The 288,358-nt window shown below is 45.2% G+C and overlaps 1 protein-coding gene and 2 long non-coding RNA genes across 5 annotated transcripts; 2 read left to right on the top strand and 1 right to left on the bottom strand.

Annotated features, from left to right (window-relative positions):
• Positions 1 to 2,818: 2,818 nt before the first annotated feature.
• LOC135243453 (glutamate receptor ionotropic, NMDA 2A-like) lies at positions 2,819 to 71,662 on the top strand. Its single transcript, XM_064315321.1, has 11 exons — positions 2,819 to 3,407; positions 15,262 to 15,376; positions 35,438 to 35,640; positions 41,167 to 41,338; positions 43,948 to 44,101; positions 45,319 to 45,444; positions 48,512 to 48,741; positions 53,446 to 53,606; positions 56,746 to 56,933; positions 68,683 to 68,921; positions 69,565 to 71,662. Exons 1-11 carry the CDS (start codon positions 2,872 to 2,874, stop codon positions 71,401 to 71,403), a joined length of 3,963 nt encoding a protein of 1,320 aa, XP_064171391.1. The 5' UTR covers positions 2,819 to 2,871; the 3' UTR covers positions 71,404 to 71,662.
• Positions 71,663 to 94,626: 22,964 nt separating this feature from the next.
• Positions 94,627 to 126,957, bottom strand: LOC135243455 (uncharacterized). 2 transcript variants are annotated; one of them, XR_010326635.1, is made up of 6 exons: positions 126,823 to 126,947; positions 126,509 to 126,598; positions 125,750 to 125,861; positions 98,876 to 98,924; positions 97,093 to 97,186; positions 94,627 to 95,827 (listed from the first exon to the last, which is right to left on the bottom strand). It is a non-coding gene; the product is annotated as an uncharacterized LOC135243455 (long non-coding RNA). The 2 variants fall into 2 exon arrangements; XR_010326634.1 differs by lacking the exon at positions 126,509 to 126,598 and having other exon boundaries at positions 126,823 to 126,957.
• Positions 126,958 to 127,120: 163 nt separating this feature from the next.
• Positions 127,121 to 247,868, top strand: LOC135243456 (uncharacterized). 2 transcript variants are annotated; one of them, XR_010326636.1, is made up of 3 exons: positions 127,121 to 127,399; positions 127,667 to 127,758; positions 245,788 to 247,868. It is a non-coding gene; the product is annotated as an uncharacterized LOC135243456 (long non-coding RNA). The 2 variants fall into 2 exon arrangements; XR_010326637.1 differs by lacking the exon at positions 245,788 to 247,868 and adding an exon at positions 224,315 to 224,611.
• The last annotated feature ends 40,490 nt before the right edge of the window (positions 247,869 to 288,358 follow it).

The following is a 288,358-nucleotide window of genomic DNA, read 5'->3' as shown; positions in this document are numbered from 1 at the left end:
GGGAGGCCTTCAGCACCACGGACAGCAGCAGCTTCCCGTACAGGCAGCACAGCTGAGGCTTATTAGTGATCAGCCATGGCTGTGTCCAGTTGCCTTCATCGGGCCTGGTTATAAAGGCACAGCCTGAGAGAAGGCCTAGGACTCGCACGCTTCACGGTGTGGCTCAGCTGAACCACCCCAAGGCCTTGATTCACTCACCATCTGTCTTTAACTCCTTCACAGAATTAAATGCACGTTTTATTCCGTCTCTTCCTCAATACAATTTGGTTATTTTAGAAATTTAGCCAAAATTACCTCGCCAAACCGTTCCTAAAGACAACAATAAAACCTGCGTTTATATAAAACACCAAATTCAGGAACAGACATGGCCTGAATCCGGGCCAAAGTCATATCTTCTGCGCTTGCACTTGCACTTGCTTCTCCACTCTTTTCCCTGCCTTACTTTGACCTACACCCCGGGAGCAGGGAGCACAGCTGCCAGCGGGTCCCTCCAGGTAGTCTAAGCGCGTGTCATAACCGCGTCCGCCCCGTGAGCACTGCGCGGCGGTGGACGGACCGTTTCAGACGCGGGGTGTTCGGTTCTGCGCCAGTCCCGTCATGCCCTTTCTTCACACCACTTTCTGTTTGGGGAATAACAGCACTGCGGCAGAATGCTTCAGGACAACAAAACAAAATGAAACCGTGTCCCTTTCCCCCTGCGCTGTCCCAAGAAGTGATATTGGGCAGATCAAGACAATGGTAGCTGGCCAGTTAACTTTATTTTTGGTCCCTTTCCTTTTTCTTAAAGGAGAATGGACACAGAATAATCTTAGAATATTGAATGAATGTTAGGCTAAACGTTACCAGCATGTAAAGCCCATTTCTCATCAGGAATGTTAGCAATGTTAAACAATTTTAATATTTTATGTATGCGCTGTTTTGAACAGGTGTCCTTCATCATGTTGTTGTGATACTGATAAACATCAGGAGAATTTTAACTGGAAAAATAAAATGTTTTGTTACTGTTTGTGGAACTAACCAGGATTTTGTCTAAGGCTCCAGAAACATTTTGCTTAAACCCTCCTGTTATCTTCATTCATCCCATATCCACAGGCTCAAACATTACCCATCCTCACCAGACTCCATGTGATAAAGCCTCTGCATTGAATTTTAAACCCTAAATCGATATTTTTCATGTAAAAACAACCGGTCACTCGTCAATAAGGAGGTGAATAACTGCTTTCCTGCATCACCGTCCAGAGAGACTGCATTTCTTCAGTCTACACTCCTTTTTTACTACAAAACGCACATCGTAATTGATTTGTTTTGGCTGTAAAAGATGTGTGGAGCTCAACTTTGATCATGAATTCTGATTTCATAACCGCAGGGTTAAAAAAGACTCATAAGACACTCTTTGTACCCTGATGGCGTACCACGTAAAAACTATGAAAAACAGGCAATGTCTTAATTCCACAGCTGTGCACTGCAGTTTAACTCAGGAAAGGGTCCTTTTTTTTGACCCTGAGGACAACAAGGAGGGTAAAGCTGGGTCAGTTCGTAACCCAGAGGTTGCAGGTTCAATACCCAAGGGTGGGCACTCCCATTGTGTCTTTGAGCCAAGGCACTTAACCCGAACGGCTTCAGTGAATATCCAACCGGCGGCGTAACAGGATTGTATGCGGAATTGAAGCTTAAGTAGCCCTAGCCACCTGCTAAGGAAATAAATCCCACAACATCCTACCCTGAAGGTGATGCGCAAAAAATAGAACACAACAGATCCCCAGCGCTTTTTCAGCGAGGAGTCGTGGCACATTCCCCAATTACCCGCGCGCTGAGTTCGTACGGCGCCCCGGAACAGCATCGGATGGAGGTGATGTAACTCCTCTCGGAGGAGAGGGAAGAGTTGACGCTCCGTTCTGCGCATTACGGAATGCTGCGGGAGTTTTGGCCAGCCCAGATTTCCCCATTCCCCGGTAGCCGGCTTGCGAAAAGGGTTGATTTTCATGGCTTTAGAAGCGGGCGTCTAAAGAGGTTTTCAGGAAGCTTTCATCCCTCCCTTCACCTGTTTCATTCAGCCTTACGAGGGAGAATTAGGGAATTGTTTCTCAAACTGGCCGTTTTTTTTTTTTACAGCAGAGCCTTACAGCTTCTGTGGAGTGCATTTTCACAGGGAGAGCATTTCCTGGAATGCATTTACTCCTAATGGAGAATCTCGTGCTTTACATTATGCCTTCATCTTTCACTAAAACATAGCATTACTTATGGTTATTTTTCAAATTTCTGTCTTAGAAACCTCATCTATATCATAAAAGCTTCATGATGTTTGCTATTATGGAGACGGGTCCTTTCAAAGTGTATCGCACAAAAGCAATGATAATATTTCTAAACAGTAACGGTTTCATTTATATCATTACCTGAATGATAAAAGATTCCTTCCTCCCTCATTTGAAAGCTTTATTTATTGTAGCGCATATTACACCATTGTGTTATGCAACGAGGCCTTGTTTTGACTGTTACTGGTACCTCAAGCCAGATATACATTGGTACAACGTGTGCTGAAGAATTCCGGGCAAGTTGGAAGGTGCCACACAAACACAAAGAATGCCTTATTAACTAATAGTATCATAATAGTATAACAGCATATGCTATTGTATACCTGGCCTACTTGTATAAACAAATCTTTAAGTGGCTCTGGACATGAGGGTGAATAATTGTAAATGTAAAATCTGTAAGTAAATCCATGGGAAGTTCTTCTTTTGTGGTTTCCATTACACGTGACACAGGGTGCTCTGTTTCCCTCCTCTCATTCGCTCTCATCCTCTTCTTTCCTGACAGGATGTGAAGTCCACATTCTTCCAGTTCGGGGCCTCCATCCAGCAGGAGGCGCTGGCCATGCTGAACATCATGGAGGAGTACGACTGGCACATCTTCTCCATCGTGACCACCAAGTTCCCGGGCTACCAGGACTTCATCACCATCCTGAAGACCACGGTGGACAACAGCTTCGTGGGCTGGGACCTGCAGAACACGGTCACGCTGGACGCGGTGGACGGGGACATGCGCATGCCCATCCAGCTGAAGAAGATCCAGTCCCCCGTCATCCTGCTGTACTGCTCCAAGGACGAGGCGGGCTACATCCTGGAGGAGGCGCGCACGCTGGGCCTGACGGGCTTCGGCTACATCTGGATGGTGCCCAGCATGACCTCGGGCAACACGGAGGCGCTGCCCGACGAGTTCCCCGCGGGCATGATCTCCGTCTCCTACGACGAGTGGGACTACCCGCTGGAGGCGCGCGTGCGCGACGGGCTGGGCATCATCGCCAGCGCCGCCGCCGCCATGCTGGCGGAGTTCGGCGACATCCCCGAGGCCAAGACCAGCTGCTACGGGCCGATGGAGAAGGCCAAGCTACCTCCCAGCGCGCTACACAAGTGAGTCTCCCCCCCCCCACACCCCCCCACCCCACCCTGGGACGGCCGCCGTTAATAACCGGGTCTCTAACTTACGGGCAGCCGGTTCCAGTGCAGTGGGTCTCTGCCGTCGTGCTCTCGTACAACATACTTCATCCGAATTGCTTCAGCAAAGCAAATATCCAGCAGCGTGAGCTGGTCGTAAAAAAAAACATTACATTGCGAGTACTTCTGGATAAAAGCATATGCTAAATGCTTAAATTAAAAATGTTAATTAAAACATATCAACAGGGATTGTGCTGGAGGTTACCTGTAGGAACACTGGGTGCACAGTCCCGTGTTCAGTGTTAAATCAACTCATAATGTTCCTATTGGACTCATATGTACTCTGTTAAGAGTTGATTTAACACTGGATATTTTACTGTGTGGTTGCTGTGGTGTTTATCACTTTTCTGCATGCTCTGTTATCACAAACATATAATAAATATACAAAATTGTATTTTTGATAACTGCGTAAGGGGGGAAAAAGAAACCAACTATTTATGTTTTATTGCTAAGATGCTAAAATAATGTCTCCAGAGACAAAATCTCTCCCGTTTCCAGTAAATTATTACAGATTGTTGTTTTTTCCATTCTGTGCTCGGAATGATGCTGGTGGCTTGTTTATATCAGCGACACCACATTCACAACCCTGCACTTCGTAATGAAACTTCAATTTTGATTCACCTGCAAATATTTATAAAAAAATGTTCAATCTTTCATTCTAGCAAAAACTACTTTTTGGGAAAATCGGTTGACTGTTGATGACGCAACATTTTTAAATAACAAAATGAAACGCACGCACCGAATTCTTTCATTAAAAGGAAAGACTGGCCCTGTACGCAGAGGACTTGAAGAGCTTCATTAGTTTGCCCTGGACAGAGATGAGACAGAGAGAGGCGAGACGCAGGCCTTACTCACTGCGCTGCAGGCAGCAGTGTGGGCAGGGGAGGCTGGTCTGCTTGTTAAAACCCTGGTGCGGACGCCGCCGCCGCCGCCGCCGCGCCCTGGAGCCGCGCTCCTGATTGCGTCAGCGCGCGTCCGGCCCAATCAGACCGCCGCGGAGCGCAGAACGCAGGGCCCGCGCTCTGTTACGGGCAAGGCCACCGCGCGTCGTACCGCACAACGGACCCGCCCGTCGAGAACGAGCCGGGCTTTCCATGAAAAGCTGGCGTCCTGCAGGCCGGAAGCTCTGTCGTTTCCCACAATGCGCAGGGCTGTTTCACGCGAGGTTGCGTGAAGACGTCGTGCTGGTTTTTGGTCAATCAGAATGCGCCGTGCGGCGAGCGCTCTGGGGCAAAATGGCTGCCGTGTGTTACCCAGGGAGCGGTGGCTGAGGTGAGCTTTACTTTCCAATACAAAGCCCTTATTATTATTATTATTATTATTATTATAATAATAAAAGCTGTGGCGAACCCTCTCAGAAACAGTCGTGTAAGGCCAGGCTGGGGGGAGGGCGGAGGGGGCCGGCCCTTGGCCACGCCCCCCTCTGAGATCCTGTGTAAACGAGCGCGGGGTGGGCGGCCGTGGTAACGAGCTCGGGCTCCGCCCCGCCCCTCTTCACTGGGCCTGGCCCGGCCGGAGGGCAGCGGGCGGCCACTCCAAACGCCCGTGAGCTTCTGCAAACTGGAGGAGCTCTTCATCAGTGCGGGGCCCTTACTGCTCTCTCTCTCTCCTCTCTACTTTCCACCGTTTCCTCACTCGTCTCCCTTCATCTGCCCGCCTTCCTGTCCATCAACCAATCGCCATTCAGGCGGGGCGGCACTGCCAATAGGAAACTGTTAGCCCTGGCGTTAGTCGCGGTGTTTGCCGGCTGTCCTCAGCTGGCAGTTTAAGGATTCTTTCACGGATTGCAGGGACAGGCTTCTCCGGAATGGATTAAATGGAGAACCCAGTCACAGCCGAACAGAAAAACGCTTGCCGTGACCGACGGCAGTAGCTGTTTGCTTTGTTCCCCGCCCCGGGAGACTGTCTTGTTTGGTAGCAGCGGAAGAGAAAAGGCCAGGGAGACGGTGGCACTAACAGGGGCCTGCGCGTCATTTGATAAATGAATCTCAATGACTCCTGAAGAATGACTCAACAGGAAAGAGCAGTGGTCACAGGTCAATGTGCATCATTGTTCATCCGCTACATAAAATAAGAAATACACAAAAACAGACCATTTTGACTCACGTCAGAGAGCTTTCAGCTTATTTGTGGCAGGGAGCTTTAAGCAGTTCCCAGTGCACTTGAATACAGGGGCGTGAAAGCTACTCCCCCTCACTCAGACGGAGAGCGCGCTGGACCGTGTGCTGATGGCCATTCCTCTTCAGGCGTCCACAGCTCGGGTACAGTACAGGCCCGACAGGTGCTGGGGAACTGCTATCAAAATGGACGCCCCTTTTCTTTCTCTTTTCCTGAGGAGAGGCATCCCAGCATCCCCTCCAGCTCCCCTGCCTCACTGTACCCGCGCGGCTCTTACGCGACGGCCCCCTGATTGAGGTGCGGGGAGCTCGCGCAGCGGGAGACGCCGGCGCGGTCATTTTCAATGAGCCCGGACGACACGCCGACCGCGCTGTCGCTACGCGCTCCCGCTAGCCCCGCGCCCCGCGAGCTGCCCCGCAAACGCACAGAGAAACAGCGCACGCAGCGGCGTTATGACTCACCGCGAGCCGGGGGGCTGTAAAACACTTCAGCGCTAGGACGCGGCGAGCTTGTGCGGCTTTTAAATCAGCGTCTCCGTTTGTTTCGCTTTTTCCCCTCCTGCGCTGGGGAGCGCTGCATTCTGCGGCCCGCCGGTCTTAACTCAAACAGGCCTCACAAATAAGCGCGCGCGGAGGGGGGGGGACAGGACCCTCCGGACCGGGCCGAGCCGCGACTCAGTCCGCGGGTAAAGCGGGGCGCGGGCGTCGGAGCCGTCTGCGGAGAGGAGACTCGGGGAGTTATGACAGATTTATCGCTCTCATCTTCGGCGCGCCGGCGAGAAAAAAAAGAAAAAAAAAAAGCGGACCTTAACAAAATCCTGCCTCCATAAATCAGCGAAGCGCGTTGAAATTACCTGTCAACAGCCCCAAAGTCAAGCCCGGACCCTCCTCCTCCTCCTCCCCGAGCTCTGACTGCCAGGGCGTGTTCGGGCTGAGGGGAGGGGGGGGGGGGGGGGGGGATGACAAACTTTACGCGGCTCCGCCGGAAACCTCAAAGGACGCGGCGTCGTTTAATGCCGCCTGTCAAACCGCGCCGCCCGCGAACTGACGCCGCCGAGCGGCGCTGACTGACGCCGCGGCGGTCGCTCTTGTCAGGGAGAGCTGTTCCCATCCGCCAGCGCGGTGCCGGTGTTTGTGGAGAAGCGCAGTGCATTACTCAGCATTACTGCACATTAAATTGATTCTGGATGAGATCACGCTCATTACACTTGCGATCTGCCGCACAACTTAAAAAATCTGAGGACGCACCAAAAGACAGATATCACAGTACACAGTACAGTACTGAGCCCTCAGCAACAGCACTAGAGAGCTGGCTGATTTAAATGAATTCTGTGAGATGACGGTGGCATTCGGTCCGCCGGAGAAGCGGACTGGCCTCAGCTGTGCAGGCTGGTGGTGAGCGCACACGCACCTGGGCTGCGTTAGCTAATCAGCCCAGGAGCTTAAAGGCGTGTTTTTCTCCACAGTTCAGGGCCGAGACCGCAAGCTCACCCCGACAGCGCGTTTCTGTGTTTAGCTTTTTGTTTGCATGTTTGTCCGTACATAACGAGACAAAGAAAGAAACCGGTCAGCTGAAGAGTTGGCCAGATACGGGTGGGATGCTGAAAAGCGGCTGCTCTGTTTTACTTACTTTTGCCTTTTTTACAATTTTACATCTTTTTTAAAATTTTAGTTTGTTGTTTTAGTTTATGGTTTTTCCCTGGAAGGGTGACGGTGTCTGTTTATTTGATTTTCGTGTTAGTGTGGGTCCGTGCGCTCCCTCTCTTTCCGTGCGGCAGCCAACGGTCCACTCCCGGAACTGCCGCACCTCCCTCCCAGGGGCGTCGTGTGACACTGATTATCTGTTGTTAAATGTAATGACAACAAAGAGGTGAGTGGGAGGAGACAAATTCACCATCATACCAAGATGTCACGCAGTAAAGACCTGTAGGTGGAGATCAGTGCAGCAGGTCACATGCTAGTCACACACCGGTCACACCCTGGTCACATGCCGGGTCACACACCGGCCACACCCTGGTCACATGCTAGTCACACACCGGTCACACCCTGGTCACATGCCGGGTCACACACCGGCCACACAAGACCGACGCCTCTGTCCGGGGAGCCTGCAGTAGGCCAGCTGGCCCCCATCCCCCTTTTTTTTTTTTTTAACCGGCGCTGCCCAAGAGTGGCGCGTCCCCTGCAGAATTCGGAGAGGCGCGTCATATGGTCCTCGTCGCCACCGGTTACCGGCCCGGCGAGATGCGCCCGGGCCAGTTGGGGCCGGGGGTGCGGAACATTCCAGATGGTTTTTTTTTGAAGCTCAAAAGGCTAACGGCTCTGCTGTGGGCCCCGTCTCCCGAGCTGGAGCTTTATCTCTGCCGTAAAACGGCTGAGTCACGCGCGTGAGCGATTCAGAGCGGCGTGCAGGGGGACGCTCGCCTGGCGGGTCCTGGCCGCTGCCGTAACCGCGGCGTTCCTTTCTGCAGAAACAAAGTGATTCGTGCAAATGAAACCGTGCCACCCCTGAAGGGGCGGCTCCGGTAACACGATTCTCCTGACGGTACGACACGCTCATGCCTCAATAATATCGAATTTCACACTAACGTAAGACAAATGACAGATGATGATTCAAGTTGGCTCGAAGCTATGAATGAATTAATGTTTTTTATGATTATTGTTATTCCCGGGTCTTTGTGTCATCTTCAGAGATCATGATAACAAGAAAAACATATTTATTTCAGCAGTGGGAGTAAAACAGCTGTCTTATTTAAATCGTTCTCCTTCCCCGTTCCACCCTCACCCCCACGCATTAGGCACTATGTCGTGTGCACTCCTCCAGTGTACTCGACTGTGATGTAGGAACTCATTTGCATACTAATGCCCACACAATACTACAGGAGAGAGCTAGCACTGACCAGAGTCGAATAGGAGGGGAGTTCTGCTGCTGTGGACTCCCGCTCACATCCAGGCCGTGACATACTGAAGTCTACGCCACTATAACTGCAAATACCTACAGCTTTCCTGACCTCTGACCTTTCCCAGATTCCAGTGCACATGGTCTCCAAGGTAAAAGTACATTGCCTGTCACACATAGAGCCGTCCTACACAAGGAGGAACGTATCGTGGCAGATTTTGTGGAAGGGTCTGTGTAGGTGGGGACATTCTCCTGAGCCTCTCCCGGGAGACATTTCAGACCCCGCTGACGTTTCTAATCTTTGCCGGCAGGAGGTTTTTTACCATCTTCGCTATGCTGAGATGCTGTGACACGCTTACCTGCTGGGCTTTAATTAGCGACTTCAAACAGGAAGTCAATGGTCGAAAACGCGGCGCCACCCACTAAACTCAGCAGTAGAGTTGTTAATGGGGCCCGGCCTGCGCGATTAAAGTGATTTTACTGCCAGGGCCCCTGAGGTTTATGATATGAAGCTCTTCTGTGTGACATGAGACTGCACAAAGGCAGGGAGATGAGCTAATGTCGGCCCACAAAAAAGCACAAAAAAACCCAAACAAATGAAACGATAAATAATAAAATACTGGCCATATGCTGCTTTTTACTCTCTCTACTGTTATAAAAGTGTTTATAACATATTAAAAGTTGGAACATCAGGGGAAAGATACTACAGTTACATAAAAGTAAGTATATTTTCTATGTTTTGACCACTTCTGTATACAGAAACTTGACAGAATGAATCTGATATGACCTGCTGGGATCAATGAGCAAAACTCATGAACATTCTGTTATTATTATTCCAAAAGCGCCTACATGGCCACCAGCTGTGGACTTCACCTCCCATGAGCATTTTCAGGCAACATTTACCGACTGAACGTCCCCCCCAGGGAGGAAGTGTGAGGAGCTCAGGCTTGACTGCGCTCCACATCCTCCTCGTCGCCTATCGCCAGATCCTGGCAGGTGTGGTGTGTCTGTTTCCCCATCCCAGCTGTGAGCCATGAAGCTCTCTCTCCGGACCCGGCCCTCCGCATCTGTCCCCGCTTCTGCATGTACGCCTCCTGGGGGGGGGGCACCGAGCTCAGCCGCGGGCCGCGGGAAATAGTTAGCACCGGCGAGCCCGTGGATCCGACGTCTGCACAGCAAAGCGTCCAGTCTTAAAACAGCTCATACAGAGGACATACGGTCCCTGCTCGACTCGCATGTGTTCTGTTAGCGGTTAATTAACGCTGGACATTATGCTGCGTGCTGCTGGGGAGGAGTGGGCTGTGGATGCCGTGGGCAAGTCCTCTCTCTGAGTCCGCTCTTCCGAGAGACGGAAGCCTACGCCGGCGTGTGAGGTCACTTCCGCAACCGGATAAGGCGGCTGCGGCCAGGCGCGGCCGTTCGTGTCGCAGTTAAAGTCGTTAAGGCCGCTGAATTTAGGCGCTAGCGAGGTCCTCCAGACGAAATGAGCGGTCGGTGGTAAAGCTGCCAGCGCTCTGGGTTTCTCCACCCCCAGCCTTTTGCTCGAGTTGCTAAACTGATGTCCTGACTCACTGAGATCCCACGGGACTGATTACAAGCACGGGTTCTCCCAGCGTCCCCGCCAAATCAACAAACTGACCACCAAATGATTTCAGGCGGTGTAAATCCCTCCCTCTCTAGCCTCTAACGATGCGTGCCGAGTGTCCTGGCCACAAAATGGCTGCCGTGCCTCTCACAGGTGGGCGCCAGACCTGAATTACAGGAAAATGAGGAACCACAGATATGTTTTTAAAAAAAACGTTTACATGACCTGAAATTGTCTTTTGGTGGGACAAACATCTTTTTACCAGACTCTTCTATTAAATACAGCAGCCCCTTCTGGAGCTGTAGCAAGGCCCCTCACTGGGTGACCATGGGAAGCTCACCCATTCTGAAACGTAGTTTAAAGTGGTTCATTTTCTATCTTCTTTATCCACTTGGCAGACGCGACCGGCATATCTTGCATGTTATTGTACACATCCTTCTGTGGGGATGTCGCTGCAGCGGCGCTGGGTACTTCGCTCAGGGGGGGAATGACAGCAGCCTGATCTACAGTTCAGTCCTCACACTCATATACCGGGTAGTGCACCCACGCGCATTTTCATCTGCAGTCTGGTCAGGTTAAAGCAGCGAAAATGGATCACAAGAACAATACAATGCACACAATAAAATGTGATTAAAGCATTCACACAGAAACAGCTACACATACAACTAAACAGAGAAATTCAGTGGGCATCAAAACAATTCCCATGTGGTTAAAGCGCAGGTTCTCAGATTTTATTAAAGGGTATTTTAATACATTTTGATTCACCATGTACAAACACTATTTATGCATAGTTCCCCAATTTCAGGGCACCAACATGTCAGGGAAAAGTGGCTTCACAGATGTTTCTGATTAGTCATTGTGTTCAATTGCTTCCTTAATGCTGGAATAAGACAGCTTTCATTGTCTAGTCCTGATTCTAGGCTTTTGATTCCCTCTGGAGTGCTTATTGGTGTCTGTCAAAATGAGGACCAGAGTTGCGAGTTCAGCAATCGCAAAGGGCCTGGTAGGCCAAGGCAGACCTCTACAGTTGATGATCAAAAATTCTCACCAGAATGAAGAAAAACCCCAAGACACCTGTCCAAGAAATCAGAAACACTGTTCAGGAGGTGGAGGTGTCAGTGACTACTGTCCACAGAAGACTTCTCAAACAGAACTACAGAAGCTAAACTGCAAGACGCAAACTACTAGTTAGCTGTATCTTCTGGCAGCACCTGACAATGTCTGTGGGTCACAAGCAGCAGACTTCAAGCAGTCATTGCATGCGAAGGATATGTGACAAAGTACTAAACATGACCACTTTCATTTACATATCATTAATATGTCCCAAACATTATGATGCCATCATTACATGGTGAAATCAAAGTGTATTAAAAAAATACCCTTGAATAAAAGCTGAAATTGTGCACTTTAACAAAGTCGGAATATTATTCTTATTACAATATTGCAAATTGCAAATATTTTTCATGGGATAACTGTATGCAACATTGCTACAACATATTTTCTCTGCTTACAGTTTTATGTATGGCTGTTCTTTGTATGGATGCTTTAATCACATTACATTTTAATGCAGTGCATTGTTGTTTATGTAGTGTGCAGGGCACCGCTGCGGCATCATGCACTTAACCACAGCGCGCATGTGGCAGGAGTACGAGCAGTCAATAAAACTGGACGAGCTGCGGCAGGCAGTATGCATGAAAAGGAGTGCGCGGTTATGTACAGTAGGGAACAGTCACGTAACAGCCGGGATGTCCCATATTCCAGCTAAAAATGGCACGGCCTTTTCTGCCCTGTACTTTGAGACGTTGCCATTTTACGCGTCGGATTTCGAGAGTTTGGGGGTATCGACTGGAGCAAATGTTATTTATTTGCTAAATAACAAACATGAAATAATACTGATCTAAAACATTACACGTAACATCCCCCCTCGATCCACAGTTCCATTTCAACAGCTCCCCCACCCCCCCCCCCGCCCCCAACAACCCCCACCCAAGCATGCGTCACTCGGTTGCATCCTATATTTGGGCAAGCGGATAGTGCCACAGTTATATGGCGCTGGAAAGCAGTACAATAGGTAGGACTATTCTGAAAAAGGAAAGGGTATATAATCACTGGTCAAGCCAACTGTTCTGCATCATGCCACCCGCACACTGGTGTTCCTTTAGCTCTTTATATGTGTAGAAACTGTCCTTTGGGCGACAATGCAGTGCTTAATTATGTAGAACAAGCAGGGTGGAGAAGGAGACTGGAAACGTGTGGCACCTGGCTGCTGAACTGGCGCCCCAAACACAAAGGGGCGCCTACTCTCGGCTACAAAAACTCTGTTCAAAGTCTGTTCAAAACTCTGACCAAGTTCTCTCAAAGTTCGCCTTCTGTAATATCGGTTAGTGCAGACCTCACTGTGGGTCATTTCCTTTCAGTTCCTACCCTGTTTGAAAGAGGTCAAGAATCCTTTTTGCGGTTCTGCTTGTGCAAAGGTGATTGGGCGGTGATAAATGTGTGAGGATAGCTGCCCGGAGAAGGAAACGCATTGACGATAACACCGTTACGGGAATCGGTGATGGAGTTTTCTGATGCCTTGACGCCCGTGTCACTTTGCGCGCGTCCCGCGCGGCCATGCAAAATTAAAGGAGCAAACCTCGCCAATTAAGACGAGAGCTCAACAACTGTTTTCGGTTCCCGCGTCGCGGGACGCGTCAGAACGATTCGCCGGCGCCCGTCACTGTCGAGCCCTGGGCGCGCGTCCTCGTTTATCAAAGCAGACGAGGGAAGCCGCACGTCGCTGCTTATTGGCTCAGAGATTTAGGGACGTGCGTCATCCTCAGCCCGTTTAAAATAAAAAAAAATGTAATAAATAAAAAACAATTGTAAAACATTTACAAGCAACTACATTAATCACCATTTTAACAACAGGGCCATCGTGGGGAGAGCAGAGAGGAGCCTTGTTAAAAGCTCATTTGCTTCTTTTGCGGGGGAGTGACGGGGAGACAAAGTCAGAGCACGTCTGACCGCGTAGCTGGGCGTCGTAACTCATACCACTCTCTGCTTCCTCTGACACTGCACACTGTGGCTGATCTGCATTGGGGGGGGGGGGGGTGAGGGGGGGCAGTTCTCTGCAGCATTTCATGCCCATTCATGCCGTAGCTCATTCAGGCCACGCCACTGACCTAAAATATGTGACAGAAAAAGAAAAAAAAATACTCCCAGCCAAAAGAATTGTTCCCCGAGCATCCAATTTCTCCGAGCCAGGCTGTCTCTTTTGGAAAGTGACCAGATCTGTATGCGAGAACACGTACGCACGTCATTTTGGGTGAGACACCCCTTTCCTTTTTTCGTTAGATTTTTTAAACCCCTGATGCAAAACTGAGAGCACGACTGGATGAGAACAGTGTGAAAAGCCCATTTCAATCAGGCAATTTCTGAGGAAACTCTTACGGCACGAAGCTGGGTCAGATTTACTCATGTAAGAAATACCTTGTGAAATTCTCCTGTGAATGCACTCTGCAAAACTCTGGACCCTTTTTTGCAGGGTCCAGAGTTTTTACTCTCTATTTTTTAAGAAAACTTCAAGAAATAATTTGTCCTCTGCACTTGACAGAGATATAGGGCGTGTATTTTTGAAGGTTTTGTGATGGATTGCGTAGCCGTTCTGGGTAACCCTGCGATCCTCCCCGAGCGCAGAAAGTGGATTAGAAGAGGAATACAATCTGATCTCGCGTGGCTGCGGGTTTTCTGCGAGGTCGTTTATGTGCGTGTACGGGATCGATGGGGCTCTTCTGTGCCCTGCCGCGGCTCTGTGGGAGCGTCCCCGTTCCTCTGCGGGTGGGGCGCGCTCTACCCCCCCCCCCCCACTCACCCCCCAGGGTATTTTTATCCCTCGCGGCTCGGGTCCGGCTTTCAGCGCGAGGCTGTGAGACTGGCGCCTGAATGAAATGTCAGACCCGGCGGAGAATAAGAGGCCGTGCCGGCCCCGCCGAGAGGAGAAGAGCACGGGCACACAAAAAGAGAACACAAAGAGGGAGTGAGAGAAGAGCGCTGTGAGGCGCCTCCGCTGTGAAAGAGAACGCGTCGGGTGGGCCGTGTCGCGGGGAGAGGGTGGGGGGCTCAGGTGTGTGTGGGTGGGGGGTGGCTAGGCCCTACTCGGCAGCAGACTGGGTAAAGCAGACGTGGCCGCTTCAGAAACGTATGGTTTAATAGAGAAGAGAGGAGAGAGGAAAGGCACAGCTCTCTGGGCCCCCTGCAGGGAAAGAGCCGTGCGCGGACTGCTCTGGCCATGACACGGTCTCTTAAGCCTGGAGGATTTGGGCAGGAAGGGAAGTGGACCTGAGAAAGGAAATAAGGAGGGCCATTTGTGAATGGGGAGCCGGCTGTGGGAGGAAGATAGCACCTTATATCGATCCTCTCCCCTCTCCCCCAGGTTGATGTAATTGGACTCAACGATATACATCCTCTCTCTTATGCTTGCCTTTCATGCCGTCTCTGAAAAGGGGCGGATGGGAGGGGGGCGGAAGGGGGAAGGGGGGAAGGGGAATCGATTGCCAGAGTCATTCAGCGATTCAGCGTCCGGCAATCCGGCTGGACCGGTGCCGTACATTCATCAGCCGCTCAAAGTAAAAGGGAAAAGAAATTAAATAAAAACGTGCCAGAACTGATGTGTTTGTGTGTGTGTGTGTATGTGTGTGCGTGTGTGCGTGTGTGCGTGTGTACGTGTGCGTGTGTGCGTGTGTGCGTGTGTCAGACCTAGGTGAAAAATGTAATTGAAATTCTTTAAGAAGCAGGTAGAAATTTATCACGCTCGTGCAGATCCCTGAGGAGTAATACAAAAGACGTATTAAGAACCAAAATGTCCAATGATATACACAACCATAAAAAGATACAGGACAATGATATGATATTAAGAAAATTGGTGAAATGAAATGGTTCTTTAACAAATGGCAGTAATTTGCAGGTTTTTTTTTATGAGCGTCTGAAGGCCTGTCAGATCCTGTCTGACGGCCGCTCTGGCTCAGAGAGGTGGTGATGTCAGAGGCGCACACCTCCGGCCCCGCCCCTTCGGCTGTGATAAAGGAAGCGCGCGGCTCAGCCGGGTGATTAATGCCTCGGGCCAAAGGCCTGCTCGCCGGCCGCACTCGCTCACCCCCCCATCCCCCCCCTCTCTCTCTCTCTCTCTTTCAGGTACATGATGAATGTGACCTGGGAAGGCAGGGACCTGTCTTTCACGGAGGACGGGTACCAGGCCAACCCCAAACTGGTGGTCATCGTGCTCAACAAGGAACGCGAGTGGGAGAAGGTGAGGCCCCCCCCGGAGCCGCGCGCGGGAACGTCCGCCGCCCGCCGCGGCGTCGCGTCCGCCGCTCGGAACCACAGTGTGATTGGCTGCCCCGGCTGAGGGGAACGCTTGGCTTTTAACTGGGCGATATGGCCGCGTCTCCGTACGCTCAGGGCCGAGGTCTGATACCCAAGAGCCGTTCTGCCCTGCATGAATACACCGGACACTATTTCGCTTGAAGTGCAGGATTTGGTTCTCGAGCTCATGAGCACGACATATGGGACCATGCTCACAGCTACAGACCAACGAACACTGATGAGTGCGTCCGTCTCGCTCTCCGTTAGGCTGCACAGAGGGCCGAGACCATCGATGACTGGGCCACGTGTGATTAGCGTTTCCCACCACGTCTGATCACGCCTCCATTCAGTTTAGCCGTTACTCACGCGATGCCCAGACCAGTTCTGCCCTGTGTTTTAATTACACCCGGGGAAAGCAGCAAAATCATTTCGACTTCGATAAGTGCCAGGGAATTTGGTCTGGAGAGCTCATGAGGCACTACATATGAGGGTCAAGCTCATTAGAATCTCCTAAAAAACAAAGCTAAAGACCCTAACTAGCAGAAACTACATAAAATAAATTAATATATATATATATATATATATATATATATGTATGTGAGAATAGCGTTCACAAGTGGCTGCGCTCTCCGTTTTTAGTGGCTTGACATTTCCTACAGCGGGCGAGGGAAGCGGTTCGATGAACACGGAGCTTGAAGAACAATTATAACCGCAAAACAATGGGAAATTGATCCCCTGGGGGAGGGGGCAGAGCCGGGGGGCGCGGGCTGCAGGGGTTCGGTCCGCGTCCCGATCGATACCGATGGGAAACTAATTGGCGGGAAGTGATTCTGAAACTGGCGTGGCCGCTTGCGAGAGCTGGAGCTCGCGACCGAGCCTGCGGCCCTCCCCTTTCCTCACAGTTCTGCAGGAGAAAGCCAAACGTGACCTTTCTTTACACTGAATAGTGTTCATTGTTCTCGGCTAGAAATAGCTGTTCAAAATAAGTATTGTACCTTACTGAACCTGTGTTCAGCAGTTGTCTACGACCATGAAATGCACTTTTTTGTACGTCGCTTTGGATAAAAGCGTCTGCCAAATGAATGTAATGTAATGTTTACACTAACTTACATAAAGTTCCCAGAAATGACTCCCAGCGAATCAACCAATGAATGTTACTCATGGCTGAATAAAACAAATATACTGTAGCTCCTGTGGAATAAAAACCCAAACAAAAAATAAGCTATTAAAAGCTATCAATGCTATTAATTGGCCCCAGCACCATTATACAGTGTGAATAGTGATTTATTAGCTGTTTATAAACTAAAACTCCTTCTGTCCTTGAAACGGGATCGTATGGAGAGCGTTAATGGATAATAAAATGCTCTTAATTGGTGGCTGGACTTTAAATGGACAATCAGTCTGCAGGAATGAGCTCTCTCTCTCCAGGTTCAAAGGGGGACATAAAGCAGAAGGACACCCTCTCTCTGGCGCGTCCAAAGGCCGTATAAATGCGCCCGCAGCCCATATGTCTCTTTATGTTAATGGGGCTGCTGCCAAGTGCTAGAGGACCTGACCTGCAGATCATTACCCTGTAACGGTCTCGGATATTCCTCATTTACACAAGGTGTCGCGACACACAATTTATTGAGTTCCCGAGCTAACCTTGGGACTTATTTACTCTTGCCGCACGGCTGTTCCGATAGCCCGATGCCCGCTCTTTTGAAGCGTTTGCTTGCATTTTGGTCAGTCGGTCATTAGCCTGCACCGTCACTGCCACACCGCGTGAGCTGAGAGGTGAAACGCGCTCGTAGGACCGGACAGATCTCTCCGCTCTTTCCTTGGCCGGAAACACAGAGGGAAATCTGTGCGTGAGGTCACTCTACTAAAAAAAAAAAAAGCTTAAATCCAGCAATGATTTATGAATTCTTGCCTTAAAGTTAATACATCACGCTCAGCACATGAACACTCAGCGCTTTAAATATAAACGATTCGCAAGCGTTCAGGTGTTACTGCCAAGAACGTAGACGTAAGAGTTTGTTCAAATAGACCGTGGACTTCTTGACAGGCGCAAAAGGCGGCTAACGCTAACTTTGACATAGCCGTTTCTCCTGACGCGGGGAGTTTCCCTGCCACTACCTCCTTGTCCACTGCTCCTTTTCTGCTGCGTGAGGTGAGGGTTGGGGGGGGGGGGGGTCTGGGAACAGCCACTCCTAACTGCGCCTGTCCTGCTGTTCCCTCCTGCACCGTCCCACCCCTGACTCCCCCCCCCCCCGACACCCACAATCTGACAGCTGCAAAGCCCGGGCTGTTGGGATGCCAAATTGAATCCACATGAAAGTAATTACGTTAATTAATTCCATGTCAACATGCCGCTTGTTGATGTTGATTAAGCTGGAAAATATAAATAAATAAATGGGATGGCTGGGTGTTGTCGGTTCGCTCGCCGTGCTATGCGAGCTTGTTTCCAGTCCCGCCCCCTCCTTAGATCCCAAACAGATAATGGGTGTTGCATCCATTCAGAACATTTGATCACCACCGTGTTTAGCAGTGTGTACAAAGCTAAACACGCGAAAATTTGTCTATAAACCAACCATTTTCATTTCAATGGTTGTAATTAGCACGCTAAAATGGGAACAGTACTTCCTACTCTGGAAATCGCAGAATATAAAAAGTGAAAAAAAATTTAAAGTGGCCTGGATTCAAACGAAGTTCATCTTACATTTTCATCTTAGAATCAGTGGTAAATGTTACTCCTCAGTGCTTCAAGTCTGCTACTGCTAAAACCTGGACTGGCTGAAACTGTGGAATAGGAGTCCTGGTTCATCCCTGCATTAAAGCCATGAAGACCAGGAGATGGGCAGAGAAAAGCAGAGACCACACAGCTGTGGACAGGAATCAAGTCTATTTTAGGGGGTGGGTGGCATTTAAGGTAGGACGGGGGACAGCTCTTACACGCACAATGCAATTTCTGCACACTTATATATGATAAAGGTTGTTCTCTGACATACAACGATAAAAGAAATAACTTTTTCATGGACCTCGCGAATGATGGTGCGTGTGGGCACGCGTAGCCTGAGGGCGCTCAGGCACCAGACCAGGGACTCAAGGGGCCAATCCGAACGACCAAATCTCCACCCGGCACCAGCCCTCGTCTTTTCCCGGTACGGCAAAAACAACGCAAGGCTTTGGGAGGGGCCAGGCGAGATGGGTGCGCTGTTGGGAGAAACCTAATAGGAGCGTAATGTGGTCTGGCACGGCGCTCTGTTGATATTAATCTGACAAAGCCAATTCATCAGCCAGGACCGCCACTGCCCCGCCCTGCCTCCCCCCCCGTGCGGGAGAGAGGGAGAGACACACACAAAAAGAAGGCCCAGGGGGTGATTTATGGCCAATGATTTGGCGCCGCTATATCTGTCACACTCACACTCCGCACAGAGAAGCGAAAGGACAGATGGGACACCCTCCCAAACCCCCCCTGCGCCCCCCCCTCCCCCCCCAAACCCCGAATACCGGTCGGCGCAATCGTCATCAAACACACTGCGATTAGTGACACTCAGCGCCCATCTGAGCGGGAATCGGGAACATATTTACCACAAAATGAGACCCACAGAAGGCTGGTATTCCACCATGAGCTGCAGAGCAAACGTTTCTGTGTTAAATAGACTCTGACAGAGTACATTTCACTCTGATAGAGTACATTTCACTCTGACAAAGCACATTTCACTCTGAATCAGATTTGCTCTGAGACTTTTGGTCCAATCAGAACTCACAGGAACCCTCTTAAAAGATTAGAGCTGGGCGCAGTGCAGTATGAGGCAGGAGCACCGTACACTCTGCTCTGGATAGGGTCAGAACAGGGCGAGGCTGCCTCTCCCTCCGTCTCGCAGAAGATGAAGCCTGTGCTTCTTTCTGCTGAGGAGACTCAGCCGGGCCAACTGGAACAGCGCAGACGCTGCAGCCCGAGCGGAGGCCTGACGAACCGCAGCCTGCCGCACGCGCTCACAGGCGTCCTGCCGTCGGCCGCCGCCGCGCTCCGGTTCTGACCTCAAAGAGAAGCTCGACAAGAACGGCGCACCTGATGAACAACGCGGCCCAGCGGTCCTACCCGCAGACTCCCCCCTCTTTCAGACCTCCATAGCCAATCAATCAGCCAAACTTTCATCTACAAGGAGCGTTCCCGATCAAGTCGTGACCCACTGAGATGTGACTGAGCTGGACTCCAGCGGGACCGCACAGAAGAACAGAATATTTCCAAAGGTACATTATATTTTAACGCAATGTAATTTTTGCAATGAAGCCAAAGAACACGATGGTCCCGTTGTGAGCCCAAACTGACCAAAAAATAACCCCCCCCCCCCCCCCCCCCCCACAGCATTTAAAACCAAAGCTTTGGAAATCCATGGCCGTGTGTGTGAGCACAATCAGCTGACTAATGGGACACGTTGGTCCCGGGCAGAACGCGCCGGTTCGAGGCCGCGGTGTAAAATGGGGACTTTAAGCGCGAGGCTTCTCACAAGCCAGTGAGTAATGGCGAGCGCAGCTGATTGGATTAGGAGCCCTGATTCCACGTCAGTAAACTCCCGGGTCCGAGGGGCTCTTAATGGTGCGGCGTTAGCCTGCTTCTGGGCTCAAACGCGCGCGCCGCGGGCTAGCGGCCGCGGGCTAAATGGCCCGTGCTCTGAGCACAGATACGAAGGGAGCCCGTGAACTTTGACTGAGCCTGAACTCCAGGATAATGAGAACACCCCCCCTCCTCCTCCTCCTCCTCCTCCTCCTCGCCCTCTAACTGATTTCCCCCAGCGCTGAGATTGCCTTTGTAGCTGGGATCTTAATGGAGCGACTCAACTGCTCAGAAGGAACGGCCAAATGAATATCCTGCATGTGATTCCTCATGGGGGGGTTGACTGACACACACACACACACACACACACTCACACATGCACAAACATTCTCAGAATTATAGATATATGCATACAGTCTAATGCAAACACGGGCTCATAGAGTACAGACATGCTCTTAAAAGCTGAAGTATGGGGCAATAAACTAGCAGTCTTTGGGAGCAGGTTCGTTAGCCATGCAGGTGTGTGTTTATGTGTGAGTGTGTGTTTGTGTATGTATGTGTATGTGTGTGTGTGCCAATGTGTGCGTGTGTGTGTGTATGCGTGTGAGTGTGTATGCATGTGTGTGTGTGTGTGTGTGTGTGTAGAACCTGGCTCCAGTCACAGTGTGTCTATGGGCTGTTTATCTGTAGATGGACTCCCTCTCGCTGCCCAGTGCTGCAGCCTCCTGAGTTGGCCTGCATCCCCTCTCTGGCACGGCCACAATGCTCCTGTGCGGCACCCTGGGGGATGAGTCAAAATGAAGACAGCGGCTGTCTGAACTCAGGGCAGCCGCACCAATAGGGGCGCGAGGCTCCCGCGGTGCCGGAGACCTCCGCCGTTCTGATTGGTGGGACAGAAAGGTGGGAGGGGTTATACTCACGAGGAGTGAGGATGCCACTCTCCATGCACACTGCACCCTGCCACACCAGCCCCCCCCCACAGCCTCCACACACCTCTGCCTACAACCCACTCAAGCTTCCCAGGGAAACAGGCGTCTGATATCCAGCCCCGGAGGGGGTGTTGTTGGACATTCGCACTCGAGCCAGGCTTTTAGCCACGCCTGGTTGGTCCAGTCCAGCGCTTTCCCTGAGGTGCTGTATACAGGACACCGATATCACAGCGAAGCAGCAGCAGCAGCTGGGTCGCTGGTCCTACGTAAATGGGACCAACCCCCCAGGGGCGAATGGCTGAGATATTACCTTCTACCGCATCAGCAAGGAAACGCGCCCCCTCCTCCTCCACAGCAAACGCAAAACAGGAACTCAGAAGAGCTACACAAACGTCCGCTGCACCAGGCTATAACTGCAGAGGTTTCGTCTGCAGACACGTTCGTTTGGAGACGCCAAGCCTTTTGGGTTCTTCCTGAACACCTGTAAATTCACTCTTGTTTGCACCTTGATTTGGCGGTATACTCCACAGTTTTAGATTTGCAATCAAACAATTCATAAGTGGTTAAAGAGTAATTGCACTCACTGTTCCAGCCTAGCTCCACCTACAGAAGTATTCTATATGCAAAAGATTTTGTACAACGTAGCTCATGAAACATGGGTCAAACCGTCAAACTAGGTGTTGCAGATCAAATACGAATCAAGTTTACAGTAAGTAATTACATGGCCTATTTCTAGCCTCAAATGTTTTCAGAAACATGTTTTAGTGGACTGTTTAGGTGGAATATGACAAAGTATATAAACAGGCATGTTGAAAACATTGGGCCGAAACCAATCCAGCCAATCAGGTGGCAGCAGTGTTCCGTCGGATGCAAAGTAAACTGACTAATTTGTGATGCTCTGACATCACGATTGGGGAGGGGCCAGAGTGGAACGCAGAAAGCATTTTTCAACCATGAGAGGGCAGCACCTAGACATTTTTTTTTTTAACCAGTTTTGCAGCTAGAAAAGTGATCTAACGTGTAATTACCCTTTAAAGTGCAGATTATAGCACCCCCATTTTAGGGCATTATAATGTTTGGGACAACTGGCTTCACAGGTGTTTCTGATTAAACAAATGAAATTATTATTAATTAATATTAATATTAATTATTATAAGCTCAAAACTTTTACTTCCATACACAGAGTGTATTAGGACAGTGTGAGGAGACAACTCCTTACTGAGATAAGATGCTGAGATTAATATGAAGGATTTGATTGAATTCCACTAAAGCACTGTAAGTAATGTCCTAAAGTGCTTTTGATTGAATCTTGCCATAAATCTTGTTGGCCACCAAGCCAATTTTTGGGCGGCCTTATCTTTTTTTGTTTTACCAATATCCATGCACCCAAGGCGCAACTATTGAATTCTGACAGAAATGACAGTACCATTCCAAACGATGGCTTGTGAAGCTAAAGTGTGACACAAGAGTGTACTTTAAATATAACGACGCGTCGCTCGGCTCTGATGTGACTGCACACAATGCAGATTACATCTTAATAACTTCTACGGCAAAGACATGTCAGAATGCAACTAAAGGTTATGCTCCAGTTATATTCAGCAGTGAACTGCCGGCTTAATGCACAACCAAATGTGAGTTATAAATGTCAGCAACACATTTTCCCACACAAAAAACGATAGCAAAAGATCCATCCATGCGGTTCTGCATTTCCTAAAATTATGTTATTATATAATGTGTCAGACTATTATATAATTACATTATTACATAACAGCTTAATTTGTTGTCCTTTGCATTTCTTTTTTAGTCTCTCAGATAGATTTACTGAACCGAGTGTGCACATGAGGTTTCTCATGTACGTTTGCTGTCCAGGAGACGGAATTTCTACCAGCAAAAAATAGACACACCAGCTCCCTGGATTTAATACGCACATATTATTTAAAAAATAACAGAAAAAAAACATCACCTTTTAATTACTAGGGGCACAGCCCACACGGGATTGTCTTGAGGCAGGCAAATTGGCTGTTTCTGTGGCACTGCATTGTTTGTAATTATTGGTGCGTGTGAGCAAGATGCAAATAGGCGCGTTTGAAACGAGGCGCAGGGACGTGCCGAGATGTCCACCTCTCTGTCTTACGGAGGGAGGGGGCTGACCGTGAGCGCACGCCAGATCAAAGGACGGGGGCGAGGAGGGGCGGGGTCCGTAAAGATTTGACGGCCCGTGATGACAGCCCGCGACGGAATTGTCGTCTCGTCGATTTGCGCTTCGACTCGCGTAACTAGCTTACAGCGCAAAAACGGAAAAAAAACACGGCTCCTTTTCAACAAAAACTGGCGGAAGTTAAAAAAAAAGGCAGCCCAAAGCTTACCGGTGGAGTGTTGGCTGCGTGTAATTTAGTGAGCGCCAAGGCCGCCCCTTAGGAACCTCTTCTGGATGTGGACAGCTACACGCTCGCCCGCTGAGAGGGGGGGACTTCACGCATCAATCTGGGAGCTGCCGGAGACTCTGATACCTCTGCCTGACGGCGTAATGGGGCGTCCTGCGTTACACCGCCGCCCGTATCTGTCTGACCCCTCCGCGGGCTGCAGTAAATTGACCGGGCGGCTTAGCCGGGGAACCGCGCGGGACCGGGGACCGAGCCGGCAGGTCCTAAGCCGCTTTTAGAAAGCGCGCGCTCCAGCGGCTTCGGATAGGGGCCGTCTGAAAAAGACTTAGTCCCGCATAACACAATCTAACAGCGTCTTATCATCCGCAACCATTTCTCTGTATTGTCTTTATGCGACTCGTTCAACATTTTACAATTTACAAAGTGTTTAATTAAGCCCTCACTAAAACAAACTAAAGCAAACTGGTGGAAAATGCAAAGTAAAACACATTAGAAAGCATTGTATTTACATGTACATGGTAAGCATACCCCTTGGGTGAAACATAAAAGAAAACCATGAATAAAAGTTTGTCTTTTTGGGTTCAAAAAGAGGTTTCTCTTATCTCTTTTGTACAAAGAAACCCATTTTCTCTGCTGTGAATGAAATTATGCCATCACCACATTAGATGAAATCAAGTGAAACTGGAATCACTTATTAATCCGATGAAAACCATTCGGCGTGCGAGGCTAACGTCTGTGTGATTTTGGAGCTTCACATTAGCTGGGCTGCTGCTCAGACCCTGTCCCCCGCGTTTAAAACCCATAATCCTTCGGTGCAGAATGCTGACCACCCCTGTACCTGCATAACCTCAGAAAGACTCTGCCTCATTACCCTCCCTCATTCACAGAGGCGGCTCAAACGCACCGGCTCCCCGCGTACTCGTTCCCTCCGTCTGCCGCAAGTCTTTTATGCCGTTCGGCTGCAGTCCGTTAAAAGGGCTCTGCCAGTAATTTAATGACCGCAAACGATATTTACGGCAGTGTGGGGGTCCGCTTGATGCGCCTCGATGGCTTGGAATCCGCACAGAAAATTATGATTATTAACAGCGCGGGACTATGGAACCTACCGTTAACTTCCCTTCCCCCATTTCTCTCTGGAGTCAAGCGTGGAGAGACAGTGAGCAGCAGTTGCGATTTATGAAATGCCGGCAGTCAAACTGGCTGCCCCCCCTCCGCCCCCAAATCTCGTATTAATACCTGGAAATGGGCTCAAAATGGCATCGATAAATACAGGACCATCCAACTGGGTCGACAGGTAGAGGAGTGTTGTTCTAGCTGTGGTGTTGGGAGAGGGCGTGGATGGGGTTGTTGTGAGACAGAGATACCACAGTGCTAATTAAAAAGCACTGTGGTATCTCTTAATTTAAGGCACGGGGCGGGAGCTGGGAGGAGTGGGGCGTGGCCGTGGGGGGGGGGGGGGGGGGGTGGCACTGCCGTCTGAGTGGCCCTGGGTCAGACACGCCCGGCCGGACGCGACTGCGAAGCCGCTCCCTAGCGGAGAAGGGCTCGCACCCCCAGCACCTCCCCCCCCCCCCCCCCGGCTCCATAAATAACCTCTCCCCCGCCGCTCTGACCCCGCCCACCGACCGAAGGCTAACCGGAGGCCTTTAAGAAATGAAAAGAGCAGGTTCCAGCCCCCCTCTCTCTCAGAAGTGATCAGGGAAAGTGCTCAATGTGATTAAAAACCAAGCATCCCACTTTTTAATGTCCAACAAATGCTGAGATCGAAAATCTGTCTCCTCTCATTGCATTTGTTTGTTTCGGCCCGATGGATAAACGGAAATTTACGGCTGGGATTCCTTCTACAGGCTGAGTGGAAAAGGTCTGCAGGGACACCAGCCACTGTAAGGTAGTCACATGTTACTCCTTAAAACTCGCCACTAAATTCATTGACATTTCAGTATGTGCAAATAAATCAAATATATTTTATATATATTATATATGCACAAAATTATATTTAATGAACGTGACAATAGTTGAAGCAGAAAATGTACACAGAATATTTTCGTACTGTGCCTGTAATACATTCCTGTATCAACTCCGTTTGAAAGAGTAATATATTTTCGCTTCACAAGGGCATTCATGCAAACCCTAACAGCACAGCCTCAGTGTTAAGAATCAATTTGAGCCAGCGGTAAAACTGCTGACCATAGCAAATTGCTGTTATTGCCGCAGATACAGTATGGCCATTATAGTGCTCATGGTCTTGGCATCGCTTGTTTGGATCTATATTTAACTTCCATTATACATGCACTGATAAAGATATTGATATATGCAGTGTGTGCCACGCCTGCATTGCTACACAGAAAACAGCTTGATCATCAATTTGGGTATGCATATTTCTGTACTGCTCCTCAAAAAGTTTTACATACATACAGTACAATCTGTAAGTATTTGGACAGTGACATAATCTTCATTGCCTTGACTCTGACCTTCAACACATTGTATTTACTTATACATAGACCACCCCCCCCCCCCATTTTTAAGGGACCCAAAATAATTGGACAATTGGCTGCTCAGCTGTATCTTAGCCAGCTGTGTATCTTTACATCATTAGTTCATGCACAAGAAAGCTATCAAAAGGTCCAGGCTATTTGAGGTGTGGCATTTGCATTTAGAGTCTGTTGTTGTTGTCTCTCAACAGGAGGATCAACAAAGCCAACAAACAATGCCAGTAAAGCAGGCCATCATGAGACTGAAAAAAAGCTGAATGATATGAATGTAAATACCCTCAAAATAAAGCTGTAGACAGTCTGTACTTCAACCTCATATTCATTTTTTGTTTCGTTTCACATCCAATGTCCTGGAGTACAGAGCCAAAACAACAAATATTTTGCCACTGTCCAAATACTTGGACTGCAAAGTGTATTTAAACAATATTAAAACTGCGCACAAATACACTCATAAATAAATGTGCATTTACGGTATATACACACATATTTATTAATGTGTATATTAGAATCATAATTGAGTATTTATCCATGACGGATGTGCACGGACGTGTCTGTGTACCTTCTCCCATTTTAAAAACGTCACTTTGAACGCTGGCCAAAGCAGAACACATCACAGCAGAGAGGAGCAGCGCAGGGCAGAAGGCTGCCAAACATCCAGGTGTCAGTCAGTCAGTCGGCGAGGGAGGGAGAGAGCCTGTTATTCTGCCCACCCAACCTGCCATTCCTTCAAGGGGAAGATTATTGGTAATGACTCAGGGAACTGGACAAGTAGCGTGTCACGCTAATGGCTTTCTGCAAGCGGCGATCCAGCATGGGTGCTCTTTTCTGGGACAGAGATATTTTTCTCATTTCATTTCCCGCCCCCTCCGAACGCCATAGTGCCCCCCCTCCCCCCTTCCTCCCCCCCCCCCCCCCAAATACTCTCAGTGAGCAAATGAGCTACGGCTCATTTAAGCGCCAGTGACAAAAAAACCTGTGTGATGTGTCGCGGCCCAAGGTGAATGGGTGGCACGGTAGATGCGGGTGGTGTAATCACATGGGAGATGGAGCAGGTGGAAGGGGGAGAGTGTGGAGAGAGAGAGAGGGGAGGGAGAGCAGAGGGGGGAGAAGAGGGGAGAGAGAGAGGAGAGAGAGGAGAGAGAGGGAGAGGAGAGAGAGAGCAGAGAGGGAGACAGAGACAGAGAGAGAGAGGGAGGGAGAGAGAGGGAGACAGAGACAGAGAGAGACAGAGAGAGGGAGGGAGAGAGACAGAGAGAGAGGAGACAGAGAGGAGGAGACAGAGAGAGAGAGAGGGAGGGATGGAGAGAGGGAGGAGAGAGACAGAGACAGAGAGAGAGGGAGGGAGGGATAGAGAGAGAGAGAGGGAGGGATGGACAGAGCGAGGGAGGGAGAGAGACAGAGGCAGAGAGAGAGGGAGGGAGGGATAGAGAGAGGGGGGAAGCATGAGAGCCTCACCATCAGAAAATCTATTTCTACCAAACGCCCGGGTGCCGCTCGCCGAGTGGAAACAATTAAAATGCTAATTTCCCGCCGCGCCCGGCGGTGGCGGCACAAGCGGCTCGGCGGAGCCGTCCCGTAACGCATAAATTGTTTTCGGTGTCCTGAAAGCGATTAAGCGCACACTCCTTAAGGCCTGTAAACGCTCTGGCGTCTGTTCCGGTCCCTCCCCGCGCGGCGGGGCAGCGCCAGGCCGTCTGCGCGGGGCCGCCCGCTCTGCCGCGCGCGATAACGCCGGCACGGCGGACCGAGAGGGCGCCGTTAAAGATATCCTGGGCGTTTCGATGCTCTCGTCCCCCCTGTCGCGGTTCTTTTTTTCTTTCTGTACATATTTTCTCCCATTATTACTGACAAAAGAGCAGAGTCGCACTCACTCCGGATTCAGCGGGCGTGACAGTTTATCGAGGTTTGGGAAAGTTCAGGCTTTGCAGATGTTTTTTTTTTTTTTTAATGTTATATTCCCAGTCTAAGAACCGTAAAAAGGTTACACGAGCTAATCAGCTTATTTGTATTCATGGGGAAAGATAAGTGTGGCTGGGATTCAATTAACATTGGTCCTCTGACTCTGACTCACAATTAAGCACAAGTGTTTTCTAATTCACAAATACAGTTCAGCAATCACCAAAAGGGATTTTTGTGAGTAAAATTGCGAATAGTTATTGCTGAATTGCAGTGGTCAAAGTGAAGTCCAAATTAAGGGCGAATGAAGATTGAAACCAGGCTTGTGTGTTTGGGACTGCTCTACAGACAGGACCTCCCTCGAGCCGCGTCCATACTGCTACATCAGCACTTCAGAGTCACTGTGGTTCAGAAACAGATCAGATAATATATGTTCATATTCATGTATTTTCAGTAAAATGCAAATTGTTCAGACAGCCTTCATCATGTCCTCAGTTTAAATGACCTGGACTGTACATCTACCATAAAGCTTTATGTGGAAACACATGAAACATTTCGGATAAATACCTGAGTGGATGTACATTGTGCACTCAACAGAGCAGAATGTCTCCAAAGTGAAATAATTTCTTTAATGGTTTGTGCTGAAACACACTGATTCCCAAAGGGAAATAATTACTTTAATGCTTCATTATTCTTGCGATTAAAAAAAATGTCTTTTGAACCCATTTTGGGCTCCTATTGCAATTTTCATGAAGCCATTTTCTTAATCTGCTTTTGGCTCTCTCTTTCTTCCCTCTCACTTACTGGCTGACTTCTTTTCAAAACCCCCAAAAAATGTTTTCACTTTCATTATCGAGGGCTAATGTTCCTGTATCCAAAAAACATTGTGCCTGATCACAGAATCAATATTTTATAATCATGAGCAGATTCTCATTTAATTTTATTCTCATTCCAAATTCAAACAGAAAATGGATTTCAGTCATGTGCGATAGCTATATATTCAGAAAGATTTCCACATTTCAACGTACATGTTAAATGATATTCGATGGCAATTTATAACTATATATTATGTGCCTGCAGTAATATATGCACACATATGTGCACGCAATTATATGCATGTTTGCCTGATTCATTGTCAATGTTTGTTTTTTTTTAATCCATCCATATTTATCACAGTGCCGTTTTAACACTGATCACACACTGTAGGCATTTTGGGAAATGTAGGCCCAGAGTGGAATCGGTCTGGCTTAATGCAAATGAACCAGCTGCCCATAAGCCCGCTGATGCTCGCTTTAGCGTCTCTGGCTCCTTATGTCGCGAAAGCTTGAAATCTGGGGCAGGGAACATTTTCCCAGCCTGCACTGCAGGCCCCTGAGATCAGGCCCCCGCCATTTACACGTGCTCTGGGAAACGCCATTCATTCCAGCTCCGGCCACGAGAACCCAGAGACCTCGTACCTGGGCATTTACCCAGCTCAACAACACGCTGTAATAACAATAACACTCACAGTATATATTGGCACAAACATTGAGCAGTGACCTTTTTATGAACAATTCCATTCCAAATCCACCGCGCATTAACAATGGGGTCACTGAAGAAGAGCTCAGCAGGAGAGTAATTTCGCAAAGTAGCACAGCCAAAAGGCTGGCTCCCCGTATATGAGACAGCTGCTGTACATATCCAGCTACATTTCCACATTTCAAATGTGTGTTAAATTGACATTCCAGGACACCCTTTCATTTTGCGTGGCTTTTGCAGGGGCACCAGGGTTCAACAGAGCTTCTCCCCATGACACCCGACTGTCTGAATCAAAGCATAATTACCACTATGGCCAGGTTTCTGACAGCACCTGCTCAGAGTAAGAGCTAAATAAAAAGGAAAGGATCACTCTGTGCACGTGTTTCTCCTGAATACCGATTTTGGCTCCAGGTTTATTTTTTGCATTGTGGCAACAGGGTCCCGCGTGCGCCCGGGGTCCGGGCGTGAGCCCGCCAGGCGTCGCCCAAATGTTTCACGTCCTGCGCCTGTTACCGAGTCACTGCTGAATTAATTAGGCCTGTCTGACGACGTGGAAGGAGGCCAGTCTAATCTCAGAACCTATGTACAAACACAGCACAATCCTGCGTTAAATTAACATTGACAGAGCTTATGTGAGTCCAATATGGACCGTGTACTTACGCGAGTCCAACATGGATCAAGTACTGTTAGAGTTAGAAGTACTCAAATTGACTTCTGAGTTGACTTCAGAGTCCATTGGAAATCACAATTTCAACATTTCTGGGGGGAAATGGACTGAGAGGTGCTGCTCAGAGCTCAGAGAGAGTGAGGGTTACAGTTTAGGGAGAGAGAAGGAGGAAGGAAGAGAGGAAGCAGGAGAGTAAGATGGCGAGAGTTTCTTGAGAAGATCCAGGCGAGAAAGGCCGCAGTGATACGTGTCAGTTTTTTAGGACAGGCAGAAAAAAAACGTGAAGTCAGCTTGAAGAAAAAATTTCTCAAAAAGTAAGAGGGAGAGACAGATGGAGATGGAGAAAGAGGAGGGAGAGCGAGAGAAAGCGAGAGAGCACGTTTTTCCCCCTGAATCCCGGACCATTAAGTATTTATGGAGTCATGTTCGTTCTCCCTCTTCCTCAGATACGCAGAGAAGCGGGCCCTCTGCGGACCCCGATGTGGTTAGTGCCCTGCGGGGTAGGGGAGCGGGGGCTGACGTCATCGCCCTCCTGAACGCTGAATTATTCACCGATTTGGGTGTAGCGTTGGCCCGGCCTGCTGGTAGGCAGGCCTGCCGAAAGCCCTCCTGAGCCGGGCTGGGAGCCGAGGTGGGGCGGGGCGGGGCGAGGCTTGGCGGGGCAGGGCGGGGGTGCGGCCGGCTGGGACTCAGGCCCCCCGTCTTCGCCCTCCCAGTGAACACAGATCAGGGCTGACAGGTGAGGGACGGGTGGAGTACATGGCTTTCCTGCCGCTCATTTCACGGCTCTCTGGTGCGCTGCATTCCCAGGCATGTGTCCCTCCATAGCAAGGTTTCTCAGAGTGTCTCACTCATGCATGTGTGTGTGTGTGTGTGTGTGTGCGTGTGAGTGTGTGTGTGTGTGTGTGCATGTGAGTGTGTGTACGTGTGTGTGTGTGTGTATGTGAGTGTGTGTGTGTGTATATGTGTGATTGTGTGTATCCGAGGGTTGTAACTAGGCAGCTGTTTAATAGGTGACTTAGTTGATGCGCCAGTCTTAACGACTACTTGTATCTTTATTTATTTTTATTTTTCCATAGATTGCGTTGTTGCCGTTCGTTGTTAGTGTAATCAGTTTAACCACCAGGTCCAGGTTGAACTATGCGGTTGTTCCTGTACTTGGACCGGTACTTCTCTCTAGGGGTTTCGTCATACTTGTTCCTGGTTATGGTTATACACTTTGTTGTACGTCGCTCTGGATAAGAGCGTCTGCCAAATGCCTGTAATGTAATGTAATGTAATGTAATGTGTGTGTGTGTGTGTGTTGGATTTCTCTCCCTCGTCTTTAATTGGCTTTGTCTGAACACTTCATTGAATTCTTATCTGTTTTTGACAGCCTCTTAAAGGCGCAGCATTGGAGAATGGGGCTACATAAACCTTGTGAGCTACCATGTGATGTTAATCAAACACTGACCCCCATATAAACCAATCAGAAACCTTTTCTCTCCACTGCACAACAGTACGATTGGATCAAAGCACATAATAAGCACGTAATGGCTGTTCTCATTTCCTCCATTGCTTAATAGACCTTTATTCACCCCCTAAAGAGCACGGAAGTGAATATGAAGAGCACAATTAAACATTGACTTTAAACAGAATGCGTTATGTAATCAACTGAAATTAAATTAACCTATAGGCGTGCCTTTCATTTCAACTTTGGGGGAGACACACTGCAGGACCACCTAGTCTTGCATAGTCAAACTTCAAGTCTCACAGGCACTCACTAGCTAGTCTAGAAATGACTGCTTATGAAAATATTGGGGGTGACATCTCCCTGTCTTCCCCCAAAGCTATGCTTATGAATTAACCCAACCAACCAATGAATCCAATGTGAGTTCGATATGTGTTGAAGAAATACTTGCAATATTCTTTCTTTTGGTTTAAAGAGTTCACTTTCAAGCACAGCTTTCTAGTTTTCCGCACCAGGAATCGGCGGTGGCAATTTATTAACCGCTAATTGGTCATAAGATCAGTGCCAACGATCAAAAAAACACCAATTTTATTCGTTTATGATTCACGCAAGCTCATGCCTGAGGACACGATTCCTTCCTAAGATGGCTTAAAGGGGGACCCTCCAGAGACACACAGACAAACACGAAGCGGAGCTCAAACAGCGGGCCAGTCAAAGGTAATAAATGGAGAGCTGAGCCAGAACAAAGAGCAGCGGGCACGGGAGAGACGGCTCAGCCAGGGCTCAGAACCAGCAGCCCACGCGCTCACATTCATTAAAGATCCATTCATCCTCCCAAGATGCCTGTATCATAAAAGACAAACGGTTTTAGACATGCCCTTAATGGAGCCATACATATTTCATTTTTCATTCATGGCTTTAAATATATATATATTTTTTTAATTAATTATAAATGTACTCTAAATATTTGCTTCCATCTCAGCATTTGTGAAGCATTTTTTTTTTTAAAAGAATTACAAGATTTGGATGTAAATTGGAAAAAGGAAGTGTTTCACATACCAACACTTAACATTGTATTGTTTCACGCTGTGCATCAAAATGAAACAGATGGTTATATTGGTACATTAAAAACATGGTCAACGGCAAATATTCAACCCACAGCACGAACAGAACCAGTCTGAATGTAATCTGACTTAGGTCTGCCTCGGCTGCAAGACAGACGCCTGGAAGCTGAACTGTGCAAACTGGTGAACCGTTCAGAAGAGAAAACCATTTCTGGGAAATGTTATAGCATGTGCAGGCATAGAAGAATGGAAGCCTAAATTTGGACAGCACCCGGAATTTCCTGAGGATTGGGCTGTTGGGAGGTGCCGCTGTAAACAGCATATTACACAGGGAAATGTGCTTGTAATAGAGGTTGCCAGTTCAACTCCCAGCTGAAGCACCGCTCTTATACCCTTGAGCGAGATATTTAACACAAATTGCCTCAATAATTATTCAGCTGTATAAATGGATTGTGAGTAGAAAGAAAATGTAAGCTGTGTCACTCTGAGTCAGGATGCTCACTAAATGCTCAAATTTTATGCAAATGTTGCCATTGCAGGCTAGCTACCTCGCAACTGAGTCACAGTGAGCGATATGTGCTTCACACTGAATGCATTCATTAGTTCCTCATGTACCGCGTGAAGGACGGAAGTGAAATATTGGGTCACATCTCCATGCTGGAGCTCGGGGCTGGGTCATTTTGATTAGGGGGGTGATCTCCGTGCCTGCTCAGCAGTGCGTTTGCGCGGAGCGGGGCCATTTCCCGTCGCGCCGCGGCGGCGCTAACCTAAATGCCTCCTGACGCGGGTTAGTACCACTCCAGTTGCAGCACTGGGCGAGCGGGATGACATCAGCGATCAGCGTCCGCTGGTGCACTGACCCAGCGTGGGAGGAGAGGGAGGGAGGCTCTTTCTTGTCCAGTGAAAATATCACAGCAAAGTACTTTTTTTTCTTCTTCTTCTTTTCTCTCTTTTCTGACCACGTGCACGTGCCACACATACAGCAGCATTAAAAACGTGTACGCAAAGATCCTTTGCAGCAGCCTCAACGTACGCATGCTGATGTGAAGTTAATCAAATTACTGACATAATGAGCTAACTGCGCTGTACTCTGTCATTTTCAGTTAATGTTTGATTTTAAGAACCAATACGTTATCCGTACAGCGGTATTATATTTGATTTCTCTGGTAAATGTGCTCCATATAAGTATGTTCCATATGTTAATATCCTGTATAGGGTAATTAATTTCTGATGAGTTTCCTGGAAAAGAACCGCTGCAGTGCTGCTAATTCCCTCGCTATGTAACTGGATCCCATTTCTGTGATGTGTTGAAAACCGAAAACCCATATGATGCCACTTAATGTAAATTAGCATGCCGCTGCTTCTCTGCTGTGCCTCATATTGCATTAAATAGCCACAGAAAGCCTATACAAAATCTAAAAAGTTATGCACTTATGTTATGCATGTATTTGAATACGTCATGCATTTGAATACACACTGCACATTTTTTAGCCAATGAAGCAACAAGCCAATGAATAATATCAGAATTTTCAGTGCTTTTGATCTAATGACCTAAAACAGATTTTTACATGGAGTTTTACATGGAAAGGTGGAACCTCACCTCAACCATCAGGAATGTTAACCCACAAGGGTGATGCACATGTGGTACATTGGGGTTTGTTTGCTTCAGAGAAAATACTGCCCTCTACTGGCCAACCATCACCACTTCCAAACCTGGAAGTGGTGATGGTTGCAAACCTGGTTTTCCCAAATCTCCCAGACAACCGCTAACCAAGCCCACACCTGCTTAGCTCCATTCAGGAGCAGGGAAGATGGCAAGATGGCCACCGGCTGGCCAAATTATTAGAAAGCATTCACCCTGTATCGAAGAGAGTGTGCCAGGTAGGGAGAGGTAGCATTGCAAAGCGGTGTGAAGATAAGTGGAGACTGTGAATAAGTGTCGGCTGTGAGTTTATCCCATAGCTGGGAGTCTAGGGGGAGGAAACACAGGGATTTAGTACCAGAAACCATCTGGATTCTGGCCTACCATGAAATTCAGACCATTTTAATGCCAAACGTGGTCATAAGTCCCACCAACATCACCCAGGGACAGGGGGTTTCGGGTGCTAGGATACCCTCTCGCCTCGCTGGCCTATAGAGACTGTCTGTGCTTTGTACCCTGGCAGTGCAAGTGTGGCACTCGGATGGTATTTTGTAGATGGGACTAGCTGCAGTGATGGGACAAGCTTAAGAGTTGCAGCAGTGATTGTGATTTAAGACAGGCTGTAAATCATGATCTGGGCAATTTCATCTAGGGCTTGATTCAAATAGAAGGATGATTCAGTTTCTTTGGAGCTACATGTGAAACAAACGATGGTAGCATACACTAGGATGCAGATCAAACAATGAGCTGACACCTCTAAGGAGAGAATGTGGAACTGGGAATAGCACAAAGGTAACAAAATAATTTTTATAAAACCCTGCTGAGCCAGGTAGTAAGTCAGACAGGCCATACTGTATATTAGGCCCTAAGCCTGGTTGTGAGTAAGCTCCTACAGTATATGAGGCTTTAAGCTCGGGCTTAAGTCAGGCCCTAGTGTATATGAGGCCCTAAACCTGGTCTAAAGTCAGGCCCTACTGTATATGAGGCCCTACGTATGGTCTAAAGTCAGGCCCTACTGTATATGAGGCCCTACGTATGGTCTAAAGTCAGGCCCTACTGTATATGAGGCCCTATGTATGGTCTAAAGTCAGGCCCTACTGTATATGAGGCCCTACGTATGGTCTAAAGTCAGGCCCTACTGTATATGAGGCCCTACGTCTGGTCTAAAGTCAGGCCCTACTGTATATAAGGACCTAAGCCTGGTCTAAAGTCAGGCCCTACTGTATATGAGGCCCTACGTATGGTCTAAAGTCAGGCCCTACTGTATATGAGGCCCTACGTATGGTCTAAAGTCAGGCCCTACTGTATATAAGGACCTAAGCCTGGTCTAAAGTCAGGCCCTACTGTATAGCAGGCCTTAGGTCAGGCCTCTTAAGTTGTGTGTGCTGACTAAGTGCTGTGCTGTTCTGATCTGCTGCAGTTGGGTCGGTGGGAGAACAGGACCCTGACCCTCAAGTACCCCGTCTGGCCGAGCTTCAACTCCCTCGGGGACGGCGAGATCGACGACAACCACCTGAGCATCGTCACCCTGGAGGAGGCGCCCTTCGTCATCGTGGAGAACGTGGAGCGCCTGACGGGCACCTGCATGAGGAACTCGGTGCCCTGCCGCAAGCACATCAAAGAGTGAGCGTCGCTCCGCTGGGTGACAGTGCCAATAACACCACACTGATGCATCGCCACCTGGCCTCTACCTCACGCGTCCCCTGCCCCTCTCCCTCCCTCATGGGTGTGTGCTTCCCCCCACCCCTCTGGCTCCGCCCCCGCTCGAGTTTCCCGCTCACACAGACAGCCTCAGTTTTTATCCGGTCAGCAATGGGTTCAGGTGGCATTTCATGGAAAGAGGGAGAGCCGGGTTCCTTCCACAGTCAGCCATGTACTTAACATTTTCTGCCACCCAATGTGGGGCTGGGTATGTCCAATTCCCACCCAAATTTGGAACATCCTGTTTCGTAGCCACATTCAGAGGAGATCTCCACTGCTGATTTAGGAGAGTGGGGAGAACAGCCTGGTCCATGATAGCATTCACTGCAAGTGCAGTCTGGGTCTTGTAGTCATCGGTGTGAGTTCCCACTATAGTGTCATCAGCAACTATGACTTAAACTATTAGTCACTGGGACGAGTACTTCTAGCGTGGGTGTGGGGAGCACGGTGGTGACTTTAAAGGCACAATTGTCAATCTCAGATTGATATTGCTGGGACAGGCCATACATTTACAAGCCCATTTTGAAAGGGCAATTAAATCACTTTCCCTCTAAATTCCTTCACTGGTGCTCATTTGCGCATACTTGTTGTCTCCCAGGAAACTTTCTGAGCTCTAATTAAGCGCATGTAAGGAATAGATCAAGCGGTCCTGTCACAACTGAAACCAGCTAACCCTGGTCCTACAAGCTGTGCTGGCATTCACTGTAAATCAGCACTTAAATGATTGAATAAAGCAGTTGATTACGCAACTCACCGGATCTGGGCAAATACTCTAATCATATATCAGAATGATTTAAGTTTGCACATCTAGGCATATGCGTCAGACTAGTCACGGGCATTGCATTAAGTGACGGCAGAAGTTTTCGATTGCTCAGGAGCGGGGTTGCCATGGAGACGGCCACATGACATCACCCGGTGCTCTCGGCACCCCCGTGACGGCTGTCACTGCGCAGTGTTGTGGGGGGCCTTACGGGAGAGTCCCGGGGGGGGTACCAGAGGGGGGAATAAAAAGCCCTTGGGAGACAATGGCTTGTTTTTCACACTCAGGCGCCCGTGCAGAGGGTAGTCACACCTGGAACACTGGCGTCAGCGAGCACAGATTCAGCTCTCCCTGCTAAGCTACCTAAAAAGAGCTCCAAACATGGTCTGCCTCCTGATGTTATATAATTACTGGAGACATTCGCTTAAGTTCACTGGACACACAGTGTACCCAGTTTGGGTGTCCATTGGACCTCGGGGCTTAAAACAATTAATGATGATGCATTTACTTGTATAGGGCCATTCCTTTTATTTTGGAGTGATGTGCAGCCTGCAGCCCAAGCGGGAAATCTGATTGGTCGGATTATGAGCCACGTGTGCCGCTCGGCAGCCCACGTAAGGCAGTCTGAGCCATTTTACTGTCAATTATTTTCGCAAGGAATGAATGTGGCTAAACAGGGGATATATGGGTATTTTTCAGCTCTGGAAAATGTGTCCAGCTTCCTGTCTGGTTATTTGAGTTCATGAAACCACCTCGCTGTAGAGGAGGAGGAGGAGGAGGAGGAGGAGGAAAGGAATTTGAGCTATTATTTTCATTAGGAAGACTCCAACTTGCTGGAATTGGGAGGGCGGCTGAGAGGGAATTGTGGCAACAGAATTAACGTAAGCATGTTGCACTTTGCCTGTGCTTTTAACGAAACAACTGTAAGCAAGCGTTAACGTTTCGCTCGCACCCTTTTTCGGTTGCTGCCTTACCTCCAGATGTTATATAATTAATGGAGATAAAACGGGACATTCGCACAAGTTCACTGCACACACAGTGTGCCCGCTTTGGTGTCCACTGGACCTCTGGGATTAAAACATTAAACATTAATAATGATAATAATAATAATAATAATAATACATTTGTACAGTGCCTTTATAAATCTCAGAGACACTTGACGTCAGTCAACATGGCCTTGCTCAGCAGCGGACAGATAAGTAGAGCAGGCACAAAAGAGCAGGTATAAAAGGGAACAGAGAGCAGGTACAGCAGAGCAGGTATAAAAGGGAACAGAGAGCAGGTACAGCAGAGCTGGTATAAAAGGGAACAGAGAGCAGGTACAGCAGAGCTGGTATAAAAGGGAACAGAGAGCAGGTACAGCAGAGCTGGTATAAAAGGGAACAGAGAGCAGGTACAGCAGAGGGTACGTTAAGCAGGGACTGGCGCCGGGCTCCTCCACAATGCGTTGCTGTAGGGGGGCGGGGCGAGAGGGCAAGCCCTGACACACGCGGCAGATATGGGGGCTCATTAGCTCCCTGGGAGCAGAGATGGCCCGCAGATACGGGACCCGCCGGGAGGGGGCTCGGACGAGCGGGGCCTGAAAGCACCGGGGGAATCAGCCACTGAGGGCAGGCCATTGATTTTAAGTGCAATCTCGCTGAGCTGGTCAAACGTGCATCTGTCTTACTGTGGCGCGGCGTGCGGAAGGGGGTCGGGGTGGGGGGGGGGGGGGGGGGGGGGGGGGTGGGGGGTTGAGGTATCCTTTATTCCAGGCAGCAAACTCCAAAATCTTAAACAACACATTTTGGGCAAAAGCTTTTCTACAAAGAACCCCCTCTCAGTTGTTAACAGTGTGAGTTGCAGCTATGTATATATGCTTACTTCTACAGTATGCTTTATTTTATTATTACCAGTATATTACAATTCCGTGAGGGGACATAATCACACAATACTCACTGCAATAACCAAAAAATAATAATAATTCTTTAAAGTATTTTTGTCTTATATTTAGACTTAAAATCTCATTTCTAAATAATAATCTTATTTGCTAAATAACACAAAAAGATTGCCAATGAGGTGAGGCCGTTTGACTAATTTCAAGATTTCTTGTAAATTTTCCGGATTTCCACATAAGCACTTCTCCAACTTGTGCACACTAAATTGAAAAAGGAGGCCTTTTTCAGTAGCTGTTAATGTTATAAGCACCCTACGTATACATGTGTTTGCTTTGTAATAAACAAACGGCTAAGTTTTGCAGTCCTTCTTTCTAGAAGCTTCCCATTCATTTTTAGGGAAGGGTGGAATGTGGCTGTGAGAACTTGTTTGCTTCTGTGGATTTAAGAACCAGGTTCCTCTCTGTTTATTTGCCTTCCTTACAGCTTAATGCTGAGAACACATGCCTTTAGTAAGCCGTTAATCTAAAATAAAATAAAATACAGCTGGACTTCCCAGGGTCGAGCACTTAGATGTTTCATCTCTTTTGGGAAGTGATTTTGAGCTCCATCAAGCATAATTGCATTGACAAAAACAAACTACCTGCACTGTCAAGGTTCTTTTGGCTCCTTGGGATGATTCAAGTTATTTATACTCCTGAGCATGCGTGTTTGTGTTCGTTGCTGCAACGCCCCTGTCAATTTGGGAGAGCACTTGTTGCCAAGCCTTGGCTTATTTTTGCTCATACAGTACACCAGTTACACTCACACAGTGCACCAGTTACACTCACACAGTGCACCAGTTACACTCACACAGTGCACCAGTTACACTCACCGTGCACTTACACTCCACAGTGCACGTTCACTCCGTGCACCATTCATCTACTAGTCTGTGCAGCGGTCGACTGTTGCTGTTGACAGAGGGTCTGTTGAGAGGCACAGGCCCTCTGCAGAATCAGATCCCTTACTCGATGACCAGCGCTACAGTCAGTGGTGCACCACCCCAGCATGGTCAGTGCTCCACACCAGACCCATCCACACACTACAACAGCGCCTCAACAGGACGAGCTGCCCAACAGTTTAACTTAACCCAGTTAGCGTTTAACGGCATGTCCTCACGCTCACCCACCAAATGTGAGCCTGTTCCAAAGAGGCCTTTGCTCTCCATATTACCCACGCGTTAAGTGGGCGCCTTTCCCTAAACTGACGCACGCAACGATTACTTAAAGCAACGAACGCGTTCAGCTCAGGAAAACCATCAGAAATGATTTCAATATAAAAAATGAACTTGGCAGCTCTTTATGCCGCACTGCTCCGCATCTCTCTCTCCGTCTCTCTCCTCTCTCTCTCTCTCTCCATCTCTCTCTCTCTCTTTTCTCCTGATGATTCAGATGATGCACCGTAATGCCCCGGGACGAATTTGATTAAGGAATTAATCAAAAAAATAAAAACCCTGTGAAAAGTGTCGCCGCAGGAGAGCGAAAGAGACGGAGGCCTCATTTAGCCTCGTGCAGCACGCCGCAACCACTGCCACAAACACCGCCACCGCAATGATGTAGCATCTGCCACCACAGCTGTAAGGGAGAGAGAGAGAGAGAGAGAGAGAGAGGAAGGGTGAGACAGGAGGGTGAAAGAGAGAGGGAGCGAGAGAGAAAGAGTGACAGAGAAAGAAAGGGAGGGAGAGAGAGAGAGAGACATCGCCTGAAAGCTGTGGTTTTGGCACTCCTCTCCCCCATTTAATGAGATAAGAATCTTGATAGGAATTCTGATTGCCCCTGAACACACAACAATGCCCCCATTCAACAGGGAAGCCAAGGCTTTAAAGACAGGTGTCACACAGCAGCGTGACACCCCTGGGAGGGAGATGCGGCAGTGCCGGGGAACACCGTTGGTTGCAGCATGGAGAGAGAGAGAGACCAACACGAAATGAAACAAACAAACAACTTCACCCGTCCCCCTCATGGCTTCTGGGCAAAAACCAGTAAACTTAAACAAGAAACTAAAATAAAAAAGAGAAAAGAAAGTAAAACGGAGCGACCACTTTCCAGTGTGCCGCTTGTAGCTGACCCGCTTTCCACTCCTCCTGCTTTTCAGTGGGAGTTTACATTCTCCACCATGTTCAAAGAAACAAAACAGAAATTAAACGGAACTCCAATAAATATAGGCGCTCTCGGTGTGTGAGCTCCCGGTCTCGGCCCCGAACTGTGGAGAGCAGCACACCTTTAAGCACCTGGAGAGACTCCTACTGTCTGTAACAGTTAAGGTCTATTTTGGCCTGGGATCAGTCTTTAAAAATCTGTCTTTAACTTTGACTCATTTAAATGGAAAGTGTTGTTGTTCATTTCTTCACAGACACAGTTTGGCCAGTTCAGTGATCGTCAAAAATGTATTAACATTGTCAGAGGACCAATGTTAAGGACAAATGTTGACTGAATCCAGGCTTCTGTTGAGCTCTTCAATCTGTATACACTATGCAGTATTGTATTAAGATCCAAGCAGGAGTACAGTAACAAGACAAGATTGTGGCAGGCACCGCGGTTACAATGTAGGGCACGAGACAGCATACTGTTTCCCCAACAAGAAGTTTCACAAGTTCCCTTTATCTTTTGGAGGATAACTTTTCATTATGTTTTAAATGAAAGTGCTTTTTTTTACATTTGGGTGTTCCTGATACAGAGGCAGAGTAATGACTCCGGCGAAACGTTGTTTTTATGAAATAAACCGTGACGTGGGATGTCGCACAGGACCCTCCGCTCACTGCCTCTGTTTCCACAGCAACACCACCGAGGGAGGGGGGACGTACATCAAGAAGTGCTGCAAGGGCTTCTGCATCGACATCCTGAAGAAGATCGCTCAGAACGTCAAGTTCACCTACGACCTCTACCTCGTCACCAACGGCAAGCACGGCAAGAAGATCAACAACGTGTGGAACGGCATGGTGGGAGAGGTGAGGCCCCGCCCATGTACACAACCGGCCGATGCGGAGGTCTGGTTTCCACTGACCAATTTTGATTTTCATAAATAAATGCAAGTCATAATTTGGCCAGGTTCAATGATCATGAAAACCAATTTCCAGTAAAGGATAAAAAAGTAAAAGTACATGCTTGCCTGAGCTCACCCGAATCAACAACAGTGGCTGCGATGAGTGTTGCTGTACAAGCACGACTGGGCATTGCAAATTTGGGAGAAAAGGGGGGAAAATAATAATAAAAAAAATAAACACAAAAGTTTTTCACTGAGCTTCCAAAAAGAATATGAAAGACATGAATATTATAAAAGAGGCTACAGCATACAACCACGCTGCAAAAGACAATACGCTCATTTCTGCTCCTCATCCCTCAACCAGCAGTGTAATTACGACAGAAATAAAAGCATCGTTATTTCCGTTAAGCCTAAAACGGGGACCTGGAGGCAGAACCTGGAGCCCCTGGGGTGCGAGGCGTTGCTCATCCTCAATCGCGGCTTGCGCGTGTGCGTCGCGCGCCGGCGCGTGAGTCACAGCAGCAGAGAGGCTGTTTACCTGTCACCCAATTAGATTACGGCGCAGCTGCACCATTCTATTCAACGTGTTCACGCCGCTGTTCTCCTTCAGATTGCCATCATGAGATACGTCACAGGTAAAAAAAAAACCTGAATGGACTCGGTGAAAGACGTGTGTAAATCAGAAGGACTGTGTGTCTGATTCGGAACGGCTGCTGTGGGCTGCGGGTGGCGTGGGGGGCGGGGTCGAGCACAGGGTGTCTGAGCTGAAGGGAAGGTCACAGGCACTGTGCAGTTACTGGATCACATTCGACAAAAGCAATCTTCCGAATTGATGGAACAAGATGTTCCAACTGGATTATGGGATATGGAGCAGCTGTTATTGTAAGTTTGTGTGTCCGGCTAGGACTCATTAGGCATTAGAGAGCATATGCCAGTGTGTTCGGTGCAGTTGTTTTATAACCTGTTATCGGTCATATTTTTCTATTTTTACTTTGTCAGTTAAGATGATTATGTCACTCACGTGGAGCCAAGGGCTCATCAAACTTCACACAATTACTGTGACGCAAAAAGACTAAATCATGAACACAAACCTTCTGTCCTGCCCCTCTACAAAGCCACAGGTGGCTCGTTCTTCCAGTGCTTAATCTTCTACTATTTCTTTTTAACTGATTTGAATCTAAACCCATTTTTAATTGCCATTGGTGTTAATCGCGACACGGTCCCATCCTAGCTGAGGCTTGCTCAGTGTTTTGGATACGGGTGGTGGTGTTCAGTGTTTTGGGTAGGGGAGGGGGGTGCTTGGTGTTTTTGGTAGGGGTGGGGGGTGCTCAGTGTTTTGGATACGGGTGGTGGTGTTCAGTGTTTTGGGTAGGGGAGGGGGGTGCTTGGTGTTTTTGGTAGGGGTGGGGGGTGCTCAGTGTTTTGGGCAGGGTGGGGTGCTCAGTGTTTTGGGTAGGGGAGGGGGTGCTTGGTGTTTTAGTAGGGTGGGGATGCTCAGTGTTTTGGGCAGGGGTGGGGGTGCTCAGTGTTTTGGGTAGGGGAGGGGGGTGCTTGGTGTTTTTGGTAGGGGTGGGGGGTGCTCAGTGTTTTGGGCAGGGTGGGGGTGCTCAGTGTTTTGGGTAGGGGAGGGGGGTGCTTGGTGTTTTTAGTAGGGGTGGGGGATGCTCAGTGTTTTGGGCAGCTCAGTGTTTTGGATGGCGGTGGGTGATGGAGAGAACATGGAACCTCCCCTTCAGACTGCAGGGAGGTCACTGAGTGCTCTTTGCTGTCCTCGTGATTTTTTAGCAACAGAAAGGATGTGGAAGAGGCTGGGCCAGAAGCGACCTTGGTTTTAAAGTAAAACAAGGTGTTCCAGGTGTCTGAGCAAGTTCAAAAGGGCCAGCATTTAGCGTCTGAACTCCCTGGAACAAGCCTCCAATTCCACAGGGAGGGCACTGACACATCATCCTCTTACGGCAATAAATATTGACACAATGAGTAGCGTTTGAAATGCTTGTTTTTTATTTTAGGTGTAAGACTTTTATCATGAAACGTCACTGAATGTCACAGGGGGCAAGGCTGGACTAGATGAACTGTAGTAATGCATTTTTTAAAATAGGTTTTATGCTCACTAATAATAGTACTAATGTAACAAACTTAGTGCCTTCCATATCGTGGCCTCCAATGCTGACATCGAAGGACTCAATCAAACAACAATGTGCAGAACCGCAGGGTGATGCATGGCAGCCATTTTGCACCAGCTAACTCATCAGCTAAAGCGCAGAGGGAGGGGATTCCAGAGCCAATTAAACTGGGGGACAATTAGGGAGAAGGTGAGACAGCCCAGGATTGGAATTTTGCCCAGAGCAGCAGGGAACCCCCCAGTCCTCTTGGAAAAGGTCCATGAGCCCCTGAACAACACACAGAGAGTCAGTACCTTGATCCCACCTGAGAGATGAACTTTAATTCCTAATGACTTTAATGCGCACTGTTTAATAAAGATAAACAATGTTTAATGGTTTTTTTTCTCTCTTATTTGTGTCCTGCACTGTGTTCCTGTCCACATTGCCCCCTTCCCCCCCACCCCCACCCCAGGTGGTGTACAAGAAAGCCGTCATGGCGGTGGGCTCCCTGACCATCAACGAGGAGAGGTCAGAGGTCATTGATTTCTCTGTCCCCTTCGTGGAAACGGGGATCAGCGTGATGGTTTCCCGGAGCAACGGGACAGTATCGCCGTCAGCCTTTTTGGGTAGGTTTTATACAGGGGCACGTTTCACCCTCTCTCTCGATTTAACATGGAACGTTATCATAAGCTGTCTCGGTACCATAGAATAACAAAAACAAACAGAACACTATTCTGCGGTTTTTCATTGGTACTGTGGTCTTGCTCCTCCCTAGAGGTGATACACTGCAATCACAATTTGTCCTTAACTCTGGCTTCATTGCTAAAGTCTCCCAACTATGTGTGTGAAAAAAGAAGGTTCAATTAGCATTCGCCCATAACTCTGACTCACAAATAATGCAAGTGATCATTTTTATCTTTAGCAACACAGATTAGCATATGCACCAATCACTTTCAGCTTTCCGTGTTTTCTGTGAAGAAACAACTCTAATTCAAGTCAAATGCAAATTAAGTTTATGTAAGTCCAAGTTAAAGACTAATTTTGGTTCAATATGAGCCTTGCAGCATACCATTTGTACACTGTATATCTCTGCGTACAAAAATAGTTTGTATGCTAAGCCAAAATCAAAGATACAATTTCATTTAAAATTCCAATAAAGATCATGCATATTGACATAGATTTATATATGGAAACAAGCCTTACCTTTCGGATATATGCGTTTGGTATTTCAGCACATGTGAACGTATAATCTTAAAGGAGATTCTATCTCTTTGAAATGTGACTGCTCTGCGTCACTGCACACTTTAATTAGCAGAAGCCTGATAATTGCAGGGCTTATCCAGGGAAACCCCCTCCATGGCTGTATGCCAGCCTCCCACAGGAAAGGCTTTTAAACTCCGCAGCATGTCCATCATCACTTCCGATCAGCCAGTGCTGTGTGTGTGTGTGGGTGGGTGTGTGTGTGTGTGTGTGTGTGTCTGTGTTGTACATGTGGGTCTGTGTCTTTGTGTATACGTGTGGCACCAGCATATGTGTCTGTGAAGTAGTGTATATGCCAATATATGTATGTTTATGTAGGCATGTCTGTGTATATACCTACACACACTCACACACACACATACAGACGTTGGCATATACATTAACATGGGCTCACACACAAGCTGGTGTGTATGCTGTAGGCATGTCTGCGTATACAAGTGTGTGTGTGTGTGTGTGATAGTATGTGTTTATATGTCTGCATACTGGTGTACGTGTGTTAGAGCATATGCCTGAGTGTATATGTATGCGTGTGTATGTGGGTATAATCCAGCTGAAAGCATGTTCCTCTCTCCCCCTGATACAGAGCCCTTCAGCGCTTCAGTGTGGGTGATGATGTTTGTGATGCTGCTGCTGGTAACAGCCATGGCAGTGTTCATATTTGAGTACATCAGCCCCCTGGGATTCAACAGGAACCTGGCACAGGGCAGAGGTAAGCTCCGCCTCCGTCTCCCCTCTGTTCTTAGTAAGCTCTGCCTACCCCTCCTTTCTGTCCTAAGTCCAGCTCCTGCCTCCCCCGCCTCACTGTCCTTATGAAGCCCCGCCTGCCCTCTCCTCTGAGTATCAGAGTCTCCTGCTGCATTGAAACATAGTGTATGTGCTGCTGTAATCTTGACTGTCTCTCTGGAAAAACAGATTTTTACCTCAGTGGGGCTACCTGGTTAAATACAGTGTAATTAACCAAAGAGTAGACTGCATCTACAATAAATAAGAGATTATGATACTAATAATTAGGATTATCATGATTAGAATGATGTCATTTAACAGATGCCCTTTCCCAGGGCAAAATGAAATGCATGACTGTTAGAATATATTTTGAATGCAAAAGCACAAACACCCAAGAGAGTTCTGCAACTTTTCAATTAAACAATAGAAATAAATTTAAACAATGCATTTATAATGTATTGTGGGAACCTTTATCTGTGGCAAGTTAAAATGCTTGCCAAAAATAATGAATAAAAATTGCAATGCATGGCGACGAAGCTGTCCGACATGATTTCCAGCAATGGCCCTGCCATTTTGCAAAGCCAGGCTTTGAAGTTCAAACAGATTTGGATATGAGGCTTTCCACTTTCATTTGTGAACCAACAGAATCCAGGAAAGGTTCTGACTCCAGTCTTGACAGGTGACCTTTTGTCCCGATCGTTCATATCATTTCAGGGTTGACACCAGCTCCTCATTGTTAGTGGTTGGGAATGGTTGGAATTCTTAAAATTCTTCTGTGGATACAGGGGCAGTTGTACTAATGGGCTGGATCCTGTAGGATCACAGTCAGCGCCGTGGACCAGTTTTGTTTGTTATGTAGTGATGGGGTTTTCACTTTTTATTTTGTGCCGCGATGTCCCCACCATGTTGCCATGGAAACTCACGGTACCGTCACACTTTTTTTTTTTTCTCCAAACTGGATCTGTCCCATTTTTCAGTCTTATAATAAAAGAGGTGAGTTGGTTAATTCCGTATGAAGTGTAGAAATGTTGGCCTAACCTAATACATCCAAAACAATGACAGAACAAAGAAAGACGAAAAAAAGAAAATTCCTTAACACTGCTGTGTAGTTGTTGTAGTAAGTCTTTTCTTCTTCTCTTTCACAATAGGGGGTTGCCGACAGAAATTTTGCATGAAATACAGCACCTGCTTATATTTGAAGCTCAGCGCTAACGACAAGGCACATTGCAATTAGCCAGAACAGAGTCCTAACTCTAGGCTCTCATCTATCAACCAAGCAGACTAATAGGACCTCCTTCCATCACTGACAAGCTAAAGACCACTGCAGGCCGAGGACCCGGCGTGAATATGCGCGTGACCGAGCCCACTCTTATTCCACACTCCCGCGGAGATTTAGGCCGCTCTGAGCCTGTGGACTCGCCACACTGTCGGCCTGCTAGTCTCAGACGCGCGTGGGGGAAACGCGGCGTCACCCCCACGCCGTCGACCTCACGCCACCTCTGCCGGGTTCCCCCCCGGAAATCTAAACCAGGGAAACTGCATGGGGGCGGACACGCGGATACTCCAATTTAAATTCACAGGGCGCGCTCTCTAATAACATAAAATACCAGCCCTGTAGCGTGTGCAGTACGCTGAAAATGACTAAATGTAGGCCTACTGTGCAAACAGAAGGTATTTCAACTACTGCTGAGTTCACCTGTAAAGATGTAGTCAACAGATTCCAGAATTCATCATGAATTCTTAACGGCTCTTTCTGCGTATACAAAAATAAACTTAACATACATTTCTGTACATAATGTAGTCTCTTGGTGCACGAGTTCTAGAGTCAAATGATGTTTTTTCCTGGATCAGTTTTGAATATATACAGATAATGAACGTGTTTCCAGGAAGGTTTCAGCTAATTAATACGCTAAGTGCAGGTACATTGCATGTATTCGTTTTAAAATAATTATAATGCAAACTGCTGATGCACTTTCTTTTTTTTCTCTCAGAGCTCAGGTTTGGACTCGAGGTCCGATGTTTAATTGATTTCAAGGTGCTAAAATATGCACAGTTGGCGGGGTGCATTAGCAGGTCTTTAGTGGCAATGTCAACACTGACAAATGAGCTGCACCACAGAGATGTATATTTCTGCATAGTGTTGCTTTGGTGAAAAGGCAAAGCTTTTATATTCGCTAGTTCAATATTTAACCCAACCGCACACTTCTGTGATTCATCACTACCGGTGGCTGACAAGCCCCTCTGATGTCACTTTCTGGTTCCAGACCAGGGAGGTGGCTTTCAGCGCAAACTCTGAATACCGCGGGTACATTAGTACCAGCAAAGGAGATGCTGGGTGCGGTCATCGTCTTTGGAACAGATACTGTATTTAAATGTCAGTCTGAAAATGTGGTGACTGACTGTCTATTTTTTCATTGATTCCAGTGTTTTTTTGTTTTTTTTAAATTTCCCATTGTTTTTTATATTGTAGCAGCAGCATGATTCAGCATTGTAATGACATTTCTGTTTTTAAGAACATATAATTTTGCTGAATGATTGTTTGTTGACAATGTGGCCATTTTACAGGCCAGAAATGCGGATAAAAATACTTATGTTTCAGTTACAGTGTAAAAAACTGCCATCAATATAAAACAGACCTTAAGTTCTGTCATAATCTTAAAACTCCTGTTTGTTCACAAAGTGGGGTAAGTTCTCCAAGCATAACACCACGCTATATAAAAACTTCATCTGATCAATTAAATGCTGACTAACCAGGAAAACCTGCATGTCCTGGGGCTTTTCAAGACAAAGGCTGATCCCAGCTATATACTGTCAAATAGGTATATTCATTTTTCATAATTGGTAATAATTTCAAACTCAACAGTTGGAATTGACCATCCTATGAGCTCCTTGCAGGGGTGGTAACAGATTCCTAAAATTAGGTTAAATAAGTTGTTTTTTGCTTTTCTTGCAGGTAAAGGTCTGATAATTAGAGCAATGTAACCCTCTTAAAACAAAGACGGTGACGGTTACTTGTCACTCACATGTTTTTTGGACCTCCTCTTTCTCCGTAGACCCTCATGGGCCCTCCTTCACCATGGGCAAGGCCGTGTGGCTCCTGTGGGGCCTGGTCTTCAACAACTCTGTGCCCGTGCAGAACCCCAAGGGCACCACCAGCAAGTTCATCGTGTCCGTCTGGGCCTTCTTCGCTGTCATCTTCCTCGCCAGCTACACTGCCAACCTGGCCGCCTTCATGATCCAGGAGGAGTTCGTGGACCAGGTCACGGGCCTGAGTGACAAAAAGGTCAGCGTTAGCATCCCCTTCTCACACAACACCGATGCAGGACTGTCCACTGGTAACGGGTTCAAATCCAATCGAGTTGATTCGAATGGGGCATTTCACAAAGCATTTGCAGTGTTTCCCATACAATGATTTCCCCCCCGCTCAAAATGATTTTTCGATATTGATCTGTAACTGAGACCATTACTGCAAAAACTGTTTTAGTTTGGATTCCTTTTGGATTCTGTTCATTCTCTCAGTACCTGGTACAACTTGATGTGAAACGTGCCTTGCAGGCTTCATTTTCATCTGGAGACAAGGCCAAAGTAAAAATAAATAAATAAATACTAACAGAAAATACAAATAAAGTGCCTGGACACAAACAGGTGAACTGTCTGCGCAGCTAAAATTTAATAACCTCTTAATAAGTTATTAAATTATTATTTAATAACAGTGCATTTGTCATAGCATACTTTACAGCTGGCCCTGGAGTAAAACCACTGCAACAAGCCAAGGGTGAGGGGCAGCAACTCATAAGCTCATAAGTGGCAAATCAGTCAGCTGTGCTAAATGAGGTGGTTGCAGAATAGTGGTGAGCAGTAAAACTGTGTGGGATGGTTTGAGTACAGGGGAGCTGTAAGGCCTGGATTCAAAAAGAGTATTTGTTCTTAATGCTGACTACTCACAATGCAAGTATTCATTTTTGATGTAAATAATGATTAGCTCACTAAACTGTGCTTGTGAAAGTCACTGTTACATACACTACAGTCACAGATACACACTCTACATGTGCTGTAAATGTGTTTATGATATGAAAATAATGGTGTGTGCGCGTGGTAGAGTGGCACAGTGGCTGCTGTCGTACCCTTGAGTGTGGTGCTTAACCTTGCTTCAGTGAATTGCCCAGCTGTGTGAATGGAAACCACATTAGTCACCCTGGAAACTGCCTTCTGCTCAGCAAATAAATATTCGCATAAGCGCTGCTTAAACTGCAACACATTTTTTTCCGAAACATTTTGCCCCCGTACATTTTGGAGATAATGTTCTTTCGTTTATCAGGAATGGACAACCCCGTAAAGCCACAGGGTCTGCTGATTTTTGTCTCCGCTTGCTTTCATTAGTAGCCCAGTATAGACCAGCTGTGATACGATCAGCTTTAACAGAACAATTAAGCGCTGATTGACACCAACAGCCAGCGCATTCTACGGCTCTCCAGGACCAGGGTCGGCGAAACCTGTCGAATATTTATTGTGCATCCATTGTTCTTAACGGGCAATGGTTTGATGTTGTATTGAGTAGCACAGGTCTGTGCATGACACTCGAAGGACGGTAGAACTATTTGTGAGCACTAGCGCTGATGAAGAGAGGATGAGACTTACACAAGGACCCCTTGCTTTAATCCTACGCCAACAAAGGCTTTGATAAGACAGGGTTTGCCTGAAATTATTACTGCCCACAGAGCTTGACAGCAAGGGGTCTATTGACCTCCCGTCCTTGTGCTACAAGTTATGCTCTGCTCAGGATTTCAGAGTTTTTGATGCGTCTGAGGCACCAAACTTAACATTCAAGGCTTCACACCTGCCAAACCCACTTTCATGGGTGGATTTCCTGTTTCCTCCATATAGTATTCAAACTGCGCTACAAGCTACCGGGTCACGTGGTGCACTTATTTTTTCAAAGAAGGCTGCTGCAAGTTGGCTTCATTTTGGTTGAATACTAAAAAATACTGACAAAGCAAAATCAGTTGTGTGTTATTAGTCACCTGTGGTTAAATTTATGCACTGTCAGGACATGGCGAGGACTAGACGAAGGTTATTTATTTCCTAATATGTGAAACCAGAGAATTTCAAAAACTGAAACCAGGTGTATTTTTCTTTTTCACATCACACACACAGTGATGATATATATGATGATTCAGCTGTTGGTGATTCCGTTTTTGTCCGGCCCCTCCATGTTCTGCCCATAAAGTAGGGATATACATGCGCACAGGTGCACATTCCCACCGGTGCAGCCTCACTAGCTGTGACGCGTGTATGTGCGGAGCGGCCTCTCCTCCTCCTCTGCGCCGGGCTGCGGTGTTAGCACGGCCGCTAGCGCACAAACACCAACAGGCTCTGCTCAGGACGGCCTGTTCCAAAGCGCCGCTGCCGCGCCTCCCTCCCTCCGCGGTCCCGTGGGGAACGGGGGAACATTATCTGTGTGCGCTGACATGCTGTTATTGGCTTCTCTTTTTCTGCCCGAGCGCCTTGCGGGAGTGCTTGTTTATGTTCAGGTGGGGGGGGGAGGGGAGGGGGGTGCTCTCCAGTGCTGGAGCCTAAGCCGCCGTGGTTTCTGCAGAGTCCGGGCGGCGGGCGAGATCCCAGCACGCCCGGGCTCCCGATCCGAGGGGTCCCGAGGGTGGGAACGAGGCCCGGGGAGGGGGCGGCGGGCACTCGCACCTCGCAGCGGGGGAGGAGGTGGGGGTCCTGATGGCCCATGGCTCGGATCGCTCCGATTGGGTTACGCACCACGCCCCCCGTTGCGTAATGAGCCGACGCAAGGTCTGAGCCGCTAAACGGAGGGCCACGGAGATCGGCGAATGCGGCTAGCTGCCGGGTTCCTTTCTCTGGCACTTTCTCTCTCTCTCTCTCTCTCTCTCTCCCTCTCTCTCTCTCCCCCTCTCTCTCTCTCTCTCTCTCTCTCTCTCTCTCTCTCTCTCTCTCTCTCTCTCTCGCTCTGTCGCCCGCCTGCCACTGCGAGGGTCATGCTGCCAGTACGGGTTCTGCCACAGAGCTCGCTGGCAAAGCCTTAAACAAACAGGAACAAGCGGACGGATAAGATCCATCACAGAGACGCGAGGCCACCGCTACGCCTGGCTGACCCCTACTGGTTCCTTTCAGTAGAACGTCAGACCGTTAGAACGTGAGAACTTCGGCAGGCGATGGGCCATTCATCCCCATATTTGCTTGTGTTTCTTTGCCTACAGCTAAAAAAAACAAATACAAATAAGCAGGAACATGAATAATCTCTTTAAAAAAACAGTAAACAATAGAAAAAACCTAGGTTCAAAAATCTGGTGACCAGTATCGCACCCGCTGCAAACTGCCAGCTCTCCGCTTTAAATAATAACTGCGGCAGACACAACAGCGCGAGCCTCAGTACGTGTTCATCGTCCCCGCCCTCCGCTGCCAGCCCCGCATCGCCGCCGAGCCCCGCCCGCCTCCGCCAGGCAGGAAGCGCGAGCCTCTCCGTCTCTGCCAGGCAGGAAGCGCGAGCCTCTCCGTCTCTGCCAGGCAGGAAGCGCGAGCCTCTCCGTCTCTGCCAGGCAGGAAGCGCGAGCCTCTCCGCCTCCGCCAGGCAGGAAGCGCGAGCCTCTCCGCCTCTGCCAGGCAGGAAGCGTGAGCCTCTCCGTCTCTGCCAGGCAGGAAGCGCGAGCCTCTCCGCCTCCGCCAGGCAGGAAGCGCGAGCCTCTCCGTCTCCGCCAGGCAGGAAGCGTGAGCCTCTCCGTCGCTGCCAGGCAGGAAGCGTGAGCCTCTCCGTCGCTGCCAGGCAGGAAGCGTGGAGCCTCTCCGTCGCTGCCGGGAGAGACGGAGTCTGCAGATCGGATGTGCTGTGTGCGTCGCCCTCGGCTGTGACTGATAGGAGCCGCTGTCCCACAGGGCCCGGCGGAGGGATGAGGAATTGGGTTAGGAGTGGGGGGTTTCGTTTTTTTTTGTTGTTTTGTTTTGCCCACAGCGTGGATATCTCAATACAGCGCGCTGTAAGTTTCATACTGAGTTGTGTACGCTGTAATTGCTCGGGGACGTGGCGGTTTGTAAACGCGCGGAAGGCGCGTACGCGAGGCAGTGCCAACCCAGTGATTTAACAACACAGCAAGCCGCCTGTGCTACGGCCTTCCCTGGACAAGAAGAGAGTCACACAAGAAGGCTCTGATGGCGCTAAACTTTGTTAACTGTCAATGACATCATAAATTGCGTAGTGGCACTCTTGATTTAACCTGCCGAACGCTGGGCAGGGAGAACAGGGAGGTGTGCCCTTTGCTTTGAGTTAGGGACCCGGTGGGGGGCTGCTGTGTTATGGAGAATCGGTAAGAGCACAACAAAGAGATGAGAACAGGCCGTCCTGCCCCTCCAGGCAGACCATTTTGTGCGCTGTCTCGCAGTCAATTGAGGAAATTAAATGAAATGAAAAATGAAAACAATCTCATAAAACTTCATGGACATGGATGTTTTAAATCACTTGAATTTCAGATCATTTCCTTCATTTGTCATCACATATTATTATTAATGTGTTTCTAAGACAAAAAAAATACCAAAACAAACAAGAGACATTCCAAAGCGCACACATGAATACACACTCCCTACTCTAAGGATCTTGCTTGTTCATCTAATACATTTATAAGAAGCTTAAATTGATGGAACAAGAATAAACACACCAATAGCAGATAGATACACATAACATGACCTGACATGTTCCACACTCTGTAAAAAGAAAAAAAACTTCCTGATAAAATTGCAAATTTGCAAATCCTAGTAATCCTCACAGGTACTGAAGAGGTATTTCCAGAAAGTCCACCAATCACCATCACCACTGTTCTACTGGTTATTACCAAAAGTACATCATGTTTGGTGGAGCTCCTATCTGTACTGTACAGTACGTGTAAGGTGACATCATAGGTGTCTTATTCCTTTCCAATTTTCCACCTGCTGCTGCTGAAAAACGTGTGTATTTTGTGTTCCCTTCCCACAGTTCCAGAGTCCTCACTCCTACTCGCCCCCGTTCCGGTTCGGGACAGTCCCAAACGGAAGCACAGAGAGGAACATCAGGAAGAACTACCCGGACATGCACCAGTACATGGTCAAATACCACCAGACAGGTGTCCAGGACGCACTGGTCAGCCTCAAGACCGGGTAAGGCCAAGACCTCATTCTGTGCTCCTCTTCTGTGCTCTCTAAGGCTAAACTTCCCTGCGCACAAGTTTAGCCCAAACACTCTTTATAAATTTTGTCCATACATGCATGAAAGACGGAGTGGCATGAAGCATGGCCAGGTGGTGGGGATGCTGTACGGTAGTTTGTAAGTAGCCCGTTATAAACCTTATTAAAGTGTTGATTTTCAACTTTGTGTTTTTCGAATGTTTTTGCATTGTAGACATAAAAAGATCCAAAGCCAGACCTCAGAAGCCCCACATTAGATTCTCTCATTCAACACATTTTCAAAGATCTGCTCCCATACTCTCACAGTAGATCAGTGGAGGAAATCTGTATGGTAGAGAAAGACAGGCAGGCAGCAGACAGGGCAAGGCCTCAAGGCCGGTAATTTGGTCCCTCTCTTTATCGCGCATAAGGTGTTACCCTTTTGTTAGTCTGCAGAGGGAAAATGGCCGCTTTCACACAAACAAAACGGGACCACCCACCTCTCCGGTATTCCTCCCCCTGCATGTACTCTTTATGGGGACATCTGAGTTCAGGCAGGCTACATGGAACTGAGGGGCTCTAATGTGTCCTCCGGGTGCAACATAAATGTGAGACCTTTTTATCTGTGCGTGTGTGTGTGTGCTAGTGTGAGTACAATGTGCCACCATGGACTGCCTACAACCTAAACACACTTTTTATTTGTGTGTGTGTGTGTGTGTCTTAGCGTGAGCAGAATGGGCCACTCCGGACTGCCTACAACATAAACAGACTGGGTGTGTGTGTGTACGTGTGTACAATAAATAGGCCTCCATTGAACCAGGAAGGATGATGAGACGTGTTGGTGTGATATACAACTCTGGTTTACAACTGCACCTATATGGCCACCCACACACCTCCCTAGGGGATGAATAATTTTGGATATAGTATGCTTTTAGTGGATTAGATCTGTGGGGCCGCTGCATCCCTTCTTATTAAAGGCAATGAAGTGGATTTACAGGGTGGAGAACCACGGAGACCGTCTCTGTCCGTCTCTAACAACACAGCAAGCCGCCTGTGCTGCAGCCTTCCCTGGGCTAGAAGAGAGTCACAAAAGAAGGCTCTGCTGGCGCTAAACTTTGTTAACTGTTAATGACATCATAAATTGCGTAGTGGCACTCTTGGTTTTAAAAATAGACAGCAGTATGTCAGCCGCGCAGACAGAGATCGCGCATTAAGGAGAGCAAAGGCCGCCGACGCAGAATGAGTCTCGTCGGGAGCGAGAGGGCCTCGGCGTGAAACGGCGCCAGCTCTGACACCGCGGCTCCTTCCCCTCGCAGACGGCTTCTTCTCTTTGCACGGCGCGTAAATTACTACACGCCCGCCGAACGGAAGGACAAAGTCACGCAAGGCACCTTCAGCGTGTCAGAGGATCGGCCTCGAGGACATTCTGTTCTCTTTCACGTACGCTTTTATCCAAAACGTGCGTTCCTTTTAACATCCGTGCCTTTCAGAGACTAATCAAATGAAATCAGGGCGCTTGCGACTGCCACAGTAACTTACGCATGTTCACCTGCTGAGTAAATAAATGTGCACATTAATGTGCGTGCACACGTAAAAAGACCTGTCACAAAAGGAAATGTGAGAGTACGGTGAATATAGTAAATCGTAATAGTAAATGGGGAGTAACTGTTATATTATAAGGGCTGGTTTGAGGGTTTCATCCGAAACCCTGGAAATATCTGGCCTCCTACTGTGAGCTTATTTGCTATTGTTACATTGGTTCTAATATCATTTGCTTAGTAATCCTCTTTCGACTTACACAGCCTGCTTTTTTATTGACTATCCATTTATAAGGATGAATATCTTGGCAAAGATTAAGAAAGACTTACTTAAGGGTAGCGCAGCAGCACCCCAGCTGGGAGTCAAACCTGCAACCTCTGACTTTCTCTGTGTTTAACAGCTCTCTGCTCCTTCCTCTCTAAGGGAGTCAAGCAGACAAGAGCATGGCCTTTGTGGCGTATAGTACGAAGCCAATGATTCAGAAGTGTGCATCTGCACGGTCTCGTATGCAATCTTGACCATAGCAGTGCCAACTGTGGCCAGACAGGGTGGCAGGGCAACGCACAATTGGCTCTGACGTCGCTCGGGGATGGGAGGGTTTCAGTCGGCTGGGATAACAGCGTCACACGGCAGCGATCCCCGCTGGCCAATCAGATGACCACAAGTGTGCCCGTTAAGCTGCATGTGAACTCTGTTGCCCTGACAGCAGCTGACATCATGGAGGTGACATCACAGGAGACGCTCTGACGGTTTGAGCGCTGTCCTGAATTGACAGAAGGAGGCTGTGGCAACCAGAGCTAAAAAATTCAATCTGGCATTCCAAATCGGTGTAAAAAGGGGAAAAATGCTTTTCAAAATAAACAGAATGACCTCGTTTACTCCGCAATTATCACATAATTATCACATAGTGGCATTAATTCTATCACAATTTGCCCTTAATTTTTTACTTATAAGTATTCACTTTTAAACCCTCTTACAGTTTGTTGAGTTAATTGTTTTTTATGATTGCTTGCCATGATATGATGTTAAATAGCTGTTTGTGAATAAAAACTAACACTCACATTTAATTGCAAGTCAAGGTTAAGGACCCATGTTAATTTTTCATGCAGACCACTGTGTATTTAATTAGGAAATAACTACAAATCATACAGAACAAGAAAGTCTGTTCAGTGTTAAACTGGATGTGCCAAATACAAGCAAAGCAAACAACCCCCTGGAAGCCCCTGAACAACTGAATTAGAAATGTTTTCCCATGTCCAACCAAGCACTTCCATTCAGGTTCATTCCTTTTGAAGCTTAGGATTTTCTTGGGGGGAGGGGGTGGTTTCCATGGTACCCCACAATAGGTAGTAACAGAAGGTAAGCATGTGGGGAGCAGATAAGCATGTGAGAGGTAACAGCGTAGTATAGTGGATGGAGAAATGATATTAAAAATGAGAAGTTGACTGACACTTAATCAGAATGGCTCTGGTAAACATCCAGCTGTATAAATGGGCTGTGTTGTTTAAAATCTCTGTCGGTTGCCCTGGATCAGAGTGCCTGCTCGATGTCACGATGTAAACATGACGTGCGTGTCTCTTTCCCCTCCCTGCAGGAAGCTGGACGCCTTCATCTACGACGCGGCCGTGCTCAACTACATGGCCGGCAGGGACGAGGGCTGCAAGCTGGTCACCATCGGGAGCGGCTACATTTTCGCCACCACGGGGTACGGCATCGCCCTGCAGAAGGGCTCGTACTGGAAGCGGGAGGTGGACCTCGCCATCCTCGCCATCATCGGAGACGGTATGTGGGCCGTCTGTCCTGTGGGGGCTCAGGGGGGACAGCGGTGCAGGTTTGAGAAAACACAACGGCGGGGCCCTGGCTTCCTACTGGCTCTCGACATCCTTTTTTAATTCTGGATGTGAAAGTTAACATGCACCATCCGATGGTGCTTGATTCTTGCAGGATGATTTATTTAATAATTTTTAAAAAAAATTCGGTACCCTTACATACAGCATAAGAGCCGGTGCATTCAGCCAGTCTCCAGCCTAGGCTTTTAAATGCTCACATATAATATCGGGCTATGGGGATAATGGTGAAGGGCCCGACTGGAAGAAGTCGGGCCCTGTCCAGGACTCCCTGGCCTGTCCTGACGCAGCAAAGTGTGAGCATGCCTGAATTCTATATAGTAGTGTATTCATTTTTGGCTGAAACAGAATTTCTCAGCTAAGAATACAAAGATGAAATGTGTTGGACCTGCAAAACCAATACTACAGCCTTCCCTGGACGAGTAGGGAGGTTAACGGCTAACGACACCTAGATTGCACAGTGACGCTGTTTGTTTTAAAAATACACAGCGATTGCATTTTTAGGGGAAAGGCAATGGGTGCTAACGAGTCTTGCCGGCAGCGGGGTAGGGAATTATAGAAAACTCACAGATATGAAGGGTTTTGGATTCGGCACAGAGGGCGCTTGAAGATGCTCTACTTTTCTGCTGGCTTATTAATTTAAAAAGTTCTATTCTATAGCTGTACTTGCAGCATAGGTAATGCACAAGAAGAAGATGAGAACTGTGTTGTGAATTAAATAATGTCTCCATTTCTGCTTGCTCCCAGAAATAAGGGTGGTGTATATAAGTGTAGTGAAAAACATGTTATATATGTCAGGTGTTATATTCATATATTCCTAGTTGTGTGGGGCTTCTCCATGTCCATTTAAACAGCAACTGCAGCATCCCAAGTGCAAAGGACTGCTAATTGTTCTGAATTAGACACTAAAGAAGACTTACCCTTTAAAGGTCACAGGGTATAAAATGGGCGTACATCGAATGTAGAATGAACAGATAATATTTATTTAAAGGCTTTCTAATTAGCTGGATAAGTTCAGACAACCTCTCCTTTAATACTGTGTATTTCTTGCAATATGTTCCGTGCCAAGTGAGCCCTTTACAAAAGAAGTCACATTTTTGGCGATTAACCGGTAGACTGACAGGTGAAATCACAGTGGAAAGATGAGTGCTGAGAGCATGGGCACACCTGGTCATTGAATCTCAGCCGTTAGTGTCAAATGAATATCAGTTCAAAGACAAAGCAGACGGCAATGAACCAAAGCCTGCACTGAGTTTAAAAAAAAAAAAAACAGTTAAAGGAGAAAATTATTAAAGAACTTAAAACATCCTTTCCTTATTTGAACAAGAGGCCAGTTGGAAGTGTATGGGGGGGCCTCAGAACCCTGCTGTACATTAACACTTCGGCTTCACAGAAAGTTCATGAACGCAATGCAATTCCCAGGGTTCATTAAGGGCCCAAATTAGGGTTAGGGTTAGGAAAACCGTAAGTCTGAGGGTAAAGGCAAGTTGACGGCTGTGTTCAGCAGTTTGAAGAATTGTTAGGACAGAGGTTTGGTAATGATTTTGAATTAGTCAAATATTTTCTACTGTAGCATAGGTACCTATGGCCATTAAAAAATGAGCAATATATTAAATATTTTTCAATGAAAAAAAATCTTTTTAAAGGACCTGAAACATATTATTTTCCATTTGTATTATTGTATTCGTGATATTTACCTTGATTTTTAATAAATTTAAAATGGGTTTTCTGAAGTTTTCCAAGCTACCAATGGCTTCAATTAGGGTTAAGGGCCCAAATTAGGGTTAGGGTTAGGAAAACCGTAAGTCTGAGGATAAAGGCGAGTTGACGGCTGTGTTCAGCAGCTTGAAGAATGGTTAGGACACAGGTTTGTTAATGATTTTGAATGAGTCAAATATTTTCTACTGTAGCATGGGTACCTATGGCCATTAAAAAATGAGCAATATATTAAATATTTTTCAATGAAAAAAAATCTTTTTAAAAGACCTGAAACATATCATTTTGCATTTGTATTATTGTATTCGTGATATTTGCTTTGATTTTTAATAAATTAAAAATGGGTTTTCTGAAGTTTTCCAAGCTACCAATGGCTTCAATTAGGGTTATGGGCCCAAATTAGGGTTAGGGTTAGGAAAACCGTAAGTCTGAGGGTAAAGGCGAGTTCACAGCTGTGTTCAGCAGCTTGAAGAATGGTTAGGACAAGGTTTTAGATTGAATAGTCAAATTTCTTTGCTGGTCATGGCTTAAAAATGGATATATAATTTTTCATGAAAAAATCTTTTAAAGACTGAAAATATATTCCTTGTATTATTGTATCGTATATTTACCTTGATTTTTATAATTTAAAATGGTTTCTGAAGTTTCCAAGTACCAGGCTTCATTAGGGTTAGGCCCAAATTAGGGTTAGGGTTAGAAACGTAAGTCTGAGGAAAGGAAGTTGACGGCGTGTTCAGCAGCTTGAAGAATGGTTGGACACAGGTTTGTTATGATTTTGAATGAGTCAATATTTTCTCTGTACTGGGTACCTATGGCCATAAAATGAGCAATAATTAAATTTTTCAAGAAAAATCTTTTTAAAGACCTAAACATTTTCATTTGTATTTTGTATCGTATATTTCTTATTTTAAATTAAAGGGTTTTGAATTTTCCACTACCAATGCTTCATTAGTTAGGGCCAATTAGGTTAGGGTTAGGAAACCGTAGTCTGAGGTAAGGCGAGTTACGGCGTGTTCAGCAGCTTGAAGATGGTTAGGACACAGGTTTGTTAATGATTTTGAATGAGTCAAATATTTTCTCTGTACATGGGTACCTATGGCCATTAAAAATGAGCATATATAAAATTTTTCAGAAAAAAATCTTTTTAAAAGACCTGAAACATATCATTTTCCTTTGTATTATTGTTTCGTGATATTTCTTGATTTTAATAATTAAATGGGTTTTCTGAAGTTTCCAAGCTACCATGGCTTCAATTAGGGTTAGGGCCCAAATTAGGGTTAGGGTTAGGAAAACCGTAAGTCTGGGTAAAGGCAGTTGACGGCTGTTCAGCAGCTTGAAGAATGGTTAGGACACAGGTTTGTAATGATTTTGAATAGTCAAATATTTTCTACTGTGCATGGGTACCTATGGCCATAAAAATGAGCAATATATTAAATATTTTTTCAATGAAAAAAATCTTTTTAAAGACCTGAACATATATTTTCCATTTGTATATTGTATTCGTGATATTTACCTTGATTTTTAATAATTTAAAATGGGTTTTCTGAAGTTTTCCAACTACCAATGGCTTCAATTAGGTTAAGGCCCAAATTAGGGTTAGGGTTAGGAAAACCGTAAGTCTGAGGTAAAGGCGAGTTGACGCTGTGTTCAGCAGCTTGAAGAATGGTTAGGACACAGGTTTGTTAATGATTTTGAATGAGTCAAATATTTTCTACTGTAGCATGGTACCTATGCCATTAAAAATGAGCAATATATAAAATTTTTCAAGAAAAAATCTTTTTAAAGACCTGAAACAATCATTTGCATTTGTATTATTGTATTCGTGATATTTCTTGATTTTAATAATTTAAAATGGGTTTTCTGAAGTTTTCCAAGCTACCAATGGCTTCAATTAGGGTTAGGGCCCAAATTAGGGTTAGGGTTAGGAAACCGTAAGTCTGAGGGTAAAGGCAGTTGACGCTGTGTTCAGCAGCTTGAAGAATGGTAGGACAAGGTTTGTTAATGATTTTGAATGAGTCAAATATTTTCTACTGTAGCATGGTACTATGGCCATTAAAATGAGCAATATATTAAATTTTTCAATGAAAAAAATCTTTTTAAAGACCTGAAACATATATTTTCATTGTATTATTGTATTCGTGATATTTACTTGATTTTTAATAATTTAAATGGTTTTCTGAAGTTTTCCAAGCTACCATGGCTTCAATTAGGTTAAGGCCAAATTAGGGTTAGGGTTAGGAAAACCGTAAGTCTGAGGGTAAAGGCAAGTTGACGCTGTGTTCAGCAGCTTGAAGAATGGTTGGACACAGGTTTGTTAATGATTTTGAATGAGTCAATATTTTCTACTGTAGCATGGTACCTATGGCCATTAAAAATGAGCAATATTAAATTTTTCAAGAAAAAAATCTTTTTTAAAAGACCTGAACATATCATTTTGCATTTGTATTATTTTCGTGATATTTCTTTGATTTTTAATAATTTAAATGGGTTTTCTGAAGTTTTCCAAGCTACCAATGGCTTCAATTAGGGTTAAGGCCCAATTAGGGTTAGGGTAGGAAACCGTAAGTCTGAGGGTAAAGGCAAGTTGACGCTGTGTTCAGCAGCTTGAGAATGGTTGGACACAGGTTTGTAATGATTTTGAATAGTCAAATATTTTCTACTGTAGCATGGGTACTATGGCCTAAAAATGGCAATATATTATATTTTCAATGAAAAAAATCTTTTTAAAAGACCTGAACATAATTTTCTTTGATTATTGTATTCGTGATATTACTTGATTTTAATAATTAAATGGTTTCTGAAGTTTCCAAGCTACCAATGGCTCATAGGGTTAAGGGCCCACACGTAGCAGGGACCCTAGCCATTAAAAAGAAAAAAAATTTAAGGAGAAAATTTTTAAAGAACTTAAAACATCCTTTCCTATTTGCAGATGATTGAAGTGTTGGGTCATTAACCTGACTGTACATTAAATTGGCTTTCGAAGTTTGCAAGCACAATGCATTCAAATGGGTTCAATGGGCCCAAATTAGGGTTAGGGTTAGGAAAACCGTAAGTCTGAGGGTAAAGGCAAGTTGACGGCTGTGTTCAGCAGCTTGAAGAATGGTTAGGACAGAGGTTTGGTAATGATTTTGAATTAGTCAAATATTTTCTACTGTAGCATGGGTACCTACGGCCATTAAAAAATGAGCAATATATTAAATATTTTTCAATGAAAAAAAATCTTTTTAAAGGACCTGAAACATATTATTTTCCATTTGTATTATTGTATTCGTGATATTTACCTTGATTTTTAATAAATTTAAAATGGGTTTTCTGAAGTTTTCCAAGCTACCAATGGCTTCAATTAGGGTTAAGGGCCCAAATTAGGGTTAGGGTTAGGAAAACCGTAAGTCTGAGGGTAAAGGCAAGTTGACGGCTGTGTTCAGCAGCTTGAAGAATGGTTAGGACACAGGTTTGTTAATGATTTTGAATGAGTCAAATATTTTCTACTGTAGCATGGGTACCTATGGCCATAAAAAAATGAGCAATATATTAATATTTTTTCAATGAAAAAAAATCTTTTTAAAAAACCTGAAACATATCATTTTCCATTTGTATTATTGTATTCGTGATATTTAGCTTGATTTTTTATCAATTTTAAATGGGTTTTCTGAAGTTTTCCAAGCTACCAATGGCTTCAATTAGGGTTAAGGGCCCAAATTAGGGTTAGGGTTAGGAAAACCGTAAGTCTGAGGGTAAAGGCAAGTTGACGGCTGTGTTCAGCAGCTTGAAGAATGGTTAGGACACAGGTTTGTTAATGATTTTGAATGAGTCAAATATTTTCTACTGTAGCATGGGTACCTATGGCCATTAAAAAATGAGCAATATATTAATATTTTTTCAATGAAAAAAAATCTTTTTAAAAGACCTGAAACATATCATTTTCATTTGTATTATTTTATTCGTGATATTTACCTTGATTCTTAATCAATTTTAAATGGGTTTTCTGAAGTTTTCCAAGCTACCAATGGCTTCAATTAGGGTTAAGGGCCCAAATTAGGGTTAGGGTTAGGAAAACCGTAAGTCTGAGGGTAAAGGCAAGTTGACGGCTGTGTTCAGCAGCTTGAAGAATAGTTGGGACACAGGTTTGTTAATGATTTTGAATGAGTCAAATATTTTCTACTGTAGCATGGGTACCTATGGCCATTAAAAAATGAGCAATATATTAATATTTTTTCAATGAAAAAAAATATTTTTAAAAGACCTGAAACATATCATTTTGCATTTGTATTATTTTATTCGTGATATTTACCTTGATTCTTAATCAATTTTAAATGGGTTTTCTGAAGTTTTCCAAGCTACCAATGGCTTCAATTAGGGTTAAGGGCCCAAATTAGGGTTAGGGTTAGGAAAACCGTAAGTCTGAGGGTAAAGGCAAGTTGACGGCTGTGTTCAGCAGCTTGAAGAATGGTTAGGACACAGGTTTGTTAATGATTTTGAATGAGTCAAATATTTTCTACTGTAGCATGGGTACCTATGGCCATTAAAAAATGAGCAATATATTAATATTTTTTCAATGAAAAAAAATCTTTTTAAAAGACCTGAAACATATCATTTTCCATTTGTATTATTGTATTCGTGATATTTACCTTGATTTTTAATAAATTTAAAGTGGGTTTTCTGAAGTTTTCCAAGCTACCAATGGCTTCAATTAGGGTTAAGGGCCCAAATTAGGGTTAGGGTTAGGAAAACCGTAAGTCTGAGGGTAAAGGCAAGTTGACGGCTGTGTTCAGCAGCTTGAAGAATGGTTAGGACACAGGTTTGTTAATGATTTTGAATGAGTCAAATATTTTCTACTGTAGCATGGGTACCTATGGCCACAAAAAAAATGTGCAATATATTAATATTTTTTCAATGAAAAAAAATATTTTTTTAAAAGACCTGAAACATATCATTTTCCATTTGTATTATTGTATTCGTGATATTTACCTTGTTTTCCATCAATTTTAAATGGGTTTTCTGAAGTTTTCCAAGCTACCAATGGCTTCAATTAGGGTTAAGGGCCCAAATTAGGGTTAGGGTTAGGAAAACCGTAAGTCTGAGGGTAAAGGCAAGTTGACGGCTGTGTTCAGCAGCTTGAAGAATGGTTAGGACACAGGTTTGTTAATGATTTTGAATGAGTCAAAATTTTCTACTGTAGCATGGGTACCTATGGCCATTAAAAAATGAGCAATATATAATATTTTTCAATGAAAAAAAATCTTTTTAAAAAACCTGAAACATATCATTTTTCATTTGTATTATTGTATTCGTGATATTTACCTTGATTCTTAATCAATTTTAAATGGGTTTTCTGAAGTTTTCCAAGCTACCAATGGCTTCAATTAGGGTTAAGGGCCCAAATTAGGGTTAGGGTTAGGAAAACCGTAAGTCTGAGGGTAAAGGCAAGTTGACGGCTGTGTTCAGCAGCTTGAAGAATAGTTGGGACACAGGTTTGTTAATGATTTTGAATGAGTCAAATATTTTCTACTGTAGCATGGGTACCTATGGCCATAAAAAAATGTGCAATATATTAATATTTTTTCAATGAAAAAAATCTTTTTAAAAGACCTGAAACATATCATTTTTCATTTGTATTATTGTATTCGTGATATTTACCTTGATTCTTAATCAATTTTAAATGGGTTTTCTGAAGTTTTCCAAGCTACCAATGGCTTCAATTAGGGTTAAGGGCCCAAATTAGGGTTAGGGTTAGGAAAACCGTAAGTCTGAGGGTAAAGGCAAGTTGACGGCTGTGTTCAGCAGCTTGAAGAATGGTTAGGACACAGGTTTGTTAATGATTTTGAATGAGTCAAATATTTTCTACTGTAGCATGGGTACCTATGGCCATTAAAAAATGAGCAATATATTAATATTTTTTCAATGAAAAAAAATCTTTTTAAAAGACCTGAAACATATCATTTTCCATTTGTATTATTGTATTCGTGATATTTACCTTAATTCTTAATCAATTTTAAATGGGTTTTCTGAAGTTTTCCAAGCTACCAATGGCTTCAATTAGGGTTAAGGGCCCAAATTAGGGTTAGGGTTAGGAAAACCGTAAGTCTGAGGGTAAAGGCAAGTTGACGGCTGTGTTCAGCAGCTTGAAGAATAGTTGGGACACAGGTTTGTTAATGATTTTGAATGAGTCAAATATTTTCTACTGTAGCATGGGTACCTATGGCCATAAAAAATGAGCAATATATAAAAAATTTTTCAAGAAAAAAATCTTTTTAAAAGACCTGAAACATATCATTTTCCATTTGTATTATTGTATTCGTGATATTTACCTTGATTCTTAATCAATTTTAAATGGGTTTTCTGAAGTTTTCCAAGCTACCAATGGCTTCAATTAGGGTTAAGGGCCCAAATTAGGGTTAGGGTTAGGAAAACCGTAAGTCTGAGGGTAAAGGCAAGTTGACGGCTGTGTTCAGCAGCTTGAAGAATGGTTAGGACACAGGTTTGTTAATGATTTTGAATGAGTCAAATATTTTCTACTGTAGCATGGGTACCTATGGCCATAAAAAATGTGCAATATATTAATATTTTTTCAATGAAAAAAATCTTTTAAAAGACCTGAAACATATCATTTTCCATTTGTATTATTGTATTCGTGATATTTACCTTGATTTCTTAATAATTTTAAATGGGTTTTCTGAAGTTTTCCAAGCTACCAATGGCTTCAATTAGGGTTAAGGGCCCAAATTAGGGTTAGGGTTAGGAAAACCGTAAGTCTGAGGGTAAAGGCAAGTTGACGGCTGTGTTCAGCAGCTTGAAGAATGGTTGGACACAGGTTTGTTAATGATTTTGAATGAGTCAAATATTTTCTACTGTAGCATGGGTACCTATGGCCATAAAAAATGGCAATATATTAATATTTTTTCAATGAAAAAAAATCTTTTTAAAAACCTGAAACTATCATTTTCATTTGTATTTGTTTCGTGATATTTACCTTGATTTTTAATAAATTTTAAATGGGTTTTTCTGAAGTTTTCCAAGCTACCAATGGCTTCAATTAGGGTTATGGGCCCAAATTAGGGTTAGGGTTAGGAAAACCGTAAGTCTGAGGGTTAAGGCAAGTTGACGGCTGTGTTCAGCAGCTTGAAGAATGGTTAGGACACAGGTTTGTTAATGATTTTGAATGAGTCAAATATTTTCTACTGTAGCATGGGTACCTATGGCCATAAAAAATGAGCAATATATAAAAAATTTTCAGGAAAAAATCTTTTTAAAAGACTGAAACATATCATTTTCTTTGTATTATTGTTTCGTGATATTTACCTTGATTTTTAATAAATTTAAAATGGGTTTTCTGAAGTTTTCCAAGCTACCAATGGCTTCAATTAGGTTAAGGGCCCAAATTAGGGTTAGGGTTAGGAAAACCGTAAGTCTGAGGATAAAGGCAGTTGACGGCTGTGTTCAGCAGCTTGAAGAATGGTTAGGACACAGGTTTGGTAATGATTTTGAATGAGTCAAATATTTTCTCTGTAGCATGGGTACCTATAGCCATTAAAAAATGAGCAATATATAAAAAATTTTCGAGGAAAAAATCTTTTTAAAAGACCTGAAACATATTATTTTCCTTTGTATTATTGTTTTGTGATATTTACCTTGATTTTTAATACGATTTAAAATGGGTTTTCTGAAGTTTTCCAAGCTACCAATGGCTTCAATTAGGGTTAAGGGCCCAAATTAGGGTTAGGGTTAGGAAAACCGTAAGTCTGAGGAGTAAAGGCAAGTTGACGGCTGTGTTCAGCAGCTTGAAGAATGGTTAGGACAAGGTTTGTTAATGATTTTGAATGAGTCAAATATTTTCTACTGTAGCATGGTACCTATGGCCATTAAAAATGAGCAATATATTAAATATTTTTCAATGAAAAAAATCTTTTAAAGGACCTGAAACATATCATTATCCATTTGTATTATTGTTTGCGTGATATTTACCTTGATTTTTAATAAATTTAAAATGGGTTTTCTGAAGTTTTCCAAGCTACCAATGGCTTCAATTAGGGTTAAGGGCCCAAATTAGGGTTAGGGTTAGGAAAACCGTAAGTCTGAGGATAAAGGCGAGTTGACGGCTGTGTTCAGCAGCTTGAAGAATGGTTAGGACACAGGTTTGTTAATGATTTTGAATGAGTCAAATATTTTCTGCTGTAGCATGGGTACCTATAGCCATTAAAAAATGAGCAATATATAAAAAATTTTTCGAGGAAAAAATCTTTTTAAAAGACCTGAAACATATCATTTTCCCTTTGTATTATTGTTTGCGTGATATTTACCTTGATTTTTAATACATTTAAAATGGGTTTTCTGAAGTTTTCCAAGCTACCAATGGCTTCAATTAGGGTTAAGGGCCCAAATTAGGGTTAGGGTTAGGAAAACCGTAAGTCTGAGGGTAAAGGCAAGTTGACGGCTGTGTTCAGCAGCTTGAAGAATGGTTAGGACACAGGTTTGTTAATGATTTTGAATGAGTCAAATATTTTCTACTGTAGCATGGGTACCTATGGCCATTAAAAATTGAGCAATGTATAAAAAAATTTTCAAGAAAAAAATCTTTTTAAAAGACCTGAAACATATCATTTTGCATTTGTATTATTGTATTCGTGATATTTGCTTTGATTTTTAATAAATTTAAAATGGGTTTTCTGAAGTTTTCCAAGCTACCAATGGCTTCAATTAGGGTTAAGGGCCCAAATTAGGGTTAGGGTTAGGAAAACCGTAAGTCTGAGGGTAAAGGCAAGTTGACGGCTGTGTTCAGCAGCTTGAAGAATGGTTAGGACACAGGTTTGGTAATGATTTTGAATTAGTCAAATATTTTCTACTGTAGCATGGGTACCTATGGCCATTGAAAAATGAGCAATATATTAAATATTTTTTCAATGAAAAAAAATCTTTTTAAAAGACCTGAAACATATTATTTTCCATTTGTATTATTGTATTCGTGATATTTACCTTGATTTTTAATAAATTTAAAGTGGGTTTTCTGAAGTTTTCCAAGCTACCAATGGCTTCAATTAGGGTTAAACTCCAACAGTTTATACGAGTCCTTTAGGGATCATATGTATCATCGCAGAGAAAAACGCATTCTATAGCAGTTGCCTTCCTTTTGAGGCTTCATCAATGATTACTGCACATTCATAAATGATTTAAATCTTGCCTTCCATGTGATACATCAAATATGCTTGTATGCTTAACACTTCTGAAGACATAAACACTTATTAAATGGTACTACAAAGCAAATAAATAAAAAGCATTTGTTAAAATCAGCTTAGGGCTTTCACAGGTGTGAAAGGTTGCTCATATTATTTCTCATATTTTTCCTAGCAATGTAGATGCGAGTAAGTCTCTCTACAGACATCTGCAATACACGGTCTCTTCCATCACTGCGTTTCATAAGACATTCGCCAAATGTTACCTCCACTGTGTTATTACACAACATCAATCTGGATGAGAGGAGTGTTCATTTAGCAGCTGTACCTCACGCAGAAACAGCCCACTGTGACAACAGCATAAGGACAGGCTGGAATGTGTGCTACATTACTAAACTAAGTTTTCAGGAACTGCGTTATGATGTGGAGACGTTGAAATAAAAAAAGTGATTAGCAAAAATTCCAAATGTATTACACATTGTAACACATACACACACACACATATATATATATATATATAATTTTTTTTAGCAAATGTATATTTCTACATTTCTGCAAATATTTTAGAGCGCAATGACATCCATCATAACACATCCTTGAAGTTGGATGATAGCTGAAGTCAGACGATCAGTCTATCTCAAACTCAATCTTGCCAAAACTGAGGTGCTCTTGCTTACCATATACTTCCACCCCCTTCCAGGATCTGCCTATTGCCCTTGGTTATGCAATGGCGTCTGCCTCCCAGACTGCTATAAATCTGGGTGGATAACAGACTGTCTTTCCCCCATACCCCTCAAACAGGCGAGATGGAGGAGCTGGAGGCTCAGTGGCTGACGGGCATCTGCCACAACGAGAAGAACGAGGTGATGAGCAGCCAGCTGGACGTGGACAACATGGCGGGCGTCTTCTACATGCTGGCCACGGCTATGGGCCTCAGCCTCATCACCTTCATCTGGGAGCACCTGTTCTACTGGAGGCTGCGCTACTGCTTCACCGGAGTGTGCACTGGCAAGCCTGGCCTGCTCTTCTCCATCAGCAGGGTGAGCGCCTACATCTCCAAACCTGTGCAAGACCTGTGTGCGTGTGTGTGTGTGTGTGCACGTGAGCCTGCGTGCGTGTGTGTGTGCACGTGAGCCTGCGTGCGTGTGTGTGTGCACGTGAGCCTGCGTGCGTGTGTGTGAGCCTGCATGTGTGTGCGTGTGTGTGTGTGTGTGTGTGCGTGAGCCTGCGTGCGTGTGTGAGAGCCTGCATGTGTGTGCGTGTGTGTGTGTGTGTGCGTGAGCCTGTGTATGTGTGTTATCTACAGTAAAACATCAGAGATAGAAACCCTTCTGGAATGGGGGTGGTTCACAGCTGAAATTCTCCGAAGTTTTGAAAGTGAAGTTAAAATACTCCAATTTCAATTTGTTTGTCTCGTAGACATATAATTAAATGTTTACGAGAAAAAAAAACCCATATGAAGTTTGCCTTTTGCTTCCAGAGGTTGTTCATATGAGCACATTCATTTTGTAGCCTTTATTCCCGATTATAAACATAAAAATAATTTCATTCTGTGTTGCTGCTTCTTGCCTTCCTTCAAAAGCGGCACAAACTCAGAGTCAGTTGCATTTGAAAAATGTCTGGCCCTCCGAGGTACGTCCAGGTGACTAATCCTTCTTTGTTTTCCTGTCTCTCTCCTCACAGGGCATATGGAGTTGCATTCATGGCGTCCACATCGAAATGAAGAAAAAGTCTTCGGACCTGGACTTCAGTCCCCAGGCCAACATGCTGAAGCTGATGAAGTCAGCCAAGCACATGACCAACATGACAGGCCTCACGGCCTCGCGGCTGGGCTCCCCGAAGCGTCCCGGTGACTTCATGCACCCGGCCGGGCCCATGCTGATGGACATGATGGGCGAGAAGGGCAACTACATCTACACCGACAACCGCAGCTACGCCCCCAAGGAGGTGATCTACGGCGACACGGGCGACCTGCAGGCCTACCTGGCCAACCGTCACAAGGACCACCTCAACAACTACATCTTCCAGGGCCAGCACCCGCTGACTCTCAACGACGCCAACCCCAACACGGTGGAGGTGGCGGTCAGCGCCGACGCCACCCAGACCAACGCCAAGCCCCGCGGCGCCTGGAAGAAGTCGGGCCCTGTCCAGGACTCCCTGGCCTGTCCTGACGCCCGTCTCTCCATGAAGAGCCAGCGGTACCTCCCGGAGGATGCCGCCCACTCTGACGTGTCCGACTGCTCCAGCAGAGCCGCCTCCTACAAAGACGCCGACGGCCAGAAGCACCTGAAGTCCAAGGACAACTTAAAAAAAAGATCGGTGATATCGAAATACCCTAGGGACTGCAGCGAGGTGGAACTGTCCTACTTAAAGAGCAAGCAGCAACAAGGAGGAGGAGGAGGAGGGGGGCTGGGCCGTGAAAAGATATACACCATAGACTCCGACCGGGAGCTGAGCCTGCACTCTGACCCGCTGCATTACCGCGAGAGCCGGGCACTGGCTGACGACCTGGACTTCCCCGAGATCTACTCCGACCACAACGACAACTACCGCAAGGCGGACCAACCCATCATCCACCTCAACAGCAGCCCCCTGCACCACGGCGACTCCGACCTCCTGCCGGACGCCATCTACGCCAAGCACTACCCCAAGGAGAAGAGTCTGAGCCTCAGCCCGCACGAGACAGGCAACGACCGCTGCAAGCAGACGCACTGCCGCAGCTGCCTGTCCGCGGTCATGCCCAGCTACGTGAGCCACTACGCCGCCCGGTCCCCCTACAACCGATGCGAGGCCTGTCTGCGCACCGCCAACCTCTACGACATCAGCGAGGACCAGATGCTCCAAGAGGCCATCAACCCTGCCTCCTCTTCCTCGGCGGCAGCGGCGGCGGCGGCAGCGGCGAACCAGGACGGGATGTTCGGCCAGTACTGGCCCCAGACTGACGGGCCCCACGTGCAGAAGAGGAACCGGCTGAGGCTCAGCCGGCAGCACTCCTTCGACAACATCGTGCTGGAGAAGCCCAAGGAGGTGGACCTGGGCAGGCCGGCCCGCAGCGTGAGCCTGAAGGAGAAGGACCGCTGCCTGAACGACAGCCCCTACACCAACATGTTCAACTTCAGACCGGACAGGCTCCTGGGAGGCCGGCCCGCGCTCTTCAACCACAACCTGGAGGAGAGCAAGCGCAGCAAGTCCCTCTACCCCGACCACGCCTCGGACAACCCCTTCCTGCGCTGCTCCTCCCGGGACGACCAGCGGCTGGTCCACGGCCGGAGCTCCTCTGACATTTACCGGCAGCTGGCGCCCCTCAAATCGAGGAACGAGAACAATCTGCGGTCCTCCGTCAGGTCCGCCGCCTCATACTGCTCCCGGGATGGTCGGATACACAACGACGTGTACATCTCGGAGCATCTCATGCCTTACGTAGCCAACAAGACTAGTGTGTACTCAGCTCCCCGAGTCCTCAATTCCTGTAGCAATAGAGGAGTGTATAAGAAAATACCCAGCCTCGAGTCGGATGTTTAACGCTCCCGTTTCGTGTAGCTTCAATCTTAATCCATTTTAGGATGCCACAGCCACCTAAAACCTGAATCAAAAAAAGTACCCACGTACTCTCTAGACAGTTTGTGTTTGTTCTTTTGTTTTATTTGTTTGTTTGTTTGTTTATATTTTGTTCAGCATCAGTGAGTTGCCCGAACAGTGCTTGCCAAAGGTTTTCAGTGTTTCAGTTTTTTCTCAGTGCAGTAAAATATCTCATGGACTCCAGGAATCAGCTCTCAAGAAGAGAGAGAGAGGTGACCCGTTTGAGCGGAATGTGGTGTGAGACAAACGCAAATCAATGGCGCAGGTTCTCTTCAACCTGGCTTGCAGCCCCAAACCTTCCTACAGATGCCATCTCCCACTTTAAGAAAATGGGTCTTACTTAATGCTCTTCCAAAACCTTGGAAGTAAATGCAGAAGCTGCTTTCGGCTGTACAGACATCCCCCGCCCAATACAATAACCAAGAAAAAAGAGGTCGAGAACTGTCTTCATTCAGATGATCTGACTACTTCAGGAATTGCTATGAATTCCATGTAAACAGATACAAAACCTGAGGCAAGCCAAGGGTATTTTCAATTGTTGTAGTGCACTTATAATACACTTTGCTTTTTTATGTTGTAGTACTCTGCAGTAGACATGGGGGTTTTCGGCATTCTAATCACTATCTAGTATGGTTTAGACTTAGATTTTTTGCTACTAGCACACTTTAACAATTAGTTAGTTCCCTCTGCCTCTGTGAATTCTAAACATTAATTTCAAATTACAGACAGGAATATATATTTTTTGCATGTTATTTTGGTACTGGAAAGTAATCACCACATTTACATTAAATGGAATTAGTCTTGCTGATTTTAGGTGGGCACCTGTGCAATTAAGACTTGACCTATGCTTAGTAAAGCTCTAAAAGTCCAGCTTCGGCTTGCAGAAGGACAACCAGCGAAACGTTTGCCTGGGATATTTTGTGAATTCTCCATTCTCTCTCTCTCTATCTCTTAAACAGGGTAATAAAGATTTTAACATTGTACAAAGAATTACAATTTTATTAGAGAAACTTTACCTCACGGTTATTGTGTTCGGTACTTAGATTATCGGAGCTGTACACTGTGACACTGAACGAAAAAAAAAAACATTCTGATCCTTCTGAAGACTGTTGTGTTATTTGTCGCAAAATGCAACCGTTGGATCTTGCCCGTGTTGTCATCGAGTTGTGTGTCAGAAATGTCGAGTGTGTCATGCGAAACACTGGGTAAGATTCAATTCTGAAAGAGGACATCGGTACGCATCAGTTGTCTATAAGACATTCTCAGCATCATTAATGAAAATGACACAATTTGGGCTTTATTTGGAATATATAAATTGCATAAATAGAGCATGTTTATTTCATGGAAACACGTTATTGCAGATTCACCCATGTAAAAATGTCCTACTAACTTGAAAATGATCTCTAAAGGGAACAGAGATGTGTTGATTAGCTGGAAGGTAATATCTCAGGAGACGTATTGCATTGTGGAACTTGTGTATTGATTTAGTGTTGCACAATAAAAACGCACCTTGGCATAGTGTTTGGCTGCAAAGTGCGGCCTTTTACTCCTCGCTCATCTGCTCATCCAAAGTCTTCCAGTACTCTCCTCTCTTTCTGTGAACCGTGAAAAAAAAAACCCCACTGCCCAAACAAAGATGGCGAAGCGGTAGCTAGGAATGCAGAACCCGAACCGCTTACTTTACAGCAGCGCGCACCTTAGAAATCCAGCATCGGCAAGACATGCAATATACGCAGTGCGAGTTTTACTGTGAATCCAAATTCACCCATTGTTTAATTTGAAAAAAAAGAAGAAGAAGAAAACAATGTTTCCAGGCAGCAATGTCTTTTCCTTCATATCTGTTCATTTTCTCTCAGTGCTGTCTTGGCCCCGATATTCCTTTCAGCTTACCCACTGTTCTGAAGGAAATTCTGCAACGCCTCAGTTGGCACTAGGAGTACTTGCAGACTATACTAGACTTTTCACAGGTCATGTTAACCTTCAATGCTGCTCAAGGATGTTGATGTTTTAAAAATATGCACATATAAAATATCAAGGATCCGATATCCAAGTGTGGAATCGGTTTTCATTCCTTCCTCAATCTGTCATACATTGATTATTTTTCACCCCTTGTAACAGCCCTGTTCCTTATGGGAAATCTTTTTAAATTGCATATGAAATATATATATATATATATAAAAGGCATGCAACTCTGATGTTAATACATTCATTTTTTTTCATTTTTTATTTTGATTTATTGAGCACTAATGATTTGTGATAGAGTGCATGCACTGTACGCTATGCACTAAAAGAAAAACTGTTCTTTTGGTGCAGTGCAAGAGTTGGCCCTCAACCCAATCTATTTTTAGATACATCTTACTCCCTGCTCTGTCTTTACCCCGAGTGAGGTAAAGCCTAGTCATGTAAGGTAGATCCTCCTCACGAACTATGCTTTTGATTTCCACTGACCTCTATTCAGATCTTATTTTTATAGGGAAAAAATGTTTGATCAATCTGCTATTCCTCCAAAGATATGATCTGTTCCTTTGTTATTCATTGTTTGGTGTAGGATTTTTTTTTTCTTCCTAATTTGTCAAACACTTGAGGAACTATTTTGAATATTAGACACCTGTAAATCACTTGTAAATTACTATAGGTATACATCATCCTCATCCTGAAAATGATAAAAGCTAGCAGCAGTTTTTTTCTGATAGAGGAAGACACTGTTCACAAGGTCTGTATTTAAATGTCACCTTAAGAGATTTGAGGTCTCCACTTGGATGGAAAACAGGGATCTCAGCCATGGAGTATTTGTAAGCTTGAATTTCGGGACGGGGTGGGGGTGGGGTGCTCAGTGGGGTAGGGAGAGAGAGGGGGATTTTTCTATGTAAATATACTCTATATTATTCCAGGTGAGCTTGGATCAAGCATGCCTACAGTAACCATGTTCCATTGCTGAAGGGAAGCTCCGCTTTGGGTCAGCTTGGTATATGAACACAGTTCCCATGATCCTTTGCAATGGCCTCCATTTTAATTTCCCTGTTCATGAACCAAAGTGCCAATGCGTCACAAATCAAGCTGACTATATTCAAAATATATGGGGACTGTGACACAAACAGACCTAAAACCAAAATTTTTCATTTATTTCACTAACACTGCAGTTTGAAATCTTTCTGTTTTTGTCTCTTAAAATGGTAAAGACCAGATAGAATGACAGTCTATGAAGGTTTTGTTTTTGGCTCTGTATTGGTTTGATTAAGTATTGGCTCCATCACATACAAAAGTAACACTTCAATGTTCTTTCAGCCAAGCCAAACTATCCATTCAGTAACCAATAAGGAACAAGTAGGCTTTATTTATCCTTTCCTTAATATAGTCAATTACATGCAGTTTAACTATTACTGATTATATTTCAGTAATAAAATAGTTATTGTCCAGTTTAAGGCCGATAAGTAGAATATTCACATTAAATGTTCAGCATTAAATCAACTGTCACAAAAAAAGATCTGCATGTGTTCAGTTAGTGCCGGCCTGGAGTATTGTTCTGTCCATACATGTCATTCATGCATTCTTTTTCTGCTGTTAGAGAAAAATCAGTTGGGGATGAGACCATGTGAGGATTTAGAAGGAGCAAGTTCCACTTCCTGCGGAACAGAACAGAACTGGGGAAGTCAGAAGTCTAATAAAAGTAACTGACCTACCCCCAAATATTACAATTTTAATCAAATTTTTCCAAATTGTGTTATTTTCCAATGTACCACCATATCCAAGGCTCACAGGGTGTTATACATCCACTGTATAATAAATTCAGTTACAGGTGTCATGAATGATAATATGTATCAATGGAAACTGATTTATGTTAAGCCTTATTTGTTACGTTTTCTGTTACATTTTCCCCCTACATAGATGCAAATAATAGCTCAGAAAAGCAGTTTTAATATTTAGATTTAAAAAAAGTTATCTGCTCGAAATTACTAAACAGAAAATGCGTAGTTAGTAAAGGGGAGAGAAGGGAAATAAAGAATTTATTTTGTTTCTTAAAGCCAAGGACCACAGGTCAGCAGGGCTGCTTTTAATCATACTCTTATTGTGCCTGCTTCGACCCCCTGTCCTCCCCCCTGAGAAATCTCAATGCACTTCCTGGAATGCTTAAAATATGTGCTGTACTGACTACGCTTTGAAAGTGGCATCACATGATTGCCAGAGACACATATAGCAACTATACATTTAAATGTATATTTGTTTACCCAATGAAATTACAGAAAAGTTCCAGTTATTTTATTTCCAAAAATTGAGGAAATTCAGAGAGAAGTAATGCATGTTCAATTCAGTTTTTGTATAGCACTTTTCATAAAGTACCAATGTCTCAATATTGTTTGTGTGTTTATTTTAGCTAAAACACTTGTCACTGGTCTTCATTTCATGAATGATTTTGAATAGCTAGATATCTACTAGCTAGCTAACATTGCCATGTACCAACTAGCTAGATACCTAGATATGTTAATGTTAATTCATTTTATTGAGATAATTACTAAAGTAAAATGAGTGAGTGAATAAAGTAACAATGTTCATTTATTAAATGGAAATGAAATGAAATGGACAGCAGTAACATACGCTGTCCAGTGTGTTATTTCAATACATCTTATTTCAACGTTTTACCCTTTTTTCATATTTGGCCTTATGCTTAAAAAGTTTGTTGCGTGATCTAACGAGATTAAAATTATAAGGGAACTGTGCGTCTCCAGCCAGTTGTTGCTATGTACGTTACTACGCTGACAATGCTGCACTTTCATAGGGTTTCAACAAAAGTGGAGGAGGACTGAATTTGTTTACTGACTGGTTCTTCAGGATACCTCAGGAAAACACAATAGAGTAGAATTTTACCCTTAAATGAGAGTTTTTCATCATGTGGTAAAATATGAGATCCACTCATAGTGTAAGGAGTACATATTTCAAGAGCAATGTCGTGTACGAATTACAAAATACCTCAGTTTTAGCCACTTTAATATATTCGTTTTTCATACTATATTCTTTGCAACAGCTGTAACGTTCCATAGTCAGTCCGACGATATATCAACAAGAAATTTATGAAGGTGGCAGTAATTGACACTTTTTACAAACATATGCAGGACATTTTCATATACTGTGTACAGTTCCTGAAATATGCTCCTCATTTTTGGATTTTATATTTTAACACATTTTTCCTAAATCTGGCAGATCTGCTCTGCAGCCCCTGTGAAATATTTGTTTATTATTTTCTATTTATTTTGACTAGCTCGCCTGCACAAGCCCCCAGTAGAATTAACCGAAATATATGTTTCGGCTGAAATCACAAATTGGCAAATAAACTAAACTGTGCACAGTGGCAGATTGCTAGAGATTACTTGGTGCCTGGTGGACATGCTATGGTAGTTTCATTACAATTTTACAAATAGTTGCCCTACCAAACTGGCAAAAAAAAAAAGTAGAATTTGAAGTACTGTTCTGTGAGGCTTTGGCATTCAGTAATGCGCGTCCATGGAGACCACTGTACACACTAGAGGGCATTTTGATCTTAAATGGTAGCTTGTATATTACGTGCCAAAAACCACTGGATTGCCAGGGCTTGTCCAAAGGCTAAAGAGCTACATCTTTGTGACACCGTGTAAAAAGCGTCACATCACAGAAAACCCACGTTAGGGGAAGAAATAGTCTGAGAAAATCACTTGTGATTCCTGTTGAATTACCACTTTTGCTTATGAGCATTGCATTCATATTTCTGTGTCAAAGTAGACATTATTTTAGGATGGTGTTTTATACTTGGGGGAGGGTATTGTAGAGGGTATTGTGAGTATAAAATAGCTGTCTCTCATATCATGTGATCCTCTGCCCAAATAAGTTTTTTTTTTTATTTGTAATGAAGCATTATCACTTGTGCGTGTGTGTGTATAAAAAATGTCTCAAGAACTTTTTCATGTAAGTTTCGATTTATCACTTATACAAAGCTGACACAAACTCTTGCATTAATTAAATTAATTCTGCTATTGGCAAATTTGCATGAGAAAGTACTACATCAGTGGGATGGTTAAAACATATCTCCTATTCTCTCTGAAGTACTTCTGTTCCAATCTTTTGTAACATAAGTATAGAGTAGAAAACTGTATTGTGTTCTGATTTTTATTTTTATTTGTTTTATTTATTTTTGGTAATCTGTAGATTATAATAAGGGAACTGGGGGGTGGGGGGAGTAAAGGGATGTTTCTTGTGAAATGTAAATAAATATCATGTCACTGAAGGAAATGTGAAAAATTACAAGATGTAAAAAATGTAAATAAGTAAAAGTTTCATTTTTCTAATAAATGCTCTTTCTGCCACTTTACCATGGACGCGGTTTCTATAGGTGTGTGAAACCTCCAACACTGTGTGCGAGATGGTGATGGCTCCAGTAAGCCAGCCCACTGGCTGCCAGTCTAGAATGTGCTTCTGGCTGTCGCCCGAAAAAGTAAATTGGGGGGTGGGGGGGGGAGGCTGGGCGGGGGTATGGGTGGTAAAGAAATGACGAGTGAATGTGAAAATTAATTTTTATTCCCAATATCCCCTCATGACCTTATCTTAGTCAAAAAGTCTAGGGTATGATTTTATTTTGCCGTGAGAGGAAAAATGGATAGATTTTTCGCTGACACAGTAAAGGCACATGGTGATGTAAGAGAAATCCACAGAGGTGTACTGCTCACCGGCTGAAATGATCATTATTCAGGGTTACATCCTGCTGATGATCTATGGGAAGACCACAGCCCAGTGTTTATAGCAGCCGTCAGGGCTATTCAACTGGTGACTCAGGGGCCGAACGCAGCCCACCATGTACCTGCTCTCAGTCTTTACACCCCAATGAGAATAATAATAATAATAATCAATCAGACGCATTAAAACTGTGAGTACTGTATGGCCACGTCTGTGTCTGCATATTGTCACCATACCTCCCACCAGCGACTAAAATGTAAAATATAATGGTGATGTACAGTTTAAGAAGGCAAAAAGTACTTAATTTCACACACAAACAATACACCTTATTAATATATTATTCTCTAAATGTGGAAAATATTTTCATGTATGCACAGTATTTGTATGCTCACACCAGTACATACAGCCTTACAGCCTGTACATCTGAACTACTTTGTCTAGCTTAATATTTGCCACAGCCCCATTTATAAAGATGGTATCTGCCCTGTATTTCATTTGAAATATTGTCGTTTTTCATTGTTAACCTGACTTGCACTCCAAATGAGTGGCAGCTGTGTCGACTCATGTTTTATCACCTGTAACATATAATTCATATTCATAAAGCAAAAATATCCTTGAAGTGTTCTTCAAGTACCTTCGTCGTGACACCACAGAACATTGCTTATTTATTTGGCTTAATATAAGGGTAAAAGAAGCTAGTATGCTTGAAACACAGGAAGCTTAAAAAGTACCCATTAAATTCCTAATTGCATTGATTACTTTTCCTTGATTAACAAGTGTTTTGACTGAACCGAGGGTCACAGATATTTTTCGTTGATTGCCTCTAATGCGGTAATATTACGTGTTCCACGTTAAATGATTTTAATCGTGACAAAGATAACTTAATTTTTGTACGCAAAAAGGAGAGGTTGGATAATCATGTTTTTTGTCACAATTAAAAACGTTCCAAGTCAAATGCAGAAGAGGTTACGAAGGGTAACCTTGCGCATCACTTGATTACCACAAGCACAAAGACAATTAGCCGCAGATGGGTGGGACTCGTGTTCACCGAGTCACGCACGCTGGTCACAGAATGCAGCCGAGTCCACACTCGGGACAGTCGCTGGTTTCCTCCCCTGACCCAAGCCAGCGAGCCCCCTGTGATCCCGCGTCATGTCCGAGGTTCTGCACGTTGCCTATCAGTACAGCTGCATGTTTACTGAAGAGATCGGCGAAAAGCAGTAACCTACCCAGGGGGTGCAGTCACTGCACCCCACATTTACCCTTTCATTGGCAGCACCCTCTTCAGTTCCCAAGGCCCTTAAGGAAACTCAACGTACTGTAACATATTGTAAATATACGGAATTTATATATATATTTTTTAAATGGTGCGATATCTTGATAAAATATTTTCAGCCTATTCCATTTAGGTTGATTTTGTCTTTAATTGGATTTAACAATCTTAATCGATTGTTAAAACAATTTTATCAGACATTCCCAATTGCTTGCCAAAAGACCTTGCTACTAAAAAGTAATGTAAATGCTATTTGCTTTAAACCAAAACAGTGATATTGTACCACCATAAGAATTAAAACTGGATAATTTTGCACACTGGGAAATGTGCAAAGTGTCCACATCTAACCAATTTCACTGGCGACGGGAAGAAAAGTTGATCTGAATGCAAACAGTCCTTTCGTAGACTTGCTTGGTATCTGCTTGTAGCTGGATAAAAGAATAAGAAAAAAGAAATAAAGATTCATTCCCTGAGAACATTTGAGATGAATTAGAAACAGGCTCCTAGATTCAATAAAATGCATTTACCCAGTTTAAGGGCATATGCAATTCAATCAAGCAAGGCCTAAATTGTTTCAGATTGAATCAGACGAAACCTTTAAGGTTTTTAAGACTGAAAGATCAAAGAAATAGGAAAATCTGTAGCCTGAAAATTGTGGTGCTAGAGCTGGAAGTGGGAGCTTTTTTAAAAAGCATGTGGACTTCTGTAATCTATTGTAATCTGCATATTACAATATTACAATTAATAAAATACTATCCAAGATAGAGGTTTAATAATAATTAAATGAAAAAAGGAATATCATTACTTGATTCATGCAACATTTTAGGAATAAAGACATTAAATAACGTAATCCCTTCTGTTTTGCCTTCAATATTTTGGGCATATGATCTGTATAAAATCATGTTTATGTAATACTAAAGGAGGGGGAAAAAAGCTAAACCAGTTGTCCTCTCGTTCATCGATCTATTATTATACATAGTTAGTTTGCGATTCAAAACTATACATTTCAGGAAGGTCTTAAATGAATGGGTGAACAAGGAGCCACACAACCGGAGGGAATGGCAATGCTGTTAACTGGTCAGCAGGGACAGCTGATGTTCCTTGTATTCACGCTATGCAAATACAATGGGGTAAGCTCCACAAAATGACTTCTGTCAAACCAAAGTGAAATATCCCAATAAGTGCAAACACAATAAAAGCAAAGGGGAAAAAAACACTAAACTCAAAATTAAGCTGAAAAAAAAAGTCAAAGTAAAGTTCCAACATTAACTGAATGTAGACCTTTGTTAAAGTAAAGTTCCAATGTTAACTGAATGTAGACCTTTGTTAAAGTAAAGTTCCAACGTTAACTGAATGTAGACCTTTGTTAAAGTTAAGTTCAAATGTTAACTGAATGTAAACCACAGTCTCGCCAGTAGCCACAATTAAGCCTCCTTGTGGGGTTTTTTCTGCCAACTAGAAAAAAAGGAAATCATAATTAGGTATCCAATAAAGAGTGAACAGCTGATAGTAATTCACAGCTGGGTGCTTTTAATGGGTGCAGAATGCCATTTGAGGCTCTGCAAGTGCCGACCGTAGATGAAACATGTCAACAGAGACTGAAGGAGTCTCTCTCTCTCTCTCTCTCTCTCTCTGTCTGTCTGTCTCGCTCTCTCTCTCTCTTTCTCTCTCTGTCTGTCTCTGTCTGTCTCGCTCTCTCTCTCTGAGAGGCATTCTGGGAAAAATTAACCATCCCATTTTTGAAATGTCAGGATTCTTGCTGCCTTCTGCGTCACCTCAAAAGGGTGCTTTTCTGCCCTGGCGTTTCCTGCGATGACCGTAACTGATGGTGAGAGGGAGTGGTGGGCACACGGTGCAGATAATGCCGGCAGATTGCCACGCTTTTGACCAGAGCGCAACTGCCTTCCTTCCCTCTCCTCCTGTTCTCTGATTGTGCATATCAGCCAGTCACAGCGAGTCCCAGCAGTGAGCCATGTTGCTAAAACCAGCCGACGGCAGCCGGTGGAACTGCCCTGGTTCCTGAAGACGTATCTGCCGAGACCGAAACTGTGCCGGGGGAAAGAAAACCACACGCATGCTTCTGGGAACCCCGGGACCCGGCCCTGAACGCCTGGTTTAAAGAAACTCGAGTCTCCTGGAAAACCCGGACCCCGGCCCTGAACGCCTGGTTAAAAGAAACTCGAGTCTCCTGGAAAACCCGGACCCCGGCCCTGAACGCCTGGTTAAAAGAAACTCGAGTCTCCTGGAAAACCCGGACCCGGCCCTGAACGCCTGGTTAAAAGAAACGCGAGTCTCCTGGAAAACCCGGACCCCGGCCCTGAACGCCTGGTTAAAAGAAACTCGAGTCTCCTGGAAAACCCGGACCCCGGCCCTGAACGCCTGGTTAAAAGAAACTCGAGTCTCCTGGAAAACCCGGACCCCGGCCCTGAACGCCTGGTTAAAAGAAACGCGAGTCTCCTGGAAAACCCGGACCCCGGCCCTGAACGCCTGGTTAAAAGAAACGCGAGTCTCCTGGAAAACCCGGACCCCGGCCCTGAACGCCTGGTTAAAAGAAACGCGAGTCTCCTGGAAAACCCGGACCCGGCCCTGAACGCCTGGTTAAAAGAAACGCGAGTCTCCTGGAAAACCCGGACCCCAGCCCTGAACGCCTGGTTAAAAGAAACGCGAGTCTCCTGGAAAACCCGGACCCCGGCCCTGAACGCCTGGTTAAAAGAAACGCGAGTCTCCTGGAAAACCCGGACCCCGGCCCTGAACGCCTGGTTAAAAGAAACGCGAGTCTCCTGGAAAACCCGGACCCCGGCCCTGAACGCCTGGTTAAAAGAAACGCGAGTCTCCTGGAAAAGTCGGGCGTGACTCGAGCGAGCGTGCGCCAAGATCTACACTCTGCAGATGCAGATATTTATACCGTGGCTTGGATGAACACCGGATTCTGATCGGCTATTAAGCACTTTTACATTTCATGTATACTGCATGATGACAGGCGCCATACTGTATATGTAAGGCCGAAAATACTGGCTTTGAGAACAAGGAACAGCATTACTTCTCCATTGAGGAGTTACGTCATGCACACACGTCCAGCTTCCAAAATCTCACATTTCAATGACAGCGATCATGCTGGGTTTGCAATGCATGGCTAGTACCTAACTTGATCTCTACTTTCAGGTGAACTTGAGTTAACCCTTAGAAAATAAAAGTTAAAGTAAATATGAGGACCTCATTTTCACTTAATCGAGTAAAAGGCATTTTTTGTACATTTGTGATTTAATATTTATTTATGGTATGTGTCAGGGCCTAAGTGGAATAAAGCTCTCCAAGCCATGCTGTTCTCATTGTATATATGGACTTCAGGCATGGAGCTATCAGTCTTGTGCAGCATTACCACCCTGGGCCTGCGTATGTCATAAGACCCACATGAAATAAAGTGGTTTATTCCTTAAGTGTGTGTGTGTGTGTGCATGCATGTATGCATTTTGTTTAGATGCCACTAAAATCAAAAATACTCCTGAAGATATCTGATAATGTATTAAATATGGTTCAGCTGCAACTGTCAGTTATTTGCAGGAATTTTACGTCAAGTAGGTTAAAGCTTTTTTAATATTTATTTGAGCTAGGTTTGAAGAACAGGCTACACCAGGGATCTTATGTACTCTAGCACAGTTGATTCAATACCACCAAACTTTTTACTGCGCTCCAAAATCCACCACTGGAAACTATAACAGAGGGGGTAAAAGTACAGAGAGTATAGAGGAAAACAAATAAAAACTGAACAAAAATAAATAAATAACTTTTCGCCCTCCTGGTGCTCTAACAAAGCAAACACTGACGGTGAAACGTGGGAGCCAGAAGACATCACCGAGCCATCTGTGCACTGGAGACACTTACTGTACCTGAACAGCGACCTTAACCTCAGATGTGGCTTTCATTGCTCAATATAAGGGGGGGGGGGAGGAATGAACGACTTTGCTGAGCTTTTTTCCGGAGCTAAATGTAAAGCGTACACTCCCTTGATTCACTTAAAAAGCAGCGATTAATCACTGGCCTTCTCAGTCCGGGGCCTTCGCTGAGGCTCCGCGTCCTAATTAATTAGGCTAGGAAGTGGCTGTGGAAAGTGCCCTCCTGGATACGTGCTGTAATTGATATGCAGATAAAAGGACCCTGGCTAAACGCTCAGCCACCTCTGCTCTCCTCCATCATCTTTAAGAGTACACAGGTTCCTGGGGAGGTTTTTTTGGGGGGCTAGACTCATGCTGCAGAAACAGGCGAGCTTCGTCTGCTCGGGTTTATCTTGTTAGCAAGAACAGATCGGGCCCAGAGAGGCTGGAGGTTAAGATGTGTAAAATGCGTTTTACGATCAAAGTTTCTTTCTCAGGCCGCTATTTCGTGAGGCACAACAAACATCATTGCAGTTCAAAAAATCTTGCAAAGGGACAAAACACACCAATGGGCCGTTAAGTGGGTCTTGTCTTCACTTGATGGCAGTTGGTGGCCATACAAAACAAACTTTCAATTAAAGAAGTTTATATTCCACTTTGTTTTGTTTTAACAGGTGTGCAAGCTTATACAGCACCACACACAAAAAAAAAAAACAATGAAAAAAAAGTCCAAACAGTGGCTGTATCCTGGGTTCATGAACCACTGGTTTTAAACATGCTTTGTTTTTATTTTGGCAGGGGGGAGGCGGAGGTCACCTTGGCAGTCACCATGATGACAGCTGGGCTGGAGCTATTCGCTCGTGGCGGCTCAGATGAACAGAAGCACATCGCTGCCTCGGTCAGGTCTCCATCACCCCAACCGGCTGGAGCCGAAAATTGTTTTTGATTGAGCCAGGCTTGTCTGGACATCTGGCCCCATTCAAACAAACACACCTGTAATAAAAAAAAATAAAAAAAACCTCGAAAAGCCAACAGGCGTTTTGCGGTTTTAGCACCACGCCTCCGGGGAGACGCTGACCTCAGACGGCATCTGACTGAACAGGGAGAGCTAAGCGCTTTGGAGCCTCGTTGTGGGGATTTCATAATCTCGGCGCGATTAAAAGAAGGCCTCGGAATCGGGTAACGGAGGTGAGGGCGAAGCCTTCGACCGCGGCGACGGATCGGGGACGGATCGGCGCTGGCGTTCCTCCATCACCGCGCGGCGAAAGCCCCTCAGACTGATGCGGTCCCGGCAGGGAAGTGGCAGAAAAGTTACTGCAATGAGGCGCCGCACGTCTCTTCGCCCAGTTTGGGCTACTGAGGTAAATGATTCCGGAACACCTCATGCCGTGCGTCTCCGAGGCCATAAAAAACAACGTGGCCGTCTTTTCAAGCGTTGGGCGTTTGGAAGAGAGGAATGATTTGATGAGCTGTAAACTTTGTCACGCAGGAGTAATCTTCTCTGTTGCTCCTCTAAAGTGCTTTAGCGAACTTGAACTGCGGCACCGACACAGACAGCGTCCTAACCGAGACAGTGTGTGATTTCTCTCACCTGGAGGGCAGCTTTGTGTGGATACATACAAGAGGGGGCTATGTTAAACTAGGCGGTTGTTCCCTGCACTTGGAACAGTACTTCTCTCTAGGGTTTTCGACACACTTGTTCCTGGTTATGGTTATACACTTTGTTGTACGTCGCTCTGGTTAAGAGCGTCTGCCAAATGCCTGTAATGTAATGTAATGTAATGTATGTCCTCCCACACTGAAATATGGTAAAATTTATTATTTCCTACAAAAATTAAAACATGCCACATACTCACTCACTCACACTTGATTTCCACAAAATAAATGGAATCTTAACTTAAAGCATTAAACACATTTAAAACTGTGTAAAGCATACATAATCTGATGCAAAATATAATGAATGTTGGGCTGGGGGAATTCTCCAAACATTTACACCATCTCTGTTGGCCGTTAAGACGCGATGGCTTTGAAATTGCATCAGTGTTGCTCCTGTCTGAATTTCACTGTATAGCTTGACACACCTGCAGCAAATATTTCACACGATCGTTCCGCTGGACATTGGGGTAACTGCAGGTGCACTGTCTTCAGCTGTGAACGAAGCCCTAAATACCTCTCTAAATAACCTCAGAGGACTTCAGTTACTTAAAGGGGAGATTACACCTAGTCAAATAATTTACATTATCATCCAGAGCGACTTACACAACTTATTACATAGCATTTACATTGCATCCATTGACACAGCTGGATATATGCTGAAGCAATGCAGGTTAAGTACCTTGCTCAAGGGTACAATGGCAGTGTCCCACCCGGAAATCGAACTCGTGGCCTTTAGGTTACAAGACCAGTTCTTTAACCATTATACTACCCTGCCATTTATTTCCCACATAAATAAAAAAATGCAATTAAACTTAAACGCAAATGCAATCTATTAGATCTATCTGACTTCAAATCCAAACCGATTTCATTCATCTAGCATTAGAACAAAAGTGGCAAACATTTCACAAAGTATTTCTCATATTTTGATGTGTTGCCATAAATTATTTTTCATAATTATAACTTTCCTGGAGGAAAAAGATCTTCAGTGGCAATATTTGCTGTCAGCACAAACCCCAAGACACCTTGAATGCGTAACTATGTGCCAACACCTCATAACCCCCAGCCAAACCCATCCTAATTCATAACAGCACAAGCCGTGCAAGGGTGGTATTTACACAGGATTTTCTTTTTAAAACTTCATTCCTGGAGTCAGTTACCTAATTAATACAAAGTATGTACGTCTCTCTTTGGTTGAAAGCGCTGGCTAAATGCATGGTGATTATGTCATTTATAACACCGTCAGTTTTAATTGTTCACCTTCAGACTGCTATCGCTCTCCAGCAGTGAACCAACGGCAGCGCATGGAATGTTGTTGATGCGAGCTCTCCGGCTTGTTTGTGGATGAAAACCTATCCAAGCGGAATGAGCACTCTCCACCAACGCGGACAAGCTCCAATGACTCCGTTTATTTATTTATTTATTTTCATATTTATTTATTGCTGATGATCATGTCGAGCTGCTTACACGTTGGCAGGGGTGAGGGTGCGAGCAGGATGGCGGAGGATGTGACACGGGCGAGCGAGGGTTGGGGGGGCGGGGGGTAAGCGAAAGGGAAAGCTTCACAACAATTTAGCTCGTTAGGCATTGACATTTTAATTGAGCCAATGGGATATTGACATTTCGGTCTTAAAAATCCACTTAACTTATGTGTTCTTATCTGCTTAATGCTCTAGAGGGTTTCTGCCTGCCTCACAGCTGAGCAATTATTCCACTGCAGAGCCTCCTTACTGGTCAGGCCTCCATGCTACTTCACAGTTGACCTGTGTTATACAGAGGGGGCAGCAGTGCATCATTTCTGATTGAAGACACTAGGTTTGAACCAGAAGGTTGTAGGTTTGACTCCAAGCCAAGGGACAGAACACTGTGACCAACCAGCTCCAAGACACACACTGGTATGAAAGCCTCTAACTTAGGGAAATAATGAGTAGTATCATACAGACTTCCAAACTGTTGTCTCTGATTTACTGGACTGGTCCTCAACATCAATTTCTTGAACACAACTTCTTTCTGAAATAGTCCTCCAACCTCAAGAAAGCAGTAGAGTCATTACAGCCAAAGCCATAGATTGAACAAAGTAATGCAAATCAATTGGCCTATTGTCTTTGGGTGACCACATTTCCTGGACCATTCCTATGGCAAAAATGACTGCCCTACAAATGGATAGGCAACTTTTTCATCTCCATGAAATCATAATAATGTAAACAAAAAAAGGAGCAGAGACAATTATAGAGATATATCACATATTTGATGAAAATCTTCACAGTGGCCTTCACAGATGAATTATTGATAATCACTGCAATGCAATTTCGATGCCAGGTGGACCAAAATTTGCACTCTGCCAATTGCCATCCAGGCAAGATAACGAGATTTTAATGGGTATATATATATGTATTTTGTAATAATGTGGTTATTTGGATGCACATGATTGAGCTGAATTTATTCTTTAGAGTGCACTGTGACCTTCAACAGAGTTCTACATCAGCAGCCATTTTCTGTGTGTAAAATTTTCTGGGGATCTGCGTTTGGCACCTGAACATATGGAGAGGGGTCCTTCAGATCACTCACGGTGGGGAGAAAATACCAATTAATGAAACTAAGTGTTTCTAGTCTCTTTATTTACTTTATTCTGAACATGAGCTCAAAAAAGTTTTAAATACAGCCACACAAGTTTTTAAATTGTAAATAACATACTGTGTACGCATCAATAGTCGTTACATTGTACCTATATCTGTACTTTAAATGTGAAGTGGAATTGATGGTTATTTCAATTGGATAATAGTTTTTTTATTTTCATGGCACCGTTTGTCTGCGTGCTGGCAATATGACCCACACACATCTGATCACCTGCTGAACGTCTTTGGTTTTTATGCACTATGCTGTCACAGGTTGCCAGGTGTGGACAGGCCAAGGGAGTCACAAGACCGGGAGGCAGAGGTTCGACAGCAGGCAGCGGTTTTGTTATTTATAGCCCAAAAGGGCTAAGCAGAACACAGAAGCGCACAGGCAACAAAACAAGGAAAACAGGTTAATCAGAACAAAAGAATGCTGAGCCCTGAAAAGCAAGGGAAGCAGAATTGCTCCCTGTAGACCACTCACACAAAAAAGGGCAGCCAGCCCAGTGCAAAAAACTACCAAAAATACGCAGGTTACACTTGATGATGGGTGTGGAGCAACAGTTTGGGCAGCGTTTCTGAAAATTTTACTCTCAACCAGAGGGTTGCCGTTCTGAATCCAGCGTGTGATCTTTGTTGTGTCTGTTACTTGTGTATCTTGAGGAGTAATATGGTTTACACACAACATCCAAACGTGTTTAACTGGAGTGGTTTTTTGCTAAACAAACAAATGTAATGTTATGGAGGTCACTACCTCGTCTCCCAATACAATGGCTGGCCACTGTTATCTTTGAGATACCACATCATGCCAAAAATTTCTGTTGGTCAAAATTCTGGGCAAACATACGTGAGGAAAATGGAGCCACTAGGAACCCCTCCCCCCACCATTATTTGTCCACGACACACAGGACTAATTATACACCCCCCATGTGGACAGTGTGCATAACATTATAAAATAAGGTTTATAGAATGATTATACTCATAATTGTTTTAATATATGCAGATGCACACAGAATGTTGAGAAATGGTGGTGGGTTTGCAGATCGGTTGAGGTTGTTATCAGGATTATACACGGAACTTTTCGACCTTTTGGCCTCACATCATCCTCCGTGTCATGCATTTTCATTTTGATTTACCATATTCCTCCCAGACACGACCAATCGCACCAGAATTTTAACAGACCTCCTTTTAAGCCTAAGAGCTGCTTATCAGAAGTTCAAAAGACCCGAAGGCTTTTAAGTGTGTATCTTGCAGATTGCTCCAGAATTCTTTAAAAAAAAAAGAAAAAAAAACAGTTTCATAGAGTACAGGCTAGCTTATCTCACTAACCTTCAGTTCCATCCCTTGACTTCAGAAGTGCTGTGTTTGTAAGTTTAATTAGCGCAGGAGAAAACTGCCACCTCAGCAGCAGGGCCGACGGAGAGGCTGCACTTAAAGCGAAGCCACGGCGTCAATCACTCCGGCCTGGTGGTCCGGCAGAACCCCCCACCCCCGCAAACCAGCTGCGCACACGCCAATTACCGCCGTGGCAACAGACAGGCTCCCCGCAAAACCCTTTCAAACGGGCAAATGAACGGGCCTTTTACGAGCACGGGGAAATCTTGGTTGGGGGCGGCGCTGGAATCCGTGAGAAGCCCTCTCGGGATGCCGGAGCAAAGCCGTGATTCTGACCCGCTCGCGATCCCAGATCTCCATCTGCCCGGGCAGGCAGAGCCAGCTCTGGGTACGGCCTGGAAGCGCTGGGAGACGTCAGCGAATCGTCGTGCTGCAGCCAATCAATCTGAGGTCTGTGCCAGAGAACTGGCAGAGGTGATGGAATCAGTAGGGGTGAAACTGTATGTTTCAGTAAAAATATAATAATAATACAAAAATAATGAGTGGAAATGGCTGCAGTGTAGTGGTTAAATTGTCACGCTGCTGCTGAAACTGAGATTTATTAAAATGTGATTCAGAGGGAACGAGGCCCCTGGGGGAGAGACAGCTGGGTGATGTAGGCGAAGGAAAACTCCACAAACATAATAGGTTCAACAGCGCAATGGCTTCTGGGAAGTCAGGTAATGTTAATGAGAAGCAAGGTGCCGTGCCCAAGGACAATTTCATACACCTGTATTTATACAAGGCGAAGCAATTTTATTCAAGTGTTTTTATGTGACTGAAATGTACTGTCGCTGTGCCCTCTTACGATTCAGAGACTTTTTAGAGAGACTGGGTCTTTTCAGTCAGACCTAAACCCTATTATATGATCTTGTCAAGCCCTCACACACTTTATATTATGCTTTCCACTCTGGAAAAACTATGCAAATTTCTCTTTCCTTTTTACAACAATGCACACTGATTTTATCAGTAGCAAACAGCTTTACATTACATTACATTACTGGCATCTAGCAGATGCTCTTATTCAGAGTGACTTGAGACAATGAAAAGACAAGAAGACTTCTAAATGCATGCATAATTTTATAAAGTACTCTAGTAACAGTGACTAGTAAAATATAACACAGGGCATGAAAGCACTCACTTGCATACATGCAGGCATGATGCACACTTTGCCAGCTCATTCACACAGTAGCACCAATCACGTGTGAATCAGCTGTGCTCCCCTAAAATTCAGCCAGCTTCTGTGGCTAACTCCACACAACAATTTAATGAACACTTCTATGTTCATGCACACTGTTTTAACGCACTCATTTCACAGGTAAATGCTCAGTAAACCACACACTGGCAATGGTTAGTGCGCTCTTTCGCAGTACCACTAATCACGTCTCTAACGCATGTTCACCCTGTTAATGAGCTGCAACACCAGGACGGCTAGAACAGAGGACGGACTGGCCCTGGTAATCAGCATACCCCACCTTGAGGGAAAACGAATGCATATGCTTTGAAACAGCTCTGCCAGTTACATTACTCCTCATGTTCATTTAACACACCTGCCAACAAAGGACAGAAAATCAAACAAGAAAAATGAGTTTCAGAAAACATCACACTTAAGTTTTTTTTTTCCCCAACATTTCATACCACACACAGCCCAGTAGCTCTGTACACACATACTAGATCTAAAGTCTCTGCTGCATGCAGTAGCTAAAGATTTTTTATTCTTATTTTTTAGACACACTATGAAAATTTAGATTCACATACATATTGCGACATGTTACCATGTTGCTCGCATTTCCGATTTGAAACTATGCTCTTACATTACAGTACACAGGACTCGGGTGTAGCTAACGGGTTAGCAAGCCAGAGCTGGTAACTTGTAGGGCGAAAACCTAAAACTCCAGCTAGGGACACTGCTATTGCACACTTGAGCATGCGCGACACGCAACAGTGAACTGAAATGCTTCAGCAAATACCCTCCGGTGTGAAGAGATAACAGGAGCTACAGTAAGAGTGGGAGCCTGCCAGGAGGGAGCACGGATTACATAACACAGGTGTTTATGCAACACAGGAAGTCTTTGACTTTCACCCCAAAACTTAAGGCTGTTTGATGCCATCAGCCCTAATAAAGCATTCAGGCCCAGACTCATCCCTGCTGTGCCGTGCAGTGCTCATGTTCTCGGCTAAACTGAATTTAAACTGAATGTGCCAATTACATTTATTTCTTTTTTCACAGCACCGATTTCACAGACTCAGCTACCTACACTGTATGGCCAAAAGTATCTGGTCAGCCCTTGGTCTGGGGCAGTTTTTCATGGTTTGGGCTAGGCCCCTTAGTTCCAGTGAAGGCAAATCTTAATGCAAGGACATTTTAGATAATTCTGTGCTTTCAAACTTGTTGGGGAAGGGCCCTTCCCTGTTTCGGCATGACAATGCCCCCGGGCACACAGCGAGGTCCACAGAGAAATGGTTTTGCCAAGATGGGTGTTGAAGAAGATCGGTGTTGTTCTGGCTCCGCATCAGATGCCCGGACCTCATAGAGAAATGGTAGATGTGAAAGTAGGAAGCCGATGTAGGAAGTAGTGTGATGCTTGACTCTAATAAAGCAACGCTTCGTAAGAGATGGACACTCAGTCCTTGGAATGGGCCACGGATGCTTCAGCCCCCGGGACACAGAGCGTACGCACACGTTGAGTACGTTGAGCAACGTTAGGTCCATACGTTGAGCAAGGACCTGGATTTAGCAGCTTCTTCATTTGTCCTGAGCAGTATGCGCGCAGAGAAGCTGGTGTCGCCGTTGATTCCGGACAAGACTATTCAACTAATTATCACAGTGAATTTTTTAAAAATGTACGCTGTCGCCAGTGCAAACACCAGCACGCCCCACACACATCTTTCTAGGGTAAACAACACACACCCCACCAGAGACTCCATAGCTCGTAACCACACTCAAATCTACAATCCCGCTCCACTCCACTGCCGATTTACACTGCTTATTTTACACAGTAAAATATCCAGTGCAGCGTGCTAAATCAACTCTGATAGAGTACACTTGACCTTTTGGACCCACACAAACCGATGTTTGAGTTAAATTAACACTGTGCATTTGACTTTGCACGCTTATCATCATGACTGCTTTTCACTTCTCATTTTCACCCATCCAGACAGAAATGATCGACTGTTGACAGATTTCTTTCCATAGTGCTTTACCTCACACTTTCAGATGCGTGTGCAGATGGGATGATAATCTGTTGAGAGGTTTATGTGGAACATAAAACAAATTGATGAGATTAACGTGTGCTAGCGTATGAAGCTAAACACGCGTCGCGGGGCTAATGCTAATCGCACTGTAGGCGGCTGGAGAGAGGATGCCATTATGTACAAAAGCCCCCTCTAGGAGGTAATCAAGTATCACGGGTAGCCAAGCAACACAAACTTTATGAATCTGTCCCATTATACATGTGCAGTCCCTCTGACATCGCCTTCCCAGGAAGACATATTTTCATTGTGCAGGCCAGTTATACAGACATTAAATATACATATACATTTTTCATCATGGTCTCAGGCTTATTTGCTCTCTCGCTGTAATGTTCCTTTATGCTGATCGTGGTGAAGTCAAGACAGTACAGTGTGGAGCATAAGTATTTATCTCCTTTACTGAAGTAATATGTATGAGCAGCATTTTTACAGTAATTACCTAATTAGCTGGATCATCACAGCAAAGAATAATGTGCATTCCTACTTGCCTTTCAATATAAACATGAAAAAAGATAACAGCGATTCCCTGCAATTCCCTGGGGCATAGACATCCGCCTGGCAGGGTTTCCCTTCTTGAGCTTGAGATATTTAAATTCATGAATCATATTCCTCTTTATTGACTCAACACAAACATTTCACAAGGTCCCAGATTTAATTTGTGAAAACATCGGCTATATTCTGCAAAGTGACCGCACTCCCCTGTCTATCTTCTCCTTCTTTGATACATTCCATTGATTTAGCAATTTCAAAAAATGCACAACCCTATCAGAAATGTCTGATTCGTTTCCTGAAATTACTTTGGAAACTGCCATAGTTTTAATGGCTTTCAGAACACTGGCACTCATTGGTCACTTTATTAGGTGCCCCTGCTCATTAAGGTGAATGGCCTGATCCTCCAAACAGGGAATCGTGTGGATGCAACTCAGTATACAAACATGCAGACGTGGTGAAGAGTTGTAGTTCTTCTTTGACCAAACATCAGAATGGGCAAGACGTGTGATCAGAGTGACTTGGACCGTGCTATCACTGTCGCTGCCAGACGTGGTGGTAACAGTCTCCTGGGACTTTCACGCACTACAGTCTCTAGACTTTGCAGAAGATTGGTGTGAGAAACAAAAAAAACATCCAAAGAGTGGCAGTTCTGCTGGCGAAAGCACCTTGTTAATGAGAGAGGTCAGAAGAGAATGGGTAGACTCGCTCAAGCTAACTGAGTGACCACAAATGCTCAAATAACTGCTGTTTACAACAGAGGAGCTCTGAATGCACAACACGTCGTACAGGTGGGCTACAGCAGCAGAAGACAACGCCGGGTTCCATTCCTGTCAGCTAATAATAGGTAGATGAGGACACAGTGGCATGTGATCACCGAAACTGGACAACTGCAGGTCGGAAAACCGCTGCCTAGTCTGACGAATCTCCGTTTCTACAGCGACATGCAGAGCAGAGTCAGAATTTGGCATGAACGGCATTCATCCATGAATCCATCCTGCATCGAGTCAATGGTGCATGCCGGTGGTGGTGGTGTAATGGTGTGGGGGGTCATTTTCTTGGTACAAGTTAGACCCCATAATAGCATTTGAGCATCATTTGAATGCCACAGTATACCTAAATATTGTTGCTGACCATGTGAATCCCTTTATGGCCACAGTCTACCCTTTTGCAAATGGATACTTCCAGCAGGATAATGTGTCATGTCGCAAAGTACGCTTCATCTCAAACAGGTTCCACGAAAATGTCAGTGACTTCAGTTTGGCCTGCACAGTCCCCAGATCTCAATCCGAAAGAGCGCCCTTGGGATGAGGTGGATGAGGGAGTTTCGCACAGTGAATGCGTGGCTGAGAAACTGCGTTACGACATCGAGTCAGCATGGACCAAAATCACAAAGGAATGCTTCCAGCACCTCGCTGAATCGAAGCCAAGAAGAATTCAGGCTGTTCTGGAGGCAAAATGGCGATTCCTCAGTACTAGATAGGTGAACCTAATGAAGTGGCCACTGAGTGCATATACACTCCCAATGACAAGTGTTTCTTTCTAAAGCTTTTTTGAAAAAAGTTCACAAAAAACCGTCAATGCATCTTCCCAAAAAGTCATATTTGTAACTTTAGTTAATGGCAACCATTCAACCATGTATCCTGACATTTTCACCAGTGTACAACTTTTAGTAATCACCTTTAAAGGGCACATATGATGAAATTCACACATTTCAATGTTTTGAATGGGCTGCAGACTCTATTGCAGTGCTGTAACATTGTGAAATTTGTCAATTTGTTTGATAACAGGTTTTAGGTGCTCTGCTGAGGTGTGAGTGAGTGGAGAGTTGGACATCCATAAAATATTATGGGAATGTACATCACAGAAATTTTTCAATCGGTGCTGGTATCAAGGAAATCCAATATAGGAAAAAGAAAAAGAAATATTGCACACAATGTAAGGCAAACTCTTTATGGTTTTTTTTTGCCACAGGCAGCAGAACATTGCAGTAAGAGAGATCTTGGCTTTATGTCACAATAACATTGTTGCAACTAGCTTGACAGAGGAACTATAAACAAATTTTGATTGCAAATAGTTTGCCATAGCTAACGCTAGCTAGCTAATAACAATGACTGATGCTAATAACAGTGCAGTGGACTAAAGTTAGTCAACACAGCAAGCGGTTCCCTACCAAATTAAGTACACTAATGACTGGCATTTCTCTAGCCAGAGTGCCTGTCTGTGCTGTACAGCTTAGAGTATTTGGGCATACTTGGTTGTCACACAAATATCTAGCTTGTTTTCACAGCACAAACTGGATAGAACTAGGCTAGGATTTAGCCAGTGTGATTTCAAGCCTGCGTGCTGACTTACTAATTAAGCATGGTAATAAAATATTCTGTTTCCTTAGGGTTATAATACATGCAAACCCTACTGTGACATTGTTTGCAATGATTTAGTCAGCATTGCAGAAAGGAAGATGGAGGTATGCCTGCATGGGTTGGTCTGTCATTAACTGGCAATCAAGTAGGTGAGCACTTGGCCAATCGAGTAGTGAGCTCATGAATATTAATATATGTGACTGAAAAGGCCTGTTCATTATGAGGGGAGAGAGAGGGGATGGTAAGTAAATTATTTAAAATATGTAGAGACATTTTTCAATCAAATAACCTGTGCACATTTAGTTTATAGATAATCAGGAATCATTTAAAATTGCTAATAAAACTGGTGTAATTGGGACTGTAAGAACTTTGTCTATCGAATACAGTATGCCTAACAGAGTTTGCCAGGCTCCATATAAAATACATTTAAAAACTATCTGAAAGTTGCCAGGTGCCAAATGACAGGTAACTGAGATCATAACTAAGAAATAGGTACCAGTTATTGTATTACAAAATAGAAATTCTGTGCTGAAAGTGTTCTCCATTTATGCGTCACATGTCCTTGGCGCTGGTCCACTTGGGAGACTGCCGCCTCCGCCAGTTTGGTCATTTGTTTTCCGCGGGGGAAGAGGTCGCCGTCTCCGTCTTTTATTGAGTCGAGGTGTCGCGGTTTACAGCGCGGGATTCGTTTGCGTGCGACACCGTGGATGTTTAAAACTCTGATGCAAATGCTTAATGGCAAACTCTGCAGACAGGGCAATTGTTCCGGGTCTTTATCTACAAAATCCAGACGGCAAGGCTTTTGTTATACACTTTTCCATTCAAATCCCACCCCGCTAAAATCACAAATCCAACAAAAACGCTGGTTGTCAACTTTGCCCTTTAAAATCCCACTGATGACAATGCAAATACATTTCCTTCCACAAGGGAACAAAAAAAAAAAAGATTTTGGTATAAAATTGAATTTTTTGAGATTTGAAGTAATGACCAGAAGGAAATGAGGGATTATTCTATTCTGAAGGCCTCTTTATCTTTCTCTTCACTTCCTCCCTCTGCTTGGAACTCATGCCTCTCTGCATGCGTGTGGATTTTTCGATAGATCTGCCTTGATTAACACCATCATAATCTTGTCACATAATTAATAACAATGAAAATACACAACAACAAATGCAATAAAAACAGTGGCAAAAAGATATCAACATACAGTATTGTGGGGTAAAAACGCTTTGAAACCACACCAAAAGAACAAGTGTCTCCACAGAGACAAGTTATCCGTTTGTCTAAACACCAGAAGCTAGAAACCACAATGATATTTCTCCCTTTCTGGATTTTTGTTAACCTCGTTTACTGACAAACATTTTATACGAAGGGAAGAAATGGCATCCGGAGTAAGCATATGGCGGGTAGGCCAGAGAGTTATCATGAAGCCACTTGGTTTTATTAAGATTATTCTGCATTTCGCTGCACTTGTGCCAGGCTCCCCTTCACTTTCATTTAATTTCTTTTTGAATGTTTAAATTCCTGGTCTGATTTGCATTCTATTTTGTGCAATAAACGATGAGCACAGATGTTTGTCTGAATCATGCTGGCTGCTAGCTGCTAGCTGGATGTTGCTGCGAGTGAGATATGGAAATGTGGTGATTGCCTGTTAAATAGACTGGTATTCGTCACCTTGGTTTGCTGCGATAGCCAGCGCATTCTCTTGCTGTTGCTTACAAACCCGAGCTTATCCTTGCCTGAACTCTGCATGGGGAGGGCATGGAGGCTGCTCCACTACCACAATTCATACAAATATAAGTTAAAGATTTTTTTTTTTTTTTTTTAAATAAACCTAAGAAATTTGAAAGAAAAATACCCATTTCCCTCCTCTCTCTCTGCCCCAATGCATCAGCTGGCACATGGCAGATACCAGACACACTGAAACACCTTCTCCATAGCTTATATTCTACAAATGTGTGTGTGTGTGCACGCGCTTGTGTGTGTATAATATCAAAACAATAAAAAAAGTGATCAATTAAAGCAGTTGATTACACCTGACTCACCTCACCAGGACCCGGTTTCTGACATGGTTCCTCATGCTAATGTGGAAACAAAAACCAGGCGAGGGAGATCCTGCAGGGCCAGGGCTCAGGATCCCTAATAAAAACCAAAGGACACCAGCAAGTTTTCAAACAAGTGAAACGCCAGTGCTGCCTATTACACATCACATTCATCACACTTGTTTTTCTCTTCTGTTTCTGTTTGAGCAGACGCCTTTAGCCTAGGTTTAGGACAACAGGACAAATCAATGCCTTCCTCTCCCTACAGCTCTGACATCATTATTTAGTTCTGGCCCCTTCAGTAGTCATTAGAAGTCATCTGTAAAAGACAGACCTAAGTAAACAATGTGGAGAAGAAGAAAAAGGCCCCAAAGCATATGGGCTGGGCTATGGAGAGCTGAGCCATGCACCGCAGCAAGTTCTGACACTGCCCGCTAAACGGGGGTGTCCTTGAAGCAAACCTGCTTTTTGAACATCTGGGTTTTGAAGCGATTGTGCAGTTATGAATGAAAAACATCGGCGCAATCCCATAAATTATCGTTTAGAGATTTACGAACCGTGAGTAGCCCCACGCGTTCACAATTTATGGAGCATGAAGGGTCAAGTAAAAGTGAAATAAATTAAAACAAGTGTAGCTACAGGGAAAACAACAAAAAAGAAGCACAACTGTCAAACTGCTGGAGATGAAGGATTTTGCTGGGATTACTGTCAGTGTAGAAACTCAATGGGCTCTATTCTCCGGCCGGTGCAGGGTGAATTGCGAGCCGTCGCATTGACGACATGGTACAGTATTTTCACCATATACTTTGATGCGCCCGAGGCATTAGGTAATTTTGTGACTCGCCATGCGCCGAAGTGGAAGGAGAGCCGCTGCTGGGGGTGTGTCAGTCAATATCGCCTATGGCGCAGGCCTTCGTCCAGCAGACTGCCATCATTTTGGAGCTTACCCATGCAATGCAAGCAAGTTTCACAGTCTATTCCAGTGGTCCCCAACCTCGGCCCACAACTGCAATCCCAAAATTTTAACAAGTTGTTAATTTTTCGTAATTAGGTGCTTTTTATGTTCACAAGGATTATTTACCCAGCCACATTATGTCAATGGTAATTCAGTAATCTGATTACGAAATTACGCATTACGAAAATAGCTTATACTATTGCCTAATAAGTAGACAAACTGCCACAAACTTACCACGGACTTACTTATAATTCGTGACATTGTTGGTTGAGACTAAGTCTCATGTTCGGTCTGAGGTAAGGGAAGTGTGCATCTCCACGATGGCAACCAAATACTGCTTTGTTCACACAAATGATTGGCAGCTAAGTGTATCTCCATCTGTTCTGTAAGCTCTGTTGTTTGATTATGGGTTGTGCAGTCTGATAAAGTGTTAAATGCAAGGCCAGACTGCTGTGCTGCAATGCGTCAGGTTCCATTGACAGGAGTCCATGAAAATGTCAGCTGACATGATTGTATGTGAGCACAGCTGTTTTATTGCATAAGCCACCCAGACACAATGGGGGAAACGTTGGCACGGTGACAAATGTTTTTTACGACACCGTGACATTACAGCACCATCACTGCTAAACAGGCGATAAATCACCCTTGTTCATAAAACACCTCGGTATCCAGTACCATGCTCTGTCATCATATTAAGATCATTCAGCAGAGATCACTGGGGCTGTGAAACCCTTTCAAATAGTTCTGTAAGACACAGAATATTTAGAATTGTTTAGAACATTCACATTTGTGTGTGACGTAAGACATTGTTGTACATAAAATGGCATATACCTCGATGAGCCTCGGTGAGCCAGTTTCATTGCTTCCGTTGCTGTGCTGTCTGTAAAAAAAGAACACATAAATAAATGAATACACAGATACATATAAAAGACTGGGAAAAAAACCAGAGGGTGAACAGCTATAGCGTTTGACATGACGGGAGACAGGACGGCAGGAGCACGCACTTTGAAATCCAACGTTATTTTTTTTCTCTCTACTCCTGTTCCTTCCCCCCCTGGGAAGGAAATGTGTTTTGACAGCAAATAACAGAGGGAAGGCTCCTCTGACCTGATGATCAGCTCAGAGGAGGAGGACTAAAAGAAGTAAATAAATCTCTCTCTCTCTCTCTCTCTCTCTCTCTGGGCGGTGAGTCACTAGAGAAAGGCTGTCTGATGAAAAATGGCCCCTCTCTTCAGGTCACTCTGACCTGTTACAAGTTGCATCTCATCAGAATCCAACAACCCTTCATTTATTTATTTATTTATTTAATTTTATTATTTATTTACTTAATTACTTACTTATGTACTTAATAAAGGCTACATTGCAAAGTGCTCTCAGATCACAAGATGCAAAGAGCCATATAAAATGGGATGCATTACTGTAGTCATAGCTAGCGGCTAGCCTCGTACCGAAAAGCAGCTGATCTGAATGAACTGTACCGTACGCTGCGCCCAGCGGACGTCCCGGTAGCACCGCAGTTTCACGGCCTGCGCGCTGTAACCGCTTTACACAGCCCAAACTTTACTGAAACGATGGCAGAAAGCAACCCGCTGAAATGGCACAGCCATTCGAACCCGCGACTCCAGAGGGCTGTAGCGGCTCGGCCATCTGCTCAGCACTGCTCTCCTCACCAAGGTTTTAAAGAGACACAGTGGGGTTATGGTGAAATTAAGACTGGGCAAGGCAGCGATCTCAGACCCCAGGCCAGGAGGGCTGCAGTGCTGCATGCTTTTCAGAGGGCTGCAGTGCTGCATGCTTTTCAGAGGGCTGCAGTGCTGCATGCTTTTCAGAGGGCTGCAGTGCTGACTGCTTTTCAGAGGGCTGCAGTGCTGCATGCTTTTCAGATGGCTGTAGTGCTGCATGCTTTTCAGAGGGCTGCAGTGCTGCATGCTTTTCAGAGGGCTGCAGTGCTGACTGCTTTTCAGAGGGCTGCAGTGCTGCATGCTTTTCAGAGGGCTGCAGTGCTGCATGCTTTTCAGAGGGCTGTAGTGCTGCATGCTTTTCAGAGGGCTGCAGTGCTGCATGCTTTTCAGAGGGCTGCAGTGCTATTGGTTTCTGCATGCACAAGCATTGAGCAAAAAGTGCAAAACAAGGTCGTTATTGAATTTCCTTATCCCTGAAAAGTACAAGTCAAGTACAATCACATTTTTCAGGTAATCTTTTGCTATTTAAACTTTCTTACTATGAGCATGTTTTTGATCTTAAAATAAAATGTATTATGTTCTCGATAATAAGATATACTTTTATAATAAGGTTTAATTTTAAAATAGTGCAGTGCAGAAAAAGAGATTACTTGGACAGAAGTTCACTTACCCTTTAAGAATTCAAATTTCTGGCCCCACCTTTATTGTTTTTATAGGCCTTATGAACAAAAAGGTAGATTCTTACCAACATAAGGCTGGCTGGAATTATTCCAGACAAAAGCAAATTTGGTTTGATTGAATACCATCTGTTCTAAAATTGGGTAGGTGTGGTTTTATTTGTATCCTAGCTTTTCTTAATAGTGCAGAATGAAAAGTAAAAAAAAAACAAAAAAAAGCAAGGGGAAAAACACAACTATAAAGGCTTCTTTACTTTTTACAAGATAAAGAGAAAGCGAGAAAGGGTCTATAAAGTACCAGCAAGCCAGAAAAAAGGCACTCCTTTTTATGAAAGTGAAAAAGCATAAGTTTTGTGAAGACATCAGTGGGAATCACTTTTCCACATGCTGAAGTGGTCGCGATGGGGTACGCCTAAGAAGACGCGCCCATGTGGGTCCTGAGCGCACGTGGGCACCTGCAGCTCTGCCCCCTGCGTGAGAGAGGCTCCGGCTCAAAGCCGTGTGTGTAAAGAGGAGCTGGTGCTACATGGCATCGCCAGGGAAACGGTGCGCTTGCTGACAGCTGTCAGGGGCAGAGTGATGGCTGTGCTCATGTGAAGCCACTGCTTAACTGCCACCTCCAGGGCTCGTGCAGGGTGATCCACTCACACTGTGAAATGTGGGAGGGGACTGCCCTGTAGGTTGCCATGACGGCAGTGGGTGGCTCCTGCAGGGCTTGGATGCTACAAGCTTTTCTATCCAGAGTGCTAATGCTAAAGCAGGGAACATACTTGCTGTGGAAACTAGCTTTGGCTAGCTGGTACAAACAGTGGCTAGCTCATTTTGTTGTTGTGTACAGCAAACTCTTCAGAAAGGCTGAGATAAATATGACTGACAGCTCACAATAGCTCCGCCCATTAAAGAGGCTTCAATCCCCCGTCCCTTAATGCCTCTACTTGCGTGGCGTATCAGGTCATGAGAGCAAACAATTTCCCCTGGAAACACCTCCTGAGCCACTTGAGAATATGATCTACACATGTGTGGGCAAATATAATTTACAAAATCCCATAAATCTGTCAAGTCTATTTATATTCATTCTGGGCAGCATCAGTGACAAACCGGTAACGCCATGTGGCTCTGAAATTGTCATTTTTGTTTTGCAGGTTGAAAAGTGGATTTGAGGACTTGCCAGGCCAGACATCTCAGACTCTGCAGCGGTCGAGTGTGTCACAAACCTGTCAAGGAAGGAAGACTCGGCTATCAGAGTGTAAACTGGCACACGTCAGAGATCAAGCAGAGCAGGCTGGTAAGTGCACGGCTGCTGACACAGCGCTGCTCCAGGATCAGGGATGAGTTTTTATACACCGACGCGCGCACACACGCACGCACACACACTCATACACTCACACACACACACACACACAGACGCACGCACACACACTCATACACTCACACACACACACACACACAGACACACACACACACACTCACACACACTCATACACTCACACACATGCATGCACACACGCACGCACACACACTCATACACTCACACGCGCGCACACACGCACTCACACACACTCATACACTCACACGCGCGCACACACGCACTCACACACACTCATACACTCACACGCATGCACACACGCACGCACACCACACCACACACTCACACACACATCTACACCACACACTCACACACACCTACACTCACACACACGCACATACAGACACACACACACTCACACACACGCACTCACACACACACACACTCACACACACACTCACTCACACACACTCATACACTCACACACACACACACACTCACACACTCACACACACACGCACTCACACACACTCATACACTCACACACACACACACACTCACACACACTCATACACTCACACACTCACACACACTCATACACTCACACACACTCACACACAGACACACATACACTCACACACACACACACACTCACACACACTCATACACTCACACACTCACACACACTCATACACTCACACACACGCACATACAGACACACATACACTCACACACACGCACTCACACACACTCATACACTCACACACACACACACACACACACGCACTCACACACACTCATACACTCACACACACACACACACACACACGCACTCACACACACACGCACTCACACACACACGCACTCACACACACACGCACTCACACACACACGCACTCACACACACACTCATACACTCACACACACACACACGCACTCACACACTCATACACTCACACACACACGCACTCACACACACACACACGCACTCACACACTCATACACTCACACACGCACACACGCACTCACACACACTCACACACAGACACACACAGACACACACACACACACACACTCACACACACACACGCACTCACACACAGACACACACACACACACACACACTCACACACACACACGCACTCACACACACTCATACACTCACACACACACACACAGACACACACACACACACACACTCACACACACACACGCACTCACACACAACACCACATACACACTCACATCAACAACCACGCACTCACACACATCATTACATCACACACCACACCAGACACCAACTCACACACAGACACACTCACACAGGAAGACCACACAGACACCACACTCACACAGACACACACTCACACACGACGCCAGACAATGACACACACTCACACACCACGCACACACACCAACACACACACACACACACACACAGAGCACACACACACACGCACACACATAGACACGCACACACAGACACACACACTCACACACAGACACACACTCACACACACACACACACACATGCACACACCACGACACACACCACACCACACACACACACACACGACACACACACCAGTTACACTCTGATAGCCGAGTCTTCACACAGACACACACACACACACACACACAGACACACACACACTCACACACAGACACACACACACACACACACACACAGACAACACACACACCACAGCACACACACTCATACACTCACACACATGCATGTACATACGCACACACACTCACACACAAACGCATACGCACACACACAGACACACACACACAGACACACACGCACGCATGCACACACACACACACACACACAGACACAGACACAGACACACACACACAACACCACACACACATCACAACACACACGACTCACACACAACACATACGACACACAACACACACACAACACACACACAACACAACACACACACACACACACGCACGCACGCAGGGCTTGCAAAGTGGAGAAAGACAGAGAGATTATTTGTAAACTCACTTGCACTGTTGACACGGGCTCTGCAGGAGCATGCTGTTTTCATACTGACAGTGTGAGATTTCACTGTACATGCACAGACACAGAAAAACATGCACACACACACACACACATACACGCACTGCCAGCAATATCAGTTGATAGGAAAAATTGACCTGTCGGTACCACAAACCCCCCCCAGAGTGGATGCATTGGTCAATCGACAGTGACTGAACGTCTGGGTGCATTTCAAGGCTGACATACTTAAAATAGTGTAAAATCAATACTATATTTAGGCCAAATGGCACGCACTGCGGGGGGAGATTAATGGAATATTTTCTCAAATCTATATGACTCATTTGCTGCCTTCCCTCCTCCTCTACATATCACATATATATATATATATATATAATTATTTTTTTGCAAACCGATCCATCACCTCCATTATGATGGATGAGCCCGCGGGTCAGCCGTCCGCGGTCGGCGAGCCGCGCGGCGCTACACGTCACGCGCCCAAACGCGCCACATTGCGGGCGGCGGAGGGAGGGCGGGCGGTTAATCACTCAGGCTGAAATGGGATTGGTCCGGGGGATGATTGGCGGGCTGACCTCGCTTGCGCAGGAAGGCGCTCCTGAGTCCCGCTCGTTCAGCTCGGACACGGAGGAGCGCGCTCAGACGAGGACCTCGATGTAGCGACAAAATAAATCAGAGAACAACACGACAAAATTCACAATGTCATGCTGGGTGTGGATCCCAATGACGAGGTTTTCTATTAAAAAGAAATAAACTTATTCTCTACAAATATATCAGTAGAACATCTATCCATATACGTATTGCTTTTGCAAAATGCCAAAACTCTAGTTTTTTCATCGTTTAATACCGGCAAACAGTTCCCACTGTGTGACCACTGCTGGACATGGAAACCTGAGTCCTGCTCAGCACCACATCTGCCCTCCATATCACCTACATTACCTCTGTACTCATACGTTGGCCTTTCCACTGGGTTCAGAGGAAAGACCAACCCCTACTGGCCCATCAACACCGCTTCCAGCAGTCACTTCATTTCCCAGAAGGTCTCCCACTGAACATGTGACCAAGACCACACCTGCTTATCTTATCAGCTGTTAGCATCGCACAGCGGCGCTATACCGCTTGCAATGAGGAAGGCCTAACGTGACCCACAACCGATTTGCTTTTGGCAATTTCATCACCCTGAGGCAATAAATCTTATAGTCCTGCATGAAAAAAGAGACTGTCCAGCTCTGCGTCTGCACAGATTCAGCACAACCCCAACTAGTGATCAAATAATATGTTATACGCTACAACAACACATGCTTCTTTACACACACGCAAAATAAAACAAACGCATACACTGTTTCATAAATATCATATATCCATATTTATGGAAACTGGTCGGCCCAAATGCACCTATTTTTTTTTTTTTAAAGATTGAGGTTTCTAGAAAGACGCAGTCGAAGAGTCCTCAGGTACACGCCGTACCGAGGCTTTGGGCACTCATAACCCCCCCCACCCCCCACCCCCCTCTCAGCGTGCTGTAATCCACTGAGGCTTGTCCCTCCCTATCTCCTCTCTCTCTCCCTCTCTCTCTCTCTCTCTCTCTGCGGCGGCGAGTGTAGAACATGGTGCCTCGCACGCCCGTCTGGCCGCCGCAGACTTTCGGGGGCTGAGCGCCGTGGCCTTTCAGACGCGCTCGTCTCTCTGTCTCGGGGGCCTTATCAGGGCCCGACAGCCGCGGATCCTCAAATCCTCCATTTCTCACCTGCGTCGCCGCGGAGACGCCAGTGACAGCGGGTGCGACCCGGAGTCAAGCGGCGCGACCGAGGAAGCGCGGACGGGCCTCTTTCCTCCCGACGATCGTTTCTTGGGGCGACATATTTCTTCTTTAAATGTGTGTGTGTCTAATCAGTTAGCGGAGAATTTAATATTGTTTCACGTCACCTCAAGACCCAAGTCCGAGGTACTGATGGTGGCTGCTTATTCCAGTGGACGACTGCAAAGTTCCTGCAGATTACTGATAAATTATCCTACAGATTTTCTAACAGAGGATGCGTTTCAGGGAGTAACACGTTTCTTTGAAAATTAGCGTGTATCTCCAGGGGTTATTTCCCATTAAGCATCTAAAGAGTTCAAAGTACATGTACTTCAAACACCTATTTGATCTAGGTTTTGTATACTCAATACACTCTGCCAAGACTGCTTTGTACACTTCAAGCAGCATGACACACCACACACTAATGGTGATTAGAGGAGAGCGTATCTTTCACAGCCGGCCACCGGCAGACACCGGACGAGCGGCTACGGTAGGAGGCGTTTACCCAGCCGTCACCGATGAAACCCTGCCAGGCTTTGGACCACTTTACCCCCAGCAGGACAAATCGAATTCTGTCCCATTGCTGTGGACTCCTGATCAAAGCTGGCTAACGTGACAGGCATGATCTGAACTACTGACTGTCAATAGGGGCAACGTGCGGTGCCCACTGGGGTTAAAATGAACACTGATTGATGGATTGATCAATGCTTGAGGCGCTATACAGTCAGCCTGTGGGTCGCAGGTTCAAATCCCAAAGAGGTTCTGCCCCATCATGCCCCACAAATCACTGCCCATGCTTGAGGACTGTGGTCGGAAACTTGGCTGCGTGGAAAGATTACAGAACTTTCTGTGACGTAGGGGTTGTGACCCTTGCACATTGGCCTCAGGGTGCAGACTTTCCTAAGTGAATAAACCATGTGAGGAGTCTGGAGGAAATTTAAATAAAAAAATTCCACCCAATGCAAGAGCGCTTTACTATTGCCATTCGCCATGAGGATATGAGGCCTTGCACAAATATCTGGGGAAATGGAATTAATGTGCAGACAGAAAGGCACAGTCTGGAGAAAGAGTGCTTTGACAGGTGTCCAATTCGATTTTGGGGAGCCAGTCACATTTGTGTTTGCTGCTGGTCACTGGCAGGAGCAAGATGTGCAGATCTGTTTTTTTTGCCAACTTCACAGACGAACTGTCGCTGTGTCCATCACTGCCCCAGAGTGAGTGCGTACACAGGGGTTTTGAAAAACGCACGCCGATTTGCAATTCCAAACGCTTTTTCATTTTGCCTTGCAGGGAAAAGCAGACCGCAAAGGCCTGAATTCAACGTACACTCGTCTTTAAAGCTTACTTACAAATCAGTCAGTGTTTGTGTATTTTTTTTGGTTTTAATTCTTCAGTTTGACAAGCTACTTTTGTGTGATTGCTAGACTTGCTAAACTGTTTGAGATGAAAAATATTATCTAAATTTAAATTTAATTTAAAGTGAAAGGAAAATACAGGCCTAATTATGGGATGCTATTAAGCTTACTCACCATTACCAAAAAGTAACATTGAAAAATCATAAATCAAATATAACTGTTGTAATCTTGCATGGCCCGGGGTATTCTTCACGTATGGCATTTCACAATGAATGCCTAGCCCTAAAATTCACAACACACGCTTGGTACGGCACCAGAGAATTTCAGAATGATTTGTCCCTTTATGAGTCTCCTTAAAGCGCCAAGAAGCTGAATCAATTACTCTTTCCCTCGAAAAGCGAAGCAGGCAGAACCGCTAATCTTCGCATCACGACTAGAAAACATAATTACAGGGCTTGGCTTTCTGTTGTGGCCGTTTTCCTCTTTGATTGTGTGTGAAGTGCACTGTCCTCGTCCTGTGCGGCAAGCTGGGCCCCTGAGCCGATAACCTGCTAAAAATAGAGGGCGGACTGCCTGACATTAAGCGGCAAGACAAGAAACAGCTTTGCCGCATGACTGAGAGGAACGCCACGCTCCGTGATTCACTGGTGTTTTCCACACTCGGACATTCGCTATTAAATTATTTAAAAAGGCGCATGTCCCACGGTGCTACTGCAGTGGCTGTTTTTTTTGTCTTTTTTTGTCTACATTTTTAAAAAGCCCAGGCCGCTTTGTAGCAGAAAAATAACAAATGTGATGTTCAGCTACTCACCTTTCCCAAAGGTGATCTAAGCATTGAATGGGGGGGGGGGGGGGGAGGTGTTTTCATACCCTGAAAAACTAATTTCAGAATTATAGTCCTGCAATCCAACAGGGAATGCTTTTACTGTAGAAATTGCACTATAGAAAGACTGTGTGATGGCTTTGCAGGAGATGCTTGCGAACACAGTGCACTGTGTGTAAACAAACAGTGGTGCACCGCGTGTGAGTTTTTCATTTTTTAAAGTGCAATGAGGGGCAGGCCTGCAGTGGGGTTCTACTTGCTGCTCTCACCGGCAGCTCTGCACAATGAGATCTGATTAGCTCGCTGAGCTAAAGACCAAGGCCCCCCCCCAAAAAAAGGCACTAGTCACAGCTGATGAAGCTCCAGGGGACCCCAGCAGACCCCGTGGGCAGTGCAAAACTCTCATCACATTTATTACATATAGTTTCACGTGAACAAAATGCTGCTTTGTCACATAATGGAGACATTCAAGGGTGAAGATTCTCTCCCAAGAATCAGCTAAGAAGTGAACAGGATGGACACGTGCACGCAGTTTCTTTCCTCCCGTTAGAAAAAATGAACAACGGCCTACATTTGATCTGACAAACATGCTTAACTGGGCTTCAACCACATTAGCATTTCAAAAGGTGCTGGCCGATCCTAAGACAGGGGGAGATTAGGGGAAGGGGTCGCAAGAAAACTGCGAGGCTTGCCAGGAAGCAGTCGTGGACGGCATCTAACGGCATCCAGCCTCTTTGAAAAGCCCTTTGATGGGGTCAGGGGTTGTGGGAACTGTGCTGCCCTGAACCAGGAAACCCTAGCAGTAAGCGAACCCTACCAAAACGCCGTATAACCTGGGGTAAAGCCAGACTGCAGTTCTTCAGATCTACAGGGAGAAAGACAATAGAAGCTAAACGCACCTGCGCTCAAAACATTTAGCACACTCCTTCAGTAGAAAGTGAATAATGGCCTCCGGGTCTTTGGGTGATTTCCAAAAAAGCTGTGCTTCCAGGTGAGATTCTATCCGAGTTCAAAAAGCTTTAAACTGCACATATTATTCGTTTTTGTGATATCTAGCAAAAAAAATCTGTCAGTGACTTAAAAATCTGTAAATTACATTGCTTCTTAATAAATAAAATAACATCTGTCATTCTCTGGTGTAAATCCAGACAGAGGAACACTGCCGCCACCCCGGCTTCCCCAAACAACACCGCTGACTGAGCAAGCGTACTACTTGTGTTAGACGTTAAAAATGCTTATTAATTAAGCATGACAGCTACAAAAAAACAAAACAAAAAAAAAAAAACAGAGGAAGAGCATGGTGAAGCTACACAAACAGAGCAGATAGGGGTGGGAGAGGGTTTGGCTAAATTACTGATGGAAGCACCTGAACCCCAGGTAGCAAAGCAATGGGGGCCACTGGAGCAGGGGGGAGGGCGGGGTTGACGGGCGAAACCGTGTCGCCACTCGCTCCATTCCCACTTGCCTCTCGAAATGACCGCCAAGCTCCAGTTTCCCCATGCCTGGCTGTAATGACATTCCACCCCTGTCATGGGAGGTTGGCTTGAGGTGAGGGCCAATCAGCCTGCTCCGCCGGCAGCGCCCAGAGCTGAACGGAGGCACAGAGAACAAACAGGCCTTCCGACTGGGGGTGGGGTGGGGGTCAACTTCCAGGTGGGGTGCTGCAGGTGCATGACTGGGCGGGGTATGCGCCGCATGTAGCACCAATCACCTTCTCGAAACGTCCAGCTGCAGAAAGCCAGCGAGAGAAAGCAAACTGCTGCAGGTCCACGTAACTTAGCCCTGTCAGGGGTGCCAGCCAAGCCGGTAAATGAAAACGAAGCGCCCCCATCATCTCTCGCCCCGCACTGAAAAGCGCCCCCGTGGGACGATCGGCTTGGGTTTTTTGTGTTTTGTTTTTCATTATGGATATGCTGCGTTTATTACTGCTGCCACCGAAAGCAGAGCCCAGAGCAGCCGGTTCCTGTTCTTTCTCCCGGTTCCTGTTCCCGACTGACACTGACAAATGACCGAGCCGCAGCGCCGCTGGCCACGCCGACAGCTTCGGCCGCTCTCAGAATTTGTACCCTAATGTGCAATTTTTTAAAAGAGAAAAAAAAAAAACACTGAGATAACCCCGACTTCACCTCGGCTCATAGATGTAATATCGCAGTGTATCCAGCAGAAATGCATTGTCAAAGTTCACCTTTTGGTTTTAAATTGTCAATTTGAGCGCGGCTCGGATGACAGCTCAACGCTCAGGTCTCGGGTAGATCCGGGCCGCTCGGTCTCTCACAGTTAATTATATTTCGTATCGAGCTCACAGCTTTGGGGCCAAGCAGTCACTCTACCTGATGTGAGTGTTCAACAGATCAACAGGCCAGTAAACTCCGCCATACGGAGGGTGGCGATACGAGTGTGTGTTTGAGCGTGTGTGCGTATGAGCGTGTGTGTGTGTAAATGTGGTCAGTAAGATTTTCAGGCAAGGGTAAAAAAAAAAAAAAGAGTACGTCCTCACGTACCCTTCCTGGTTTCAGGAAAATACCCACACGTTCGGCCATTTGGACACTGAGGATTCTATATCTTGCCAGTCTGCTCCGTCATCAACTTGATGTTATAAATACAAATAAGAGCCACCGTTTTGTCTTTTTCTAACGCAACTTTGCAGCTAGAACATACTGTATAGCGCAGGATAAATTCAGAGCTCACAGTTAAGAACACGGACACTGTGTTTGGCTCTTGAGTCTTGCAGGCCGCTGGAATGCTGGTTCTTAGGGCAGTAGTGTGTCCAGCAGCCCCATGGGGGAACACACACCTGGCCTTGGTTTTAATCAGAAAGGTATTCCCCACCCTGTTGTTCAACATCTCTGACTGGGAGCCGGTGGTCTGCATGACTTTTGATAGTTTTTAAGACTTTAATGTTACTCGTGATACCACATCCGTACACTCACTATCTTCTGGGAGTACTGGAATTAAATCAATAAAGTGTGGTCCAAAGGCCATTGCCAATAATATAATAATAGTCCATCATCAGATTTTGTTCTTTCCAAGCTGACTCATCCCAATATAAACATAGCCTGCTTAACCATCCCACTCATAGGCACCAGGACACTTAAGGACAATTTTAAAAAAACAAATACAACAAAACCATACACTAGGAAAATGTACCCAAAAGATTTTACATCCAAATATAATTGGCAGTGACCCCAATGACTGCAGAACTCATGCGCAGATAACAAACATTGAATTTGATTAATTTATTTGCCCAAAATGAAGGGCAAGCATTAGTGAGGTTCTCAATGCAAAAACAAAAAGAATGTCAGCGATCATTGCACTTTTGAGTAGATTTCTATCTACCAATGATATGTTGACATACAAGACATATAAGAGCTTTTGCCACACACCATAATGAATGCACAAAAGACCCGTTCATTACCCAACAACCTGCAGTGGATTACTGATGTGCTGCACAAGACATGCTTTTCAGATAGCAAGGCAGCTTATTTGTCCAAGGCTTGAATTACAATAGATTTTGTGAAATCTTTGCAGTTGGTTCCCAGTGAAGCATAAAATATGATATACAACTGCTGTGGTGAGCTGGAGGAAGAGAGTTGGAAACAAATTCATTGTAAACGGTTGAGTGACAGCATACAGATAAGTAATTTGAGGTTCAGAGGATGAGTTTTAGTGCTGACACAAAACTTTTTTTCCCTCTCTTTTCCTCCCCTCCATTTGCATCGAGTCTCTTTAAAAAAATTTTTTTGCCTGCTTTGCACATCCGTAGACTTTAACTTTGCAAGTCAGGGTGAAAACCACTGTGGGGTCCGGGGCAGGGAACAAAGCAGGAGAAGTTGTAGGGCATGAAACAAAGTTCTGATCTTTTTCCAGCCCCTTTTTTTTTGTCTGTTTAATTGTTTATTCAATTGTTCGCTCACTTATTCTGCAGTGCTTTCCACAGGCTATGACTGACAGCGAAGGCTGAGAGGAGTCTCTGCTGCAGTCCAAGTGCAATGCGCCTGCACTGCCATTTATGCTAAGCAGGAGCCAGGAGAAAACTGCTGGCTGGCAAGATCATGACAAATCAATTACTCTAAGTAAGGTCCTTTTGGCATTTACAAGGGATGCTTTAATCAATCGTGGGAGAGCTTAAACCCCTTTGACTCGGGGGGCGTGGGCCTTAAATATAGGACAGGCCAGTGTCGCAGCTGCCCGAGGCGAAGCACGCAAACATCACACAGAAGGTGGTAGAAACATCGGGCATTTCAAAATGTCAGTACGTTGTCATGGCAGCAAGGGATCGGCAGGGGTTAAAGACGCATGTAATGGCACCTCAGGGCTGGTGAGGGGCGGGGCAGGGAAGGGGTGGGGTGTGCTGTATCTCAGGCCGAGATGTGACAGCGCGTGTGCGTGCGTGTGTGCGTGGCCTGTCGCGGAGAGACGGGCGCGCCGCTGACGTAAAGTGCGCTAACCGACTGTGACTGCGCTGCCTTAAACCCCCACCCTCCCTGCTGCCTGATAGCAGCGCTAGCTGTTATACAGTGCCGGGGACAAAGTATTCACCCCCTTCCTGATTTCCTCTATTACTGCACACTCAGATCTTTAGACAAAATGTAATATTAGAAAAAGGAAACCCGAGTAAACACAAAATACATTTTTAAATTATTATTATTATTTCAGCTATTTAATGAAAATACACCCATATCATATGGAAAAAGTAATCACCTTCTTAAACCTAATAACTGGTTGCAACACCAGCAGCTTTGACTGCAACCGAACACTTCCTGTATTTTGAAATCAGTCTTTCACATCACTGTGGAGGAATTTTAGCCCACTCTTCTTTGCAGAACTGCTTAAATTCAGACAGACTGGTAGATTTTCAAGCACAAACTGCTTGTTTCAGTTCCTGCCACAGCATCTCTGTTGGGTTCAAATTAGGACTTCGACGAGGCCACTCCAAAACTTTAATTTTATTTGTCATTCAGACGTGGACTCGCTTTTGTGTTTTGGATCATTGTCCTGTTACACTTCAGCTTCAACTCATGGATATGCTTTTTAATTTTTTCCAGACTAACATATTTCAACAACTTCTTTTCTCATCTCTTCTGGAATTCCCACTGATCATGGCTAAGTGTGCTTGTAGAAACTTTGTGACCACTACTAAACTCTGATGGTAAGGTTCAATATGAGTGAGGTTTAGATCCAATAGGGCTGGCTGCAATCAAGACTGGCTGTGTTCAATCAGCTGAATCTAATTATCAATTAAATTTGGTTAATTGTTTAAGTAGCTAAGTAACACATAGGTAATATGGATGTTTGATCATTTTTTCAATAAATGAAATGATCATTTAAATTTAATTTCTAAATTGTTTGGTGTTTAGTCAGGTCCCCTTTGTCTAATATTACATTTTGTTAGAAGATCTGAAACCATTCAGCGTGACAAACGTGCAATAACAGAGGAAATCAGGAAGGGGGCAAATACTTTTCACAACACTGTAACTGCTGCCAGAGCACATGGAGAGCAGTTAACGTGGGGAGGCAGGCAATCAAATCCGCATTTCCCTATGCCAACAAATATTAATAAGTTTAACATCACTTTCATTCTCACACGGTATAGAAGTAAAGAAGCAGCATAAGGTTTCTATTCTCAGGTGTTTTCATATTGTCTTTCCGATTTTCCGGTATCATCACTTCAATTTAATAATGTTAACAATGTAATGAAATCAAATGCAATACCCAAAGCCAAGAGGGGGAAATGCAAATAAATAAATAAATAAATAAATAAATAAATAAATAAATAAATAAATAAATAAATAAATAAAAACTTACTGATATTCTTTCCATTCATACCAAGAAGCTAGCCAAGACATCTTCCATCAAGACTGTCAGCTTTATTTATTGATGTATTTATTAATTTATTGACCTTTCATAATGATATCAGACAATATTAGAATCGCAGCTTTGTCATCGGTTCTGCAGCAACACTAGCACACAGGAGTAGCTTTTATCCGTCATTCTGTCATGGGAAAAACCTTCACAAGACCACACAATCTGTGCGAAAGGAAATGTTCTATCACACATCAGTCAAAAGGCTATGAAGCTCCCTGACGTTCAGTTTTCACTGTGTGACTGTACTGCTGGGCACTGAAACACCACATTATTTCATGCTCTATATCATATTAATGCTAAAAACAGTAGGCTACATAAGGCATTGTACAACACTGATATCTCCACTCAGATCTCAGTGCAGATGCAGATCGGACAGTTTTGATGTCTGCATTTTAACTGCAGATGACAGATACGCTTACGGTGGGCTGTATTTGGCCCCAGACTTTCAGCTGAAAAGCCCCGGTATATTTTACTGTATATCCCATAAAGAAAACTTATCAGTCATCTCTGTATGTACAGTGCAGCAGAGCACAGCCCCACAGTCTTGCATTTAATCCTGACCACGCCTCCCTGGGCGACATACTGTAGCGGACCCTTTGCTAGTCTTTGATTGGATAACTTGGCTGCATGCCTACTGTTGCTAACCGTTGACTCCATCAAACTCCACTTCAAAGCATGCAGAGCACTAACTTACCAACCATAAGGTACATCACAAATTTGTCAAATAAAAGAAGGGTGCACATGGGGCACCCGGAAGAGCGACTCCAGGTACGCCAACGTTGGGGAGCCATATTCCATTTCCTAAATCACAGGTTTATTTAGGAAAATGGAAACTCTGGATTAGACTCTGGAGAAAACCACACCACCAGCTCAACATACTGACCATCAATAAACATACTTCGCTACATCTATCAGAAAAGTTGAGCAGCCAGTGAAGAATATTCACATCCCTTTGCCCAGGCGAACATAGCATCGGTGACACTATTTAGCCAATAGCTAAATTATTCAGCTATTAGCTATTTAGCCAACTTTAATTAAATTATCCAATATATATTCATACCTGTATAACTATTCATTTCACATTCTCTTATGTGCAGTACCCAATGTAGTAGATAGACAGGCGGTACTGTGAGAAAAAAAGTAGAGTCATAAACACCAGGCCTAGTAATGTTGTCGGGGTATCCCGCGAGCCAAGACCACTGTATCTGCATAACTGTGTTCATAAAAATGATTACGTACGCACGGTTAGCATTAATACTGAAGCATTACCATCCAAAGCAGGCCAAATGTATACTGACCGTTATTAAATAGCACACCTCCCTCTCTCTCTCCTTATGGAAAGAGAGTCTGTTCTCAGTGCAGAGACGGGAGGGGCTTTGCAGATCAATGCGCCAGTGAGCAGCCGGCAGCGGAGCTGGCGAACAGGCACGTTCAGCCGCGCACCGAGCGGGATGAAGACTTGGGCTCTTTATCTATCGCTGCCTCCCCCGGGACCAATTACCACAACGGTGACTCTCTCAAGATGTTCTGGAAAAATCCTAAATTCCTTCGGCTGAGCCGCACTCCCGTGCTTTCCAGCAGAGGGCCGCTTGAAACAGTTCTGGGGAAAAGTGACAAATGCGAATAGCGGCAATGCATGCGATCGAAGATACGAAGAATATACAGGCCTACGAGTCAAAAGTAAATCATAGAATAAACATAATTTTACTATGTAATTTTTATGTTTTTAGAATGAAACTGGCATTGTATGCTGATATTAAGGTCTGCCAGAGAGCTGTAAAATTTTTCTTGATCCTGCAATGTGGTGTTGTTATTTTAGTTTTTGAGCCAAAAAAAAAAGACCAAAAAAGTAATAAATAATGTATTTTTAATAAAATGACAGCTCCTGTGAAGGTGCTAATATAAAACTGCATGCTGGAATTTCCTCAGTCTCCAGCAAGGTGTGGAGGAATGCACAAACAGGTACAGCCAACGAGTGGGTGAGGGGTGAGAATTCCCTTAATAAAAACAAGCTCATGAAAGAGTCTGTATCTCACCGACTTATTCCAAACAAGGCATTGGGGGGGGGGACGCGAGCAAAATTTTACATCTGCAAAATCCTCTTGAGAAACCAGAATGCAATGCGTTTTCGAAGACGCGCTTTCCTGCCCGCAAGTTTTCCCTCACATTCTTTTTCCAAGGAGGGCACAAGCGCAAACAAATGCGTCTTTTTTTGCCCCGCAAACTGTCTAAGATCGTGAGCTGGAGATGACGTGCTTCTCCCCCCCCCCTCCCCGCCCCGCCTCCATCTGCACTAGGGGTGTGCAGCTGGCAGAGCACTCGACTGAAACTCACGCACTCAGGCAGAAGGATCTTTGGAGAGAAGGGGGAAAAAAGGGCTTCTCTACTCGACGTGCCCTTCTTCGTAATTCTGCATAATTAGTCCCTTCAGCATTTTGTGCACTTGTGGCATGGATTGGCATCTTTAACGCGTGACAAAATAATAATTTTTTTTTCAAAAAGACCTATTGACAAACGGGTCCTATTTTCTCATCAGTTCAAATGGAGTCACAGGCTGAAAATGCATGCAGAATTTCTCTGTGTTCCAAAGACACTGCTTATAGACAGTACAGGTAGTTTACATTTGTGAATCACTGTTCAGGCCTTTTCTGTACTTTTTCATGAGCAAGATGCCCTGCTGCATGCCCTGTTGTTTGGTCAAGGTTTGAGTCAGGACCTTGGCACAAGTCAACCAAGAACCTGCGCAGAGTATTAAACAGCGCTTTAGCTAGACATGCTGGCCACAAACCCCCATTGAGCACGCAAAGTAACATTAAGTGAACTTTTTTAGAACTGCTCCAGTGTTTCCCCTACATACAGGTGCCACTGCTGAATTTCTGGCACACTGCAAGAAATTAATTTTTAAATTTTTTCCACATAATTTTGTTGAAACAAGTGAGTAAAGTAGTGGCCTATTCTCTTGCAGGACATTGTTTTCTGAACACTACTATCAGCAGAACATCTATGTGTGTATACACATATATGTATATGTATACATATATATATTGTTTTTTATTTTATTTATTTTTTGTTATATTGTCCATATTCAGAAATGAAACTTAGGTAAATGGTTGACTCATCTACTTTCGCATTTAATGTGTACAGCAACACCAGCTTTTGGCCTGTCTCTGCCCACTTCACACTTTTAAAAGATGTGAATTGAGGTTGACAGTGAGAACACAGAGGGGAGGGGTGATAGAACCAGTTGGTAATGTGTCATAGGCACGTAGGCAGAGCCAGCAGGGGGGCAAACAACCCCACACCCAAAAAAAAATAAAAATAAAATTCCTGTGTCTGTCAATGTTCTGAATAGAGACCCACCGTAGATCAAGCTAGCTGTAATTGCTATTTCATAACATCAGCAAGTGACTCATTGTTTCCAAAAGACCAGAAAAGGCAGTTTGGGCAAAGATAAAGCAGACACAGTAGATACTGTAAATCCAGCCACATGCTTAATATGATGATATTCCAATGATATTCCACCCAGGGTTTTGGAATTTACATTTTTGCAGTCATAGGAGTTCTAGAGCAAGGGAGAAGACAGTTCTGCTTAGATCAACAGGACAGCGGTTCTGTCATCTTTTCATTTGGTCTGATTTTCCTGGTGCTGCGTTGGGGAACAGCCTGTGAAATGGGCCCTGCAGGCATCTGTATCATTTCTCTAATGAATGATTATCAAATATAACGAGAACCGTTTGGCCCTGACGCTGAAGGAGAATATTTACGGGAGGTTCCTCGATGAAGGCGCTTAAAACGGCACAAAATTACCGTTTTGATTGTAAGGCACGATACAAAAACAAACAGTCAAATTTATCTGGCCCCTTTGCGTTTGTGTTGACGTGGCAGACCGCTGAGAAGCTAATCAACCGAACGTCTTCATTACACACGCTGAAAAGCTCGGATATCGTCTCTGATTGCCTTTGCAAACTTAGGCGTCTACTCACTCTCACTGGGTGCGGAACGTCTCTCGTAACTTCAAACGGCACATTTTTAAGTGTGAACAGGACTAGCAAGCCCTACAAGCCAAGCCAAATATGTACCATGCAAACACAGATATGGCCAGCAGGAAGGCACGTGTACGTGGTTATGAAACTTTTTTTAATGGGACAACATTTTCAATTTCGGACAATTAAGTTCAGCTACCAGACAAGTAAACAACCCGAGCCAACAACTGGTATGGAGCTATCCATTTCATATTTCAATGGCAAAGGGCAGCCCAGAGAAAACTACAATATTTCTACCTCTGAATAAGCACTGGACCTTTCACCCTCCAATATCACACATTTTCTCTTGCAGTGCTACAAGCAACATATTATTATTTTTCCCTTTTTCTAAACAAACGTGGCGGCTCTGCAGAGAACACTGCAATTTTATACTGTTTCCGTTAAAGCCACTAAAGCCTTTCTGTACAACCACCGCTAATCCTGCCGCATACTCTGGGCTTGCAGCCCCATAAATTAATAACTAAGGGCACTACAGTGCTGTACGGGTGCACTGGACAGTCAACACCAATCTCTTAGCCCAGCTTAATCTTATATACTGCACGTAGTCACCACAGATAGTGATGTCGTACTATATAATGTTTAGGGAAGCGGGCCTGCAACTCAAATTTCAGAATAGATTACCACGGGCATTGCTGCTGTACAATCATCTGGCTCAGTATGTAACCACCTGTATAATTTGGCATTATGTACGAAAAAAAAATAAAAACTTAATGTAGATATCTCTTGATTTATTAAACAACATTCTCTGTCTTTATTACTCTCTCTCAGTTGCTTGTCATCATGTTAGGGTATTAGTACAAGGATTAACCTGGCTGTGAATATCCAGAAATTTTTATCGAAGGCAGGTATTTGGCTGCCATCGCTTTGTTGCAGCAGCAGTTAGTATTCTTTGCTCTTTAAAGCCAGATAAAAACACAATCATGTTTTTCCATATCAATACAAAACTCTTTACCTCGTACGCGAGCATCCGGCATCCAGTTCATCACATAAACATTGGATTTCATAACCTTTTCCTGGCAAATGAAATCACTCACAACCAAAGCAGGCATGGGCAATGCACATTTTTCAATGCGTATAAACAGATTTTTATGTAAAAATTACTTTGGAAAGGTCAAGTTCTCTAAAATATAAATACTGATCTTTCTCTTGCAGCCTAGTTGTTGCTAGACATGATGTGGAGCATGACCATGTGCAAGCACAAAAATAAAATAAAAATAAAAAACGGAAATCCAGGAAAAGTTCTACAAAACGACAAAATTTCTTTCTGTGGTGTAAACAGTAAAGGTGTCGTCACAAAGCACAAAACGTAGTCTATACACGCTATGACCCATTACTGTGGCAATTCTTTTTGAAAGACATAAACAAGATTTCCAAGATTTCTGATTACATTTTTTCCCTAAACCTTTAAGAATCCACTGGCAAATCTTCTGGTTTACTTGAGTGATCCCACCCTTAATCCTCACTTTTGGTGTACGGCTTGATCTGCTTTTGTGCCATATTCTGTTGCCTCTCGCAACCCAGGGCATTGCTGTCATCAACATTGCAATGCACTTTGGGTACATCGCAATGCATTTCGGGTACCACTAGCTTTTCAGATGGACTCAAACATGACAGGCCATGAAGAGCTTATTTTATTTCTGAAGCCGGCGTTTTGTTTTTCCCTTCAAAAAGAAGCATGGATTTGGCAACACAGACATGGACAAAAAGGCACCGAATGAACAGCGAGCTAAATAAAGCATGGATTTCACTGCCACAACATTGTGCCGTGCTTTGCATTTAGCAGTACAGACATCGGGTGTTTGAAAGCACATAAATACAGCCTAATCTCAGAATAAATTATCAGTTCAGTTCAAGATTGAGCATTCTTCATTTAACACTCTCGGTGACACACTGAGAGTGGGATCCTCCAGTTTTCAATGTTGCCAAGGTACAATAAAACCCAAAAAATAGCATACTGGAGCGCACGGAATGGTTGTCCTTTCAAGGGAACTCTTGCCACTGGAGCGGTGAGATAAAGACGTTATTAGCCTCAATTGTCCAATCACGCGGTGAGAAACATGCCAATCGTCTGAACTCTCCAATCATGCGATGAGAAACATGCCAATCGTCTGAACTCTCCAATCATGCGATGAGAAACATGCCAATCGTCTGAACTCTCCAATCTTGCAATGAGAAATATGCCAATTGTCTGAACTCTCCAACCATGCAATGAGAAACATGCCAATCGTCTGAACTCTCCAATCATGCAATGAGAAACATGGCAATCGTCTGAACTCTCCAATCTTGCAATGAGAAACATGGCAATCGTCTGAACTCTCCAATCATGCAATGAGAAACATGCCAATCGTCTGAACTCTCCAATCATGCGATGAGAAACATGCCAATCGTCTGAACTCTCCAATCGTGTGGGAAGGACCACACAAAGATGGTCTCAACACTTCACTCAAGAAGCAAAGGTCACACGGGGACTCTCTTCTCACGATCAGTCGTCGATTACAATTTGTTGCTGGTGTTATTCATTCATTTTATAGGCTCTGTTTGTCAGGAAAAGCCAAACTGTAAGGTAGACTCAGCATCTATAAAAAGTCAAGACTCTTCTATTTATAAACACTAATTACTGTACACATTTATAATTCAACAGCACTAAACTACCAGACATAAAAACGCTGTCTTAAGCACAGTACGTTCTAAAAAAAAAAAAAAAGTATATGTCCTTTCTCCATTCCCCTTTCTCTGAGGTCTTTTAAACAAACTTCAAAACAACAACTCATCCTAATGGCCAGAGCCTTGCCCTCTCTCTCTCTCTCTCTCTCTCTGCAGCAGAAAGCACTTGTGCATTGCACACTGGATTGGAGATAATCTCGCCCGCTGCCATTCGACGAGTCGGAATAGCGCCTGCTAATTATACAAATAGGCCCCAACGGACACAAACAACGCAGATTCAAACTGACAGCAGCAGAGTCAGCAGCAGCAGCAGCAGCAGCAACCTTGTTTTTTCTTTCATTACTTCAGTAATTTATTTCATTTTTTAATTATTTTTTTCTTCCCCTATTTGCTCTTGTGCAGAGAATGTTAAGAGCAGAGGAAATGACCGCTATGCAAGAGCGGATCACGTCTGCAGTAATGTCCGGCCTGATCTGGTATGCCACAGCAAACCCGCCCACCCCCACACAGGCTCTTAGGCCTTCGGCTGGCCACAGAGATGTGCAGCAATTTTCTGTGGGTGGGGATGGGGGGTGTATTCCTCCTGCCAACTTTCCTGATTAATGGTGACAGAAAAGAACATGTGGTAGTACTTATCTGACTGGGGAAATTTAGAGAGGGTGCACAACAATTTGTGGAATCAAAATGATATATGCGTTTGTGCGAACATAGTTAAAGGCAAAAGTATTGGGGCAATGAGGCAATTTTGGTTGTTTGGACTCCGTACTCCAGCACATTGGATTTAAAATACAACAATGATATGTATACAGTTATGTTCACCCCCTCTTTCAATTCTACAGTCCTACATATTTGGAAGAACTAACCCTCTGGTCCTCACCAAGTCCTAACAGTTGATAGTCCTAACCTCATGTGACAAATAACAAACACATTTTGCTTTGTAAAATGTATTTACTATGTTTATTTATTATAAATATTTACTTTGTAAAACTTTACTTTGTAAATTTATTCAGCCAAAAATAAGCCATCATGCAGAAGACACGAGTGAAAAAGTGGGTATACTGCTTCCATATCAATTAAAAAGGCAATTAGTACCAGGTGCTGCTAGTCCAGAACACACAATTAGTTGATCATCAGGAAGTGCTTACCAATGTACTTTCCCCTTCAGTAGTCTTAAGGGGCACGGTTCCTATTTTAATGGCCACAGAATAATGCAGTAGAGCCAGTGATTACACTCCACAAAGTACAACAGGAGAGCCAGGGGCTATTTTTACATATCTTTGCATAGCTACACATTGCGGATGAACATTTTAAGTAATTTCCTTGATCGATTTCCGCTAACATTAATGAACAGATCATTGATTAAAAGGTTATGACTAAGGCTGGATATCCGTCACAGAAAATAAAGACTGAAGTTGCAGAGAAGTCATGGCAAAAGTTATTGAAAATCACAAATCATTTGAAAATGAAACAAATGCAGAAGAATTAATGGATAAAAGCGTCTGCCAAATGACTAAGAAAAAGTTAGAAGTCTAAAGAACTTCTTTGTGACCCTTGTGGGACTTCTGTGTGGCACTCTTCTACTCACAGGACAGCAAACAGATGGAGCCTTGGCATTTTTTAAAGCAGCTCACCAAAATGCACCGGAAATATTTATCAGTCCGAGGACAGACCAAAGACTTTGTAGAGAACATGCTGCACTTTTAACTTTCCCTAACACTTCCCAAACCCCTTCAGACATATCTGAAAGAAGATCCAAGCTTTTTTGTGTGGTCATTTATTTCGCAAGGCAGAGGGAACTGTGTGCAATTGATTGTTGCCGTAACTGATTGTTGTTAAAGACAAATAGACCCCACTATATTTTCAATCACAGATTAGACCAAACAGCTTTCTTGATTCCTGGGGAAGGGTGAAGGTGCCAGGGGCTAATCAGTGTTGGATTGTGAGCAAACAAATCGAAGAGGCAGAAATATTACCTTTTAAAATGCTCGCTGCTCTCACTTCTTTTTCATTTGTTTTGCTTGATTAACAAGCATGCCAGTTATCCGAATAAAACATGCCCAGTGAATTGGCAGGCAGTTCCCCGTCTCTTAATTGTTCTACTTATCACATTAGAGAATGTAAATGGCATGACAAGAGTTAAACCGTCCGGTCAATTTAACTGTTACATAGGCACATGTTACATGTAGTTTTTTTCTCACCTAAAAGATTTTTTTGAGTGGATATATGGTACATGCTTAGTGCCAGGGCCTGGTGGTCCTAGAAACACAATGGGGCCACAGCCACAACACTGGACAAATCAAGGTTCATTGATGACAATCCCACTAAAAGTGAGCATTCTGGATAGGATAAAGGTGATCACTCAGAATAACAGTGTATTTATTTGCACTGACCCTTCCCCCTAATGGGACAAGTGGACCCAAACCATGCCAAGAAAATGCCCCCCACAGCATTTTTATACACGTCACAGTGCATGATAGGATGTTAATTGCTTAATTATTATCATGCAGTACACCAGTATGGAAGCATCTGCATCTGTTGTTTCTCCACTCATTATTATCTATATATATATATATATATATATATAACAAGACTGATAAGTAAAATGAAAGAGAACTAGAATGACTGTTTTGCAAATAATTTCATGAGAATATTAGCATTTATATTCCCTGTGATTTCATCAGTGAAAGCTTTTTAAAAGGGCACCTGGAGCCCCTCTCTAAATAAAATATCTGTGGCTTGACTTACAATCTCAATTTATCCAGGCATCTAACTGGAACTGGAAATTAATCTGAAGACTTCTGGAAATTGCAGGAATGGCCTAAATGGTCCCCAGAGGGAAGGCATTCAGTCGGATCGTCCCGAAATAACCGGTCATCAGCTCTGACAAACCTGGATTCTCAGCACAGGACATCCAGCCAAATCACGTCCCTGTATTTCATTGGGTTTTTTAACTAATATTGTTTCCATAGCAATAAAGGGCTGGGCAATATGGCCAAAATATCATGATATTGATGGTATGATGGCATTTGGTTTTCCAATACAAATTGCATGATACGTAAATTGAAATATATTGCATCGGCAGAAAAAATTTAAATTGAAAAAATAAAAAATAGTAGAAGGATAAGAATCAATCAAAATCCAGTAATAATGAATTCCACTCTTTTACAATGTGCAACCTGAAAATGTTAGGCTACTATAAAAACATTTGTCTTGAATATTTTGTATTTATAATTTTTTAAAACCAAGCTTTTATGTTTGGAATTAAATGCAAAAATATTCTTATAAATATAATATATATAATATTTATAATATTATATTTATATAATAAATCATATCCACGCTCATCAAATGTAATTATAAGCATAATAACAATAATCACCCCCATATGGTGTATCAGCTTCAAGTTTCATTCAAAATAAACAAATCACCTTAAGTCAGCATTGCAAATTCTATCATATCGTTCCAATTTACAATATTCACTGGATGGAAAACAATAAAATTCTGTTGACAGTATTGCAAAACCACATACTGTTGCGTGAATTCACACTGAAAAATACAATATACTGCCCAGCCCTGCAATAGATAATGTAATGAGTTTAAACAGAAATTCAGTTTTTTTTTTTGGGGGATCTTTCATTGTTGAAAGGGGATATATTTTTAGTTGATACACCGTATGCTCATTCCGTTCCCAGGGGCAGTAACACTTATAAGATGATGCGTTTTGCATGAGAGGACAGTACACAAGGAGCAAACAGCCTTGAGAAGCTCAGGTGGAGATCTATCATGTGTGTAATTTGAAACCTTGATATCTTATTGGAACCGAAAGCTGGGGGGGGGGGAGGTTAAGAGTGTCATTTCAGTTGTGCAAACAGGTTTCTGAATACAGGCCAAGCGTGAAATTCTTGGGTTTCGCTCGTTGAGGCTTCTGACAGGGTGTTTGGCAGTAATGGGTTCCCCAATTTCATCTTCACCTTCTTCCCAAAAAAAGCTAAGCATAAGCACTGAGCACCTGATTATTCTAAAGAATCTGTGCTGCTACAAACCTTTGCATCTGTTCCTTAGCCTGACAGACCACTTGGGCACCCCCAGAATGTACCATTCAGTAGAAAAAAGCCAAACTTATATTTGTATCTCAAAGTTAAGGCCAGAACAAACTGCAATTAGAATCAATCGGGGCCACGCATAGTTTTTACTGTTATCTTGACTGAAGTGAGGTGGATACATAAAGAGTAGATCCAGTGGATATAATGTGTATTACATATCTACATACCTCACATTCTCATTAATGTACCTCAGGAGACTAATCATATTAAAGTAATCGCAATGCTAACATTCCTGATTTAACTGCTGAAATGATCATTTTGTACGTGTAAGAAAACCCCTCTCCACTACCTCAGCTTGACCCAGGTCATAAGGGGTTAAATTTCAGGGCTGGCCAATGAGCTTCCTGCTGTGATTGTACCCAGCTGCAGCTTGGCAGCACTGTATACGACGCGACTTTGGGGTTTCACAGCAATCGAAATGACAGGAGCGTGATTTAGCAAGCCATGGTCTGCCCTCTCCCATCAGAGTGAAACAGCACTCAGCCCTGGATACTCCAACCTGGACTTTTGCATAGAATAGCTGCGTGTGCTACCGTCACAGAAATATGAACCTGCTGGCCTGTGACAATTTATAGCAGGACCGTGTCCTTATGAAGGCTAAAGCCCAAGACTAATTGTTTGTTGAGTCCATCATCTGCATCACCCCCTCCAAAAAAATAACAGCAGATGCTTACCATTGGCAGCTCAAATTAAGCTTAAACAGGGGAGGAGCGCTGAATTCTAGAGGTTCCGGGAAGCAGAAGAACAAATCTAAAATGCAAGCAGACATGAACAGATTTTTTTCTTTTCTCTTTTTTTTATTCTAAAAGGTTTGGGTCACTCTCAAAAGGACAGCAACATATGCTGCGCTCAGGGATTAATTAAGTGTGGCGTACACAAGGGACTGGCAGTCACATCGGTGCCTTTTCTGCTTTGGCATACCCCTCCAGTCCGCAGACTAACGAAAGCCCAATAATGTGTCCTCCGAGGAGATATTTAAAGGTCGAACACGGCGCCGTTTAAAAGGAAGAACACTGCAATCTATCTGCCGTGAAGGATAAATTGCAAACAGCAGCAAAGAACGGACACATGCACTTTTTTTGTGTGTATGTGTGTGCGAGTGTGTGCCAGTATGAGGACACTGTGATGCAATAGTAGATTAATTCCTACCGCTGCCACCGTTTTTTATTTGTAGTTTGACAATAAGTTGGTTATAAAATGGTTATTTTATATTTTCAAGGTAAAAGTCCTGCATTGTATGACTTTAAAATCAAAGATGGATATCATCAGACCAGTTAAGACACAACGGCTCCTTTGTAGGTATCCATGTGAGGACATGCCAAATCTGTCAGATGTTTCACCATTAGGCCTTACTTACTTCCACGTTTTTGTCGTGAGACATCAATCAATTGTTTGTCGCCATTGTTCCAACCTTCTTCCTGGATCCAGCCTTACTTTTCCCACAGTTGCTTAGCCTAATGGCGGAAAACCTAAAAGGTCATATGGGGGGGTGGGGGGGCATTAATTTTTCTGATGGTGCAGCACTCAAACATCAATCAGCCTGGTCTTCCAGACTGATTTCCAAAACCCGAAATCAATGCAATGCCAAAAAAAAAATGCAAAGGATACCCACAACCGCACATTTATTTATAACAGTTTTTATATTCTTAAACACAACAAGAAGATGTAAAGTGCCAGGCTTCACTGGTTTAACTAGTCTTCTGAATTGATCAGAGAGGAGGACACTGGTCCCACAAAATAAAAAGTAGGCTATAATGAGCTAACTAGCTCGTCATTGCCAATGTATTGCATATAGGCTACTATTAGTGAGACCAAATGTATTCTTCACCACTTTTAACGTTATATTTACAATTTAATCCCAAAGGATTTGAAAAACATGTTCTGAACACAGAGCAAAAGAAAAAGAGGCCTCTAAAATTACAAGAGCGAGTCAAAACAAAGCCATATTAAAACAATAAAACATTTACAAACGTTTTAAACTGCAAAAATATATAAAGCGTGCCTGAAACAAAAGTCAGTCATTTTGCTTTAGACCCCAGCGACTAATAGCAATAGACAATTTTAGCTAACATAAAATTTTAGCGAATTGATAAGATGTTAGGTTTCAGAGACTAACCTCATTTTAACCCACCTCCCCTTCCCTTAAGTGGCTTTTGTCGCTTGCCAGGCCGCCATTGTAAGTAAGAATTAGTTCTTAATGACTTGCCTGGTGAAATAAAGGTTAAATAAAACATTTTTTTTTAAATTAAATAAAAACTCTAACCTTCCTAAAAGACTTAAATATCTGTAAGCTAGTCAGCTGCGAAATAACAGCATTTTTGCGTAGCTAGTCTAACTTTATTATTCATTCGTCGTTCGCTAACACTAAAACAATTTCACACTGAGAAACGCTTAAATATAAAATACATTTATATAAATATAAATATTTACCTCTTGTTCCTCTCAAACATGAACACACGACGGTGACAAATAAGGAACGTGCCATGCCTGCAATCGGCTTTCGTTTCTGTCACAGCGCGTGCAGCCTTTACATTAACTTTTTTTGCAGTTGAGAGGTGATTTGCGGCAAAATTATTTTTTGAAATGAAATAGCTTTGATGGCAAGAATGACCTTCATATTTGGTGTTTGTACGGGCTTTTAAAAACTATAAATGTGGAAAGAGCTATTAGTGGTCAGTGTCAATGGAACACCACCCAGACCCACGGTAGGTCATTTTGGTAGCTACAGTTTTTCTTTACTATTTTTTTAAATTGCATACCAGACTACACTAACGAGTTCGGGCCTTTACCTGAAGTACAGCTAAAAAAAGTTTTTAAATGGATATTCCTCCCGTTCCGCGATACCAAAATAAAGGTTTTGCTGATTTATTTAACATTTTCGCCGCCTGGTAGCTCTCTGAAGGAGTAGCCAAAAACACTGTGGAGAAACATGAAGGCAGCACGAGGCTGTGGAATCGCTGGAGGCGTTGACCAACGGTGCAAGCCAAGCTAGTGTGGATACATTAAAGTAAGTATCCAGAAAGATAATAATAATAATAATAATAATAATAATAATAACATTATCTTCTAACTGACATCCTTGCCTACAGGTTAGCCAAAAACGCTATAGACTAGTAAATATAATGTTTTAGTGAATAGCCTAACTGGTAGACCTCGTAGCCTACTACAAAACCGGGGAAAGAAATTTGTGCAAAAGAAAGTGGACGATTGCTTTGAGCGCCGTTTTGGTTCATAATATCGTTATTGTAACGTTATTCGTCTTTCCTCTTTTCAGTTTACAACCGTACAGGGTCATGGTTATTAGGAAGACTGACCTGATTTCCTGACGTTGGAAGACGCTAAGATCTGATGATGCCTGTAAAGAAGGTAAATGCCACAATGCTGTGGAATTAGTTACATAACTAAATGAGAACAAAATAATTATGGTGAGTTATAATGATAATTTTAAAGTGTTCCACTACCTCAGCTGAACAAACAACTTTAATTTTTAATTAATATGTAGCCTAGTCCTTTTGTTTTAACAATAAATGTTTAAATGATATATGTACTGCTCTGAAATATAGATTTCATAAACAATGTTGACTATATGGCAGCTATTTGTAATAAAAGCTCATGAGGTAGACTAAAGTCGTTTTCAACGGCAAAATTGAGTGCAGATAGAAATACACACTGGTGATAATCACACAAACCTGCAATTATAAGACGTGAAATAAGGCAGTAGGCACTGGCAATCAATATTTTTCTCAAGACCTAGAAAGTAGAGGTTTCACCTTAGAAAAGTATAAGCAGATCGAGCTGTAGGTCCCCCCTCTCTCCCCCCACCCCGGCAGCCCTGTTTTATAGTCCATCATCGATTTGAGTGTTTTAATACAGTCAGCATCAGTAGTTGTAGTGCCAGTATTTATTATCCTTAAATCTGTAATTGGACACATTAATCCACAAGACAATAAGGATATTCTATATGTACGTCGTACGCCTTGAATTTATTTTGTTCAGTTTTTGTTACAGTTGGATGATTCTGTTTCTTGTTATTATGTGCCATCATGCTTAAAGTGGGATAAACCAATGGAATATAAATCTGATCAGCTTTCTCTGTTCAGCAGAGAGCTGTCCTGGTTTTGTGTGTCATAGTTCTAACCTTGAAAATTAGTTTGGAATCATCTAACTGTTCAAAGCAATTTCTATGTGCTAGGCTATATTTTAGGTACCAGGTGTTATATTTTAATGTGCACCATGCATTAAAAGAAACATCATTCTGTTGAGGGTGCACATTTTTCTGTACGGTATACAGACAGATATTGATTAAAAGCTTTTTTTTCTCTCCATCAGTCTGAATAATTGATCATTCATGGCAGACTGTTACCCTGATTGATGCTTATTGTCGCATAAGCGCGATATTTCCTCATTAGCTGGAAATAGGGCTGAGACACAGACAATGGGACGGGGGGTTAACCGTTGAATGTCAAAACGAAACACAGCTGGAACCGGCCAAGGAAAAACAGAAAAGAGCCATACACTCCTAGCTGCAGGGAAACACCTCGACACCTAAATTACGCAAAGAGCTGAAATAAAAAATTGACCCCCTCCTGGCGTTTACAGTCCAGCCAACTGCATTGTTTCTAAACACCAAAAAAGATTTTAATTAGTGTCTCAGTCCTTTGGGCTCTGGCAGTCTGTTAAGACCTTTTCCTCGGGCTCCAGGAACGAGCGCCGAAAGTGACTAATCGCGCGAGCGTCGGTACACCGGGCGGGCAAAGAGCCTTTCTTCTGAAAGACGTCAGCCATTGATTATCGAAAAGCGCGTGCCTCTGATGGTGTTAGTCACAGCGAGACATTCCCCAGGGCCCACTGGCGTCAGAGGCACGATCTCCGCCCTCTCGTTTGTCTGACAGTCAGTATCCGTGCACTGGGCTGGTTATCGTCTAGTGGTTTAAGGAAAAATAAAAAATTTTACCTCGTGACAAATTGTGAGAAGCGACCAGCGGCACAGTGCGAGGTGAACCGTCAGGTCCTGTAGTGATTTCAAAAAGGACAAGAAGGCAACGTAAGGTTAGTCATTGGAGAAATTGCAGAGTTACCATTCTTTATGGTAACTTAAAAATAAAACAAAAATAAGCAGAAACATTTTCTTGTATTCAGAATAAAATATGTATATCCTGCATACTTTTGTGGCATACAGCACACAACATATGTGACACTGGGATCGCTCTTCAAAATCCGAACTATTTTAGTCCGACCTGGCAACCCACGCCTGTCACTGCTGTTACGCTATCCCTGGAACAGCGATCACCTAACAGATGTGACTGTGAGGGGAAATGGCAGGGAAGGATCAGCGAGCAACCGTTTGCTCAAAGGGCAAAGTGACTTTATGGGGGAGAAATAGTAAAGATTCCAGTGAAATCTAATCATTCCAAATTCCAATATGTATTTTAAACACAAAATTATGTTCTTGTTATGTGACAAACAGAGCTAGGCTACATTTAACCATGTATATTAGTTGACTTTAAAAAAAATTGAAAGTAAAAATATTTTTAAATGTTTCTTTATTCAATTCACTGACTGAACCGAAATGGAATTGACACTCAAACTGTGATGGACAGTCTTCTGAGTCTTATTTTTTTGTGCACGCATTCAAGAATTTTGCTTGGAAAAAGTACCGGTTGAAGGGTCCCTGCCCATCGGGGCTATCTCCATCTCCTTGTTGGCTGCACACCAGCAGAAAAGCAGTTGACCGATTTACTCCTGACAGCCGTGTCACATACAGTACAGCCGGGATGAAATATCCACTCCGGACACTGTAGCAGCGCTGCATTCATAGCAAGTCCTCCCTCTCTCTCTGTCTCTCTCTCTCTCCCTCCCTCCCTCTCTCTCTCTGTCTCTGTAGCCGCACTTGCCGCCTCACTTAATGGCCAGGCATTCTTGATGGTGAGGTAATGTAATAAATTGCTCAGCCTCACTGCAGGTTTTTATGGACCTCTAACCCCCCCCCGCCCCCGAACAGAAATCAGCCGGTGAATGAGCCAGGCCGCGACGTGCCAGTCTGCAGATGAATAGCAGCAATCCACTCCCTTTTGTGAATGGCAGATCCATCACTTTCCACATATATGCTTCTCACAAAAAATCCCGTTCTCTTTCTCTCATTAATAGAAGAAGAAGAAGAAAAAAGGTATTGGGCTTTAAGCAAGAGAAATGTTGAGCTCGGTGAAGGTCTGCTGATACTCCGCTATAGTTAAGAGTTATAGCCGTTTTCTCCAGTCTAAAAGCCCAGACGTTGGATGCACTCAATGTGACGTATGAGATCCAAAGTAAAATAAGTCTTTCAGGGGAGCATTTTAAGTTCGACCAAAATACAAAAGGTTAAAACATATCCTTTATTGTCATTGTCATATGCAGTATGTATTCCTTGCATATATTCTGAAATATATTTAAAAATGCATCTTAATGCATTTATCTGTGATTTGTTGTACAGCACATGCGTACAGTAAAATACTTGAAAAGCGGCAATAAGCCGAATGAAATCAATGTATTTTATACATTTATTCACATTGTTGTTGAGGGATTGAGTGGAGACCAGCGCTAAGCTAATTCAGTGCGAATTATTTGTGTGGGCCCAAACATGGGAATGGCCTGGAGAAAAGGCCACCCTTCGCCTGGGTCTGAGAAACGGTTTACCTCTGGGTCCGTGGAACTGTCCGATAGCGTAGAATAGCAGTTCATGGTTAACAAGGCTTTGGGCTCTGGGGCTGTGTGGGGGGCATGGAGCAGGCATTGATTAAGTAAATGCCGCTGTTGCTGTGGCTGGTATTTATAAAGCATTCAATAAAATGAAGGGGCATGCTTTTGACAGCAGCTTGGATTCACGTCAACCCACTGCCGGGGTACTTGTTCATTGTCTTTGCCTGCAACCAAGGGAAAATGTTGAGTGTGATGTAAAATCTGATTCATTAATTTATTTGATGTTTAGTATCAAGTAAATTATAATATGATTATAAATCATGGGGTTTGTCAACTCTGTATAGTGTTCAACTCTGTATAGCATTCAACCATCTAATACTTGTACGTTCTGCAAGTTTTGGCAAAAAACATTTTGCCGTCCAAAAAATACAGAAGTATTTCCCTCTTTTCTGCTTATTAAATCAAAATGTATTCACAAAGGGCATTCTACAAAACCTGAAACAGACAGCAGTCTCCCAAAGTCTATGTTGTGATCAGAACTGCATGCCCGCCCACTTGTCTGGAAGCATTCCCTGACTGTCTGATAATCCCTAGGACATGGCTGGCTAATCCCACATGTATGATATCCCCCTCCCACCCTGTAGGTACTGTTCCATCATGCACGGTATCCCCTCTGACATGCCTGGCAAGTCCTTCACTTTATATAATAGCCCCTCCCACATTAATAGATAACTCCTCCCACAGGCGTGGTAGCTCCTCCATTATGGCTGGTAACCTAACTACCCCCCAACAGTTTATTTGCCAGGTGCAATAGGTGGAAGCAGTGAGCCGCCAGCATAAGTTAGGCCTGTGCGTAATGCGCACAACTGAGGTGGATGCACACAGCTACCAGAAGCGGTGGGTCTTCCTAACCGACGATCCTGTACAGGGGGCCGGGGGGGCGGGGGGGGTTGGACTCGTGGGTCAGGCAGGTGGAAGTTTGCTCCGGGTCAGCGGCTGCGGCGGGCGCTTCATTTGACGGAGCGGTTCAAGCTGATCACCGTCAGCTGCCTTATTAGCCCCGCCCGGTGCGAGTCACCTGACGGGCCGGTGATGAGGCGTTGTGGCGGAGCGGGGGGGGGGGAACACGTGCCTGTCTGACAGCTCATCTGAGCGTGGAACAGGGCTGTCAGACGGATAACATCCCCGCACAGCCAGCACAGTCCCTCTTACCTCCTGGGACTGGTTCTCTGGGTTAAGCTCCGCCCACAGCCTCACCGTCATATTCTACGCACACACATGAATGCAAATATGAATGCAAATGCTTTCTGTATGTCCAGATGATACAAACACATGTAGAGCCACAAACTGTGCACATGCTCTCACACAAACACACACAATGAAATGTACACATACGGCTAAGCCCACATATGTACATATATACTGTGTGGTGCACGTGCACCTTACAGACACATGTATATGCATTCTTGTATGCATGTGCACACGGCTTGTCACGGTGTTACTATTTTGAGGGAAGTAACACTCACACACGCAGTGTGCATGCAGAGGAGGCTGTGTTAGAATGGCTTTGGCTGGTTTATATGCAGACGGTTGTCGGGTACAGCCCCACATGGGTGTATACTTGCAGATTATTCAGTAAATATCCAGCTGCATAAACAGCCAATATTTAAACAGTGGAGTGAGACATCAGGCCATTTCCCCCAGCCTTGGGTCTCACTGCTGGGGCTGTCACTGGGCAAGCACCTGGCGCATGCACTGTATGACCAAAAGTGTCTGGACAACCCTTGGTCTGGAGCAGTTTTTCATGGTTTGGGCTAGGCCCCTTAGTTCCAAGGCAAATGAAGGCAAATCTTAATGCAAGGACATTTTGGACAATTCTCTGTTTCCAACTTTGTGGCAACTGCTTGGGGAAGGCCCTTTCCTGTTTCAGCATGATAATGCCCCCGGGCCCACAGCGAAGTCCTGTTAGAAATGGATTTATCGAGATCGGTGTGGAAGAACCTGACCGGCCTGCAAAGAGCCCTGACCTCGACCCCTGTGGGATCAATTGGAAAGCCGACTGCGAGCCAGGCCTAATCGCCAAATCAGTGCCAGACCTCACTAATGCTCTTCAGGCTGAATGGAAGAAAATCCCTGCAGCAATGCTCCAACATCTAGTATAAAGCCTTCCCAGAAGAGTGGAGGTTGTTATAGCAGCAATGGGTGGACCAACTCCATATCAATGCCCATCATTTTGGATGAGTTGTCGGATGTCAGATGTCCACATACTTTAGACCATGTAGTGCAATTCCTACTCTTTAACTCTGTGGGCAAAAAATATGAGTAATAACACAGACTTATATTTTTTAGGTACAAGGCATGAATGGACATATTAATTGTATCAGTGTTATAAATGCTGCTTAGTCAGAGGTGCGCTTTGCATGTCCTACTCAAAATCTGTCGACGGATTGCATTTTTGAAAAAAAAACAATTTCTTCCTGAAAAGCTAACATTTCATGTCAAGCCCCGTTTGGCTACTAATGTCCGATGGTGTGGAGCGATCGCCGATGATCTTCTGGCTCGAGGCGCCAGCGTAGCGCGCAGGAGCGAGGGGGTGGCCTGCGGGTTCCTCCCCAGCTGCGGCGCGCGACCCTCGCTCATGCGCGCCTCCTCAGAGTAGCGGGGCGGAGAGCCGGGCGGGCGCGGGCATCGGGCGGGCGCGAGGGTACGCGTGGCTGCGATGGCCTGAATAATGCATGCCCGCCGACCCGGCCCTAATGCGGAACTGAAAGTCGGGCTGATTGTAATACAGCGCGGTGCGACAGCTTTTATGAGTGCAGTCCTTGGTCACAGAATAACAAAGATAATTCATGCAGCGCCAGATTGCGGGGCCCATTTGGAAGTCGGACAGCCCAGTGACTTATAAATAAGCTATCCGCGGAGAGCGGACATCTTATGCCCCAGAGCCTCATGAATAACTCAGACAGAAATGGAAGTTCCAGTTTGTGACCTTTATGCTTGTATGGGAAGAATAGGAAGAAGGAAAAAAAAAAACACAAGGTAATGCTTGGAAAGCTGTCGTTTCTCCACTGTTTCGTGAGGCGATTTGCAAAACCTGTATACAGTTTCAGCAGTATAAGGTGCCTCCCCCTTCAGCATAGTACGATCACCAAGTACAATAGTAGTGATACTAATAATAATAGCAGTAGTATTTTTTACAGTAAATTAGATTTATATAGCATATATATCATTTCATGATGTCAAGATTATTTGCATTGGGGTGGTGGACATTATTTTGGGGTTCATGTAAACCTCCATTAACGTAAGAACTGTGACCTCATGTAAAAATAAAACACAAGGGCTTTGTTGTAGTGAAAAATAAAAAGCCCTCATAGTGAAAATATATGTCATGTGATGTAATAGTTTGCTCTAGACAACTATTACATGTGGATTGGAAAACCATGCTCAATGTTAAATACAGTAAGGGGTGATGTCACATGCAGATAGCGTAGGTTGTCTGAAAATGTATTTTCTGTGTCTTTGTTTTAAACAAAGAGCTTATTTCCCGTCTTTGTTTTAAGCAGAAGGCTGAATAAAAAATTAATTAAAGCCTAATTTGTGGTTTCCATATTTCAGCTACCCTCCTTCATTACGCAATGAAATAATGCTAATTCTTTTGAGGCCTTGTGACTAATTAGCAAGCTTTACAGCTTCATAAAAAGCTTAGTTTTACGCATCTTTGCATCTGCGCATCAGCCATTGATGAACATCAAGCCATGAACCGGAGAGAAAAGCCCCGGGTAATTAAAAAGTAACATGAGCAGAAATTGACTAAACAAAGGAAGAAATCCATGAAATCAATGTGCTCTTAACCTTTAATATAATTAAGCTGCTGAGAACCATCAGTGGACCGATTTGCTTAAATTATTTCAGCGCCCAAATGCATGTAGGTGGAAAATGCAAAGTGTTCGCAGTGAGAGTCCGTCCCCCTATTTTGGAATGGCTAATTGCAGCTGTAGGCCTTCCGTGCTGTTGCGATGTGCTCTTTCAGGCTTGTCCCTCAGAAAAAGCATGAGCCCAGCCTCTGTTTCCTCTCACTCTGCACTCAACCTGCCAGGCTGCCACAGCTATGGCAGAGAGCTGGTCAGAGAGTCGCAGGTGCCAGGTCGGACAGAGGAGGCGCCGTTGAGCCTTCCACCCGACGCCCTTCCTTCCTGTGTGAGGCTGTGGGCAGTTACCAGGAAGGGGAGATTTCAGTTGACAGGGCGTTGCTTAGTAGCAACCCCTATGATTGTGATTGGGTGCCTGCGTTCTGCCCGCACAAGCTACATCAGTTGTGTAGTCCTCCAGCGCTATAGCCACTGGCAGGATCTGGAGTTCATCCAGGCCACAGGGGGGCAGTGTTTTAGCTGGGTGTGCCACTCAGAAGAGTCGTAACTTCCACATTTTAGATTTTCTTGACATTTAAAAAAAAATGTAATAGGTTATTTTTTTGAAGACCGCTTTGCAAGTTTCCTATGTGACATATTCTATGATATTGTCACAGCAAGTCAACTTATATATAATGCAACATAACAATGAATACAACATGAACAGGACTAGATATGCCAGCTTCCCTAATTGCCCCATTGCCTTGTCATTTGCTCTAGACCCTTTGTTTTGTCATTTTAATACTGTCACATTTTGCATGTCCAAAGTGCAGTTTGGGTAAATCAATGGCGGAAAAATGTTTTAAAATGCTGAAAGCTATATTTACTCTATAAAGCAATCTGATTTGACATTCATCTCCGAGATATTTTTGTTGTCTGTCTTTTCCCCACAGTGTGTGTGTTTTATGTGTAAATTTGACCCGCGCCCCCCGCGCCCCCGCGCCCGCGCTCGGCGTCTAGTCCGCATGTGCGACCCACTCTTCCGCAGCGCCGGCTTTGCCCTCCTTCAGATTGCGGAGTGAGCGAATCAGAAGAAACGAAGCGTGATCTCGCTCAGATTCATTCAGATAAGAGGAGCGCTATCTCTGCAGAAGGGCTCGAGAGCTGAACAAAGCCGCGGTTCGGAGCCCGAAACGAGCCGGGGAGATGAAGGGGAACGGGCAGATCTGACAGCTGATTCCCTCCGCCCCTCCCCGCCCGTCTTTAAAAGGACGCGAGCGGCGCGGCTCTCGCTGGCGCCGAATCAAACGCGTTTGTGTGAAGTCCCCGCAGAGCCGCGCCGCAACAGGCTGCGCGCCAAACGCCACAAAACACCAGGCGATAGAGTCAGACGTCTGCGTCCTCATAAGCTACCCAGGGGGTGAAATCCCTTTCCACTCCTTGCCTGGCCCGCTGTGGGCCAGTGACCGTGGCTTCTGATTTTCTCAGAAAGGGGAGGTCAGGGAGTGGAGTGGCTTTTTTAAAATGGGAAAAACCTGCGCAAGGAGCCTCTTGCATGCTAACTGGCAACTGTCAAGTATCATTATGTACATGAACAGCCTGATGGCTGTGGGTCCTGTGCTGCTGTTGCCCAGCTTCTTGTGTGATGCACACGGTCAGGAACTGAGGACCAAAGCTAGATGTGCACATGGAATATGAAAGGATTAAATAGCCAGAAAAATGCCCACTGTTTTTAATGAGCATTATTTCATAATCTATTTTTTGTGAAGAAGGGGCCTGGCCCAAATTTGGCTCAGTTAATTGGCCGACAGACATCCTTTCTAAATAATTATGGTTATTTATTTAAGATGGAGAATTATCATCTGCAGTAACCCAAACCAGATAGTATATAATTATATTTATATTATGGCTGACATGCAGTTTCTTCCACTTCAGTGCACTGGGCATGTTTTTTTTTCTTTCCATTTTATTTATCTCTACAACAGACTGACATTTTGTTTTTACCCTCCCCATTATGAGGGACATAAGCCCATGAAATATTAATGTCTGTTTGTTTTGGGGGAAAAAACTCCGGAGAGAGCCATCAAAGAGGGCTGTGATTTTGTCTGTCTCTTCCTTTACCCGGTGCATCAGCCTCGCTGAGGGGGGCTGGAGGACTTACTGCACGCGAGGCGTCGAGGTTTGCAGTCCGCTCGCCTCGACAGCGCTTCCTTTGGCCTGGCTCTGCTCAGCGTTAGGGTCTGAGCTGATGGGCCCCCGATGGCAGGCCCAGCACTGCACGGTCGCCGTGGAGACGTTTGTGCTTTATGACAACTTCTATGTCTGCTACCGTACCTGGGGCTCATTCTGATGATCAGGGCAGAAGGGATTTGTTTTTCTAATTTAGCTGGGGTTATGACTAACACGCACTCACACACACACACACACGGACACACATTCTCGCATGCACTCACGCACACACAGACGCACACACATGGACACACACACATGCACACACGGACACACACGTACACAAACGCATACATACACACACACACACATAGACGCACACACATACATACACACACGGACACACACGTACACACTCACGCATACATACACACACAGACACACACACACACACACTCATACACATACACACACACACACACACACATACACGCACAAACAGAAGCTTGCGTGTACGCTGGTGATGAATCGGATCGTTTCCATATCTTTTCTCTTTGTCTCCGCCACTCTGGAGGCAGAGAGGCTATGAAACGGAGCTGCAGACACAGACCGCCGAGCAGCCAAACATTCCACCAAAATTAGTTTTTCGAAAGGTCCCTGGGGAACTCAGGCTCGCCTGTCTTCAGCAGTCTTTCCTGGTGACAGTTATTGTTTTGGTCTTTCTTTAGGAATTGGTCTCATCCGTCTGGGAACTTCTGCCGCATTACTTTTCGCTACCTGTGGCGAACAATAACAAATGGAACACCTGCATCCGCGCCTGTTTTGCTTCTTAACCTGTACGGTTGCACATTTAGTCGTTGCCAGTGACGTTGACATGCCATAAACATGTCATCATTGTCTGGTGACGAGGGCTTTTCCCGGGTTGTGTGTTTCGCACTGATTTACGGTAGTTAAAGCTACATTTTTAGAACATACAGCTTGCATGTGTCTCACAAGTTGTGGGTATTTTACAATTGATTTTTATCCTTGCTTATTTTGTATTTGCAAACCTTCAGATGAGAGGTTATAGCGAGGCCTTGACTTCCTGTGTTCGTTACCCCAGCATCCTGTACAAATTGCCCACCAAAATGTGCTCTCAGCACCTGCCCACCCAATCAATCCCTACCTCTAATTGGCTGCACAATCCCTTACATTCCCTACACGCACGGATTCTATTGGTCGTCACTGAAAAAAAGAATTGAGTTCTCAGTTGACCTACTTGATTAAAATAAAAATGAATAAATCCCCACAGGACTTTGGGTTCACCTCCACACTGTGGGGAGTGACAGTGCATCTGCTCAGAAGGTGTATGTAATGTAGAGCCAGGTTTCACCCCTGCATTTGGGCTATGAAACCTATAAGGTGCTTATAAAGATTATACTTTAAGTAACCTCCACGGGGTTTAGCGTTATGTTCATTCAAGTCTGGTCAGAATAGGTATGACCTTCTGACAGTACAAGGAAGAAAGTTTCACGTGGGTGTACCGTAATGGTGACTAGTCTGAAGAGAACTATTTCTTTAAACGGGAATACAGCTGTTTTATTATCGGACTACACAATGCACTGTCCATGAAAACAGAATGGAGCAATTTACAAGTGATTTATTTTTAATATGTATGGCACACTAGAGTGCCGAGCTGTTAAATGAAGCCTTCTGCTACATAAGGCTAAACAATGTCCCTGGTCTTTCCATTTCCCTGCCAAGCCACAGAACAGCCATTTTCTGTTGGCTCTAATGCTTGTGCATAATGTCTTTTTTTACTGTTATGTTGTTGCTGAGAGTACAGTCTTTCAATCTTTCAATCAAAATTCATGTTTTTTGTTAGAGTCGTGCCACTTTTGGACAGTTGCAGGAATTTTTCCGTTTTGTTTTGATTTTTACTTTTCTCCTTCCGATTCCAAACTGAGGACCTGGCAAGTTACGAAAGTGAAATTCTGAGTTCTGTGGGCAGAAGCTCTACTGTACAACTGTATAACAATTTGGCATCTTTTTTCCAAAATTGTCACCAGAAGAAAATAAAATAGTGCCTTTCAGGCATAACAGAACAACTTTGACTTAAATGATGTAAGAGAAGTCAGCTCATTTCTGCAGTGTTTTTTACGGTCAGTCGAAAGGGCAAAATGGCGGAGGTAGCAGTAATATTTAGGTCTGTCTGGTATATGTCAGTTTAGGCTGCCTCTAACGTCATAAACACCAGACTGGCAGTAGGGGCCTTTTAAGCATGCTCTTTTAGGTAGCTACCACAGATCCTTATATGCCCCTTGTTTCGGCCCGAGCCATTCATAAAATACATTATAGGTGAGCCTGGGGGCTCCCCATCGCCTTTTGAACAATGGACTAATCTTCATCCTCTTTTCAAACGGCAGGTAGACAGTTGGCCAGTAGAATTACGGTGGTATTAGTTACTCCGTACATGTTCTCTGAAACTTTATTTAACCCTAATAATAAAAAAAGGCATTTCCCCCAAATTTTGCATCATTTTATAAATGCCTATGTGGCAGGTTCATATTCATGTAAATATTTACATAATGCAAATATAAAAAATCTTGTTGTGACAGGCTGCTGCTAAAAAGATGTTTAAATGAAAGCTTTCTGGATTCTTGAGGCTAAAGCACAAAAAGGTCTTGATAACTTACTGTTTTTGTTAACAGTTTTCAATAATGCATCGCTGAGCAGCCTGAAGTGCTCTGTAATTTAATGGTTTGGGAACTGGCCTCATAAGTCAGAGGTTACAGGTTCAAGTCCGAAGTGGGGCACTGCCGTTGTGCCCTCAGGCAAGGCACTTAACCTGAGCTTCTTCAGTATAGGCCAAGCTGTAAGAAAATGGCTAAAAATATGAGCAGTGTAAGCCACTCTGAATAAGAGCACCAGCTAAAGCAAATAAATAATGTAATGTAAAATAATGTGAAACGGGGAACATGAGAAGCATCTCAGCCCATTGATAAACAAATGGAATGCAGAGCAGAGCTAAGCTGTCTCACATCTAAGCCAGTATAATGAAGCTACAAGCGTTAGCTGCCGCAAAGATGAAAAATGGGAAACAATCCCAGGATTGCATTACATTTCTGGCAAATTTAAATCCTTGTCTCTTTTTGTTCTTGTCTCTGGTTTTTTTCATTATTATTATTATCTTGCGGTGCCTAATTGGTCGTGCGATTTCATAGAGGGTGAATCAGAGGGATTTGTGTCGCTCCAGTTCTGGGTTCTGAGAATTCGTAGGCAGTCCTGCTGGAAATTGGCAGGCAGGGTTTCTCTATGCATGGATGGATACGAGGCTTTAAAAAAAGTTCCTGAGTGGTGCACCCAGTAAAGGCAGGTGTGCAGAGTGCAGTGGTGTCATTCCTGCCAGTGTGCCTGTGCCAGCCGTTAACTTTTTCTATTGGCTACCAACATTCCCCAATGGTAGCCAACGGTCTGAGAAGGTAGTGTGCAAATAAACCCAAAAACAAACCCGGCTGCTGAAGGGGAAGACATCAGTAGATGAAGCTGATGATCCTTTGGCTGTTACAGTTCATTTCAGAAAATGATATATTTGTTCCTAAATTTTTGAAGCAATCTGGGTAATTCACCCAGTCTGGGAAAATGGCTCTTCTCTTCATTGTTGCATCTATCTTAATTAAATCAGTGTCATCAACAAACAAAATTGAACCATCAATTAGAAATAGTTGGACAGTGACTGGTGCCCAGGGACAGCGTTTGTCACATATGTGTCCTTGCTGAACCAATGTCAGGAGTCCCACAGAGGGACACCAGAGAGGGAGGGTTCCAGTCTGCCAGGTAATCTCAGCCTCGTCCTGCACTAGCAGCTCTTCAGTTTGCCTCATACTGAATGGTCTATGAAATGCACAATCGGGTGCGTAAGGAAGCGCTTCACTTGGTATTAAGATAAAATAAGATTTGCTTCTGGTTTTTGTTTTTGTTTTTTTTGTTTTTTGCTTTCTTTGTTCAAGCTGGTAATTTACACATCAGCAGCTTCTCGCCAAAATGCTGGGATAGCGACTCGTTTTGTGAATGAAACCGTTTTAGGGAGATCCTATTGTGTGGATGCGAAAGCATGTTTCCAGGGCACGGAATTGCCATTTTACACTTGAGCAAGGGACTCAACCTGAGCTGCTTCAGTGTGCCCAGCTGCCGCCCTGCTCCTGGGGGTGGGCAGAAGTGCAGATATTACGGGGGACAGATTGGCCTTGCGCTCGTGGCTCACAGGGCCGGTCCCCTGGGTAAAATGGGGCCTGGTGCAGAGGGGGTGGGGGAGGGAGAGAGCAGTGAGTCGGGTCTCTTCTACCAAAACCCTGAAGGTGCCCGCACAAGGGTGCAGAGGGAGAGAGAGAGAGAGAGAGGAACAGACAGCGACCGCACCGATCGGCACAGCGTGGCGCCGCCCGGCCCCTCAAAAAGCATCGCTCGGTTACGCTCCCCCGAGATGCAGAGCACCGTCTCTCAGGTGTACCTGTCACCCCCCCCCCACCCCGCCTCCCCCGCCCCCCGCTGCGTGAAACCCAGCAGACGCGGACAGGGAAAAAAAATGAACACAAAAAGCAGACAAGAGAAAAACTTTGTAAGCATTTTAATGCCAGGCCTGTTTTTCAGAGCTAACAGACTGCCGGGGAAGCTGTTCAGAGACGGGCTGAGGCGGCTGCTCGGTGCCCGGCGCCCAGGCACATCCATTACAGGATAAAGGGGCCCCTCGCCTTTCTGCCATGCGTACAGCGCTGAGTGGGTGGCAGCGCGGGCGCAGCGGGGAATAATTAGGGCTGCCCGCGCCGTGGTGCCCGTCAGGGCGGGGCACGTCTGCCCACACTCGGGAGGGGGGAATCTGAGCAGGAGCGGGCAGGACAGGTGGAGGTGGGGGCACGGGGGGGGCAGATAATGGGGACTGGGCAGGCGGACCGTACCCTTAAGCTTTTAGGGGACGAATGAACGGTTTAGCTGGATTTAGATACGCTGCCTGGAGGGAAAAATAGCCTCCTCAATTTTCGGGTGCAGCCGAGCTGCACTGCGGTCGTGTCTCATTGGAGTTTGCACATTAGGGGGCGCTGTAGTCAGCTGTGCGTGGCCTTGCTGGATTCCTGAAAACCTCTTTTAAGCCTCTGAGACGATCCTTCAACAAGACACACACACACACACAGACAGACAGACAGACAGACACACAAAAAAAGACTCAAGACCTGTCGGGGATCAGTTGACCGTGACTGGCCCAATGTCTCACCCCAGCCATCCACCCAGGTAACTCAAGTTCATTCAAATCCTGTAAGGAGTCTGGGTTATTGACTAGTTCTTCGAGTACAAACGGAGTGTAGTGTGATTTGTGTCATTTTACTCGATGGAGTAATGATGTCTCCAAATGTTGCCCCGCACCCCTACCCCTGGCCCCCCACCCCCAGCTTGCGCGTCGCGTCCCGCTGCTGCAGGCGTATGGAGGGCAGGAGCAGCCGCGCGCCGGGACGAGGCGGGACGCCGGTTTCCCGCGACCCGTTTTTAATTACAGCCCGTTTCCCTCCGGAGGGCTGCGGATCGTCCCGTCGCCAGGCGCACCCCCGCGAAGCCTGCGCTACCCTCAGTCTAACTACGCACTGCAACAGCACCCCACGCAGACGGGTTCATAACACAGGAAGGGGTGCTGATGGAGAGAGAGATGGATTCATTCAGACGGGAAGAGCGGATGGAGATAGAGGACGGAAGAGAGATTGAGGGGGGGGAAGGAGAGATTGAGAGATGGGGAGAGAGGAAGAGAAAGGGAGGGAGGGAGAACCGATTGCAAAAGAAACATTTTTTTTTTTCAAACTTCAGGAGAATGCTGTCTGAATGAATTTGCATCGGGTTGCACTTTCTTGTTGTGTTTTTCTTTTCTTCCCTGCGCCTCAGAGTTCGCGTTTCTGTCCGCCACCCCTCCATCCGCTGAGTTAACGAGCTGGAACGCCGGCGTTAGCGGGACCTTCGTCCTCCCATCGCTCCCCTCTCCAGCTCAGCTTCCTCGCTGAGAAGCGCACGCGCGCCCGCGCGTCCACGCAGGTGGACTCGGGCTGTGAAAGAGTTTGCATGAGAGTAACGAGCACGCCGCAGGATCCCTTACCCGCGTCCCCTCCGCAGGGCTGTCAGCTAATGAATTATTGAAAAGCCAAACGGGCCAGTGATTTACCGCCTTTATCGTCCAACAGACTCCCAGACAAACCTGGGCTGGCTGATTAATCGCTTCCACGGTAACTTCATTTCGGAGAGTAAATGTCACCCCCTCGGCTCCCGTCGTACCGGTGTAAGTGTCACTCACCGCACAGCACGTCACTGCGTTTCTTCTTCTGTGGTTATATCTGCCTACCTACGCATTCATCCTGAACGGATAGTAACACTGTACATCCATAATGAATTTATTCATCCTGGATAACAGCATGATACATCACATAGTATATTGGCTTTTGTTTGCTTTGCATTAGTAGATGTTTTAATTGTAATGAGGGAGGCTGAGGATTCCATAAAATCCACACAAGGTTGGGTAATAACTGGCAACCTTCATACAACACATACTGACATTTATTAATTCTGAATAACCACTGCGATCCATTTGACATTTTCATTTTAGGTCGTTTAGCATTTGTAACTGCACCCTATTAGGTCGTGGCATAAAACTTTTGTGCCGGTGAAATTTGCATCTGGCGAACTTGTATGCATTTAGATAAAAACCATCATCATTCTGTGCTCTTGAAGTCTCGTTTGTGATGGCTTTTGTCACATTATCGTAGCTTGGAGCTTTGAGCGATCAATTTCCAGCACTTATCATCCAGCTATTTCATTAGTCCTGTCTTAAACGGTTAAGCTCGGACGCGCTTTTGGACAGAAGCCGCGTCGCGTCTGATGTCGCGTTTGGCGTGCGATTTGAACTGGGGAAGTTCATGCATTTCCGTGTGAGGAAGGCGTGTGTTCGGAGGGATTTGGCCCTTTGGAGAGAGCGCTCAGGAGAGTGCCGATGCAGCACATCCCCTCTGAATGTGTGGAAATGTGTTTCTTTTAGATACGAGCCGGTACGTTTGCCTCTCCCCCCTGCGCCCCCCCGTACGTTCCAGATGCGTACCTGAGGGCTTAAGAGGGCCCCAACGCGCCGGCTCTTTCCTCTGAGAGTAACCCTCTTACGCGGCCTTGCCTTCTGCTTACCCAGGGAAACTTTGAATAAATGTTATTCAGATGCGCATTGTTCTGACACCATGTGAAAGAAGAATGTTTTTGGTTTGTGAGAAATCATTGCAATTGTTGGACTGTAATCCAACATTCATTTTACGCCAAACCCATTTTAGCATCCTGTAGATTTCACGGGGGGAAATTTAAGTGTTACGCCATTTTTCCATTTATAGCACACGTTAGTATTAATTCATGCTTGGAACCTGTGAATATATCTGTAAAAGAAGCAATCCTGGATAGAACAAAATGATTTTATTGTCTGTAGGTTATGACCTGATCTGCTGTGTAATACTTTATGTCACGCCTGATTATGTAATTTAGTTACACGCATAATCAGTTAATACACGATTTCAGCAGTGATTTGTAACTCTTGATATGACGGCCTAATTGCAGAATAACCCTCACGTGACCTCATAAGTACCAAAATATTGTGCTGCATCAACAGTATTTCTTCCATGAAATATTTCATGCAACTGTGATGACATTTTAAGTGCATGAAGGGTTTGTCATATCAGCATTAATGGGGGATTCACACTTTATTGTAACAGATATTAATACTGTTGATGAGTGTGTCAATAATGAGTTGTAATAAGTAACATTCTGCAGTGCCAACACAAAACAAAATGCATCCTCATAACTGCCTAGGAGAGGATTTAGTCGTTGGTTTTATATATATATATATATATATACATACGTACATGTGTGTATATATACGTATATATATGTATTTGTATGTGTGTGTGTGTATGTTCCTTGTGGTGGGGATTTCAGGTTGTTCCTTTTATAGGAAGCTGGGGGTGGAGAGGAAGGGGTGGGGGTGGTGCTCGTATCCATGTGGAGGGCTGAGCTTCCGTACGGCGATAACAGCAGCACATGTGGCAGCTTCGCACTGCAGTGGCAGCAGTGCATCACAAGGCCTGAGAACGCAGCACACTCTCCAGCTCTCCGGGATGGGGTGCTGCCCCCTGGAGGCAGCTCTCCACACTGCACCCTTCACCTCTGCCTGTGTCCTGCCTCTTAAACCACTTAAAGCAGAAAGCAAGTCTTAAAATGTGTAGAGTCATCACCAAACACAGATTGAAATGTCATCATTCACTGCATATGCTCAGAGCGTACATGTGGATGCAAACGAAGATATATAGGCTTAAGCCGTGCTTTTTTCTTGTTTTTTTTTTTTTACTTCCTTTTCCAGCACCACATCAGTTATAGTTTACTTCAAGTGAAAAACAGTCTCTGAGGAAATTCGTGGAGTGATTTAATTTAGCACATTTTTTTTGCAAACAGAGATGTATAAAGTAAATGTTAATGTATAAATGAAATGTTAAATGGATACCGGTGGAGAGAGAGCGAGAGAAAGAGTAGATAGAGAATAGAGTATGAAAGGGGAAGAGAGGGGGGGAGGGCAGAGATTAGTCAGGGTTTTTGATGCACTCAGTCTGTCCCTCAGTGGGCTAGCCTGGCACAGCATAGCGCTGCCATGCCGTGAGCTCTAACATCCATCACATCAGGCTGCCCCGCCCCGCCGCACCTGAACCGCGTCCAGCTTCATCCCTGTGCCAGACACCCGCAGTGAAGCGGGCACAGGAGCACTCTGGTACTACTTCCCAGCCTCCCGCTGCCAGCCCATCACGCGTCAGCCTCACCCGCATGCACAGCCACCAATCACGCTCAGCCTCGCCCCAGTGCACAGCACCCAATCACCTCAGCCTCACCCAGTGCACAGCCCAATCACGCGTCAGCCTCACCCCAGCCTGCACAGCACCATCCGCGTAGCCTCACCCAGCCTGCACAGACCAATCAGCTCAGCCTCGCCCCCCAGCATGCACAGCCACCCAATCACGCGTCAGCCTCACCCCCCAGCATGCACAGCCACCCAATCACGCGTCAGCCTCGCCCCCCAGCATGCACAGCCACCCAATCACGCGTCAGCCTCACCCCCAGCATGCGCACCATCAGCTCACTCACCCGCATGCACAGCCACACACACATGTCAGTCTGACCCCAACACAACCATCACACAGTCTCATCCAACCCCACCAGCCCCTCATGCCAGTCTCATCCTCCAACACACACAGGCACCCAATCAAACAGCAGTCTCTCCACAATCCCCGCCCAAATACCAAATCATGCACCAGTACCACCCCTTTACAGACAGGCACCCAGTCAAACGCAATGTTATCGCCACTCCCTATACATACCCAATCACACATGCATAGCCAATGAAGTTCCAGTCACACAACCCTCACAAATGCACACATATACCCTGGAGCTTCAGATTCCCAAATTAGTCTTAATTATCTGTTGAAAATTCCAGGCCTCCAAAACATAAATAAAGGAATGCTAAAATGGCCTAGATCTCTTGGTGGAAATCTACTGATGCATATTTGCCGTCGTCTGGCCAGAGGTGACCGGTATATGAGGGGAGGGGTGGAACGGAAATGGTGTGGAGATGCCCGTTTTGCATTTTGTGAGGCACACCCGGGTTTCAGAGTGATTACTCAACACCCAGGCTTTGACACAATGAGATCTTCTGAAGGATTACGTCAGCTAGGCCAGCAGCACTGGGAGCATGCACCAGATCCCCACGATCCTGCAAGGGGATTTGCTCGCTATCTTTCGGAATGCCTCGCTTTTCTTTCTCCTCTCTGCGCCTCTCTCTCTCTCTCTCTCTCTCTCTCTCTCTCTCTCTCTCTCTCTCTGTCTTTCTCTGTCTCTCTACATCACGCTCGGTATCTCTGTGCTCAGGCCGTTTCAGTATGCTTTATTGGTATGTTTATATACATACAGAGGTGACTCTCTCTTAGTCTCTTATTCTATCTGTCCTGCCATGCCTCCCTCACGCGCTCTTTCTCTCAATATGTCTCTCTCCCAGTGTTTGGAAGGTCAGGATCTGTGAAGGAGGAGAGGGGCTGGTGCATGATTAAATATTTGTAGTCTTTTCTTGGCTTGCTAAGCGCTGAAGAGCAGTCAATAATGCCAGACTGTGAGGAAGTCACAGGGGTCAGGGGTGAGGATCAATGCTTTCCCAGGTCCAGACAGCTCTGTGAGAAATGTGCGGCCATTTTGTCTTTCTGTGTGTCTTTCCCAGTGCACTGACAAGCCTACGGTATGTCTCAGCGCTGCGGCATCCATGTAATCCCATTGTACTTTATCTTTCTCATTATAGTCATTGGTGGCCAGACGCACTAGATCCCAAAAAAAAAATGTGACGGAGCGCTCACGCTTCGCGGGTAATCGAATCAGGACACAAACCTCCTCCTGCTAGTCACCATGACGCCACCCTCCCCCACCCCCCCACTCCCCCCACCCCCCGTGAGAGGCCCTTGCCTCAGCATTTTCACCTCCTCCGTTTGCATCGTGCCTCAGGAAGGTAATGTACCAAGAAATTGCAAAGAGGTATCCGCGTGGTTACAAAAGACAAAGCGCTTATTTTTGGACTGTACGGGGGGGGGAAATGATAATTAAAACTTTTGTTGAGACCGTGTTACTGTAAAGGGGAGAAAACGGGAATGTGTGAATGAAAGTGCAGAGAAAGCCGAAGGGCGGAGTCTGTGAAGCAGACGGGCGTCCCACTGTGACCTTGTTTGGTTCTATGCAGGTAGTGACTGTCTAATTAGGCTGTTTAGCAGGACTGAAGTGTTCCTACAGTACTCACCACTTTAGCCAAAACTGAACATTCTGCTGTGTTCACCAGCACCTTAGGAGGCTTGCATGTAAACATTGAGAGAAAGGGATAGATATGGAGAGATAGACACATACATTTGTGGGAAAACATATAGGAGGACAGTGCAGGGCCTGATGTTGGGTGAGATGGTTTGCAGGCATCAACAGAAACTGTTCTTCTGCGAAGACCAGCCTTGCCGGAAACAAAAGTCCCATGCCAAACAGCAGCCAGGTAGCCTCAGTGGGAACGCAATGTTACTCTAGCGCATTTTAGAGCACAGGAGCGCCCACCGCCGACTGTCACAGCACCCCTTGTGAAGCAGCAAAAGTGTGATTAGCTCCCTTAGCTAGGGACCGTTGGCCTTTAGCTCAGTGGGCTAATCTCCTGTGGTTCGATACTCAGCTAACCACCCCCCATTGCACCGACACCAAAGAGATGCTTGTGTGACAGGTTTAGAGGGACGTTGGCCCCTGCAAAGCGCGACAGTGGACAAGCGAACGACCCAGCGGGCGATTAGTCTTTAGCATGAGGTGTGGAGTACAGACTCCAGGTCTGCTTCTGACTCTCCCTGGCTGGCTTGACTGTAGAACGATGACTAGAGCGGTTTGTGGCACGTGGGTGTCCATCCTCGTGTGAGAATGTTCCGGTAGGTTCCGTGCTGTCTGGACTTAACGCCGGGAGACATAAAGACCGGTGAATGCGAGTAGCGACTTCGTCCGGCGCTTGGTCGAAAATTTGTGTGCGTCGCTGCAAAAAAAAGAAAAGGTGTGCCGGTGCCCGTGGGAAGCGGAGGTTTTATCTGGAGAATTCCGTGCCTCATTGCCCACAGTCATAACCCGCCGGTGCAGTGAGATGCATCAGAGGTAGCCGTGTGGTGGTGGAGTCTGCAGGGAATCGGTCATCAGGGCCAGGGGGGGTCTCAGGCTCAATCCTGGGCCCTCCCCCGACATGTGCTGCTCATTGTACCGGTCTGTTCTCTTTCCTTGGCTGATTGAGTACACTTCAGATGTGTCCGAAGTGCTTTCGTCATTTTTTCTCTTGAATAGTATTTTAAATTGTTCAAAAAAGCTGATAATAGTGTAAAAGAGGTTTGGCTTATTGTAATTAGTTTTTTATGCAAACTCTGTTTCCACAAATGGTTCTAGCTCCAGTGACCAGGTAGCCACATTGTGATCCAACATTTAGGACCCCATTGTCATTTACTTGTCTATGCGTTCATCAAATAACAATATCACCTTTTTGGAAAGCGAGTAGGTATATGCCTTTTTACACTATCATTTTTTTTCGGAGTCAGTTTGAGCTAGCGTAATGCAAATAGAAATGAATCATTTTTATTTGTATTGCGCTTTTTACGTAACACTGACACAAAGATAATTTACATAGTAGCAGAAAAAGTACAAAAACCAGGCTTGAACCCCCAAGTAGCAAACACAAAAAATCTCCCCAGTGGGGAGAAAGACCCTCAAACAGTGGCAAGAAAAAACTCCTCGGTGGGAAGAAATTAATCCTGCTATGGAGGGGGAGCCCATAAATAATAAACTTATTGAGGTAATAATAAAAAAAATATGATATAAAATAAAAGATAGTATGATCGTTAAGGACTCACTCCACTGCACATTGCCTCATATTTTTCATTTTATTTTATTTTTCTGGATTGCATGTGATGCTATAGTATGTCCAACAAGTGGAAGGGGGGGAGGGGGGGTTGGAGTGCTGGGAGAAAGTGTGGGGGGGGGGGTGTTGGAGCTGTAACACACATAACAACAATAACAAAAACAAAACAGCAAAATGAGCAGGGAGGACGCACTGTGGACTGGGGGAGGGCATACAGGGGCTGAAGGGCGCACACACGTGTGTACAGAGCGTGTGCACAGAGCGTGTGTACAGAGCGTGTGTACAGAGCGTGTGTACAGAGCGTGTGCACAGAGCGTGTGCACAGAGCGTGTGCACAGAGCGTGTGTACAGAGCGTGTGCACAGAGCGTGTGCACAGAGCGTGTGTACAGAGCGTGTGCACAGAGCGTGTGTACAGAGCGTGTGCACAGAGCGTGTGTACAGAGCGTGTGCACAGAGCGTGTGTACAGAGCGTGTGCACGAGCGGGCGTGGCCTCGCTCAGCCGCATTCTCACATCATCAGCACTACTGTGCAGGGAGTTCATTTCACATGGTAATGCAGTCCCATCAGGCGCTTTTACTGTCTGGCAGTAATGAAAACAGCAGGCATACTCCAGGACAAAACCTGGGGTTGGGGTTTGGGGGGGGGGGTGAAGACTGGGCTGTGGGGGATGGGGGTTTGTTGCCCAACACTGAAGGGCCTCCACCTCTGTATCCTCCGCCCCTGGCCCCACGCTGCTGGCTGATCCTGTCCTGCTGCTGTCTGGTGACCAAATGGCAAGAGGAATTCCAGCAGTGTCCTTTTAGGGCAACGTTCCCAGACAGAGACACAGTACATACAAGTAACATGTGTAGCGAATCTAGGAATTGCAATTATCTATAATATTGTAATTTTCACATAATTATTCCAGTCAACTCATAACTTCTGTTCTTTATGTGAAAATATATGCTTACGGCCTTTTTAGGCCTGATAGTAGTGCTGTTTAATTTTGTGAAGGTGAATGTTGGAAGCCCGGGCTCAGCAGTACTGTCCAGGTAATGGCTGTGTTTAGAGGCCGTGTGAGGGTGACAGATCGGGGGGGGGCGTGGGGGCCGTGTCTGGTGCTCGGCCAGGCCCTGAGTAATGGCCTCCCGCCTGCCCATCGATTACTGCGGGGGCAGCACACAGCTGCTTACGGCCCGGAATGATGATGAGCTGCTGCCTGCTCCTCCCCAAACCCCTCTCCCCAGACCGCTGTTCCTAACCTGCTCTGGACCGGACTACTCCCCCCCAAACCCCTCTCCCCCAGACCGCTGTTCCTAACCTGCTCTGGACCGGACTACTCCCCCCTAACCCCTCTCACCCAGACCGCTGTTCCTTACCTGCTCTGGACCGGACTACTCCCCCCACAAACCCCTCTCCCCAGACCGCTGTTCCTTACCTACTCTGGACCGGACTACTCCCCCCTAACCCCTCTCACCCAGACCGCTGTTCCTTACCTACTCTGGATCAGGCCACTCCCCCCCAAACCCCTCTCAACCAGCTTGCTGTCCCTAATCTGCTCTAGACTAAGCCACTCCTCTCCAAACCCCTCTCAACCAGACTTCTGCTCCTAAACTCCTCCAGACTTGACTATTTGGCAGAGTTAATGCTGTAAGAGGACTCTTATATCTAAAATAATATTACATATGACAAACTTGCATAGAGTAGTTGTTTATTATTATTGCAGGGGTCCTCACTATGCATCACAGTTACGTTCAAAGCCACAACGTTGTATGAAACAATGTACAGAGGGGAATTTTCTCCCATTAGAATTAATGTAAATTAGGGGGATTGCATTCCAGGGTACAGTTTTATGTCCTCTTGGGGCGGATAACGAACTTTCATACCATGACAATCACTGGGGAAAAGGAGAGAGCGGTTCTGCGTCGTCTCGTAGACCAACCAGCTAATACTAGCCTAACCTCATCTCATGATGCAGTACTCTATTCACAACACACACACACATACACGCCCGCACATACAGCTGTTTCACTCCATGTGTTCTTACTGTACTCTCCATCACAAATGCTTAATTACGTTTTCACAGCCTACTCTGGGTTCTTGCAGATTAAACTACAATTATTCTTAAACACTTTCTCTCTGCATATTTTTACGGCCTTTCTTTGACACATTGAACAACAATAATTACTGTAGTCTTAAACACTTTTTTATATTTTTAGTCTTGAGGGAATCACTGTTTGTTTGCTGTTGGGATGAAACAGAAACGCAAGTGTGCGACTGATTGGACACGAACCAAACATGGACCTAAATGACTTCATGACATAAGTGTGAAAGATGGACACCGGGTCTACGTACAGCGATGCGATGCATTTTCCTCATATACATTTCTCAAAGTTCATAGTTGTCATTGACATAGCAGGGCAAATTTACTGTAGCAGTTCAGGCAGTTCAGTACGAGGCCCCACCCTGGATTTTAACCTGTGATTCTTCGCTTACAAGTCAGTTTCCTCACCACGCAGCTGTCCCTCGTCATTAAACGCAGCCAAAATAATTATAATCTAGCGCACATGGCGTACCGTACGTGAGAGACAGTCTCTTTAAAAAGCGGGATGAGGAAGGTGCCAGGAGAGGAACAAATGCTCCGGAGTGTTTCACGGTAATTACAGCTCTCCAGTGATTTGTGCCCGGCTCGCGCTGGCTGGGTTTATGAATGCTCGACTCAGCAGGACCGCTCCTGCATCTAAAGCCTTTTGTTGCATTACGTTTAAAGGGGAAAAAAAGAGCAGATGTCACCCATGGAAAATGAACAATTCATAAGATTGCAAGCACTGCACTGGCACAGCCGGCCTCATCTGAGCATGCCCAGACGGGGCCGGCAGTAGCGAGCAGAAGACGCTTTTAACGGTTTTCAGCGGGACTGGTACCGTTCCCAGTTTGGCTGTGCCAATCGATCGGCCATTGGCAATACTGTTTTGCTTACGGAACAGATGTTACTGGGCAGAATTCAAAGTAATTACTTAAGCTGCACAGCACTGTAGAAGGCCTTGCAGTTGACATATTTTTGCTCTCTCAAGTTACAGTTTACAATCTGTGGATTTAGCTGAGGCCTTTAGCCAAAAACAGAAGGTCCTCACAGAGAGTGTACATTTAACGTGGTTAGCAAGCCGCCATTAGAGCTGGGAGGTCACAGTCGCTTCAGTCCCGTTATCGAGATGTGCTCTGTAGGGCCTGCAACATGAAGAGACAGAAGGTTTACGTTAGATTTTCATTCCGGTTTTAATTGTTCCATGCATTTTGCTTTTCTCATGTGTTTTTTCCTCTGTGTGAAGCACTTATGGCAGCTTGTTGTGTCATAAGGTGCAATATAAGATTATTGTTATTAGTATTACTGAATATGCAGTGTAAAGGATTGGTATCATTATGGGCTGTTCTAAGTAGTACTAGTAGTACAGTTTGCAGCGTTGCCGTTGTTACCCAGCACTGGGCGTAGCGTTGCCGTTGTTACCCAGCACTGGGCGTAGCGTTGCCGTTGTTACCCAGTACAGGGCGTAGCGTTGCCGTTGTTACCCAGCACTGGGCGTAGCGTTGCCGTTGTTACCCAGTACAGGGCGTAGCGTTGCCGTTGTTACCCAGCTAATGCTGACGTTGTGTGCATTACAGTCCCTTTACGGCCCTCTCTGCGCGGCTGCGGCGCTAACGCTCGGAGGGCAGGGGGGCAGTGACGCGAGTAAAGACGCGCCGCGTTATCCGCTACGGTTTCGCCATCTTTTCCCGCGCGCCCCCACTCTCCAGCCCCCCATGACCTCCTGTTTTTGCCTCATTTCTGCAGCTGTGTTTACTGTACATCAGCTCCCTGGACCAGAAACAGACAAAAAATAACGCCAATTGGCCTCCTGCACGGTCCAGGTTAGGAACATAAAAAAAATAGCATTGCTATTTATTTGCTTCCAAACAAAGAATTAAAATTAGGGGGGGGAAATGAATGCATAAATAAAAATGCAATGGAATAATTGTACTAATATATGTATATAAAGGCAAATTATGGATTTTTATGTTGCCTGGTAGCATCATGTGGGAGTTTAATTGGGTGGCCATACCAAAGTAGCGCACACACACACACACACACACACACTCACTAAACGTCCACCTTTGTGACAGACTTCCCCCTGACAAATAAGAGCACGTGACATTTAGTGGAGCGCTTGTTTTACAGGCCGCTTATGTGAGTTTGGCCCCAGAGAGCATGAAACAGCCCTCCTGCAAGAGAGACACAGAGTACAGGAAGTTCAGACAGGAGGCCAGATCATACAGCCTGAAATCCCCACCACAGAGGGACTATGTTTTAATGCAACACCCCCTCATGCTGATAGAGAGAGATAGAGGGGGGAGACAGAGAGTAAGAGAGAAAAAGAGGGGTAAGAGAAATGGAGAGAGTGTCAGAGAAAAAGGGGGTAAGAGAAATGGAGAGAGTGTAAGAGAAAAAGAGGGGTAAGAGAGTGAGGTGGGGACGGTTTGGGGTGGGAGTCAGATGACTGGAAACAGAAAGGCCAGCACAAACCGGCGGTACCACGTGTGTGACACGCGTGCGGACTGGCCCCCAGACAGCCCGGAAACTGGAGCATGACCTCAAGAGAGGCAAACGGACATGTCATGGCCAAGGCCATGGCCGCAGCGGGTTTCCATCACATAATCCTTTCCTGCTTTGTTTGGTGAACTAATACAACATACTGTACCGCCCCCCCGGCCCTCGCTGTGAGTGACATGGCCGCAGATCGGAGGGCTTAAAGGCGGCACTCTTTTTGATCACACGGGGGCTGACGTGCCCTCGGTTTTTTTCCCTTTGCCAGATTGAGGAGGAGATTTGCAGAATGCAGCATCATTTTGCACTTCCTGCTTTCTTCTTCTCCAAAGTCAGTCTGTTTTTCTATGGATGTTTTTTTCTTCTTCACCTTTTCCATCGCGAATGCATCCTGTCACGGTTTCCCAAAGGTCACTGCTGAAGCGTGAATTTGGCAGGATTTAATTGTGGGGGAGATCTTTGATAGCCTCCCCCCTTTGGCTGATCCCCGCTGGGTAAATAGGCTTTAATGAGCTGTTACCGGTCTGCATTCTTCCCTCTGGAGCAGGTAAATCAAATGTTCCGGTGCAGTGACTGACAGTGGGACACTGTGCTGAAGGTGGTGCTGTCATTTGGATGGGGCACCAAACTTGGTCCTGACGGTTGTCATTAAAGATCCTTTGGTACTGATTGGAAGAGAAAGGGGGGCATTGATCTCAGTGCCCTTGTCTCTTCCTGCCCCTCCCCTGCCCTCATGTATTCTCTCTCTCTCTCTTTCTCTCTCTCTCTCTCTTCCCCTCTCTCCCTCTCTCCCTCTCTTCCTCTTTCTTTCTACACCAATTCCCCCTGGGGTTCCATTTAGTTCTCAGAAATTAGCTCTCAGTTTAACTTCCTGGGAAACTAAGTTAAATCTATAAAATGAATACTAGTGGTCTTCTGTCCTGCACTACTTCTCAGAATCACATTGCGGTTTACAGGCTGAGGCTGAAAGCAGCAATGATTCTGAGAGAGAAGCTTAATTCCGTAGTAATGTCAAGCTGAGCATGAAAGCATATGAAGTTACTTATTTAGCAATTTAACGTCTCTCACATTTACCCTTAAAAATGGCATATTATTACCATTACAAAGCAGGAAGTGAAAAATAAGGCTTTTCAGTCAACCCCATTTAAAGGCATACTATGCAGGATTTTCACCCTGAAAATGTTAGAAAACAACCATGCTCAGTCATTACTATGATGCACTAGCGATCTGTATCTGTGTTCACTTCTGCCCAGTCCTTGCTTGTCTGCCTGTATTTGTGACTATAATAAGTTATTGTTTACTCAGTGTAGCACCTAAACTTTTACTAAACTGCTAGGATTAAATGTAACTGAATGAACTAGTTGTCCACTTCAACCATAGCTAGTTTCTCTTTTTGCATACAATCACCACGTCTGTAACAGTGGAACTGCCCAGAAGGAGAAAAGTTCTATAGAAGTAGATCTGCAGGTGGTTTAATGAGGCTAAACATAAATGACCTATTATTAGGTATGTTTATACTGCAGAAGCTATTATGCATGGCAATGTTGAGTGCTGATGTGACGTGAGGGGGACATGTGAGTACAGGTTTAGATCTCGGGTGAGACAATCCTGTTGCATCCTTAAACAACCTACTTGTGTAAATATGAACTTCTGTAGTAAACTATATGAATAAAAAAATGACAAGACCTCAGCTGTGTCCTGGAGTGTGCAGTTGTTAATACTGTTTTTGACAGGGTGGAGGGGCGTATTTATGTCTTTAGAGTTCGCAGAGCAAATGTTGATTAACAGTATGACTTGCAAGGTTCCCAGCAGTGGTGAGTTCCCCTGTTTCCCAAGCACAGTTGCTGCAGTGCAGGTTTTCAGTAATGGCCCTTGTGGGTTTCTTTTGTTATTAGAGTTGATGATTCATGGATAACACAGGGTGTTTTTTTGTTTTACGGAAAGTGATATTTTTGAACACAACTCACCAGGACAGGGTTGAGTAGTGAAGTGGGGCAGTGGGGGGCACACTTACAGGAAAATGTTTTCGGGCACAACATAGTTGTAATAGTTCTAACATTTGTCTGGGGACAACTTCAAACAATCACGGGTACAAATCCCACACGATACAAAATGTTCAGTTACGACGCATCTACTGACGTAATTAGACCGCCCAACTAGAGAGAGAGCGCACTGAGGAGAGTGGGCAGGCCCACCAGTCAAGGTGGGCGGGGCCAAACAAGTGACATATGTTAGGGGATTTGTTCACCGCCAGGGGTGAGATAATGTGACTGCTCCTGATCAATGACTCATAATGAGAAACTCAGATTGTGTCATGTGTGAGTAATGCTGCCTTCCCCTTATGTGGGCTTGTTTGAAATTCGGCACTGTTCATTCACAAACCCCGCTTCTGAGCTTGGATCAGATTCAGCATTTTGTTCTTGACCTTTTGCCAGCGACGGAATGCAACTGAATGGGAGCGTTAAGCAATCGCCAAAATTAACTTGCTAATCTTTGTTTGTGGGGGAAAAAAGTAATACTGTTCGGAAGTCAAAGTTAAGCGCAAATGTTGACTGAATCCGAGCCAATGTTTCCAGAATTTTCTAACACAATTTCGTGCCTGATGGACCTCAGTGTTTGCCGCAGTACACCCACAACGCCAAAAATAGATAACGCTTCTGAGCGAAATAAACAAGCATTCACTTCACCTGAAAAGAGTTTTAAATATTCCGCTCACCGAAATTGAACGAAAATATTCAAATCATCGCAAGCAAGGAAGTGCCTACCCGCCGTACTGAATAAAATGCAGTTTATAATAACGGCCTTCAAAAATCCTCGCGTCCCTAAATGCAGATATGTCAGAAATGCGCGAAAATCACAGTGCTTGGCACGCGGCCGGGCTTGCTGTAGGTTTATTCCTCGCAGTATCACGGTCGTATTTCATCTTCCGTGTCACTGAATGTACAGCTGAACTAATTTACGCCTCGTTTTGTCTCTTGGCGTTTCTCCTGCAGGGGGACCGTTAGCGTGCCATCTGCACGGCTAACACACGCCGCGCTAACGGCGCCGCTCAGCTCGTCTCGTCAGGCTGCGGCGGGAATCATTTATAACGGCGCTGATGCGGTTTGCGTTCGCACACGAACGAAATGGCGAAGAGGGGAGAACTGCTCCCGGGGAACGGAGGGGTGCTGCGCTTACCTCAGAAAGGTTTACAAGTGTGGAACTGCACTGCCCACGATGGCCACACTGTCCGTCCTTATGTATGTCTGCTCGGCGAGTTCAAATGAAAACGAAGAGAGTGGTGTGTGTGTGTGTGCGTCTGTGTGTGTGTGTGTGCATAGTCAGGCGCAGTTGTCAATCTCTAGCTTTAACTCAGGGCAGTGGCAAATTCAGGGGTGCCCAGCTCAGTTTTGACAATTTAATGACTGGAGACTGAAGCACAGTTGTAAAAAGACGTTTAAGAGAAATGAATTAGCTGTGGGTACGAAGGTTTCATTCACCACTGCGATCAGATCAGCCTTTTTTTTCTTTCTTTCTTTTCCCTTTTTAATACCTTTGCATAAAGGCCATGGCGAACAGTCTGTCATGTCTGATATTGACCACATGTGCATTTATAGCAGCTCAAAAAAGCCTCTTTAGACAAATGATGCTGTCGGGACACTGAACTAGAAGGAAGAAGACATGGCATAGCTTAGTGTAGTGTGTGTCTTCTCATCTTAGTTTAACATAATCCAATGAGACATTACAAGCTTTTATCACTATACACTTTGCAATGGACCCTTGTCTAAACCCCCACAAAAGTACTGCTGCAAGACACCTTGGGAGGAAGCAGACTCAAGAGGGGGGGAGCCCATCCTCCTCTGGCCAGCGTAAGGTGCGGGGTTTAATGACCTGCATGGCCAATCAATCAATTTTAACATTAATAAATGAAAGGCAGCGAGAGGTGGCAGTTCTGGGGTGGCAGGGAGGTGACGATGGGGGAGGCCAGACCACAGCATTGTTGGGATCTGGGGAACGTGCCCTGCCTGCAGTTTGGGGAGGGGAAACAATTAGAGCAGTTATGGAAGCGTAATGGGCAGTAACATGGACACCGGTTGGGGATTACGCAACAGGTGACTCCACCAGGAGTTTTCTATAGCTGCATAACTGCATATAATAATATAAGAGATAAGATAAGATATACTTTATTGAATACGGCAGTTCACATTTAAAATGGTAGTTCCAGCCATATTTTGTGTCACAATATTTTGTTTTCATTACTACTAATAATATATTGTGATTACAATAACTGGGGTGAAATGTGTTCTTTCGGGAATCCAGATTTTAAATCTTTGGTGTGCTTGTCATCGTTTTAAAGCTGCATCATTTTTTATTTGTCCGAAATGATGATGAAGAGTGATATATACTCTTCAATCATGAGAGGTTGATGTGTGAATGTTTTTTTTTGGGGGGGCTGAACAATGAAAATAAATACAAATTTTATTTCTGTGCTGGAAACGCGAGGAGTTATTACCACTGTCAAGGCTGCTGTTCCAGGAAACCACGGACGCAGATTCGCGCGGGCAAGCGTGTCCTTTTCCACGTCTTCAGAAACATGACCTTAAAAAGGTCTCGCGTCTCCACGAAGGCCTTCATAATTTCAACGACGCGCGACAACTAATTTCTCGCCATCGTATTGGCTCGGTTTTAATTTGCGCTACTGAAAACGTAATCGTTCTGGAACGCGTAGCGATTGTTGTTTTTATTTGTGGCGCCTGCCACATGAGCGTTTTGAGTGGCTTGAGGCCCAGCGGTATCGTGGGCCCAGAGCTTTTAGCCACATTTCAGCGGCCATGTTTGGCCGCGGGCGTTTTTACTCAACGCCACAGCTCGTTCCCGTCAGCGAGCCATCCCTGACTTCCTGTGGATCTGTGGGTAACCCAGCTTAAAGAAAAGAGGTACGTGAAGAGGCAGGGAAAAAAGGGTCGATTTTAGCACCAGCGGAAATCTTCATTTGCCTTGTTTATGGGCTTTTGGGTTTCGTTGTCAACAAGCTTCTCAAGCAAGCGGTGTGACACCACCTTTTTTTCTTTTTTTTTTGTCCAAATATCTATTTGTGGAACTCTTCAGGAGGCTTTGTCTCACAGACTCAGGGCGCCCGTTTATATCATCAGTATCTTCCTGCAGTATTTTAGAAACACAAAAGACTGAGTGGCCACAGCTTTACCTTCTGAGTGCCAAAGATAAAATGGCAGCATATTATAATACAGCCTCCCCCCATTTATGCGTGACAAACCCCGCTGATACAAAGGCCTGGATCCGGTCTGCGTTCGTCTGAATGTTGCACTTCCAAAACAATTACATGAAAGTGTTGGGTTCATCTCTGCTTCTCAAACCCGGCTCGGGAAGTTAATTTTCGAGGCTGCTGACCTCGCCAAACAGCTATTGTGAAAATGAGCACGGGGCCGTGCGTTTAACAGTGATCCGGGACAAATGCTGATTGAAATGGGGCCGCGCTCTTCAAAGAACAGACAACAGAGAAACATAATGAATTCCCCCCTCCTGATTGAGAGAGAGAGAGAGGGAGAGAGAGGGACAGAAAGAGAGAGACGGAAAGAGAGTGAGAGAGAGAGAGACAGAAAAAGAGAGGGAGAGAGAAACAGAAAGAGGGAGAGAGAGACAGAAAAAGAGACAATGAGAGAGAGAGAGAGAGATGGCGTGTCGCCAGGGCGACGGGCAGGCGCACCCCGGATGGAGGCCAGGTGAATACTGGGCGCGGCGCGCTGTGCCGTGCGCTACGCTACTATAAACACGGCTCCCGCTATCCCAGCAGCCCTCCCTCGGGGGTCCTCGGTGTCTGCTCAGATATTCTGGGATCGTCTGCGCCCCACAAACGCCAGAGAGGCCTGGCTCAGAGCGCTGGCTCTGGGCACTTCCTCACTCTCACCGCCCTGCAGGGGGGCTTTTAGTCCTCTGCACCGAGAAACACATCCATTAAACATTTAAACCCCGCCCCTCACTTGAGGAAGCATCGGATGGCCCTTATGATGTATCGGCCGAGCAGCTGAGCATTATGGGATGGGAAGAAAGGAGGGGTGGGTAAAACGATGAAGTCCCCGGCTCAGAGGTGTTTTGACCGTCTCGTGAAGAGTATAGTGTAGTCTTAGGCTCAATCAAATGTTTTTTGTCAGCTTTCTTTAGCTTGTCTTCTTTGGCTGGGATTCAGTCAACATTTGTCCTTGAGTTTGAATGCAGGTAAAATGTTGGCACGGTATGGTTCATTTTGCTGATCACTGAACTTGGTAAACTGGGTTTTCAGTAAAAACAAATCAGCTGCTATAACACGTCTGTTAAATTGTGAGCCACAGTTTAGTATAAATAATGACTGAAGTCTTTTGTTATAAATCCATTTCGCAAAGAGTTGCACAATGGGTAACCAAATCAGACAAAATGAAGAACGTTCTGGTGTAACGTGGCCACTGAGAAACGTGACGGTCGGGGCAGAGTAAATCGGCTGTGTGATTGTAGTGAAGAGAACACCGGCGATGCGTTTCGCTGGTGTTTACCGGGGTCAGCGGATCGCGCATCACCGGCACCGCCGCAAATCGGCTCTCTCGCACCAGCGAGTTCTGCCTCCTCAAACGGAACGGGTGTTCAGCTGAGCACGGCAGGAGCTGCGGGGGGCCACAATCCCTCGCTTTTATTCGGTTTGAACTTTGCAGTGCGTCCTGGAGCCGCGTTTCAGTCCCCCCAACACAACGGTGTTTGAGTGAATTGTCTCCATCAGAAAGTCTGGTGTGATCACTTGTCTGCCCCATGTTATGTTCAATGTTCATACGGGCTCGCTGGTAAGAGCATCAGAATGACAGAATGAGTTAAAAGATGGGCTGCTCAGGTAAAACCCGCAAAAGCATTGTTCCACACCAAACCTGTCCAGCGTCCTATGTAAACATGTGGCGCCGCAGTGAGAAAAAAAGGCAGAATCTAGACGTCTAGAGGGGTGGAAATCTAGGTTGAGAGGTGTTTTGACCTAAAATGGACTAGGTTAGCTCAGGTTTAGCTCAGACATTACATTACATTACAGGCATTTAGCAGACGCTCTTATCCAGAGCGACTTACACAACTTTTTACATAGCACTTTACATTGTATCCATTTATACAGCTGGATAGATACTGAAGCAATGCAGGTTAAGTACCTTGCTCAAGGGTACAATGGCAGTGTCCTTACCCGGGAATCGAACCTGCGACCTTTCGGTTACAAGCGCAGTTCCTTATCCGCTGTGCTACACTCCGTCATCTAGGCGTTCAGGTGAAAAGCCGGCTACATTTGGTTGAGAAGTGAACGTTTTGGAGCCGACGAGCTAACCTGCTCCATTTATGTCAAAACATCTCTCAACCTAGATTTCCACCCCTCTAGACATCTAGATTTGGTGTTTTGCTCACTGCTACAGTCCACAGGGTCGCTAACTCTCAGGCCGCATGCGAGTCCCCCCCACGTGGGGATGCACACCTCCCCCACTGCGCCGCCCAACCCATGATGACGCAAATGGGTTTAGGCTATTGGCAATCCCCATTCCTTGTTCTCACTCTGTATTCCAGACCGCTTTACTGATAAATGAATTTTTAGTGTTTTTTGTGTGTTTGTGTGTGTGTCTGTATGCGTGTGCCTGTGTGTTTTTGTGTGTGTGTGTCTGTGTGTTTTTGTGTGTGTGTGTCTGTATGCGTGTGTCTGTGTGTTTTTGTGTGTGTGTGTCTGTATGCGTGTGTCTGTGTGTTTTTGTGTGTGTGTGTGTATAGGTGTGTGTGTGTGTGTGTTTTGTTTTCATTCTGATGCTGCAAGGCTAATTTACGCTCTGACAGATGATATGTTTTCAGTTTAGAGTTGCAGAAGTAGACTTGTCAGCCAGTGTCAGTCGCTTGCTTTGATTTGTTAAATTAGCTCTCATTTCCTTAAAGTCTGTCTGGTGGTTTTCCTTTTTTTCACCTGCCTGTACAAGCATGCAGACGACAGCTGTATTATACCGACTTGACTATTAAGGAATATCATGATGGTTATGCATATCATAATATTTATGAGTTATTTTTATATATCCCTCTTTCAAACAGTTGAAACTATGTAGATATTTTTTTTCAGTTCACACAGCATGTCATAGAAACCCGGTGACACGGGGAGCTTTAATATAAAGTTGAACCGTCAAAACAAACAAAAGCAACCGACACATTCTCTGGCCTCCACTTCAAATAATCGATATTTTAATAAGCTGGCTGTAAAGGCAATCTGGCCTGCATTGTGCTGACACTGTAGGCATATTGCTTTCCTCTCTGTGTGTTAAATCTCAGACGGCCGGTAGAGAGGGTAAGAACTGTAAAAGAGAGGGAAACTGCAGCTTCCAGGATTACACCTGTCTTATTTCCCTGAGGTCTCTAGGTCCTGTGCGTTTGTGCGGGCATGTATGTGTGTGTTTGTGTGTATGCGTGCATATATGTGAGTGTAGGTGTGTGCGTGTGCATGTGTGTGACTGTGGGTGTGGGTGTGTGTGAGAGTGCCTGAGTGTGTGTACGTGTGAGCGTGAGTGTGTGTGAGTGGGTGTCTGCGTGAGTGTGTGTCTGAGTGAGTTTGTGTGTGAGTGTGTGTCTGTGTGAGTTTGTGTGTATGTGTGCCTGCAAACATGTGTACAAGCATGTCAAGGTGTGGGTGTGTTAAAGTGCTTGTATGAGTATTTGTATGCATGTATGCATGTATGTGTGCGTATGAGACACTTGATTGCGGTCTACAGCACTGCAGGAACTCCACAGCCAATCAGAGCAGGAGCAGGCTGGCAGCTGAGCGACAGTAATCCTCAGGCTCTGACGGTCCTCCAGGTGCCTCTGGCTTGTTTAATGCCTGCAGATCTGCCAGGAATCTGCATAGAACAGCTCAGACACACTCTCACTCTCTCACTCTCTCACTCAGACCCCGCCACACTCTCTCTCTTTACAGGAGTCTGATATGCACTATTTCATACCCAGCAGTGCTGTTTTTATTGGGGCGAGTTGGGGATCAGATTTTCTCTCAGCCGTCTCAGCGGTGCAGAGGACGATATTTGTTCCAAAGCATCCACCCCCAGGCCTCTCCCAAAAAACTAAAGGCCTCCTCCTCATTGGCGGGAGTCCTGAAAACAGTAACCACGACAACACCGCAAACTGAGTTATTTCATAAAAGGATGTCGTAGATGGGCGCACTCATAAGGAGAAGGGAGGAGCAGGAGCAACTGCTAAAAAAAGCGATATTCTCCAAAGCGTGTAAGGGTCTCATACTTTTATATGGCGTCCTGTTTACTCTGTGTTCAGTGCCGCTTAGTGTGGTGGAGGAGAGGTTACATTAAACACACCAGTAAATCCAGGTTTAAAACATTTTTTGAGGTTGTTTATTCAAAAGCTTAACTGGTGAGTTTGAGTGCGACTGCGTGGTGAAGTGGTTTTAATTGGGCTTCTTATCAGGCTAGTTCCCACCCATTCCTGCTACCTGCGGATCTTTAAATAACTTCAACCAATCAATAAATGGGGGGACATATAACTAAATCGTCCAAAATTGTAACTAATAGAACTAATTTCTAACACTATAGTGTAATATAATACTATTATTATATACTATTATTTGGATCCTTTATACATCTTAAGCTCAACAATCAATGTAGTCGGTGATATTGTATGTTTGTTCACATGTGTATGACAATACAAGGACACTACTTACCCGAACAACTGTCACGTGCAGGCTAGTTGTAGGATATGCAGAATTTTAAAAACCGCAGTAATATGAATGGTACATATTAAGGCTAATGCTGCACAAAGCTGCCATTAGGCCTGGGACCACAGGCTCTCTGTAATGGGACAAGATTATGCAGGAGCACACCACGAGTCTCCCTCAACGCTGCGCTTCGTAGGGATGAGCGCATTATGCTATCAGCTGGGGGGGGGGGGGGCTGGCCTAAAGGGAAAGGTTTTGGATACATTCATTAAAGGCATTGATCCCTTGTGGTCGGGATGAAGAGTTTCGTTTTAAATGGTTCTTGTAAAATGCCAAGTGCCTCAACCTCTTTAAGGTATGGGTGACCGTGTCATGTGATTTAATTGTTGTGTGGACGATTGTGATTGGCCTACGCTTTGAGAATGAGAATGACTCTCAGCCGTGAGCGGTGTGTGATGTATATATAAATTAGTGTTGATTGAGGAGGACACTGAAAAAGGCTTTGTGCTGTGACTGAAATTAGTTAGCATTTGACATTGGATTATTTGAGTGCCTAATAAATAATAGGTGCAATGTGTGTAATCCACTTTTTTTAAACGTGTTTGTTGGATGTGCTACCTTGTGCTTTTTTTGAGTGCAACAAACTTTGAATTTTTTGGGGTAGCATTTCCCAGAATTTTTTGTTGAAGCGCAGTTTTCTTTAATAATTTATTGCATATTTAATTGTACATATTTTAAAAATGTATGCATACACTACAAAATGTCTGCTGTTAAAAAAACTAATAGTATTAACATACATAATTACATTCTAACAGTCTTTTTAATAGTTACAGTATATGGGTCCAAAAGAGACACTATGTACTCTGTTAGACTTAAAGGTATCGTTTACGTGATGGAATGTTTTATGTGATGTCAGTTTTACTGTATGTTTTCTGTTGGCCCAGAAAGTTTTTGTGTGCATGGGAGGATATTTTAGATAGGTGTTGAAGGTCTCTGATGAACAGCTGTCTGTACAGTGATGGGTGTCAGAACATTCAGGGGCTTGTCAATAGCAAGAAAATGTATGCAGTGATATTATGTCATGTGTGAGTCCGTCTAAAAAGCCAGTGGTGCCCGAAATATATTGCAACGTCGATGACGGTATTTATTTTAATTTTTTTGCACTGGGTTGCAAAAGGAACAGAGTATAGTGCAAAAGAAAATTGAGCCGTACACCACCAGCATGGATAGACTGCATCCTGTAATCCCATGATTGCGTAGTAATATGGTTAGTGTACATGATTTGTTGAACTGCATTCTGGTAAATGGAGTATCCCCACCACCTTTATTTCCTTGACTGTACTCCTATCATGTGCGTACTCTTGTTAAGTGCGATGACATCACAATAGAGCCCAGGACATTCCAAATATCAGGTGGCGAGTACATGAGTAGGCCTCACAGGCTCCAGGTCTGTTAGCTGTATCACTGCAGGGGGAATTAGCAGGAAGGAGGACAGATGATGACGGTCGGCCTGAGGATAACAAGCGAGAGGCCAGGAATGACTGGACGTGCATGGGGAGGCCTGTATTGACCACACGGTTTCCTGTGAAACACACCTGAGGCCTGTCGTAAGCCTCTGGGGACTGTTCACTGAAAACAGTTACTAGCGGTTTGCCTCGCAGTTACAATTTAAATCATGTATAATTAATCGCTGCTTGAAATGGGGACTTGTTGGAAAGCCGTAAAAGGGCAGTTCTCCATTTGTCTCATTGTTACAATTGTTTGACTTAGGACTCTCATTGAATGTGAGAAGTATATCTCCAACCCCCCCAGGAAAAGTATTTTTTAAATAAATAAGTCTCCAGTGGGAAGCACCTAGTTGGACGCACCACGCACACCTCAAGACAAGGACATGTTTTGCATTTATTCCTGCAGAACCAGCCATGGGGTTCGTTAAAGAACTGGCACAATTCTGTATTTCAGATCAGTCGGTGGCAGACCGTAATCAAGGAGGCATAAACAGGTACTCTACTGCCACTTGGTATGCTAATGCCTCCATCCACAAGTCTAGTGTGATATTAACATTCAGATACTGAAACACTGATTCCTTTTCATTCACTCTTAACCAATATGCAAACCTGTAAAAAAAAAAAAAATGCCTTGCATTCTTACTGTCATAAATGCACTGAAAGGATTTAACTGGACTTGATATAGCTTCTGGTTATTAGTGTAAATGTAACGTCTACACACGTACCCCCTAAAGCAAATAATATAAATAAATAAAGCTAAAGCTTTTAATGTCCTCCACGTACCTCTCCAAATGTGGTATTCGGACGTAATGTCATTTTCGCGAATGCAAATAAATAAATAAATAAATAAATGCGGCGACGCAATCTCAAACAATCCATTAGTGCCATCCCCTGTTTGTCGCTGCCGCTTTGGAGGCCCTGACGTGAAGGTCGTCCGGGGAGGGGGCGCGCCGCGGCTGAGAATCCTCAGGACGGGGTCGCCGGTGAATTTAAAGTGGCAGCGCGCGCTCCTCCGAGCGCCTCCGGGGGGTTCCGATATTCCGGGGAGCGGACGACCTTGTTTATCTGGCGCGAGGCCTCGCGGCGTCGGGGGCTGCCTTCGCACCGCCGCGCGGGGGGAGGAGACGCCGGCCGAGCCCAGACCCAGAACAACAGCGCGTACGGAAGGAAAAGAAGATCAGTGGCGGAGAAGGTGTCAGCCAGAGCGGGCTGCGCACGCGCGTGTTTTCATAGGACAGGCTTCCCGTCTCCTTAAAAGTAGGCCTGCGCTGCGGTCGGCGCAGTCGGCACTTAGCTCGGCCTCTGCGCGGGAGGCCCGTTCAGTCCAGCCGTGTTTAAACTGTGCGTTACAAGGCCGCCGGTTTGGTAGCAGACGCGGGGCTCTCAGTGGCCCGTTGGAGCCGAGCCCCGCAGGCAGCTCTGGACCGACGCGCCGGGGGGGGCGTGGTCCCGGTTAAAGGCCGGCAGAGCCACGGCATCGGCAGCCTTCATCCAAAGCCCTGTCCCAGCGTTCCGCCCGATCGGACGCCTGCCGCCTGGCTTACCTCACTGTATCTGAAGGGGGGGGCGGGGGGAGGGTTAGGGTAAAGTCACCCAATACCTTCCCAAGGACAGGGAGAAGGAGGAGGCAGGAGCTGGGCCGCTGGGGTGGGGTACGCCAGTCCTATATGTGTCCCTGTAGCGGCTGCGACCCTGCCCGCCGCGACCGAGGGGGCGGGAATCGATTGGAGCCGGGTTGGGGTGGGGGGAGGGGGGATGGCAGAGCTGCGGCTCGTTCAGCCGTGCGCCCCCCCTTTTTGCTGCTAATGTGATCCGACGCGGCGCTAATGCTGCTTTTTGCTGACGCTCCGGCGCGCAGGCTTAGCCTGAACCCCTCCTGCTCGCTCCGCTCACAGGGCAGGCTCCGCTGGCCGAGGGGAAACGGGCGAGGGGGTGAATAGCGAGGTGCTGCGGCCGCATTTTGGGACTGGCATCGCCGCTTCCAGGGACAGTTAAAAACCAACGATTCCCTCGTTTCCTCGTGTCGCTCCGTCGGGAGAAAATTGACCGTATTAGCGATTAAATTAAAGCAGTTTTATTATAAATGAGTTCATTTGCGGACTGCACGTCCTTCCTCCTGGAAGCCAGGAGGTAGTAACAGTAACATAATAAAATGTTATAGGTCGTGTTGACGAAAGCAGCTGCTGCATATAGCCCTATATTTTGAGCGGACCCTCTTAGGAGATGAAGCCTTTTTCTGGAAGGGTGGCAGGTGGGAGCAGTGTTACTGTCTGAGATGGTAAACCGTGGCGCTTCCTCAGGTTTCGCAGATCGCTGGCCTGAAAGACGCGCTCCGTGCTTTCCGCTGTCGTTACGTAACGTGCGGTAATGAGCCTGCGCCTCCCTCACGCGCGCCGCAGGGCTCCGCGGCCGGCCTCCATCGCCGCGGCTGGCCGCTCGCTAAACACCAGATGACTTCGTTCGCTGACTTCTGTGATAACATTTGTCGTTGGCCGCGGCAACTCGCAACTCATTTTTGTTAGTGGTGGTCTTAGTTCAGATTTCACCGTTGACGTAATTGAATCACTCCGAACTCTTTTGTGACCTATATATATGTGTACGTTCAAGTCTCAGGGGGCACCTAGAAGCATTCCAGCAGCAACATTCAGTTACCTAACGGCGACTGCATAGCATTATGATATCATTACTGTAATTTGGCACGCTTGTCTGACTCGAATCGGAAATTGACCATTTGTTTCCCAGGGTTTTACAGTATTTCATCATGGTATGGTACTTAGAAAGCACAGGGTGAAAGGGTTTAATTAAGACATAATTAACTTTTCTTATTACCAATGGCTGTACAGCCATTTGTGCTGCCTTTGCTTCAGCCTTGAGTTTTACCACTTCTGTGCATCAGTGCATATAAATGTATATCAGAATTTATGTAGGCAATTTTGTTGTTTTAAATGTGGACATATACTCCAGGGCTAACCCCCCCCCCCCCCTTTTTCAGATAGTATTTTTAAGCAGTTTTCATATCTTATAAACTACATATTTAAAGCACAGTTCCAGGCTAGAACGCTTACATTGTTAGTAAATGTATAGCGGCGATAGCAATGCCTTCCTGAGTTTATTTATGAACTCAAACTGAATTTATATCCATAGTCCAGTGGGGATCACGTGCGCTCTACGGGAGTACACACTGCTCTATCGGAGTGGATTTAGCGGCCAGCGTTTCCCCGTGTGGCACAGCGAGGCGATGGGACTGCCGGTGATCGCTAATGTGCGCTCCACGGTCGCTGGCCATGTCTTCACGGGATCTTAGTGGCGTGCCATCGTTAATTTGCTTCAGTAAGTTCTGCACTCATGGTTTGACAATGTCTTCTGCTCTATATATTTGTGATTACTGGAGTGAAGTAACATGCTTCGGCCAAACTGCAGGAAAAAGCGAAAATAACGGGAATAGAATGTGTCAGGATTGTTCCACATCCAATGTCCTTGTTTTTTTATTGTATTTTGTTATTTATTTTTACGCTTGCTTTGCAGAAGGTGGCTTACAAAGCATACATTTAAATGCACACACACTGACAAACACACTCACACTATCAATTTATTCAAGTGGATATTAATGAAGGAAACCAGAGTAAGAGCTCATAGTTTAAGGGTAGATCAGCAGTGCCCCACAGAGGATTCAAACCTGCAACCCTCTGGTTTTGTGCCCACTTTGCAACGCTGGATCCAGTAAATGTCAGTTTTTTATGTACTGTTGTTCCGGAGTTCCCACACATTTGAATCTGAAGCTCCCCTTAGGACCTCCATAAAATGGTTAAACACCTTTATCCTTCACAACATGCTGCAATGCAATGCCTATTTACACACTAATCACGGCAAGCATTCCACACATTCGTTAAGTATAATATTAACATGGTATGAATTGCAATTATCAGAATATTATTCTGGGTGTGTAAAACTTTTTTTTGTTAACAAGGTTTTTCTGAAATTCTGAGATGTACCATTTCTAAATATAGAATTATAAGTGAAATATTTCTAAAAGGGAAACGTCTTGTTCCACTTTGCTAGGGACCCCCTTGGACAGCTTCACGCACCCTGGACCCCAGTTGGAGATATATTGCTATCAAAATGCTTGCTTGTATGTTTGTCAAGTATTAAATGGACTATTGACTAATTTTATGGAGTTTAATCGATCCTTTGAGGGACAGGGGAGATGTACGAATAGGGTGCTTGTTAGCTAGGGTATTATTTCTTGTGAGCCAGGTTTTCGGGATGCAACCATTTTCAAGAACAAGGGCTTGTCTTTACACAGACATGCATATGTGTGTTTTGGCTACACTGCCCCTGTGTTAGTGCATTGTTTGTCTGAAACCAGTGACCGCTCCAACTTCAGCATTGATGCTTTTAGGTTGAAAGCCCCTTTTTGAGTGGCCCAACCGCAGACCCCCAGTGATTTGTTCCAAGTTCGTCTGGTTCGGGTTTGGTCTGGATCTCATTAATGTTTTTTACGCAGAAAAAAAGCCTAAATTCAGGGCAAAGAAGTACACTGCGTTATAAACGCAGATATTCCAAGGCCTTTTTAAAAGATCACAACGGGTGATGACCCAGACTTGAACCACAACAAAGTAATTATTGGTTTTCTTTGAGCCAGTCATTTTTCGGTGTCTGACGTGTTTATTGATCATGATATTTACACAGCGGTTGGTAGCATTGTGAGAAGGGAAAGTGTTTCGTTTGAAGGAAAATCTTCTTGACGTGAGTATATTAAAACAGAAATCGCTCCTAGGGTTTTTGAAATAGTATTAGCCTGTGTGGAAAAAAAGGTTTTGATCAGAAGGCCTAAACATTATTTGTAGTTTATTTCATCCTGCTAATCGCGCTATTTCATTGCAATTCTGTTAAGAGTGTCATTATGAATGTCATACATTTATTGTGTTATTATTGCTTATTGGCATATTATGGCAGAAATAGTTATTTTTATCAAAGCAAGTGAAATAGTGTAAAACGCAGATTTTGAAATTTCATGTGTTCCAAAGATGCAGCAATTCATGGGCTGCAGCATGACCACTGGCTTTCATGTTTATTTATTTGCTGATTTACTTATTTATCTTGCTGTGTGGTTTAAGTGCTTTTCAATGTATAGCAGCTGTCTTTGGGGGAGAGTATGAATAATGTGGCCGATAATGTCATTATCGGGGATGAGCAGGAAAATGAAAACCCTTCCCGGCCATGATTTGTATCACAAAGCTTTTAGAATGAAGACTTCCATTTGAACATGTCCGATGTGACTGAGCAGTTTTATTCCCCCTTTCAAAATTACCGAATGGCCCCCATTTCATTACATTCTTTCCATTAAAGCAGCAGCAGCTGCTGGATGTACAGTCGGGTACAGGCATCAATCTTCCCCTTCTCCTGTACGTTTGAGACTCGGCAGCCCAAGTACTATGGAAGACAATGCAGAGCAGAGGGGGAGGAGAACACGCGTGTGTGTGTGTGTGTGTGTGTGGTGTGTGCCTGTGTGCGTGTGCGTGTGTGTGTGTGTGTGGTGTGTGTGTGTGTGTGTGAGTGTGAGTGTGTGCTGTGTGGTGTGTGTGTGTGTGTGTGTGTGTGTGTGTGTGTGTGTGTGTGTGTGGTGTGGTGTGTGTGTGGTGTGGTGTGTGTGTGTGTGTGTGTGTGTGTGTGTGTGTGTGTGTGTGTGTGTGGTGTGTGTGTGTGGGGTGTGTGTGTGTGTGTGTGGTGTGTGTGTGTGTGGTGTGTGTGTGTGTGTGGTGTGTGGTGTGTGTGTGTGTGTGTGTGTGTGTGTGGTGTGTGTGTGGTGTGTGTGTGGTGTGGTGTGGTGTGTGTGTGTGTGTGGTGGTGTGTGTGTGTGTGTGTGGTGATGGTGTGTGTGTGTGTAGTGTGTGGTGATGGTGTGTGTGTGGTGTGTGTGTGTGGTGATGGTGTGTGTGTGTGTGGTGTGTGTGTGTGTGTGTGTGTGTGTGTGTGGTGGTGTGGTGTGTGTGTGTGTGTGTGTGGTGTGGTGTGTGTGTGTGTGTGGTGATGGTGTGTGTGTGTGTGTGTGTGTGGTGATGGTGTGTGTGTGTGTGTGTGTGGTGATGGTGTGTGTGTGGTGATGGTGTGGTGATGGTGTGTGTGTGTGTGTGGTGATGGTGTGTGTGTGTGTGTGTGTGTGGTGATGGTGTGTGTGTGTGGTGGTGTGTGGTGTGTGTGTGTGGTTTGTGTGTGGTGTGTGTGTGTGGGGTGTGTGTGTGTGTGTGTGTGTGTGGTGTGTGTGGTGTGCGTTGTGGTGTGGTGTGTGTGGTGTGTGTGTGCGTGGTGTTGCGTGTGTGTGTGTGTGTGTGTGGTGTGGTGTGTGTGTGGTGTGGTGTGGTGTGGAGGCCTCTCTGAAGGGGACTCAGATAAAGACACTGCTCTGGAAGCACGAGGGCTTCCTGCCCTGCAGGGCCCATCAGCACATGACAGGGAGCTCTGCGCTCGCTGATGGGCTGTTTGATGGTCTGAGATCTGTGTCTCTCCCCCTCTCCTCCCTCACTCTCTGTCTATCTCTATCGCTCAATGCCTCTACCCCTCATTCTCTCTTCCTTCTCTCTCCACCCCTCGCTCTCTCTACTACTCTCTGCATACATTATCTACTCAGCTGTACGTTCAGCAAGCTTTTTTTCACTCAGGAATGGGTGAAAAATGCTGTCCTGTTTTATTGCATGAGTCAAAAAGAGGGTCCTCTGTGCGTTGAGTTTGCACGTTCGTCTCGTGTTCTTGACGGTTTCCTCAGAGTACTTCAGTTTCTGGTACCTTGCACAGTCCAAAGAGACACAGGTTAGGTTGCGAGTGTGTGTGTGTGTGTGTGTGTGTGTGTGTGTGTGTTCACCCTTCGACCCTGAACTGGACATAAACCCTCAGCTGGGTTGTAATTGCTGGAAGTATGGAAACATGGTCACACTAATTTTAAAAATGTGATAAAAATGATAAAAAATTGAATTAATCTTTGCTTTTTGAGGGCTGTATTGTAATGTTCTACTTGACTTTTCCAAACATCTGAAGCGCATTTTCAGCATTATGCTCTGTCTGATAAAATGGGTTTTTTCACAAGTTTTCGACTGAATGACAATTCACACACTGTTGTCATGCTGCTCACACAAATACATGTGTAGCCTTACACGTAGCATCGCAAATCAGCTGGATGTTGATGGAGTGAGCTCCCTTATGGTTCACATAAAAGTATTCTCTGCTGGAGAGGATGGTTGCACTTGCATACAATCAATTACCTGAGAAACCTAGTCTCTAGCGTTTGGGTTACCCCCGCTGTGCACCGAGTGTAAGATAGAGCCCTCTCTCTTTCTCTCTCTGTCTCTCTCTCTCTTTGTGTTACACACACGCACACCCTCGCTCACCCACTTCCTCAGTCACCCCCATGTCTCAGATTCCGGCTCCGAGATTTGTGGAACAGCAACTTTTCAGGACTTCCAAAGGACAGGCTGTCTGTCCTCCATCTGCTCGCTATGCAACATCGTTCTTTTTTCATAAAGAACCTGGCCACCACTGTTACCGCTGCCACTCAACACAGCTCGACGGCCGTACAAGCAAGCACGGAACGTACCTGCCAGGGGTGTTAGCGGAGGTTAGTCTCCCAGGCTGTTAGCAAAGGTTAGCCTCCCGGGTTGTGAGTGGAGGTTAGCCTCCCGTACTGTGAGTGTAGGTTAGCCTCCCAGGCCATGAGTGGAGGTTAGCCTGCCGGGCTGTTAGCAAAGGTTAGCCTCCTTGGCTGTTAGTGGAGGTTAGCCTCCCAGGCTGTTAGCGGTGGTTAGCCTCCCGGGCTGTGAGTGTATGTTAGCCTCCCAGGCCGATAGTGGAGGTTAGTCTCGTGGGTTGTGAGTGTTGGTTAACCTCCCGTGATTACATTTGATTAAGTATAAAATGGCAACGGGGGAGTCTGGAGACATGCAGTGTAAACTTGCCTTTTATTGCCCCCCCCCGCTCCCCTCCCTCTCTAATGGCCCCTGCGTATCGATCTGTTTATTTGAGAACATGCCTGTCTAGGTCCCAGGGTGATCTTGCGAGGAAGGAGGGGGGCATAACCACCCCCTTTGAAACCCTGCTGTACTCTCGCTGTCTGCTGACGGTCGCTATTTTTCAGTCAATTATGAAGCTATTTTTCCACATCCTAACTGACTGAGGTCCCTTCTGAGATGGGCAGGTAATTTACATTATGAGCCCAGGTTCCTCCACAGAATACATGGATGGAGAGAGTGAGAGACAGAGAAGGGGGGGGGGGTTTCAATTAACGTATCGGCTGCAGTATCTACCGTTTGTTCCTCGTGCAAGCACAATGGCTCCCGCGGGTGTCGTTACAACCCATTTGTTAATGGGGAGCGCTTATTACTGTCAATGCCAGCTACCCCAGCGTTTTCATATTTGCATTAACTCACGAGCCAAAGTAAACCGCTTCGTCAGCGCTCTCTCCGTGACAGCGCAGGTTCAGTACGTTGTCCATCAGGGCCTTGAGGAAAAGGATCGTCTGTAGATTGCGTCGTGTCATGCTCTGTTTGCCATGAATCAGAGCTCAGCTGTGTGTCCCTTTGTGACTGGATATGTTATGCCTTTTTTAATAGCAAGGGTAGACACAATTTTGTGTAGTGTATAATTTGCTCCATATATTCCACAAAGTAATCTGGGCAAATGTTCTCAAGTAACTTCACAGGCCAGCTCTGGGTGAAGAGCTCTTCACACGTATTTGGAGACGTGTTGAATGTAGGCTGCATAACAAAGCATGACAGATGTTAATGTGTCTTCTTTTCCACTGGAAGTCATATTCGGTTAGGTCAAATTCTTAATTCAGGCTAACAAATGGGTGAAGAGCACTTCACACTTATTTGTAGACGTGTTGAATGTAGGCTGCATACCTAATAATGACAGATTTTAATGCATCCACTTTTCCACTGGAAGTCACATTCAGTTCCATCAAATCCTTAATTCAGGCCAGCAATACAGGCACCAACACAGGCGTACTATTTTGCAGAACATGTGATTAGTTTTGATTGCTCGTTAAGGGAAACGTTGGCCCACGTTTCATAAAATTGTCTCATTTGCAGTACCTTCTTCAATCTGTCTCTCACTCCCCCTTTCTGTTTTCCTTCTCTCCCTCTGTTTATCTTGCTCTTTCTCTCTTTTTTGCAATTAGTGTGTCTTGACGATGCCGTGCAGGCATTATTGCTGAGCCACCTTCCACTGTGACAGATATTGGTATATTTCAGTTAATTTATTACAGAATTATTTGCCACAATCCATCAGTTAATTTCCCATTGTCATCTTTTTTAAATTTTTTTTTTTTACATCATTTGCCATTTTTGCAAAGTTCACGAGTGACGGTCGTGGGAGCGCTGGTTTCCCCGCGGAGCGCAGCGATCGATGGCGTTCTCAGCGCCAGGGCTTACTGTACCAAACGCACGTGGAAGGGATCGATCGGGACCTCACTGCGCTGGCCCCGTCTCCGGCGCGGCCAGAGAGATTACACACAGATCCAGTCTCCAGCCTCTCAGTGTGCAGGTGAAAGGCCTGGCCCCTCCCCCCCCCCCCCTTCCCAAATCAAACGGCCGACGGAATGGAACAGCTCGTTTCCCTGGGTGCCGCCCCAGCGCGGTCAGAGCGGTCGCCTCTTCTCCCTCGCTAAAGCTAACAACAGCTCCGCCGCCGTGTAAAACATCCGCCTGCCTTTAACGGCTTTTTTTGGCTTACTCACGATGATAGTAAAAAAAAAAAAAATAAAAGCTTTTGACTTAAGGCGGATGTTTATACATTATTTTTTTTAGAATAACACCTGTTCTTTTCTTCTTTTGGGAGTTGTACTTCAAAGAGCAGTTTCAGTAGGAAATGCAATTGAATGTTTATCAAAGTCAGTCTTGTTGAGCTGTATGGGGGGGGGGGCAGAATGGGATCGCGGACTGCTGTGGTAGGGGGGGTGGTTTGGGGGGGTTGGCGGTGTTCTTGAAGGGTTATTTGATTTTTCCATTATATCAGAAAAATACAATAATTCCATTCTATATGAAAATGATGGGACTCAGCAGTCCGATCGAACAGGCCCGGCCCTATTAGGCCCCCCTATAGCGACGGATCTGTGTTGCATTATCATTAATGGCATAGCCAAGACTCCGACCCGTGACTGCTGTCTGCAGGGCATTGCAGCACCCAGTAAATGAGCAGTCGCATATGGGTAACGGCCGTCTCACAGCCGCTCACCATGGCCAGGACTGAAGCCCCCGTTTCCGTCGCCAGCGCGTCCCCTTCGTAATCCCCCCCGCCCTCCCCTCTTCCTCCCTCTGCCGCTCGGCTTCACCGCGGCGCCACCTGCTTCTCCGTCTCCGGGTTGGAGGCGTCCAGCCGGCCTGGTGCAGCGAGCGTTTCGGCTGCAGCGGGGGGGGTGGGGGTGGGGGGGCGGAGGGACGGGGCCGCTGACGGAGCAGCACGCCACGCGTCCGGGCGTTCCGCCAGTCGGCCCCGGGCATCCCGTAAAAACGTAGAGCGCATCGGCGTAACGCGCCGAATGATTCCGGCCCAGAGCTTTGCATCAGAGAGAGAACCAGTGTGGGGGGGGGGGAGAGACCCCAGACTTCTGTGCGTCCAGAATTAATTGGTGTGCCTGGCGGTATGTAGGCTGCTCCAGCCGGCCTTGCCAGAATCCTGTGGATTCGGCGCGGACTGAAGGCCCTCGGAGTGATGGGTTGGCGAGGCGGGTGTGGGACAAACCGCCAAGTCGCCCGTTCGGTGGAATCGTCTCTCCCAGCTTCTCTGGCTGTGCTGTCCGCAGCCTTACTCTACAGTCAGGAGCTCCAGTGATGCTCAGAATGTTCTGGAAAACAAGGCTGTCTGTGCTGTTTTTCAGTTTTTTTGCTTGTTTTTTTTTTTTGCTTGTTTTTTTTGCGAACATTATTCATTTCGATGGACGAGTGAAATTTTATCAGTTTGCATGATGTCGGGCATCTGAGGTGAAACGGGCTTGGACTGAAGTTGTTGCAGAAAACTCCTGGCCTCACTCTTTCCTGTGCGTTTGTAGGGAGGGAAAATAACTTGTGTTTGGATTCGCAATGATAAAATATCCATCAGAATGTGTCGCATTTGAAAAGCAAAACAGAAAAGCATCATGACCCTGACAGGACAAATATCCCTGTTTTTCAAACGCATTGACCAGCACTGGAGCTCCTCATGCACTGTCTGGGTCACATGATGTTTTTCTGTTTTGCTTTTTAAGCTTCAGTTCAGATCTCTTTGACCTCAGATGCCCAACATCATGCATATTTTTCTGCCTGTGCATCAAATAATTGGTGCGAATATGGAGAAAAAATGTTCATCTTCTCTTTCAAAAAGAAAAAGAAATTGCTCAAATGTTCTGTATATATATTTGTGTGTATATGTTGGTCTTTTTGTCTACAAAACTATATTTTATTAGAATCCAAAGACCTATTGCCTCTAAATCATGAAAAGCACAGAGAACAGTGGGAAAGGTGAGAAGCAGGCCAATCCACATGAGGTGGCCCGGCATCCTATTAAGTGAGTTTACAATAGCGTTTCCATTTTGTTGTTTACTGCCTGTACTACCCTGGGCACTGTTCATTATTTCAACTCACAGCAGTGCGGGTGCATAGGAATGGCAAATACGACTGGTCCACATTGCCAAACCCGCATCTATTACATCGCTCGGCTAAGAGCGCTACTGGCCGTACATTGAGACGGTGGGAGGATGGACTCATGAGTGCCTACTTGAATTGTGTAAGTGGCAACGGGAGCAAGAACTACAGTTTACATTCACACTAGAAGCAGGTAGCAAAAGCAGATATTAGTGCCGAATGGCATGTCAGTGTGTGTGTGTGTGTGTGTGTGTGTATGCATTTGTCTGCATATGTGCATGTGGCCTAAGTATGTGTAGCTGAGACCCGTAGTAGTACTTTCCCAGCAGACAACAGAGTGATAGGTAATGTGGTAGACCCAGCCAATAACCAAGGGGTGTAATCTTATTTGGAGGATGAAATTAGAAAAACCGTAGCCTTTTATAAAATAATTTCTGAAGCAAGCAAAATACTGCCGGTCCATGAAGTTCATCAGAAACAGCAACCTTGACGTTAGAACTGGTTGACAAGAAGCTGCACAAGTTGTTCCTTAGCAACACATTTAGGAATAAAGAGACTATTTCCATTTGTTTTCACGAAACCTTGCAGATCTCATTTCTAATGAATTCACTTGACTTCAGCTCCAGGTTGCAGAAAATGCTCTTGCGTCATCTCAGCTACGACCTTGTACATCTCTTGAGATTTCTTTTTACCAGTATTCAGTTTTAAATGTGAATACTGCTTTGAATGTGTATGTCCTTTGTCCTGATTATGGTACAAATGCAGTGGTATGTACATTCAGTATTTTTCAGATACAATAACTATTCAAGCTAAAACAAACAAAAATTAATTTTGAAGTGGCCTGCACCAAATTAAAAATTCATTTTGAAATAGCAGTTCGTGGGTTGGGCTGCTGGTCATAGGGTATGTTCATATGAAGATGTAAAGTGATCTGCTATTCCCACAAACTGGCCAGCCACTCCCACAAGACGGATCGAGTAGATTATAACGTGTTATTACCTGGTCTAGGTCAGACCCTAACAGGAACTAGGACAAGGGAAGTGAGTTTGGGAATGGGTAATGGGAACGATAACTGCAGACTGACGAGCAGCTCTGGTCCCTCTCTGCCTGTCCAAAGATAACTAACCTGGCTAGTCTCCTGAGGCCTTCCGGGTATGGAGCAGCTTTGAATGCTGAGCTTCGGGACGCTTAATCGGCAGGCCGGCACCAAGAGTCCGAACAGCCGTACACTCACCGGAGGTTTGAAATTCCACCCAGAGTTACCTTCAGAAATAATAAAGGAAAAATAACAAAGTTGTGTCCCGGTGGCAGGACTTGTAACCCAGCTGGGAACACTCTAACTGACCAGAGTCACTATACGGCAAGCAGAGCGGCAAAATGAGAGTCGAGGTTGAGTAGAACGAGTCAATGGTCAAACGCTAAATCCAGTCATCAAGGCAGCCGAAAGGACTGGACAAGAATCGGAATCAAGACAAGACAAGACAAGATCTGGTCAAACACGCCTCGCCAACAAAGTAATCACTATCCATAAGTACAGAGCACAAATTTGAAGAGCTAGTCTCTACTGGTGAATGGCAAATGGCGGACTTATGCAACCGAGTAACGGGAGACAGAAACGGCTAATTTAATGATGAACCAGAAGAATGAGCAGAGACACACAGCAGAGACCTCTATACCCGTGTTTCTCAACCCTGGTCCTGGGGATCCACTGCCCTGCATGTTTTAGATGTTTCCCTGCTCCAACACACCTGATTCAAATGAATGGGTCGTTATGAAGCTCTGCAGAAGCCTGATAACGACCCATTAATTTGAATCAGGTGTGTTGGAGCAGGGAGACGTCTAAAACATGCAGGGCAGTGGGTCCCCAGGACCAGGGTTGAGAAACACTGCTCTATACAGTTCATTGGCAGAGACAAATGTAAAGACAAAACATACAACAGAGGACATACCACATGCAATGTCGAATGACGTTAGCATTGTAATTATTACTCTGCACTCTAAATAATTGTTGTAATCATGAGCAGTATATCCCTTTTATGGGAGTTTTGAACAACATTACATCTTCATAAAAAAATGTTTTCTTCCCAATTGCTTGTGTAGTTTGCTGAAACTGTGATCTCCTATAAGACATGTTTTCACTATACGCTGCAAAAGTTTTAAACACCAGGCATTTTCTGGGAAATGAGGCCTTGGGGGATGGAAAATAATGGGTTTCTCGCCATCCTGTGTATAATTTAAGAAAACATTGATCTCCCCAGGAAAGCAAAGACAAATGCAGATAAGTGGGCTTTTGCTTATCTCTTCCCTCACTGGCTTTCCCAAATGACATCATTTGTGAGAGAGATTCACGGAATGAGGTCTCCATTGCCTGGAAATTCTTTCTAGCAATTTGTTTCCTGTCATTTAAAGATTGTGGGGAAACAGAACGAAAGATTTTACCGTGTTTAAAGTTAGCACGTTAGCTCTTTGCCTGTGCGCAGTGGGAATGATCGCCTCAGTCCATACCTCAGTTATACTCGCCATATATGGGGCGTGTAAATGCACACGGGAGCAAACGTGAGCGACAAGCACACCTGGATACTGCAGTGATGTTGCTGAAGGAAGCTGCAGGGTAACACAGGTGGGCGAGGGTGATGACACAGCGCCGATGAGTCCTTCCCACAAACAGTGAAACTTTCAGCGTTAAATTCGTTCCAGCTGTTGTTTTGTGATTCCTGGAGGTTTTGTAAAAAGGTTCTCTTCAAATTGAACCGCGTTTGGTTAATTAACGAAGCTCAGTGTTAACCGCGTTATCGACGGATTCTATTGTGAGCGTTGCAAATTGTATCGGAATTAGAACCCATTTTAAAAATGACCCTTGGCTATGAGGTGGCCAAGCTTTGCCGGACAGCAGTTGAACTAGCTGTTCTGATCCCCATTCCAACCACTCAAAAGGTTGCACATTATAGTATTCAGTTTACTGTAAGTGGGTTTTTGTTTCTAATATAGCAAGGATCCCAAGTTGAAATAATTGCTCACAGGAACCGCTCTATGTAATAATATATACAGAGAGATCTGTAATCAGTAATCACTATGAAAAAACTAGAAAACACGCTGATAATGTTTTGTTGTACAGATATGAATTTCCTGCGGTACTCTCATAGATAGCTGCAGTCTGTGTGGTTATGTCATCGTATTCAGAGTTCACAATGTATGTGTGTACTATATTACCCAATGTACATTAAACAATTTACCCTTCATTACTAAATTTTATTTGAATAACCTGCTCAATTAATTCTAAATGATAAACTGTTACAGATGTAAAAAGCTGCATTTCATGGTTTCGTTAGGCAGGGAAGGTTTCGTTTATGTGTCAAAGGGAATTTGCGACACATAAAAAGGACGACATCTTTCTCAGGCAATAAAAGGCCTGCCATTCTCTGAGGGCCGTACATTGCCTTTAAAATATTCTCCTTCTCAAAATGAAATTTCTTCATTCATTTACCTTTCAATCCAAATTTGACTTCACTCAGCCTTGTGTTCCCACGTCATCAGCACTTTTCTCTCCTCAGAGTTTAGGGACATTTAGAGGATTATGGGATATGCATCTGATAGCAATGTAAAAAAAAAAAGCATTTTCATATGCATTTAAAAAAACCAGCGCAAAACAAAATGAAAAGTAGAAAAAATAAATAAATAACAGTACCCGCGCCCCCTCTGAAAACACACATACGCGCACATTTGCGCGTCGAGAGTAACGGCAGCGCTGTGCGAGGGGGGCCTTCTCAACACACCAGCTGACAGCTTTTTCCTCCTCCATATGGTTAAAACCCGAGGAGGAGAAGCTAATGGAGGACGCCTGTCAGCACACATCACTGCCGGAGCGCTTGCTATGGTGGGATTCCGTATGACAGTGCCACTGGCTCCCAGCCTGGCGCTCACAGCCATCTGCACTCCGCACATACCCCCCTGCCCCCCGTCACACCGCCCCCACCCCCCTGTACGCGGCATCGGCCTCCGCGAGCGGGGGGGGCCGAGGAGGAGACTCGAGGCACAGCCGGATGCGGGTTCAAATCCTGGCCAGGGGTGGGGAGGTTGTGGGGAGGGGGGAGAAGGGGGGGAACGGTGACGCTTGGAGCCTTGAGCCTTAAGCCCAACCTGAACAGCTTTGCTAAATATCCAGCTGCACACAGTAAGTGGATGACGCACGAGCTCCTGGAAGTGCAAGGTGAAGTGTTCAGTGTTAAATCGACTCTGATCGAGTAACCGTCACTCTAAAAGAGTTATGAGCTTTCCTCCCCTGTTCTAATGGGAAGTGTCAAAACGATGAGTCGCGCGGCGAGCGACCGCGGCTGTGACAGGAAGTGGCGTCGGGACGTGACACCGGGCGCGCGAGCCGCCGTTTCGCCGCTCCCCTCCACTGCAGGGGCCCTGACCCCGATGGGTATCAGGGGGTCACCGGGTGGCATGCGGGGTCGCGCGCTGACAAAACGCATTTCGGGTTTTCAACGAGACGGGCGCGGCGGCCCATAATCGCCCCGCCAGTGCGCCGCTGACACCAGCGTGGGGGACTGCCGACAGCTGGGGCCCAGGAAAGAAACGGGAACGCTCCGGATTCTCACTGTTCCAACGCGCACGCCTCGCGCTCTGTACACGGGGCGCAGTTCCCTCTGACACACATTCTTTTGGTTTTGGGTTCCACTTGGAGCTCCTTAGGGATGTTTTCCTTCTGCTCAGCTTCAGCGGACTTTGTGGCAGAGCACAAGTGCTCAACGCCAGGCCAGTCAGTCATCTGCCGTTTGCTCCGTTCTTCTGTATCCTCATTGAATTAATTTATTTTCGCACAGTCGTACTACAGCACCCAAAGTATATTTGATATGGAAATACCGTTTACACAAAAACATTGTCCTGCGGTGCTGATGCCAGCACTAGACAAACGCCCACGTTTGGGTTCATTCCCGAAGCTCGGTGTTGATTGCATTATCAACGGATTCTATTTTAAGCGTCGCAAATTATATTAACCCCGATGATAATTAATATGACCCCCCCCCGAAGCAAATAGAAAAAAATAATTGAGGAGTGGGTAATAAAAGAGCCTGATTGGACATGACTCGAACACATCGGAGGTTTGTTAACTCCGCAGCGCGCCTCTCCCGGGCCGTCCGACGCGACGTCGAGCCGCGGTCGGAGTCTCGCGGCGAATCCGAACGCGGCCGCTCGCGAGCGGAAGTGACAGCCAAGCTGCATAAACATGTCAGCTCTCACAGAAGCGATGGGCGCGGTGGCGCTCAGGAGTCATTAGGCCATCTGCTTTTACGGGCGCATCAGCGCGCGCTCACACTGATCAGCTGACACAGCCTGCCTGTTAAAGCGCCGTCCCGGTTTTACCCGCAGCTTAGAAACTACAGAAACAACAACCTGATTACTGTTTTAATGCTTACTGCAGAATCTGCGCACTTGTTGAAATTGCGTGAAATGTACAGCGTGCTTTTAGGAACTTCTTGTTGTCCCTACAAAGGAAGGTCACGTTCTACTGGGTATTTTTACATGAATTGTTGACGGACAGTAACGACGCAGAAACACAGTTGGTGAATTGAATATTGTCCTTCGTAACAACGACCTAAAGTAAATAAACATGACGTTAAAAAATGGTCTAGATCATGTATTTTAACCAGACATGTACACCCTTATTTTAAATTTATCATAGCATTCTCATTTTACAAGAACAACGTGGGGAACAAAATAGGCCACATTGTCATGAAAAACAATTCTGTATAAATGTTAATACATCTCTATATAATATATATAATGTAAAATATAGTACCTTATGATGTATTAGACAATATTATTCACTCGAAAAATATTGAAAATCATTTGCTGCTTATACAAAATGCAGTGTTACTTAAACAGTACACTCTCATGCCTAATTGCGAGGTATTGTACTGAAGACTTTTTGATGGCCATGATTCCTCCTTTTTGAAGAATGTAATTTTTGCAGGGCACAATCAGCGTCTTACTGTTACAGCAAGAACTGCCGGTGGAATTACACTGAGATGGTGTATAATGTGTTTCTTCTCCATTAAAAATGTACCTTGTGTAGCATTAGCTGCATGCTGTGTGCCTGCAGGCGATTGCCTTGCTGTAGGGCCAATATCCACCTGCTGGTCCTTTTATGAAGCTGCGAACATGCTTTAAGGATTAGCATTTCATCTTTATTATATGAAAGGAGAGCGCACGACCTACCCTGGTTATACGCGCTCTGTACTTCTAACAGATGGGAGGCAGAGGGGACCGGACCACAGAGGGTGTCACAGTGGCCGTATGAGGGACTTGTAGATGGGTTAAGAGTTGGCTGCCCGACGTTTCACCCAGGATGACATTTTAAAATGCTCCTTTGCTTTCTTCACAGACATCCACGCTGTGACCAGCTGTAACCCTTTAAGGTGTAAGATGACATATGTCATCAGAGTGTTCTTATCTGAACATTCTAATACTGATGTAACAATCCTTGCTGGTAACAAAGCAATGGAGCTCTAGAACTCTTAGACTTTGAATTTTGAGAAGAAATATTCCAAACGAGCCTACCCTTCAAAGGGTTAATATTACAATTCTGCTCATAACAGAAGAATTATGCATATGCATCTGGCTAATTGTGCTTGGATACCCCTGGCTATGTGCAGAACAGAGGCCACTTTAGTTCCTTGTCCATTTACAACAAAAGTCATTTACATTTTATCATCATCGGACAATAGTTTCAATTCATAAATTGTTTAAAACGTAACTTGTCACGCCAGGGTTTGGTACATTGCAACACACTGACATTTTGCAAATATAGCCAAACTCAAGCTAATAAGATGGCAAAAAATCAGTAAGTTTGGAGCAGGTTTCTTGGGGGGAAGCACAATGAAACAAAGGTTACGGTACCTTGTTGTGTTCAATTAAAGGCGTGTTAATATTAATGCATTTCTGACATGGATCTATTCATTAACGGTGCTGCCCTTTCAAAGTGTCCTCAGCGATGCGGTCTCTGCTACGACACAGCAAGAGCCGCCCCAAGCTGGCGCTGAACGTGCCCTTTGTCTTTTGTCTGTTTGTCTTGTGCCTCTCTTGGTTGATAGCCTTCTGTTTCTCTGTTAAGCAGCGCACGCAGGCCGTGTTCTTCGTGACATTAACTTGCCGTTTGTGGTGTTTCGTTTTTGAGAATGCAAGACGGGTAGCAGCTGTCAGCCATAGACTGGCTATTATTGCGCTGCATCTTTCTGAGTGCAGCTGCTGTGTAACGACGTCCCCTTGTGAATTGGTTGGAGTATACATACAAAACAACCTGTGGCAACGAAATGATCTGTTAGGAAAATAAGTAATACAAGAAACCGTTCTTATTGGAATAGGTGCATTTTTACTTCACTTTCAAGTTTGCGCATGGGTGTGTTTATATGTGTATATATGTGTGTGTGTGTGTGTGTGTGTGTGTAGGCTTATATATATATATATATGATTCTACTAACAATATAAAATAATGTTAGTTTTTAGATTTGTATTGAATGTGTCTCATGTTTCAGATTAATAATCTAATATATTATGGTCAGCGCATTGAATCCAGAGAACATATCCGTATTAAAGTTCATTTATGTATTTATCCTTTATTTATCTATGAGGAAAAAGCCTGACTGAATAGCGTCTCTTTCATGAAGCGGGTCCTGACTGAGAGAGCAGCACACACTGATGAAAATGCACAGGAGTGTGTGAAATGACATGTTAAAACAGCGATGGTCCCTTTGACCTCAGTGTGGCTAATGAAATCAGCTTTAAAGAGAAGAGGATTCACAGTTACCTGCTTTACAACTCATATTCAATTTCACTGGAAAGTGTAATCAGACAACAGTTAACCCCTGCAGAATGAAGACAGGTCTATCTGGGGCATGTTTCCAGTAGTTAAACTGCGGTCTAAATTGATTTTAAGCTCTTGGGAGTTTCAGAAGATTGAGCACGTTAAAGTACTTCCTCGCGTAGATATTCTGTGTCTGTGGGGAAAGGCTAAATTTATGGAATTAGATTTTCAGCAGAAGTGGTCTGAGAGTAAATTATAGAAACACTTTTCGCTCTTCAGTACATCTGAGTTTATCAGGGTGGTAACACAGCAAAATGTCCCGTAATGTGTATAACCTACTTTCCCTTAATCAGAGAATCACTCTGAATTAAAAATCTGAGTAGATTTGAATGTGTCAGGTTCAGTGAGAAATAAGTTAAGTTCATCAGGCTTCCAGAAAACGATGTGTAGCGTTTGACTGGCCCCGTATGCGAGAACAAAATGACTTGCGGCTTAAATTGCGTTTAATGCATCTTGAATGTTGGTTTGTGCTCCGAGTGCAGGCTAACAGCTGCACTGTAAATTATTGAGATGAACCCTGGGCCAGACAGTGTGATGTCTTCTGAAATGGCTTAAAGGAGTGCAGTTTATTGCATCAAAATGATTGATTCAAGACGGTCTGAGGCTTTTAATCAGAGAAGTACATTTACTTATGCTTAGGGCAACTGTGTGCTCTGTGGCAGATTCATTTAAACATTCCAGCAAGAGTGACTGTTTCTGGGTGTGAGTTGCCGTGTGTGAATGTACGTGTTTGTTTATTTATTTGTTTGTGTGTGTGTGTGTGTGTGTGTGTGTGTGTGTGTGTGTGTGTGCATTTGCTTGTATCTGTGTGAGTGTGTGGCCGTTTGTATGTTCATGTGTATGTGTATTTGTGCTTAGGTAGTCCATAATAGTAATACCTCCTGGTTGCAGATATTGGGGTGGGTGGGTGAACAGAAGAGGGCTCAGGTACCTACTTAAGAGCTGAAAAATGATTTGTTGATTTATTTTTTGGTTGTTGGTTATCCACTAAAGTTCTGTTATATAAAGAACTGTCCTATACTCATGTGGTTAGACAGGCATGGCTCAAGTAGTCTGTGCTTTGCTGATGTAGTTATCTTCCCATGTTTAGCTGAAGTGGTACTGACATTGTCTGTCATTGCTGTGGTTCTATCTGGCCTAAATGTATCCATCAAAGATCCTCATGAATACCAATTCACTGACCCCTGTGGGGAATAGTCTTGCATTTTACAGTCAAACCATTTACTTATTTATAATTTACAGATATGATTAAATGCTTAGACTAACATCTCTTCTATCAGGCATTAGTCTTGTCCCTGCATAGACCCTTTTTTACTCATGTGGTCCTGTGAGTTTGCCCGCTGGTGGGACACACAGTGCAGTAGCAGCAGAGTTCCCCAGCGCTGCAGACATAGTCAGGCTTTGCCTTGAACCGCTCAGGCTGCAGCGGTCTATTTTTGGCAGCGCAGTGCTCGTGTCACGCTGCTGCCCGGTCACCCTCACCGCCAGCCTGCGCATCACCGGCGGATCACATGACGGCGGATTGATTGACACATTTTTCAGAGAGCAGACAGCTGATGACACCTCGCCAAACATGGCTGTCAGAGAAGCCGGTGTGAGATGAGAGGCAGGCAGAGAGTGAGGCCCAGGGGCACATTGATGCAGCCGGTTACATAGAATAAGCACTTCCTGTGGCACTGTGTGGCCTACAGGGTGTAAAATAGTCACTGGCTCTCCTGTAGTACCGTGTGGCCTGTAGGGTGTCAATACATTACTGTCTCTCCTGTAGTACACTGTGGCCTGTTGGTTGTAAAATGATTACTGGCTCTCCTGTAGTACAGTGTGGTCTGTAGCGTGTCAAACAGTTACTGCTCCTTCTGTAGTACAGTGTGGCCTGTCGGTTGTAAAATGATTATTGGCTCTCAGGTAATACAGTGTGGCCTGTAGGATGTAAAGTAGTCACTGGCTCACTTGTACTATTGGTGCTGTTGGATGGAAAACAGTCACTGGCTCACAGGTGAGTGCACACGCGTCAGCTGACAATGTGTGGGTGGCTCAAATAGCAATTCCAAATTTAGGACATATGTAAAAAAAAAAGGAAAGTAAGGAAGACTTACACAGGCCCTATCGTGGTCAAATCATCCTCATTCTTTTCAACATTAAATGATCCCTTCCCCGTGCTGTAGCAGGCATGATGATGTCACAGGCGGCCTTATTTGAGGAGCAGGCTGTCAGAGAGGGTTGGCAGAATCGCGCAGCGTGCTGGTAGAGTCAGGTGTTTTGCAGCTGATATCATGGGCAGTGAAATGGTGTTCTGAATGGCTAGCTGACTGCACGCAGGTGCTTTTCACAGGCAGGAAAGCAGCCGAAAACGTCTAATTGTTGTGTCACATTCAGGCACAGGCATTGTGATGGCAGCTCCACTGAAACGCTACGTCCTGAAGAAATGTGAATCACTCTGCATAATCTTGGTAGATCTCCAGGAACAGGGTTGGTTACCACTGGTCTAATTATAGCCATCACAACCTGTTTAATTTTATAGTTTGTTTTTTAATTTTTTTAAATTATATAAAAAAATCATTTTAGCTCATAAGCAAACCTATACCGACTCAGAAACTTTTAAACCCATACTCCCTGCTTAATAATGATGTAATCATGTTGAAATAGGCATAAAGTAAAATGTTTTAACAAGTTGAAATATTTTAACAGAATGTGTTAACCTTTTCCTTCAAGTTCACGTGTGTTCACGTACTTCTTCCGTGAATGTGGAAACTTGGCTGCAGTTTGCAGTTGTGCTATGCTGAAAAAGTGGGAGGTTTCAGTACGGGCCAGTTTGGCAAGACAAATATTGAATATTCGTATTGACCTCATTATTTCCATATTGGCCATCTCTAATTACTATGTCCTGCCGTTGTCAGTCATTCTCAGATCTGAAGCCAGGCATTTATCCTGGAAACCATGCCTGAGGCTGAATTTCCCACTTCTTCCTCTAATCAAACTATTAATTACTGACTTCCTCTTGAAAAACGCACGGTACTAGGTGATGCTGGATTCTGCGTCCCTGCACAAGCAGGGCATGATGGGAAGACACCCTGTTAATTGACGACATTAATGCTTCCGCATTTTTCTTCGCTACCTGTCCACAATAGCATATAGTTTTTATGCATACAGTACACGGTACGACGGTACTTTTTTTTACCTTATCAAGCAGGAAGTTGGGCAGCTTCCCATCTCCCGTGTGCCCAGTTCATCTATCTCTTTGTTCCAGTGCTTCCAGCAGCAGCAGGCTGAGCATCAGCGAGGGAGAGGGCCTTTATTCCCAATCGAGCCGCACGCCACGCCTCTGCCTTCACACCAGGCAGCGGTCCGCCGCTAGGCCGCCAGCGCCGCAAGAGTTGTGGCGTGTAAAAAAAAAAAAGGCAATATCTGGCATCTCTGGGAGGATGATGGCCTTTCCGTGTACGCGTTTGATGCAATTACGCCGACGCGGCTGCGCCCAGCCTGTTTTAATGCGGGCCACGGCCTTCCCTCCGTTTCCCAGCAAAGCGGAGCCGTTCCCTCTGAGCCCGGCCTGCATTTTTAATCAGCCCGCCGGCCGGGGAGCGCGGGCGTCAGCGCTCAGGCGTAACCGTGCCGTGCCCGCGCGCTCGCGCCTGCTCCTGTGTCCGCACTTCTGCTCCACGGGGCCCAGGGCCCCGAAAACACGCTTAAGAGGGCGTTCTCATGCCCACTGATAGTTTTACATTCGTATCTGTGCTTTTCGTTCCTCTGTGTCTGGAAATGAATCTGCACCCGCACCCGTAGAGGACGCACAGCGCCCCAAGGAGCATGACATCATTATTTTATCATTTTATTTGATTATATATTACCCCTTTCAAGTTTACAGATTTTTTATTCCGCTGTGAAGCACTTTCAGCTGCTCACTTCCTTGTCTGTCATATTTTCTATTAATAAAATATTTTATGCTGCAAGTAGTTTTCATGTACGGGTCTTTATGTCCCATAACATGGGGATATGATGGACTGGATTAAAATGCAAGCCTAACGCTGTAATCCACAAGTGCTTCATTATTTCAGTGCAAGCATGTTATTTAATCAGTTTGGGTGATCACCAAACTCAAAATTTAAGGACAAGCAAAGATTGAATCCAGGCCAGCAAAGCACATAACCTAAAAGCCTGACAGAGAGATGTGTTTTTTCAGTCCAAATTCTACCGCTACTTCACATTAAGGAAGCTGCACACAGTAAACCACGGCGTAGTTACTGGTACAGGCGGATCCAGGCGTGTGACAGATGAAGGTCTGTGACAGGCTGTGAGCTGGGGCCTAGTGAGTAAATGACAAGGTCATTAGTGCTAATGTATGGAGTGGAGAGGAAGGATGGCGAGAGGGCACAGTGAACAGGAAGGTCAAACCGAAAGAGGGAGCTTAGGAGAGCAAGGTTCCCAAAGGAGCTTGAGAAGAAAGGAGCGAGGAAGACCAGCCCACAGGAGGCCGTCAAAGCTCCCGCTCCACCAAGTATCTTCTGTCACAGAAAAACCCAGCAAGGAAGACCTCAAGCATATCAAAAACACGAATTATCCCAAAAATAAAACAGAGATGGCAAGTATAGTTCTGGGTTTTTCTATAACCTACTGGAGCTCCTCCCTACATGCTGTCAATCACCTGTAACAGCCAATCGCCTGCAGCAGCTCACACCTGCAGCAGCTGATTAAGCCACAAATCTACTGGACTGCGGAACAAAGGCACAATATGCTCATGTATGGCAATAATGACCCGTTTTACTTAGAATCGCTCCATATGATGTAACGATGCCATTGTGTCTTAAGATCACCTCATGGAGGTGTCACTAATGTGATGGATTACCATCACCCGCAGTTAACCTGGTGATCAGTAACACTGTGTTCCTTTTCAGCCTTTTAGGTTTCACCTGTCCGACTGACCTTCTATCCCGTCCCCTTATCAGACATGTTACCTTCGGCAGGAAATGATATTTTCATTAAAAACCGGAATTAACCTTTCAGTTTTATTACAAGAGATGTTCGTGCAACGCCATTAACCTTATTAGGTTCTCGCGCAGATGGATGTCACCATTCATACGGACTTTGCTTTAATTATTCCGGTATCACAAACCAATTAATCAGCGTTAAGCGAACCCCACGGACCGGCGAGGGCATCCGTCTCAAACGCCACTCCACACGACAGGGACAGCGTCCGGGTCGTTAGAACCAGAGAGCGGAAGGGAACGAACCAAGAACGGAGACGGAAATTAACAAATTTAAATTCACTTTTCAGTCCTTTATCTCGCCCATTACTTCGCCCCTCGCAGCCTCTGAAACCAAAAAGCCAACAGGGCGGAAAAGTGACCCTCGGGGAGATGGTCTGGCAGAGAACCGGCGGCGAGAGAGAGAGGCCCTGTGGCCTGCGTTTGATGGGCGTTACCAGAACTGAATGGCTTAACTACGCAGAGGGGCGGGTGGACGGGTGCGGGTGCGTGGGAACCCGCTCAGGTCACGCCCAGCAGCGAGTGGAGCGCCGCACTTCATCCCCACCAGCGAGTGGAGCGCCCCACTTCATCCCCACCAGCGAGTGGAGCGCCCCACTTCATCCCCACCAGCGAGTGGAGCGCCCCACTTCATCCCCACCGGCGTTTCCCCGAAAACTGGCAAATCCCGTGATCAAATAAGCGGGTGGAGCGTGAAGGACGAGAAACAGGATTACGGCGCACGCTGCAGATAAGAGCCGACCGCGGCGGTTTGGTATCTGAGGGCCTTAGTTTTGTTTGTTATAGCGGGGCCTCTCTCTTGTTTCTCCCTCCAGACTGTGTACAGCGTGCACTTATCTCACCGTAGACTCTGGTATGTTCCTGAAGGGCACTGCTTCAGCGTGCTGCGTTCCTCTGTGCTAAGCACGGAGGAGAGATTTATGACTTTTTTTACTGAAGAGATTTTTATTCTTTCACAGAGGTCTTTTTCTACAGTGCATCCCATGGAACAATAACGGTATGGTGAAATACAAAATCCAATATTTATTAGAGACATCAGCGGAGCGTATTTGAAAACCTTCCGTTTTTTCCATTTTGAGAAGCTGTAAAATCGCACTGTTAAGATATATCTTAAGAGCGGCGCATGTGTGAGTCCGATTACCCTGATGAAACATCAGTAATATTAATGAACATTTTGTTAATATTAATTCTACATTCTCCAGGTATTTCCGGAGTATCTTTGCATTTGTTTCAATGCCAGGGACGCGAGCGAATCATGTGAAGCACTAGTGTGCTTTGCCAAAAGCTCTATTTTCAGTGTCACGTGGTTCCAGCTGAAGCTCAGCGTTCAGCTGACCAGGACTGCAGCGGAGCGGTGCATTAGCATGAGCTGCGGGGCGCGTTGGCTGAGCCTGCTCTGGGCTGAGCCACAGTCATGTTCACATGGTTCTGCCTGGGTGGGTCCATTAAAACCCTGTGTCAGACCTGCGCTGTCATGGGATGCCAGATCAGCTCCAAAGGCCCATTCAAACTCATTCTTTTTCTGCTGTAGAGCAGGAGCCCAGAACTGGCAACAAAACTACACAAATTCAGAAATTTGTGTATTTTATCTTCTTCTTCCTTTTCCTCTTTTTTCCCTCCCCATCTGAACTGTACCCCCCCCCCTCCAGCTCACAGTGATTGGCTGTTTGCTGTGATCAGTGATGGCACTGCACTCCTTTCATTTCCCTGTCTATCTTTTGTTCTTGTGCTCCAAAGCACATGTTTTCAATATGCTGGAAACATTACACTGGTACCCAAAGAAGCGCTTGCTTTTCACAGGGTATGATGAATCTATAATTGATTATGAAGCACAGGGGGGTTTGAACAGCGCATTGATGTTTAGTTTGCCTTGCTGCATGGACTTTTTTCCGCTTTGCAGTCAGTCAAAGCAAACCTGGTCGTATGCTGAACTTTAGCAGGGAGTTCATTTCTGCCTTGCTCCAGTTCGTGTCTTGTTGTTGTTTAATGGTCTGTTTTAAGCTATTTTCATTTAATAGCACAGAAATAGTCTGTGGAGATCAGAAGGGCTAATAGCAAATTTGTACTTTGTGAGCTGATGGTACTTTGGCTGCAGCGCACTGTTTATTGCTTTGCCTTATTACGGTCGCATCCACTCGACGCATTTGAAGTTGTCCACTCTGTGCTGCGCATCGTCTGGGGCCTTCCTGTAATTCGCACTCTTGTACGCCCCGCAGTATTTGCTTTTGAATGCGGCTCTGTGGCTGCTGCTGCAGCTTTGTGTTTAAAAGCGCGTCTCGGTTATAGTTTGTGTAGCACGTCGATTTTAATTGAAATGCGGCAAACTTAGAATCCCCCGACCCTGTCCCATGACGGAAAGTGCATTTTTCTGCACCATGTAACCATTTTGCAAGTTCTACATGCATACATCCCCAGAACATACACGTGCGCACGCACACCCACGTGCGCGCAAACACTGCACACTGACAAGGGCCTCTGCGGTGCCTTCTGTCCCAGTGCGATGATGTAACGTCAGATAAAAGTATAATGAAACTGGAAGCGTCTCCGCGTGTAAAGTACACCTCTGGCACTGCCGTCGTTCAGAGTCGTGCTTACGGGGACGCGAGTTCTCTTGATTTCCACCGAGCTTTGAAGTGATAAAACGGTGGACGTGTGTCCTGGCTGACGTGCTTGCGTATGCACAGGCATGAAAGCCCCTGCAGTTTGTGTGCCATTTAAGGAGGCAGCCCTCATAACTGGGCTGATGTGTTGCATGTCACACGGGACGGCAGGGATTCGCCTAGTCGAGCAGCGCCATCGTCCATGTTTTCCTTGCTTAGGAGAAATGTTGCTTTCAGCTCCGTGTAGTTAAAGTGATCATGTATAATTTGAAGCAATTGCTTTTAACTCAAAATGTGAATATATGGTTATGGTAATTGCGTGTTTGATGTCAGCACAGCGAGATTTAAATGTGTTCTGCATTTAAAACATTAACCTTTCCGGCTAATTTAAAAATACATTTCCCACTCAGAGAGTTTATAAACAATTAGCGAATGTCAGAGAGAACAGGTTTACCTATTAAACCATCAGTACTAAACCCAGGCCGTCAGTGAACGCATGCTCTCACAGTGCCCTTACAGGAGCAGTAGTCCTAATAGGTAAAGCAATGTTAAGCACGTTAAGGTGAAAACTTCACAGCAGGCTGGAGCAGCCGATCCTGTGCTGCTCAGCGCCGCGGTGTTCCCCGCGGACTGTTCCGGAACCCTGACCGCGCCGGTGCCGACTGCGGCGCGAAGGCCACGGCGGACGGGTTTGGGTCCGCGGCTTCGTTCTCGTCTGGTCCCGCGAGAGCGCTTCCTCCGGTCCACAGCCGCCCCGCGGTCTCGTCTGCGCGAACCGCACGCCGACCGCTCCCTCGCGCGCGGCGGCCGCGCGTTTGGGCCGGCCGACCGGAGCGCGTGTTTCGGAGGAGACGCGCCCGTCTGCGCCCTCCCAGACTGACAGGGCGCGTCGCGCCAGCGGGGCGGCCCGAGGAAAACGAGGAGGAAAAGGCGGCGGGATCACGGTGGCTCCATTTCCTGTCTGCATCGTTGAAAATCAATGTCTTCGTTAATTGCCGCGCCTCTTATTTCTAACGGTAACGCCTGCAGTTGCCTGTGTTCAGCACCTGGAGTGGAGCCGAGTGGAGAATTGGAAATGTGGTTATCCATTAAGGCTGGCGGCTGTGGTGATTCTGTTTGCTGACCTTTCGGAACAGTAACCCGCTGCCCGCTGTGTACAACAAGCACGGCCGTCTTGTATTTGGCATCGATTTTGTTATTTTGTTTATTGTAAAAGCTGTGAATTTAGGCCTGCCTGCGTCAGCGAGCCATCCCCGGGTTCGAATGTCGTGTTAAATAAGAGCGGAAATGAGAGCTCGGTCACCTCCAAGAGGACTGTGGTCAGCCAGGCCCAGTCCCAGCAGGTACAGGGAATTGGGGGAGAGTATGGAGGGTTAGAGTGTAGTAGTATGCTGTAGGTGGAACATTACTGGTCCTGTACATGCGCACACACACACACGCACTAACACATACACACACACCCACACGCATGCACGCACCACACACCACCACCACATCACATTCTCACACACTAACACAGCACCTCTGCCCAAAGGAAAACAGCAGGCCCTCTGCCAACCGGACGTCCTATTGTGCTGACAGGAGCCCTCTGACTCGGCCAGATGGCTGCGACAGGATGTGCCCGGTCTTTGCTAAGTGACCCACCCAGACTGGCCTCTTCTCTCTCTCTCTCTGCTCTCTCTCTCTCTCTCTCCTCTCTCTCTCTCTCCTCTCTCCTCCTCTCTCTCTCTCTCTCTCTCCTCTCTCTCTCTCCTCTCTCTCTCTCTCCTCTCTCTCTCTCTCTCTCTCTCTCTCTCTCTCTCTCTCTCTCTCTCTCTCTCTCTCCCTCCTCTCCCCTCCTCTCTCCTCTCTCTCTCTCTCCTCTCTCTCAGCTGAGAGAGCCGCGCTTTTGTGGATTTGTGTAAGTCAGGGAAGTGCTGACTAGGGAGAAAAGGAGAGGTGGTCACAGCACACGTCAGTCCAGCTGCCTCAGACACGCCCTGCTGGAGATATGGTGGCCGGCTGATATGCACGGGTAGTGACCAGAAAGATGGAAAGACCAATATGAAGTCCCTTCATAGGCCATTGGACCACCCTATGCCAACAGTACGGCTCGCGTCCCCCGTGGTGTAGAATATAAACGTGTCTGCAGTTGTGCAAGCGGGATTCAGTTCAGTCAATTCAGTTTTATTTGCATTGCCCTTTTTACACAGTAAAATGTACAGTGTTAAATCAGCTCTTACAGAGTACGTATGTAAGAGCCCTAAGAGTTGAATTAATCCTGTGTACAGAGGTACTGCTACAAAGACGCTTTACAGAAAAATAGGAAACGGGAAAAATTAGGCAAGACCAAGCTGTTCCCTGTACTGTGGGAACCGAGCACCAAGGCCTGTGGGCTTCTTTAGGTGTGCGACACATACACTTGTCCATTTCATTTATCGACAATCAGGAAGATTCATCTGACCACGTCACTGTTCTCCACTGTTCAGTAGTCCACGGCCTGTGCTCTTTGCACATCTGCATGCACGCGTTGACATTTGTCAGCTAGGGTTTCCCGCTCCGACCAGTTCTCCAGGGACCAAACTTCCTGCCATTGCCCTCGGCTGAAATGTGCCGTCAATTGATTTAGACTCGCTCGCCAGTCTGACCTTTCACCTGGAACTACTGCAGGAGCTGCAGGAGTGGGGAGTTTGAGCTTCTGACCACAGTTTCACAGTGATGTGTCCCACGGAGCCAACCAGTTACTGCCACTTTGGGATGTATCTGAATATAACTAATATATATATTACGTAATGCTTTATCAAGCAAAAATGGCAATATATTGTTCATTCAATACATGGGCATGTATTGAAAATATATTTTGAGGGCCTCCTTATATTCAAATCCAGTGTACTGCAGTGTCCCTTCCAACATATGGCAGTATATTCTCATTGTGTAAGGGGTGTTTATGGAGCTGATGTGTAATTAGATTCCATTGAAGATCAGTGGAATGGGGTTCTGGCAGCCCTCTCCTCCACTCCTCCATTTTTCTTTGTTTTTCAATAAAAAGTAATTTCAGTGTTGAAGCGGTTGCTATTGGACTGCTGCGTATTCACAAGAAATAGACTTCTCTTGTCTCCATTATGGGTCTTATTAATGCCATAAAAATGCTCAGTTAATTGTATTATATTTACCATGCAGCACACACCCCTTCCAACACTGGTATCAGATCCCCACATCAGTAGTCAGAATGGTCGAACAGAGGGATGGAGGAATTGGATTGAATCAGAAATGGAGTCTTTGATTATTTTTTCTTGCTCAGTTTTCAGTTTTCCATCCAGCTGTCTGTTATTTTTATTTATTTTATTTCCTTTTTTTTGTATTTTTACAGGGACAGTGCGCATTAATCAACATTACTGTGGTGGTGCCTGTGCTAGCCAAACGGCTAAACTCTGGCACATTCGCAGTGTGTTACGGGCCCGTTAGCATGATGCTGATCGTTTAGCAGTCTGCTTCATCCTGAGGAATGACTCTTCACAGGAACAGTAAGCAGTGATAATAAAGATAATAAACCTTCTCCCAGTTAATAATAAGCACTATCGTCCTCATTATCGTTATGTTCGTCGCGCTCATAATCATGCTAATAAGAATGCGCTGGTACACAGTGGTAGTCATTGTGTAACTGAACTGATGTGGCGCTGAGGGTACTGTGGGTTTTCATGGTAAAGGGATGGCAGGGTGGTACTGTGGGTTTTCATGGTAAAGGGATGACAGGGTGGTACTCGAGACATAAACGCAGCGCGGGTTCCTCCTGCTCTCTCGTGAAGGGGGGGTGAGGGGGGTGGGGGGTTGCTCTCAGACCTGTTTTTGGACACCACTGCAGTGCCCACAGCCCCTCCCCCCCCCCCGGCTAGGACGGCCCTCTTTACAGTACATCTGCAAGGCAGGACGGCACAGGGCAGGACAGACTCCGCTGAGGTAAAAATAGCTTCCGCAGAGACGTGAGACAATGCAAGGAGCGTAAGAAAAGACTCGCAGGTTTGTGCACAGGTGCAATGGCGTGATAATAGGGTAATTCAGCTTTTGAAAATATGCAGTGACACATAATGAAAGTGCTGGAAGGAGACAATGCTTCATAATCGATGAGTCTGCAGCTGCGTCTGCCAAAGGTCCGTTCTCCGTTTGACCCCAAATCCATTCCCACGGTCTCTTCGTGCCCGACTTCAGAGTCTGCAGATGCAGATGCTGCCTTCGGGGCTGAGGGCTGCTCTGTTTTCATTGAAAGCTACCAGAGAAGATGCATATCGCCCAAAGAGAGTGACGCGCAACTTCTTGGCCCGCTTCCAGCACCTGGTGAATATAGTAGGAACAGCCCCATCTAGTGGCCACCGTAGGGTTCTGCAACAGCATTCAAACTGGGCGAGCGTCTGAATCGCTTCTTGAGCAACCTGCGAGAAAATATTAATTTGCAAAAAAAGAATTTAGCTTTTTGTTTCAATTGTAACATAAACATTTACAGACTTGTGGCAAACAGTGATTTGAGTGCTGGGTAGGAATCTCTGCCTCCTGCAGTGTGAAACAGATGCCGACGGTGGCATTTTGTAATCGCTGCTATGCAGCATCCCAGCATTATATAATATAGGCTAGTTTATATTCTTGAAAGGCTGTTAGTTCCTATCCCAGCCAAGGGCAGAATTTCTGTGTGCACTACTGTTTGCAAGTCCAATCTCTTTTGAAATCTTAGTCTGATAAAAAGCTGTCTTATCCTTGTCACGTTGATGTCACAATTACAAACTGTTTCTTTGTTCTTTTATATATATATTTTTTTTTGTATGTCGACGTGCATTTAATTGTGCTCATACATGCAGATGGTTTCCATGCCAACAAAGTTCAAAGTAACTCAAGTATTGATACAGAAAAGCCACAGAAATGAATACAGAATTCAATGGAAATTCCACCCAGACACTGCCTACAGTTTAGCCCTGACATTTTATGCTGCTTTATTGGCTTATGAATTGCCTTAGAGGAGTTTGCAAAGGGGGAGTTTTTTTTTTTTTTTTTTTTTTTTTGCAGAGAGGGGTGATGGATATTGGGGGTCAAGGCAAAGCTAGAAATAACGTAGCCGCACTGTAATTCATTTTGACAAAGAAAACTCATCACAGAAAACTTCCTATTCTGTGAGTCTTAGTCACTGGGTTGTGGGGGCCTGTACTTTCAGACAGTCTTCTCAGTCAGCTCTGCTGCCAGAATTTTGGTGTACAGCCCGACTCTTTCTGCCGCACATAAAAAAGGTGTGTAAATTGTTGCTGTAGCGCAAAACAACCTTGTATCTCTAAAAAAAAAAGCAATTTATCATTGACAAGAATGTATTTCCAATTCTGCTCCACTCTAGGTGCTGAATACAGGCAGATATACTGTCTTCAATGGACTAGCATATCAGAGCCGGTTCTAGGCGTAGGCTGCTACCATGTCATGTATGGGGTTCTACTCCTTCCAAAGGAATGTGTGCCCTATGTATGGGGTTCTACTCCTCCCATAGGAATGTGTGCCCTGTGTATGGGGTTCTACTCCTCCCATAGGAGTGTGTGCCCTGTGTATGGGGTTCTACTCCTCCCATAGGAATGTGTGCCCTGTGTATGGGGTTCTACGCCTCCCATAGGAATGTGTGCCCTGTGTATGGGGTTCTACTCCTCCCATAGGAGTGTGTGCCCTGTGTATGGGAATCTAATCCTCCTATAGGAGTGTGTGCCCTGTGTATGGGGTTCTACTCCTCCCATAGGAGTGTGTGCCCTGTGTATGGGGTTCTACTCCTCCCATAGGAGTGTGTGCCCTGTGTATGGGGTTCTACTCCTCCCATAGGAGTGTGTGCCCTGTGTATGGGGTTCTACTCCTCCCATAGGAGTGTGTGCCCTGTGTATGGGGTTCTACTCCTCCCATAGGAGTGTGTGCCCTGTGTATGGGGTTCTACTCCTCCCATAGGAGTGTGTGCCCTGTGTATGGGGTTCTACTCCTCCCATAGGAGTGTGTGCCCTGTGTATGGGGTTCTACTCCTCCCATAGGAGTGTGTGCCCTGTGTATGGGGTTCTACTCCTCCCATAGGAATGTGTGCCCTGTGTATGGGGTTCTACTCCTCCCATAGGAGTGTGTGCCCTGTGTATGGGGTTCTACTCCTCCCATAGGAGTGTGTGCCCTGTGTATGGGGTTCTACTCCTCCCATAGGAATGTGTGCCCTGTGTATGGGGTTCTAGACCAGTATATACGCTTGTGATTAATCTGGAGTGGAAAACAGCAGAGGGCTCCTATCCGGGAGGCTACAGGCTCAAATCCCCAAGCGGGGCTCTGCTGTTGCGTTTCACGGATGGATGTTGATGGAATCCAGGCCTTAACCCGAATTTATTTGGTAAATATCCAGCTGAACGAGCACATTTAATGAGTAAAAACGAACGTAAACCGGTTTAAAATCATTCCGAGCATGGGTATCTGCTCGGCAAATGCAATAATTTAGTGTTTAATAATGCATATTATGTATGGTGTAATATATGCAGAGTATAAAAGTTGCATACAAAGCAAGCCGGAATGTGCCGCGGAGCCTGTTTGTGGTGCCGAGCTCACGCTGTGCTGTGCGTAATGCCTCCAAACAGAAAGCACAGATGATGGGTGCTTGTTTGGGTGAAAGCGGACGGCGCGAGACAGCTGGGAAAAAAACGGACTTAATCCTGTTTGGCTGGCAGACGGTTGTCCCCCTGTATTGTAACTCTGAGAAATGGGATCTCTTGACACAGGGAAAGGGTGGTAGCATGTGTGGATATAAACGGTATCGATCCTGTTATCTAGAGAGGGGAGGAGAGCAGGAGCTGAGAGAAATGCCTCCCCTCTCCTCTCACTGTAGAATACCAGTGCTGAGTCCTCTCTTACTGTAGTGTGTCAGTGCTGAGTCTTCTCTCACTGTAGTGTGTCCGTGCTGAGTCTTCTCTCACTGTAGTGTGTCCGTGCTGAGTCTTCTTTCATTGTATAGCGTCACTGCTAAGCCTTCTCTCATTGTAGAGCATCAGTGCTGAGCCTTCTCTCACTGTAGAGTGTCAGTGCTGAGTCTTCTCTTACTGTAGTGTGTCAGTGCTGAGTCTTCTCTCACTGTAGAGTGTCAGTGCTGAGTCTTCTCTTACTGTTGTGTTAGTGCTGAGTCTTCTCTCACTGTAGGGCATCAGTGCTGAGCCTTCTCTCACTGTAGAGTGTCAGTGCTGAGTCTTTTCTCACTGTAGAGTGTCAGTGCTGAGTCTTCTCTCTCTGTAGTGTGTCAGTTCTGAGTCTTCTCTTACTGTTGTGTCAGTGCTGAGTCTTTTCTCACTGTTGAGTGTCAGTGCTGAGTCTTTTCTCACTGTAGAGTGTCAGTGCTGAGTCTTCTCCCTCTGTATTGTGTCAGTGCTGAGTCTCCTCTCACTGTAGTGTCAGTGCTGAGTCTTCTCTCACTGTAAAGTGTCAGTGCTGAGTCTCTCCTCTCACTGTAGAATACCAGTGCTGAGTCATTTCTTACTTTAGAGTGTCAGTGCTGAGTCTTCTCTCACTGTAGTGTCAGTGCTGAGTCTCTCCTCTCACTGTAGAATACCAGTGCTGAGTCATTTCTTACTTTAGAGTGACAGTGCTGAGTCTCCTCTCACTGTAGTGTCAGTGCTGAGTCTTCTCTCACTGTAGTGTCAGTGCTGAGTCTCTGCTCTCACTGTAGAATACCAGTGCTGAGTCTTTTCTTACTTTAGAGTGTCAGTGCTGAGTCTACTCTCACTGTAGTTTCAGTGCTGACTCTTGTCTCACTGTTGAGTGTCAGTGCTGGGTCTCTCCTCTCACTGCAGTGTCAGTACTCAGTCTCGCGTGTGTGGTATTTAATCAATCCCCATTCCTTTTATTCCTCCCTGCACATTTTGTTCTTGTCTAACATTTAATGCCTTAAAGATTTGAGCTGACAGTATAGTGGCCTTTTTATGGTTTTGAATGAAAAGGTATCTCTTTGAAATAATTTTTCAAAAGTCACGATGCAAAAAATGTGCCTAGAGCCAAAAGGTAAAGAGACTCCCTGGGCTCTGCATATTGTAATGCGTGCTATGCATGGATGTATGTAGAAACTAGGCCAGCTAATGTCTGATAACTTATTTTACACCGTCAATTATGAATTGTGTTGATAGGCTATGTTCCCCAATCTTAGCCTTAATGCAGGTGTATTTGTGTGTGTGTGTGTGTGTGTGTGTATGTCTATGCATGCTTGTGTGTCTGTGAGTGTCTGTGTGTGTGTGTTTTGTCTTCCAGACATTTTTGCAAAACCTAGTAAACACATATTCATAAATCATTTATAAGTCATATTTCAAAAAAGAAAACGCAGGGGTTGGGTCACGGCTGAAACCGCACGGGCTGAGCCCAGAATCCAGAGCAGTGTTTAATTCTCGATGAACCGCAGGCTCAGGACAAACAAAATGTCACTGTGATTTGCCTTCCCCAGTGCCTTTCAAATCAAACAAATGAAACCCTTCCTGCTTACCCATTTGTTTCAGCTGGCAAACAGAGTGGATTTGAACTGAGAAATCTCTACTTGGATCATGCCTTGGCTCTCTGTCTTGGTTCTGTTTATGGAAAAAATAAAAATTTTGAAAGGTACTTTGCTTCAGTACAGATTAAGGTAGTGTTTAAATTTACAAAGACTGATATTTATAGTGATTTCTTGACTGATCTACATAAATAAATAAATACATTTTATCCCCTGAACAGAGGCGATTAGGTTATCTATGCTTAGTGATTCTGGATATGGTTCTGAGGTTGGTTGCCAGATCTGAAATCAGTGTCTCGTTGGCTACAGTGTTTTTCAGGATTCCTGGTTTGATGATTTCTGGTGACTTTACTACTCACCGAAACAGTAGCGTACAGTAAATGGAAAGTGAACCATACTGTTAAAAATTATCACAAACTCATCCAGACAAGTGTATACAAGTAGGCTATGTCTTTCAATTTTTGTTCTCTGCTTCTAGTACAATACATAAACTGGCAAGCTGTCTCACAAATTGACAGCGCTGTGGGGGAAAAAATTCATTCCTGATCTCAGTGAAAAGTCTGAATTTCAAACTATTCCACCTTGTTTTGTAGGCAAAACTCAACCTGAAATATTTTCTTTAATCTGCTTTCATCCATTTTTTTTAAAAGTAAAAATCTGTTTCCCTTATTATTCTTTTGCTAAGCCAGAAAAGTATCTTCAGTTTTTATTGTCATTTTAATTAGATACCTTAGAAAACAATTTAGTTGCCCTTGTTTTTACTGTTTTAAGTAGCCTATGACATCTGATGTTACTGTAAACACATAAATGTAATATTTTTGTGATGCATTTTCAAGTAGTTTTGTGCACCTTACATTTTTATATTTATATTTGAATACTGTATTTGTCAAATAAAATAATCTAGACACAGTCTGTCATAATTCCAGCTAAGGACCATCCAAAAGGGTATAGCTGTGCCCCTTCTGGGATTTAAACATGCAGCCTCTCCATTGCTAGTTCATAGCCAGCAGCCATACCACCATGCACTCTGCTCCTACTGAATAGCTGAAGCTGAGCAAGTGTGGGCTTGGTTAGTACTTGGATGGGGGACCTCCTGCTGCTGTAAATGGTGTTGGTGGGCCTGCAGGGGGCAATCTTCCCTCTGTTTGAATAAACCCCAATGCCCCAGTGCTGTGAGGGGGACACTGTGATGTAGGAGATGCTGTCTTTCAGAGGTGCCGTTAAAACGAGGTCCTGACTCACTGTGGTCATTAAAAACCCCATGACACCTATTGCAAAGAGTAGGGGGTTCCTGTTTCCTGGCTAAATTCACAACCTAGCTCTCTAATTGGCTAAGAATTGTTCCCTCCCACTCCACCTCAGCTCATGTGTGGAGTGGGAGGGAACTATTGTTAGCCAATTAGAGTGCTTTCTGGGTGCAAAATGGCTGCCATGCATCTCCCAGGTGTGTGCTACACTTTGGTGGTGGTTGAGGTGAGTTCCCCCACATCACTGTAAAGCACCTTGACCGTTTGTAAAAATGCTTTATAAATGCAATGCGTCATTCATCCGTTCATGATGCTGTGCCACATTGTATTCCTCCTCGGTGCAATTATTTGGCACATCTGTACTGTGACGTTGTGCGTCAGCGAGGATCCACGTCTCGTCTCATTCTTTGCGTGCGCACGTGTGGGTGTGCGCGCACGCGTTCCGTTTGTTTGCATGCATGCGTGCCTGCGCGTGTGGCCGTGCGTGAGCGTGCGGTATCTCTCCCTCTGTGAGGACCTCGCGTGTCTTTGGCACAGAGCCCCGGGTCACAGCCGAATGAGGACGTCAGGAGCCGAGGGAGACGCGCGCTGCTGCTGGAGACCGCGGGTCCTCTAGCCGACGCTCACAAGCCCTCTGCTTCGGCGCAGGGCGTCGCCCGCTGCTGGTTTAGTGCCCTTTCATGGCGAAGATCTGCTCCGAGTAGCTCAACAGGCCCCAGTGCTTTCAGAGCATCACAGCGCTCCGGCTCTCTTCTCATCTAACCACAGCAAGAGTGAGGAGAGAAAAAGAGAGAGCGATAGATGGCATATCTGGGAATTTGAGACTTGCCCAATTCGCCCCAGTGTTTGAATATGGCATTTTCCATTTTTCTTTTTTTTTTCATTTTCCGAGCAGTGTGTCAGAATAGAAGGATCTTACTTTTTCAGAAAATCTTTTTTTGTTTAAATCATTCTACTGTCAGGCTTAACAGGCAAGGCTTTGCTTAGTTTTTCTTACTAAGAACAGCCAACACTATTTAGGCGTGGGTTTCAGTTGAACTTTGAGGGAGGCTAATGACTCATACCGCGTGTGTCATTAGACTAATTGAGGGGGACAGTTAATTCATATGAAAATACCGGGGATGACATGTCTCCTTATCTCCCCCCTAAACCTACACATATGCTGCAATACCTGCATTCACATTAAAAACACAAAGGATGGTAGTCAGTGATGGATGACGTTTCGTGACCTGCGCAGCCCAGGGAACTCACGTAACAGTTCCCGAGCTTTCTCTTGGATCAATTTCAAAAGTTAAACCGTTTTTCTTAAAAATGAAAGGGGTCACTCAGCTATTACACGCCTGGGGCTTTGTTGTATCAGATACGAACTGTTATAGAGACCGCCAGACGCACTGTAGCCTATCGTGCATCTATTCGAATCAAAAGGGGCCCCCCTCCCTGGCGTGATTAAATTGGCCATTGAAAAGTTGTCTGGGGAATTAAATTAAAGCCATGTTAACAAATATTGCTTCAGACAGTTTTTTTATGGGTTCTGTTTCTGCTGCCTGCTCAGCAGCAAATCCAAGGCTGCCCTGAAGAGAGATAAGCCTCAGAGAAAGGCCCCATGTAAATCCTGTCCCCCCGTTGCTATTTCATGCCAATTTGGTGCGATTCCGCGCGTGGCCTGAAATAGCACTGCGATAAGAGATGCTGCATTATTAACACGCTCCCGCTCATCAGCACGGGCAGGTCTAATGGCTGCTGGGCGGGTGGGGTGCTGGGGGTGTGGGGGGGCGTAGGGGGGTGTCTGTACTGACCGATACTCACCAGTGCACAGTAATTTAATCCTAGAAACCTTCCCGAGGGGTGGGGTGGGGATAGGGGGGACGGCTGTAAACCTGTGCACTCCGGCTCTGAAGCTAAAGCACTGGCCAGCAGATAAAGGTTGTCCCGCGAAGATACCGCATTAGGACAGAGGACAGAGCGGGAAATAAACAGCAGCTCTGTTCTTTGAGACTCTGCTGGACCCCAACACAGTAGTACTCCTTAATAAAGTATCATGCAGTGTAGCCTCTGTAGTTCTGTTCCTGAAGTGTTCTGCGGACAGTAGGCACTGACACATCCACACCTGCCTCTTGAAGATGGTGTCTAATCTGTTGGAGGCAATCAAAAGCCTAGAATCAAGACTAGATACTGAAAATTCTCTAATACCTTATACCTGAACACACCTTACTAATCAGAAACGCCTGTAAAGTAATTTGTCCCAAACAGTATTGTGCCATGAAATGATATAAAAGGCTATGTATAAAAAGTGCTGTATAATAATAATAAAAATGCCATTTAATGCATAATGTGCACTTCAACCACATGTGACTTGTTTGAACTCAAATCTAAAATGATGGGGTACAGAGCCAAATCAAGAAAAAAAAAGTATTTGTCTCAAACATTATGGAGCTCACTGTATCTGCCTATCTGTCTATCTTTATACTTTAGACATGCAGACCGCTCAAGCTATAACTGAGAACGATAAGATACATAACTTGTAGTATGGCAGGCGGTAGACATAGCACAGTCTGTCCTATGTAAATACAGCAGCCGCTACTTGCCCAAGGCATGCATGCTCTACTGTACTGCAGTAGGAGAGAGAGATGGAGAGAGGAGGGAGGGTGAGGGGGGTGGGGGGGACTTATCCTCAGGCACGCTGATCATTGGCCCAAATCTTATCCGACAAACCTATTCCAAGCAGCTTTCCCACACAGAAAGGTAATACCTTAAAATGTAAAACTCGAAACATTCCAAGGACGCATATAATGAAAATGCGTTTGAAATGCACGACAAGCTATTAATCACAGATGCATCAGCTTATGTGCTTAATTCTATGGATAAATCACGTTGTGATATATACAAACACATTGCATTGCACGCTAACACGCGCACAAGCATGTCCGTGTGTGTGCTCGTGTGCATCATACAGTATTATGCGTGACAGTGGCTGTGATTGATATATATTGTAATATTTGGCGCTTGCTTGCTCAGAAGCATGCGTGAGGTCGATCTACGCTCAGAAAAAGCAATGTATCACTGTCATGACACCTCTCTGTTTTATTTTGCATGCTTTAAACCAATGACAGTCCAGCACAGCGGTAAATAGTCCATTAATTGCTACAGCTGCATGTACCTCTCCACTGTACACGCCGTAGTGGCTCGGGACAGAGCTTGTACTGCGGTGAAATGCTGACACGCACGAATCTGAGAAAAAAAACAACAACGACGAGGTGAGTGAGTCACTCGGCGTATTGGTCGCGAGCGTGCCTCTGTTGAGACCCCTGTTCAGTCAATTATGCGAATTTGCAGGTCTGCAGTTTTTATTTTTCTTAAAAACAGCGGGCTTTTAAATCACGTTTTCTCGGAGGTGGGGTGTGGCGTCCGGCCGGTGAGAAGCGCTCTCGTTCGCGGGCGCGCAGTCACAGTAACTCACCGCCTCGTTTCTGGGGCGCGGAAGTGCTGCTCTTGCTGTTTCGGAAGAAAAGTCTCGACTTCGCTAGCAGGCGGCCGATTACTCACGAATCCCTCCTTGGCCGTGCTCGCGGGCGTTTCGCCAGCGGGAGAGCAGGATACAGTGAGCGCGGGCGAACGCCCCGGAGCGTGCGCTGATGTAACTCCCGTCTCGCTGTGCCTGGGCCGTCAGTGACGTGCTGCAGCTGAGCGCGGACTCGCTGAGTTAAGATGGCGGTGACGTCATCGTCAAACACGAGACATCCGTGTGCGGCTTTGAGCGTACGCAGGTTTGCCTGTTTTTTTTTAGGGCTCCAAGCAGCGAAGCTACAGGAACCCTATTGTTTTTGTTCTGTTTATTATTATTATTATTATTATTATTAGGGATCCAAGCAGTGAAGCAAAACCTGTAAATCGTATAGCTTTGAAACTTGGAAGGTATGTTCCTATGCCCACTACTCAAGTTATTGCAGTGATGCCTAGTGGCCAAATGGTGGCCTAATGAAACGGTTTACGTTTTGGTCCATAACTTCTGAACTGTGTGTTGTAGAATCAAAATTCTTTTTTTTCTACAGGTTCTGTGTTTCATGCTGAACAAAATGTGTATTCCCAATTTAATTTGCATTGGCCAAAAATCTTCCACGATTTAGAATTTTTTGTAAAACATACTTTTGCAAACTAGCATGTGACTGTTTGGCCCATCGTCACCAAATTAGGCTTGAAATAATCTCTGGAGTCTGAACCTCTATAATTATTTTTAAAATGTTGACTTTGCTAAACAATATGGCTGCCACAGGGCAATCACGTGTCATGGGCGTGACCATTTGGCGTGACTGTAACTCATCCTCACAAAATTTGGTACGTCAGTACGGACTATGATTCTGAGGAAGCATGCAAGTGTGTCCATAGGTGGCACTATAAAAACCAAATAAATGCTTGTTACTCTTCAACAGGTTGGCCAGTCAGGCTGAAATTTTGTAAACGACATCTCTCTGAAAGATCTCATCAGTGAACAACTTTGCCTCTAAAAACAACATTGGCAACCATTTTATTTTTCTGCCATTTTGAATTTTAGCTAAGCTAGTCCTAGGCTATTAAGCTGAGTGTTATTAATTAAAGCTTGAAAGAATCTGTGGAGTCTGGAATTGAATAATTTTCTAAAAAATGTTGAACTTTCAAAACAATATGGCTGCCCTATGCAAATAAACAGTTGTGGGTGTGGCCATTTTTACAAAAACAGCTGTAACTTGTGAGTGCTTTGTCAGATCATCATGAAACCTGGCATACATGTACAATGCTTAACTCAGAGGCAGAATGCTAATTCTGTTGGTGCTTAACCAATAGGTGGCGCTGTGAGAGGAAGAAAAAAATCATCTGGCTGATGTCATGGGTGGAGGAAACACATGGCAGGACTTTTCAATTCTGACCCCTGGACTTTCCACCTCTGCCTGTGTATTTGTATGTACGTGTGTATGAGTACACGTGTGTACATGAAAAAAACTGCATGTTACTGTAAATGGAAGAGACTTTTTATTAAGTGTGTGTTGTAGAGTTAAACTGTTATTATATTGGAATTAGAAGGGATTATCTTTAAAGAGAGTGCCTACCGCACATGTGGATGCATGTGTGCGTGTGTGTAAAATTGCATATTATTGGAATTAGGAGGGACTTTCTTTAATGGGAGTGCCTGGTTTATTAGAAGTGCAGGAGAAGTTAATAATGCTGTTGCTGAATCAGATGATTTGCTCTGGGCACTGTTTCCCTATGTCTCAGCAATATTGCAGAAAATAATCAGAAGTTCACTCGGAGGGGGACTAATTTGTCCTAATGGATAGTAATATTGGGAGAAGGAACGTTGTCATATTGACTTTTAATATAATGTATTTTTTAATAATCGTTTAAAGAAATGTATTTTAGTTCAGGCAATGCTTGCAAAGCACATTGAATACACATTTGCAGAGAAAGAGGAAGGTTACATTTCATTATTGGTGCTTTTATAAAGGCAGGGAAAGCAGGAAAATGAACCGCACACAGGAGAAATCCACAAACACAATTATGTAAACACATGCCGGTACATTGAGACATACTGCAAGGTCGCCTAATGAAAGATCTGTCAGTGCTTTTCTGCTGCGTGCGGTTACTTTTTCCATATAAACAGGCTCACCACCTAGCTAACCAATGGGGCCACCCCAATTTTGAAATACCACTTGAGACACTGATTAATTATTTGAGAGCTATCAGGTAGGGGGAACGGGTAGGCTGTCCGTGAGTTGCCCAGGTCAAAGAGGGGTCCTGACCGTCTTGTACTGGGGTCTCCAGCTGTGTTCCTGCAAATTCATGGAGTCCGCTGGTTTCGTTGTTACGTAGCACTTAACCGATCGAGTGAAGAAGTTAATTACAGTTAACTCGCCACACACGATTATTTGGGTCTGAATTTGCTGCTGATGCTCAGATGTTAAACACAACAAAATATATAAATGACTGTGTAACAAAAAATTGCTACTAGTTTATTGTTGTTTATTAGAGTTATTACTTGGACTTGCGAAAGAAATGTTTCTGGCAGACATTCATGAATAATTTATTATAATTATTCTAATGAACAGACTGGATTCCTGAGAGTTCCTTAATTACTGTACAGGGCGAAGAGCTGACTGCTAATCGTGACTGTTCTCGTGAAACGGGCGAAGCACCTCGCAGGGCTGTTTTGCGCGTCCTTAAAGGCACGTGACACGGGATGGGTGTCAGCCCAGCCATCGGCCTCAGGGCCCGCGGCTGAATCAGAGGGGCGAGCGAATCTCCCTCTCCGCCAGACCACGTCCGACCGGGCCCGTCCCACCCGATCGATGCGCGTTCTTTACGCCGTATTTAAGGACAGGGCCGAGGGAGCGTATTTCACAAATAACTGCGGAGGATCCCCCGAGCCTCCTCCTCCTACGAGGTGGCAGCTCTTTAACTTTGCTTAACGCCGTCATCAATCTGCTCATATCGAGCGCTACCCAGCATCCATTACGCCCAGCGCCGCACAGCTTCGCAGCAGCAGGGCTCGGAGAGGGAACACGCAGCGCGCAGCCTCAGCACTTCTACACACGCACACACAACACACACACACACACACACACACACACAACACACACCACACACACACATCACATACACACACACACACACACACACGCATACAACACACGCACACACACAATCACACACACACACACACACACACACACACACACACACGCACACACACGCATTCACACACACACACACACACACACACACACACACACACACATACACACACACACACACACCATATAAGAGCCAGTTAGTCATTGTAGCCGTTTGTGTTTTTTTGGTGCGTTTCAGCTCTTACTGTAAGTGCTTAATTTGAGTCATGTCTGGCCGAAGGGAGTGCACACGCCCTGTTTCCAAGCATTACATTGGCTGCTGATTGAAAGGGAGCAGATACTGCAGCCCTCCATGATGGGAGGTTTAGCTCTGTGCCGTGGAGCCCACTTTGAGGAGCGGAGCGCAGAGAGGGCAGGCAGAGGGGAGCTGGGTTTGAGGAGAAGGTGGGGGGGAGCTGATATGCAGCTGATTGCTGAGGTGCAGGAGTTAGTGGTTGGGTCAGGTCAGGTCTCATGGAGACTGATCTCAGGTCAGGATCCCACAGCAACCAGAGCTGAGGAGTGTTTTTTTTAAAGTATCCTCCAGTTGTGGTCACTCAAACGGCAGTGACATTTAGCCCCAGTGTCTGAGGGTGAATTTCATACCTTTTCTCATTCTGGTGCAGTGGTGGGTCATGTGTTATAGATCACTGCTACATGAATCATTTAGTGCTGGCTCTCTCTCTCTCTCTCTCTCTCTATCTCTCTATCTCTGTCTGTCTCTCATTTTCTCACTCTTTCTCTCCATCAACCCCTCCTCCCCCTTCTACCACAAAACCAATCCCTTTCTTCTGCTTCTCTCAGTGTCATACACTTACAACATGGCGCCTACAGTAAGGCCTGTTCAGATCTGTTCCAGCCACCTGCCCTTGCTCTCTCGCCTGTAAGCATCGCTTGTGATGTCACTCAGGCTTACGTCTGAAGTTTTTGCGCTCAATTTTCAACTTTTTTGTCTGCTTCACCAAATAATCATTTATTATATTTAAAATGAAATGGTTATGATAATATTTATGATTATATTAATAATCATTTATAAAACTGCTTCTCTGTGGTGAGTCACGGTTAAGGTCATATTCATAATGGTAATTATCATAATAACCAATGATTACCATAACTGATGATTACCATAATAACTATGTATGACTACACAATAGCATTTAAAATATATAAAGATTAAATTAAATACACCTGTGTCTTTGCAATTCTGCAGCCAGTAATTTGCTTTAATTTCACTGCCCATGTTTTTACCTGTGCTATAAACATTTGTGAATTTGTGCTTTGTTAAACGCAGCTAAATTTCAGGTTTCTGAAATTTACCGCATTCTGGTTTGAGTATTGATGCTGCACCGGGAGGACGTATCAGTACCAGTGCTCAGCAATCTGTTGTTTTATAATTGCCACCCAGTAGTGACACTGGTCTGTAGTCTGCATTAGTGTATCTTTGATGAAGCACAAGTTATTCTCGTAATGCATCATACTAGTTCTATTATCTTTATTTCAAATACTTGCTGATCTTAGAAGTATTGCTCATTATTAAGAGTGGTATATTATATTCTGCATTGCTGTTGTAATAGAGTAATAGTACATTAAATGAATTTCACAGCGGCATGCAAATCACTGCATTACCATCTTCAGCTTAATGCATCAGTCTGTGGTTATGATTCCATTATGGAAAAGCTTTCCCTGAGATTTCATAATACACTATAACCCATAAGTTCATTAGTCTGTGAGATTGATGTTAATGTTGTGTATCGCAAAAAATGTAAGAGATTGGATAGAATGATTACATGGCGCATGTCCAGGTCAGGTAGGCTTTGTGCTGTGTATTTGGTCACTTTATCACTTTATGGCTAAGACAGTAAAGGCATTTGTCACCGGTGCGGGCTGGGCCCTTCCGCCTGGGCGGAATGTTGATTGTTGATTGAATCCAGTCCAAAATCACAATTGCTTGAATTGCTTAAATATGCATTAATGCCCAAATTTTCTCTAATTCAGGACAATATGCGTTGCTGGAGGTCTTTATCCAGACTTCTTTTGCAGTGTGTGTTTCTAATGTTCACACACACACACACACACACACACAATATGCATGCACATACAACCACACACACACTCATGCACACACACATACACACAGCACTCATGCACACACACACACAGATTATACACACACATACACACACACACACATTATGCACACACACACACACACACACACGCACCAAACATGCACGCACAAACACACACACAGTGAGAGAGAGATAGAGAATTTTATTTGCAGGTGTTGTATCTGGGTTTAGCAGAGCAAATGTCACATTTTGTCATTGTTTAGTCGATCGATCTTTTTTGGCCGAACTCCTGAGAATGGAGCCGTCACTTTGAGACAGCTCGGGTAAACCCAGAGGCTGTCAAAACAGGGAACTGTCAGCTGTGGGCTCTCTCTCTCTCTCTCTCTCTCTCTCTCGCCCTCTGCGCTGCTGCATCACAGAGGCTCCACAAAGAGACAGGAAGTGGCCCACGCCAGCTGCAGATGTTCCGCCTTTGGCCGTGCCACCTCATGAATATTCACGACGAAAAACCGCCAATCAGGGGGCACTCCCAACCCCTAACAATGAGCTGAGATGGAATGCGGAGCATTAGCGCGCACGGCTAAGTGTATGTTGAGTAATTGGAACACCTGCAGTACAAATGGAGTCTCTCTTGGGAGCCTGTGTTTTTTACGACTCCGGAAAGCCTGGTGATGCTGACTTGGAGGAATGACAGTCCTCATGGATGGAAACAGATGACAGCGCTGTACGGCTGACAGACTGCCGGCTACCGTCCAGATTCCGTACGGGATTTCACCCACAGATTTACATATTTCTGTTTTTTTTTTCCAGTTTTCTCACCCAGTTCGTCACACCAGCAATTTTGGTCAATTTCCGCAATTGCCGAACCCAACAGCGTTAGATTGGAGCCTTATTAGATTGCATGAAATCAGACTGAACCCGGGCAAGGGAGAAAGTGCTTGTGGATGTGTTGGAGGTAAACTGCCTCTCAGTTTAAGGGAGATTAGGGTCTTTTCCATCATGTCTGTACGGAGAACCTTTATTGTGAAATACCCTTTTTTTAAAAAAAAACATCGATTTCCCTGCTTCTTGACATTCTAGGCCCTAGACAATTACAAAATATTGATGGTGCGTGAAGGTGGTAGAGTGAAAGAAAAGCCTAAGAACTGATGTTATTATTAAGTTGTAATCAGTCAAACTCAACAGTGAAAACTGAGTTTTACAGATTAATAAAGATTAATATTCGATTAACATTACCATTAAGATTAAGATATTGGTTAAACTGTTGAGTTGAACTGGAGGGACGGGAACACTGCGGGTTTTAGGCTGTTTACCCAACATGTAAGTTGCTAGCTTGGCCTATCCAGGGGGCTTGGTTATAAAAAAAAATAATTTAAAATAATACAGTCATCTTGTTTTTTATGGTCAGTCCTAAAAAAACCCACAACTCTCAGTTAAGCAGCTCAGCTATGCTGTGTGTGTGAGTGTACCATGTGATAAACAGTTGACTGTGAATTCCCGTGCGCGGTATTACCATCTTAGCTGTCAGCATTTAGCATGCTCTCGCAGTTAGTTAATAAAGAACCCAGGCAAGAGTTGTTGTGTTTGACCTGGTTTCACACCTGGCTGTGGGACATGGAGGAGTGCATTGTGGGATTGCATCGCTGGAAGTGACATTTCACTGAGGTTCAGCTGGGTCATCGGCACAGATGCCACCTCAAGCAGCGCTCTGCCACACATGCGTGACATCATTATTTCAGTGTCTTGTTTTGCAATGCCTCTACTGTGTCTTGTATCATTAAGGAGAGCCTTCCCTCTCTGTTGATCAGATGTTCCTGGTGTAGTTTGTCTGAGTCAGCGCTCAAATTAACCCAAGGATATTTTACCTTGTTCCCAATGGAAATTAAGTCATGTGATTGTGATCTCACACTGTTTTGTCACAAGGATTGTTTCAAGGTTCATGCTAATCAGTAAATCACAGAAGTAGCACCTTTAGTGCAGCAAGTAGCATTACTCTATGGTACTATACATATATATGTTATGCTGTGGCATTTGGTAGTAGTGAGATTGTCATCAGCTGTGTTCCTTATGTCCTCTCTACTAATGTAGGTTTTACTAAGCAGAACCTCTTTAGGTTCTAGAGTCTAAGGAGGTTCTGCTTCATAAGAGCTGTTTTGGGTGCTCTATGACAACTTATGCCTGTATAATGAAGCATACACACAAGGACGAAACACCCAAACACTGATCTTGGGGCTATCAGCTTCAAAAAGCCCAGAGACAGAACCTTGAACTGTGAGGGTATGGGGCAGACCATCTGAATTATCTGGAGCATTGGTAGCTGTATTGATTTATTTCAAATGCATGTTTGTTTTCGTAGTGATTTTTCACAACGACACTTTAGAGAAAAACAAGGAAATAGGAAAAACTGGCAAGGCAGAACCGAACCCCCAAAAATCCAGCAAATGAAGTTAAAAAACTACCCAGAGGGAAGAAAAAACACTCAGACGGTGGTGAGAAATAACTCCCTGCTGGGAAAGAAAATCTCGGGAGGGAGCTGGATATCGATGGGAGCCCATCCTCCACTGCCCGGCCCAGTGTCAGCAGTTAAAGATAGGCTCAGTGGTAATAGGGAGCTAATGGGGAATCTATCAGAGAAAACAGACAAGGTAGTTGGGCAGATTATAGCCAGAGGTATTTAAACTAGCGGGTAAAATCGAAAAATCCGAGCAAAGAAACTTATATTCATGTGCATATTAGGTGGGTGAGGTGATGTATTTAGGCCTCCCAGTTGCGTCGAGGCCTGGGCTTGAACCTGGGGAGGGTTGGGACCGGCACAGTCTGTTAAGGTGGGGGAAAGGGGCAGCAGCCTCAGGTTAGCACAGGGATGCAAACGGGTTAGGAACTAGATAGCTATGATGTTACGAATTAGACGCGTTGAGAGCGTGTCGAGTGTAATATGTGAACTGCAGCTCATGTGCGTTGGATGCAGACGACTCGAAAAACGAACCCCCGCCAGTCCGCTATGGCGTCGTAACTAAGATTTGCAGAAAGGGGGTGTAAACAACCGTGAGGGTGATTCTGGACTGACAGCACCCCAGCACAGCACAGAACGGCAAGCCACAGCAGTTCCTGTGCGATGACAGGACGACAGCATCGCCAGCTCAGTTCACCTGGAAACTCTGTGAGCTCTGCCCTTCCCACACATCTTTATCTCCAGGATTGACTAAAAAGGTGAGTTTTGAGCCTACGCTTTAAAGCAGAGTGTGTGAAGCTTGTACGTGCAAAAGGAGATTATTCCATGAAACAGGAGCTCCCTCGTTGAAGGCTCTGCCTCCCATTGTAATTTCAGTTATTCTTTGAACTTTCAAATAGCCAGCACCTTGTGAATGACGCAATCGTGGTGGAGATTAAAAGATAACTAATCCACTGAGATATTCTGGAGCAAGACCGTTTTAAAGCTTTATATGCTAGAAGAGGAACCTCAAAGTCGATTCTAAATTTAGTGGGCAACCAAGAAAGAGCACCAGACTAATGTGTTTACACCTCTTAGTCTTTACACATAAAACAATTCAGAGTGAAAAAGATATTGAGACAAAATAAACAATGTGGCACTCTGGTTTTCTGAATGTTTTGTAGCATAGAAACGCAACACCTGATCTTGTTTTGTGTTCAGATTGGAAAAAAAGGTCAGGGTCAAGGCAGATCTGCGTCGGTAGGGGAGACATACTGTGTGAGACAAAGTAACCATGGCAACAACGAGTGTGCCCCACCCCCACCACAGTCTGTCACCTGTCATCGGTACCTCCCCCCAGCCGCAAATCCCAGCCTTCTCCCCAACACCTCATATTTTACAACACATTTTCACCTACTGCCAGTCTTTACCCAAGTCAGTCAAGGAACATCACAGTGTCCCACGCCCCCTCCACACACACACACACACACACACACACACACATGCACGGAAACACAGATATATGCACACACACACGCACATGCACGGAAGCACACATGCAAACACACGTACAAACACCCACACAAACACATGCCCCAAAAGGTCATACTTCACCCTGAACCTCCTCCCCCCTTGATCATGTACTGCCACACGCATGACCAGAGGCGGGATGTGACCCGTGATGTCTGTGGTAAACGAGACGTGGCGAGGTGCTGAGTGTGGTGATGCGCGTAGCCGTGGCGATCTGTAGCAAGTCTGAAGAGGAATCCACGTGACTGAAATGTTTTGGTGGGGGGGAAGTAGGATTTTCACTTGTAGGTAGGAACGTACAGCAGCATAAGCGAAGCACTGGGGAAGAGTGGAAAGCATTGGTCATTTGTTTTACCTGTGGTGAACTGATAACTCAATTCTGTTTCGCAGTGGCAACGTGGGGTTGGGAGTGGAAGGTGCTGTATTGTGAGGCGATGAGATGTACTGTAGGAGGTGATTAGGTGGCCAGGTGTGGTGGGCCCGTTTTGTGGGAATTTGACGGGGTTAGCACTGCGGCAGGAAATTTAAAAATGACCTCAGACATTAAACGTGTGACCCGAAAGGCCGCGCTGCTGCAGTGGAGCGCTCTCTTTTCCCTTCTCAGTGAAATCGTATTTTTCTCCCATCAGTCCCTCAATCATTCTTCCCTCCGTTCGATTCGCAGTCACCCGTCCGTCCCGATGAATATTAAACACCGCGGGACGGCGCCAGCGTCCGACACACTCCGCCGAGCGGAACCCGCCCCGGCCGCTCCATCACCCAACGGCCCGTCCATCAACAGAGGCGGTGGAACCGGGGCGGGGGGGGTCCAGCTCAGCAGTTTTTCGATCGAGCCGCAGCCCCCCTCCTGACGGGCCGAACAGATCCCCCCCCCCCCATCCCCCCTGGTACTTCTGGCTTGTTCCTCTGGAAGGACCACTCATCCGCAAGCCTCAAGGTTTGATGTCAGCGCAGTACATCGCTCATAGTCAGTTACTGTCCAGGGGTTACCTTCACAGGGCTGGCAGCTGTGCTCCTGATCTGCTCGTCCAGGCGCATTGATATCCATACATATTTCTCCCCCCCCCCCCCCCCCCAGCCTTTCTCTAGATACTCATGATCAAAGCCCATCTCCGGGGGAACCGTTTCCAATGTTATTTCCCACCCGTGCCCTTTTTCACACCAGCATCTCAGTGCTGCTGTTGCTTCTCCCTCCCAGAGGTCTCAGTCCCCGCCCCGATGGGCTCGGGTCTCCCGAGGGGCCAGCGGGCTACCCTACGCCGCGCCGTGCTGCGCTACGCTCGTCTGCGTTCAGGCCAGCACCCCCGGCTCAGGCACAGTCCAGGCAGCGAATTTCCCCCGTGTGCACGGGCTGCCAAAATATACAGGAATAAATGCGGCTGGGCCTTCAGCTGCAGGTTTCGGTTTTCAAATATGTATAAAACATCGACGCCGGCGACACAATCGGCTAATTAAGAGCGGAGGTTGGGGAGAAAAAAACGGCTTTCCGTCAGCCATCTGAGAACTGCAGCCCGATACCGTGAGCTGCCTCACAGGAGAGAAACAGACAAACCGCGGGAGAGGAGGAGAGGGTGGGGGGAGGAGGGAGGGAGAGAGAGAGAGAGAAAATAAGGGGGTTAATATAACTGAACACCCCCCCTTCTTCCACTGACTGCAACTGCAATTATCCCGAAGGTTGTTGATCAAATGCCTTAAATATGATAACAGTAACCGCCACTGAAGTCTCGCCTGATTCGCCGTCTCTGGTGTGCAGAAGTGGTTATGCAAATGAGAGGCGTGTAGACCCACCTTTAGCGTGCTGAAAACCGCTCCTTCCCAATCTCGTGAATCTGACTTTTATCACCAAAGGGCATCCTTCCAGGACTGCTGTGAAATTGGATCATATTTAAAATTCTGAACTGGAGGCAAAAATAAAATTCAGGGGGGTGAAAATGGGTGACCTGTGCGTATAGGAGAAGCTTTTCCAGCTTCTCCAGTAAATCCTTGTGAGATTGTGTGCTCTCTAGCTTATATACCGTTACTGTTGGCTCTCTCAGCTACCGTTCAGCTCTCATCTGAGTGTGGATTTATATGCGCATATGTGTCCTGCCACGATGGCCCCGTTAGTCGCTCTAATAAATAATCATAATAACAATACATTGGATAGGGAAACATCAAAATCTGGCCTCACAGAGTTTGCGCACGGATACGATATCGTCTCTCGGATTCCTCACCGCGATTAACATGCTCAGGAACACGCATGGATATCTCAAAATACATCACCTTCACCCCCCCCCCCCCCCCCCACCCCCATCTGAATAATGAGACGTCACACAGCTCCGTTCATGTTGCAGAATGACATGTCAAGGCGCTGAAAGCCCAGTATGTTGGGGACGGGGGGGGAGGGATGGATTTTTCTCACAGGCTCCATTGCAATGCTGTCGTTCCCTGACATCGTTAACGTCAAGAAATTACGGCAAAAGAAGTATTTATGAAAATGATGTTTTCACTTGGAGGAAAAAACAGATCCCTTTGGGCAAACTTTAATATAATTAGGAAGGAGAACATATCACTGTTGCATATCTGGAGTGGCAATGACTAATGCATTTTCAGTCATATAAGATACAGTATATTGTGACACGGTACAGTTACTTATGCAACATTATCAGCATTATAAAACAAACCTTGCATCTCCATTTTTGAATTTCATACATGAATAAAACATTTTAATCATAAATTGTCATTAAAACACCATGCAATTACAACTTTCTAATGAAAGTTGCCCCATTGGAGATGGCAACTATATATATATATATGTATATATATGAGAAACTTTTAAATAAAGGATTAGCATTTTTAAAATGCTGCTACTGCAGAACGACGTCGACGTGTCATCCCTGCAAAGCCAGGACAGCTGACATGAAAGCGCTGGTGCTGCAGCGCACATCCGGTATGTCCCGTGTCATCAGGACGCCCGTGTGCGCTCCTGGCGCTCGGCAGGACGGGCGTCTCGTTCCGGCAGACCGCACTGGGCGCGTGCGGCGTACCGGGGCGCGGTCAGACCTGCGCTCTCCGTCCCGCGCCCCGCTGCGTTCAGCAGTCCCAGCAGGGTCTGCCGTGGGGGTTACAGACAGATGATACTCCGGTAGGCCAGCAGTTACAAGATCAAAACAGTAGCCTGGATTCAATCAACATTTTTTCCTTTGCATCTGTCTGTCAGTTTCACACACAAATTAAAAGTGTTGCAGTTTTATTCCTCACAAATATAGTAGTATGTAATATAACTATATAGTATAGTTTTCTTTAGGATGTGAACAACAACAAAAAAAGATTAGTGCTTTAATTTATGTTCAGTGAGCATTTATTTAAGTCCTAAGATAAACTGTGTGTGGACTGATGCTACAAAACAATTAGCATTAAAAATACAATTTATAAATAATTTGAATAAATGTCTGCTATTTAAATGATTAATAGATGTTAATGATGTTCTCCTAATAAATGTCATAAGTTGGTAAAAAGGCACACAGCCTCTCCTGGACGGTATAGGTCATATTAGCATAAGACTGGAGTCGGCCCCTCACATTCTCGCGTTCCAAAAACCGTCAGTTATTCCGGCGCCGAATAAACCCATTTGACTTTTTTTTAACCTGCAGATGGAGTTCAGTGGGAAGTCATTGAATATCTGTCACCGTGCAGGCACTGGCAGGCTTTGGCAGCCTTGGCTAGGCAGCATTAGCTTAGCCTCCGTCTGGAAAAATAATTACACTTAAAGGGCATCTAGGGCTTTCAATCCGGGAGGAAGGCAAGACGAAATTAAGCACATTGCGCAGAATGCATTTGCTTGGCTGGACTGCGCCTGGCCTTCATACATCAGCCCTGGAAAGGCCATGTGCTCTGCGTTCTTTCGGCGCTGGCCGACCAAACGCTTCCCCAGGGTTTCGTCTCCTGACATTCATTGCCTCGTGCCCGGGGGCGGTTAGAATCAGCGTTAAGCTCCTGCGGATAAACGTGTTTAAAAAAAGCGTTTAAAAAAATGAATGAGAACACGGAGGTGAAGCCTGCGATCATTTTTCAGGAGAATCCCGCCGGTGGTCTCTCTCTTCACTTGTCCTTGGCGGCCCGATGTTTCCAGAGGCGTGTCGAAATTACGCTGATGGGGGGAAGATATGATAATGTCCGCTCTCTAATGTAGTGTGTCCCGCAGCCGTTGCAGCGGACGGGCCCGCTGGAGCCCTCCTCTGTGACTTCACTGGGTCGCGCCTTTCTTGAGGATGGACACATCTGCAACGGCTGATTTTGGAAAAGGAGGAAAGAGAAACGGCTTCTCTTAAAAAGTCCTCCCCGGACATCGCTAATGTCACATCCGGCTCTGAGACTGGGACCTTCTGAGCATGTGCGGAGGAGGGAAGGGTCACAGATACACGGGGGTGGGGGTGGGGGTGGGGGGGGGGGGTGTTTATCAACCGTATGCCCTCTCAACCGTTAGGCTGTATGGTTCAACCTTTAGCTTTTAATTGAGTTGCTAAGCTACTGAGGGCAAAAGTCTGGCCCGCTCTCAGCCGTCCAGTACAGGGTGGTCTTCATCGGAGGCGTTGGGCATCATCAGTGGCACAGCGTGGACAGACCTGCCTCCAGACAGCGCCTTCCTGCAGCTCTCAAAGCGCTAGATTAGACGGAAGTTAATGCCTTAATGAGATCATTTGCACACTATCAAAATTACTTGCGGTTGAGTCATCAGCCGAGTGAGAGAAAGAGAGGACGCGTTAAAAAGAGTCAAAGGGACAAACGCGTTTGTGGTCCATTGTGTCTGGCACCTAACCCGACTGCAAGGGATGCTGGGTAAAGATGAGCGGGCTACAGCAGTACCCCCCAGTAGAGTGGCGATGAGGAGTTTTTTCTTCTCCTTCTCCTTTTCTTTATTCTCACAATGAAACCATTGATGCAAAAGCATTATCTCAGACACGGAGAGCAAATCATATTATCTGAAAATTCCTTTTCCACTTCTCTCTCTTTCTCTCTCCCTCCCTCTCTCTCGTTCTCTCAAAAAGGGCTGTACGTTGGCCTCGAGTATGAAAAAAAAACCACTGCTGGAGGTAATCTTTGGAGAGAGAAAGTGAGAGAGAGAAATGTGCTTGGCACTGCAGTTAAGGGGGATGGGAACATTGAGAGAGAGGGAGAGAAAATTTAGAAAGAAACGGAAGGGGGGTGGGCGAGGAGAAGGAAAGTTGCTGAGCCGTGGAAAAGAAGGCCAGCGGAGTACATTGCAATGTTAATTAGACTCTCCAGCGGCTCTCTGCTGAAATGGCACTGCCTACGGAACGGGAGAGACGGACGGCCCCCGCTCGCATTCCGGGGGGAGAGGGGGGGGGCAGAATGCTACATGCGCAGTGTAGGCGTCACATTCCCGCTCCGCACTACGGACACGCCCGCCAAAAAAAAAATAGAAAAAAAAAACAACATCTAGATCTCGAAAAAATATCACACGACGGCAATGGCGGAGAAACGCTGAGGTTTTGGAAATTTTGCATTTCTGCAGGTTTTTTTAATTACTTGTTGATGTGAAACAGTGCGGCTATGAAAAGAGGATAAATATGACGCTGGATATGAAATTATTTTGTTTTCTGGCTGTTGTGTATCGCAGGTTTGTGCACATAATTGTAGGCATGCAGTACAAGTGTGGTGTTTTACAGGCCTTTATAAAGAGCTCTTTACCTCCTGTGCATTTATTTGTATTGTGGATTATGTGACTTATACACTTGTCACAACATATTACATCCAAACAGTAGCACCAAAAAGTAATTCTTTAATGTGTTCAGTCAAGATTTCATCATTAAGCCTTTTTTTTGTCATTGAGTAAATTTACCTGCATGCAGACAGTGCAGTCATTTTGCCACCACCATGCCCCAGCGATGATGTATTTTCCTTATGCGGTTACAGTCGCCACGGTAGCAGTCGTAGAGCTCACTACACCAATACTCCACTACACTTCCTCTTTTTGTGCGTTTGAGGAATGGCCGCTTCCATGAAGAGTCGTGTGGGTTAAGATGTCGCCTCGTTGATAAATAATCGTGTCGGAGGCCCCGCGGAAGAGCTTACGCGGCGCCTTCTCCCCGCGCGGCCCACGTGACTCGCTCTCCGGGGCTTTGCAGCGGCTCTACATCTTCATCGCCCGCGGCGCGGTCCCGTGTTGAGGATCTGCCGCGCGCGTGCACCTTCCTTCATGTTAGCCCCCACATACGTCCCACAAGCCACTGCTTCAGCCAGCGCTTGACACGCCGCGCCGTGAGAGACGGAACGAGAGACTTCAGCTGCGGCTTCTTCAGGCATGATTAGGTAGGGCTCTTACGTAATAGGACAACCTGATCAAGGGTCAGCATGCGCCTCCTGTAAGGAGGGAAGCTCACATACAAATCCAGCCAGGAGCAAGCAGACCGATCACAGCTGCCGCAAATCACACTAATAATGACCGTGGACATGATCCATGACAGATGGACAGTCATGGATCATGACAGCTTTTAATTAATTAATTAATTAATTAATTAATTAATTAATTAATAAATAAATAAATAAATCTACAACATACAGTGTGAGCACAAAATAGGTTTATTTGCATTTATTTGTTGCTTTACTCAGACACAGTTTATATAAATAAGCATAGCTCATAGCTCAGGAGGTAAGTGTCTGGTTGTCTGGCAGTCGAAGGGTTGCCGGTTCAAACCCCACCCTGGGCGTGTCGAAGTGTCCATGAGCAAGACACCTAACCCCTAACCCCCAACTGCTCTGGCGAATGAGAGGCATCAATTGTAAAGCGCTTTGGATAAAAGCGCTATATAAATGCAGTCCAAGCATACTTAATGCATTCTGGGGAAGATGAGACCAGCATGTGTTCAGTTGTGTTCAGTTGGCTGTACTATGTGCACATTTAGTAATTAGTACAGCCATTTGAAGACCATGTTATAAGGAACTATTAGTTTTCAGAGGGCAACACCAGGAGATTATTGGAATGAAACAGTCCTACCAAAATAGTTTCAGCTATAATGCGAAAGGAAAATTCTGCAGAAATTGCAATCTGATATTTCTACATTGTAAAGTGTTCACTGTTAGAATTGTAGATTTTAGTCTATACAGAGTATTTGATCGCTCTTGGATATATTCTGTTGGAGTTAAAGTATTGCTAAGCATTTTACTGTGCTACTGGTAGTCATATCAGCATTGAGTATAACAGTAGCAGACATGGCGGTGTTACAGGGAGCATGTGTCACAGATGTATGAAATTGCCCGGACAGAACTGACTTAAGCATGGCGGCTTTACTGATCCTGTGTGCTGGCAACAGAGCCGCCAGCCGAGTTAGTTAGAATAGCGTAGCCTATTAATTCTTGGACAAGGCAGAAATGCCTCTGCAATGCAACCGCTTCCATTTTCTGCCAAATGCTATTAAAAAGAAGGAAGGAAAGAGCAAAGGCTCATTATGTAGCCAGCATCAGCATATATATATCACTATGGCTATGTCCCAGCATAGCCCGCAGACACGCAACAGCAAAGCGGTCTGGGAGAATCTGAATGGGGCTTTTGTTTCTCCAAGGGCGTCCTGGCTTGTGCCTGAACGGAGGATGGAGACGCCACACTAATTACGAGCTTCACAATCGCATCACAGACTGCAGCCAACATAAAACGCATGATGTTCAGCGTAATGCGATTAGGGCCCCCGCTACCAGATGGCGAACAGCGATCGCAATGCAATCGCCGCTCGCCGTAATGGTGATCGATTACGCCGCGGCTCTTAAGACAAAGGCCGCGATGCGCGCTGTAGTCATTAAAATAAGCCACTGTTTTGTCGGGCTGGGGTGAAGAAAAACGTCTCAGAGGCAAGGATATTGGTAATCCCTAATTGCTACTTACGGTACCTTCTGTGGAAAAAAATTAATTTGCAAAAGTCCGCGCGATTGATCCAATTTGTAAAACATGCCGTACAATTTGACATGTTTTTGAAATGTGACCAATACATTTAACATTGTGAATTTAAGATTTACACATGTCAGTGTGGTAAAATAAAGCTGCCTCGTCTACACAGAGCATAAATACCGCGTAGTTTGGTGGGGCTCCTCAGTGGGGATTAGTGTTTGAGTTGCCCTGTGTAAATGTGAGGTAAAACAGCACCTCTGTGGGGATCAGTGTTTGAGTAGCCCTGTGTAAATGTGAGGTAAAACGGCACCTCTGTGGGGATCAGTGTTTGAGTTGCCCTGTGTAAATGTGAGGTAAAGCAGCTCCTCTGGGGATCAGTGTTTGAATTTCCCTGTGTAAATGTGAGGTAAAACAGCTCCTCAGTGGGGATTAGTGTTTGAGTTGCCCTGTGTAAATGTGAGGTAAAACAGCTCCTCAGTGGGGATTAGTGTTTGAGTTTCCCTGTGTAAATGTGAGGTAAAACAGCTCTTCTGGGGATCAGTGTTTGAGTTGCCCTGTGTAAATGTGAGGTAAAACGGCTCCTCTGTGAGGATCAGTGCTTGAGTTTCCCTGTGTAAATGTGAGGTAAAGCAGCTCCTCCGTGGGTTCAGAGTTTGAGCTGTTTTGCGTGGCTGAGGGGAATTGGGGTGAGTGCAGTGGGGGAGATAGTGAAGAGGAGCAGACAGAAGGGGTCCGGTAAGTGGCCATGCGGGCACAGTTTGATGAAACAGGCCCGTGACACGCATTCAGACTGCACATTTAATCCCTGTACAGCCTCAGGAGCGCTACATGCTCAGGGTACAAATGCCCGTTAGCCAGCAACAGCTGGAGAGGTGGGCATTTAAAACTACAATTAAATAACTGGAAAGTCTTCTTCCTGAATATGGCAGGTAACTCATATTTAATTATTGTGTCATTGACTATCTCAACTTTCATGGAAATAGGCATCTTACATTAGAAATCAAAGAAATCCGTTATTGAAACTTTCAGTGTATGTGTGTCTAGCATAATACTGGCAGATGTATTGTGCAGTAACATTCACATCATCATGTCCAACATATGCCAAAATAACACAATGAGTGTGGCAGAAAAAGGTTTCTCTATATTTCTAAACATATATTTAAAGCAGTTAAAGCATATGCAATGTTTTAGATTTTTATTTCATATTTGAATGGATATATAACAGTTTTGATGGACAAGCCCAAAAGAATGTCCCTCTGTCTCAGAAACTGTACATGTGCCTGAGTGATTTTGTTTGCAGTCAACAAATAATTATCCAAATTAATGAAAAGCTCTGTGCTCAGATGAATTGTTTGAAGGCAGCGAGCGCTTTGATTGGGAGTTGTAGCGAGGGTCATTTGCATACGGGCTCTCCCTGCGTGATGGTCAGCCTCGCTGTCGCTCACAGACCCGGAGACGGCACGCAAAAACACCGCTCGAGCAAGCAACGACCTGCGTGCTTGTGCAGGAGGCCAAAACCTTCTCACCATCACCAGCTGTGAAACTATTGAAGTACATGCCTCTAATAATAACACGTTTAATTAATAATAATGAAGTCTGTTAATCGTTGGCTCTTTTTTTTCCCCCTCCAATATTTTCAATTAGTCTGCCGTCTTAACCTCTTTGGATATAATTGGAATTCAATCAACGGTGACCTTGGTGGTTTTGCCGAGCCTCCCCAGCTGGATTTGGTCCTGAAGGAGACGGGATTGGATTTCTGTGTCAACACGCGCCTGTGTTTGCATTATGCATGGCAGGGCCCGCATCTAAATAACGCCATGAACAAATAAAGGCTCCCATCTTCAGAATCCCTCAAGTCCCACTGCACGTTTCCTTAAATTATGACCTGCTGTCATTCCGTCCCTGCACACCTGTGGTCTGTGTACGTGCATTTGTGTGTGTGTGTGTGTGTGTGTGTGTGTGTGTGTGTGTATGTGTGTGTGTGCATGCATACATGTGTGTGTGTGTGTGTGTGTGTGTGTGTGTGTGGTGTACCTGATAGTAGTTAAGTAGATATATTGGAACTCTCTCAGTGACAGAAACAGAAATTCAAAAGCCTGAAGTGAAGGCTTTACAAAATTTCAGTAGAATGAACTGGAAAAAAATCTGATCACCATAAAGAATGAATCCAGAAACATGGTACAAATTTCCAAAAACTTCTAGGAGTTTTCCTGTGACTTTCCTGTGAGCACTTCACAGTAAATACAACCATGCGTACAAAGACTTTTTATACTCCCTCCGGAACTGTCCGAACAGCAGCAGACTTGCTAGATCCAACGCAATCTGTCTTTATCAGCCTCTCACAACTGCTTTTCCATCGCATCCGCCAATCCATCTCCTGGGGGTGACGGCCTCCACGCAGAACTGTGATAGCGTTTCCGCTCCCTGCTGTTCCAGGGAGGTCCCGCAAATCTTTCATTCCAAAAGGGACGCGTCGGAAAACTGGACGCATCTGGCAACGCACCGTCAGCCAACGTCCACTGCCCCCAAAGTTCTGTCCTAAAACTAGTTGTCAGAAACGAAGGCTGAGTAATTGCAGGAAATAGGGACGTGCCAGCGCCGGGAGGGCGGGGTAACGATGAAGAACGGGCCGTTTTCGGGACGCCAGCTGGACCGTCCCGCGCTCCTCTTCCCTCCATCGGGGACCCACGGCAAACTTTTCAGCGGTAAATCAGCGCTAACGGAGTCCAACCGGGACCGTATGCACTCTATTAGAGTTAAAAGTACTCTGTCAGAGTTGATTTTTCACTGAGCGTTTTGCCGTGCGGGAAAGATTCGCTGTAATGGGGTACACGCTGGGTCCCGCCGCGTGACTGGAACCCCTGTGATGACGGGGTGGAGAACAGCCCCCTATTTACAGGTGAGCGCACCGCTCCCCCCAACTGCGGCTCTGCCTTGTGCAGCTATAAAAACATCGACCTGACATCAATGTAAAGTAAAACAGCCTGCTTTAATATCTGATACTACTTGTCATCAGCCCCCTGCTAATAAAAGTACGTCTCACTGAAAATTCTGACAGACACATTGTACAGTGATACAGTACCCTTTAACAAGTTTGGACTGATATAAACTCTGTTAGAAAGTATAAAGTCTGTTTGTTCATTTGACACTGACAACATTTATTATCCATTTTTCACAGTAAATGAAGCCCAAAGCAACAATCAGAATCTTTGCAATGGAAAAGTTTGTCTGCTTCACTTTTACATGTCGTGTGGCTTTTAAATGCTCCCTGCCTTTTTTTTTGTTGCTAAAGGCAGGAATTAGCATTCATGTCACCTTTAACCAGGGTGTGTGTTTCATTGTACACAAGTACACCTGTCGCCTAAAGTTTTCTGGCCTGAGAGTCTATTTCTTTGTGGTAATCAGGATGTCTGGGTTTACTCAAAAATCATTTTTCTAAAAAATTGTCTGCCAGTCCATAAACGGTACATGTTTAGCATGACCTGAGGCTGAACACGCAGGAAACAGAACCTTATAATGAGAATTTAACAGGTGTATATCTCACTCGAGCTTGAAATGAATGCAAAGTTTCCTGGGACAAAGTCAATAGTAGTTTAACATTAACCTCAGGGGAGGTGCTTATTTAGACATGCTGTAGTCAGGCACATATCCAGAAAATGGCCTTTTCCTGTACTGGAATGTACAAGTAGTGATATACAAATACTGCATCACCTTGAAACAGAATACTGTTATTCTTTCAGAATGCTGGGTGTGTATAAATACATGCGTACATACATACATATATGCAAGCATACAAGCGCGCGCGCACACACAGACACGCAATTATAAAGGTTTCCTGAAAATCAACCATGAAAAAGAAGTCCTGAAAAAATCATCCATGAACTGTGTTATAGCTGTACACCAGGAAATATCCCATAGTGCAGTGTGTAGCATGCAACATTTGGATGTGTTATGCATCACAATCATTTTGTTTTTTTGCATCAAACATTTTTTTTAATTGCATATATACTTAGTTTTCTCTCTGCTCTGTTATTTGAATTACCTTTTAAAAAACTAAAGCCCCTTCTCATCTCCTGGGTTGTTCGTCCCATTCAGTGTGACTGGGCCCTGTGGTGGTGAAGGGAGGGCTTCAGTCAGCAGGGATGCCAGTGTCATCATGCGCCAGTGGGCTCCCTCACGTCCGCCTGTTGAGCTGCAGAAAACATGTCTTCCTCCGCCTTGTTTCTGCATGAGCCCGGCATGGGAACTGGTGTGATAATGAGCAGTGATAATGAGCGCTGATAATGAACTGGTGCATTAATGAGCACTGATAATGAACTGGTGTGATAATGAGCACTGATAATGAACTGGTGCAGTAATGAGCGCTGATAATGAACTGGTGCAGTAATGAGCACTGATAGTGGACTGGTGCATTAATGTGCACTGATAATGAACGGTGACTGGTGCAGTGATAATGATGCATGACTGATAATGAACTGTGTTGATAATGAACCTTGATAATGAACTGATAATGAACTGTTATAATGACACTGATAATGAACGGGTGATAATGACATGATAATGAACGTGATAATGAGGCTGATAATGAACTGGTGTGATAATGAGAGCTGATAATGAACTAGCGTGATAATGAGCACTGATAATGAACTGGTGTGATAATGAGCAGTGATTATGAGCGCTGATAATGAACTGGTGTGATAATGAGAGCTGATAATGAACTAGCGTGATAATGAGCACTGATAATGAACTGCTGTGATAATGAGCACTGATAATGAACTGCTGTGATAATGAGCACTGATAATGAACTGCTGTGATAATGAATGCTGATAATGAACTGGTGTGATAAGGAGCACTGAAAAATATAATTGGTCATTCCGCACTGGGGAGAAAAGGGGGTGAAAATAACACCTGAACTCAATTAGATGCAAATTAGATTTAGAATTTTATACACCTCAAACAGGGATAAGCATTTCCCCACCCAACACCCACTGTATTTGCGCAGTCATTAATAACGGCCATTTAAAAGCCTTGCAAATTGAGATGTAACTGAGGCAGGGTTGTGCTTTCAAACAGCACACCGGTATGCGTGCCTGTCTGCCTTGCAGGCAGATTTTTCTGTGCGTCTCAGTTTTAATGAGATTTTTAAAAACTGTGTAGCACACACCTCGCTGCCTTTGTTTGCCCGGCAGCGGTCTATTAAAATAACACCTGTTTTTTTTATAATTGACTATTTTCACAGCACTCTTACAACGTCATCAGTGCTGAATGATTCTGTGCATTTTCCTGCGGCATAAAGCAGCTGATGTCACGGGGCAAAACCCCGGACAGGGCGTTAGTGTATCACCAGGCCACTACCCATAGTGCATCTGTTTAACATTGATTGATGAGCGGAGAGACAGTTGGCAGCGCCATTTTAAAAGTCTGTGTTGTGTGTGACCGCAGGCCCTGAGGAGTAGCCAGATGGCCCGGTCAGTGCTCTTACCGTTTAAAGTTTCGCCCCTCCACCTTGCACTGAGGCCGAAGGAGTCCTCTTATATTCACAAGGGAGGTCTGACCGACGACAGCACTGGCAGCAGTGGACGTTCTGTCCTTGGACACGCCCCCTCATGAATATTCATACACTGTAAAATGAGCACCATTGGAAACTTTTGTACATGAAAATAAAGCACTTTGTTCCAAGCTGACAGACTCTTGGAGTGGAATTAGAGTACTTATTTTCCAGTTTAATCAGGGTCAGCCCTCTGCCGGTACAGACAGTGCAGTCCGTAACTGTTTGGACAGCAGCACTATTTTTGTCGTTTTGGCTCCAGCGTATTAGACTTTGGAATGAAATGATGAACGTGAGATTAAAGTGCAGACTGTCATATTGAAACGAATGCTTTAATTTAAGGGTACTTGCATCCATATTCAGCGATCCATGTAGGAACTACAGCCCTTGTTTACGTAGTCCCTCATTTTAGGACAAAGGTGCAGTAATTAGACAAACTAACACAATCACAAATAAAGTTGTTATATTTAGTACTTGGTTGCAAATCCTTTACATTTGATGACTGCCTTTAGTCTGTGACCCACAGACGTCACCGGACACTGGGTATCTTCCCTGGTGATGCTCTGCCAGGCCTGGACTGCAGCTATCTTCAGTTCCACTTTTCTGCCTTCAGCGAGTGAAATACGTCTGGTGATTGACTTGGGCAGTCAAGAACATTCCTGTTTTTGGAATTTTTTAGCAGTGTGTTTGGGGTCATTGTTGGTCTGCAAGGTGATTTCTGAGGCATTTGGTTGGATCTGAGCAGGTAAGATGTTTCTGTACACATTCAAATTCATCCTGCTGCTGCCAACAGCAGTCAAGACAAGTGAGCCAGTTCTAGTGGCAGCCATGTATTCCCAACCCATAACACTACCTCCAGTATCTTTCACAGATGAGTTGGTATGTTATGGATATGGCCTCCACTATGTCTGCAACACGTGACCTGTTTATCCTTAGGGGGTCGTCAAAGGCACTCCCAAAAACAATTAGTTGATCTAATATGGGGAGAGTCAGGAAGAAAAGTGAACATGGATGGAAGTTTAAATGCTATAAAAAAGCATGTCTTTGCGCCCTGGAGAGCCACAGGTTCTGCTGGCTTTCATTGTGACTCAGCACTTGAGTAGCACAGCAATTGTAAAAGCAGCTGATTACACAGTTAACTCAGGTCACCTGGTTTCTTGGGCCTGAATTGGTCGCTGATTTGTTTAAGGAAAAAACAAAAACCAGCAGACTGTGACTCTCCAGGACAAGGAATGAGTATCACTGCAGTAAAAAGAAAACTGCATCCATGTACTGTAAAGCAGGGGTGTCCAATCTTACCTGAAAAGGGCTGGTGTAGGTGCAGGCTTTTACCCTTTGCCCAGCACTAAGATACCTGATCCTACTTAAGGTCTTGATTGAACACCATAATTAGTTCATTGGTTGAATCATGAATTTATTTTTTAAAATGTCACTTTTTTGTGATTTTTTTTTTTTAATGTGGATATTTCTCACTGCTTCTAATAAAACCTGTCATGCCCCTGTACAACATTAAAAAATACTGCAGCATGTCCACATTAGTAAGTAATCAAACTGAATTTAACATTCAGTAAACATCAGTTCCATTCATTGTCTGTGCTTAATTAGTGGCAGTTATTTTATTGAGATTATTGAGGGGGTTCAAATGGGATAATAGTTTGAGAAGGGGCTTTCATTTCATCACTTTAGTATACAGTAGGTTAAAACACATCTTGTCTGTCCAGAAGAGTTTGTTCCAGGACTGTACATTTTTTTAAATGTACTTAGCAAACTAACCTGGCCATTCTATTCCTGAACCCTCTGAGGCTATGCTGGTATCAGCTTCTCATTTTAAATCTTTGACACATCTTTGCCTTTGTCCTGGAGAGTGTTCTTGATCTGTTCTACAGTTGAAACAGCTTTTCTTCACAATTGAAAGTATTCTTCAATCATCCACTACAGTGGTCTTTTGTGATCTACGAGGTTGTTTGCTATTGCTGTGCTCGCCAGTGCATTCTTCTGAACAATTTACCAAACAGTTTATTTTGACACACCCAATGTTTTGGCTATGTCTCCGATCAATTTTTCCACCCAAGATCGTCTGCTTTACTGGCACTGACACTTATTTGGTCCTCACGTTGAGAGACAACTGCAACAGACTCAAATCTAACTGTCACACCTAGAATGAACTCTAGACCTTTTGAGTTTTCTTATGCATGAACTAATGATGCGAAGACACTCAGCTGAGCAAGAAACAGCTGTGCAGACAATGACTATTGTTCCTCCAAAATGGGGAGACTATAAAAAGGGTTGTAGTTCCTATGATATGGATGCAAATACCCACGATTTAAAGCTGTCTGCACTTTAACCTCATATTTATTGTTTCATTTCAAATCCAATGTGCAGTAGTACAGAGCCAAACCAACAAAAATTGTCACTGTTCAAATACTCACAGACTGCATTGTGACTTCTGGTTGTATTTTTGGCTCATGACAATATTGGGAATATATTTTTGGGTCCCATTAATTAGCTGGTCAGCCTCTGTATTTGGTGTCCCCCTTGTCCTTTTTGTTTACTAATTGGGTTGCTGTGTACTACATCATCTGTTAGTGCTTGCCTACAAACTTCCACAGGGCAGTCCCCACATGAACTGAGTTTAATCACTGAACAGTATTTTCAGCGATCCCCCTGTTGACCATAATTGGTGTCCTGAACAACCAGTTATTTTTTTAAAGAGCCAGCACGTCTGCAGGCCGCACAAGGGTTTAAAAAAAATTATTATCACCATGGCGAGCAGCGTGAAGCCAAATTCATGTAGAAAGGGAGGCGTCCCCCCCCCCCCCCTTCCGGTACTGTAGATAAACTGCTATAGGTCTGCATTCGGTGGGAACTGAAAAGCTTTGATTTTAAATAAATGCATGTTCATTAAGCTGCACTCTCTCGGGGTATGGTTGGCAGCATGCTTTTATTTTCTTATCATTGGTGGAATGAATAACGGCATTAACATTCTGGATGCAGCTCTTCTTTGTGCTCTGTTCTGCGGCTCGCAGGAAGCGTCGTCTCAGTCGATACTCAGGGAGCCCGCTCCGCGTGAAAGTGTGACGACCGTAGATACCGCTCCAGGGGAAGAGAGATTCCACTGCAGTGCACCATTGTCAGTTTATCCAAGGGAGACCGAGGCAGGAAAGTGAGGCTAATGTCTGTGTCATTGGGGGCAGAAAACAGCAGGACAAAGGTGGAACAGGTTTTTTAATGTACGTGCTCTTATCTCCTCTCTTCCTTTCCCCTCTTCTTCCTTTTTCTCTCCTTTCCCCCTTCCTCCCCCCTCCTCTTTTTTCTTCTCCTGTCCTCTCTCCTCTCCCCTCCCCTCCTCTCATTTCCTCTCCTCTACCACATCCTATCCTCCCCCTTTTCCTCCTTTTTTGTCCTCCCCTCTCCCCTCCTCTCCTCTCATTTCCTCTCCTCTTCCCCCTTCTCTCCTCTCCTCTTCTCTCCTCTACCTCATCCTCTCCTCTCCTCTATCCCTTCCTCCCTTTCTCTCCTCTCGTTCTCTCTTGTCTGCCCCCTCCTCTTCTCTCCTCTACCACATCCTCTCTTCCCCTCTCCTTTCCTCCTCTCTTTTCTCCTCTCCCCTCCTCTCCTCCCCTCCCCTCTTCTCCTCTACCTCATCCACTCCTCCGCTCCCATCCCCTCCCCTTTCCTCTCCTCTCCTCTCCCTTCCCTCCTCCCCTCCTCTTCTCCTCTCCTCTCTTTCCTCCCTCCTCCCTCCTCCTCCCTCCCCTCCTCCTCTCCTCCCCCTCCCCTCCCCTCCTCTCCTTCAGCGGAGAGGCCTACAGCTGCCATGTTAATTACAGGCTCGTTTGATCTCCGCTGGCTTTGGAGTCGGCGGCGCTGGCGCTGAGCGCCGTTGGCGGGAGCTGTCACACAGGGGGACAGGACGACCGCCGCGTGCACCTCTCTCCTCTCCTCACCCTTCCGCTCAGTCGCACGCTGCGCCGCTCGCAGGAGAGCCTCACATTTAAAGAGACGTCAGCGCCGCGCCGCTCAGCCACTGCCACGGTCCCGTTTCTCCTCTAAACATGTCCCCGGGGGACGGCCATTAAATGTGCCTCACCTGTGTGAAATCCCGCGAAGAAAAGACGGAGCAGGCCCGCGTGTAAGCACAGCCTCCATCCGGCACGCAGTGTTCCGCGGACAGCCTATTAAGCTGGGCTAAACTGCAGCGGCTGTGGCAGCAAACCGCGGCAGCAAACTCTGTACTCACACCCAAGAATGCTCACCGGAAAACAACCCCAAAAATGTACAGTTAGAGCCAATGGATGGAAAGCTGCTGTATGTGAGTAATGGAAACTGAGTTAGCGTTCTGTTTTTGTTGGTACGCCTCAGTTTTCTCCAGTTGGCTTTCAGGCTGTGTCCCGATACCAAAGCCACTGCCTCGCTGCCTGCATCCTTAGAAATTAGCTCCCTCTGAAGGCAGCATCCTAACGGTAAAGGAACCTCAAAGGGCAACGAATTTGGGACACGCTTTGAAGGCAGAATGACTCAGAGTTCACATACTCACACGAGATCAGTGTTTACTGTTACAGTTTACGGCTTTTACTTTCCAACTGACAGACCCAACACAGATAAATATGGATTCTGTCATTGTAGCCGCAATTGTCCTGATTCTCTATTTAAGGTAAAACAAAATTAGTTTTACCTTCAGCTAACTACGTAACTAGCCACTAGTTCAGCTACTTTTTTTGGTTTTCACCAGATTATCATGATTCCAGTATGCTGTATGTAAGCCAAGTTAAAGCTAGCTACGTTCTTTTGGAAAGTAACGTGATTGCTTGCAAGTTAGCTGGCTAGCTCAGGGAAAACTGACCAAGGCTTAAAAACATTAGATACATTTTTCCAGTGTATTAAATAATAAAAACGTACTTTTAGATGTGACTACAGCAAGTTATTGAGTCCACTGTATATTCACATTTCCAACTCTTCCCTGGTTTAAGCTGCCATTAATTTATAATAACGGAAGTGAGAAGTCTGAGGAAATCGCAAAGACCTATGGGATATCCTTCCTGCTGAAGGATACATCAGATGTTGCCTTCAAATTTAACCCAAATAAGGCACCTTTGTGTGAAAAACTGTGAAAATGCTGCCTTCATTTTGGGACACAGGCTCAGTTTATTTTCTTAAAGCAAAACACCTCCCTCTCTCTCTCACACACACACACACACACAAAAGAAATGATGAAGGTTTCAGAAAGAATTCTGCTGGCTCCTTGGATTCCTCAGTGGAAGTATTCTCTGGAACAAAGTACTGCAGTGTCCTCACTTTCGAAATTAATCAAATGCCTTGAGTCAACTTCAATCTAAAGGTTTCTTCATCATGTTTTTTTTATCCCTAAACATTGAGTAAACCACACAGGCCAACCAAAACCCTTTTGCATTTTTCATAAGCCTCTCTTTAGTGAAGTGGAAAATTAACAGCTCTGAAAACACCTGGCTGAATTAGTGCTTTAATTTATACACGTTACACATTTACCCGAGCACCACACAACAAAGCATCTCATTTTTGCATTATTATTATTATTGTGTCATTATTATTGTCATGATGTCATTATAATCAAGCAAGCTAGGTGGCTAATTAGCTTGCTATTATATTATCTGTATTAATTATGATATAAGGCATTAGCTGCTGTGATAAAAACAGAAGGTATTGTCATCGTTGGGGTCTGATCGGTGATGTGTACTCGAAATACCAGATTTAAGATTTCTTTTTCTCAGGTTTAATCCATCTCAGCCAAAATGATAATGAAATTTGTTGCCACCTTTGTTGCAAATGCTTGCAGTAAAGCGGAACGAGAACGGATTGAATTTAGCCCACAGGACTATTGATCTGCTGTGTGAACATCTCTGCGAGTTTTTTTTTTTTTTTTTGATGCCAGAAATCATTCATGATTGTCTCAAGGCCAAGTGTGAGCGATTTGATATGATTCTCAGTACGGGCGATATATAGTTTATGAGTACGCAGGATTATCATAAGCATTCCAGTGAGAACACAGAAAACAATATCTTAAATATATTCATTTAAAGACATTTGTTTATAAATGTTTTATAAAAATGTGATGACACTGCATGCTGAAACCCAGCTTTAGGACAGGTCACTTCATTTTGAGTGGTAGGTTTTTAGACTGGGTTTTTTTTCCTGCTCATAACATAAAGAAAGGTGTGGTGTCAAAATAATTGCGGTGAGGATGATGGCGATGATGACGACAGCAATCAGCAGAGTTTGTCAGCCCATTCATTCTGCCGTGATTACCCAGCTGTCTAACTCTGCGGTCATCCGTAAATCAGCAAGCTCTTCAGAGGGGGAAACATGTGAAAGCAGTTAAGACCTGCAGTGAATCGGCCCGATTACCGCTATTACCACAATCACCGCTCGCTTTCTCTTACCTCACTATCTGCACCCCTCTGCAGCAGACATACTGACACACACACAGACACACACACACACACAGACACACACACACAAATGCATACACACACACTCACATACACACACACACACACAAACATCATACCACCGCAACCACACAACATAACACACGCATCACACACTCACATACACACACACACACACACACACACACATGCATCCACACACACACACCCTACACACACAAACACAACATCACATACACACACAGCATACACACACACACCTACACATAACACACACATACACACACACACAACATCATACACACATGCTACCACAACACACAAAACATACACACACGTACACACACATAAACATACACACACACGTACACACACACAAACATGCACACACACACGTATACACATGCACACACACACACACATATGGACACACATAAGCTATACTTTTTAAAACTTTTTCACTTTACTGCCCTGACACATACAGTATGTATGGTACCCTTCTTACAACAAGCACTTAACAGAAAATTCAGCAGATTTGAATTTAAGAAGGCACGTCTGAGGCAACAGGAAAAACACCCGGGGAGCGTGTTTGTTTGGACGTTGGGGCGCGTTTACAAATCGACCGAGTCTGAGCCGGTGGCGGGGAGGTCGCTGGTACACGGCGCCTCCAGCCAGACCAATTTTATCCGGGGTCGTGTTCCCAAATGTTTATCGACTGTTTCTTCTTTTGTTTTTCCCAGAAAAAAAGAAGAAGAAAGAACATTTGCGCTCCAATTAGATGTGGATGTTAAATGGGAATCGAAAAGGTCAAGCCCGCTGATCGCTTTTCAACACATTGACCGCGGGCAGGCCTTTTATAAAGGGGGACGGCGTGAAGAGCGGGAGGTGGGTGACGGGAGGAGGGGCGGGTGACGGGGAGGCGGTGAGGTGGGGGGTGCGGGTGACGGGGAGGTGGGTGACGGGAGGGGGGCGGGTGAGGGGGAGGCGGTGAGGTGGGGAGGTGGGTGACGGGGAGGGGGGGTGACGGGGGAGGGCGGTGGGGGAGGTGGGGGTGACGGGGGAGGAGGAGCGGGTGACGGGGGGAGGGCGGTGGGGTGGTGGGGAGGTGGGTGACGGAGGAGGAGGAGGAGCGGGTGACGGGGGGAGGGGGGTTAGGTGGGGGAGGGTGACGGGGAGGAGGAGGAGCGGCTAAGCCAATAAGTCCGTTTAATCATCGCGGCGTTTCTCACGGCGACTCGTCCCGCCCGCGGCCTGACGACTGCCCTCTGATGCATGGGCGCTCGGCAGCACTGCGTCTCTCGGCGACACGCTTTTATTTTATCGCCGGGGCCCTCGTGCCCTCTATCAGTGGAACAGCGCCCCCCCCCCTCACAGCCGCGTCTTTAATCACAGACGGCGTCTTCGGCGCGCGCGCAGACACACACACACGTGTGTGCGTGATCAATCTGGCGAGACGTTTCTCTGATCTTCTGATTATCTCTCCCCGGCAGAAGGTGGATTCCCCCTCAGGCATTAGATTCAACCGAAATGTGTCCTCTGTGGCTCTGTGCTGATCCTGGGACAGGGCGGGGGTGCTGTTATATCAGGGCTCTGCACACTTTTACTAGCGTGCTAGAACTGAACTGAACTGAACTGAACTGGGCTGTGAACTCTGTAATCCAGAACCCGACCGCCTCCTCAAAGGTTTGTGCTAATCAAGTGGAGAGCTTCAAGGAGAGGTGTATCTGCATTTCTAAAATGATTTCATTCCCTTGCATTTGGAAAGCAGTAAAATGCATTAGTTGCCATGGCTGCAGTTGTGCGCAGTGGTTTTAAGGATTCATTGCTTTTGTTAAATAAGGCTTTTAAGAAATCGTAAAGTGTATCCTGGTCAGTTTCCCTGCATAGTAAACCAAATGGTTGCCTCAAATTGAGTAAATAGTGGGGATTTCTTCTAAATGTATTCTAAACCAGAGAGAATTATCATGGGGGTTTTATGTCAAGTTTAGTGTTTAACCATCCATTTATGAAAGCTGCATGGGTTGTTTTCATCATGGTAACCTATTATTATTTATCATTTCCATCTCTTAAATCAATGCTTACTTAGGAATTGCAGTGTTTCTGCACTGGAACTGGCCCCAACCCTGTTCTGTCTCTTTCAGTTGGAACAATACTCTATCATATCTCTATTACATCTCTATTATATCTCTATTATATATCTTTTACATCTCTATTACATCTCTATTATATCTCTATTATATACCTTTTACATCTCTATTACAGCTCTATTACAGCTCTATTATATCTCTATTATATATCTTTTACATCTCTATTACATCTCTATTACAGCTCTATTACAGCTCTATTATATCTCTATTATATATCTTTTACATCTCTATTACATCTCTATTACAGCTCTATTACAGCTCTATTATATCTCTATTATATATCTTATTACACTCTATTACACTTACTATTACATCTATTACACTCTATTATATCTCTATTATATCTTTTACATCTCTATTACACTCTATTATATCTCTATTATTACTCTTTTACATCTCTATTACAGCTCTATTACAGCTCTATTATATCTCTATTATATATCTTTTACAGCTCTATTATATCACTGTAACCGCTCTGTTACAGGCTCTGATAGTGGGAGCAGTAGCGATGGTAAAACGCCAGTCACGCAACCAAGTCGCAGGCCTGTGTGGGCGTTGTCATGCAAAGCACACTCCCCAGGCGAGAACCAGCCCAGGAGCTCTGGCGCTTGTATGCAGAGAAGCTTGACAGAGCCACGTCTGCTGTTGTCCGCATGCCCCAGCGCTCAGCGTATAAATAGGGTGCCATTTCTAATTATAGTATCCTACACTCCACAAAAACTAAAAACTAAAGAAACAGCGAACCAAAAAAAAGAAAAACCAAGCGCAGAACTAGGGCAGCAGGCTTTTTCTTTTTTTTAAAAAATTGCCTGATAAAGTGAACTCAAGCTTTTTTTCTCCTCAGCAGTCTAAATGTTTTCTTTCTTTTCTTTTTCCTCGTTTCCCTAATTGCGGGTGCTTCAGACGAGACGTGCCAGTCAAGAGACGCAAGGTGCTGGAAGTAAAAAAAAAACATTTCATGTTGAAAAGAAGATTTGCGGGTAGTGTGCACTCTATGAGCTTAAAGTTCAGACTGCTCTGCGCTACAACCCCGTTCCTCCAACTCTGCCTCCCTCTCTCCCCCCTGCCCCCTCTTCATCTGTAAACCCCCCAGTCCCCTGCCCCCAAAACCCCCTTTTGCGACTCTGAATTATTTAACTGCGTCTTCGAAGTGGGCCGGCTCTTCTCCAGGGGCAGGGGAGATGAAAGGGAGGGTAATGCCGGTCGCTGTTAACCTGGCAGCAGAGCGGCGGGCCACAACGCGCCGCGAAGCAGCAGCGTCCCCTCCATTAAAGCACTGCCTTTTCAGCGCTCTCCGTGCCAGACCTGGTGCCTTTTTCTCTGTGCAGAGCCAAAATGGCCGACCGAATGTGCCCTGTGGGCGAGCCGTCCCTGACTCCGCATTACGGTGAACACTTCAGCCTCCGTGAGCTCTTCCCCCACCCCCCATCTCTTCACACTCGTAAGATACATTGGTACATTAGCAGGCTACCGTTTACCGTTCTCTATGAACGTGAGCTAAAATGAGGACTGATATTTCCGGCAGTGTGTCAGTATATATGCCACAATGTGGCATGCATGCACAACATGCCGTGCTGTAAACACAGATAGCATTCAAATATTGCATTTGCAGATCACACGGTGACTTTTTCTACCCCACCTTGAGTTCAGGTCTGAGGTAGAGTTGCAGGATTGTCCCTTCATTGGCATTCTGTCTAAGATGCAGAAAAATGTCCTTTCATCATTTTTGGAATATTTCCTTTTCTATTTAGCTCAGAGAACCTCCCCCTTTTGATGTTCCTTTGTCTCAACATCAAAAGGTTTCTTTTGTTGTACATCAAGCATGCCCCATGCATTGTGCTGCTTAGAGAGCGAGAAGCCTGAATTAATGTGGAAAAAGCGGCAAAACTAGAACATATGTGTGTGCCTAAATTCAATATGTGCACAGGTGTTGTTTTGAGCACTCTGTCATAACCGAATGCTATAAATAATTCAAATCAATAGGGTGAAAAAAATTATATGACAAATAACAGTCATTAGCCTAAGCACAGTTCCATCCAGATTACTTGTACCCATGACAAGCGAGCCTCATTGTTGAATTTTATATATTTAATGTTAGCAGTAGAATTTATGCTCTCTTTTAATGCCTGTTATTGTCGTTGTGCAAATTGGTCAATTATATCTTACAGGTCCTTTTATCAGAATATTATTTCAGTGGCATTTATTCAGTGACACATCACAAACAGCAGTAAATATCATTCGGTTTTGCTCAAGGTTCTGCCTCTTGTTATGACTGATAAATCTGAGTGATATTGTCTCTCTCACATCCTGGAGATTAATACATGGACAGATCATTTTGGAGAGTTAAAAGGTGATTTATTAACCAGATAGAGGTCCGTCTGGGGTAAGAATAATGCCATAGCTAGCTTCAAGGTTGCTCTTGCCTCCTACGCTCTGCCTGTTAATCTGTAGTGCTAATTTTTAAAGTCTTGTGGATGATTCATATTTTGACTGATCTGCAAAATGTTTGGGTAGCATTACCCAAGTATCAACCAATCTGGCAGTGACCTGGATTCAATCAATATTTGTCCCTATGGCACCACTGCGTTCTCATAAAGTCATGTGATCTGGAGGTTTTAACTGAGGTTGAAACCTGCAATGTCGGTACAGTGTGTTGTGTATATAATGTGTGTATCATGGATCCCATTGTACTTTGCTGTAAAGGCCTGTTACTGTCCTGTAATCGGCCTGACTGTGCACCCCGGGGATACGCCCACTTTTTTTGCGCTAGTGCTGGGATTAACGCCAGGGCTCTGCAGAACTCTGTATTCTTTGCCTTGAGCTCTGTGGGATCTTCAGTGAACACTTTGGGTTAGAGCACGTGCGTGAGGTCTCATCTGCATATGCTACCCCCTGGTGGCAGATCAGCACATGTTGCTGTTCCTCCTTGCCTCTTCCCAGACGCAGTAATCATGTATTCCCAAACATGCCCAGCTGCGTGCACTAATGTATTCAGGCTTCGACTTGAGAAGCTCAAAGTTCCCGTGCAGCCAGGAAGCAGCGAGAGGATGAAAGCACCCAGGTCGGTGGGATGATAAGGGAGAGCCGGCAGATTGGAAGGAGCAGGTCCAGAGAGACTCCCTGTTATCTAACCTCCAGGGAGCTCCTCCAGAAACCGACCCTCATCACGTCGACCAGTGGTGTTATCTCCTGAGAGCCACCTTAAAATCAGCAACCAATTCAGCCCCAAGAGACCAGGTGTGGTGGTTCGACTGTGTAATCAAAAGTGATTAATGTATCAGCTACGAGCTGAGTAAAATCAAAAGCATGCACACTGTCCAAGAGCCAGATTAAAATACCCCAGATCTCGTAATTTGGTCATTTGGAGAGGCTTTTTTTGCCTCGGGTAATGCCATTCCAGTTGGCAGCATCCACTTCTCAGAAAGGCCCAAATTACTTTCAGGAAAAGCAGTGTTAAAAGAAGGAAGCATTACCATGCAGGTCAGTCAGTCCATTTCTCACATAATTTCATTTTTCATCAGTACAGTCCAAGCACAGCCCTGCAGCCCTTGCTTCCTCCAGGCTTGTGCAGTTTTTTAAAAAATATGAATGTCTGTTGACTGGCTGTGTTGTGCGTCAGGTTTTAAAAACCTGCTTTTTTCAGTGGGCTTTTTCCCACAGCTGTATGTGGCTCCATGCCCATAGCAGTGATGTTTTCCGTCTGTATTTTCTTTCCGCCCAGTTTGGAATCCCCACCTGGTTGGTGTGCACGGCAGCCATCTTGCACCAGAATACTCAGCTCAAATTAAAGATGGATGCATAGCTGGGTGGATGGATGGGTGGGTAGACAGAGAGGACAGATCGGTGTGTGTTATCCTGTTAAGGCACTGTGCATCGTGTGGCCCTGTGGTCTGGTATGGAATCTGGGCCGCACCAGTGTCGACTGTGGCAGCAGGCCCAGCAGGGTGACACATAATTGGCTCTGGCATCATCCAGGCACCCAGGCTTTCAGTCCTTCTGGATTACAGCATCGCATCGCTTACTAGCGACCCCTGTTGGTCGATCGGGCACCAGCAAGCCGATCTGCAGAGCTCCACTCTAAATGTCTTCCTCTGACTGATGTCTGTTTGAAGCAAACGGCAGTGTGGTTACAAATGGCGCTTGCCGTCACATGCTTCATAGGATAGCACATGCTTGCTGCGCTCTCATGAATTTATGGCCAAAATTGCCGCCGTGAGCACTGATAGACGCATGCGATTGGACATTCCTAACTCGGGAGGAAAAGGATTAACGCTTTATTAAAGTAATGGTGACAAGAAGATGCAGGAGGCCTTAACCAGCATTCATTGGCTGACGTGTACAGATACTCTATGTACAGTATGAGACTATGAGTCAATAGACTTGTCATGTTCAAAACTGCCCCGCTGTTCGCTCACCTTAATCTCCATGCCCGGGACGTGGCCGGCTTAGAGCCGCGCTCGGTGCAAGCAGTCCGCTGGGTAAACGGAGGAAGAGAAACACATGCTACCGGAGTCATGAAATATTGAGGACCTGGTGAACCCGGCCCCGCCCGGCCCGCGCTTCCTCCCCCTCCGAGCCTCCGTCGGCGCGGGGAGCGGCTAACGTCGTTTGACGCGAGCGAGATGTTTAATTCATCGGCGCCCAGAAAGCGCTGGGTGGGTCAGAGCTCCTTTTTCCCCCCCGCCGTAACGCTAAATGCTGATGACAGCGTAGCGCGCGTTCACACAAACCCCCCAGTGGTGTTTCCCCTGGACCCCACCCCCGCTTCGCTATCCCGTGCGTTTAAACAGGGGGCCGAGCCCACTGGACCGCGCCTTTCCTCCAACGTGGCCGGGTGAACCCGAAGGTCCCGACAGCTTCTTTTGTTTTTTTTGGAAGAAATTTTATCAAGCCTTTTTTCTTTTCTCCACCAAATGTGGAATCACCGGTTGCCCTTCTGCTCTTCCTCCCGCACACCAGCACCGCCGCAGCTGAAGTGTGTGGCGTGCACGGCTTCAGAAGACTTGCGGCCAGTGAGTGTTTAGCATGCTACAGGCCGCATGGCATAACAGACAGAAGTCTGGCTCCGATCTGACCTCATGCTTGGAGTATCTCTCACTAACGGTTGCTGACAGCCTTTGGGAACCCGGCACGTCAACAGCTTTAACAGCTTTAACGGCTTTAACGGCAACGAACGAGAAGTTTACCGAACAGCCCTGCCGTAAGAGCGGAGAACGCTTTCAAGGACACCGCATCAAAAAGTCTGGGCCGCCTTGTGCCGTTTTATATTACAGAGCCACGTGATATATTGCACAGCAGACCTTTCTGCGGGCATTAAAGGCCTTTCCGATGTCATTAAAAAGATCGGCACATTGCTCACGAGCAACAAAAAAAAAAAGAAATAAAAAATGAATGAAAAGACCTTAGGACAGCGGGGTGGTTAATAGTAACTCTCCTTCAGGCTGACAGCATCACTGTGTCTGAGTGTGTTTAGTATTCCTGAGCGGTCTCCCCCAGGGGTCCCTCTCTCTCTCTTTCCCTCCGCTCTCTCTCTCTCTGTACCTGAGTGATTGACTCCAAAAACTAATGTTTAACTGCTTGCCCTCTGCTCCAGGCTGCCTGTGTTATTAGCGATTCCCCTGCGGTTAGAGGCAGAGCCGTAGAACCAGATTTTTTTGGTCTGTGTCCAGATCTGCCCCTCCCCCTCATTAATATGTATTTTAATTAAGACTAAATCTAGTAATGTATTTTAAAAATTGCAATTAAAAACCCGGATTTGCACTTTTTTTATTGACAAGAAACCATGGCTAGCAACAGCTAATGGCACTAGCCCACAAAAAGACATCTTCAAAGTTGCTTCTGCAATTGAATGTTCAAAACGAAACCGTTTTATAACGGTCAGGTAGCTAATGGTAATGGTTTACTTTCCATGGTCATAGATCATAATGTAGCTGATGTGGTTCCTTCCCGGGGATTCAGTAAGACAGAAGAAGATGTGACCAAGAAGAGGGAATGACACTTCAGGCCACTGAGTTGGATCATTTCTCCACTCTGTGAACTCATAAAGAGCGCTTGAGTGTTGAGCCTGCATACTGAAGAAGGCAGTGCTGAAACATTTGTTAAAGATGTCTATTCCACATTTTTAATAAATAAAACAACGGTATAATGTGAACTTTAAAAGCTTGGTAAAAGCTTGGAAAACTCACTTTTGAGTGTGAACCATCTCATTTTTTTCTCTTGAGGTCGATGTAAATAAAGCCTTGAAGTGCTTCTGACGTGGAACTGCGTGTGCACATCAGTTGTTGATCTTGAGGCGGCCGTATCTAAGTACAATGAGGTACCGACAGCCACTCGCATGTGGGTGTGTCCTTCGTCTACCTGTACCTGTTCACACACCGCCCGTCCAGCGAAGTGATTGGCTCTGCAGGATGTCACCTGCCTGTGCCACACCCTCGTACTCCTGAGCTGCGAAGAGCACCTTCCCCGACCACTGCACCTTCACTTCCAACCTCCCCCCCCCCCCCGCCCCGCCAAGCCAAGAGTGCCCACTTCTCATTCCTCCCTTAATTTTTCCAAGGAATTTGAGACTTTCAGGAGCCGTGGGAATCTCGGCATGCAGCAATCCAGCGGCTCCACGCCCCCTGAAATTGTGTTTCCGTGTACGCCGGTCTTCCACTGTGCCGATTCGCATCACTCCTCAGGAGATTCTGTATCTCGCTTCCTTTTCGCTTTCTCTTTTTCCTCGTATCGCACCCAATTGCTTGTTCATGTGAGAAAAATGCTTCATGTTTCAGCCAACAGTGCATGTAGAGAAAAAGAAACTGACCGCAATGTTTTTAGATGTTTCTTTGTGACGCTGTGCGGGAGAGTTACGAATGAGGCTCCGAATTGTTGTTTTGTGTTGAGGGCTTCGCTGGTGCCAGAGCTGATGTTCAGCAAAGTAAAGTGTGTCTGGTTTCATCTGCAGAAACTGTTCAGATGTTCTTTTGCTTGAGAGGTCAGTTAGCCTGAGAAGATGAAACCTCTGTGCTTTTGGAAAATCAGCCTTCAGTATCCATGCTGAATTTACTACAAAAACAACTTCTCAAAAAACAAAGTGATATATAATATATGTTCTCTTATTAAAGCCAAAACAGAGGGAATATAAATATAAATATATAACAGAACACACTGTACACTTTAATATATATCAAGTATTGCCACTTTTGTATCTGTAATTTTTGTGTGAAGTGTTATAGCCTATACAGTGACATAGATGTGCTGGTTTAGAGTAGTTTTTATTGCTGATGGTCCAGTTCCGCAGTGGGGTGATTTGGGTTTTTATTCTAGAAGGGTACAGGAGCCTGTTTCATCAGTTGGGAGCAGCCTCTTATGATATAATGCGATTAGGTGTCACGTTACGCAATGTTAAATCAAATCTGCTGTACTTGGCTTTAATTTCCCTGTTGGATAACAAGATTGTTCTTGTGCAAACCACACAGTTGATAGAGGTATGTTTCACTTTGATCTGAAGCCAATGAGCATCTGATTGGAGTAATCAGATGCTGTAAGTATTTCTTTCGAAAGCCCTTAAACCATATAGACCTCTATATGAGAAGACATTTTTGACAGTTTGAAATTATTTATTCAGCAATGAGTTTGAGAATTGAAGTGTACCACAGTGTTTCACTGACCGGATGTGAATTTCTTGTTTAATAATAATGATTACAACACCAGTAATGCAATAAAAGCAAATGTACTATTATCTGGTAAACGAGGCGCTACAATCAAATTGGCTTCATAATTGCAAGACTTGCATGCATGCATGCATGTACATACATGTATATTTCATGTATTGTTTTTAGATACAGAAAGGATGTTTGGTTAGGCATTAAGCTCAGGCTCGCTAGTGATGCATCACACATTGGAGCTCTGTTGCGAAGGCGCTGAACAATGACACAGTCATTTAGCACACTAGTTTGTCAGTGTTGTGTGTGTTGTGTTAACCCCTTCGCGCAGATGCCAAATCCGGCCAATCCTCGCCCATTTAGAGGGTGTTCTAAGGCCTTCTAACTCCAGGTGTGTGCACCGCAGAGACTTGAAAAATGGCTTGAATGAATCAAGACACTTGTACCATTTATGGTACTACTTTACAGTACTTAGATTTGTTTATATTCATAATATAGGCAAAATTAAGAGGCACAAATGCAGAGATTGTGTTTATTGACAGGAAAATAGGGAGGCATCTAGCTACATATAGATATGTACTATCATAGTAAAAATATGTTGTTTATATAAATATATAATTTATGTAAATATATGACAGTTATATATTTATATAATTACAATATATTTGTCATTGTAATACAATGGATTGTATTTTATCACAAGTAAAATACATTAACATCACAGTCATTATTCAGCATGGTGGGTAATCTCCTGTTCCTCACTGATGAATCATTCCAACACATCAGTGCTTTTGTGCAGCGTGCTCAGTCAAAAGTGTAGATCAATAGTGTCACAACCTTGCAGTGAGGGTCACGATCCTCAACCACGCGTAGATATCAATCACACTTCCTGTGAAGCTGTAGCATCATCATCCCAACGGAAGTTTTCTGCATGTGGCGTGCAAAAATAAAAAGAGTCGGTCTAGGCAAGGAATGAACACAGACATTTCTGCTGTTAACGTTCTTCATTGTGCATCCGCTGGTGCCTGTTGAGATGAAAGTAACGTAATATGCCTAGGTGCTGGTGACCTCAGGCAACTGTCAACCATAGATTAGTACATGAATGAATGTCTGAAAGTCTAGTGGCACCATGAAGATCACTGACCACTGTCCATTTCATCCCTTTTGCAAAACAGACAGCAGCATGCATAGAACAACAGGAAATAAAATATTGGGATGCGCACAAACTTGCAGCCACACGCTCTTGCAGTCTCTCCTCCGAACCGCACAACGGGCAGAGCTTCAATATCTAACCTGACGAGACACACCTGGGCTGACTACTGATAACACTCAGCTGTGCTTGTGCCTGTAGGTGATGTGGCTGCTGTCCAAGGGGCTGAAGGCTTCCCAGGGTTCGGGACAGGAGGAAGCCCTGGCAGCACTACATGGAGCAGGGGCAGCTGTCTCTGGTCCTCCACTAACCCCTCCAGGCAACATGTGAGTACAAAGTCATGGTTGTTTCACATACCCTTCATTCTTTTACCAGGCCCGTCCATGGAATACCTGATAGCTATAATTAACCCAAGATTTCCAATGCCACCCATTAAAGATTTTGATGTGTGTGTGTGTGTTGCCACTGTCAGGAAGACAGGAAGATTTCCACCTTTGGCATGTTGTGTTATTGAAGCGATGAAAATGTCTCAGATGATTGGACAGGTCAAGTGCTGCACTACCAAACTACGCACACTCCATGTGCCGGTAGCAAGATAATACAGTACATACTGAAGTCTTTATTGAATGGAAAATCACACTTTCTCTTGCAGTAAGTACCACTATCAAGCTGACTTGCTTAATATCTCGATACTTAATGGTAGGATATGTATACAGCTAGGCAGCTATCTAGCTTACTTAGCTTGTTGCAGCTGGCTTGAGGTAATGCTAGTTGGCATTGTCTGCTACTGTTACGGTCCCCTAATTGCAAGAGAGGACAGTTGGCTTGCCAACACTCGCAAACTTTCTGTCCACTCTTTGGAACCCCCGTTTATTAGCTAGGTAAAATAGCTAATGTTTGTTAACTACTGTTTCTGTCTTTGTTGCCAGAACACAGGGACAGTAATCCTTCCATTTTCCTCATTTTCCCTATTCTCAATTGAAAAGCTACATTAAGGGGAATCAAGTTTTAATTGTATTTTTGTGTGGGAACAGGATTAAAATGTTGCAGTATGGGGAAATATGGGAGAAACCGCAATGGGAGATTAGCCTGGGATATAGCAGTAATATACTGGAGCCGCCTCGCAAGTACAAGAGACTCGGCAGGTTTGCCGACACCTTTAAGTTAAAACATTTATGTAAATAGTTTTATGTGCATTATGTTGGCAAAAATGTACGTGTTTGTAAGATTATAGTCTTGCATCGTCTGTCCCAGGGTGTAGCTTTTACACAGCTCTGCTGCAAAGCCTTTCCTCTCACAGTCTTATCGTGGGGTTTCATCACATTCAATATTGTCAGGGGGAAACCATTTCTTTCTGAACTGCAGGTTTCCATTTTTGTTTTCCTTTCGGCTGCGTGCTGAGTATTGGGCCGCTGATGAAATTCAACATTGATAGAATTTTGTCCCTGCAGACATTTTTTACTTAAGACTCCATTGCTCCTGCATCCCTAATCTTTCCCCTGATACGTGGCAGTGTTTTGCGATATGGTGGCGGCCGCGTTGTCCCTGAGGGATGGAAGGGAAAAGAGCCCGGATAAGCAGCAGGGATGCGGCGGTGGGAAGTTTGTTAAACTATAATTATTTACCCTATATAACTTTCCATGGATTCCATTCTAAAGTGCGTCATCTTTTCCTGATTTATGGAGCCTGGACAGGTGAAAGCAATAGGGCAGAAAACTCACCATTTGACCAGTGAAATTACAAAGGAAGGGTTGAATGATGTGGCTTGCAGTGTGTGGACTGAACCTTTGTTTAACCTAAGAGTTACAACTGTGTAAAAAGCAAGTGGGGTTTTGCATGTGGCTGATGTAAATGCCTAAACCTACTTTCTATTTGCATGTTTATTTCTAAGACTGATTGTTCAAGACAATAAATGACTGCTGTATCTTGAAAGGGACATCTCTGTGTAAAACCAAAAATGGTAAGAATGTATGTTTATTTCATATTTAGTCACAGATATTGCTAGTAAGACGTGGTATAATTAGAATTATTAGAAACAAGAATTCCTCTAGTTAATTTTGCTATTCATTGAGAAGAAATTTTCACCGCTATGTTGGCATGCCTTAGAGCTATTGTTGGCTTTATCTTGTTGCTATGATGAAATAAAAAAAATTGGTGGTGAAAGAATATTTTTATGGACTCCTAGATTGGTGCCATTTTTCAGTGTGTCATGCTTGGGGGGTATGGTTGCAGATGAGACTATAGGGAGGGGGTTCTTGTTAAATGGGAAAACCTACATGACAATGTTGGCATTTAGAAACTCTGTATTTGGAATAGTTGTCACATATTGTCTACTAATAAAGCTAGAACACAGAGTGTGTTGTTTCTGCTCATAGTTTGGTTGCAGGAGCACTGAATGCCTGAGTTGAGCAATTTCAGAATGCCGGCATCCTGGCCACTAGGGGGCTTGTGCGAAGGGGTTAAAGAAAATCTACTAACCAAGCCCAACCCTGCTTAGCTTCAGGCATCAAATAGGACAAAGTCACAAGGTGGTATGTGATCACTTTTAATAATTTATCTATCCGGCCTGGTGCCTCATGAATTAGGAGGGATACAGTATGAACCGAAGTGCACCATCTCGGATTCAAACCTGTAACCCTCTATGCGCAAGTCATGTTCCCGTACCGCTGCTCCACACTGCTGCTCCAATGGGCAGTGTTTACTGGTGGTACACTAAATCTCATATTTCACAGAAAGGTCCTGGGTGCCTTTTAAGTCACCCCTGTCTCATCTTGAAGTGACAACTCATAAAGAATGTAACACATCAAATATGGATATTTCATCGCACCTTGTCAAGAAACAACAAGGTAATATTTTTCTTATTACAGTGACAGAGCTGGGGGGGGTGGATGGTGGGGTCGGTTTCTGCGGAGTGGCATCTTGATTCGTGTCATATTTCATATTTCATATTTCCCATTCAGCAGTTTTGATCAAATTAATGGACCCCGGAGCTTGTCTTCTCCCTGACTCTCACACCCGGTCATCTCTCACTCGTTTGCTCACTGTCACTCTCTGTTTGACACTGGTAAGCTGTCATTTAATCGGGAAACGTGTAGGAAAAATTAAATGATGCAAAGCACACCCGCTTTCCTTTCGTTTTTTTTATTTTTTTTTTTGGATTATTTGTTGTTTGGACAGGCAAGCGGTAGCACAGTGTAGAGTTGAATGGCAATGGAATTGTACCTTAGCCATTAGCCTGAGCTCTGGGCTCTGACTGATGCACACACTTATTTACGGTTCTTCACGCAAGTCCCATAGCATTACAGACAGTATCCAGGTGGCAGGGTCCCACACCTTTTCTAATGTCTGTTATTGATCTGATTTAGAATGAGGCTTTCATCTGCAGACTTGTTTACAGAGACTAACAAGCCTTGTTTTTAGGGAGCAGGTGGCATGCCGTATGTATAGCCTGAAACGGTGTTTCACGCGGTAGTCAGAATTCACCAAAGGGAGAAAGCCCTTTCTTCCACCCCACCGAGGTATCTAAGGCCTGCTTTCAATCAACATCTGTCCCTGACTTTGATTCACAATTAAACTGCAAGTGTCACTTTTTTCACTGCAAACACAATTTTATGTGTTTTGATTATCGCTGAACTCACCAAGCTATGCTCACATTTTAAAGAAAAAAGTCAAAGCTTAGATCCAGACCTAAAATGACAGAAGGTGATAAGTTGGCACCACTTGGTAGTAAGTCGTAATAACTTGATAATTCCAATTTTTTGGTTTTAAATGGAAGGTTTGAAATCCAAACATCAGAAGAAACACAAACCTTTCATGACAGGAATCTCCTGGGGGCCCTCCGTGTTTGAGCTTCTCCAGCCAATGTTTTCTGTAAAAAGAGAAAGAAAGAGGGAGCGGGGGAGAGAGTGAGACAGAGAGCGGGGGTGGAGAGAGAGGGAAAGAGATAAATAAAGAGAGAGAGAGAGCAGCATTGGTGTTTAAAGATGCTAGGCTGCGTGACTTTGTCAAGGTCAGACGTACAATGGTTATCGGTACAGAAGGAGAAGAGAGGAACTGAACAAAGGCCCTGCAGTCTCTACCCATTTAAGCCGACGCCCGGCCAATCCACCTCTCTAATTAATCTTGTGACCCCTCGGCCCTGTGAAGCTCTCTCCAAGGTAGCGGAGGCCGGGCCTGCTGCCGGTTTTGTTTCAGGGGGCAGCGGGGCTGCAGGCTGCCCAAAGGAGTTCAAAAATCAGATGCTTTTTAAAGGGCATCTCTTTTTCTGTGTGCCGTACTTACCCCAGAGACCAAGAGCATAGACTGTCCCCTGCCAGTGCCTTGTCTCAGTCACGAGCAGGCTTTGTATTGTGTGTGTGTGTGTGTGTGTGTGTGCGCGTGTGAGCATGTGAGTGGGTGTGTGTGGGTGTGTGTGCGTGTACATGTACATGTTTTTTCAAGAACAGTTCATGACCCCTGACCCCTGGGTGACCAACCTCCACCACACACAGTGAGGGAGGATATTACCCAAACACTTAAAAACAGAAGATGGTGGATATTACCCACACACTTCATAACAGATCTGGGAGGATATTTTCAAAGGTGGAATGACTATACCCTGTGGAAAATGAACTGCACTCACTGACCATGTGACCCAAACAGGGGAACAGTGGGCACTGTAATGGAGTAATAGGGCTGTAATGGAGGGTGAGTGTGGATTCAGTTAAGAGGGGTGTGTTTTAATGAACGCTTGTCTCGTTGAGATGGGATTGGTTAAGAAGGCGACAGCCTGAGCCTGTGTGGGGTGGGGTGAAGTGGGGAGATACTCTGGCTCCCTGTTCACTGCTGTGTGCAGCCCTGACTGCCTCTGCGTCTACCCATCTAACACAGAACATTTCTGCATGTCTCTGTTTCCATAACCGCCACCGCCTCTCCAACCCCCACCAAACTTTCCAGCTCTGTTGTGAACAGGTCTAGAGCACAAGTTTTTAGGACACGATTGTGACCCAGTGAAATTCTGGACAATACAACCTTTTCACAGCTTTCCACAACCAAAAAAAAAAAGTTTTTAATCTTCAACAGTCAGCCATTCTTCTCCTCTCTTATCCTTCCCTCCTCTCTGCTATCTGTTTAGGTTACCTGCTGATGTGTCGGGAGTGAGAGATGCCCCCTGTAACAGTCCCCCCCCCCACACACACCCCCCCAGTCTGTGTCCCTGTTTTTATCACATGTTCCCACCCTAATGCTGGTTTCACACTGAGGGGCCCCGTGGAGAGACCAGCCCATCTGCATCTCTCTAATGTACAGAGAATATATGCGAGAGAAAGAGAGAGAGAGAGCACGAGCAAGAGACAGAGAGGCAGAGAAAAGAGAGTGGGGGAAGACAGAGAAAGAGACAAGTGAAATTGGAGAAGAGGGAGAGAAGATACAGGTGGGAGAAAATAAGAGAGGAAAAGTGAGACTGAGAAAGGGAATAGGAAAGAGGGAGAGAAAGAGAGGGAGGAATAGGAGAGCATTCTTATGTAAAAAAGTGTGTTCTCTGCCCTGCCCCAGAGGCTGTTGGATAACATTGTGATGTCTTCATGAAACTGAGGGGTGTGGGGGGGGGGGGGAGTACTCAACGGTATGCCTCTGCTGTTTACAATAGACAAAAATAGATTTTTAAAAAAACACTTTTTTGCTACTTATTTGACAGTGAAGGGGAAAATGTGTATGGCTTGGAAGCATATAGTGCACAAAAAAGTAAACATCCTCCCCAGTATTTTGTTCCAATCAACTGGATTTGCTAATTAGCCCATTTTTTTCTGCCTGGAGGTAGAACTAATTAGTGAAATCAGCTGGCTGAGTTCATGGGTGGAAGAAGCTCGTGGCAGAGCTTATACATTCCGATCCCTGAGTTTTCCGCCTCTGATGCGGTGGCCCGCTGGCAGCCCTACGTCAGTGAAGCTGTCGGTCGCGCCGGCATTGCAGACTGGCGCTGCGGCGCCCCGCGAGCGAACGGTTAGAATGAAGCGGTCAGGATGAGAGCGCGCTGTGAAGAGAGCCCGGTGTAGATGGCGAATGGGTCTGGCGCTAGTGGCCCGCTGCAGCGCCACTGTGCCAGTTTGCAGAACGCTGGCGGGCAGACAGCTGGCACAAACACGAGGAGCAGGAGCTGCATGCCGTCATTATTACGCTCTTAGTATGTACGATAGCGTGAGCGAGTGCGTTGTATGTGCAGTGGTGTCGTCACTTTATGGGGGAAACACTCAAATGTGCTGTGAATTTGGAGTGACACTTGAATTAAATTGCCGGTAACAAGCCGCCATGAATGCAGACTGTACATTAAAATATAATTAATATGACTAATAATCTTGTGCTTCTCGGTTGTTGTATTGTTTTTTTTTTTGTTTGGGCGGACTCTGATGTCTTTTTTCCTGCTTTATTTTAATTGAGTGTTTTGGTTTTCGAAAATAACCAAACTAAAATGACTTGTTTGTTTTCCTTAATTCTCTGGAGATATCCTTAAAAAAATAACCATTTAAAACCACTTGTTATGCTGCTTGTTTTTGGCTAATGAAACCCTGGAGGTGGACTTGGGGTGTTTTGTACAGGCAGACACCTTGAAGCACTTATTTGTAAGGTCTTAACATGCACACACGTCATACTGATCTTTCAAAATGTTTTCAACTGAGTAATGCATTCTGTGTCTAAATGAAAAATTCAGTCTTTTTTTGCCACTTTGAAGAGTGTGAGTGCAAGTGGGTGTACTGAGAGTGCTTGTTCAGAGCACCTTGAAGTAACTGCACTGGTACGGAGAGGGAGAGAGAGAGGGAGAGCGTGTAAGAGAGAGAGTGAGAGAGAGAGAGAGGCTCATCCTCTCTCCTTTACTCAGCCCCTGGGTCTTAGCTCTAATAGCTCATTTGCACCCATAGACTACCAGCTGGTGACGCTAGGCTAGATGTTCCCAGGATTCCATGATGACATCATTCCCAGAACAGACTCTGGTTGTTGGGTTGTTTTTTTCCTCCCTGGTAATTTCAGTAACATCTTTTCCCTCTGTCTGGGGATTGCAGGGGGATTTTTTTTTTTTTATTCCGTTTAAATTTTTATCAAATTTATCCAGCTGCCAAGCCCTCTGGCGATCACGTTATGCACGATGGTGCTCTCGCTGCTGTGAATAATTTTTTTGAACTATTTTTTAATTCCTGGTTTTTCTCTGTCTTCCCGAATGTGGAACACCCGATCGTCGCCCTGTCCTGTCGCGTGGCTGCAACGCCCTCCATCAATTTGGAAAGGGGCAAACCAGTCGACCAACACGTCCTTGCACAGTCTGCCCACTGAGCTGTGTGCGTGCAGACAGCATCAATCACAGACACAGGGAATACTCTGTCCTGTTTGTATCTTTCTGACATGTTTATATATATATATATATATATATATATATATATATATATTATATAATGTTAGATTTCATAATTTGGGTGGGTTTTAGTTTGCAGGGCATCACTTAAAGTAAAAACAAAAACAAGAGAATTCATGACACCATGGATCAAAATCTATACCTTCAGTGGTTATTGGAGAAATATGTGGTGTGAAGCAATAGATTAAAAGGAAAATGCATGCAATTAGCTGACTATTCTGGTTTTCATACCACTTTCATACCACCTTAATTATATAATTAACCCAATAATTAATGTGATCTGACATTTTAACTCCCCTTTATTCACAAGCTCACGAATGAAGAGTTCTTGTGTCTTTACATAAAACATTTTGCAGTAGTGTATTCTGGGAGTGAACGTACTTTGTTGTATACAGCTAATAGCTGATTTAGCCAAAGTAATTAGTGGAAACAAAAATGCAGAAATGGAAATGGCCTTGCAAGCATATGGCTCTCCAAGCGGGCTATAGATGCTCAATTTATGTTTCCCATATTGGGGAGGAATAGAGGGAAGAAGAAAAAATACCTGCAATAAATTCTAAATTAGAAAAACTAAATTGCTGGCAGAAACCAGAGAGACTTTAGCTATAGCAATAACAATGTTTCTGTTATCCTGGCATTTGCACTTGGTGTTGTGTTATAATCATAACACAGACGCACGCACGCACGCATGCACGCACACAGACACACAGACACACACACACACATGCACGCACTCACACACACACACACACACACACACACGCATGCACGCACTCACACACAAACACTCACACACACACGCACAGACTTGGCTGTGTGCAGCGGACCATCATAAGCTTGTTGCGTGCTGAATTTGCATTTCTCATGCATATTTCTCGCCAGGGAAAAAGAGCCAATACAGCACATCATGTACAGGATCTTCATGGCGGCAGAAAATTTATGCACAGGAAGAAGTAGTAAAGATAGGAAGGAAGTGGATCACATGCAAAAGCTTGGGAGGATACAAGGCAGAGTACGAGTACAAATACAAGGCATCACTGAGCTGTGCAGGTCAAACAGGGCTATCCCTCCGACCCCTCGGTGGTCTAATGGATTGTGAGACCCGTTTGGTTTCTTTCTCAGTCATGATGAACGCCTCTCCTCTCGCTACACTTGTAGCCTCCTTAGCTCTTGCCTCTACCCACCCCTGCCCCAGCCCAAGCCTTGGACATTAGTGAAGTTCCCTGGAGTCTCGACCCAGAGGGCACTCCTGCAGTGTTTCGTGAGAGGCAGAAAAACTCAAACTCTTAATCTGTTAACTGAACTCGTAATCTGTTTCAGGCTAATTGTAACGTCACAGTAAAGTATTCAGTGTCAAATCAACTCTTACACATGGTCCCTATTGGATTTCATATGTGCTCTGTTAGAGTTGAATTAACGCTGGACATTTTACTGGTCAGTTTTATCTTCCTCCCTCGTCTCTGTCTTGATATATGAGAATGATAGTAGGTGTTGTCACTGATTAATAATCAAGGCCAGGAGCCGCTGAACCTTCCGGACTCTTCCCTTATAAGGAGCAGGGAGGGTCATTGGGCGTGGCCTGGCGTCTCCCCGGGTGACCGGGGGAGTGAAAGGTCCCTGGGTAACAGGGACTGACGCCTCTCTGCATCCTGCCGAGCGGAGTCCGGTCGAGAGGACTCCGTGTTTCAGGAGAGAAGCGCGTTAGTGCCACCTACAGAACAACAGGCGCCCCCGCGCAATGGGAGCCGGCGCGTCCGCTCTCCCTCCGGGCCCTATTAAGAGCCCTGGGCTTTTATTTCCATACAGAGAGGGGGGAAGAGGAGGATGACGCGCCGTCTCTCAGTCTAATTTTATTTCCTCCCGATTTCGCGAATAAACACAAAATGAAGAAGAAGGGGGGAAAAAAAGCTTTGAAAAATGCTGGGCTTGTCATCGTAATATGAAAGGAAGGGTGTCTTTATCGTATGTTGTCAGCAGTGGTCTCGGTTTGGTTAGGGGGTAAGAAAGGAATAAGGAAATATTCCGTCGGTTTAATCTCATGAATAAAATATGTAATCGAAATAGAGGGGGGAAATGCAGAGGGTTTTTTTTTTTTATCCCTGTGAAGCAATAATGCCAGATGTGAAGAATTGGCTCATTCCATTACCTAACTTAGATATATGTGGTAGGATATGAAAGTGCCGATAAAGTCCTTTCATTTCGTCACATAATTAGTGTCAAAGGGGCTTTCTGGTGGCTTCATTGATTTAAGAACAGGTTGAGCGTTTCGCTGGTAAATCATTTTTTTACGAGGCGTGGCAAAAGGTGATGTAATGAATGTGTGGCCGTGTGTTTGCTAGCTTCCAGCACCGCTCGCTAGCTACGGGCCCCAGTGCTGCGGACCGGCCCCCCCCAGCTCTTTAACTGCCATTTATATTGAGCCAAAGAAAATCTGATACAGTATGCTTTGTGCACACTACCCTGCCATTACGCGGCCTCTGAAGGCCCAGTTCTGAAGCCCTCTGCTATAGGAGATTCGCTACAGCGCAACCTCGTTTCAAAATTAAATACAGTCTTTGCAAAACATTCGTCAAAATCAGCCGACCCAAAATTAACCAAAACCGTGTAAATTTATTCGGTGTTGAAAGTTTAATTTGTCTCATCTGGCCATTCAAAATACAAATAGAAGAACGTTTCTTAATTCACATGCTACATTTAATAATAGTTTATTGAACATGTTTCCTTTGAAAAAAAAAATGTAATCACTCAGTTATCAAATGTATTTATTGCATTTCATAAATATGCCCATAAAAACTGGGGCACAGTTTTGAGGGAGGACACACGATGAACAGACCAGATAGATGGAGAATAGCAGTGGGCTGACTTTTGCCATATTAACTAGTTAAACTGAAAAAAGAAACAAACCACAAAATTCTGATCACAGAGACAGAAAGGAAAGACATCATAAGTCCTATTGACCCGAACTGCTATGCAAAGTGTTCACTGAATTCCCAAAATACAGCTGTGGGTGAAAACTCTCCATATAAATTTATGACCCCAAAAGACTAAAAGCTATTTTTTTTTAAATGGAAAAAGAGAATTTATCCAGTATTTCGGGTGCATTAAAAACTGAAATGGGTCAAACTGACCCGGGTTAATGATGTGAAATTAAGTGATGAGTTAATGGTGTGAAATCTAATTGGGTGTTGTTGTTTTTTTAGGAAATGAGGAGGAAAAAATGTTGATATGAAGTCTTAAAAACTTCTGTGAATTATTCACTAGAGTAAAGTCCCAAGTTATATGAATATTTATAGTAAAAAGATGTCAGTCTGCGTGTATCCTAATCTACTATAGACCATGCCAATCATTGACTGAGAATACAATCACTGCAAATCAGCTCAAAACTGGAGGCGCTCACAACAACAAAACATGTCGTTGTATGAGTTGTGTCACCTGATCAAGAGTCATAATTATTTAAGGGACAAAGGGATGAAATAATGAGTTATTGAAAATATTTTAAAAAGAGAAACAAATAAAAAATGAAAGTACCAGCTGCCATTTGCCATCCCTTCTTTTGACCATTCTTTTGGCATGCTTCGATGGCTGTGCCTTTTATCAGTGACAAATTACCCTCCCACTTTTGTTCTTAATTGGGAAGGGGTGGCATAATTCTGCATTTCTTTTAAGTACCTTTGGCAAAAGGCCATGGTTTTCCTGGACTGTTCTCCACACCTGCGGTAAAGGCTCAAAGCCGCCCCAATCAGGTGCTCCCCTGCTAAAACAGCAGGGGCAGCATGTCCAATCCTTTAATTGGAATGAAAATAACACCTGAATGCCGGTGCGAAACGCGTTTGTGTACCGCGCTTTTTAAGAGGGTCACATCAGCGAAAGGGAGAGTGATGTAATGATGTGATGATCGAGGAAATTAACTTCTGTGTTGGTGAGAGTAATGAGTTTGTTTTCGTAACGTTGTGGAAAATTGAGGTGGGAAAGGCTCAAGCAGCGGCACTTTGCAAAATGTCCGCCGCGCCTGACTGGCTGCTGCACTGCTTAATCAAATAAGCATAAATTCATCACAGAGCCGCCTTCTCTGCATATGAGAAGTGCGGGGAATTTATCTCCTGTAGAGAGAAAGACATAAAGAAAAAATTCCAGTCTTGCATCGCAAAGACAGAACGGGAGAACAAAGTGGAGTAGAATCCTGATTAACTATTTAAACTGACAGATATGTGAACACGTTTCAGGTTGTTTTCGGTTTTGCAGGAATCGTTATCTCCCAGCCAGACAAATAAAGTTTTTTAGGTTGTAGACAGCTATTAAAATGTTGCATTCTCAGAATTTTTCCCAGTCAAAAGCATGTACTTCAAATGTTTCTGCAGGAAAAAAAATGTATGTGATAAGTAGACTCAAATAGACAGATGAAGATTAAGAGATACCCTCAATCTCTTTGAAAAACTCCCAGACATGTTGAATGGTGTAAATAATACAGTAACTTGAACACACTTGTGAATCTTCATACCTAATAGACGGCATTCTCCTCTTCAGAAAAAGAGTTTTGAGATGGATCCTGGCTCAAATCCTGCTTAACAGAAAACCCCATTAAAGTCGATTGGGCTTTATGTTTTAGTGTCAGCCTGTTTCTAGTATCCCCTTCCTCTTTTTCCCCAGGTCCTTCACCTCTTTCCTCACTGTGGGTTTTCATCCATCCATCCATTATCTATACCCGCTCATCCTGAGCAGGGTCGCGGCGACTGTGGGTTTTGCCTAAGCCAAAGGTTTCTTACCTCTGATGTCTTTCTGAAACAATAATTCTGTATTTTATCATATGAAAATTGATTTAAGGAAAAGAACTGTTTGAACCCACCTCCCGCTTTCTCTTCTGCAAAACTGGCATTCTAATTTTGTATTGTAATGCAGTACAATTTCCATAACTTCCAAGCACTTTGTCAACTGCTCACAGACAAGGAATCCAGACCATCTCAATACAGACTGTGGCTGTTAGCCAATTCACAATTAGCTGTAACACCTCGGGAAGGTATAGTTCAGTCAGACAGTTAGGGACTTGTGTTTCATTGCTCCCCAGCGACCCTAGCTGGTTGGGCTGCTTGTCAAGGCTGCGTATGAGGTGTCTTCCTGTGACTCAGCTCTGTGTGAACTTAGCCTCTGGGCTTCGGTGTTAAAAGAAGCAGGCTAGCGCCACCGCATGTTTCGGAGGGGAACCGTAGATGTCTATGCTCTCCCAGCTGGGATTGGCAGCTGGGGCCACCACATGACTGCAGCTGTAAATAGTTAATTGGGCATTCCAAATTAGTGCAGGAATTGGACAAGCCAAATTTCAAACAGTGAAACAGGCCATAGACATCACAATTAATGACTAAGTAATGAACTGTGGGAGCTTGAGACAAGGGAAAGATAAAGTGCCTGCATACACTCTAAAGGTAAAATTTAAAAGACAAGAACATTGTACTGGCACAGAGAAGTACCCACACTTACAGAGGGTTTATTTTGAAATAGTAATGGCACGCATTAGAAAGCATGAATGTCGATATACACATACCTTTGCTTTTAAACAACAGAGTTCATCTAGCCTACGTCACTGTTATTAAAAATATTCATTGGCTCGGATCACTGGCTTGACCGTAAGTATATAAGATGTACCATGTTCAAGGTGTTTATATTATTGCCTGCATATAAAATATGCATATAAAATAAATTTCTCCTGTTTTTGACTTTTTCACAATGATTCTAGTCAAATGAAATTATTATTAGGAATTTGCTGTAATCTCTTGTTCATATGGAGGGGGTGTGGCCTGATGTGGATGTGATCTCCTGTTCAGCTGGAGGGGGTGTGACCTCATGTGGATGTGATCTCTTGTTCGGATGGAGGGACTGTAGCCTGACACTTCCTCACATCAACAGAGAGCTCTCCCAGTCGCTCCTCCAGCCATAATTCTCCACGGTTTTTTTTGGCTGCTGAGCTCCCGCGTTTCTATTTTGGGACAGGCACGCACGGATGGCTGCCTGCCTCGGGACCCTCTCCTCCTCCCCTATTGCGTTAGGCTCCTCTCTCCCACAGTCTGCCTTAAATTGGCTGGGATGAAATATTTACCAAACGCAGGGAAGGAACACAGGGCAGGTGTGCAGACAAAGCATCTCATCTGAGTGTGGCAACAAATAAAAATAAAAATCCTGTAACAAGTCATGGGTGTTTGTTTGTTTCCACCTGTCTGTGTTAAGCTGAAGACGCTTTGTTTTTCTGTTTCTGTTTTTGTTTGTTTGCGTGTCGGTGTGCTTGTGAGACTGCTGCTTGTCTCTTAAACGCCACTGTCGCTGAGAGAGATCCTTGCTGGCCTTCAAACCGACCTGCGCTGTTTGATTAGCTCAAGCGGGAGAAGACAGCCGTCTGCTGCAGTGTGCGTGGGGAAACCGGTGGAAATCAGAGGGGCAGAGAGACTTGCCTTGTGCGTGTGTGTGTGTCTGTGCGTGTGTGTGTGTGTGCGTGTTCCTATGTTAAATTAAGCCAGAATTGTCATCACCTTGAAATACATAATTGTCATCACCTTGAAATACATAGTTTGGTGAGTTCAGAAATCAAGTCATTTTCGTGCCAAACTGTGTTTCTGAAGAAAATGAAAGGTAGCGTTTATTTTTGTCCCTTTAATGGTCTGCTGAGCGAGAGTTCTTCTGTTTGTTTTCTCCTGGTGTGCTGGGGGGTTAAGGCGAAACCTAGCGACTGAATCCAGGTGCAGTGTGCAGATTTGTTTTTTTTATTTCCTTTTTCTTCAGTGTAGTCTGTTTCCTTCATCTCAGTTTAACAGACTTTTGCTTAATCCCCAAACAGAAAAGGTCACGGGCATGCAAACGTACATCAGACTTCTTAATACGCCTCACCAGAGATGCGGTGAAAAGCGCAGACTCCAGTGAGGACAGATGACACCCCGCACTGAAAGCAAGAGCAATTTCTGTTAGCGGAGTCAGTATCATTTCAGCGATAAGAACCTGACAAGGCTCAAAAACGGCTGTTTTCATTTAAAATTCTTTACAGATCCCTGATAACTTTAAAGGCACAGGCAATGTCACATTCAAACTTTCGTTACATAAATGTGCAGTTCAGTCAGTCAGATCTGTCCAATTTTTCTATTTAAGAAAAAGCTGGTAACTTTTCACAGAGTTCAGACGTGACAAATGTTAATTGTCCAGCCGGGGGGAAAAAAGACAGATCACTGATTCAGGTCAAGCCCTGCCGGGACGGGTCAATCTGATCCAGAGAGCGAGGGGATGGAGGGGGGCTCAGAATCCCTCCCACACCTCAATTTCACCCTCATTGTAATGCTGCAGGCCGCTTTCAGCTGATTAACTTACTCTGCTCTTCCCAATTTCATTCCTGTTTGAGGAAGGAAGCCATTCTTAGGATGTTATCAAAACTCACCAAGTCGTCATAAGTAGGGTGGCCTTTTTTTTTCCTCATAAGTTTTCTCACCTGCATTTCAGGCATTCCCTCATCCCTTCTCTGGAATGTGTTAGACAGTTATCACAGTACACCTTCCCAGTCGTCCATCTTGATAAGTCAGTTGCCACTTAACAATGATTGACAGCAATGTTTCTGTACTGCCATAACATCAAAGACAGACCTGTGATGGTAGCAATTTTTTAGTGTTGCGCTGTCATCTTTTTGAATCTGTGGGAAGCAACCTACACAAAAATATATCACCTGCACAAAAAATGTTAAATATTCATAATAATTATTTTGCAGTAGGGGTAGGCTAATAAAAAAGAAAAAAAAAATTTGCCAACTGTCATGAACGCAGTCCTACCGCCACTGCCTACACCCAGCCCTGTTTGATGGTTTCCTGGTACACTTTAAACACGTAACTTGCTTTATCCCAGATGAATGCAGTCACTCATCTGTGACCACAGACATGCTGTCAGTTGAGACAATCAGTTCCTTTACGTTGTCCTAATGTGCATTAGCAACCGTGGCACGTACTGCTGTGTAAGATGTTTGGAGAGGGGATTGCCCTGCCATTGATCACACGTTTATTAAGAACAATGCATAATTTGAGAATATCCTGTTTTTATAGTGAAATGTTTTCACTCCAAAAAAACGGATAGGTCAATTCGTAGGTGACAGCTATCCATCACTCGAACCACTCTTGTGCCCTGCTGACAGATGATTCCCCATTGTTGTTCTCCATACAGCAAGACCAGTCAGTGTTTTTGTTTTTCATTATAAATGTCAATCTTTTGTTGTTTTGTGTGCTTGTATTGATAAATTGCAAGCTCAGTAGAATATATTTAATCTGTCTGTGTGCACCGTACCAGGCAAATGCGGGTGCACTCTGTCGCTCAAATAATTTTGGGTTGCCATTCTGTCCATGCATACTTCCCTTCATCTCCACGCGTTCGGAAAACAACTGGCTTTCATGAGGGTCACAACTGACCACTGATCTGGGCTTGAAGTAGGCTGGAGCAGACTGGTATGCCGTACCATGACTTCAATCTTTTGCTCGTATGAATACCGGCACTTTTTTACTAGCATTCCACAGATTCTTTCTTGTGTACCACTACTTCCTATACGCTCTACGAACGCTCTCCCCCCGGTCCGCAGTCACAATTTCCCACCCCAGTACACGATCGCGCTGTTCCCTGGAAATGACATGGCTGCTTTGACTCAATCGAGGGGATTGTTCTTCCATGTTAAAAGCGATTATAATGATTTCTTCCTCAGGTGGACATGTTCCTCTGACATGTTGGCCCACAGCGTACTTGCCTTCCCGTCCCAGTTCTGTAGCAGTGAGGGGGGTGGTGTTCATTCGGGGGTGTGACGTAAGCCCAGCTCTCTCTACAGACCTGTCGGCCTCCCCGTCCGCATTTCAGAGTGCTTGATTTGAGGCTCCGCCCGCTCGTTCTTCTGTTTTAGGCTCAGAGCTTTTTATCCGTGCGTGGCCAGCAGGCTAGCGTACGTTGGAGAGGAGGCGTGATAACAGCCGTGTATTAGAGGGATGAGATAAGGGTGTCCGTGGGAGCGCAGAGATGAATCGATTCATTAAGATGAAAGGTCACAGGTGCCCGCATCTGTACTGGGGGCGGGGGCAGGGGGTTGGGTGGTGGTTCCTGGAGCTCATTCTATGCTGTCGTTGTATAAGGTTTTACTCTTTGTTAGGCTTTTTAGAGTTATTGTCAACCTTGTCTAACCAAAGGGATTAATCTTTTTCAAAGGGAGCTTTCTGCGCCTTCTGATTGCAGTGTCTGCGATCTGAACAGAGTGTGTTGAACTGATGTTTGAGATCAGCCTCATAGTTTGGATGCTGGAGCTTTACCCCACATTTATTTGTCCTGGTTTTAAACATTGCTGATGATGTGGAATACGAATTAGGTCAGAGTTTGTGATTTGTGTTAAAATAGAATACTGCATTGCTTTTGGCACATAGGTAACAGCAGAAAGCAATGATCTGGGTTTTTTTTTTTTGTGGATCTGTAGTTGGATTGTGTCAAAGGCAAACTGCAGGAGCTACCGGTACGAAAAAATAATTTTCATGTGATTGGCTTTTTTGTGATTGGCTTTTTTTCCACATGTGAAAAGGAAATAGGTCACATTGAGTCATTTGTATCTTCACATTTTCACGTCACTGAATTTTTAAAATGTGAACTACAATTTTCACATGTGAAAACAAAACATGTGACTTGAAATAGCATAGGTTACCTTTTTTATCAATTTATCTGCTCTCATTTTATAAGTAGGATTTTTTTTTAGTTCACATGTGTACTATTCACATGTTGGGTGTTCACATGTGGTTTTTGAACATGTGTGGGGGTTTTTTGTAAGGGCAATAAGAGTGAAAAGGGAACAACCTCGCTTATCAAATCTCTTCCCTACATGGACAACACTACAGTCAATAATGTGCCTACAGTCAAGACCTGCTACCAGACTGTGGGGCCCATCACTGCACTGAGCCCCAGTGCTTCAGCTGTACATGGCACCTGGCAGCCATTTTCCCATTTACTAGCATCCCACTGCTGACACACTGCTGTGGCTGCATCCTCAGAATGCGTATGCGACATATTCAAAAGAACTGCATGAGAATGATAACAGTCACATAAAGAATTCCGTGCACATGTTTTCATGCACGGCAGCCCGTGTGACTGCGCATATTTTAAACAACTTTGCCAGTCTGTTCCCAATAAGCGTGTAATTACACATGATGAATGCCTCACTTGGCTGTCGTTTGCCCATATGTTGTGCTTGTGCAAGTTAGACGTGAATTACGAAGATTTGTGCGCAGTGAACACATTTGCGGTTTGTCCTCAGCCATTAAAGGTGATATACTGTATAGCAATATATCACAAAGAGTTTAGCCATTTTTACTCATTTTTATTGAACTTAATATTATCCTGTGTGCTTGTGTGCATGTCTATTGGGCATCTTGGTGTGTGTGTGTGTGTACGTGTGTGTCTGTGTATTTTTTTCATTAGCTTTTGTTTGTTTGTTTGTTTGTTTTTCGTTTGGTCTGTATAGAGTTCAGGCCGTGCGGTGCGATGTCGGCGACCTCAGCGAGGCTTTGAGCCGTGGCCTCAGACAGCCGTTCTGCTCCAGGGCGGTTCAGCGGTTTAGCCTGTCGAGGCTCACGCTGGTGCTCAAGCTCACTGCAACTGGCCCTGTCAGTCTAAGGAAAGGAAACAGTGCGGTCCGTTCTTACTGAAGGATACGGTACCTTTGTGGGAACGGTTTCACTAAAAAATCTCAGAAGACAGGAACAATATGGCAGCTACTGCAACGCATCATACGATATCAACGTTGTGAAGCACGTGGGGTTGCATGTGGGGCCGAGTCAGAGCCTCCGGGATCCTAAAACGCTGCGTATTAGTGCATTCATTCCCTTGCTTATGGGTCAATGGCAAGTCAAAGGGCCTGTTTGTTTTTTGGGTGTTTGCAGGAGCTCTCTAAAAAGGGAAAAAGAGAATGATCGATGGAGGACAGGGAGAAACAAAGGCTTGTTTATTTTTTGTTTATTTTATTTTTTTTACTGTTTTTTGGCCCCTGAGACAAATCCTTGTTTAAAGTTAGTTAATAGATTAAAGAAGCCTTTTTTGGGAAGCAGGTCTGGTTTACAAATGATTTGATTTCTCACTTCCCACACACCACAACCCCTTAAGACAGGGGTGCTCAAATCTCGCCCTCTGAGGCCAGTAGTCCCTCCTCCCCAGTGAGGACTGATTTAAACCTGTGACATCAGATGAGTTAAATCTCTGGCCAATCAGTGACATTAATCCATCAATTAACTCTGGCCTCGAGTTCTACTGGTCTTGAGGGCACATTGTAAGCATCTCTGCCTTAAGGTAAAGTTTCGAACCTCCCATGACATCACAACACACACACACACACACATCATCTTTCCACTCATTTAACCTCTTATGTCCCCCAGTTGTTGTATTTCCTTTAATGTGGTTGCTTTTATTTTCTGTGTGCACTTATTGTAGCACAGTGTGGGTGCAAGCTTTAGTTCTAGCCCAGCACTTAAACACCCCATTCAACTAAACACTCAAGATCTTGATGATTTCAGTCAGTTGCTTTAGGGCTAGGAAAAATCTGCACCCACGCCGGACCTTCTCAGCTAAGATTAGAGACTGTGTGTTATCGTATCTTTTTATTTGCTTTTAATTGGAAAGCACTTTCAACACACTTTATGGTTTGACACTCAAATTCATTTTTGCATTTATTTATTTATAATGAAGTATATATTAGAGGCAGCAGCCTAGTATGATGGTTTGGGGTCTTGGCTTTTAAGTGAGGTTGCAGGTTTGATTCACAGGTGGGGCACTGCCATTTTACCCTTGAGCAAGGTACATAGCCAGAATTGCTTCAGTAAATATCTGGCCGTATAAATGAATTTTATGTGAAAATATAATGTGTAAAAAAAAGTATTATTTATTTATGTTACTTCAGCAGTGCTGTCATAGTAAAGGAGATCCATATGGAAAGGACACAGAAGCACTTCTGTTGCTGACAGGATGTATTTTTGTCAGCTCCAGAGCTGGTCCCTCAGTCACTGAATAGCTAACGACCCCAGCTATGAAATATGCAGCGCCATCCTGAATACACATCAAGGCTCCTTCCCCAGGGTGTGTAAATGACTGTTTGTCAGTGGCAAAGCCATGTCCTGATTGATTTGGGGGTGGTGCTCTGGCAGTGAGGGGAGGGGGGAGTACAGGTGATACATAGGCTGCACTCAAAAATGTCCTATAGATAGAGATGCTAAAGTAAATGGAGTCACTTTGTCACGGTGAGAAAGGAGGGGGGAGCCTTTAAGCTGTGATATTTTGGGGTGTCTGTTGGGCTGAAATTGAAATGGCTCAATTTGGGGGGGGGGGGGCGGTGACATTGGGATGAGTGTACATAAAGATGAAAAAAGGGAACCCTGTTGTCTTAAAGCTTTTAGTTGTTTAGAATTAAAAACATCTTATGTGATCCCTATTAACTTCTCACTATGAGGAATTGGATTGATGTGTGGTGTGTTGTGTGAATGTTGTATTGAGCACATTCCTCTTGTGTTGTGGAGGAAAAGGTGGGAAAAAGTGGCAAAAAATGTCTTTCACACAAACTGTGAAATGCTTAAATTTGAACGTGCTCATAGAAAAAACCTCTGTTCTCACATACAGCATACACATTCTTCTTGTGTTGTGGAGGAAAAGGTTGGAAAAAGTGAAAATGCACTTAATTTAGCATTCAAGCAGTTGGGCCTTTGAAACATTGTACTTTTAACAGCATTTCTCTCAATCAACTTGAATATTCAAAAGGGAGTAGGGTTAACTCACACTGCTAGCCAATGCTACTGAAGCTAACTACTGAAGTTAGTGGACAGCGAAAAGTTCAGATTGCTCTCCATGATTCCCATGATGCAATGTGATCAGGAGTGCTGCTGCAGTGAACCCTGTGGTAAAACGCATCGTATCTGCCTTGGCGTTGATAGTCCGTGGTTATCATGTGACCTCGGTGATGTGAAGGGCAGGAGACCAGGCTGTGCAGATAAAGCAGAGAGCACCACAAGCTGCTAACGCTTTTACAGCTTCATGAACAAAGCTGGCGGGCTGCCCTGTGTGCGGGCTTATCGTTCACAAAGAGGCTCCCTCTGGGCACCACTGAGGAAGCCGTCGGGGCCACTGCGGCTTCGTTCAAAGTCGAGTAAACAAATTTCAATAAATAAATAAATAATTGTAATAAATAAAATAAAATAAAAACAATCTGAACTCGGAAAGGCGTGAGGAAAAGGAGCGCCCACGCAAACAGCCTTTAATTACAGACCAGCGGTCTCTGCTCCTCCCCCCTGCCCACGCTGGGCCTGACACACGCACCAGCCCACCTAAACAGAGCAACGGGGGTCACTTCCACCAGACCTCCTCTAATGATGATCCCTGTCAGGGGCGGGAAGTCATTTTGACTCGTCCCCCCCCATACTCATTTCTCTTGTGGGTGTATAATCATACACATTAACCTCCCGAGAATTCCCTTCTGATTCTTAACACCATCTAAGACCCAGAATTACTTTCTCTTCTTTCTTTTTTCGATCGTCAGGAAGGGAAGAGGCCTTTATATCGCAGGTAGTCGGGCGATCCCACTCGATGAGGTTGGGCCCAAGCCAAAAAAGCAATTTAACCGCCTGGTAACCCCAAGGGTCTGGCGTCAGTCTAATGGAACCTGACAGAGGTTAAGATTATTAGGGTTGTTACTGAAGACTCATTTTTCTGTGAGCAACAGCTGAGTCTGTATTCCTTTCGATGTTTTGTTTTTTGTTTTTGTTTTCAGAAAAGAGGCTTGGTGTCCTGAGAGGTTTGTGTGCAGTCTGATTTTCTGCACTGGATTATGAGCGCGTCAGAGGGGTTTAACAAGAGCAGGAACACTGGTGGGGTTTGATCTTGAGAGCAGCAATACGTTGTCATTCATGTCTGCTTAATTTGCCCTAATTTTTATTTTCACCTTGTGTACCGTTATTTTTATATATAAAGGTACTATGCTGTATTCAGACCTTTTGAACTCAGAACAGTGACATCAGCAGACATAGGCCTGTTTGTTTATTTAAAGAACAGCACAGGATTCACTTTTGGTTGTATATGTTGTGATGCTGAATTACAGCTATTGACATTCAAAAACTGGTTACATTTTGCTTGTTCCTGTAGATGTCTTGAAGCATGACTAATCCCTTCTTTCACGGCATTGCATCTTAATGAATCATTCATAAACATGTGTGCATGAATTATGGTCAGAGGTCTGACCTAAGGTCAAGTGACATCATGTGACCTCACTTTTGAGAAAGACATTTTACATAATGTTGTGAGTTGTGTCATCCTTCGTGAAGCTTTGTGTTTTGTAAACACAAAGCTTTGACTGGTGTAATGCTACTGGTGTACTGTTAACTAAATGAGACACTATGCACGTGTCTTGAAAGATTTTGGAATACGTTCACAGTGTGACCAAAAAATAAATTATGTATGTTTGACTGTTTGAGTACATGTGTGTGTATGAGTATGCAAGTGTGCATATACATGTGTGTGTGTGGGTGTGTGTCTGTGTGTCTAAAACCTTCGGAAGGAAAGTTAAAACTCATTCTTTATAAAGCATATAGTTACACCTGAATTATTGTTAGACCATGTTTTTTTTTTGTTTTTTTTTAGGGCACTGAGTAATGTGCCGTATTAGTATTTAGGGCAAAAACATGTCTGTTAATAGTCCACAAAAGATAAGAATAGCAACAACCTTTGCTCCATTGAATTCTTTATGACTGCCGTGGAGTGAAAGTGATTTCTCAAATGTATGCAAGCACTTACACACACACACATGCACACAAACTTACTGGCCACAACACACACACACACACACACACACACACACACAAACACCGCATGCACACACACACACACGACCCAGCCACAGTGACTGAACGCGCGCTGCGGGCCGGTCCTGGAAGCAGCACCCAGGCGGCTGAAGCGCATGATGTCACCGCTCAGACGGGACGGGGCGAGCCGTGTTTCGGGGGCGCGTTCCGCGGGCTGGCAGGACGGGGCTGGGGACGGCGCGTTCGGTGGGAATTCAATAATGGCTGCGGGGAGCGCGGAGAGGCGGCCTTCAGAGCCCACCTACGCTCCTGAAACATAAATGAACGTCACTCCTTGAGGATGACTCCTTTTCACATGCATGACCAGCTTGCGAATCCAGCCCCCCCCCCCCCCCCACACACACACCCTTGTTACATAGTCATGTGTGCTCCAATTCCCCGTCTAATCACTGTTCAGAGAGGAAGCATTCTCCTTTACCACAGAGAGAGAGAGAGAAAGAGAGAGTGAGAAAAGGAGAGTGAGCAGGATTTCTGCACTTCTCAAACCCAAAATGTTCACAGGAGATGAATGAGAACAAACACTGTTAATCACAGCCAGGGCCTTTGTGTGGTGCTCAGAAACACAGTGACATCGTTGATGATTACAAGTTGGCCTTTTTTCTTTGTAGTTGACTGTTCCAGGATACGAGTGGTCAGTGAATGAAAGGGAGAACATTTTTACACCAGAACTGCGCATTTAGAAGTTTTGAACACCAAGCATCCTGTTCTTATGGCTTGTTAAAAAAAATGTTCTCCTTCTGCTCTTCCTCATCTTCCTCTAATCCAGCAGCAACCTAAGGAACATACCCCTGATGTCAGCAAAGTCAAATATTTCCAAGTGCGTGGCTGTTTTAGACTTAATAAGGGCCTTCAGTTGGAATTCGGTGCAATTGCACTGCATATTCTTAAATTTGAGATGCTGGGTGCAAGTATTTTCAGGGGGTTGGAGCTGAAGCTACACTTCAGCATTGAATGCCTTTGACACTTGCGTGCTACTTTATGGAGAGTGCAGTGTGTGTGTGGCACTACAAGCGAAATGGAGACAATTGCAGAAGAGGACGCTTTCTCTTAACGATTTAGGCTGGCCTTTTCTTTTTGTGTTAAAGTTGAAAGAAATGTTGCCGCATTCACGGTTTGAGGCAGCTCTGTTTGCTGTGGTTTAGTATGCGTAAATCAATACACCTGCTCCAAGGATTAATGGGAAAATGCCATATAAGGGCAGTCGGTTGATTTTATCTCGTCTTCGCTGATCAATATACTATTTATTAAAGGCATGTAAATCTGTGCTGGACTTTCATGCACCATGGCTAGCCGACGATAGCTGATAAGGCCACAGCACAAAAACACATAAAAAAATGCTTAAATTCGAACGTGCTCATAGAAAAAACCTCTGTTCTCACATACAGCTTCCCTCACACCTGGTCATTTATTTTGCGGGACCGCTTTAGTCACATGACTGTCTTCCGTCATCTCAGTGGGCTGTGTGAGCGCTGGCTAATGCACTTGGAGGAGGGTCATTTTCCCAACGTGGACCTGGCACCGTTCTCCCGTGATTTAATACGCAAGTTATTTTCATGGAGTCCTCAACTGAAAATATTCATTTTTATGGCTTCAAAAGGTGCTAGAGACAAAGTCCACGTCTTGAAAAAGTACTAGCAACTTTCCCGGTGTCCCCAGCAGCGGGTGTGCCCCTGACACATTTATGCCCCTTTCTGGGTATAATTTATTTTTTTAAATATCCTCACAATTAGTAGTATGTTAGGATGCACCACAAGTTGCAACACAGTTTTCGGTGACAATAGGCTAAAATTTACGGAGGTGCAGCGGCTAGGATGAGTACATCAGGAGCACATGCTGTACTTTCCGAAATTAATTGAATTCAACTTTGACCAAAGTGTAAAGTCAAAGTTAACTTTGTTCGTCCTCATGTTTTTTAAAACATTTTCCAGGTCGCTCATTGCTCATTCGGGCATCATCCCCATCTGGAAAAAAAGTGCTAAGTGGACAAACGTCATTGGAATTTAAGGGTTCAGATTAGACCTTGGCGCAGAAGCAGTCTCACTAATTGAGCGGTCCCATCTTGCACAGAGCCCCGGCTCCTCCTGCGTTAGCACGTTAGCGCACCCCGAGCCCAAATTAAAATGCATGTTTCATATTGCGCCATGTTATTCACCGCACGTTCTCTCCGCTTCTTATTCTTTTTTTTAACCTCTGAGCTTCTGAAACAACGCTGAGCAGCAAGCAAATTTGTGAGGAGCGAGAGAAGGAGGAGAGAAGGGGTAGAAAAGAAAAAAAAATCGATGGCTGCCGTGGGAGAAGAATCCTTGATGACCGTAATTCTGTTCTCCAGTCAGGCGCTCTCTCTCCCCTCTGCTCTGACAAACAGGTCAACCGAAAGTAATAAAGTTCCCTCGTGAAGTGCAGAATTTCTTCTGGATGCTCGGCCAACTCTTGGACTTTTCCCACAGACAGAGACCCTTCGCAGCAAAATGTCCAGTGTTAATTCAACTCTACCAGAGTACATGTGACACCGATAGGGGCCATATGTACTCTGTAAGAGTTAATCGAACACTGAACATTTTACTGTGATTGTGTGGGGTGCTTATTAAACATTATTGCACAATGAGGGGTTCAAAAGGCCTCTTCGAGATTGCTTTGCACAGTGTGTGGGTTAAGCTGTGTTGATAGTTCACTATCATCAGGAGAAATGTTGTCACCATACAGCATAGGGTGAATATGGTGACTCTGTTTGCTACCAAAAATCCAACCCATAAGCCTCTGGAACTGGGATGTCAGCTTCCAGTGTCATTCATATTTAGCCTATACAATTTCAGACCACACAAAGTGAAAAATTTAGTGTTATGTCAACTCTGTGTAGCACAGCCCAAATTCCTAAACAGGCATAGTTGATTAAAAAGCAAACTTGCATTGTTTAAAGATATATCCATACACAAGCCCCTCTTGGTATATAGAAATGAACATATTTGCATATGAATTGATTGGATAAACACAACTGAAGAAAGGCTTTGCATACCTTCCAGCCAACCAGTAAGTGTCACTGAGATTATACTATCTTTTTGCCAGAGACCTAGACATTTGTACTAAGCTAAATATATAAGGCCATATTTCTGTCAGAATGCCCTTTCAGCTGGTGTTGAGCTTTGAATTCTGAAGGCAGGGCAGAGATGGATGGTTAATACAGTGAGAAGCCAGAACATGGGCAGTGACACATGTCCCATTGAAAACTGGAGATTGTTTCCAGTGAACAGTGTGGCAAGACTATTTTTAAAAAAAAAGATTTAAATGGTGAAATAACTCATTTTTTGCAACCCAATCATTAAAGAAAATGACTGAATTGGGTTGCTATGTCACATCTGTTATAAAACAAACATTGACAGCTATGTTAAGTAAAATAACCATTTTTAGGATAGGGAAAAAGAATGAAACCAAACCACAGATATGCAGCCTTTCCTGATTTTGTAGTACTGTGTGTGCAGGCGCGTGTGTTTGAGTGTGTGTGTGTGTGTCTGTATGCACGCGTGTGTGTCTGTATGCGTGTACCTGTGAGCGTGCGACCATGCGTGAACTCGTACAGCGCTGTTGTCCTTGTCTTTCCCTGGAATTTTCTCTCCTTGAATTTTCTCTTTTCCTATAAGTGAAACCCTCTGTGTTCTGTGAAAACAAACACCCCTCTTATGGTCCAGTGTATTATCCTGTGAAACAAGATTGTGTTGGCATTTTAGCACAGTAGCACCTTCCATGTGTCAGTCACCAGGGCATAAAATGTAAGGCTGTGGTAGGGGACAGAAAGAGAGAGAGATGGAGAGAGGGGAGGAATGCTTGGCTCTGGTCTGTTTGGCACAGGCTGCATGAATCATCCCAACTCAGAATAAGATCATTGGAGAAATTCTGCATTTTTTATTTTATTTTATGCATTATGTATTCATTTATTTATTTGGTATCTTCTTTTTCTGGGTGAAGAATACAAGATCATATCTTGCTTTCTTAAAAAATCAGTAAGCTGCTGCTCCTATTTTCATGTACACATGGCATCAATTAAGTTACTGTGTATAACGCCTTCATTAACATGTAGTAACAGATTTATAAATCATTCGTAAGCAAATGTTCGCTGAAGGGAAACATAACATAAGCTGTGTGAAATGCAGCCAGTTCCTCTTTAGGCTTGCTTGGTGTATTTATGTAGGACTGTGTGGCACTGTCCGTTCGGCAGTCAATCTCAAAACTCTACTGCTATATACAGGGGTTAGATTCCTGGCTGTGTACTCTTGTCTCTTCTCTGTGTGTAACCTTCTCTGCTTTCCTCCATCTGAATGAAATGAAGCTGATTTGCCGTCTCTCCTTTAAAAGTGAGGTTCATCTGAGTAATGCTGCTTCTGCAGTGGTGACTATGGTACAGTGGTTAATATGATGCAGTGGTGACTATGGTACAGTGGTAAATATGATGCAGTGGTGACTATGGTGCAGTGGCAAATATGATGCAGTGGTGACTATGGTGCAGTGGTGAATATGGTGCAGTGGTGACTATGGTGCAGTGGTGACTATGGTGCAGTGGTGAATATGGTGCAGTGGTGACTATGGTGCAGTGTTGACTATGGTGCAGTGGTGAATGTGGTGCAGTGATGACTATGGTGCAGTGGTGAATGTGGTGCAGTGATGACTATGGTGCAGTGGTGAATGTGGTGCAGTGATGACTATGGTGCAGTGGTGAATGTGGTGCAGTGATGACTATGGTGCAGTGGTGAATGTGGTACAACCCATCTGTGTCAGCTGCCCCAGCAGTGCAGACCTCTGCTGCAGTATTCGCTACAGCCCACTGGATGAGACACAGAGTGGAAAAGAAGGGTTTTTGGAGGGTGCAGCATCAACAGGGCAACATGGTGTGCATGACATGACATGATTTCTTACCCTGTATGAGCAATGTCTTTCCCCATGTCATAACAAACTGAGACTGAGAAAAGGGCTTGGTACCCTATGAAGTGCCCGGAACTTGTTGAAATACGGAGGTATTTTTGGTTGTGTTTTGCAGAAGATCTCTTCTGGATTTTTGGATAGTAGTTCATATTTTAAAATGTGTCTTCCGGGCAGGCTTTCTTGTTACTGTGGTGGCCCTCTCGTAGGTCATTCAGTCGAGGGGCCTTTGTTCATGTTCCGCTTCTGTCTCAGTGCACAGTGCCAGACGTCCCACTCAAACACTCATATGAAATGATGTCCCAGAGCATGTCCTCTCCACTGGAGTTTCTTTTATTTTTCTCCCCCGTCATTCTTTTACTTCAAAAAAGAAAATTCCCAGACTGGGGCAGAAAATGTAATTGTTCAATTTTTTAAAGGCACTCAATTAAGGCTACAACATGGCGAATCAATAATTTAGGCCTTTTCCACCGCAAGCATTTCCACTCCCGTGAGCTCAGACCAGCTTCAGCAAAATGTTTTCCATTAATGTGGGCCACGAATGGAACTGGGGGGGGAAGGGGGGTGGGGGGGTGGGATGATTGCACTCGTCCCCTCAGAATTCCAGCCCCTACAAAGGTCAGCTGTTAACTAGGAATGCACTGGATTTCGGTTGGAGTGCTGCTTCTTCCCCAACAACAACGGTCCCTGTAATTCAAAAAGCAGACTAGAACTCCCCGTTCGAGGAGTTTTTACCTCGCTTGCTTTTTGGGGGTTCAGTCCTGATTTCTGCCCGATTTTCTTCTGATTCTCTGTAAAGCGTCTTTGTGACAGTTCTCTGTAAAAAGCGCTATTCAAAATAAATTGAACTGAACTAATACATTATATATGGACGGAGGACGAGAAACTACCTCCAAAACAAAACAGGAATAAAATGGACATTTTCAGTCGACTCAACCTTCGCCAGAAACCACACAGCCACCGCTCAGTGTTCCGAAACAGAAGACAAAGTTGAAATTGCTCATTTAGGGATTTAAGGCAAGTGGACAAATAGCTGTTCAATGTGGGAATTATTTATATATATATTTTAAAAAATGTATTAATTGAAATAAAACCGAACAGTAAACCATAAACAGTAAACCTGCTCCTAGGTTTACTAAGGATGGGTCAAATGCAGAGGACAAATTACCCCACGGGGTTCAATAAAGTATATCTTCTTCTTCTTCTTCTTCTTCTTCTAATAAATAAATAAATACATTTATTTATACACGTCTACTACACTGACCCCTATCGCTTCAAATAAATAAATAAATAGCACTGAGCTCCTTCCAGGTCTGGCTGATTCACATGCTGTAGTGCTAATATAGCTGTCTGTCAGCGCCGATCACCGGGGAAATCAAGCCAACGGCAGGAAGGACAAAACCATCACGTCACGAGGCACAACCTCGCTGGATCCGCCACACCGCAAACACCCAGCATGTGGAGTCAAAACGGAGTGGTGCGCATGGGCTGCTTCGCCTAGGTAGCTTACAGTTGTGCTTTACTGATGCTGCATATACACTTGCGGAACTTGGAGTGTTGCTAGCCAGGTCTGACACTGTTCCTGTAGCTCAGGTGGATGCGCTAATGTTCTCTTGTATTGTAAAAGTGTTGTGTTGTAAAAGCATAATGTAATGCTAAATGTAATGTAATGTGAGATAGCCTGAATGTAGCCACCTTGAAAACCCCACATCCATCAAAATATCAGTAGAAAAACTTTACATAGTCTGGAAACAAGGTTGGCAAAATGTGCCACAATGGAGGCTACAATGCAACAAACCAGAATGGGAGTGGAGTGGAGTGTGTGGAAGCAATGTGGTCTTGAATGCAGGCATCAATTGAAGATGGAGGCTGGGGCATTTTACCTCACGAAAATGGCCAAACCCCCATCTTCAGTTGAGACCTACATTCAAGACTCCCTTCCCCGTTCTACCACTGGCTCCCATGCATTTGTGTATTCTGAGATTGGACCTCATAGAAGAAAAATATCCATTCCCGCCATCCTTACTCCCCATTTGGCCACCATGGGCAGAGCTGGAAGGACGAATCACTCCAAAGAAAGCTTATGTGAGTCACACACTGGCATGGTACCCCTTCCTCAAAGAGCAAATCTGAAGGCCACATCTATAATTCAGGGGCTCCCAGCCAAAGAGCTTTACAGTAGAGATGGGGGAAGGGGTGGGGGAACGGAGGCCTTGACATACAGCGCAAAGGCCTGCATTTTTCATCAGACTCGAGGCCTGGGAGGGGGGGAAAATAAATAAATAAATTCAAATAAAATAAGTAGTACGGAGCGTGAAACTGGGCCTGGTGTATGCGGGCAGCGGTGGGCAGATGGCGGTTTGCTGTACCGTCGTACGACGGCGCTTACTTACGGATCCCCACGGCTCCGCGGAGACCCGGCCTTCCCCTCCTGCCTGTTCTGCCACAGCGTGTACCCACTATGCACGGCCCCCACGCACCGCCTCCCAGGCCCCCCCCTCCAGCTTGCAGGGCCCCAGAGCCAAATTGATGTGGTCCAATCATTTCGTATTCACGCCAAGAAACGCAGGGGTGATGAATGATTCACACAGAGTGAGAGAGTAAACCCAGTATGGGAGGGGGGCGGGGGGGGGCAGGCGAGAGAGAGACACCGTCAGGAATAAGCCAGGGGGTCTGCCTATAATAACCCCCCCCCACCCCTTCCCCTCCCTTCCAGATTTAGATTCTATTTCTTTATTAGTCATGTTAGAAATATTTGTCTTCTTGATGCATAGTACAGACAAAGAACCCAAGGAGCCTTACAATGCACCAAAAAGGATCATACTAATGTATGAATAGATACACGTTTGGTCTTTTTTCATATAAATACAAAAGAAAGCTTGAGGTAAGACAGGCCAGCAACAGTGATAAAACACTGCCCAAAGGTGCCATATCCCACCAAACATTTTGACATCTGTTAGATGTGTGATCAATGCTAGTCATGAAGGTCGATATGATGTCAATTAATGGGGCAGAAATGAACGTTTTTTTGACGTCAGTAATTCGACGAGTGCAAAATACTGATCTGGTATAGGTCGAAAAGCTGCAGCGCAGGTCGACAAATTGTTTGGGGGGCTTTCTCTCTTCCCGGAACAGTGGCAAAAAAAAGTGCACGCTAACACTGCATTGATCTGGGTGCGTAATTATAATCAATCTCCGAGTAGGAACGCTGGTCTTGGATCAGGTTCCTGCTGTCTGTATCTTAACATCATTCCCCATGAGCTGAAAAGCAAAACTGATCCTAGATCAGCAGTGGCAGACGCTGACGCTGCAGGCACTGCAGTCTGAGCGCGTGCGTGACTGTGCGCCCAGGGTGGATTGTTCGTCCCCGAGCCGCAGACAGCAGAGCGCAGAGACGCTCGGTTTTCTGCGAAACATCAGAAAGAAGCAAATACGCCCCGACTCCTCCGTGTCGCCCCTTGATCTCCGGATCTCCTCGGTTCTGGAGGGAAGGGGAGCGCTGCGCTCCCATTGGAGGCGTGCGCATCAGAGAGGAGGAGAAATGAGACGGCCGCCGCTGCTCACAAGCGCTGCCGTGAGAGAACTGCCCGGGCCGCAGACGTGCTGCAGCGCCCGTCCGTCAGCGCCGCTGGCCAATCAGCGCTGCTGGCCAATCAGCGCTGCTGGCCAATCAGCGCTGCTGGCCAATCAGCGCTGCAGTGGCCCGCTAGCACACGGCCCTGGCGAAAGGCGGGCGGGACGAGGCCCGGCTGCTAAGAGAATGCAAAGCAGCCGGCGAACGGTCCTGCTGCTGGCAGACTGCAGCAGTGCCAGTCTGACCAGCGCTGGCAGAGTTACCGCTGGTGGGCGCCGATGCAGGTGCTGCATGATAGGTGCTTGTCTGCTAGGTAAGCCTGCAGTTAATACGAAGGCAGCTTGCTACCGAAACGTTGGAGATAATAATCTGCATTGGAATAAACAGAGTGTGCGACCCTTCTTTCTTTTTAAGTAATACTTTGTTTCTTAACAAATTTATTTGTTTAGTTGTGTTTCTGCAAACACAGCGACCCTAACGCTGTGTCCCTTAGACCCGCGGGGAGTCGATAACTTTGGCTCGCACCATTTCAGTTGGGCAGCGCTCATGCCTGCGCATCGTCCACGAAACGTCCCCTCCGTCACCTCACCTCCCTTCAGCCTCTCCGCGTTCCTCATAGCCGTAATGAACGTCCGCACGCTCGAAACGAGTCCTCGAAAGAGCTCTTTCTGGGAAAAAATCTAAAAGCCTGAAGAAAGAGAGGTTTACCTGGGGTCGGACGTGCCAGGCATTCATAAATCAGCTCCGTTTTTAAACCTTGTGTAGGACTCCGTACAACAAAGCACTTTCCCTGGGTTTGCGTCTCCAGTAATCTTCTGATCCCCTTGCAGAGGCGTGATTTTCCTCGCCTCAGATATGACGTTTGCGTTAGACGGTAATTGTGTGGTAAACATGGTTTCTCAGAACAGCTGGGGTGCCCTGAGGAGCTGCATGTGCACTTGCTTCCCTGCTTCAGTGGGGAAAAGGTGGGATGTGTTGTTCTGTAATTACAGAAACTGCCATGTTAAGGTTTAAATTTATTTCAATGTTAATTAGGAGATTTTTTTAACGTATGTTCTGCTTTTTTTTGGCCGGCAACAGGAGCAACAACGTCTGCTAAAAATAATATTGTTACCACTTAATATCAGCTAGAATCATGGCCTTCGGCCTATGACTAATAGATACAGTTTTTTTTATATAAAAATTGTGTACCCAATTGTGTTGCAGTGGAGAGGCAGCTTTTCAAAGTTTTGGCTCGGGCTCTTTCAGCTTTATTGGACAGCGCAGTGTAGAGAGACGGGAAGGATCGGGAGAGAGGGGGAGAGACGTGCGTCACGGGTCACGCAGCCAGATTGGAACTGCTGACGTTGCAGCTCGCGACGAGCACGCGGACGACGCTCTACAGGCTGCGCCATGAGACTCCCCACAGAGACAGCTTTGAAGGAGCTTGTGTACCTGCTAATACTTTCCCCGGCGAGACGTGCGGTGCGGTCTGTAGAGTGGCCGACCCGCAAGGTCGTGTCTAGCCGCTGAATCTGAGGCTTCTGGCCTGTCGCACCAGCCTGCGCTTGCGGTGAGCGCTTGTACCGGCCATGCTACTCGCCAGGTGTCCTGTTCATTATAACAGTTAATTATGGTTTGCGTGCCGTCAAAACCACAACCTTCAGATAATCATTTTGTAATGGCTGTCAACGAGGCCTGAGATTGGGAGACTGCTAAAGATGCCGGTCCCTCACACAGGGGTCAAAGCAAGGTTATGTCTCCAAAGGTGGTGGGAGGGGGATGGTCGGGTCAGCATCCATTAGAAGTCCCGCAAACAAGGGTGCAAACATGCTCGTGAATTCCTCACCCCAAAATATTGGTTTAATTATGCCTATCAATTTTCAATCTTCAGCTGGCTCCATTCCAGGTCTCCTGAACAGCAATTAAAGCCCGTGAAAGTGCAAACTAATAGCATCATGGGGAAAATTTATTCCAAGTCAATATTCTGTGTTGTGGTTTTGTATGAATACAGCAACACGGGGCACGACCTCATGTCCCTCACAATCCCTCACAATCATTTAGGGGTTAATTAGTCTGTTTATATGCTTGCGTGTGTGGGTTTGTGCGTGTGTCTGTGTGTGCATATGCATTCATCCGTGTGTTTGCGTTTTTAATGCCCTGGGAAAAGATTTTCAGCTCTGAATATTGAGAGTACTGTGTGTGTGTGCGTGTGTGTGTGGGCATGCATGTTTGCGTGTAGGTTTGTGTAGGTGTGTATGTGTGTGATTGAGTTTTCTGGAAGAAGACATGGATAAGTGTGTGCAAATGGGCATGTTTCCCTCTCCCTGACTCTCACAGTGATCTCTCTGTATCACTGAGGATCTCTCCCTGGCTCTCACAGTGATCTCTCTGTATCACTGAGGATCTCTCCCTGGCTCTCACAGTGATCTCTCTGTATCACTGAGGATCTCTCCCTGACTCTCACAGTGATCTCTCTGTATCACTGAGGATCTCTCCCTGACTCTCACAGTGATCTCTCTGTATCACTGAGGATCTCTCCCTGACTCTCACAGTGATCTCTCTGTATCACTGAGGATCTCTCCCTGGCTCTCACAGTGATCTCTCTGTATCACTGAGGATCTCTCCTGACTCTCACAGTGATCTCTCTGTATCACTGAGGATCTCTCCCTGACTCTCACAGTGATCTCTCTGTATCACTGAGGATCTCTCCCTGGCTCTCACAGTGATCTCTCTGTATCACTGAGGATCTCTCCCTGACTCTCACAGTGATCTCTCTGTATCACTGAGGATCTCTCCCTGACTCTCACAGTGATCTCTCTGTATCACTGAGGATCTCTCCCTGGCTCTCACAGTGATCTCTCTGTATCACTGAGGATCTCTCCCTGACTCTCACAGTGATCTCTCTGTATCACTGAGGATCTCTCCCTGACTCTCACAGTGATCTCTCTGTATCACTGAGGATCTCTCCCTGACTCTCACAGTGATCTCTCTGTATCACTGAGGATCTCTCCCTGACTCTCACACTGATCTCTCTGTATCACTGAGGATCTCTCCCTGGCTCTCACAGTGATCTCTCTGTATCACTGAGGATCTCTCCCTGACTCTCACAGTGATCTCTCTGTATCACTGAGGATCTCTCCCTGACTCTCACAGTGATCTCTCTGTCTCTTGAGGACCCTGCTCCCAGCACCAGCTCCCTCTTTCACTGCGGGAGGCAGGCCATTATTAGCCTGTTCCCCCTGTTCCTGCCTAATTACAGCAGCACCTTCTGTAAACACAGCAGCATTTTCATCAGAAATAGATCAACAACTCCTCCTCCACTTTCGCTTACATCCCATAGAGAAGCAAATGGTCTTTGTTGTTAGTGTTCAGATTTATGGGGTCCAGGATAGGTACGTGCAGAAGCAGTGTCAGGTGAAAGGCAAAGTTGAGGCCGTTCTTGTACAATGTAGGTACTCCCAAAATCAGGTGATATTATCTACAGTTATGACAGCATCTAATGTAATTTCTTTACAGTCTTTCTATGAAGACGACTGAATACTGCAGTGTCCAATTATACAGAGGCACCGGGCTTAATAGCAGGTTGCTGCACCCAAGTGCTCTTTATGTTAAGCTGTGGATCTTCTTCCCCCGCAGGGGCGATACTGTGTTCAGTCTAAACACATATCCTGCCAGCTTAGATTAAAAAGTTCAGCATTGTTCTTTTTGTGCAGCTACATCCGCAAGTACGGTGATCACTGGAAATAAAGAACGACATTGTGTAAGAAACAAAAACCACAATATCCCCCTTCAAATTGCTGTTGTGCTAATGACTGCCTGAGACTGGGTAGAGTAGGCTGAGTAGGCCTTAGTTAGCAAGTCGGTCAAAATTTATATCGATTTCCTGCCATGGTAAGAGATGTTCGGTGCAGAAAAAGTGCCCAGTGAGCTCCATGTTTTGTTTTTTAATCACAGACTCTAACTGTTAAATTCAGCACAAGGATGGATGTGCATGAATGAAACAGAAGTTAAATGTGCTTTCAGTTTAACAGTATAGGTATAAACCAGCAAGGGTGGAAATAAGAGTCAGATGAGGAGACATCAGTGGGAGACAGATAAGACCAGCCTGGGCCAATCTGGAGGTAAGAGTTATAGCCAACACCTCATTAGGGGCCCAATTCTGCAAGATTATAAATCTCAGGGAGATCGGTTTTGGCCGGAAAATTCCATGCACTAAGGTGACTATTGATCCAATGTACCCCTCACCTCCATGGGGTTTCTTTCCACATTGATGTTTTATTTATATCTCACTAAAGGCCTTAAACCAATGTCAATGTTGATGCAATCCATCAGGTTAAGTTATAAAGGCAAACTGCGGTTTATTTCCCAGAAAACAACCTCATGTGTCCTTAAAATAGGAAACAAACACCCCCCATCCCCACCCCCAGCCCCAAGTATAATTTGATGGCAACTCCAATAGGAAATCTCAGAATAGGCAGGGCAATATAGCTGGCAGTGACAGATATGAACCAGACACAATGCTTTGCTGTGGAGAGGATCTCAGAGGCCAGGGAGGAACTGTCATCACAGTTCACCTGTAGCATGGGCATCCGTAGCATGGATGTGCTGTAATTGAGCTCTTGCCTTGCGACAGACTGCAGTTCGTCATGGTGGTTGAGGAATTTGCAGGGTTTGCAAGAGGTTGCAGGTTCCTGGGTGGCGGAGGCTCTGCCTTCATACCTTCAAGCAGGGCACTTGCCCGTGAACTGCTTTAGTACAGGTACAGCTGTGTGAGCCAACACATGTAAGTAGAGCCTGGGTCTGTCAAGAGGTTAAAAAATGGGACTTTTTATCTATGGTATGTGGTACATTGATGTGGAAATGAAAAAGAAACTAGGAAGTAATTTTTTAGCATGCACAATCCCTGGTCAGTACATCTTAATATGGTTGTAACAGTACATTATCTTTGCTGAGACCTGAGGCACTGACAACGCATTTTCCAACAAACTCTTGTACTGGACTTTACTATCAAATATCTGTCAATTTTTCCAGAAACCATATTTTTTGTTTCAAACTCAAGCTGCACATTGAACAAGAACAGTATGGCAAACGCCGTAATGTTCAATAAACACTCGTCGCAAACCGCGCGGCAGGAATCGGGGACTCCGCGAGCGCCGGCGCGGCAAAGATGCGTTTGATTACCGCGCCGCGGCGCCGTCGGCCCCCGCGCTGCCTCCGAAAGGCCGGTGGAACGCGCGCATTCAGGTCACCGAGCGAGCCCTTGAACTCCCGCACTGCTCTAGTGAACGGAAGAGTGACAATCAGCCCTTCACTTAGTGCCTGTGCGGTGATTTGGCCCGCTGAGGATAATGCCTGTTACAGCCCTCAGGGCCGGGGGGGGGTTTGGAGAAGACAAGGGGAAGTGCTGTGTGAACATCATCCAGCAAAGGTTTCTTAAAAAGACTTTGGTAAAAAGGAGATATTTTAGTTTGAGTATTCCAATAAGTAGAGTAGCCCCTCTTAGAGCAAATGAAGCACTTGTCCACCGCATGAGCAGTCAGATTGCAGTCTGCAGTGATTGAGAGTAGTCTAGAAGTAAGCAAACGCTCCAGCTGTGTACAGTTGCTTATTCCAGTAATGCTGCTGTTGCAGGCTAAGTTCCAATCCGCCATAGTGTACTAAGTGAGATCATTTTTCCGACGAGACGTTGCTGGAACTAATGGCGGTTTTGGCTCTTCTTCCCCGTCGCACCCGAAGCAATTAAAGTGGCCTCGCATTTGTCACCGTCTTTGGGTTTTGTGGACACGATTCATCAAGCGGATTAGATTACGCCCACGGCGCCGGGGCGGTGTACGTTGTTGACCGTGATTCGGTGTCAGATCCGTTTTGGGAAATCGAAGCCGACGTCGGCAGGGCTCGTTTTTACTGCCACAGGGGTCCTCTTTGCGACAAGCTAAAGCATCCTCTCTGCCCCAGCAAATAGAACCGGGCACAGAAGATGTCATTCGATAGGTTGTGCCTGCACACAAACAGACTCGCACACAAACACACAAGACACGCACACAAGCTAACATACACTCATTAAATTGTTGAGTTCACATTTACGGCTTAATTAATTCTTGCTGAAAATTGGATGGCAAACTGCGAGACACAGCACTGCACTGAGAACCAGTGAGTCAACAGGACAAAACCGCCTGGTAGCTGAGTCCCCGTGAGTCCCCGTGTAAAAGTCCACAGAGAGCACTGTAGCGGGATAATACGCTCCGCCGACCCCCAGCCTTTCAGCCATGGCCCTGGGTTCAGAAAAACAGCCCAGCGCTGGCTGGTGACTGGATCAGAGGATGGGCCCAGCAACTGTGTGGGGACGGTCTGGTTCTGGTTTCCCGCCAGAACCAGTGCTGCACTGTGGAGCTCTGGCCACGTTTCCCTGCCTCCTTCCTCACGAGCCAGACTGATAGGTCAGTCACGGATAATTAGGACCCGAAATGGGCTGGAACCAGCAGCAGAGAGATAGCTCCGCCCACCCATCAAAATGAAACTCTGATTAATAGGTAAACCCCCCGTTGTGTCATTTAAAACAATCCACGAGCAGAAGGCTTTGTGGGCGGGGAATGTTGCAGCCGATAGGGAGCTGTCAAGTCATTTACGCTCCCACGTCTCCATCCTCCTTAAAGACGGCTAAAGGCCTGAATTAAGCCGACAAAAAGGGGCTCCCCCCACCCTGCCAGCACACCTTCGGCAGATTTCATGAGCTGTCATGCTGTCACGGTGCGGGAGCAAGGGAGGGAGCTATCACTCCCATAATGCTCTGCACCGCATCAGAGTGCCGAACTCCCATTGAAAAGTAATGGGTGTCAGGGCGAGGTCAAACGCGCAATCAGACGCACGGGGGGGTGCGGTGCTCTGCATGTCAGATTGCCTGCCGTTTGACATTTCCCGCTGTTGCCCCTCGACACCGCGCGCGAATGTTTGCAGTTGCTCTTGCTCCCTGGTCCCGGAGAGCCTCCACAAGGTGCACTGGTTTTCACTGTTATTTGTCAGGTCAGTAAAGCAGTTGATTACAACAGTAAACCTTTAGGTCAAAACCGGTAGACCCCATAGCTCTCCAGGACAGTCCCTGCTGTAGAGTATATGTTAGCATGTCATTTCACCAGTAGGGTACAGATATAGATATGCACTCAGTTGCCACTTTATTAGGTACACCTGCTCGTTACCATAAATAGCCTGTTCCTCCAAACACAATTGTGTGGCAGGAATGCTTCCTTGGCACTCATTAAGCCCATTAATACTGTTCTGTTGTCTCATATTTGATTTTAGATTGATAGAGTTTATGCCTGTGTTTGCGCCTGTGTTTGCAGTCAGATCTGTGCACTTCTGTGCATTTCTGAATGCCTTTTCCTGTTTCTGAACACCGAATCTGAACACGTGGTCATTTAGAGCTAAAAACAGAGTGGGATGGACTAGGCTTAGGGGAACTGAACTTCAAAACGGGAACACTGACACTGCAGTCAGTGTGTTTTGTTCAGCACTTTGCCTTCACGACAAAGGCTAACGGGCTTCAGCCAACTCAAGTCAACTTCCACTCGCACTCCGCAGAGGAGACTGCAAATTAGGCCTCCCCCTCTTAATCTAGCCAAGCGCGACAGAACTGAATCTGATACGCAGGCGCCAGATCTTTGAGCATACTCCGGCGAGAGGGGTGTCTCTGCTTGCTTATCGCCTCCTAATTGGATTACACATTAAGGCAAGCTCTGTCAGAGGCACTGCTCAATTAGGACCAGGGAGATATGAGTGCTTGCATCTTGCGATTAATTGGGTTTCCCTTTTTAAGTGTGAACAACTGGGCAGTTTGTGGAAAGAGTGAGTGTTTGGAACGGTAAATACTGCAGTATACAGGGAGCGCGAGTGAATTCTTTTTAGGCCAGAGGTCCCTTACGTTAATCGCTAAATCAGTTCATTTAGCTGATTAACCGAGTGATGGCTAACAACGAAAACAGACCAAACATGGCACATAACCACCCCACCCCCCCATACCCTCTGTTTTCCCGTGTGGAATGTTGGAACACCAAGATGTCTGCTCTAGGGCTGAGCTTCTCCCATCAGTTCGGCAGGATGGAGACATCCAGACAGTCCGAAACGCATGCAGTCCGCCAGCTGTTTGTGCAGTGATACGGCCCGAAACGTTCTATAAAACACGCCCGAGCTCGAGTCCCTTTATCTGCTGCCTCCTTGGTCCTGTTTGTCCATGTGCTGCAGTAGATAGCTGAGTATGTGCTAGACAGATAATATTTGACACAAAGAAAATCAGCGCCTCTTGTAATAATTATTATGATGACATCGTTATATTATTATGATTATGATGTCCATAGGAATTGTTCTAGAGCATTACTCAGCTCAGCTTCCTGGATGAGTTCCATCAGACACTGTTGGGTCTAGACTGGGCTATACCGTGACACTTAATGTGGCTCTTCCTTTTTAATATGCACTATGTAAATAGTGTGATCGTTTTGGACAAGCTGATGAAGATTTCCAGACGTATGTCATTGCGTGGAACAGTGTCCGTTTTCACCATGAACAAGAGCGGTTTGCTGGGCAACTCCCTGTTCCTTAACCCCACCGAGGAACCTCCGTAAGGTGGAAGGTTTTACAATCCCCTTCCATTCCAACAAGCTGCTCTGCTTGGCCCTAGAATTGTACTGTGGTAATATTGCTGCTGAGCAACACGCATAGCATCATAGACGGTGTTTATTTCCTAGGTGCTTGGCACAGGAAGCCATTTGTTACAATATTGACAAACGTTTATGGCCACATATAAATGAAAAATAAGACCAACCTGAATGATGGGGTCACAGCTTAAGATTGAGTTAGTTGTTAAGTTTATATTACTGTACAGTATAATAATTTTATTACTTTGAATTCATTTCTATTGCTGTTCTATTTACAGCTATTAAAAAACTGCATTGCCATTGTACCATCCATTTTTTTGGCTGAAGATAGGGTTTGTTTGAATGATTTGGTGCTTTCATTTAATTTTATTTAATCTGAAAAGTATCTTGTCATGTTGTTGAAAGTTCATGCGTTGCAAATCTGTTTTTTTTTTTTTAATTTAAGTTGAAGTTTTTAAGTTTTTCATGTCTAATTGCTTTTGCAAATATAGTTAGTGGTTTTAAGTTGTGTTAGCAGTTTTGAATAATTTTGAAAAAAATAAAGCATGCATAAGCAATAGAAAAAAATTGCCTTTATTATTGTACAATTACCATCAGAATTGTCCTGAATATGTGTTTTCTGACTGATATACAACCACTTTAATTTTTATGGAACATGTCAGGGGACTTAATGCAAAAATATTTTCTTTGAGGCAGCAAGCACAGAAGTAGATAACAGGCTGTTATAAAGACATTTTATGCCCCGCCATATTTTTAGCTTGGTTTTGTTTTGTGGTAGTAGTAGCACCTAGGGTCCCTTTAAAAAAACGTGTTTCAAAAGGTTCTTTCCAGTTCAGTTAGTACGTTTATTCCCGTTTTACCCGTGTGGTTATGCCTATGCTCAAGAATCGTGTCCCAACGGGGCTTTATGACATTCTTTATGCTGGAGCACTGCTGCCACCACATGGTGGACCTTGGTATTGCGAGATAAATGGCGGCTCAATACTGAACTAGAGTCCCGTCCCCCAGCCCCCCTTTGCCTCGCATTGCATCACACTGTCATTTATTTCACCCCCCAGCCGGATTGCTGTGGTCAGGACAGATAACAGTGGGCAAGATAAAAACATGTTTCTATGGTGACATTCTCATTAAAAAAGTCACCTGGGAGAAGTTCACTGTGGCCTTCAGAAAGATTCAACTTCTGTTTTTACTGTGAGATCTATGACGCAGAGGCTTTAAGCTCCCGTCTGTGTGTGAGGAGCCACACTGTGTAGCTTAAGACAGTTTTAAGAGTGCAGCACAGGGAAGATTCTCCAGCAGAAGCTGAGGAGGGAGACCCTCCTTATTGAGGGAGAGGGAAGACTCAATTTTTCAAAAAGAGGATCAATTATTGATAAACCTCTGATGCATTGAGCAATGAATTTACCAAGCATTACATTGTTTCCTCAATATTTTTGCACTGACACAAGAATGACGGTCACTGAAATTAATTAAACATGTCATGTGAGTAAAAAGAATTCAGCACTATTTAGTACCATTCAGCAGCTGAGCACTGCTCCCAGTGCTTCTTGGTGACTCAGTTGGTAAAGGTTCCTCTGGTTACTGCTGAATTTGTGCTTCCCAAAGACTCGCCATGTGCTCCCAGGCTACCGGTTTTCTTCTGCGTGTGGCCTGTAAGGGTGCAAAACAGTCGCTGGCCTGTGGGGGGCGCATGTGCTCCAGCTGCAGTGCTCCTCGCACAGGCGCAGGTGGCACAGCGGGCACTGGAGCGCCGTAATGGGCAGCTCCTCGTTAGGAAGGAAGAAAGGGAGGAGGCCATTTTTTAAAAGCTCACTGCTTGACGAGGTGCAATGACCTGGGACCTTCTGCCTGGGGGAGGGGCCCGTCCGTCAAAGGCTTCACTGGTGTCCGTACCCAGTCATGTGCTGTCAGTCACTGATTTTGTCCAATCAAAACGAGTTTCCCTCTTCAGCTTCCTTCTTCCCCCTTTGAAACGATAGCTCCGCCTGTCACAGAATTTTGCGAAGGCTCACTTCCATCAGTGTCAGCTGCTGATAAAAGGGAAACTGACAAATTTAGGTCTGTTTTCTTAACGCGGTCCTGGCTGTGCGCGCTACTTTATATTCAGGCAGGATTTAATTAATCGGGCCTTATTGTGCTGTTAAGTGCACACTCATCTGGATTTGACATCTCGGGAGGGTGCTGTGTTTAAGATGCTCTGCTTCAAGTCCCTGAAGACAAAAAAAGTATGATCAAAGTTATGTTTGTGATAATTAAAAAAGCTATGAAGATGTTTTCGTTTGTATGTGACCTAGTTGAAAACACATCTGATACAAATCTGTACTGAATTCAGTCATCAGTTTAATTAATTTGAGTAGGTCCTCCAGCAATGAATCAATCGAATGACTATTTAATCTTAAATTCAATCCTACTGCCCCCCTCCCCAAAATACTACTTCCAGCAGCAAACTGATTTTGTTCCCCGGCTTCCCATGTGAACACTGACCAGGGCCAGGGCTTAACTTCTGCCTTCAGACATCTTACAGACGGCATAGCTGGATGGTTTCTGTGCTGGGCTGTGCTATGCTATCTGTGCTAGGCTGTGCTATGCTATCTGTGCTGGGCTGTGCTATGCTATCTGTGCAGTGGCAATGCCGTGTTTGAGGGCTCAGTTCTGATTAATGTGATTGGTTGATTAGATTGCGATCGGAAGCTCAAGCTCCAATCAGCAGCCATATTTACTTGGGTCTTTGGGCTGGGGAGTCAGATTGCCTATGCAAATGAGACTGGCTTTAATGTTGAAAGTGTGCTTACCATGTGAAAAGTGTGTTAAACCCTGAGCTATGTGCTGACAGGTAGTATATTATGCTAATAGCTATGATCAGCCCAAGCCCAGCCATACGTGGGCTGACTGCAGTGTAACGGTGGGGGAGAGGTTCTGTTCCTGGGTGGGACACTGCCGTTGTACCCTTGAGCAAGGCATTTAACCAGAATTGCTTCAATAAAAACATCCTGGAATATGAATGCATTTGGGGAAAATAATAATAAAAAGGAAATGTAAGCTGCTTTAGATATGAGTGTCTGCTAATGCCACGATGAGAAATATAAAATGAAAAATGACCCTTTCCAGTAGCTGCTTCTGGGCCCTAATCTAAGCCTGATATTAAACTACTGCCCCTAAAATCATCCTGGAAGTGAGCTTTTCACGCATTTATTGACTATTATGACTAAATTGAATGGAAATGCAGGACGTAAAGGTGGTTTTTTGATGTGTACATTTTGTTTTTCAGTTCCTCACACATTACCCTAGGAGCAGGGGGTGCAAATCACTTCAGTCTGAGTCTCCCCGAAAGAACATTTCAATTTCAGATTTCATTTGACTTTATTCACAAGGGCAGAATATTAACATCTGAGTATCTTTATTGCTCTTTGTCACT

The sequence above is a fragment of the Anguilla rostrata genome, chromosome 17 (genome assembly GCF_018555375.3).
Source record: "Anguilla rostrata isolate EN2019 chromosome 17, ASM1855537v3, whole genome shotgun sequence".
Taxonomy (NCBI): Eukaryota; Metazoa; Chordata; class Actinopteri; order Anguilliformes; family Anguillidae; genus Anguilla; species Anguilla rostrata.
This window is presented reverse-complemented; position numbering and strand designations above follow the sequence as displayed.

What these genes read in the sequence shown, in the direction of transcription:
- LOC135243453 (XM_064315321.1), top strand. Translation starts at nt 2,872, where the DNA reads ATGCTGAACATCATGGAGGAGTACGACTGGCACATCTTCTCCATCGTG. An exon ending in GAACCTGGCACAGGGCAGAG is followed by an intron (nt 45,445 to 48,511) that starts GTAAGCTCCGCC and finishes CTTTCTCCGTAG; the next exon opens with ACCCTCATGGGCCCTCCTTC. An exon ending in CTGGTCAGCCTCAAGACCGG is followed by an intron (nt 53,607 to 56,745) that starts GTAAGGCCAAGA and finishes CCCTCCCTGCAG; the next exon opens with GAAGCTGGACGCCTTCATCT.